We start from the raw sequence: 288358 nt of genomic DNA, 5'->3' as shown, positions 1-288358 counted from the left end.
ATTCATAAAAATTCATGGGCATTTAAACTCCTCCTAGAAGTAGGCCCATAACAATGACTGGACGCAACTAGTCTGAGTGAAAAAGTCCGTTTATAATCCATGTAGAATATTACCAGAGTGAGTCAGCATACAAATGTTCAGGATGGAGTACTGTGTTCTCAAAGTATCTGATTAAGTCAATTAAAGATTTTGTCCCCGATTTTCATAAATTCATGTATCCAAAAATAACCAGGTTACACAACCCCCACACTGTTACAAGATTCAGGGCCTTAATTTTTAAGCCTAACAAGAGCACTGGCAAGATTATAAGGAGGAAAATAATATAAACTTAAAAGTACATGCAGTGATTGATAGTGTTCTAATACTGAGCCAAAAAGGAAATGTGTGTGTATATCTATCTATCTAGATATATCTATATCTATATATACTCTAAACACAGAGAAATGTATATCTACGTTTCAGATGGATATGGTGCTGGTACATTGTTTAAATATGGAGTTTTCCTATGTAGTTTATTTTAACTAGAACTTTTTCATTTCTTTAGATGACATTCTGTCACAAAATATGACCTTCCCTATAACTTTCCAGCATTGCAAATTGACATTAAAGTTTGTCTCCAATCATGTAACAGGTATTAATACTTCTGTAGGATTGAAGTGTGCATGTGGTGTGTTGGGAGGGAAGGACCAACAACTTAAAAGCTCAGTAAATGGATTAGAAAAAGCTTTGAAATGTTTGCTTTTTAAAATACACCTGAAGGATCCCAGAGACATCATTTGTTTAGATCAGTTATTTAGAAACAATGGATCAAGGTCATTCCTTGTGTAACTTATTTGAAGAACGGCTAAAGGAGAATTGGGTGGCTCAAGGGGCTGGGAATAGGCTATTGACCTTTTCTTCTTCAAATCATAAGGCCTGTCTAGACAGGGACACTCAGGAAAATTAATTTGATTAACTACAGGTGTAAATTTAAAGTGGATTCGTTAAACTGAATTAAACCCTGTGTGTACACTCTTATTTAGAATTAAAGTGGATTAAAGTATGTTTACACTGCAAAAAAATACCCCTGCAACAGAGAGACTCAGAGCCTGGGTCTACAGGCTCGGGCTCATGCTACAATGCTAAAAATAGCCATGTAGATGTTTTGGCTTGGGCTGGAGCTTGGGCTCTGAAACCCTACCCCCCCACATACCATGCTTCAGAGCGCGTTCCAGTCCGAGCCAGAATGTCTACCGTAGAGAGAGCCTGAGTCTGTCAACTTTTTTTGCAGTGTAAATGGCCCCAGCAAGTAAGGAGAGGTGAGGATTGTACCCTCTCTCTTTTCCTGCGAAACTTCTGTTTCCTAAACACAAACACAATCTGCCTGTTAAATTTAAAATGAAACACCTGTGTTGCCAACAGATTTAGCAGTACAGTGGTAAATGTTTGCCTCCAGCAAGATTTCAGGTTTGGTTATGTTTCTTGAAGACATTGTTTCCTCCCAAATCAATGGGAGTAGTAATGATAAGTCACATTAAAATGCTATAATGATGCCTCATTACCAGCTAACATCACCATTAGTACAGTGTTATTATACAGTAGGTATACATGATTCTACTCATCTGTCTGCCAAACCTGACACATAGCAATTAAATGTGATATTGCATAGAACAATTTGAGAGAGGATTGGGTTGGGTAATAGGGGAAAAGAAAAGTCACAGAACAAATATAAGGGATAACTTTTCCTCTTACCACTTTCCTTTTATATCTTCTGTACTTGTGCATGTTTATTTTGTTTTTTTTCTGCTTTAGGCTCCAGCAGGATGCTGACTATAGATGTGTAGAGATGGCTGAATTATATTCCTCAAATTAATTTGATTAAATTTATTTTAAAATGTCATTAAAATGATTCAGTGAATACTTGTTTCCACCCAGATTCAATAGAGTTGGTCAAATAATTTACAAATATGTATGAGAAATATTTTTTCTTCAAGTTAAAAGAAAGGCCTTTTTTTTTTAATTAAATATTCAGTGAATAACTTTTTTTACTCAGCTAAAGAACAAGACAACATCTGACCCGGCACCATTCAGTCAAGATTCACGCAGTCAACAATCAACACTGTTTTGATTACCAAATATTTATGATATGCATGGATACCTAGGTGAGAAGCAGAATTATATGTCTTAAAGCAAGGAGTTTGCATCTCATAGGAAAGAGAATTATTCTCTAAAACATTTCTATCTTTTTGATTTCCCTCCTTAACTTGGGTGCCCTATTTCCACCTACTGAATCTAAATTTTTTCTGCATCATCACATGTTCCTTGGGCCATGAAAGAGGCTTCATCATCCCTGTCTATACTGGGCCACTTTTTGCATGTTCTCTGCATTGTTAAATCACATAAGTGTTTCCTCTATATGAATCATTCGATGAAGTGATTATTTTGGTCAGCCTCTCTGATGTATTCCTCCAACTGCCCAATGGCATACTTGCCATGACAGATGGTCTGGCTTCATTTTCAACACCTGTTCCAGATATTTCCATCTTTTTTTTTCTGGATAACTTTGGAAATAATTGATTTTTGAGCTCTCTGATGAATCTTGCCATTTGTTATAATTTCATTCCATTTGATTCCAAGTATTTTCCTGAGGCATTTGGTCTCATAGGCATTTAGATGACTGTACCTTTGGTGGATTTCCAGCTTTCATATCCATATGTGTGACTGGAAATAACACTTGAGTTGAAGATTTATAGTTTGGTCTTTAAGTTGTAGATTTGCAGCAATCAAATCTTGTTTAAGCTGACGAATACATCTGCCACCATAATCTTGCCCTCTTTCTTGACCCTCGACTTTTCTTCTAACTTCATGGGCCACATCCCCAGCTAGTCAGGAGATCTATGGCAGTTTATATCAGCTGAGGATCTGGGTCATATATCTTCAGTGTTTGCAGTTGTGCATTTCAGCACCTCAACAGCATTTACCATGTTCATCATGTGCCTCTATATTCTCTCACTTTGATTATTGCAACTCCATGGACTATGGACTCTCCAAGTCTCAGCTCTTTCAGAACTGGAGACAGAAGTGGGAATGGTCAGACATTGGCTTTACCCAAAGAAGACAGAAAAGGGTAAGGAGGGAACTTATTGTGTTGAGGGTATCTGGAGGTCCTATAGTGAAGAATGTATCCTGGCCTTGGCCCAGTTCAAATTTTCTTTTTTAGTCTCCTTGTTATCACTCAAATGTTAAAAAGGGGCTATATCTACCTAAAGACAGTTAAGTACTGCAGGAAATAATCTTTTTAGGTGATACAAGCCAGTGTGTCAAGTACAAAGATGATACAAGTTAAGCAATAGCATAGTTACGGCAAATAACCCACATCATTTTAATCTAAAATACAACACAATTTCTGAAAATAACTAAATTTGCAATGTCTTGGTATGAAGTTTGATTGTTAAATGTATTTAGAACGTGTTTAAAATATTTTAGTAAATATATTGAAGTATTATGCAAATGAAAACACTTTATTATAGTGGTGCTTTTTCACATGCTATTAAATTACTGTAATCAGGGTTTCCATTACAATTGTTTCCATTACTATTTTCAGTCTATAATTCATCAGTACAAATTTACTTTGGGTAAAACTTGGCATACAAATACTAATCCTCAGTGAATATTTTTTTTCCAGTGGCTGCTTCTATTGAGTTATAGAATTCTCAAAGTTAGCAATTTCAGATATTTATATACACTTTCACAAAATGTATTTTCCAAAATGAATTTCTGTTTACCACATTTAGCTCCTGCATGCACCTCATCTTTAACCTGTGATATATTTGTTGATTGTCCTTGAAGCATTTTTATTATCCACTGAATGTTGTATGTGTTAACATACCACCATGGTCAGATCCTCAGCTGGTGTAGGCTAATGTCTTCATTGGAGCTACACCAACTTATATTAGGTAAGGATCTGGTCTTATGTATTTTGCAATGGAGTCTGAGGTGCTTTGTGAAAATTCTTATATAAAAAAGGTGTTACAATCATAACTAATGTGACAATAAGGAAAGTGAGAAGTTTTGTTTTTTAACTAATTGATCTACTAATTCTTTTCACTTCTAAGATGCCCATTCAATGTCTAGGCACCATTGTGAGGGCGGAATGAGGGGGAGATCAGACCCTCTTCTGGGTACCTTTTGGGTTAGGACCCCCACGGTTACAACACTGTGAAATTTCATATGTAAACAGCTGAAAACATGAAATTGACCAATTTTAAAACCCTCCGGCCGTGAAATTGATCAAAATGGATGGTGAATTTGGTAGGGCCCTACTTATATGTTGCTGATACTGGTGTGTAGCGTAGATGTTGCCTTAGTGTTGTTTAGTGGTTAGAACAAAGACTTTATTTTAACTCTTGCCTGGGTTTGAGAACCTTAGAATTCTAACCTCTGTTCTAATACACTAATCCCATCCATAGAGTAGTCCCTGTAGTACTCCTTCTACAGTAATCCCTGGAGCTCAACATGCCAAGGTTTCCTTACAGATTGTTGAAAGGTCTATGGAGAACAATTATTCCTCCAAGCTGAGGGTCAAATTTTAAAGGCACAGATTGTTATCAGGAGTCAGCAACCCGTAAGTCATTCAATGACAGACCTGCGGGTGGCTATTTTACAACAGAAAAACTTCAAAAACAGACTCCAACGAGAGACTGCTGAGCTGGAATTGATATGCAAACTAGATACAATCAATTTAGGATTGAATAAGGACTGGGAATGGCTGAGCCATTACAAACATTGAATCTATCTCCCCTTGTAAGTATTCTCACACTTCTTATCAAACTGTCTGTACTGGGCTATCTTGATTATCACTTCAAAAGTTTTTTTTCTCTTACTTAATTGGCCTCTCAGAGTTGGTAAGACAACTCCTACCTGTTCATGCTCTCTGTATGTGTATATATATCTCCTCAATATATGTTCCATCCGAAGAAGTGGGCTGTAACCCACGAAAGCTTATGCTCTAATAAATTTGTTAGTCTCTAAGGTGCCATAAGTACTCCTGTTCTTTTTGCGGATACAGACTAACACGGCTGCTACTCTGAAAAAACTGCAACTATGTTTCCATTAAAAACTTGACATTTAACTGTCTCCCTTCCATTCTAACTTTTTTTTGAGCTCATAGTGTTATGTGAGGCTGGAGGGAGAAGGTGGGTGGGGTTGTTTTTAATCCTTTTGAGGTGAATTGTCCACCTAGATTTTTAGATCAGGTTTGTTGTCAAGAGTGCTAGTACTGTACTTTGCCACTTCCAAAGAAACACATTGTGAATTTGAAGGTTATTTTAGCAAAATCTATCAGTTGGTCATCAGTAGTGTTGTTGATTTCATATGGAAAGAATCTTCTAAAGCAAATGGAAATATATGGTATTAGTAATAGTGCTAATAGGGAAATGAGGTCTTTCCTTTATCATATAGGGTGTGTCCTCACTACAAATAAAGGTGTGTTCTTAAGACATATTGGCTAACATTAGGTAAAATCCTAGTAAAAATAAGCCAGTTTGTTGTTTTCACATCTGTTAACCGATTGAGCTGAAGACTGAGGGAGTTTGGGGCTCACCTTGACCTGCTAACTCATGGTAAAAGTACAACTGCCTTGTCTGCACTAGAATTGTACCTTATGTTAGTGAACAGGAGTTAAGAACACATCTTTTTTCTAGTGAAGACGAAGCCATAATGTATAGATGTGTTGAGTTGGGTTGGTGCTCTCAGGTATATATTGCCCAACATCTTCTAGAAATGTAATTTCTGCACAGGGAAATCCCTTGAGTTCATACAAAAAGAAGACTGGACCCTAACAGGGCATTAGCATGGTTAGATGGCTTTGCCTATATACTGCTGCAATGACCTCTCTCTCAGATGACACCAGGGACTGAACTGGGGACCTCCAGAACTGAAAGCATGAGTCCTACAGCTTGAGATAAAAAGCAGGGCTCTGTAATGAGGAGTTTTAACAGACTCATTCTCAGTGGATCAGGCACAGCAGAAGACACAGCCCACAGTAATACATGGTTTACACTGTCACTTATTGTAGCTTACCATTACTGTTGACCAATGGTTCCTAAATTTGTTTCAAAGCAGGACCCAAGTAGGAGTTACTGCAAATTGCTACTCACCACAAAACAAAATTGCCACCCACTATTTTTTTTATGAAACAGCATGAAAATATTTATAGGCCACATACAGTGATCCTAAGTGGAGCACCATAATCAGGAAGGAAATGTTTTTGAAACCATACTGTTGTCTTTATTCCTATCTTTTTTTCTGGGTCCATCACTCACCCTATTTTTATATATATGTATCATCTGCATCCCTTTTTTAGCTCTTCTGTGTGTTGTATTTCCATTCTTTTTCTTTTCCATGCTTGTTTGTTTAGATTCAGAAGAGAGTTGTAATAGCTCCTACGGTGAAGTGATTTACCTGCACCAACTGCATTAAGCAAAACTGAGAAGGGTGCACCTAGGCAATGAGCTTTTACTCTTATTTATACTATAGTTTTCCCTCTGCCAGTGCAGTGTGAAGGGGCCTTCATATAAATGAGAATCAGGTCCAAAAAATTGTTTTAAAGCTAAAATGCTTCAGGAGATTATAGTCAGTTCTCCCTTACTGATTTTCATTTTTCACACATGCTCCCACTGTTCTTGTTCGATTGTGACCCTTAGGGTTATTTTTGATTATAGGTTGTGCTTTGCAAAAGTTTCTTTTATGGTCTTAGAAACATTGCAAGACTGAGTCCAGCCATGTCCTAGTCAGGCACTTACATTTTAATGCATTTTTAATAACATCCAGGCTTAGCCAGTGCAACTTGTTATGTATTAGTCCAGAAGTATACTTGCAGCAACTTTTTATTTATCTATTTACAGATCAGCAGTTACATTGCTAATCTATTTAGGACCTAATCCTGACAAGACTTGGACACGTGAATAACTCTGGCCATGTAGGTGTTCTTGTTATTTTCAGTGGAAATACTCAGGGTGTATAAAGCTACTCCTATGCATGAGTGTTTGCAGACTGAGTTTACCTAGCTATAAAGATAGTTGAATGACTTATCACTATAGTACCTGAACACCACACAATCATTAATGGATTTTTATCCTGACAGCACTCCTATGAGATTTAATTATCCCCATTATTTAGATGGGGAACTGTCAAGGCTGTATCCCCACTTTGAACTTTAGGGTACAAATGTAGGGGCCTGCATGAAAACTTCTAAGCTTATCTACCAGCTTAGCTCTGGTCCCGCTGCCACCATTCTCGATGGATTCCCTCCCTGGGAAGCCTTGAGAAACCTTTCACCAATTCCCTGGTGAATACAGATCCAAACTGCTTGGATCTTAAACAAGGAGAGATTGACTCTTCCCCCCTCCTTCCTTTCACCAACTCCTGGTGAATACAGATGGTCCTCTGGGTCAGGTGTCAGCCAGGTTACCCGAGCTTCTTAACCCTTTACAGGTAAAAGGATTTTGGAGTCTCTGACCAGGAGGGATTTTAGTACTGTACACAGAGAGCTGTTACCCTTCCTTTTATAGTTATGACACGCCCCCCAAATCACAGATAGTGTTGGACGTTTGGTTCCACACTGGCTGTGATTTCTTTCCTGGAGCTCTAGGAGAAAACAGAGTTAATAAGACACATGTACCTTTAGACATACTACTGATTATATAAAAACTAACAATATGTTTCATTCCAAAAACAATTGTTAACCAGTTAACTCTGGGAAACTTTCCCGGGAGAGTGCATCAGCCACTTTGTTAGAAGCTCCCGAAATGTGTTGTATTTCAAAATCAAAATCTTGGAGAGCTAAACTCCACCGAAGAAGTTTTTTGTTATTTCCCTTGGCGGTATGAAGCCACTGTAGCGCAGCATGGTCTGTTTGTAGTTGGAAACGCCGTCCCCAAACATATGGGCGTAGCTTTTCTAGCGCGTACACAATGGCGTAGCATTCCTTTTCGCTGATTGACCAGTGGCTTTCCCTCTCAGACAGTTTTTTGCTGAGAAACACGACAGGATGGAATTCTTGATCTGGTCCTTCCTGCATTAAAACTGCTCCCACGCCTCGCTCGGACGCATCTGTGGTTACTAGGAACGGTTCGTCAAAGTCTGGGGCCCTTAGCACAGGGTCAGACATGAGTGTTGCCTTAAGCTGGTTAAAGGCCTTTTGACACTTATCAGTCCACTGAACTGCATTTGGCTGTTTCTTTCTGGTTAGGTCTGTCAGCGGGGCGGCGATTTGGCTGTAGTGTGGTACAAATCGCCTATAATATCCGGCCAAGCCTAAGAAGGATTGGACCTGTTTCTTTGACTTTGGAACCGGCCACTTTTGGATAGCATCCACTTTGGCCTGTAGGGGATTTATAGTTCCTTGACCCACCTGGTGCCCCAGGTATGTCACTCTGTTTTGGCCTATTTGACACTTTTTAGCCTTAACAGTTAGTCCTGCCTGCCGGATGCGCTCGAAGACTTTTTTCAGGTGCTCCAGGTGTTCTGTCCATGAATCAGAAAAAATGGCCACATCATCGAGATAGGCAACGGCAGATTCTCCCAATCCCGCTAAGAGACCATCTACAAGTCTTTGGAAGGTGGCGGGTGCATTTCGCAACCCGAAAGGGAGTACATTGAATTCATACACCCCTGCCTGGGTGACGAAGGCGGACCTTTCCTTAGCGGGTTCATCTAAGGGTACTTGCCAGTACCCCTTGGTTAAGTCTAAAGTAGAGATGAATTGGGCATGTCCCAATTTTTCCAATAGCTCATCTGTGCGTGGCATTGGATAGTTGTCAGGACGAGTTACAGCATTTAGCTTACGGTAGTCCACGCAAAAGCGTATTTCCCCATCTGGTTTGGGAACTAGAACCACTGGAGATGCCCATGCACTGGTAGAGGGGCGGATTATACCCATCTGTAGCATGTCCTGGATCTCCCTTTGTATAGCCGCTTGGGCATGAGGTGACTCCCGGTAGGGTGGGGTTCTAATTGGGTGAGCATTACCTGTGTCAATGGAGTGGTATGCCCGTTCGGTCCGTCCTGGAGTGGCTGAGAAAATCGGTGCAAAGCTTGTGCACAGCTCCTTTATCTGCTGTCGCTGCAGACGTCCCAGGGTCGTGGAGAGGTTCACCTCTTCCACGCCACCATTCCTTTTTCCTTCATAGTAGACACCTGCAGGCCACTCCGCGTCATCAGTTTCCTGGGCTGTAAACTGGCAAACGTTTAATTCTCTAGAATAAAAGGGCTTAAGAGAATTAACATGGTATACCTTAGGCTTTATGTTGGAGGTGGGGGAGGCTATGAGATAGTTAACAGCTCCTAGGCGCTCCTGGACCGTGAATGGTCCTTCCCACGACGCTTCCATTTTATGGGCCTGGAGCGCCTTTAAGACCATGACTTGGTCTCCTACTTTGAAGGACCGTTCTCTGGAATGTTTATCATACCAGGCCTTTTGCTCTTCCTGAGCATTCTTTAGGTTTTCTTTAGCAAGGGCTAAAGAGTGTCGGAGGGTGTTTTGTAGGTTGCTTACAAAGTCTAGAATGTTAGTTCCTGGAGAAGGCGTAAACCCCTCCCATTGCTGCTTCACCAACTGTAATGGCCCCTTAACCTCGCGGCCATACACAAGTTCAAATGGTGAAAACCCTAAACTGGGATGTGGTACAGCCCTGTAGGCAAAAAGCAACTGCTGCAACACTAGGTCCCAATCATTGGAGTGTTCATTTACGAATTTACGTATCATGGCCCCCAAAGTTCCATTAAACCTCTCCACCAGACCATTGGTTTGATGGTGATGAGGGGTGGCAACCAAGTGATTCACCCCATGAGCTTTCCACAGGTTTTTCATGTTCCCTGCCAGGAAATTAGTTCCTGAATCTGTAAGTATGTCGGAGGGCCACCCTACCCTGGCAAAAATGTCTGCTAATGCCTGGCACACACTTTTAGTCTTGGTGTTGCTTAAGGGTACAGCTTCCGGCCATCGGGTAGCAAAATCCATGAAAGTCAGTACGTACTGCTTTCCTCTGGGTGTCTTCTTTGGGAAAGGACCCAGAATATCCACAGCTACTCGCTGAAATGGGACCTCAATTATGGGTAGTGGCTGGAGAGGGGCTTTAACCTGGTCTTGGGGCTTTCCCACTCGTTGGCACACCTCACAAGACCGGACATAATTAGCAACATCCTTGCCCATTCCCTCCCAGTGGAAGGACTTCCCCAACCGGTCTTTGGTTCTGTTCACCCCAGAATGGCCACTGGGATGATCATGGGCTAAGCTCAAGAGTTTTACCCGATACTTAGTGGGAACTACCAGCTGTCTTTGAGGATGCCAGTCTTCTTGGTGCCCACCAGAAAGAGTCTCCTTGTATAAAAGTCCTTTTTCTACAACAAACCGGGATCGGTTAGAAGAGCTGAGAGGCGGTGGGGTGCTCCGTGCCGCTGCCCAAGCTTTTTGAAGGCTGTCATCTGATTCCTGCTCGGCCTGGAACTGTTCCCTTGATGCTGGAGACATCAGTTCCTCCTTGGACTGTGGACTGGGGCTTGGTCCCTCTGGAAGCGATGCAGGTGCTGGGGCTTTTTCCATTGACTGTGAACCGCTGTCCGCTGGTGCACTATGTGGTATTTCAGGCTCTGGCTGAGCCTCTTGGGTAGGGTTATCTGCTGCTTCCGCCAGTTTAGGCTCGCTGGTGTCCTCTGGCATTGGAGTTGTAGACGGGGTTGCAAGCGCTGGACTCAGTGCTGGCAATGGTTCTGGTGCTGGTTGCGTTGCCAGTTCCGGTTCTGGGACTGGCTTTGGCTGGGTCTCTGGGATTGGATCCACTACGGCTGTTGCAGTCGTTGGCAGGGGATCCGGTTCCACCACCTGTGTTTGGGTCTCCGGTAACACAGACGGGGTCCTGGTGGACGGCTCAGGAACAGGGATGGGGGTGAAAGCTTGCTTAGCCTGGCTGCGGGTGACTATTCCCACCCTCTTGGCTAGCTTCACATGGTTAGCCAAGTCTTCCCCCAGTAGCATGGGAATGGGATAATTGTCATAGACTGCAAAAGTCCACATTCCTGACCAGCCCTTGTACTGGACATGCAACTTGGCTGTAGGCAAGGTTACAGACTGTGACACGAAGGGTTGAATTGTCACTGTAGCCTCCGGGTTGATGAGTTTGGGGTCCACTAGGGATTGGTGGATAGTTGACACTTGTGCCCCAGTGTCCCTCCAAGCGATAACCTTCTTTCCGCCCACTCTCAAGGTTTCCCTTCGCTCTGAGGGTATGAGAGAGGCATCTGGGTCTGGGGTTCTTTGGTGTGATTGGGGTGTAATGAACTGTAATCGGTTGGGGTTCTTGGGGCAGTGAGCCTTTATATGCCCCAATTCATTACATTTAAAACATCGCCCTGCTAAGGTATCACCGGGGCGATGTTGGTTGCTGGAGACTGGTGTGGTGGGGTGAGAAGGCGTCTGGGGTTTCCCTTGGGATGTGGGTGGGGCCTTGGGTTGTCCCCGGTGATAAGGTTTTGTTTCGGCTTGCCCCTTCTGATATTCGCTCCAACTGCTACTAGCTTTTTTCTTTTCTGTCACCTCCACCCATTTGGCTCCAATCTCCCCCGCCTCGGTTACAGTTTTGGGCTTCCCATCTAGGATGTACCTTTCTATTTCCTCAGGAACACCCTCTAAAAACTGCTCCATTTTTACTAGGGAAAGCAGATCTTCCAGAGATTTAACATTTGCTCCTGATACCCAGGCATCACAATTTTTGTCAATGTGGTAGGCATGCCGGGTAAATGACACATCTGGTTTCCATCTTAGGGCTCTGAACCGCCGACGGGCATGCTCGGGTGTTAGCCCCATTCTGAGTCTGGCCTTGTTTTTAAAAAGTTCATAACTGTTCATGTGTTCCTTAGGCATTTCAGCCGCCACTTCTGCTAAGGGTCCACTGAGCTGCGGCCTCAGCTCTACCATGTACTGGGTTGGAGGGATGTCGTATCCAAGGCAGGCCCTTTCAAAATTTTCTAAGAAGGCCTCAGTATCATCGCCTGCCTTGTAGGTGGGGAATTTCCTGGGATGGGAAGTGGTACTTGGAGAGGAATTGTTAGGATGGTCTGATGCATCCTGCTTAGCACTTGCTGCTTCCAGTTCATGCTTCCTTTCTTTTTCTCTCGCCTCCTCTTTGGCTTTTTCCAGCTCCATCTCTCTCTTGTGGGCCTCCTCTTTGGCTTTCTCCTCTCTTTCATGGGCCTCCTGTTTGGCTTTTTCTTCTCTTTCATGGGCCTCCTGTTTGGCTTTTTCCAGCTCCATCTCTCTCTTGTGTGCCTCCTGTTTGGCTTTTTCTTCTCTGTCTTTCAGCTCCATCTCTTTTTCTTTCAGCTCCATAGCTCTCTTGTGGGCCTCCTCTTTAGCTTTTTCTTCTTTGGTAGTCATTTTCCTGGTTTTCTTGTGCTGGGTCTCACCCTCTGCAGTTGACTGAAACTGGGATGTATTTAGCTCAGGCTCCTGCTGAGTGCTGCTGAGTTAACAGAGACTTTCTAACAAGCTACTCCCGAGGATGTAAAAAGAAAAAAAAACACAATTCAGCTTGTAAATTATCTTTACCAGTTGTTTGCTCATTAATTGAACCCTTCTCTTAACAAAGGACCTTGTTAAAAAAAACTTAACACCTCTGCCTTCAGGCAAGGAGAGATAAGATATGCATCTACCTTCAGCTCTGCTCTCCAAGCAGCTAGAAGGAAAAAAAAATCTCTTACTGGCTTTTGGGTTTAAAACGATCCCACCGCTGCCACCATGTCAAGGCTGTATCCCCACTTTGAACTTTAGGGTACAAATGTAGGGGCCTGCATGAAAACTTCTAAGCTTATCTACCAGCTTAGCTCTGGTCCCGCTGCCACCATTCTCGATGGATTCCCTCCCTGGGAAGCCTTGAGAAACCTTTCACCAATTCCCTGGTGAATACAGATCCAAACTGCTTGGATCTTAAACAAGGAGAGATTGACTCTTCCCCCCTCCTTCCTTTCACCAACTCCTGGTGAATACAGATCCAAACCCCCTTTGGATCTTAAAACAAGGAGAAATCAATCAGGTTCTTAAAAAGAAGGCTTTTAATTAAAGCAAAAGGTAAAAATCATCTCTGCAAAATCAGTATGGAAAATAACTTTACAGGGTAATCAAACTTAAAGAGCTCAGAGGAATCCCCTCTGTCTTAGGTTCAAAGTATAGCAAACAAGATAAGCACTTTGGTAAAAGGTACATTTACAAGTTGAGAAAACAAAGTAAATCTAAGACGCCTTGCCTGGCTTTTACTTACAATTTTGAAATAAGAGAGACTTGTTTAGAAAGATGGGGAGAACCTGGATTGATGTCTGGTCCCTCTCAGTCCCAAGAGCGAACAACCCCTTAAACAAAGGACACACACAAAAGCCTTTCCCCCCCCAAGATTTGAAAGTATCTTGTCCCCTCATTGGTCCTCTGGGTCAGGTGTCAGCCAGGTTACCCGAGCTTCTTAACCCTTTACAGGTAAAAGGATTTTGGAGTCTCTGACCAGGAGGGATTTTAGTACTGTACACAGAGAGCTGTTACCCTTCCTTTTATAGTTATGACAGGAACTGAGGCAGAGTGTGGATTAAGTGACTTGACCAAGGTCACAGAAGAAGTCTGTGGCACACTCAGGAACAGCACCCAGCTCTCCTGAATTCTAGCATGATGGCAACCTCTAGACCCGGGATCGGCAACCTTTGGCACGTGGCCCGCCAGGGTAAGCACCTGGCGGGCCGGGCCGGTTTGTTTACCTGCCGCGTCTGCAGGTTCGGCCATCTCCAGGTTCACTGCTCCAGGCCAATGGGGGTGGCAGGAAGTTGTGGCCAGCACATCCCTTGGTCCATGCCACTTCCTGCAGCCCCCACTGGCCTGGAGCGGCGAACCACGGCCAGTGGGAGTCGTGATCGGCCGAACCCGCGGATGAGGCAGGTAAACAAACTGGCCCGGCCTGCCAGGGTGCTTACCCTGGAGGGCCGCATGCCAAAGGTTGCTGATCCTTGCTCTAAACTACTCTTTCACACCAGCATGTTCATTATGCTCTCATTTAGCACACAAGCTCTCATCCCAGGAGAAAATTCAGTTTCAAATATTATTTGTGACTTTAGTTTAATATTGCATGAGGTTTTTGTGCTCTAGCACAAGTGAGAGTGGACACTATGGGTGCAAATAAGGTTTAACACTCTGTATGGTCCTTCATGCTGATTATTGGCTTGTTTATAGCCCCTGGATGCACTCAGGGGTGTACAAGGTAAAAAAGGAGCAGGACATGGAGGGAGACCTGGGTTTAATCACAATTTGCATTAGTCTAATGAGGTGCTTCCCCATGTGTTTCTTATCTTAGAACGTACTTAGGAAGGCCTGGTGGCCACATGGTGAAAGCTTAATTAATACAGGAGTGGGCATTCTTCTCCTTGTCCTGCTCATTGCCTCTTACCTGTACCGGATTAGAAGCCTTTTGTCAATGGTCCAGGTGTCAGAAGAGCCATTAATGTCACTTTCTTTGCTCAAATCATCTTCTGTAGCATGAGCCTTTAATATTATTGTGTGCAGTTCATCCTGTGTGAATGAAGATTATGTTTTTCCTGTTATGCAGCTTGATTGAGGGGAAAAATGAGGATTTCGTGACAAAGATGAATAACTTAAAGTCTTTCCCACCCACTCTGCTGATTTCTGTTAGGTGTTCAAAACTAATTTCTTCCCCAGCGGGTGATTTCCAGTTGAAAACATCCCTGTTGACCTCAGTCTTCAGTTCCTTTTTAAACTGTTTGCATGCCTTTTCCCCCCCTAAATTCACAAGTCTAATTTCCTCCCCAGAGGGTGTTCACAGTTTCTTCAAAGCCTTCATTTCTTATCTGCTGTCTGAGATATTCTTTGACAACACTCACACTTTCTGTTTTGCAGGTCTCCATAGTCAGTCAAAGAAGAGGAGGTGGTTCTGGTTAGAGCTGCACTGAACTAGCTGATTCTAATTAGGGGAGCTTGGAAAAACACTCCATTTCAGGCTGCTGCTTTCATTTCAGATCGTTTATCCAATATCTAAATTGGAAGCAGCAGGTATCTGATCTGAAAATAAATTGTTTTTCCTTACATCTCAACCTTTGTGTTGTGGTATTGTTTCCTCTCTCTCAGTCTGATTTAAAGGGAATAGCAGCATCAAATTCTGTTTTGAAATTTTAAAGGGCAGTCTCTATGTTTCACAGAGGGCTTTCAAGCATTTTTTGGGTCATTGTGTCCTAAAATGTGCATATGATCAAACTGCTTATTAATTACTTTGAAACTTGTTTTCATAATAATGCCACCAGCATTACAGCTACAGCAGGAAATTCTGGCCTAATTGAAGTCAAAGCCAAACTCTTATTGACAACAGTGGGCACAAGATCTTATCTACAGTACTTTGTGCCTATATTCTACTACTGGCTATTTCCCTTAATAAAATTTTAATAACAGCCTATGGAACCAGTCTAGTGGCCTAGTGATAATGCTTTCTGTTACCAAGAGAGAGCTCTGGGATTCTGGGTTCAAGTCCTACATCAAGTCCTTAATAATGTACATTTGGGGATTTTAACATTCAGATGGCAGTGGTAGGGGGTTTAAGTTATTCAGCTGCTTTATCCTAAATAGCATTTATAACACTTAGTTGAATGTGTTTAAACATTTTGCTCAGAACAGAAGTCAATGCACACTCAAACATGTATGCAGAAAGACGCCTAAAGACTATAACCATATTGAAGTGAACACAAGGTACCACTTAAAGGCAATACAGAGGATCCCCTTTAAAAGTTCATTTGAGTTAAGGAGATATTCTAGATTTCAGAGATATTCCTATACTTAAAATGGGGAACACAGCTTGAACCAGTAGTATCTCTAGAACCTGAACAAACATTTTAAGTAGGTAGTGGCAGCAGATAAAAGGAGCTAAGGGGACATAATCATAGCATCTTTCCATCATGCAACTTTTGCTTACCTTCTAGCACAAAGTTGATACTGACTTCAGTGAAGCTAGGATGGCTTACACCAGCTGAGGGTCTATCCTTAGAACTTTGTCCTTGAATGAGGACCAAGATAAAGACTGCGTTTCCCCCAATAGAACAAGTGTGGGTGGCCTCTGTCAGCAATTATTATTATTATTACTGAAACCATATATGATGAAGGGGGCTGGAAACCAGGGCCGGTTCTGGCTTTTTTGCTGCCCCAGGCAAAAAAGCCTCCGGCCGCTCCCCCCCCCCCCCCCCCCCCCAGCGCGGCAGGGGAGGGCGCGGGGGGGAGGGCGGCCGGAGCCCTGGGAGGAGGGCGGAGTGCCCGGCCAGGGCTCCGCTCTCCCCGGCAGCGAGCCCTGGCCGGGACTCCGCTCTCCCCGGCGGCCGGAGCCGGAGCACCGCGCCGCCCCCCTCCAGGTGCCGCCCCCCTCCAGGTGCCGCCCCAAGCACAAGCTTGGTGGGCTGGTGCCTGGAGCCGGCCCTGCTGGAAATTGTGCTTCCCTGGCATTTGTTGTTCCTGCTGGAAATGCCCAGAAACTTCCATTGCTGCACTTTGCCTCCAGAGGGGTGGGAGGTTCTAGTAGTATTAGAACCAAGACCCTGCAGGAACTAATGGGTAACAGTCTGCTACGGGCAGATGATTCTAGTAGCTAAGAAGGTATGGTTGCTTGCTTAAGGGAAGCCATTTCTTGCACTCTGAAATAACTGGCATAATTAGCAGCCTTTCTTGTCTCTTTACTGAACAAATAATATCACATAAGGTGTTTTATCACCTGCATATTTTAAATCAGAAGACATATAAAGATTAGACTGGAGTTTAAAAAACTGTGGTGGGGTGGGTTACCAGAGGAATAACTATGATGTAAGCAATTTATGCTTTTTTTTTTATTATTGTGCACTAGGACATCTGCTGTATATGACAAATTTTTGCATTTGTGCTTTTGTGGCAGGCAATTGCTAAAGAGTTTCTGGTGACACTTTAAAATAAGTGCCCCATCATTATGAATTCATTTGGTATCGATTATAATAATGTTAATCATGATACCCTTATGTGGTGTTATTGTTGATGTAATTTCTGTTAAAAATCCTCCATTTCTTGTCTCAATTTAGTCAAGTATATCTGTCCTAGTGTATTTGGATTTGGCAGCATTCCAATCTCTTTGATTAATTTAATGGAAAAAGATTTTGTAAGTAGGTACTAGTGGTTAGGGATAAACAAAGCTGCCCTTCATCCAGTTTAATTTAGATTTCTCTTATTTGGTTGAGGTTTGGCAGTTTGGTTTTGTGTAATGTCCCTTCTGTCTTCTACTTATGTTTAAATTTAATTAGGTTCAGGCTTATTAGGCTCAGAAAGGAGATCGTCACATTTAACATAAACACATAACATTTCAGCTCTTTGCTGCTTTAGTGGAAAAGCCAGAAAGCTTTTCTCAATAATGGAAAAGCAAAATTTGCATTTTATATTCTACGTTTGCCAGCCCTGCCACTCCATTCCAAGCACAGAGAAAACTGAGAGGCTCAATCCCAAAGAATATTTTAAGACATGCATGTAAGAGCATTGCAACACCTGGAAGAGCATTACTTCAGCATATTCCTCTCCTCTTGTGAAACTTCCAAGAAGACTAGCCCTCTTCTATACTATTTTACACTATGAGGGCTCTGGCTCTGTGTATTGTGGTATTTTGTTTACAAAATTACACACTAATACACAGCCTGTATTGTTTGCTGATCATTAAGGCTATGATTTTGTTACAGAGGTCGTGGAAGTCACGGAATCTGTGACTTCCAAAGACCTCCGTGACTTCATCACTGGTGGCTGGGAGCTGCAGGGTCCTGCCGCATTCCACAGTGGCAGGGAGCTGTGAGGTACCCCCGGTTCCTGAGCTCCAAGCTGCCATGGATAGCGGAGGTACCCCACAGCTCCCAGCCGCCACAGGCACAGGAGGTACCCCACAGCTCCTAGCTGCTATGGGTGACAGGGGGACCCCCTCAGCTTCCCAGCCTCTGCAGGAGGGCAGGGAGACCCCGGCGGCTCTCCACCAAAGCAGGGGGGCAGAGGGACCCCGGTGGCTCCCCACCGACATGGTGGAGCAGGGGGACCCTGGTGACTCCCAGCCTCTGCAGGGGGATCCCCAAACTCCTGGCCACTGCAGGAGGCAGGGGGACCCTGGAGCTCTGAGCTCCCACAGGTGGTAGGGCTCCCAGCCACCCTGCAGCTGCCCAGCCCCTTCCCATTTTATTATGGATATTTTTAGTAAAAGTCAGGGACAGGTCATGGGCTTCTGTGAATTTTTCTTTATTGCCTGTGACCTGTCTGTGACTTACTAAAAATATCCATGACAAAATCTTAGCCTTACTGATCATATAGTGTTCATAGATTCCAAAGCCAGAAGGGTCCATTGTGATCATTTAGTCTGCCCTCCTGTACAACGCAGGTCATAGAACTTCCCCAAGATAATTCCTAGAACATATCTTTTAGAAAAAACATCCAATCTTGATTTAAAACTTGTCAGTGATGGAAAAATCCACCGTGATCGTTGGTAAATTGTTTCATTGGTTATTATTATGGCTTGATTTCCAGTCTGAATTTGTCTAGCTTCAATTTCCAGCCATCGTGTTATACCTTTCTCTGCTAGATTGAAGAGCCCATTTTCAAGTACATGTTCCCTATGTAGGTACTTATAGACTGTAATCCAGTCACGCCTTAACCTTCTTTGTTTTGGTAAATAAGACTGAGCTCCTTGAGTCTATCATTATGAGAAGGTTTTCTAATCCTTTAATCATTCTTGTGGCTCTTCTCTGAATCCCCTCCGATTTATCAACATCCTTCTTGACTTGTGGGCACTAGAACTGGACACAGTATTCCAGCAGCAGTCACAGCAGTGCCAAATAGAAAGGTAAAATAACCTCTCTATTCCTACCCAAGATTCCCCTGTTTAAATGCATCCAAGGATTGCATTAGCCCTCTTGACCACAGTGTCACACTGGGAACTTATGTTCAGCTGATTATTCACCACAACCCTAAATCATTTTCAGAGTCACTTTGTTCCTAGGTATCAACATTTACATTTAACCATACTAAAACTCATATTGTTTGTTTGCACCCAGCTAACCAACCAATCCAGATTGCTCTGTATCAGTGACCTGTCTTCTTCGTTATTTACCACTCCCGCAATTTTTGTCCCACCTGCAAATTTTATCAGTGATGAGTTTATTTTTCTTCCAGGTCATTGATAAAAATGTTAAATAATGTAGGGCCCAGAACAGATCCTTGTGGGACCCCACTAGAAACATGCTCACTTGATGATGAGGATTCCCTCTTTACAAATACATTTTGAGACCTAAACTGGTTTTTAATCCATTTAATGTGTGCCATGTTCATTTTATATCACTCTACATTTTTCAAACAAAATGCTGTGTGGTACTAAGTCAAACACCTTACAAAAGACAAAGAATATTACATCAACACTATTACCTTTATCAACCAAACTTGTAATCTCATCTAAAAAGATATCAAGTTAATTTGGCAGGATCAATTTTCCATAAATCCATGTTGATTGGCACCAATGATATTACCCTCCTTTAATTGTTTATTAATTGAGTTCATATCAGCTGCTCCATTATCTTGTCCATGATGATGTTAGACTGACAGACTTATAATTAGCTAGGTCATCCCATTTGCCTTTTTTAAAAATTGGCACAACTTTAGCTTTCTTCCAGTCTTCTGGAACTTCCCCAGTGTTCCAAGACACATTGGAAATCAACATTAACGGTCCAGCAAGCTTCTCAGCCAACTCCTTCAAAACTCTTGATTGCAAGTTATCTGGACCCGCTGATTTTAAAATGTCTAACTTTAGTGGCTGCTGTTTAAAATCCTCTTGAGATGTAATATGGAAAAAGTGTTATCATATGATATAACAATATCATATTTTTTTCCCAAATAGACAACAAAAATATTTATAGAACATGTCTGTCTTTTCTGCATTATTGTTGGTAATTCTACTATTTCCATTTAATAATAGACTGATACCATTGTAAGGATTCCTTTTATTCCTAATGTACTTAAAAATCTCCTTCTTAGTATCTTAATTCTGCTGCCCATAGATTTCTTCTTGTATTCATTTGTTTCCCTTATCAATTTTCTACTAATTCCTAACTTCTGATTTATATTCATTACTATCAACTTTCCTTTTCTTCCATTCTCTCTCTTGCTCTCTCCAGCTGTCTTCACTTTCCCTCTAATTCAGTTTTTTAACCAAGACTTCTTTGTTGATTATATTTTTTTGGGCATCTAGTGAAGTGTTCTTAAACAATTCTCAATTTCACATTTTCTGACTAAATTTTTCATCCCAGATGATTTAGCTCATAGTTGTTTTATACTGTTTTGGACCTTATTCTGTTTGCACATTATAAATGTCATCAACTCACGATCATGTACCTAAGCTACCATGCATGTTTAATTCTGTTTTACTCTTTAATGTATCAAATTGTTCCAAAACCTCTTCTAATGACACCTCAATTAGGGACAATTCCTCAGATTTGTCACTTAAAAAAGAACGGCTCAGGTGCGGGAATCTCTCTCACATCCTCTGCTGTGAAGACTGATCCAGCGAATTCATTTAGTTTCTCTGCAATGGCCTTATTTCCTTTGAGTGCTCGTTTAGCACCTCTATCGTCCAGTGGTCCTACTGGTTGTTTAGCAGGTTTCCTGCTTCTGATGAACTTAAAAAAAAAAATCTTTTTTTTTTTTTGAATCTTTGGCTAGTTGCTTTTCAGATTCTATTTTGGCCTGCCTAATTATACTTGCCAGAGTTTATGCTCCTTTCTATTTTCCTCAGTACAATTTAACTTCCACTTTTTAAAGGATGCTTTCTTTCTCTAACCACTTCTTTTATTTTGTTATTTAGCCATGGTGGCATTTTTTGGGTCCTCTTATGGTTTTTTTTTTTTTTTTTAATTTGGGGGTAAACATTTGATGTGAGCCTCTATTATGGTGTTTTAGAAAATTTTCCATGAAGCTTGTAGGTATTTCATTTTTGGGACTGTCCCTTTCAATTTCTGTTTAACTAACTTCCTCATTTTTGTGTAGTTCCCATTTCTGAAGTTAAATGCTACTGTGGTGGGTTTCTTTGGTGTCCCCCCACCACAGTAGCATTTAACTTCAGAAATGGAGGGATGTTAAAGTTAATTATATTATGGTCGCTATTATCAAGTGGTTCATCAATATTCACCTCTTGGACTAGATCCTGTGTTCCACTTAGGACTAAATCAAGAATTGTGTCATAGAATCATAGAAGATTAGAGTTGGAAGAAACCTCAGGCGGTCATCTAGTCCAACCCCCGTGTGACGGGTTGGATCACAGAAACCCCCTTGGGAGCTGCCACCTAATGTGCAAAGACTACCTCTGCTCCTGTTTTCCCTGCCAGCTCAGGACTCCAGCACCCTGTCTTGCTGAGCCAGACACTCCTGTCTGGCTCCAACACAGACCCAGGGTCTGAATCACTTGTCCCAAAGCTGCAAGTTTACCTGAAAACAGCTCAGAGTAGTGTGCTTGTCTTTAGCACTCAGAAGCCCAACTCCCAATGGGGTCTAAACCCAGATAAATCCATTTTACCCTGCATAAAGCTTATGCAGGGCAAACTCATAAAATGTTCGCCCTCTATAACACTGATAGAGAGATATACACAGTTGTTTGCTCCCTCAGGTATTAATACATACTCTGAGTAAATTACTAAATAAAAAGTGATTTTATTAAATACAGACAGTAGGATTTAAGTGGTTCCAAGTTGTAACAGACAGAACAAAGTAAGTCACCAAGCAAAATAAAATAAAATGTGCAAATCTATGTCTAATCAAACTAAATACAGATAATCTCACCCTCAGAGATGCTTCAGTAAGTTTTTCTCAGACTGGACTCCTTCCAGGCCTGGGCACAATTCTTTCCCCTGGTACAGCTCTTGTTCCAGCTCAGGTGGTAGCTAGGGGATTCTTCATGATGGCTCCTCTCTCCACTTTGTTCTGTTCCACCCCTTTATATATCTTTTGCATAAGGCGGGAACCCTTTGTCCCTCTGGGTTTCCACCCCCCCTCACTGGAAAAGCACCAGGTTAAAGATGGATTCCAGTTCAGGTGACATGATCACATGTGTGACGTTATTGATATAATCTGGGACCATATAGATCATTGTTGCAACCAAGGTCCTGTAGTGGCACCCAAATCTTGTATAAAGGAGGTCAAATGGGGTTTCTAAGACAAGGTTATGGATTACTGGTTATAATTATGCTGTCTATATGTGTGTATCAGTGTTATAGTTGAAGTTATGAATATTGGCTCTATACTGTCTGTATTGCAAACTTATGCTATGCTTCTGGGTGACATCCCAGACAAGCTGGTGTTAGCTCTGCCTAGCCTGCTTGATGGCCCATTAAGAACCATCAGCTATACAATGGACTCATTGAGAAAAGGCAAATATGCCTTGAGACTCAGCAAAGTATGCAGGGACTGGCCCATGTGACTCCAGACTCCATTTTGCTGTAATTTTCCACAGTAAGAACAAAGAGGTGTTCTTACACCTGGAAAAGACTATATAAGGCTGATGCCTCATCTCCATTTTGTCTTCAATCCTGCTTCATACCTCTGGAGGAACTTTGCTACAAGCTGAAGCTTTGAACAAAGGACTGAGGACCCATCCCAGCGGGGGATGTATTCCAGAGACTTTATTTGAACCTGCAGTTTATTCTATCGCTGCTGCAAGCCTGAACCATGAACTTTGCCATTACTGTATGTAATTGATTCCATTTAACCAATTCTAACTCTCATCTCTATCTTTTTCCTTTTATGAATAAACCTTTAGATTTTAGATTCTAAAGGATTGGCAACAGCGTGATTTGTGGGTAAGATCTGATTTGTATATTGACCTGGGTCTGGGGCTTGGTCCTTTGGGATCAGGAGAACCTTTTTCTTTTACTGGGGTCTTGGTTTTCATAACCATTTGTCCCCATAACGAGTGGCACTGGTGGTAATACTGGGAAACTGGAGTGTCTAAGGAGATTGCTTGTGAGACTTGCGGTTAGCCAGTGGGGTGAGACCGAAGTCCTCTTAGTCTGGCTGGTTTGGTTTGCCTTAGAGGTGGAAAAAAACCTAGCCTTGGGCTGTAACTGCCCTGTTTGAGCAATGTGTCCTGAGTTGGCACTCTCCGTTGGGTTCCGCCAGAACCGCATCGTCACAACATGTCACTGCAAGACTTCATTACCCACTTGCCAGCACACACCTATACAGGAAGACTAACAGGTAAACACAACCATCTGCAGACAATGGTCCTGGTTAATGGGAGTCATCAAGATTCCAAACCATCATTAATGGCTCAATAATTACAATAGGCCCTCAGAGTTACATTTTATATTTCTAGTTTTAGATACAAGAGTGGTACATTTATACAAATCAGATGATCATACTCAGTAGATTATAAGCTTTGTAATGATACCTTACAAGAGACCTTTTGCATGAAGCATATCCCAGTTACGTTATATTCACTTATTACCATATTTTCTCTAAAACTATCCCAGTTACATTATATTGACTTATTATCAAGTTTTTATAAAACCATATAGACTGCACAACGTCACACCCCGCTCAAAGCAGGACCAACCCCAACTAAATCAAGAAACTTTATCTCTGCCTCCTGTCCTGGAGGTGAAATGTACCCAGACAATATGGGGATAGTTGAAATCCCCCATTATTATTGAGTTTTCTAGAGGTGGCACTATATTAAAAATAAATATAGTGCACTCAAGCACTCTAACCTCTTATCACAGGAATATGTTTGATAATTTTTTATGATTAAATAGAGTCTGCTATTCTGTTTCTGTGCTCTCATTGAGGCATACAATGTCATTGTACACTTAAGCACCTCATGCTGAAAATGTAAATATAATTGTCCATCCACAAGTGATGAATTCCATTGATTTTTTTCATGTATCTCTTTGAGAATTTAGCCTGATATGGAGATGTGTGGGGTTTTTTTGCAGTTGCTCTGATGGAATTAGAAGAAGCTAAAATGAGGTTACACAAGAACAGCAACGGTAAAAATAACAGGTTGTCACGTCTGCAGTCACGCCTTTGAGGGCCTAATCCTGCAGACACTTAGAGCTGATAGGAAAAAAAATCAGTTTTTCTTTCATTGAAAAGCAGAATTGTAAAAAAAATATCAAATGAAACAAACCCTTTTATTTCATTTGAAATCTTCCACAGAAATTATATTGCATTTTTCTATTTCTCCATTGGAAAGGGAGGAAAATAGGAGCAAATAAGGGAAAAATCTGAAAATTGAAATTTTTTAGATAACCCAGAAAATTTCACCAAGATGAAGATCTTCCAGAAAGTTGTTCATTTAAGTTTAAAACACTTTTTTCAATATTTTTTATGATAAAAACAATTTTCCCTAGCTCGAGTTAAATGTGTGTCAGTTTACTCACATTAGTAGTCCCTCCCTTTGATTTCAGCAGGGCTATTCACACAAGAAAAGTTATACCCATGTATAAGTAGTCCTAGGGTTAAATCTTATATTGGGAAGGAGAGCTTGGCTATACTGGCAGTGTAACTGTTAGTGATACTTCTGCCTTCACACACACCTATACCTGAGATTTGCTGACACAGTTAAGTCCTGAACTAATTTTGAGAGATGGCCTCTGGAAATAGACTATCTATTAAGAGTATATTACGTTTTGATTTTCATCTTTTGTGTGTTGCTCAAAATCAGTGTTGGAAATGGCATTGCAGCCTGAGGCTGGAGAGGAGCAGCAGGAAATGGAGAGGCAGGAGTTCAGCATTATTTTTCTTCTGGATGCCTGTTGGCAGTGCCTCAGTTAGCCAATGTTCGTACTCCCTCAAACCAGTGCCTGAAGGCTTCACAGTATGAAGCTGCAGTAGAGCAGCAGGAATGCAAGAATTTAACTGTATTCGATTTGATTACTTACTTGTTGTTTATGAGGCAGCACAGTGTGTATGGGCCCTGGAAGGGACCACCCAGGCTAGTCAGTCTTGGCAGTGGGGTATACTTATTTAAAAAGTTTTATGTCCATATTTGACCAAATAAAAATAATTTACTTCCAGTACTACAAGGGGCTGGTCCTAGGCTACCAAAGTTAATAGAAATTTGCAATTGACTTCAATGGGAGCAGGATTGGGCCCTAAAATTATATAGGTCTATCATTTTCATCATTCAGGCATCAATGAATAAGATAGAATATTATTATTGTTTATTTTACATTATTCCCAAATGCTAGATAGAAAAAGAGAGACTTTGGGGTGGGAGGGGCTGGATCTCTGGGTTGAAACTAGAGAGAAACAAATTCAAAGGTCATAAAGTTGAAATGTCACAAAAGTTGTAGCATTAAGACTTCAGCTCCTGGTTCTAAACCCAAGGGGCAGACTGTGATCTCCTTACTCATGCTGAATAAAACCTTACATCACTAGTAATCTCACTGAAGTCAGAACCATGTAACTGTAACCCCAAACGAGAGGAGTGATGGTCTTGTGGTTAATGAGGTGAACTGGGACTCAGGAAATCTGGGTTTAATCCCTAGTTCTCCTACAGAATTTGTGTGTAACCTTGGACAATGTACTTAATCTATCCGTGCCTCCGTTTCCCTTCAGTAAATACTTCTTTTCTCCCGTTCTTTGTCTGCCTTGTCTATTTAGATTATAAACTCTTCGGGCAGGAATTGTCTTGTACTATGTGTATGTATAATTCCCAGCACAAGGAGGCCCCAATCTCAACAGCATCATATGCACTGCTGTAATGTTAATGATAAGAAGACTGGCACCTGCTGATGTTTAAGAGTTAAAAAGTGCAACAAGAGAGCAGATCAGTTACATATGAAGGAGCAATCAACACTATGTAATAATGATTTATAGGCCAAAGGAGCAATATAGAGTCAATACATTGCTTTACAGGGATTCAATGAACTGATTACCAACTAGCCCTGATATACGGAGCATTCTGAACAATCTGCAAATATTGGAGAGCCTTATCAAAGATGCCAGCAGAGTTCCAATAATCAAAACCAGAAACTACAAAACACCATTTACACATCAGACTGCAGTGAATGGTTTTGCAATCTACTGGTAACAATAATACTAAGGCTACGTCTTCACTACCCGCCTGAATCGGCGGGTAGAAATCGATCTGTCGGGGATCGAATTATCGCATCTCGTCGGGACGTGACAGTCGATTCCCCGAATCGACGCTTGTACTCCACCAGCGCAGGCAGGAGTAAGCGCCGTTGACGGGAGAGCCGCGGAGGTCGATTTGCTGCCATCCTCACAGCAGGGTAAGTCGGCTCGGATACGTCGAATTCAGCTACGCTACGAATTTGTGTACCTTAAATCGACCCCCCAGTGAAGATGTAGCCTTAGACAGTAGAACAGGCAGCTAGTATTTTAAAAAAATGCATCTCAGGCAGCCATATTGAATCAACAATACCAATATTAATACTTTTCACTGATATAGCATGCTACATCTGTCATACTTTGGGGCAGGGGTTCCCAACCTTGGTTCGTGGCTTGTTCAGGGTAAGCCCCTGGCGGGTCACAAGACACTTTGTTTACCTGAGCGTCTGTAGGTACGGCCGCTCACAGCTCCCAGTGGCCGCGAGTCGCTGTTCCTGGCCAATGGGAGCTGCGGGAAGCGGTGGCCCGGTCCGTGCATGAATCTGTCAGTCACTCTTTTATGTTGTTCAGGCCACTGATTTTGTCCTTGTGTAATAGATGATCAGCAGACAAAGGTTCTCTCCTCAGGGCAAAGCTTCAAAAGTCTGAGTTCTTATATCTCATTTTTTCAGCATTAATCGTCGCTTGCTTTCACACATACAATTCATCAAAGTGTGACGAGAGAAGTGAGAATACCTTGATGGGATCAGCTAAAGAAGTAAACTAAATCTCTGTTAGTATAACAATGTTGTCTGATCGGGCCACATCCTGAAATCTGCACAAAGCCCAAGCAAATGGGCTTGCACAGGAATTTCAATGGGTTCTGGGAGGAGGGACAGAATTATCCTTCCATGCCAGACCACTGAATAGCAGAAAAATTATGTCATAGCAGCCCGCAATCCCTGTGCTCCCCCTCCATAAAATGATTGTGGTCAGATTAATCTGCATACTTGCTGTGTGCCTGCCAGCAAGCCCCCGACCCATTGGGAGCCATGTAGAGAAAGCTACCATAAAACAGTGTTCCATGGAAAAGTGGGTATGATGGCTTCCTGCTTGACTCCTTCATTGCTAATACCCCTCGCGTGCCATATCTACTACCTTGGAGGCCTCCCAAAACCTTTCATCAGGATGAACAGTTTGGCTGACAATGTTTGATAAGAGATTTGCAGAAAATGATGAATATGGGACCTAAACTGGAGGGTAAAGGAGAATAAGACTTGCCTAATTAAATGGGATTGAAATTAGAGAAGCATTTGATCCAAATAGCAAACTAGCAGCATTTGAATAACAAAGATTAGAACTTGGGATGGGTGAATTGCTTCAGGAAAAAAATGTACCTCCACTACCCTGCTAAGCCTTTGCTCAGGTTTAGAACTAAATTTGAAGTGAAGCATTTCTGAGGTTGTGAAATGTTCATGTACATGCTTTTCAACTTGGATCAGAAGTGGAATTGTCAAAAACAAACAAATAAACAAACAAACACTGGAGAAGTTCTCGTCCACTACATTTTTTTAACCCAATTTTTCAGACGTAAGAAGTTTGGATAGTTCCGATAGGCATGCAGAGTTTTGGATGCTTCTGCTGTTCAAACCCAAACTCTGAAATGTTTGAGGTATACCAGTCAATAATTAAAACTACGATAAGTTAAATACAAAATGTAGGGCAATTAAAAGAAGCCAATGACCAACAGCAACAATAATGGCAACCGATCTAACATATTTAAACAGACGTGGCAGCAGAATCATCTAGACAAGGACAGTAGCTCAGGGCTAAGACAAATCAGCAGTACTCATAAATTGATGACTAACATATGGTCTTTCAGATGCTCTGACACAACCCTTTCAACCACTTTCACTGGGTAAGAAGAATTGGGAACAGTGGAGAATAATAAGGAAATTTCTCTTTAGCAAAAACGATGACAAGGTTTTGCTGTCCTCAAGAGTGCGATTTACAGTCCCAAAGAGTGACATTCAAGGGTAAAGAGTGATACTTTCCAGGTGGTGTGTTAGGTCAGTGATTAAGAGAGGGACTCTCGTCTTTGGTCCTTGACAACATACAATAGTCCAGGTTTTTAATCCAACCAGCACTTAATGGTTTGTTTTAAAATGTACAATGCTTAATATTGCATATGAAGCACTTAAATGTCCTAATTCATACTAAAGTCTAGGGCATGTGAGAATTGGATATGCAGTAGAAATCAATGGATTTTAATAAAAACAATTATTAGCAGGTTGGAACCAAAACCTGGATGGTTGGAGATCCCTGAGGACACGAATTTGTCCAGTGTGGTTTAAATTTTGAACAGTATCTCGCAGAACCTGCAAACTTTCGATCAAGGCCTGCTCTTTTTTTAGGAGAACTCCTATCTTTTGGAGTTCACACACACAACTCCCCCCACGCCCACATAGCTTCCTCTTTCCTCTTGTACCTGTATAGAATGCAGGTGTGTAGTCTCCATGGTTACCACAATGCACAAGCTTTGACAGCAGCTTTCCAAACTCTAAGCCCTATGCCTGAAGCCCCGAATGTATTGTTGTCTCTTGCAGCTCCTGAGTAAAAATATTTTAAATCTTTATATATTTACTCAAAATAAGTGAGATAATCTTAGGAATATCAAATTTATTTGGGCATAAGCTTTTGTGAGCTAAAACCTACTTCATCAGCTGCATGGAGTGGAAAAAAATAGTAGGCAGATATATATACACACAGTACATGAAAAGATGGGAGTTGCCTTACCAAGTGGGGGGCCAGTGCTAACAAGACAATTCAATTAAAGTGGAAGTGGGCTATTCTTAACAGTAGAATACCAAGGGAAGAAAAATCACTTTTGTAGTGGTAATGAGGCCAATGTAAACAGGGTGGCCCATTTCAAACAACTGACAAGAAGATGTGAGTAACAGTATGGGGAAATTTAGTTTTTGTAGTGACCCATCCACTCCCAGTCTTTATTCAGGCCTAATTTGATAGTGTTCAGTTTGCAAATTAATTCCAGTTCTGCAGTTTCTCGTTGGAGTCTATTTTTGAAGTTTTTTTGTTGAAGAATTGCCACTTTTAAGTCTGTTATTGAGTAACCAGTGAGGTTGAAGTGTTCTCCTACTGGTTTTTAAATGTTATAATTATTGACATCCGATTTGTGTTCATTTATTCTTTTGCATAGAGACTGTCCGGTTTGTAATGTACATGGCAGAGGGGCATTGCTGGCACATATCAATGTGATATATGCCAATAATTAGAACATTCAAATAATTATAACACAGGCTCCTTTAAACATGAGTTCAAAACTCTAAACCAAAACACCCCTGAATTCTGGCTGTTTGGATCCAGAAGTCTGGCTCTGAACTTGTTCTGCTGATTTTGAATCCAGGCCAAATTCCAATTGTGGGATGAATCTGTTTCAGATTGAGCATGACCTCCAAGTTGCTGAGAACAGCTTGTGAAATTGTGGATCATAAAAGAGTTTTATGCCATGAGGACAGCAGTATTTTGCAGGCAGAAGTGGCCTAGGGAATAAGCAGGATAAAATGGATCTCACAGCCTGGCTCAACCCAATCAGTTGGAGGATCTGATGGGAGGAATAGCATTCTAGGTCCTGAAAGGGAGAACATGGCTTTCTGGGCTGAGAGTGGGAAAGAAAGTACATTGGATGGAGTGAGTACTTCCATGGAGAAAGGCAGACAGAGAAGCATTTTATAACTCCATGCTCTGCACACATAAGGTGATCTTCAAATGATCTAGATTAAAAGTAAAACAGCAGGATGATCTCCATTCCGTACACCAGATTTGTATAATTTTTGGTGATGCCCAGAAAGGGTCCAAGCAAAGCCATCCTGTCCATAGGACGGAACAGGGAAACCGCCCTGTGCCCCGCACTTTGGGGGGCCCCGTGCTTCAGGGGGACGTGGGGGACAGGGTGGCCTGGGGTGTCAGTGGGGGGGGGGCTGGTGCTGGAAAGAGGTGGGGTGAGGGCTTGGGGGAAGGGGTGGGCAGGGAGACATGGGGCAGGGTTGGGGGAAGCTTGCTGCTGCTGGCGCCAGGCCCCCCCGCTAGCCCGCCAGACCACCCTGGACCCTGCGTCCCCCTGAAGCGCAGGGCCCCCCAAAGTGCGAAGCTGGGGCGGTTGCCCCGGTCTGTCCTTTGGATGGGATGGCTCTGAAAATAAAAGTCCAAATATTGGTGGAGCCGGGCCCATACGACTCGCCGCCTATGTACAGAACATAATGCCTACCCTATTCTACATTCATAAGCTTTTACTGAGTGTAAAACATTTCTTATTCTGAATCTGTTTTATCACTATTCATACAGAATTACATGCAAAACAACTACACTAAAATAACTGTGTTAAAGTTGAAAATCAAGCCCTTTGTATGGATGCAGTAGTGGTTTGATTCTTTGGGGAGTGGGAATATAGGGATTCTCCTACATCCCCATTCATTCCCTTCAGAGAACACTTTTGCAAAGGCTATGCTGGGAGAGCAGAGCAGGCCAAAAGAAGGCAATACCTCCTTTCCAGAAGCAAATTAGGTTCATCTTTAAAATATGCCTTTGGGTTTCTAAAAATGGAGCCTGGATTTCTTCAACTTCTGTAGTACATAAATTTATAATGTTTGGGGGGAGGGGGTGATTTTTTTTTGGTAATGTGTATTTATATTGAAAAGCAAAAATCAATAAAAACTTTAATTAAATGCTTTGGGTATCATAACCTGTTTCTAAGAACTATGAATTGTATGGTGTATCTATTGTCCTCTGAATACTTTTTGTTTTTGTAAAAGTATAAACATGCCACTGGTGATAAATTGCTAATAAATAATAAAGCACTGATCACCTGAATTTACGTGTAAGGAGAAACAATTACTTTGACTGCCTGGTTTTTATAGTCAGTGAGCCATATTTGATCTTAGTTACTCTGGTTTACATGAGTGTAACGCCATTGACTTCACTGGAATTACTCTGAATTCATTCCCATCTAACTAGGAGCAGACATGTACCTTCTGTCACTCAGAAGGTATTTTTGCAAAAACCTATTCATAATAAGCAAGGCAGTCCTTTTTGTACTGTGTATATGATGGTATTAAAAACAGAAGTTATGACTATCCTACAACTCAGATTGAAATACTAGCGGTAAAGCTAGTTTTATTCATTAACTTTCCTTCTGCCAAGATAGTGAGAAGCTTAAAAAACTGCTCTAACAAAATTCCTATAATTTTTACATTATTCAAGTATTATCCAACATGGAGAACTACAGTGATTAACTGTGGAAAAATTAAGAGACCTATTACTTGTCTTGGGAAGGACAGACATACTGTTAAGTTGACAAAAAACACCTAAAGATACTAAATGTGGCTCTAATTAGTTTTATTCCCGACTCTAGTCTCTGCAGTTAGATCTTTTGATGCCAACCTGCTTCCACCTAACATGAATAATGAGAATGGTTAGTGGATAATATTTCATACTGCCACGTTCCCATGGAAGCAGCTTCCACTTGTATGCATGGTTCCAGTGACTACACTTTGATGAAGTGGTAAAAAGAAAAACACATAACTATCTAATTTCTAGATACACAAAATCCTGGAGCTTGGCAATATATCAGCATGTGCAAAATTACTCTTTGCCAATACAGTGAATCAGTTTATTATATCAGACTATGCTTATTTAATGCCTGTCATCCACAGGCGCTTAGGGTGCTTTACAAATAATAGCTAATCAGCAATAAAGTGATATTGCAGGATATAACTTTGACACAGGTTCCATTAAACAGCTAGACTAAGTTTCCAACTTAGATTTAAAAAAAAACCAAAAAAACCCCACAAATAATCTAAGCTCTGTATGCTGCAAATGGAAAGAATTCTGCAAAGGACATAGAAGCTAATGGCTCTCATACCATAAAATTATTAAGAGACCTCAGGAAAACCAACAGATTTGCTTTGGCAGTTTTTAGTAGTTGGCTGGGAACATAAAATTGGTAAATATGTTAGACAGAAGCCTGTAGGGCTTTCTCGATTGCAAAAGAGGCTTTAAAATCAGAACATTAGTTAATCAGCAACCAGTTAATATATCAATATTAACTGACCCCTTTTCACAAGGAACTTGATAACTGTAGTTTGCATCACCTGGAGTTTATGCATGACCTTACTGAGTGAGCTAGGCAGCGGGTTGTTGCAATAATCAAATGTTGAGGTGTCAAAAGTGAGGAAACCCATGTCAACGTCTGAATAAGACACAATGGCTATAATGTAGGGTGAGGTCTTGAGTGAGACTAAGGTGCAGCTATACATTTCTCAAAATGAAAGGATTTCTTAGATCATCCTGCATTCTTTTTGCTGTTTTTGATATTATATACCATGCTCTACCACCAGAAGTGCAGTAGGTGCTTTTCAGAACAAATCTATGGCTCCTGCACCCAAGAATTTACAATCTAATTTTAGACATAAATTAAACTTCTACAAAAAGCAGAAGTAACAGAGTAGAGAGAGGATGATGTGAAGAAAGATAAGGGTGACAGAAATAAAATTACATCACTATTCTGATTAGACATATGCACATCCAGATGGCTTAGTTAAAAAGATGTTCATGTTTCTTAATGATGTATTGATTGACTCTTGGTGATCATCACAGAAAAACTGCACCTTAACAAGGGTTTGAACGAATAGAGTAATGAGTTGGTTGGGCTGGAAAAGTGAAGGTATTCCATACTTTGGAAATGGCATGAAAAAAAAATGGTACAGAAAGAGCAGTGGGAGAAGTGTGTTGTAGAGACAAACTAATTGCTCCCAAAGAGAACAATAGGTAAAGAAAAGTGAGCTTAAGAGAGGCTGGGGGTGAAAGAGGACAGGGACTACTGCAATAAAATCACATGGTTTTCTCCCTGCATGTGTAGATAATTGGCTCAGTTAAAAAGTTTGGGTTTTTTGTTTTTATTTATTTTTTTAAATAACGGCTTGGTATTGATTCACTTCCTGTAGAAATTCCAAGAAGTGCCTCTTTCCTAAGAAGGGATTTGAATGAAGGGGTCAGGTGAATCAGGATAGGCAAGGGGTCCAAGGCATAGGCCGTGGCTTGATAAAAGACACAGACGTGGTTGTGGGAGAAGACAAAGTAATTTATCTTGAAGAGACTATAAACTAAAGAAAAGAGTTGGTGTATAAGACCAAACAACATTTCTGTCTTCTCTCATTTGCCTATAAAGCTTGGACGGAATGTCTATAACTCTGCTAATACCAGTGAAGCCTCAGCATAAATATCAAAACATGTACAACGTAATTGGTAACCCTGACAAATATTTCTCAAGGTAAGCAAATTAAAAACAAACTAAGAAGCCTAGGACTGAAGATTGAACCATACTTTACATTAGACTGGAACAGGATCAAAAGGAATGTCTGAGATTTTCAATGGGAGTTGATTTCAACGGAAATTAGAAGCCTAAATTCTATTGACAATCTGGCCTTAGTTGCCCAACTGTTATTGTTTTCATTGGGATTTGGTCACTTTAACTCGCTAGGTGTCTCTGAAAACCCCAACCATAACTATTAACTGAGAGATGTAAAATGCAGAAAAATTAAGGGACAAATAAGTCAGCACAGAACCCAGAAAACTTATAGTTCTACATATTCATTACTTGCCAGACTCAAAATAAAAACAGATCTATCTAAAAGCTGAATCCACAAATGCAATGAGAACTAAATTATACCTGTCCCCGAGGTGGTGGAAAGGATTGAGAAAGGCCTTTCCCCCAGCACTTACACAAAGAGGTAGCCATAATTTGAGTGTACAATGGTAGGAAGAACAATGGAGGAGGCTTGCCAGCAATCCAAAGGTTTGATTTCATAACTAGAGGGACATATTCTGAATTCTGATTCACTGGTATAATAGCAGAGTACAAACTATCAGACAATTCAGATACTTTCGGTATCACCAGATCTAATTTATTTTATATTATAGATAAAAATGAATTATAAGAACATCTTGTTTAGTGCAGGTCACAGAATTAACAACAGCATACAATTATGGGCACAAGATAAAACCATAGAAAGAATATGATATAGATACAAGAGTTCCTCTGAATAGAGAAACAAGGAATGCAGATGAAAACAAATTACACACTGGTATTTTAACAGATGGCTTAACTCAAGATGGTGAAAAACCAGAACGAGTTGATGGTTCCCTGGCTATATAACTGACCTTTTCTATGAATGTGATGAATGGAAGTGCGGCGTTTATTATAAGAATCTCTCCTGAGGCTAGTCCTCTTCTCCATCATCAGTACATCCTATTCCTTAACAATCCACCTGTCCAGTGACAGGGCATTTGGACTGCACCATTTAGTGGTTATAGGCCATTCAGCTACAGCAATAAAAGTCTTATCTGTGCTTGTGATTTATTCTTAGGTGAATTATGATCTATACCTAAAATAGCTAAATGGGTTTTCGGTGAAGTTTGTTCACCAATAATTAATTCAAATTGTTGGAGAGTTCTGCTATATCTTGTTCTAAATGCATATGCTCCGCTAATCTTCCTTCCAGCACTGCTTATTTCACACTCTGCATGTTTTATTTGATCTGCTCTTCTTGAGGTCAGTCTTGTGCAAAATCTGATATTAGGTGATGAAGTGCATAGTGGAGATTGAGGTATGTACTTGTATTTTATGCACATCAGTCAGAACGGAACCAGCTCATGCATGTTATAGTTTCTAGCCCATGCCATATTGCCAAGAGTGTATTCTTACTGACCTGGTATTTGAGAAGAAGTGCATATAAATGAGTAATTGGCTCTTATATTATTCTTGATATTAAGAAAGAAAAGTCATATGAGGCCTGATTTTCAGTAATGCTGACCATATATTTGGAGTACCTAGAAGCTGGGGTTACTCAACACGTCTGCAGAATGTTTCTTTTTAGCAATCTCAAGTATCTTTCCTTGTTTTTTTGTGAATATTTGTCAATTTCTGCAACTACTGAAATACTGCTAAATGCTAAAGTTTTTACTGACTCTGCATCAGTTCCAATAACATTATTTCATGTGTACATGCTAGTTATCCAATTGAAGAACTGTTTTAGGCCATATTAATCAGGTTCTTTTTATATTTTTTATTTCTGAAATTGTGTACAACAAGAAGCACATAACAAAATACATTCACATAAACCAGTGGTTCCCAAACTTGTTCCGTCACTTGTGCAGGGAAAGCCCCTGGCGGGCTGAGCTGTTTACCTGCCGCATCCGTGGGTTCGGCCGATTGCGGCTCCCAGTGGCCGTGGTTCGCTGCTCCAGGCCAATGGGAGCTGCTGGAAGCGGCGGCCAGTAAGTCCCTCGGCCCGCACTGCTTCCAGCAGCTCCCATTGGCCTGGAGCAGCGAACCGCGGCCACTGGGAGCTGCGATTGGCCAAACCCGCGGACGTGGCAGGTAAACAACCCCGCCCGCCAGGGGCTTTCCCTGCACAAGCGGCGGAACAAGTTTGGGAACCACTGACCTAAACATTTCTGTTCACATCTTGCAATTCTTGTTAAGTTTTCTAACACTTCTATATGGTTCATATTTCAACTGATTTTAATGGGATTTGCATCAGACCTTGTATGAGTAGATGCCAAAAAGTATGTCAAGTGAGAAACACTATAATGCGAACACAAAAATAGACCTAGATCCTGGTGTAACATCCCAGGGTACAATTCAGAATAATGAGCATCTGTGTCACCCCTGCCCTGCAACCTTGTGTGCCTTACGGTGCCTAGTTGAAGTAGTTCCCACTTGAGCTGCTCAGTCTTCCAGCATGCAAGCCAGACCCTGAGTGTCTAGGTGTAACTGCAGCCTTCCAGCCACACTTGGGTTACACTCTGGCTCTCACCAGCCTTAGTTATGCTTCATTGTGACCCCAACACACCCCCTAGTCCCAGACTTCCTACCAGAAATGTATGTCCTGTATTGACCAACCCTCTCCTGAACAGAACAGAATATTTTAAATTTGTTCTTCCTTAAAGGGAATAATATGCCATCTTATCTCAAATAGTTATTGAGTCACTTCAATTTAAACACACTGGATTAGATAAAACAGTAAAACAAGTTTATTAACTACAAGAGATTGATTTTAAGTAAGTACAAGTAATGAGGCATAAAAGTCAGAAATGGTTACAAGAAAAATAAAGATAAGACACCTACTAATACCTAACTTAACAAACTATATCAGATTCAAGCAAAGTTCCTCACCACATGCTTTCACAGCAGTCTTACTGACCAAACCTTGTAGGTCCAGACCCCTCCCCCAGAGTCCAATGCTTTCTTCCTTTTTCTCTTCAGGTGCAGTGAATGAGATAGGCAGGGCAAGAAAGAGGGGCACCTTTAGATGTTTCTCTCTCCTTTGTTATGGTTTAATTCCCTCTCTTGAAAAACATTTCCATCTGTGCACTAGGCAACAAAGAGTGTATTTGGAAGGAAGTTCCCTGCTGTTTTTTTCTCACCTGCTTAAGTTTTCTGTGTTTCCCTTCCAGCTTGACGACTCTGTTCACTTGTTAAATGTAAATTAAGCAGAGCACACATTCCTTTGTTTAGGACAGACCTGTTTGCCAATCTCTATTTGGGCAGGGCTGTGAGGCTTTGGAACATGTTAACATCAGACTGGGAAATCTTATAACTTTACATACAATATTGCCACACATTTTATCAGGACAATGCTGAGTAGAAAATTATGAGTTTTCAAATGATACCTTACAAGACATGCCTTGTACAAAATTACTACAATAGTGTGTAAGGTGTGGATACAGGAGTCTATTTTGTCACACTGGCATAGGGCCTCAAGCCCCAATCCAGCTAAATCTGTAAGCATGGGCTTAACTTTAAGCATGAGAATAGACCCACTGACTTACATGCACGAGTAGTCCCAATTGAAGTTAAATTGCATTAAAATACTTGCTGAATTCATGCCAAAAGCATCAGTTCAAGTAGCTAGGTCAGTAGCTTGGCAAGGATGTTCAGGATGATTATTTTTCTGTTATGCTTATAATCACTGTGAACACAAACTGTATGCTTGCAAGCCAGCAGAATTTATAAACTAGTAAAGCCCAATTATTTCACTTGAAGGAGTTTACAAACTCTATCACAAAGTTCCTCAAGGGGGGAAAAAAAAAAAAAAAAAAAAAAAAACAGAAGTGAATCTATCTACCTGAATATCACATGAAGGTTATAAACTTAAACGTCAACATTCAGAAACTGGAAAAAAAGTTCTCATTAACATTAATTCAGACAATCTGCATATATTGTGTGTTGTCTTTTGTATTCCCATGTTGCTCCTTAGATATATATATATTAAAATAGCAGCATTCAATGCACACCAAGAAACATCCAGAATGTGCAACATTGCTGTATTTATGTTATTTTGAGATCTTTAACGTTTCATTTCTTGGCTTTCAGGTAGATCTGGGTGTGACAGGGTGTACCAGGCCCTTTAAGGGCCTCTGCTGGAGGCCTGGTGGTCCTACCACACCTCACCCCAGAAAAAGAGCAGTGAAGGTGGGTCCTCCTGGCCTGCCTAGAAAGGCTGCAGGAAAGCAGCTTAACTGAGCCCAGTAGGCTCAGTTAAAAAGAGCTGCAGGGCCTAAGCAACTCAGTTGCTGGCAGGGACCAGAGGCGCAAGGAGGGATCGGGGGGGAGGGATAGCTCAGTGGTTTGAGCATTGGTCTGCTAAAACCAGGATTGTGAGTTCAATCCTTGAGGGGGCCACTTAGGGATCTGGGGCAAAATTAGTACTTGGTCCTGCTAGTGAAGGCAGGGGGCTGGACTCAATGACCTTTCAAGGTCCTTTCCAGTTCTAGGAGATAGGATATCTCCTTTAATTTTTATTTTTAAGGAAGGTGCTGGAGCTCAAGGGAGAATTTGAAGGTGGCTTCTGGTGACACTGGTATTACATGAGGAAGAAATTCAGCCCTGGGGTAAAGGTGAAGAGGAAGGAGCTATATGGGAAGTGGCCCAGAGAACAGCAGCAACAAAGGAGTTAAAGGAATGTGGCTGCTTTAATAGTTGCTGTTGCTGCATTCCCTGGGCTGCTTCCCACTAGGTCCCATCACCTTCACCAGTTACCTCAGGGGTACAGTCCTTTGATTCTGTCTGTTCTCTCAGAGCCTCTCATTGGGCTCTTTTCCACTGAAGTCATTTCAGGCCCCCACTTGTGACTCAGCTCTTGTAACAAATTACATACACTCTAAGTTATCTTCCTCCAGAACTGAGACTGGAGGCTGGGTCTTGCCCACAGTGAAAGGGGTGTTTGAACCCGAGGACTTCCTTCCCACTTCTAACTTGAGATCCTCAGGCCTCTTTCCTTGTCTAGCCCAGGTTTGCCAGTTACTGGGAAGCTTATGTCTGTGATAGTAATAGTCCTGCTTCTGAGTGTTTTTCCCAGGGCAACATCTTTTTTAATGTATTCCACTTCTGGTAATGTACCTCCCCCTGCAGAAAGGATTGGGATTACTACTGAGGATAACGTCCCTTCCTATCCAGTCTTTTGCCATTCTTAGGCCAGGGTTCTCCACCTGGAGAGCTATCGCTGTTTGTACCTTGCTTTGGTCCTAGTCTTCTCCCCTCTCAGGCCTCTCTGTCTGGAGAGCTTGTAGCAGTCTCTGCCCTGGTTTCTCAGGGTCTCTCTCCCAGGCCTATCTGACTGGAGAGCTTTTTGCAATCCTAGCCCCTTTTAGTCAGGGTTCCTTCTCAGACCTCTCTACTTGGAGAGCTTTTACTTTCTGCCCTGGTTACTCAGGTTCTTCTCAGAGGCTTCTTTCTCTGTCCTTGAATTCTGTTGCCTACCCCAGCCCTGCTCTTGCGTCTCTCTCTGCTGGAGCAGCCCTGAGTCCCCACACTAGCTTTTCCAATGTGTAGGTCAGCCTGGGTTTCCACAGTACCCTGATGTGCCAGGGCTCTGTCTGAGTCCCCACTATACCCTTTACTTCCTTTCCCAGGGGGTCACAGACCCCCTTGGTCCTAAACCACTGTCTTAGTCCCTCCAGCATGAGGGCTGAATAACCCACTCATCTCTCCCCAGAACTGTGGGTCAAGGCAGGCCCTTGACCACCCTGACACACCATTGACATCTCTGGTCTTGCATGTCTCCACTGTCCCTCCTTTGACTGTCCCAGGCTTGCCTAATCCTGGAGTCTCCCTCTTTTCTCTTGTTGCCACTCATTTCTCTCAGAGAGCAATGTTGTTTTAAATGCCCTGTCACCCCACAAGCAAAATATACTGCCGCTGCCCTTGCATTGACAATGGGCATCACTCAGGGCCATTAACTCTGGGCAAGAGGACAGTAGGGCTACTGCATTCTTGTCGTCATGGTTCATATAGAGGTAGGTCTTTCTAATATGTCCAAATTGCCCACAGGCATAGCATATTATCAGCTGGGCCTCTTAGACCCTAGAGGAGTTTCTGTAGATTTTCCTGTAGTTCACCCCAGCAACTCTCTTTCCTCCCGGATTCACCCAAGGGCAAACTACTTAAGTGTCCCATCTATCCACAACCATATCAGATCCTGTAACCATTGCTGCTTCTTTCCTAAAGGATCCGTAACAGGCACTGCTGCTGTTCCTCTAGCCTGGCAAGCTGCTGTTGCAATTCCAGCTGCTGCAACCCCTTGGTGGGCTCATGCAACCTGTTCCCTTTTGACATCTATGATGGTCAGGCTTATTTGTGGTTGCTGGTCTCCCTGCCAGGCCTGAGATGGGTGTTCCTGGAGTAGTAGTTGCTGCTGCAGCTGGAGTACCTCCAGGTGTACTGTTGTTGCGGGACTGGCTGGTCCCCTTGTTGCACTTCGGCTCATACTATCTGGGTTTCAGCACAGCTGTGCTGCTGCTGGACTTGCAGTCTTATTAACTCCTCCATTGTCCCCTTGTTTTCAGGGGCTGGTCTGGTCTGAAAAGACCCTACTCTGGTACCAAGTTGTGATGGGGGACACTGACCTCTTGTGAGTGCCTCCTATCAGCTAGGTGTGATCCTGAACTCTCTTTCTACTCATGCTGGCTGTTAGCCTTGTCAGGCACATCTTCAATAGCTCATCCCTCTAGTTAAGTCATTCATAGTCTAACACCAACAAACAAACCCCCTTCTGGGATATAAAGTCCAACAGGGCCTGTCCCTGTACCCTTGTTATTGTCTTTAGACCTGTCTCTGGGCTCAGTTTTCATCCCCTTCTAGGCTAGATTTCCATCTGTCCCTGCTGTCTTATAGAGCAGTGCCCCCAGGTCTTTTTCCCTGGAGACCCCGAGTCCTGCCCTTCACTTGGACCCATAAACAACACTTGTCCTCTTCTCAGGGCTTTGGCTACTCTGCCAGTGGCCAGTAGGGGGACCCATACCCATCCACAACTCTGTATCTCAACCCAGAGACCCTACAAATAGCAGCCAGGTGATGCTTCCTTTAACTCCATTGCTACTGTTGTTCCCTGGGACCTCCCACATAGCCCCTTCCTCTTCACCCATACCTCAGGGCTGACGGTTTTCCTCACGGAATGCCAGTGTCAGGGCCAGCTCTAGAATTTTTGCCGCCCAAAGCAAAAACAATTTTGGCCGTCCCCCCCCCCCCCCCCCCCCACGTTTTTAATTACCCCACCCCCGGCCCCGCCTCAACTCCGCCCCTTCCCTGCCTCCTCCTCCCCCCAGGCTCTCAAGCCTGGGAGGGAGGGGGAGAAGCGGCGCCCGCGCCGCGGCCACTCGGGATCTCCCCCTCCCTCCCAGGTTTGAGAGCCTGGGAGGGAGGGGGAGACCCTGAGCGGCCACGGCGCGTGAATCAGCTGTTTTGCGCGCCATGGCAGCAGCAGCGGATGTGAGCTAGGGCGGCCGAGGCACATTTTTAGGGGCGGCATTCTGGCGCCGGCCATGCCGCCCCTAAAAATGTGCCGCCCCAAGCACCAGCTTGGTTTTGCTGGCGCCTAGAGCCGGCCCTGGCCAGTGTCACCAGAACCTGTCCTCTGGCTCTCCCTTGAGCTCCAGCAACCAGCAGGAGCACCTTCCTTGCCCCTCTAGTCCCCACCAGTAACTGTTTTGCTCAAGCCCTGCAGCTCCTTTTAACTGAGTCTGCTGGGCTGATAGCCTGCAGGGAAGCAGCCTTTCTAGGTAGACCTGGAGTACCCTCCTTCACTGCTCCTTTTTTGGGGTGGGGTGTGGAAGGACCACAAGCCCTCCAGCAGGGGGCCTCAAAGGGCCTGGTACACTCCGTCACACAGGGAAAGAACGTTCTGGTGAATAGCAAAATCTAAAAATGTATTTTTCAGGGCTCTGAAACTATTTGAAAATTTGGCAAATAGTTTTGGCCAATAAATAAATAAATAAATAAATCTGGAAACTTTCTAAATGTAATGGCGCTTTGTTTAGAAAATTAGGTATTTTTTTGAAAAAGTGTGAACATTCTATTCAAAATTATTTTTTCGGCTTTTTTGTTTTACTGTGAAGAAAAGAATAAATCTGTTTCAGTTTGAACCAAATCATTTTTTAAATTTTTGATTCAGCTCTCAAACTGAAAAATCCATTATGCACCTGTCTGTTTTAAAGCATTGAAATACAGAATATAAATTTCACATAAATGTGTATGCATTTATACATAAATATATAGAACAGTACTTAGTTGTACCTTTATACATACAAATATATATCCAATAACTGATGTCACCGCCTTTTGACATATGTGACTGTCTAACCATCTGAAGCTGCATATCTGAGAGGTGTTAAATCATAGAAAAGTAGGTCTGGAAGAGGCTTTGAGAAGTAATCTAATCCACCACACAATGTTGAAGCAAGACCAGCTATACCTGGTCAACTCTGACAGGTAATTGTCCAACCTCTTATTTAAAAACCTCCAGTAATGGGGATTCAACAGCCTCCCTTGGAAGCCTATTCCAGTGCTTACCTACCCTCACAGTTAAAAAGTTTTTCTTAATATCTAACCTAAATGTCCCTTGCTGCAGATTAAGCCCATTAGTTCTTGTTCTACCTTCAGTGAACATGGAGAACAATTGATTACTGTCCTTTGTAACAGCCCTTAACCTATTATCAAGACCCCCCTCAGTCGTCTTTTTCTCAAGGATAATCAGGCCTGTTTTTTAAAACTTTTCTTCATAGATCAGGTTTTCAAAACCTTCTCATTTTTGTTGCTGTGTTCTGGATTCTCTCGAATTTGTCCATATCTTTCCTAAAGTATGGCACCTAGAACTGGCCATCATATTCCAACTGAGGTCTCATCAGTGCTGAGTACAGCGAGACAATTACCTGTCTGGTCTTACATACAAGACTTCTGATTATGCACCCCAGAATTATATTAGGTTCTTTTGCAACTGCATCACATTGTTGACTCATATGCAATTTGTGGTCCACTACAATTCCCAGATCCATTTCAGCAGTACTATGACAGAGCCAGTTATTTCTCATTTCATAGTTGTGCCTTTGATTTTTCCTTCTTAAGGGTAGTACTTTGCCTTTAATGTATTTAAATTTGATTTCAGACCAGTTCTCCAATGTATCTAGGTCATTTTGACTTATAATCCTGTCCTCTAAAGTGTTTGCAACCCCTCCCAATGTAGTGTCATCCACCAATTTTAAGCATACTCTCCACTCCATTATCCAAGTCATTCATGAATATATTGATTAGCAGTGGACCCAGGACTGACCCCTGTGGGACCTCACTAGATACACTCTCCCAGTTTGAATGCAAACCATTGATAACTAACTACTCTTTGAGTATTATCTTTCAACCAGTTGTGCATCCACTTCATAGTAATTTCATCTAGCATCAATTCATGCTTGTAAAATGCTTTGAAATCCTCTGATGAAAATGTTCTTAAAGTACAAATTGTTATTGTTTTATTAGTGCAAAAGCTCAGGCTAGATTCCCTTTTCTATTCATTTGTGAAGCAGTCTATTCCCCCATGCCATATGTTTTTGGTGATATGATGCTCACCTGCCATAGGAAGCATTCCACATAAAGAAAAGCATTCATAGACAGATGGCTGACTCTGGACTGTTGCTGATCAATATTAGTAAAGAGATGTTGTTCCTAATCAGAACAGACACTGGTATCTTTCTCATGTAAATTATTACTTCTAACTAGCACTTCCCAAGTCATTACAATCCAATGTTGGATTCCCTGTGAGAATATGGAGTTGCTAAGCAACATGATTGGTCAGCTAGTTCTCTAAGTGAGAGCTGACTTTAAAACAAGATTTCTATAATATTTTCTGAAATGCAAAATATTTTAAAAATTGATTCCATATTTAACATGGAGTTTCCTTTGAACTGAAGAAAATAAGAGTCATTTAAAAAAAATTGGAATTCCAGACCAAAAGTTCTTATTGGGACAAAGTTTCCACTGCAGCTGTCCATGCACAATCATCAGAGGTCATTAATTAGCATGTTGTTAGGATCTAAGGGATTTTAATGGTACAACTGGAAGGTTGCCCACATGTCCCTAGAAAATTATAAGCAGAGATTCTCTTGCTAAAACTGATAACCAGATGGATAAGTATGAAGCTAATGTTATTTCTTCTGGGGCCAGAATGTCAAAGTGAATATTTAATTAGGAGGTTTTTTAGGGTTTTTTTTTTTTTTAAGCAATTTGCATGAACCACACAAAGCAAAAAGTAAGTATCAGTTTAAAAATTCAACTGAAAAATCCCAAGTATAAAAATCATTTAAATTTATATTAGAAAAACAGGGTGAAGAACTAAAGCTTCATTTTTATTGGAGAGGAGTAAATAAAGTCCTTAAGTCATTGTATACATGCTGGAATACTACGGAGTTTGACTTGCATTAGAAATCAGCCTGAGCCTTAAAACTCAGGTCAAGATCCAAACTTTCAGAATCTCTAGATCCAGGGTTCGATTCAAATGAACAAAGACAAGGATCAGTTACAGAGAGGCTGATTTCAGAGTAGCAGCCGTGTTAGTCTGTATCCGCAAAAATAACAGGAGTACTTGTGGCACCTTAGAGACTAACAAATTTATTAGAGAGGCTGAGTCTGATTTCATATCAATTTCACACTGTAGCAACTTCAGTAAATAGACTTATTTCTGATTTACCCCAATCTTAAATGGGTCAGAATCAGGCCCAGATTTTGGATCCAGATCTGGATCTGAAAGTCCCACAATTTCAAAGATATTCAGATCTATGGTTCTGGTTCAGATCAGTATCTCGTTATACAGTGTACTGCATATCAAGGTATCTGAAAGCACGTCAATAAATTGTAAATAATGGCTATGCAGTGACCATGTAGCCAACCCCAACACCCATGGTGTGTTCAACAGCAGCTCATATACACAGCACTGGACATCAGAGCTTGCTTGCTTGATAGATGGAATACTGGCAAGGACACTGGGATTAACGTTACTGCAGTACTACTGGGGTCTTTTAACTTCCATCTGTCTAGCCAGACAAGCAGATGTGTCTGAGCCAAAGAGACTTCCCTTTAAAATCTCATTTAGAGAACAGCTGCTACAACAGTGCAGTGCCCTGGCAGTGAGCACGCTTAGTCAACATTTGTATGATTTAACAACAACAAAAATGTCACACCTTCAGAAACAATGACGTTAGAAATTATGATCAGCTATGTAATATCTACAAAACAAATCAAGTTAGAGAAGTGAGGGTTATTTAAACTGGCAAATTCAGAATACACAAGAAGGTCAATATTTCCTTGGACCATGTGCAGGCTATGAACCATAGAAGGTCAGTCAGATTTTTCCTAATTGCATCTCATTGAAATGGATCTGCAGAGGTTAATTACTAGCAGTGACAATGTATCTACCCTATCTAACCCCTCAGTTGTCTATTACTCCCTATCTAGCAATGCTGTGGTTATGGAGTTGTTAATTTCTAGAAGCAGAGCCACACTGACAGGTTGCCCCCCCTCTTTTCAAGGTGTCAGATGTACTGGGGTCCCATTGCGCCCACCTGTGCCACCAGTCTGGGCTCCCTCTTCACGTCCTGCTGTGCTAGGCCCTCAAGCCTCCTTTTGTACACACACAAGTAGGGCCCACCCAGCTGCAAAAGGACATTCAGACACTGAGATCAGCTCTGTGTGGGAAGACTCAGCTCGGGAATTGCCCAGCACTTAAATGCACACACCCTCTGGAGTGTAAACCCAAAATTATATTGTCTTGCACTGTATAGAGATCTATACAGCATAAGCTCATGAAATTCGCTTCCTCCCTCAGTGTGGAAGAAGATATGCACAGCTTTCCCCCCGCACCCTCACCCCCGCATGAATTACACAAACTGGTTTTAGAATAAACAAAAAAGTTTATTCACCACAAAAGGTAGATTAAGTGATTATAATGGATAGCAAACAGATCAAAGCAGATTACAATTTGTAGCCAGTTTCTTTACTGTGTTTGATCTTAGTTTGCATGTTTGCTTTATTTACTCAGTAATTTCTCACCCTAAATGTTGTTTTAAGCAGATTGCAGAATTTCTTTGTGGACAGACAGCTCTTGCTTGCAGCTTAAAACTCCAGGTATATTCTTCATGGGCCAGACACCATTCCTATACGAGGCTCAGTACTTCACCACACCCCGCCCTTCCCCTTTATTTTTGTTTTAGATTTTTCCAGCAGTCATCGTGGGTGGGGATTCAGTGAAGAATAAACCAAGATTAACTCACTCCTCAAGCTTAAATAGGTTTTGCATATGGCAGGAATCCTTTGTATCCAAGTTTGACCCCCACCCACCCTTAGTGGAAAAACACTAGAATTCTAAGACTGTGTCCAGCACCAGGTGACTTGATCACATGACCCTGCAGTGTCAAAGCAGCATCCCAGGAAGCTTCTTAGGAAGGTTGAAGATTAGTATCTTCAACTTCCTATTGTCCTTCCTAATGGCCCATCCATGCTATCTGGTGGGCATTCCCACAGTTGTAATTGCTACATAGTCAATATTCCTAACTTCAGATATAGAAACGGTACATGCATAGAAATTGGATAATTACTTTCAATAAATCATAACCTTTCCAATGATACCTCACATAACCCATCTTGCATAAAATACTACTTAATTATGCCATATTCATATCATAAGCATATCACTAAGAAGAATATGGGGCATAGCATCACACACAACTCTTTGATTCCTGATTTTTGTTTCAATATGTAAAGATTAGAGGTTTTGGCAGACAGCAATTGCCAACAGTTGACAAATTCTTTAATGAACAATATTAGAGGTCTTAGAATAAATGGGTGGACACTCAGATCTTCTGTGGTTGTCACTATACTGCACACTGTGTCCCTTAAAAATTCATGGACACAGGAGGGGAAAAACTTCCATCTTTCTGCTGCAAAAGTATACACCCCACAATTTGAGCTCAAAGAAAAATATTCCTCTCAGCTACAGTTCAAGCCATATGAAACAATGCTAAGGAGTTCTAAGCCTAACTGCTAAAGGGCAATGGTAAACATACTGTAGCAAATTGCCTAATGAGTATGACTGAAATAATTTTTCAAACGTGCTGAGCTGCTGGTTATTCCGCCACATACCATCCCTTCCTATCTGCTTTCTCCATCCTATATCCAGTACAGGACTTTCCTCTCAAGAATTACCTCAACTGTTGATGTAATTCTTAGTCCTAAAGGAGACACCAAAGTGCAGCAGACTGAGAATTTATCTTAGAACCACCTTCTCTCTCTTGCAATTTCCTACCCCCATATTCTATTTTTCACCACTCTCCACTTTTGCGATCTACATTTTGGTTTAGTGGATTTGTCAAAACGAGACAATGAGGAGTGGTACTTCTGATAGTTTGAATCATGATGGTTAGCTTGAAGTAGCATTGCCATCTTCCTTCAAAATAATGGCCCTTACCTCAATTACAGGTAGTAAGATGAGAATTGTATGGACAGTGAGGGTCTTTGGTATTGGTGGGACCATTTTCAATGATCAAAGCTCTCTTCCAGCTATCACTAATCCTGAGAGAATGACACCTATAACAAACAAAACAAAACCGATCTCAGAAAAGATCTTTGAACCAAGTGAGAAAGAATGAAAACTTGGGGGTAAACACAGTATTCTTTTGTCACTTACAGTAATTATGGATAATAGGCAAAACTGAAATAAGAAACAATTAAAATACAAAGTTTGCCATTTAGCTGGTTTTTTGGTACTTGTACTTTACTGCTGTTAGGTCTGTGCAACTGACAGTTCATAAATGGTTCATTAATGAAGACTAGCATACCAATTATGATGACTAGAACAAATTACAGAAGATGCATTTTAACTAATTGGGAAAAAAGCTCTCTCTTTTCACTACTATGGAGAATTTCATCAAAGTTTCACCAATTAAGTGGGCTTCTGGAGTTAGGGAAAAGGTCTTCATTCAGATTTACATGATGATTCTTTACTGCCCTTACAAGTGCTGAACACACATCAGCATCAATGGAAACTTAACACAAAGAAGACAATAATACAAGAGTCAAGAATGGACACACAGAGTAGAATTTTGCCATGAGCTATATGCTGTCTTGTGATCAATGAGAGAATTTCTCATCTCCTGTAAGAAGAGTGTGCCAGAGTGCATGGAGGAAGGAGGTGGAATTATTAATTAGTTTTTACCATTTAAACAAAACAGTTCTCTCATAACCACAACAGAGAAGGGCAGGCAGCATCACTTGTTAAATATGTACTTTTGCACTTCACTGCAAATGCTTCCTTCTGAAAAATAAGTGGAATATATCAGCAGCACAGGACTCAGTTCTGCCTAACAGGGACATACTGTGGATTGAACTTCCGAGGGGTTATTTAGCATGGCCTCATCTCCCCACTCCATTGGGGAACAAACATTGTGTTCCGAGGAGAACAAAGACCATCTTTCTACGTGGAGAGTACAAAAAGATCAGATTCTTTGCATTCTGCCACCCCTTGGTTACCTGTGCTGAAGATGCCTATGATCTGGTCTGCAGTGGTTAATCTAGTTGTGATTCCCCTTTATGGGTCAAGGGGCCTGGGATCCCTGTTCAATTTATCAGGTCCACCTAGGAAGGGATCAGATGAGCACTATAAAGGGCTGAGAGGGAGGTGGTCTCCTACAGTAGAGTCCTGAAGCAGAAGGGACTGAGGAAAGGCAAAGGGGAAAACTTCTGGGAGCTGCAGCTCAGAGTGGGTCAAGAAATTGTTTTGGATATTTTGCCTAAGTTTTATGTTTGGAGAATAAAACGGTCCCTGGAAAAAGATTCTGGGTGTGGCAGTGAATCCTTCATAGTTTGGGGAGAGAGGCCAGAAGCTTACATGTGGTGGAGAATGTGGGCAGGTGATTGGCCCCTACAAATGAGACTGAGGCAGCAGCTAGCCTAAGCCAGATTGGGGAAGGAAGTGCTGTTGTAGTCCAAAAGGATAAAACCAAAAATAACCCCTGAACAAACAAAAACATCAACAACCCCTACCTTTTCTCTCAGAAGTGTTTTTGGGAACCCCCAGGATAAGTCACCTGTGGCAGGGATGATTAGACAATATCTGAACAGGTGGTGAAATCCACCAGTGATGGAGAAATCACTCTAACCCAGCCTCCCTTTTTGATGATGCAGTTTAAATGAAGGGCTCTAGGGCGTCCTTTTCAATTCATATCTGATTACATGAGAATGAGACTTGTGTACTAGAGCTTTAGTGCAATATACAGAGATTTGTGGGAGGAGGGATTTACAAAATGTGGGTCCTCAGTGCAAGGTAAAATGACCTACCCTCTCTTGCCCTTCTCCATATAACCTCCATCCACACCCCCAACCTGTTACCATGGGCAAAATCTAGATAGGAAAACAGAATAGTAATATGCAGTGGGACATTTTCCCCTGGCTTCCATCAGCCGAAGGAAGCTGCTGGGTCCTTCCCCTATTTCCTTTTCCATAAGCCAAGCTAGTCTGATAGCCACCATCAGAGCTAGAACTCCACCTATCTTAAAATAATTGGCATAAATTTTCTGTGAAAGGGATTTCTTGTATAAAATGGACCAACCATCTTTCACGGCTCCTGACATAAGGAAGAAGTGAGAAAAAGGTAAGCTCAAACAAGTCAGAAAAAAAGTATGGTAAGAGACTGATAAAATGATAAACATTAGGCCAGAGCATATCCTCCGTCGAATCTTCTCACTCCTAGACTGGTAAAGAAGGGATAGAGGAAGTAAAGAAAGGTAGAGAAACAAAACCCTTATTCAGAGTTTCTGGGACAGGGCCCCATCAGTCAGAGAAGCAATCAGCATTTCCAGAGAATGTCCTTTCTCCCCACATACATTTGCATAAGTTTTGCTATGACCATTTGGTAAATTAAAAATTGCCTTGTTTCTTCTCTTTCAGCCTGTACTTTCAAGGATATTCCCAGTAGTAATGTACTGTAAACATCTAGGGACAAATTCTCAGCTGGTGTAAATGATGGAGTTGTGACAATTTATATCAGCTGTAGATCTGCCCTCTGCTTTCTAATACACCACAGACTGATGGTCAGAGCAGGATGCAGACAGCAATACTGTATGAAAGACCATAGGCAAATATCTTCTTTAGGACCAAAGTTCCCGTCCAAAGCTACAGCATCTCATGATGAAACACTATTAGTTTATGGCAAATTGTAATGAGTTCCACTGTCTAATGTAAAAAGAACAGGAAGCTCCCAGTCTTTATATACAGGCCAGCTGCGGCCTGATTGGGGCGTAGCCCAGTTGCAGCCACTTCCCCAATCAGCCCAGCTTTTAGAGCTGCAGCCCTCTGCAGGGCTACTTTTAACCCCTGCAGCCCTCTTTCAGGGCTGGTTTCAAGCCCTCCAGGGCAGGAGCAGGTGTCCACTCCGCTACAGGCACTGAGGAATCCCCGGCACGTACTTCAGGAGGTGAGGGCCGCTTTGCCGCCCGCTGCTCGGATACAGGCTAACAGCTGCTACTCTGAAAACTGTCTAATGTGTGGCAGTTTCGTAATTCACTACTTAACTATAGATTCAGTTTGATTCAAGTGCTATCAAATGGTTAATAGGAACTAAAACCCGTCACTGGCAGTAGGACCTTGTAAGCTCTTTGAGGCAGGAAGCTGTCTACTACTTTGGGTTTTCACTGCGTCTAGCACTATGGGGCCCTGCTCTTGGTTAATCCCTAGGCATTATCGTAATGAACACGAGTAATAATTTGTTTACAACAAATCCTTCAATAAGGAAGAAAGGACAAATTGCACATTTCTTATAACCATTTCAGAAAATATCTAGCACACATTAATATAAAATAAAATGTAAGAAAATGACTGATGTTAAAGTCTGGCTTTTGGACCTTATAGTAAAGTGTTCCTGTGTTAAAACAGTCTCCTCACCTGATGAAAATTTGTCTACAAAGAGGGTGTAGGTGGTAAAGAGACTGATGGCCTTATTCACAACATTTCAATCTCCCTGTCAAATATAGTTTAAAAATAACATGACAGTGTTTTTGACACAAATTGCTGCTAGACTATACATTTGTAGTTGCTATTACTGAATAGAAACCAGGCATTATAATCTGAAATGCATTTCATTCAAGTGTGTCTGAGGCACTTAGGTTGGAAAATAAATGAAATATTTTATACAAGAGATGTGATTAATATGAGCTATGATTGGGGTTGAATTTATAAGTGTGAGAGAAATTGATCCTTGGCATTCCTAATCTTTTTTGTTGTGTAACAGTCATGGAGTACCAAGTGCCATGAACAGCACTTTAAACTTAAACATACTGGCTAACAATCAAGTTAGCTTTGAGCAACATTTGTGTTTACAGTGACACAGCCTGTGCTCTGTATCTTCTCAATTCAGTATCTATAAATAACAGATTACGGAGGAACTCAAGTGAACCCATAAACCTAGTAATAATTAATGTTTGTGCAAGTACCTTCTTCTGGTATATATGTCACATTTTTCTGATGGCAACATAAAATCCTCTTTGTAGTATGGATCTATGGATCCCTTCCATCCTGAAGACTAGAGCTGGGTGAATCTTCCAGGAAGAGGTCAGTGAGAGGACTGGAGGTCCCAGAGGACTGGAGAAGGGCAAACGTAGTATTTATTTTTAAAAAAGAAGAATTATAGACCTATCAGCCTAACTTTGATAACTGGAAAGGTACTGGAACAAATTATTAAACAGTCAGTTTGTAAGCACCTAGAGGATAGCAGGATGATAAGTAATAGCCAACATAGATTTGTCAAGAACAAATCATGCCAAACTAACTTAATTTCTTTCTTTGACAGGGTTACTGACCTGATGGACAGAAGGAAAGCAATAGATACAATATAGCTTTATTTTAGTAAGTCTTTTGACACCGTCCCACATGATATTCTCATAAGCAAACTAGGGAAATGTGATCTGGATTAAATTACAATAAAGGGGTGCAAAACTGGTAGAAAGACTGTACTCAAACAGTTATCAATGGTTCACTGTCAAACGGGGGTGGGGGAGGAGGATCTAATAGGATCCCACTGGTGTCCAGTACTATTCAATATTTTCATTAATTATTTGGATGATGGAGTAGAGAGGATATTTATCAAATTTGCAGAGGACATCGAGCTGGGAGGGGTTGTAAGAACTCAAAATTACCTTGTCAAATTGAAGAATTGGTCTGAAATCAACAAAATGAAATTCAGTAAAAACAAACACAAAATATGGCACTGTAGAGGAGTGGACTCACCCCTGCAGGGCCTCCTACTGGTGACTTCCGGGAATTAGCTCTTCCAGCATCCTGAGCGCCCTCTGCTGGCCGATGGTCCGCCTGTCCTCTGGCCCCTGTGTCCCGCCCTGGACCCCGGTGCCCTTTTACCTGGGATGCTGCCCCCTGGCAGTAACCCCTCAGTCTTAGGGTCTCCCCCTCACAGGGGAACCTCCACCCATTATTCCCACCTCACCTCAGTATAAGGCTACTGCCAGTCATTGTCTAGCCCCATGCCCTGGGGCAGACTGCAGTATCAGCCTACTCATCACTGGCAAGGTTGGGTTTAGACCTGCTGCCTTGGCCTACCCCTGGGCTGCCCTCTGCAACACCCAGTACCCCATGGCCTTCTGCTAGGCCTCAGCCTGGGGCTTTCCAGGCTGGAGCTCCCCAGCTCCTCAGCCTGTCCCCAGCCCTGCTCCACTCAGGTACTCTGTCTCTAGCTTCCTACAGTCAGGCCCTTCTCTCTCTGAATGCAGAGAAAGACTGAGTGCCTGGCTCCCAGTCTTTATATACAGGCCAGCTGTGGCCTGATTGGGGCGTGGCCCAGTTGCAGCCACTTCCCCAATCAGCCCAGTTTTTAGAGCTGCAGCCCTCTGCAGGGCTGCTTTTAACCCCTGCAGCCCTCTTTCAGGGCTGGTTTCAAGCCCTCCAGGGCAGGAGCAGGTGTCCACTCCGCTACAGGCACCGAGGAATCCCCGGCACGTACTTCAGGAGGTGAGGGCCGCTTTGCCACCCGCTGCTCGGGCCTACCTCGACCGGGTCCTGCACGAGGGCATGCCCCGCCCACCCTCCACCCCAGGCCCTCCGGACCTTTTCATCGGGCCCCAGCCCCGTGGACCCAACCGCCCCCCCTCCCGCCCCTTCTCCGTGAGCCAGCTGCATGATCTGCAGCCGGTCCGCTTCCAGACCGCGCCAAAGAAACACCTATACACGCTCATGCTCCACACCGTTCACTTTCTCACCCTCGTGTCCCGCCCTGACACAAAGTGGTGGGACCTCCTGCCACCTGTTGAGGGCGAGAAGTCCCGGTGGGCCAGCCTATATTCCACCCTGGTCCCGAGGCCCGCCGGGGATATCAGCTGGCGGCTCCTTCATGGGGCCGTGAGCACAGGCGTATATTTGGTGCGGTTTACCCCTGTCCCGGATACCTGCCCCTTCTACGGCGTGAGGGAGACCCTGGTGCATGTTTACTTGGAGTGCACAAGGTTGCAGCCCCTCTACCGGCTCCTCACAAATATTCTGTTACGTTTTTGGCTGCACTTTTCCCCTCACCTCCTTCTCTATGCACTCCCTATCCATGGCCCCACAAAGTCACGGGATCTCCTGGTCAACCTCCTCCTGGCCCTGGCTAAAACGGCCATCTATAAAACCAGGGAGAGGAGGTTGGCCAATGGAGACTCCTGTGACTGTGGGGCCTGTTTCCGATCCTCTGTCCGTTCACGTATCCGGGCAGAGTTCCTCTGGGCGGCATCCACTGGCTCCCTTGACGCCTTTGAGGAGCAGTGGGTGCTGTCCGGGGTTCTCTGCTCGGTGTCCCCATCAGGTGCCCTTCTTTTGACCCTCTGACCACACTACTGTCCCTGTTATTTCATTAGTTGTCCCCTGAAATCAGTTGGTTTTCCGGTCCTGTAGATCCTCTGCTTAGGCTGGGGGGAGGATCCTTTAGCACTTCCCGGAACCCAATATGTACAGGCACCGAGGAAGGAAAAATCAAATCCACAAATACAAATGGAGGAATAACTGGCTAGGCAGTACTAGTGGTGTAAGGTTCTGGGGGTTATAGTGGATCACAAATTGAATATTAGTCAGCACTGTGATGCAGTTACGAAAAAGGCTAATAACATTCTGGAGTATATAAACAGGAGTGTCATCTGTAAGACCCAAAGGTAATTGTCCTGCTCTACTCCTCACTGATGAGGCCTCAGTATTGTGTCCAGTTTTGGGACTCACACTTTAAGAAAAATATGGACAAATTGGAGAGCAGTACAAATGATGACAGGTTTAGAAAACCTGACCTAGGAGGAAAAGTTACAAAACAACAACAACTATGCATGTTTAGCCTTGAGAAGAGAAGACTGAAGGGGGCAACTGATAACAGTCTTCAAATATGTTAAATGATGTTACAAAGAGGATGGTGATCAATTGTTCCCCATGCTCACCAAAGGTAGGACAAGAAGTAGTGGGCTGAATCTGCAGCAAGGGAGATTTAGGTTAGATATTATTAAAAAAAAAAAAAAATAACTAAGGATAGTTAAGCACTGGAATCGCTTCCAAGGGAGGTTGTGGAATCCCCTCATTGGAGATTTTTAAGAACAGGTTAGACAAACTCCTGTTAGGGTGGTATACTTGGTCCTGCCTCAGCACAGGCAGCTGAACTAGATGACATTTCAAGGGCCCTTCCAATGCTACATTTCTATTTTTCTATGATTTTATAATATTTCCTTCAATTTTTTAAATAGTCACTTTTACTGTGTTTATTTCCATGAATGTGCCTGTAAATGAGTTTACTGGCAAAATATTAATAAAAAATCAGCAAATGTTAAGTAAATATTGCAGAATATTTATAGGAAACACATTTTGAATTGGTGCTCACAAGTATTCACACAGGAAACCTAAATCTAACCTCCTCCAGGTCCTAAGCTTTGCCAAGCGGGTGCAGATGCCCAGAGCCTAGCAGCTCAGCTTCCCAGTGCAAGAGAAATCAGTAACGTGGAGTCTGGGTCTATTCTGTTTCAAAGCAGGTAGATCAAAGCATGCTAGGGAACTGTTAATGTGCATCAGCAAAGACACTTGGTGTGTGGCAGGCTAGTGCAGGACAGATTCAGATCCCATCCCAGCTTGCTGCAAACTAAATGTTCGTCTAGACAAACTTTAAGTGTAACTTGCTTTATTTACCTATACAGACCACTCCTGGAACAGAGATTCAAGCCATCCCTTGCTTCAGGTACCTCGTCCCAATACCAATGCCCAGTTCCCAGAGACCAACTCTGCCTTGAGAATTGCCTCCAATCTGAGATCAAGATACAAAGCAAATGTTCCTCTAGTTGGCACAACTCGTTCTGCACATAGTATTGAATAACCACAACTAACAACCACACAGGGCATATCTTCCTAAGATTGAACAGTTGCTCATACATTAAGAGTATGTCTACAGAAAAAGATCCATGGCAGTGAATCTCAGAACCCAGGTCAACTGACTCAGGGTTGCTGGGCTCCCACTTCAGGGCTAAAAATAGCAGTGTAAACATTCAAACTCAGGTGGGAGCTTGGGCTGTGAAACCTGGAGAGAGAAGAGGGTCTTGCTGCTGCAGGTGTTTTTTGTTTGTTTGGGGATTTTTGCAGTGTAGACATACCATAAGTAAACAAATTTGGAAGACTATATGTATCAACATTACCTGGTGACATCTGCGATAACAACTGTAAATATTTAAATGTCTGCATAATTTTTCTCACAGGAGAAGTCCCAGTGCGGGATTCATGTGAGTAAAGTTACACACATGCTTAAGTGTTTGCAGGCCCAGGACCAAACCAAAAACAGAAACAAACTATTTGGCCAACCAAAACAGCTTGAGTTCAAATGGTAAATATCACACGTAACAAAATATTCACACAACAGCTACAGACCAAAGGTCTGATCTTTACCTGTGTAAGTAATTTTATTTGCCGAACAGTCCAAATATGACTCATGCAAATAAATTTAGTCATCCTGTTTATATTTGTGCAGAATCAGACCTCCCAAAATAGTCAGTGAATAATTATGGTAATTGATATGTTCAAGAAAATTGCAATGAGTTTGACAGTTTGTGAACAGAAAAAGCTCAAAATCCACCCAATACATTATTTTTTTATGAATTATTTGCCCACCTCTACTGGGATCCTAGAACAAAGAACCATAAATGTTGTTCAGTAGGAATTAGCATGCAGTGTTCTGCATGAAGGATTTTCTATAGTGTAAAGCTTATTCCTTTTATAACTAGCTTGTCTGCAGTTGTAAGGATTTGTTCAGTGAAATAAATTCCCATGTGAATTTTGTTACCATTTTGCTATTTTGTAAAATTTCAAAAAATGGTTTAAAGATAATTGCATTCTTCAGGGCTTGAAAAATCCAGTGATCATTGGAGAGCAGGGAACTTTTCCCAATGAAATTGAGGTATTTAAGCCATCATCATTTTCTGTGAAATGTAAGCCCTCAGAAAAGAAAATAAAGTTACACATATATAGTTGCAAAAATAACCTCCCAAATATGTCTGAAGGCAACACCGATTTTCCTAAGTCTGAGGCCATACACGGCTTCTGATGCCACAATGCAGCTGAGTGCAATTGACATGACCATTTCAGAATCCTCTGGAAAGCAATCAATTTGATAATAACTGTGTTAGTTTTACTTTGCTGCTTGCTTTGGAGAAGTTATGAGCAGTAGCAGGGATCATTCACAGGAAGAAAGACCCAAAATCAATAATACTCTGCATACTCACCAGTAGCAGCCAGGAAGCTGAGGCTCAGATAGAATAGTACAGTCTACTCCACTACTTTGGTCCCTTCTCCACCTTCCTGGTGACCCACATAGCCAGAAGGTGGAGAAAGGGCCAAAGCAATGGAGTTTCACCTCCCTTGCCAGGTGATTCTGTGGTAGGAGGGAAAGATCTTCCACCAGCCAGCAGAGACCTACAGTCATCATGCCTATAAACATCTACTGGCTGAGAAAATGGTGAAGCCCCTAGTGAGGTTTCACCCTCTCAGTCACTCAGACCAGTCAGCTTTGACACAGACCACTCAATAGATTTAGACATCCAGACCATGTCTAAATCTTGCTGCTGCTGCCATAGGGTTACACAGGTACCTATGTTTTGGAAATGTTACTCTTGCCGCCTTTTGGTGGCTGATTGTGTAACAGACTTAATACACTCTTACAAGCTATTATCTTCCTGCAAATAGAACTGTTATTTTAGGTAATATTGCAAGGAAAAGTGATCTCTCAGAAGTGCAAAAGAAATAGCTACTACTTTGTGCTGGCTTCATGGCAAAGAAAATAATTTTGCAACACTGGAAGCCAAACAAATCACCTAGTATTGAAGACTGGTACAACATGTGGTCCGGAGTGAAACAGCTACTCTGTAGAAGATAGATTTGTAGAGACTCAATAAACAGCAAGATTTGGACATTGCTCTTCAGATATATGCTCAATGTGTAGCTCTTCTCTGAACAGTAATTCAAACTGACATCCTGGGTGCTTTAAGCCAAATTTGATCAATTTATGAATAAAAAGATAGTTTTGCTAACTCTTAGCCCTGCAAACTCCACTTGGAATCTGAAAATCAAGTTTTTGTTTGTTTGTTTTTCCTCTGGCTTGTATATTATCACCACTCAAATCAGAATCTGCAGGCAAAATTGTGCCTGTGTAATAGTCTTGTTTTCCACAGGTCTGCAGGGGTATAACTGAGAGTTCAGTCCTGAAAGGTACACAGTGTCCCCAGCTCTGCATTGTGGCTGCTCAGAACTTCACAGGATTGGGCCTTTAGTTAACAATTCTGGAGTCAATTGCCCCCTCTGTTCTGGATCCTTCATGCCACCAGAGCTTTATAGGAGCTCAAGAGGTCAGCAGAGAGTTCCCTGTCACTGGAGCAGATTAGGACCATAGTGAGAAGCAGCCCTGCACTTCCCCGCACCTTGCCCTGGAGTCGGGGGTAGATCAGGGTATGACAGTGTACCCCATAAGGCTTTATGGGGGGGGTGCTTATAAATGTATGTATGACATAACTGGAATATGTTTTGTGCTGCCTGTGCCATGTAACATATCTCCGTAAATGTTATGGTCTACTATATCTATTCATCCTATTTGTACACATATATCATTTTCTACTTGAGGTTAAGAATATGGGCCGTATACTTGCTTGGTTTCTAAGTAAGCTTTGTGAGGCATTTGGTCAGTTTCTTTAGGAAGGAATTCGCAAGGTTAAGTGTTAGGATATAGATATTCAAGCGTGTCTGGCCTATAAGATATTCAAGCCTGTCTGGCCTATACTTTAAGAATTTAGGTGTATTCTTATCACTTAGCTAGTTATAGAGGTATAAAAGAGAGAATCAAAATCACTCTCTGTATATGTAAGGGACAGTCTGAGGCTCTGTTCTTAGGCTAAGTAAGGCCTTTGGCTAAGCAGCAGAGGCAGCCATAAGCTGAGAAGTGAACGGTCACAGCCTCACATTCCAGACTAATCACATAGAAATAAGGTGCTATTGGGCTGTTAGGAATACAATTCTGTCCTGATATTCCTATCACCTCCAGAGAAAGGAAAGAGCCTAGAAGATGTAAAAGGAAACTTAGTGTGATAGCATCCTGTCTGGCAAGAACTCGCTTATCAATAGCTGGGATGTGAAATCCTCGCTTCTGTATTGCTTTGTATGTTTATTTGCATGGTCTTTGGTTCCGTAATTGTTTCTGTCTGCTGTATAATTAATTTTGTTGGGTGTAAACCAATTAAGGTGGTGGAATATAATTGGTTACATAACCATGTTACAGTATGTTAGGATTGGTTAGTTAAATTTCAGTAAAATGATTGGTTAAGGTATAGCTAAGCAGAACTCAAGTTTTACTAAATAGTCTGCAGTCAATCAGGAAGTAAGGGGGGAATGGGAACAGGGGTGGGGAAATTGGAATTATGTTTTGCTAAGGGGGGAATGGGAACAGGGATGGCTCTGTGGTGTCAGAGCTGGGAAGGGGGACACTGAGGAAGGAAACTGGAATCATGCTTGCTGGAAGTTCACCCCAATAAACATCGAATTGTTTGCGCCTTTGGACTTCGGGTATTGTTGCTCTCTGTTCATGCGAGAAGGACCAGGGAAGTGAGAGGGTGAAGGAATAAGCCCCCTAACATTAAGTACCTGATCAGGAAGCACTTCGGGAACAATGCATCCAATCCACATAAGAAGTCTTCCTGGAGACATACAAGATACCATGTGGACAATGGCTTCGGCCTGTAAAGACTGAGTCATTCAGGGACATGTGACTTGCCCAGGTGACTCCAAAACTCCATCTTGGAGCTGGACTTTGCATAGGAGTGAGGAGGGGGGTCTCCACCCACAAGAGAAAGTCTATTTAAACCCATGGGAGACCCCTCCATTTGGTCTTCAGCTGGCTAAAGAAGGAGCCTCTCCACCACCGAGAATATTGGAAGGAAACTGGAACAAAGGACAGTAACTACAGGGGGTGTGAGTGATTGCTGGACCCAGGCTGAAAGGAGATTAGCCTGTAAAAGGGAGCATTCTGGAACTGGTGAAGATCTTATCTGTATTCAGTGTTTGATTAGACATAGATTTGCACATTTTATTTTATTTTGCTTGGTAACTTACTTTGTTCTGTCTGTTACTACCTGGAACCACTTAAATCCTACTTTCTGTATTTAATAAAATCACTTTTTACTTAGTAATTAATTCAGAGTATGTATTAATACCTGGGGGAGCAAACAACTGTGCATATCTTTCTATCAGTGTTATAGAGGGCGAACAATTTATGAGTTTACTCTGCATAAGCTTTATACAGGGTAAAACAGATTCATTTGGGTTTAGACCCCATTGGGAGTTGGGCATCTGAGTGCTAAAGAAAAGCACACTTCTGTGAGCTGTTTTCAGGTAAACCTGCAGCTTTGGGGCAAGTAATTCAGACCCTGGGTCTGTGTTGGAGCAGACGGGAGTGTCTGGCTCAACAAGACAGGGTGCTGGAGTCCTGAGCTGGCAGGGAATACAGGAGCAGAGGTAGTCTTGGTACATTGGGTGGCAGCTCCCAAGGAGGTTTCTGTGATCCAACCCATCACACAGGGAGTACAAAGGGGTGTCCATAATGCTAAGTGCTACATGAAATCTGGACTAATGTTCAGTCCTTAAGCAGCCCTGGGAAGGCTGTGCTAAATTTGAGCAGCCTTCAATGCTGCCTCAAATTATGTTGTTGGCTTTTTCAGCTCCTGTAGCAATCCAGAACAAGGAGGGAGCAAAGGCACATTTCTCTGCACCTCTCCTTGGGCTGGCTTTGTGTGCCTCCCAGAATATGTATTTGTGATGTGCAAGAAGGAATAGAACCCAGCTCTTTCTGCCATAGCTATATTGTCTCTGCAGAGCTAACAGAAGTCAATAACAGTCAAACTTTTGTGTTACTGGAAACATCAGATATGACTTTAAATATACAAAGGAAGTAGACTCGCTGAAAAGAACCACTTTAAGGGTTTTTAATATGTATACATAAAAATTCATAGTTACAGCTCTAGTCTCTTTCAGGTGTGCTCTTCAAGAGCCAATCTATACACTGCCCCTGTTATAAGGCTAATGCAAGTGTTGAAGTAGATCTTTTTTCATTTTTGTAATCTCTTATCTTTCTCATTTTGTAAATTATTTTCACAAGGACATTTAAGACACACATACTCCAGTGTTCTAAAAGCAAACAAACATAGTCATGATGACAAAAGCAAACCACCCTTTAGGCATATTTTTTCTGTTACAAGATTCACTAGAAATAAAGTATCCGGCCAGATCCTCAGCAGGTGCAAATCAGCATAGCTACAATGAAATCAATGGGGTTATACTGATTCACACCAGCTGAGGTCCTGGCTCATTATAGTTCATATTTGCTTTGTTGTTAGGGGTTACATATAAACTGCACTAAATTCCAAAATTAAACTATATACTCCTGATAGAGTAAGTCAAGTGCTATATTATTTTACAATGACATCTTGCAATAGCTGAGATGCGTCAAAGTTACTAAAACCTCGATCCTGTACATTATTGAATAAGGGTGCACCTTTGCTCCTGCATGGTTTCCCACTGAAGTCAATTGCAAGAAAGGGGCCTACATTAATTATATTTTTCTTTTAAGAATTTTCCCTCTTTTAATTTATTTACAGGTAGGGGGGCAGTGAGTGATGCAGATATATGAGTTTGTGTGCTGAGTTTACCTAAGCTAGCATTTTATAGATGCATATATGTAGTCTATATTTTACAGCTACATTGGGGGAAGATTTTCAAAAGTATAAATGGGAGTTCAGAACCCAAATCCCATTGTCATATAGTGGGAGTTAGGAGCCTAACACCACTTAAAATCTCTTTTTATATGTATGGGACTGTATGTATGTTAATAAATCACTTTTTCACTACTGATAGGTTTTACTAAAAAGACAGCATAAAGAAGCAGTGTTATACAATGCCATTTTACTTATGTAAGTATTTAGTTATCTATTAAATCTCAGCATTAAAAAAACACATCTGTAGAATCCAGTTTCATAGTCCTGAACATTTCAAAAGAGGGAAGGTAAACTATAAATGAGCACCAATTAGCATAATGATTGAGGTGAACGAATTTCAAGACATTTTGATTCTGATGTATTTTATCTCAACTGTTTAGAGTTTGGAAATAATCATTAAAAAAACAATGACAAGTTATAGAAATACATAGTTATTTTTTACATTGCATTCAGAGAGACACTGTCTCTGCCTACATAAGAGCTCCTAAATTTCACACACATAATGAGAAAGAACCCTTTTCATACAGAGAATCATACTTCCAGAAATGTACATTAATCAAATACAGGAAACAGGAAAAGACCCCAACCCCAAAATCAGGTAAACCAATTAGAAAATAATGGGGGTGGATGTGAAGGAAAATGTCCTGAAAGAAAGCTGAGTATTTTGCAACTGAAAAGGCAAAGGTATAGAATGGAGATAGACAAAGGAGAAAAAAAAGGGAATGGAATTGACTAGAGTATATGATTGCTTGTAAGAAAAATGGTAAATGTATATTATGGTAACCTGAAAAACAACAGAACCAAAGGAGTTTATATAAAACACACAATCATCTTTGCAATTAATTTTGCATTTCATTTGTTTCCCTCAAGTGTAGCCCTAGATCACTCTAGGGGAAAGAAAGAAGCTCATTAGAATTAGTATACTATTTATATTCTTCATGCTTTTTAGCTTAGAACTGCCCCAAGCTGAGTTCATTTTTGTTATGAATATTTAGATTATTCTACAGAATAAAAGTTACATTTTATAACAATACTTCCTTCAAACATAAGGTAGTTATAAGATTTCTTCACGCACGCACTCTTGTTTTATAGTAGCCACTTCAAAAAGCTCCTGTTATAAAGTACTTTTTTTATACTGCAGATCATCAGCAAAATAATATTCACTTTAAGTATACCTGCATTTGTACCAATGCCGTTTATATAGAATACGCAACAATATCTATATATGGACACAATCCAGCATGCAGTGCTATGAATTATTGAAATGCCCCACTTTTCTCTATTTTATCTCGCCTTATTCCATTTCTACCACAGACATTAAAATTAGCAGCTTTTTCCTATTGCTTTGATTCTGCATGGCTTTTTTTACCCAATTTTATATTCTATATGAAATACGAAATCTTGGTGCTTTTCTGACAGACTGTGTATAAAGAAGCTGTACAGCCAAGAGTAGTTGACCTGGTAGTAGAAATCGCACACTGAAATAAAAGAACTGCTGGGTGAAGTTTTTGATCCATAGCAGGATGCTGTACAATGATCAATTGCCTGTCCAGATCTGCTCCACACTTATTATTTTTATGGAAATTCCTTGTCCCGGCTACTCCTAGGCATTCTCCGCCTCATTCTGCCTCCACCCTTCAGAGCTCTAGACACTTCTCTGAGGTTTAGTAAAATAAACAGAAACACAAACAGTAGCCTGTTGCAAAATTTTATTTTAGTCAGACTGCAGTTGGAAATCAAAGCCATTTCTGCAAACCTGTATTAGAAAATGCTGATTGCAGTGATCTTAATGGAAGTGCCCTACTTTCTGGAGTCATTTGTCTTGATGAGAGCCTGAGTGTAAATTCTGTGCAGAACATAGACAGCTATTATGCAGTTAATTATGCACAAAGTAAACATGTACAATTGCAAACAGCAAAATGCCACCTAATAATGGATAACCTGAGATTTATGGTATGCATGCCCAATCTGTAAAGGCCTCCACTCATGAATCTAAAATGAATGGAACATTACCTAAATGATCCAGAATGAAGGATTTAACACATCACTCTACCCTCATTGCTACTTATTTCCTGTCAGCACATTTTTCATTTTGCTTTAATTTATTATACATAAACACTATGCAAATGATTTGGTCATATTTAAAAACATATGGCCTGTGCTTATGATTACTGGTTAGGCATTTTGCTACCAATTACTTCTTAAAGCAATCACTTTTTTAATTATAGTGGTCAGCAGATAATGACTGTGCCTTCATTTATTTGTAGCCTAACTGCAGCAAAATTAGCATTAATATGCATGCCCTAGAAAAAGATGGTGAATCCTTTTCACACATACTTGTTAGTCTACAATTTCTTACTAGACACATTTAGTTCAAATATCTATTTATAATTACGCCTGTTTCAGGTTTTTCTGCCATTGGCTTTTCAAGAGTCAGAGCCATTTAGCAGAGCTGTGACTGTGACAAAAGACATGAAAGGGTGTGTATGCTCAATATTGATTAGCTCTCATTATTTCCATTGTTCCTCACCTGCAAGGAGAGTGGTGAGTCAAAAATTCCTGACTAATTGCAAAGCAGCAAGGAACTCTTCTGCACTGCAAGACCGGTTTGTCAGTAATGGCAGCTGTTATCGTCTTTTTTTTAGATTTCCAAGTTATCACTTTCTTTTGAGGGAAAAAACAAACAAACAAGCACAGTAAACCAAATTTTGCACATGTATCATACCAGTGAGCTTACACGGATGGGAAGTTGGTGGGAAGACAGCCTAAATGTACAACGAGGTTACCGGATCTGTATTTTCCAATTGCATGTTACTGTTCTTGTTCTGATCCATTTTGTCTTTGTATTTGCTTTGTTGGCAATGGGAGACTGCTAAAATAGTCTTCTGAGTTGATTTTATTGTATTGTACATTTTATTTGGAATACCATTAAAAATGAAAGCAGAGAAGTGTGTATAAGAATGACCAAACAAAGGCCCTCATACAATGCAGAGAGAAATAGGTTGGCATAACACAGGAGGAAGGGTCTTACAGATACCTGGAGGGATGGCTAGATGGAGACAATGCTCATCATCATAATATGAGCGAATGTGACAGAATGTGAGTAGCCTATGGCTGACTCACCACTCTGGACACTTGATAAGCGTCTCCACATGGGACAAATTAGGGAGATAATTAGTTAAGAATTGAATGATTAACCAATTAACAAGGTAGCACAGGTCATCAACTAAAAGAGAGAAAAGAAGAGGGAAAGGGGTAGGTTAGAAGGAAGGGCTACAGACCATCAAGATCTCAGGGAGGTGAGATCTCTGACCCTGTCCCTAGGAAGACTGTAAGAACCTTGAACTGTAGGGAATTTGTTCTGTTATATTCATGCTATGAATGAAGCACTTGGTGATGAACTGCTACAAGTTCTGTGTGAGGACTGTTTGGAGCAAGGACTCCAGGGGTGAGGAAAACCCACCCTGTGACACAGACACACTGCCAGTAGTTCCTAACCTCATCAATACAAGCAGGGCATTGCTGTACATGGGGAAAGGGTGTATTATATGGCCTGAAAAACAGGAGGAGAAGTTAGGAAACATCTACTCTGTGCAGCATGTCCCCTTTCCAAATAAGTATAATTCCTATCGGAGAGTATCAGAGGGGTAGCCGTGTTAGTCTGGTTCTGTAAAAAGGGACAAAGAGTCCTGTGGCACCTTATAGACAAACAGAAGTATTGGAGCATAAGCTTTCGTGGGTGAATACCCACTTCATCAGACGTCTGACGAAGTGGGTATTCACCCATGAAAGCTTATGCTCCAATACTTCTGTTAGTCTATAAGGTGCCACAGGACTCTTTGTCCCTTTTCCCATCGGAGACAAGCTATGTACGTTAATAATACTGCTTTGAGCAGGATTAAATTGCCCTACGTGCTCTGTGACTCCCTTCAGATAGGTCACATCAGGGAATCCATCAGGGATGGTGCAAATGGAAACAATGCAACACACTCAAATGCACAGAGACTCAGCACATACCTGCAAAAGGGCTGAAATTAACAAGGTTTGGGCTGTCCACGGATCCTAGGCCTTAAATACGTTATGTTGGTTATGATCTCTTCCCCTTTTGGCAAGGGGAATGATACTGTGCCACTGCAATTCCCAGAAGCTATGAATCTTTTTGGGTAGGTGTTTCCTTTATGAATACTTTTACATAGGAGAACATTTGACCCTAAACTGTTACTTCTAAAATTAGTAGTTAAGGATGTATTCCAAGGTGAGACAGGGCCATTTTGATCATCTAGCCCAGTGATTCTCAACCAGAGGTGCATGTAATTTGTTCTGCACTGCATCCTTCTTTTCTACATCCTTAATTACACTGAACCCTTCTTTTCTTGCAATTGTTTTACTAAAGCTATCTTGCCATGTTTTTTAATGACTTCTTTTTCTGCTACATTTGGAGGGAGAAAAAAGTGCCACTTTCATCTATTGTAGAAAGCTTCCATTTTGTCACTTACTTCTCTGTAACTAAAACAATTCTGTTGTCCTTTAGAACATTTTCCCCTTGACAAAGCTTTTTGTTTCTCCCCTCCCCCATTAACAAGTTTATCTGTGATTATTATTCCTTTCTCTTGATCCACATGGCCCCAGGTTGTTTTTTCAGTGTGATTGTAGGAGCTGTCTGAATTTCTTTCATAATATAGGATCAATAGCACACTGTGTGAATTAGGTAAGCCTTGGAAAACACCTTCACAGTGACAATCTTGATTGTGTGTGTTCAGCTATGAAAATATGCATAGCTTTGCTTGCAAAGAATCAACCCCAACTGGATCTAAACCCTAGAGCTATGCAGAAAACTTTGCAGTGGAAACCAGGGATTTAGGCTTATTGATGATTTTATTAAAAGGAAACCAACTCACTTAGTTTGATTTCACCTTCTTAATGTACTGATTTGGCAGTGTGCGAGCCCCACTTTGCACACCTGTAAATGACAGCCAGGGCCGGCTCCAGGCACCAGCTTAACAAGCAGGTGCTTGGGGCGGCCAAGGGAGAGGGGCGGCACCTGCGGCAATAAGGGGGCGGCAGGTCCCTTACTCCCTCTAGGAGCGAAGGACCTGCTGCTGAACTGCCGATCGCGGCTTTTTTTTTTTTTTTCCAATTGCCGCCGCCGATCGCGGCTTTTTTTTTTTTTTGCTTGGGGCGGCAGAAATGCTGGAGCTGGCCCTGATGGCAGCGCACAGGCCAAGGCAGTGGAAGATCAGGCCCTGATTTTCTAACCGAAGAGCTGCAAGAAGCAGTGTAGTCAGTGGGGCTAAGTTTAAAATCACAGCGATGGAGATACAAAGACAGCAGGAGGCACAGCTGCAGCATCCCCCTCAGGCTCCATGGACCCTGTGACTCTAATGGAGTGTGTGCAGCTGCAGCAATTACTGCCATACACCCATTTGGGGGTGAAGGTGGCTGCAGATAGCCTCAAGCCTACAAACGAGTTTCCTCTGTTAATTGAGAACATAGAAATAGGAGACAAGAGAAGCTAGTAGGTGTAAATCGGTATCACTGCCACATAATAGCAGCATCTTTCTCCAGCTAGACCAATGAATATACAGCATCAGCAAAAGCTATTAGGTTCTGTGCCTGAAGGGCACATGGTGCCTCTTGAGAATGGTAAAGAAAAGAGCCTAGTTTCACCCTTAGTTCACCAGTTTGAAACCAACCTAGACTGGAAGTGACTGAAGGCCATGCCAGCTAATAGCCTATATGAAATAAATTAATAGTCTCCCAACGTTTCCTAGTTGGACAATAGCCAATATAATAAAAACTCCCCTCTTACCTTTAGAAGTGGTATTTTGCATAGAACACCATGTAAGGGGCAGGGCCAGGGCTGACTGGGTGAGAGGCAAGGCTGTAGGATGCACTGAAAAAAAGGTGTAGGGGGCAGAGACTCCTCCAGCCATGAGACTGGAGCAGCCTCTCCTAAGGGGATAAGGAGCCATGCGGCAGCCGGAGGACAAAGATTCTCCCCTCCCCTTAACCTCCCACTCATCTGTTCAGCACCAGCTGAGCATTCTGGGTGCTGGACTCTGGTTTTAAGCCTTGGCATGTGAATGAACATTTCATTTCTTTGTTTTTAACTCTTGCTTGTTTCACCAAGTATCATGGATTGTATTGCACTCAACATGTTTTGCAGCTATGGGATAAACTCACAAGGGTCTAAGTTTAAAGATAATTAGAGTTTGGAATCTTTTTCATGTGTGAATACCTTGTCTCACAAAACATTTCAAATTTAAACCCGAAACAAAAATTAGCACCTTTATTTAATGAAAATATTCAGAGTACATCGGAAAGCTGTTGCTATTATCATATTCCATGTATCCCTTAGCTCTTATTGTGTTCTGAGTATCACTTCACAGTGTAAAAATAAAAAAAACGAAGGGGGAAAACCTAGCAGTGAATTTCTTTTACAACCTTTAAATTTTAAAACCTTGTTGTAGCCATTCCTACCAAACTCATACAAGCTGAGAAGACAGATGTCAAAGACAGATAACTTTAATGTTGTGCTTTTTTGTTTCTCATGTAGCTTTAATTTTGTATCTTTTTTCATTTAAGTATCTTTATTTTTGTAAACAGTTTATCCCTTTTATTTTGTTTCTTTTCATTTATCGCTACCTTTAAAGCATTGTCTATTACATGCAGTTTCATTTTGTTCTTTCTCTTGTTTAATTTGACTTGTATCTGGTTTTTACCTTTGTTCCGTTTCCATTGCTCTTTGTTCATTTTTAGGGGAGTGTATTTTAGTTTTTCAGCTGGTTTAAGTATTCAGTTTTAACTGCCCCCATTCTTTTCTTTTACCTTTTATTTCAGAACGACATCTGTCTCTTTTTTTATTACTTTATATTCTTAAGCATACCTTGTTCGCAGTACAGATCGTAAATGTGTTCTGCCTTCTTTCTTAGTTGAGTTAGCTGCCTCTCCTGCTGATGCCATATGTGTGCAGACAGATACATTTTTTATCATCTCATTTTAAAGTTTATTTTATACAGGCTCAAATCCCTTGTATTAAATAAGATAGGGGTCCAGAGAACCATGCAAATAATGAACAAAACAAATTTCATTCACAGTTAAAAATATTAGGACAAGCTACTGTCAAAAGGCAGGGTTTTTTTAAAGTGTGATGCAAATGGAAAATTACTTTCAAGTATTTTAAAGGAGCTTCATTCTGAAAGCCATAAGTTTTCAGCTGTTGCCTCCAGTCCCATCTTTGAAGTTTTTTGGCTCTTATGTACGCATTTATTGATCGGTAATGGCTAAGCTATACTACAAAAGCTTACTGTATGAACATAGTTGTGAACTCAAATTGACTGCAATGATGTTGAGCAAGACTTAGCAGTGAGTGTAGAGTGGGACAAATCATGCTCCACATCGTGGAAGCTAACCATGATCAGATCCTGGGATCATCAATCAAGTAAAAACTCTTTTAGTGTTCACAGCCCTGAGAGAAAGAGTTAATAATTGCTCAGATGCAGTGTTCAGCTTTCTTGATAGCTGATCTTTGTTAGGTGGTGGATATTTAGGCATGGGTTTAACTGTTTGTGTTCTAGGTTATATAATCCATAAAATCAGTTTTGGATCCCGTCCTATCCTAATATCTACTTAATAAATAAAGTGGAGCAGCTTGTAGGATCTGGTCCTGTATTTGCAGTGAAGCAAAATAAATAACTACTAATTTCTCACAAGAAGGCAGATATAACCACTGACATTTTATTACCATGTCTCCATCTTATCCTGCCAACTTCTGTTATCACCGCTTAACAAAATTAATAAAATAACAAACTCTGGGCCAGTTTCTGCTTTCAGTTACTCCCATATAAACCTGGAGTAATTCCACTGAAGTCAGTGGAGTTAGTCCAGGTTTACACTGGAGTAACAGAGCAGAATTTGGCCTCCTATGAATACAAATGGAAAATTACCTATCTGCAGAGTAATCCTGTGGATAATTAAAAAAAATTCCTTATTTAGCTCATATTTATAATGTATGCAGCATAGCAAATAAAGCAGCACACTTTACAGCATAGATTGGATATCCAATTAAACAAATAAAAAAAAATACTTAGAAAATTTTTCAGGCTTCAGGCAGCCTTTTAAATTCATCAAGGTTTGGGCTTAGGATACATAAAAGATGGCCTAAAGCTCCTCGACTAGGACTGCATTCCTCTGGCACAAGCAAAAGTCCATAGCAAAGGGAAAGCTTGTCTGTGTAGGACAGAGAAATTTTTGGGAGCTGGTCTGAGACTGTGGAACCAACTCCCACCAAACCTACACACCACCAAAACCCGCACCACCTTCCATTTCAAGTGCAGGGTGTGCTCGGTTGATCTGGCTTGGGGAAAGATAGAGAGAAAGAATCACATGTGACCAATGCTGTATGGCAAGATAGTCATTTCACTTATTGTTGAAACACATTCAGATACCACAGTGATGGGCACAGGATAAAAACTTGAAGAGAAGAGAATAAGGATTAGTTGTTTACATCTTCTTCTTTGTAAAATCGGAATGACCCACTTCTTCCATGATGTTTTCGGAATGATTATGGTGAGCTTGTGGGGGTACTCCGGAGTAATCTAAGTATGTATCATATAAAATTGAGTCATGGCCAGTCACCATCTGAGCACTTTACTTGAATGTTGTATCTTTCCCTCTGTCTTTTAACATTCTGTTTTGTCTCTTAAGTGTGTAAGGTCAGGAGGACACACCCATGCAGATATACACATATTGCCAATATATGTGGTAATGATCTCTATATGATGAATTGGATAGGCATGTGATTAAAAAATGCTAGATGAGCTTCTTCATAGCTTCTACTGCAGTCCCAGTGCTGTATAAGCTAAACCCTAACAGACAGCAGTGAGGTTTGGCCAGAGGCGTAGCGAGCGCGCTCCGTACCCTCCGACCGGAGGGGGCCCCGCAAGGAAGGGGGCCCCTAAAAGTGGCAAAATAAATACCGCATTCCAGTTTCTGCATTGTAAGGGGCCCCGCCCGGACATATGTTCGGAGGGGGCCACCGTTCGGAGAGGGCCACGTTCTTTGTTGCTACGGCCCTGGGTTTGGCTGAGAGATTCACCCAGTTGTGGATCCACCTGCTATTCCTCCACTGTACCCAAACATCCTTCAGCTACCCTGGGTGAAGCCCCAGGGAACATATTTCTATAGGATGCAGAAGGTGCAGATCTGCTTGAGTGAGCTCTTTCACCCTGCCTCTGATTTGTGCAATGGAACCACATTGACTCTGGTGCCTTTTAGCCTGTACTCAGTTTGGAGTGGGTGAGCAAGATTTGCCTCCCTTTTGAAAAGGAAACAATCAATGCCCAGCAAAGTGAGAGCCCATTAGGAGATATGGATACCATTGCATCTACTATATAGCTGTAAAGGTTTTCTCATTACCTAAGGACAATAAATTCCTAGTCCAAGAGAAGGGTTCTGTGGACAAGGATATGACTTTGTTCATTATGAATCATTAGGAAATCAGTATTATGATATAACTGTGTAGAGTAGAAGAGAAAGTTTGGTGCAAAGGAGTTGATATTGTTCACTAGGTTGGTTGGGAAGAACAGAAGTGTATACTGAATGTGAGTTATATGTTAAAAATGTTTTTGAACTTTGTTCTAACACATCGTAGTTGAGACTGGTAGCTACCTGACAGGGATTATATCACTATTTGTTACTGTTTCATTTTAAGGTTCCTTTAAAAATAACAGGGTTCCTGGAATTTGAAATGACTTGAGATGGGACCACCTCTTTCAAAGCCAGACAAGTTTTCACATGGTTCTCAAAGAGTTCTTTGTGGGGGTAATGATCCCTTTCCCTGCATAACCCTGCAGTACTTAATATGGATGTCTAGTTTTATTTCAGCTTCAAAATATATAAAACAAGCATACAAAGACTAATTGACAGAGGTATAAAAATACCATAATCAGTCTGGAGGCAAAATGAGAACTAAAGGATTAGGTGTCAGTGATATTAATGCTTTTGCCAAACTTGCTTTCTAAATTTAATATTTATACCATATAACAACATATCAGGCTATATTTTCATAGCAGTGTACAAGAGTTAGCACTGATAATAAGATTTGTACACTGAACTTCGGAATACTGCTTTGGACAATTACCCTATCAACTGCATTTCATGATGACACTAAATCTGCATACAGTTAATGCTATCACCTGAACAAATCTTTGTGTTACAAATTTCGAAGCACCAGATATATGGATGTATGATTATGTAGCAACAGACAGCGCTCTGAAGCAAATCAGTATGAAAAACAGCCCTGGAAAACAATTTCCTTTCTTTGTGGCGAGATTGGCATCTTTGTGCCTTTGGAACAATACTAATAATATAATGAAAAACATGATTTTCCATGCTGATAAAAAAGCCTGTCTCTTTCTTCCTTCTCCTCTAGGTCAAGGTTATCAAATCATAAGTTGGATATTTAATGACTCTTCTTCAATAAACATAGTAAATTGATGCTAGATAGTCTTTTTTTTATTCCTGTGTTGTCTACCATATGTCAATTCACATATGTCATTATTTTATTCCATATTTGTAAATGCTTTTAATACCATTGCTAACAGATAATTAGAGTCCCTTCCTAGGAAAAGCACAGCCAATGCCAAAATCATGCAATTGACATTAATGATGTTTATGGCAACTGTGAGCTTAACAGATTCTCTTTATGGTTAGTACTGCAAATGAATGATGTCTTATGGGCTGTACTATGGCCCTGAAGCAAACCCTGATATTTATTTAAGTAGTTTAATTCTCTATTCAATCCTAGATGATACACCAGAAATCCGAGTGCTTCTTTGGTTGTTTCTTATAAAGAATTAAACAGTGACATTAAAGCCAGAGCTCTGAGTTGGGGCAGGGCCCAGGTGTAACATTTCAAAGGGAGCTCAGGGAAGTATCCTGCCTCAGAGAGACACAATGATTCTGTATTCACTCTGGTTTTGCGCCAGTGTAACCTGTTGGCCTCAACTGGGGCTGTTTCTACATTACAGATATTTTCATTGATGTATCTGCATCAATTTCTTTATACCGGTGCATTGATGTAAAGGGTGGCTTAGTTTAGAAATTTTTCTAATATCTATATACCTCGAGTTACGCCTGGTTTACAGCGATGTCAACAACTCAAGCTCATTGCCTCCAGAATGTCTTAGGAAGTGCTGCTGCACTCTTTTTAATGTCTCTGATGTGGGGAGGGGCCATGTGCCCATTCCCCTTGCTTCTTTTTCAGAGAAGCTAAGTGCACTCGCTCTACAGAATCTTTGGGTCAGACTCCCCACACCACTCCACTGCTTTTACATCGGTGTAACACTATTAATGTCAATGATGTAATGGATTGGGAAATCAGGGCCCTTGAGTTCAAGGACTCCCATGTGCCTGGCCCCAGTGTAGCATACGCAAGGCATCTTGCACCTTCTTTCTTGTTGCCCTTCCATGCAGAAGCTGGGGGCATAATCTGGCCATAAATATTATCATTTATTATTTTGCTAAAGGTCTGGTAAGTCTTGGAGCTCCTTTGTGCAAGACACTGTTCCATTGTCGGGATTGTATGTACCTGTCCCAGACAGCATAAAACCTAAGGAGTGTGGCTTAGATATAAAGGAAGGGTTTACAGGCAATGAAAAGGGAGATGGGCAATTTGCTTAGAATTATTTAGGAGAACAAATAGTCTGTCGCAACAGAGTGTGGACTGTGTCAGAATACAATGAATTACTGTAATCTTTTTTTTTAAATCAAAAACTAAAGGGGGAAAATAACTTAGCTATTGTAAAAGACACCAGTCCTCAGGAATTCTAAAATTAAAATGTGTTGGGGCTGTTTTAGCAGAAGGATATATTTAAGCTTGTGGTTCTCAATGAATTGTTTGATATATTTCCTATCATGCTTGCCTCTACAGATATTTAATCTGTGAATTATCCACAAAACTTTCAAATTCAGCTCAGTGTTACACAAATTTGATGCTATCCTGGGATAAGAGCTTTTGGCAGGATTTTGCAAGGAAAGTTATTAACACAGTGGGATTTTTGTTTAATGTTAGCAAAAGATGGGCACTAATGAAATATCACGCTAATGTGGTATAATGGGAATTTGCTAGAGCATTACACAATAGGATTTTCACATCATATCAGAAAGTATTAGAGAGAACTTCTGTAATATGATACGACATGGGGGCAAAGTCATTACAATGAGCCACTAAACTATCTGAAGGGCTCCCCCTGAGAATTTCTGGGCAGTGGTATTAGACCCACAATTAGGGTGACCAGATGTCCCGATTTTATAGGGACAGTCCTGATTTTTGGATCTTTTTCTTATATAGGCTCCTATTACCCCCCACCTCCGTCCCGATTTTTCACATTTGCTGTCTGGTCACCCTACCCACAATCCAGTTATTACTATATAATAGAGTTGTTTTGGCATCATGGATATTGTGATGGGATATACAAACCCAACTGGGCCCAAAAGGGATAAAAGGCAATATTGGGCCCAGATAGCCCGGCCCTGCTGGGCCTGCCAAACATGCTCCGACTGGAGGAGTGGGTGAAAAGTTGCTCAGAAGCCCAGCAAAGGATAGTGGACAGGCTGCAGGAGAGAGGAATCCTTCTCTGGGAAGCCCAACAGAAGGTTGAGCCTGAGACGGGACCACAGAGTGGGTAAGATTCACAGGCAGTGCCTTCTCCAACCACCCCCTTTGAGATAGAATCTGCAAGGTCCTGTTCATTTGGATTCTTTTTTTGTTAAGCAATTGCCTGTTTGGACTATAGGGGCCATGCCCCAAACTGAAGGGACCTATAGGTAGGAAGTAGCCCACGGCAGTGGATCTAAACTCTCTGCAGAGTAGACCCTGCGGGTGTTGCTTCCCATAGGGCCCTGCACTGGGATCTGGTGGAGAGGGAGGGTCTGGATGCCCCTACCATGCCCTCTTAAGGACTGAGGCCCAGATGCAGGTGGAGCCTAGAAGATTACTGTCTTACGGTCAGGAACTAGGCACCTCTACTGCCCTGTCAGAGAGGCGAGGGGCCAGGTGTGCTAAATGCTAGGCTGCCCAGCCCTCAGAGCAACCTACCACTGGCATATTTTAGCAGATATCTGGTTTAAAATATTGCTGTATGTAGATGACAGATGATAAACTACTGAGCTACTCACTGTTAGTTGCAAACTCATTATACCCTATAAAAAGTTACTGTGTTGTTCAAATGGTTAAGGTTCCATGCAACATTATTTCTCAAACTTTTTTTTTTATCCCTAATTTGTTACTGAAATTGGCATGGTAGAAAGTATATTGCACTGACTGTGAGCTCAGGGAAAAACATCTCAGAGTCCTATTGTCATCAACACAGACTAGAATTTGGGCACAGAAAATTCCAAGGATATAAATTCTTCCACTGGGGATGAGGGATATTCCCACATGAGAATCAGAGTGGTGGCTTACAGCAAAATGTTAGGTCTTGGATCCCTGGAGATTTGCAGTAACCCTATGTCTCCTCAAGTCCTCTCTTGCTCCCTAAAACCATACTTCAGGAGATGTGCAGCCAGGACTTCCCAACATTCACGTCTCTGGATCTCCAATCTTAAGGAGACAGAATAAATTAGTGCTGACTAGACTTGGCTGAAAAGTGTTAAGCATATTTCTCTCTCTCTCTCTCTCTCTCTCTCTCTCTCTCTCACACACACACACACACACACACACCTTAATTTTCTTTTCTTTTTTTGTGAAAAATTGCAAAAATTTCAGATTTATTGACAACTTCCCCCACCCACTCAAAAAAATCCCCAAAACTTTTCAGTTTTTGGTTCTCATCCTTTCTTCCTGTCCACCCACCCACCCCCTTTTTCTTTTCTTTTTGCATTTTGCAACTGGAAAAAGTGGGGAAGAGGAGGTAAAAAAGAGAGAAAATGGTGATAAAAACTAAAACAGTGAAAGGGTTGGAAGCCAACAAAAGAGTGGGGGGGGGGGGGGAGGTTGGGTCCAAAATTGGAAAATGTCAAAAGAGCAAAAATTCTCAGTGAAAAACAAATTGTTTTGAATGAAAAATGTTGTCTGTTCTAATGCTGTGAGGCTTGTGAGATGGTAAGAGCTGAGGCTGCAGAGAGTGATCTCACCACTCATCTTTGTCTGTAACTCATATGCATATCCCAGCCCCAAGGCAGCTGTGGTGAAAGAGCTTCAGTAGAGGGGAGAATGTCATGGGGATGGCACTGCCTTAGTCTCAACTTGGCTATGCCTCTTTAGATATGGTGCAAAGTCTGCTAGTTTTCTTCAACCTCTCTGGTAATGCTCTGTTCTCTTTGAAACTGAATGTGGCCACTGGATTCACCAGGAAGCACACAGCATCCACACAGATGCTTCAGATCCATGTAGAGTTATGATGGGGAATCTAACTGGAAAGAACATTGAATTCAAGTACCATACATACGTATAGGTTGAGACTATTGTATCAACATAATTTCATATTCAGCATGGTGTGAGGAGTGGGATGTGACCTGGAAGTAGGGATTGTAACTTTGTCAGACAAACACACAGAGCAGGGGGCATGAATAAAGCACTGATTCTTTCACATGATTATATTTCTGTTTTTTGTTTTGTTTTGTTTTTTGTTGCATGTGTGTGCTTTTTTTTTTTTTTTTTTTTTTTTTTAAAGCAAGCCTGGTAAAGGATATAGACTGGACGAAATATTCCAGGTACTACTTGAGCTGGCCTATGAAAGGCCGCATAAAAAATTCCAGCTTGTACTATATTGTATTAATTGAACTAATTAATCCTGATCTAAAGAGATCATATCTTAAGACACAAGCACAAGGGCATAGTTAAATTTGAAGTTCAATCTTAACTTTATTTCTCAATCTTAATGATGCATTTCCTAATTATGAATACATGACTTCTCAACCTAAGGGTTGTATGCAAGGTTTTTAAATTGAATTTCCTTTTCCTTTTTGTTTGCATTTGTGTGTTAAGAAAGAAAATACATAGACATTGCCCAGAGATCTTGTAAGGCCCATACTTTGGGAATCCCCAAATGGGCAGTAAGGACAACTTTAAGGTTGCTTTGCATCACTATATCCTGTGGCTCAGAAGCTGTAATTCTAAAATCCCTTATATATTTAGATCAGCTGAGCTGACTAGGCATTCTACTTGAAAATAGTGAATAGCTACTCAGTTTCAAGTACTCAGACCTTTCCACAATGGTGACAGCAGCTGTGATAGGCTCAGTGGCGGATTAATGATTTTGCCGCCCCTAGGCCCTGAAATAATTGCCACCCCTGGCCCCATATGAACTTGTTTTAGTTTTTTTACAAATTCGTTTGAACTAAAATGAATCTAAATATCATTAAAATAATTGACCATTTACAAGTTTTATTATATATAAAATTACAAGTACAGCGGACCCTCGCTTGAACGCACGTCTGTATAGCGCGATTTCGCTTATAGCGCGGGACCGCGCATGGATCCAAAACTGAGAACCGCTTAATTTCTTCCTTCCGGTCATATTATTAACATTTAGGATTTTTGCGAGTATGTTTACTAAATGGCATCGCGCTGTCATTGGTGGTTTCAATATGCACTATGATTTGTAGAATCGCGGCATCAGTGATGCCGCGATTACAAAAATGCTATTATAAATTTGCCGCCATTGCAAATTTGCCACCCTAGGCCTAGGCCCTGTCGGCCTAGGTGATAATACGCCACTGGTAGGCTCACTGGAAAACTGCAAGCAAGAGAAAATTGTTGGCCTACATGCTAAAGAGACGGTCTTTGCTCAGATGTCTTGAAAGTCTCTGCTGATATTTTTTAAATGTACAGTCTTTTGACTCAGTATAACTGAAGGATTATTATAGAAGATTTTCTATATATTGAGAGCACTTTCCCAAACTATCATAACTTCCGTCCCCTAAGTACAGAAAAAAGCACCTGGACCTTCCGCCTAATGTACATTTTAAATTAAAAATGTGGTGGCAGGGCAGAGAGTTGTCTGTGTGGAAATACTGAATAGATGGTGTTTTGGGGATATATATGCTATTACAATCATGTGCACAGGCAAGCATGTTAATTTCTCTTTCTTGCAGGGTCATTTAATTTCCACTATGCACTCAAATGAGTATTTAACTATTAAATATTTAGCAAATGATACTCATGTCTAGTTTATTCAAGTCTTAAGAGACTAAGAAAATACATTCTTTGTTTAATGATTTTTCTTGGTCTGGCCTGACCCTTAGCTCAAATAGGTTATCTCCCAAGGAGGTCATCTTTAGAGACTGAGAAACTGTTATTATTTCTTTAAGCACCTGTGGGTAATGAAAAGCTCCAAACTGCTGGAGACATGTCAAGAAACTAAAGCAGATATTCAAACAAACTTGAAGAAAAGAAAATTCATTAATATAATAATTAGTAATTAGCTGAATCTGGAAATGTGGTTTTGGACAGGCACTCATAATTGTGGATGCTTATGGCAAAGCTTATGTGAACTGTGATGTCCTTTCTACAGAGATCATCCCAGCATCATCATTCTCTAATATAACTCCTCCTCCTCTCCTGCCAAACTCTAAGGCCTCTGTTCATTAATTATCCTTGGGCTGGGAAGCCTGAGGTACTCCTTGCCTCTGGGTAGTTCTTCTTCAAGGAAAAGCCAGGGATCCTCCTCCTAGGAGTGGTCTTCATCTCCAACAACCTCTCTGTATGGCCTGTTGCTGATCAATTCAAGTTCTCTAGAGCAGTGGTTCTCAAAGCCGGTCCACCGCTTGTTCAGGGAAAGCCCCTGGTGGGCCAGGCCGGTTTGTTTACCTGCCGTGTCCACAGGTTTGGCTGATCGCAGCTCCCACTGACTGTGGTTCGCCACTCCAGGCAAATGGGGGCTGCGGGAAGGGTGGCCAGCACATCCCTCGGCCTACGCCGCTTCACGCAGCCCCCATTGGCCTGGAGCAGTGAACCGCAGCCAGTGGGAGCTGCGATCGGCCGAACCTGTGGACGTGGCAGGTAAACAAACCGGCCCAGCCCGCCAGGGGCTTTCCCTGCACAAGCGGCGGACCGGCTTTGAGAACCACTGCTCTAGAGTACATTTCATTCTCCAGAGCATATGAAATTTGGATTAAATGTCTGTTGGGGCCTTGGTGTAGAGCCTTCCAGACAGAGGCTCTGGATCCTGCAGAAGGGCCCAAGGGGTAGTCTACACTAGAAGCGCATCAGTGCAGCTGTGCTGCTGTAGTGAGTCTGGTGAAGATACTCTATGCTGACTGGAGAGAGCTATCCTGTCAGCATAATAAATCCACCTTCACGAGAGGCAGTAGCTACGTCGGCGGGAGAAGCCCTCCCGCTGACATAGCGCTGTACACACAGGTGCTTAGGTCAGTGTAACTTGTGTAGCTCAGGGGTGTGGATTATTTATTATTAATGTTTATTTATTTATTTATTTATTTTATTATATAAAGTGCTACTTGGCCCCATGGATTAAGTGTTTTTCTTTTTCATTGTCCTTTAAGTGGAGGGACTAATTTTGAGTTCATTTAGGGCTAAAATGACTGACGGAAATCATTATAAGAGATGCCTATAAAAAGTCATAAGTGAAATGAATTTTTGAACTTTCAGCATAGCAACCTTCTCAGGTATACATCAAAAAAATTGATCTACATTGGCATTAACCTGCCAGCTTTGACTCACCAGGACCCATGATGGGATATATCAAGGATCAGGAATTTTATGTAGGAACTTCAGGGAAGAAGCACAATGAAAATGTAGGCACACTGAGCCACAAATGATGGAGCAGCAATCTATATAGTTATGGCTGCCAAATAATTTCCATTTTAATCGCTAAGTTTTCATAAATTCATAACTCAGTGAAAATTTACTTCTCGGGCTGAAGCTTTCAATGCTTAATTTCTAGAAAGAAGTGGATTTTTTTTCCTTTTGCTTCCTTTTATGGAAAGTTTGAGGAAAATCCCTCCAGTCATTGAGAGGATAAAATAAATTCACCATTTTCTCATTGTACTGTATAAAGGTAAATGATTGCACTTTGTTTTCAGGAGAATAGCTTTAACATGACTGAAACTTTAAGTTTCACATTTTACATGTATCTGGTCTATGTTTGAAAGAGTTGCCTGAAAAACATAAAATTGATGAAGATTTCGAAATCCACTATGTCACATGATCCTGTGGAAGATAGCCTTAAGTTATAAGTGGCAATCTTAAATATATGGACACAGCTATTAAATCACTAATAAGGAAAATGCCTAAATCTGAAACATTGGATGTTTTGGCAGGACAGGGAGTACGCTGATTGATGTCTTACTAGCTCTACCTAGCATGAGCTTTCTCTGTTGGCTGCTAAAACTACAGTAGGAAAGAACAGAGCATGGAAGGATCTTACTATTGGAAATAATCCCAGGAAGTACTTCCATGAATGTGAAATCGACTTTTTCAAGAGTAATGCCCCTAATGGACAGGGGGCTGCAGACAGGGGAGTTTGAGAGGGAGAGCAAGAGATCCCGCTGCTGAACAGGCTACCAGGTCAGAGTGAGAGTACTAGCTGTTGGTGTGAGTGAGTTTGCTTGACTGTTTGAATTTTAATTTTGATTCTGATTTCAGGTGACTTCAGTTTCAGCTGCTGCGGCAGTTGGGACTGAGTGACTGACCATGTTCCCTTGATTGCCTTTGATTAGCGTTCCCCAGATTGCCTTTGATTAGCGTTCCCCAGTGTGACTCACGAAGGGGTAGGACTGACCTAGGCAAGCAGGCTTTAAAAGCCAGAGGCAGAGTGACCAGGGGGCTGCAGACAGGAGAGTTTGAGAGGGAGTTTGACAGAGGAAGGCCTATGATGGTTAGGAAGACCTGCAACACCTGTGCCAGAACTGCTTCTGTCTCCTCCACCTGCACCTGTAGCCAGACAGAGCGTCTGAGCATGGATGCTTCTACCCAGATCCTGGTGTGGTTTTGCAGGGACTGTGACTTGCAATTCCCACTTACTGATATCCAGGCTGGGGGGACCATCCAATGTGAAAGGTGCATGCTGGTGGAATCTCTCAGGTAGCAGGTGGGAGAGCTACAGGAGGAGGTGGCTAGGTTGAGGAGCATACGAATCCACGAGCAATTCCTGGACAGTGTCCATGTGGAGACAGCTGAGGTAGCTGTCCCAGTACACAGGACTGCTGACACACCACTGGCAGAGGAGGAGATGGCTCAGGATGGACACTGGCAGCTGGTTACTTCTGGCAGCAGGCAGTGCTCCATCCCTGCTCCAAACCCTCCCGCCGTGGTAATAGGAAACCGTTATGCTCTTCTTGATACAGGAGAGTAGGAATCACCCCCTATAGCAGAGGAGGAGAAGCCTCGTACCCCTAATACTGGGAGTCTGCTGCCACCACTGTGAATAGGAAACGTAGGGTAGTGGTGATTGGAGACTCTCTGCTAAGGGGGACGGAGGTGCCCATCTGTCACCCTGACATTTCATCTTGGGAGGTATGTTGCCTGCCAGGGGCCAGTATCCGAGACATTACGGAGGCATTGTCGAGGATTATCCAGCCCTCTGACTACTACCCCATGCTACTCATCCATGTGGGCACAAATGATACTGCGAGGTGTGACACTGAGCGGATCAAGAGTGACTACAGAGCTCTGGGAGTATGGGTGAAGGAGTTTGGAGCGCAGGTGATATTCTCTTCAGGAGTCATATAAAAAATGGAAACTAGGTCAAATTACAAAGGATGAATATAGGCAAACAACACAGGAATGCAGGGGCAAGATTAGAAAGGCAAAGGCACAAAATGAGCTCAAACTAGCTACAGGAATAAAGGGAAACAAGAAGACTTTTTATCAATACATTAGAAGCAAGAGGAAGACCAAGGACAGGGTAGGCCCACTGCTCAGTGAGGAGGGAGAAACAGTAACAGGAAACTTGGAAGTAGCAGGGATGCTCAATGACTTCTTTGTTTCGGTCTTCCCCGAGAAGTCTGAAGGAATGCCTAACATAGTAAATGCTAATAGGAAGGGGGTAAGTTTGGAAGATAAAATAAAAAAAGAACAAGTTAAAAATCACTTAGAAAAGTTAGATGCCTGCAAGTCACCAGGGCCTGATGAAATGCATCCTAGAATACTCAAGGAGCTAATAGAGGAGGTATCTGAGCATCTAGCTATTATCCTTGGAAAATCATGGGAGACAGGAGAGATTCCAGAAGACTGGAAAAGGGCAAATATAGTGCCCATCTATAAAAAGGGAAATAAAAACAACCCAGGAAACTACAGACCAGTTAGTTTAACTTTTGTGCCAGAGAAGATAATGGAGCAAGTAATTAAGGAAATCATCTGCAAACACTTGGAAGGTGGTAAGGTTATAGGGAATAGCCAGCATGGATTTGTAAAGAACAAATCGTGTCAAACCAATCTGATAGCTTTCTTTGATAGGATAACGAGTCTTGTGGATAAGGGAGAAGCGGTGGGTGTGGTATACCTAGACTTTAGTAAGGCATTTGATATGGTCTTGCATGATATTCTTATCAATAAACTAGGCAAATACAATTAGATGGGGCTACTATAAGGTGGGTGCATAACTGGCTGGATAACCGTACTCAGAGAGTTGTTATTAATGGTTCCCAATCCTGCTGGAAAGGTATAACAAGTGGGGTTCCGCAGGGGTCTGTTTTGGGACCGACTCTGTTCAATATCTTCATCAACGACTTAGATATTGGCATAGAAAGTAGGCTTATTAAGTTTGCAGATGATACCAAACTGGGAGGGATTGCAATTGCTCTGGATGATAAGTTCATAATTCAAAATGATCTGGACAAATTGGAGAAATGGTCTGAGGTAAACAGGACAAAGTTTAATAAAGACAAATGCAAAGTGCTCCACTTAGGAAGGAACAATCAGTTTCACACATACAGAATGGGAAGAGACTGTCTAGAAAGGAGTACAGCAGAAAGGGATCTAGGGGTTATAGTGGACCACAAGCTAAATATGAGTCAACGGTGTGATGCTGTTGCAAAAAAAGCAAACATGATTCTGGGATGCTGTAACAGGTATGTTGTGAGCAAGACACAAGAAGTCATTCTTCCGCTCTACTCTGCGCTGGTTAGGCCTCAGCTGGAGTATTGTGTCCAGTTCTGGGCACCGCATTTCAAGAAAGATGTGGAGAAATTGGACAGGGTACAGAGAAGAGCAACAAGAATGATTAAAGGTCAAGAGAACATGACCTGTGAAGGAAGGCTGAAAGAATTGGGTTTCTTTAGTTTGAAAAAGCGAAGACTGAGAGGGGACATGATAGCAGTTTTCAGGTATCTAAAAGGGTGTCATAAGGAGGAGGGAGAAAACTTGTTCATCTTAGCCTCTAAGGATAGAATAAGAAGCAATGGGCTTAAACTGCAGCAAGGGAGGTTTAGGTTGGACATTAGGAAAAAGTTCCTAACTGTCAGGGTGGTTAAACACTGGAATAAACTGCTTAGGGAGGTTGTGGAATCTCCATGTCTGGAGATATTTAAGAGTAGGTTAGATAAATGTCTATCAGGGATGGTCTAGACAGTATTTGGTCCTGCCATGAGGGCAGGGGACTGGACTCAATGACCTCTCGAGGTCCCTTCCAGCCCTAGAATCTATGAATCTATGAATAACCATGAATGTGACCCCAATGTTGAAGAATTTGGTTTAAATCCCAAAGCACACACTTGATGTTGGGGATTCCAGGCAACTCACACTAGTAGTATTTGGGTCTTAGCCGGCAGAGAGGGACATGAACCACTTGGTCTCTTTCCCTGAGGATGATACTAATGCATCTGTGCCTTGTTTCCTGAATTTCAGTTTCACAGATTATTCCATGAATGTGTTCACCATTTCATTTTGTGAGATTTCTCCCTGGTTCCCTAATTTTTCTTTCTGGGGAATGTCACTGGCTACATCTTGCTCTGGAATATGTGGAATGCCTACTTTCACAGTGAAAAAACATGAATTTGGGAATTTTGTAGTTGCAAAGCTCTCTTCCCAGAAAAGTGAAACAATTGAAAGTGTGCAGGGTAAAACCTTTTTTTTTTTTTTTTTTTTTTTTACAGAAATGCTCACTTTCAAAATTTGTTTGTGAGTAGTTTTGCATTTCAATAAGAATACATTGCATAATTCCATCGTTACCAGTGGTTAAGTCATCAGGAGAGACAAAGCTCCACTAAATTGGGTTCCCATGTGTCAAGTGGGATCCATCCATTGGGGAAGAGGAAGGATGGTTCAATGATCAGGGCATTAACCTGCTCTGCCACAGGCTGCATGTGTGACCCTGGGCAAATCCCTTAACCTCTCTCTACTTCAGTTTCCCATCTGTAAAATGGGGATGATAATCCTTTTCTTCCTCACAACAATTTTCTGAGATTGTGAAGTGTGTAGATACTATGGTAACGGGGGCCATATAAGTACCTACAGTTGGGGTTACTTTCTACTGGCACTAAGCATTAACCAAACTGTCCTCTTGAATAATCTCAACATTTTTGTTGAGATTATTATTATAATAATATAATAAATAATTCCTTTATTATGACCCTGCTGGGACAATGACATATATCTGATTGACGTCTCCAAAACAACAGGCTAGTATCCTCAAATTTGGTGCCTGGTTGAGTCATTATAAAAGCAGAAATATTGATTCACTGGCCCTGACATATCATTAGTGAGAGCAATGCATCTTGTTTTGATATGTCAGCACAGTGAATCAGTGGAAAAAGATATGTGGTAGGTTAGGAGGAAATCACCTTTGGGTAGACAGAGGTAGGAGTCTTTTTTTTTTTTTTTTTTAACTTGCTAGTCTAAATTTATTACCACTCCAAAAATCAAATCAACAAAAAACTCACAAGCAGGCAATACAGGGAGCAGAAATCCTGGAGGATCACTACAAACATTATCTTTTAATTGAAACTTTAAGACACTTTCAGAAAACTGTCTTTCTTTTAAATATATATATACACACACACACTGTTGTAGTACATAACATCCAGCTACATCAATCACATCTAATGGAAGGTAATAAGATGTGACTGGGATAATGTGATGGTTTGCAGTCTAACTCCTTGGCACCTTTAACCAAAAAGAAATGTGATTTCTAGAAAATCGAGTCTAAATAAATGTCTTTTCAATCAAAACAAAAGAACAGACTAGTGGACAAAACAATGAGCTGGCATTTTGTATTTTCCTGAAAATATATCAGGACAGATTCTCAGCTGCACCCAATAAACTCTGGCATATTTTAGATTGTGTGAGATGGGGAAAGATGACTCAAAAGAAATTTACTGTCTATGTAAGGAAAGGAGCTTAAAACATTAGAATTGTCTAAAATATTCTCACCATTGCAAAGTCAAGTATCGTGAAAAAAAAACTTGTTTTGTTCACTGAATTTCTGCAAAGACAAAAACACTTTCAAAGCAAAGTCAGTAGTTCTGCTGAAATTTTTGTTACCCTTAGCAAATCTGGAAGCATTCTTGGTACATATGCTCTTAGGTATCCTTTAGAAGCAGTATATCCATTGCATTTAGCCAGAGAGGGAGTAATCCATAGCACATGGAAGTCAGTGATATCACTGAACAGCATCAAGATCATCTAGGCCCTTCTTTTCCTCGTTTGAGACATCAAAGACCAAGTAAAGTTGATGTGGAGAAAAAAGAAACTAAATGGTGTGTGTAGTTTTATGTCCAACAGCAGCAGAGCAAATGCTTTATTTAGAAGACTGAGGATGAGCAGCAGCCTACTCGGAGGTTTTATGTCTGTGTGTGAGAACTCCAGTAATCAGGCATATAAAAATCAGTACTAATTAGGAATAATAATAAGAAAAATATTTTCATCTTCTTCTCTTTCCATTTTGAATTAGTTCCAGTAAAATTAGATTCATATTTGGGACTGAGTATATTGCATCAGACTTGATATTGGTTTCTCTGAATAGCTAGGAAAAACACCATCGTCACATCATACGGGACTCTTGTTTGGACCAAAATGAAAAGCACAATCCTAGGCACCAATCCTGCAACTGGCTCTGTCTGGGTGAAGCCAATTGCAATACAGTCTTCATAACAGCTTGGATCCAATCAATACAGTGTAATCTAGACACAGAATGCAAGACAGAGGACTCAGATTTATATGCTTGAGAAAAAAGGAAAAAACCCAAACTCTCCATTAATTGGAGTTGTGTCCAATCATTTAATTTAACTTCATTACATCTGAATCTGGAGGGACATGCCAGTGGCTGGGGAAGTCATTCAAAGTACTTTCCAAACCTTTCACCCATAAAATCTTCAAGGAACGTAATGGATTTGTTCTTTTCAATGGGAATATATAAGAGAGCGAGAAAGACTTCATGAATATATTACAGACACAAAACCATCTTTGTATTCACTTCATGTTCATACTCACAGGATGAAAACAGTACTGATTTGTACTTCAGCTTGTTGGCAATGCACTGTAGCTATCTGCAGGGTAAGACACACCCCATGTCAAATGTAGCTCTTACATGTTTTCCTTCATGTGAGACAATTTCAGTTTTAATTCTGGTATGATCTTTGCATACATACAATTACAGGACAGATAATACAGGATAGATAATACGTACCGGATATTTTATCTGTTGCAGTAAGGTGTCCGTGCACATTCATTTTACTGTTGCTGGAGGACCTCAGAAAAGAAGTTGAAGATCACTTTCATGAGAACCTATGTTACAACTGCTTAAAGCATAATGCTTCCTGTTGCAGATGATAGTTTTTGTGAGGGCCCAACAGCTTAGTGCTCTCAGAAGAAATGAATTTCAGTTCACAGGAGAAATACATTTCAGGAAGGATACAACCGTAGAAGATGTGAATTTCAATGTGTAAGAATGAATTTGTATTGAGAACCCTATTCCACTTCCCACTCAAAGCTCCATTAGGAATTGTAAAGTTTCTCTGTACATAAATGAGTCAGAATAAAATGAGAGAGAGAAAAAATATGCAGCCTAAAGACATATGTGAGAAACAAATGGTGTTTTATGGAATAAAGGATTGTATAAATAAATAAAATGAAAAATATTCTGAGTAAAACCTCAAAGGAGCTCCAAAAAGGTCCCGATTGCCCACTGCCCTGCCTCTTGTGTGGTCATTCGCACCTGTGCAAACTCAGGTTGGTTGTTTATCTGTGTGTTGTGATATTTAAATCAAAGGGAATTACAGTAAAATGTATATCTACCTCTCTTCGTGATATACAGACCTTGACAGAGCAATAGTGGAGGTGAATTACTGATTGCTTTATCACAAGATAAGGTGGTAACATTAAAGATGGGTTATTTTTACTATGCAGTGTACACTGTTTCAAAAGAGGTTGCCCTTTCTGTTTCTCTTGTGAAATACAGGATTCTTTACTACTGTGCTTAGCTGTTACACGGTTGTGCAATGGAAGGGAAGGTGCAAGGAACCTCCCCCTCCCACCCCCCCCCACCCCTAGCCCCCTTGTGGTGGCCCACACAAAGACCAGGAACAATTCTAGTCACCACGCTCTGAGGAACACAGGGACGGTTCTAGTGTTATGCCCCTAGGGGTACATGGAGCCCTGAATAGGCGAGGAAGCAACCAGAGAACATAGGCTCTGCCCGTCCTCCATATCACTGGTTGGAGTTGGACCAGCAAAGGGGGGAATAAGCCGAGAGTCTTACTTTTCCCCCCACTCCCTGTCCTGCTTTTCTTTTGAGTTTCTCAGAAATAGACGGGATATATTACAGACTGGCTTCATGCAGCTTTGCCAACAACTTTGGAGATTAGGGGGCTATCAAAAAGATACCGGGAAATGCTTTTAGTTATTCTGTATTTAAAACCAAATGGTATCTTCCCCTGTGAAAACATTTACAAGCAGATGTTGCTAGACAAGAATCAACCACAAAGGGAACTTTATCATACATTTTAACTTGATTGAGTGATGATTTCTTAGTACAGCAGTTGATTTTTTATAATGTAGCTCTCCACTATGAGAAGCAGATATCTCCCTCTGGTTTAAAGCTGATATGCAATAAATCTATCTAATATCTGGCAGTTTTATGGGATTCTAGTTGCGAATTTTGCCAATATAAATGATGCTCCAGAACACATTCAATGTTTGCTATACTCTGGCTCATTTGAACTTCAAATTTCAGTTGCAACCATCTTTTACTATACGCACCAGTGGATGAAAGCAGAAACTGAAAACATGGTTCAGTGCAAGTACAGTATATCTTTTGTACAATATTATCTACTTATTTATCAGATTATTTTTCTCTACAAGCAGTTGCAACTGTGAGCAACTGATATTATCCACTGGGATCAGATACTATTTTGATAAGTTGTTCTGGCTTGTTTAGTTTAGCTTGATGGCTGCTATAATTACAGATAGACACACAGATGCACACAAACACACCAGTATTTACAGTTTCTGCAGAAAAATACTTTCTGTGATATTGTAAATCTGTTTCTCTCTCCCCCCCCCCGCCCCCAACCAAGCCATTTACAAATATGTTGGAAATGGTAAGAGATATTGCCTAAATAAATAAAAGAGCTGCCTTTCAGAAGACACTGACTATTTGAAGGGCTGTACACCTCTACTGCAACACTGAGAAAACATTTCCCCCCGCTATTGATATATCCTAGAAGGACAAGGATAAATTAAAATTATGGTTCACAGTATTTTATTTCATTTTAGTTTTCTTTTTGTTTATAATTATTATGAGAAACTAAGCACCTGTCCTGGCCCCAGGTACCTTTCCAAATGACAGATGATAAAGCCAGTAGCCTCTCCTCTACTCTGAAATCAGAAAATAACAAATTATAGATGAAAATCAAATGCAAACTTGAGTAGAGAGGAGGGATGCTCCAGTAGTTAAAGCATTAACCTAGGATTTGGGACATGTGGGTTCAAGTTATCAATGTACTACCAGTCTCATCTGTAATCTTGGGTAAGTCATTTAGCACAATGGTTCTCAACCAGAGGTACGTGTACCCCTGGGGGTACACAAAGGTCTTCCAGGGGGTACTCAACTCATCTATATCAGTGTTTCCCAACCTGGGTGTTGCAGCTCCTGGGGTGAGGGGTCTTGGGACAGATGGGGAGGGAGGTTAAAAGAGCAGAGCCGGCGTTAGGGGGTGGCAAGCAGGTCTTCAGGCTTGGGCGGCAGGGCTTAGGCTTCAGACAAGGCTCACAAGTGAAAAACAAGCTCAAGTATCACAAAGATATGCAAGTATAATATTTACATTCCAATTGATGTATTTTATAATTATATGGTAAAAATGAGAAAGAAAGAATTTTTTCAGTAATAGTGTGCTGTGGCACTTTTATATTTTTATGTCTGATTTTGTAAGCAGGTAGTTTTAAAGTGAGGTGAAACCTGGGGGTAAACGAGACAAATCAGACTCCTGAAAGGGGTACGGTAGTCTGGGAAGGTTGAGAACCACTGATTTAGCATCTCTATGACTCAGTTCCCCATCTGTAAAATGGCAATGATAACACTTTCCTACCTCATAGGGGTGTTGTGAAGATAAATACATCAAAAAAATGAGGCATTCAGATACTATGGTGATGGTTGCCATATGTGTACCTAAGACAGATCTTCATATTCATTTCAATTTCCATATATACTTAATTAAAATATGCCAGTGGACAGATAAATTGCAGTGACATATTGTGTCCACTGTTTATTAAACAGATATGACCAAAAAACCCTGCAAAAGCCTATGACAGCCAAACTGCAGTACAATTGTTAGATGCAGTGATCACCATTAAAAGATCAGAATTAACCCACCTAATTTTCTTATAATTAGTAATAGCAGCCACTGTAATATACACAGAAAATGGATGGTCAAAATATTCAGTACAAAATTAAAACCACTTTAATATGCCCCTTTTTCAGTTTGAAGAGCTTCCATAAAAATGTTTATTGTGCAAAATATTTTGCATTATGATGATTATTAATACTTATATTAGAGTGCCACCTAGAAGACCAAGAAGGTTGGGGACCCATAATGCTAGCCCCGGAAAAGCCGCATCAGTGGAAGTCCTAAGTTTTATAGACAATATTTTTTTCTCATGATTTAAATGTCAGTGAAAATGTCACTGCAGCTTTTCATGGTACATTTTCAGGTTTCAGTGAGTCTGAGTTGATTGACTTATGATTAAAGTCACATGATATTTCCTCACAGTTCCTGATCAGCTGGCCTATGACATGTGCATAGATGAAGTTATTTGGCTTGCTTATTCAGGCATTTATTTGAAGGAGGGAGGAGATGTTTCCAAATACACCATTGAGAAAAGCAGACCTGCCACTTTTCCCTATCAGAAGGTAGGGCACTGGGGCATGAGGGAAAGACACAGGGGCCTGTTTGTGGGCATGGGGAGGGAAGAGTCTCTGAGGGACTGATAGACCACAGTACTGGTGGGTGTGGCGCTCCATACATTTGAGTGGATTGGATAAGTATCCAAACTATTCTATCCTTAACCAAACTAAGCTTAAAACCTTTCTGAGGTTTGCTCACTGCTAATTCCAGATGTGTTTGTCCAGGGATGAGTTTTCCATACTCTTGCATGTGGTCTTGATGTGATACTAATTAACTGAATGTTTGTATGTGGTATTTGGAGTGCTAGGGCTGGTTTACTAGGTGGTTTTATATATCATTTTCCTGAGAAGTTTACTGCAAATTCTTATATTTAGTTTTGTTGTGAAAATGCTGAGGTTTGCATTTTTAAACATTCCTCTTGTAATCCTAGAAAGGCACCAAAATTATTTTAAAGGGGGGGGGGGAGGAGGAGAGGAAAATTTCAATTTGGAAGGCAAAATTATGCAAGGTAACTATTTCATATAGACCATAATTCCGAAACCGCCACCACCTCCTCATCATATCTGTAGTTTTTATGTTGCTGAGCAACAAAAATATTTGACTGCTATTTATACATAAAAATAATCTTTATGTTTTCATTTGCTTATCATCCTTTTAACTTCTAAGGCAACCTTACGGGGGTGGGGATATATACCCAGGATGGGCTTCACATCCCAATACTCATCAGTGGTGCTATAAACTTTGTGGCTGCAGGCAGCACTGGTGACTACTGAGAGATGTCTACAATATAGTTCAGCGAGAGATAGTTTTCAGTATAACTTGTACACTTTGTTTACCTAATTAAGCAAATGTTTAAGATCTATGATTTGCACATCTCAAAAAGCTTGGATAAACTATGGATGCTTACCTGAGTCTAAATCATTTTGAGGTTTCCTCCCTCTGTCACCTCTCTTAAAGCCTCCTGGGAACCTGTGATGTTTTTAAAAAAGGTTCAGTATAATAGGGCTATGGGTAAGGCCAATTCTTCTAATCAAAGAGGTTCACAATCTCACATTAAGAGCAGTAGCATGGAAAAGTTTGAAAAATGTGTCATTATCTCTGCATTTGTATACTCATAGCACCTAGGAGTTCCAGTCATGATCTAGGATTGTACTGAGTGAGGCACTGCACAAACACAGAACAAAAAAAAAAGACAGCCCCTTCCCCAAAAAGTTTAAAATTTGAGTAAGAAACAAATTTTCCTATATTACATAACACATATTGTCAGCTCTTTTTTCTCTTGTTTTTCAGGCCAGAAGGGACCATTCTGATCATCTAATCTCACCTTGTGGATAGCAGAGACCAAAGACTGCTGAACACTAGACTATGTTGAAATTGTTGAGGATATTTACATGTAAACCGGCTTAGAAGTTGTTTAGAAGTTCACTTGGCTTGTGCTTTTCATTGTCTGTTCTTACAGTCATGGGTTTGTAATATCATAACTGTCTTTGCAAGAGCTGACTGCAACATCACCAAAAAAGGATTACGAGGATAAGTGAGGAATAAGTGGCAGAAGTAAATGGATGCCTAACAAAATCATCCTTTTTTTATTTGAATGACTCTAGTATTAAAACAACAGCAGCAAAGTAAAGCAGGCAAAAACTCTAGAAAATAGGAGAGAAAGACAATGGGTATCACTTAAACTGTTGTAAAGTGTGCAAAAGACGAGACAATCCAGGTTCCAAACCCAACTTGAGTTTCTGTGTAATGTATTTTCTGTATGCGGACATCCTCCATTCCTGTACTTTTGCAGGCACTACCTCCTAAAACAAGACTCTATTGGCAGACTCCTATTCCCACCCATAATCTGACAATGCCAACCTAGACATGGACTACTGGATATCCACCTGTGCAATGAGATATCAAGCAAGATAGGCAAATACAACTTGTCTAAGTGGCTTGTTTTATGGAGAATGTTTTTTTGGAATATCCAATGAAACACTAGGATGTCTGCAAAATAAATAAATAAATAAATATGCTATGTGCAGTATCTATGGCAACTCAAAGATGTACAATCCTGAAACTGCAAAATACTGTGGCAGTCTCATGGTTTCCATGAAATCTTGCACTCAAGCCTGTGAAGTGAGGGACATGTAGCACTGATTGCATTAGCCATCATATAAATTGCTTCTCTGAGGAGATATGGCCCAATTTAATGCCCCCTGAAGTCAACAGGAGTCTTTTCGTTGACTTAAATGGGTGTTGAATCAGACCCCAAAACTACCATAGCCATGCTTGAAACTTGAAAAGCTCTATTTTAGTTCTAAAAATGCATCTTTGATCCTTAGCAAGCCTCTACAGTTATTCTGTGAATTCTTTTTTAAGGTGGGTTTGTTCATTAGGAATATTCTCCCATCTCTAGAAGCAATGTTGTAATCAGAGTACATTCTAGAAGGGTATTTTATTGTGTGTGTATATTATTTTAATAGATACACACACAGCATATATCATCTATCAACAATGAACCTGATATCCATGTAATCAATTGCACATGTATGCAATAAATACCTGTGCAATTTATCAGAAACCCTCTAGATTACATCACTTGGCCTCTAATGAGATTCCCAGGGATTTAATCTAATATTCCAAACTTCATAGGATCTTCAAATACAGTCACTACCATTTTAAGTTAACCAGTGAAAGGTCTCTTCTTTATCGCCATGAATGTAGAATGTCCCCTCTAAAATTGACCCTTTTTGAGGACTGGGATTGGAGAGGAACTCATGGCCTTATCAGTTGTGAGTAATGCAACGTTCCTAAACTCATGCTGATAATACCACACTCCCCACTATAGTCATATAGGAGCAGTTCTACACAAAAGGGAGTTGGAAAATGTTGTCTCCCTGTTTTTTTTAAATGTTTCTAAATATTACATTTACAAGAAAACAATATTTTCAGTCATCCTCGCTAAGGGAACACAGTACAAAACTCTTTAAGAATGTATTTAAGATTGTCAGGTAAGGGTGAGATTTTCAGAAGTGCCCAACTGAGTTAGGTACCAACTTACATTGACTTTTAATGGGATGTAGGTGCCTAACTCACGTAGGCACTTTTGAAAATCCTAGTCAGTGGAAATAGTGATTCATTCCTCAAGTAGCTAGAAATCTGATAGAGATAGCATTTCTCAAGTCCTGTGAGTATACATAATTTCAAACATCAGTGTATAAAATGGACATGATTTGGCTGGGGATAATATGCTTTTTTATTGGCACATGAAACATATAATTTTGGCTTTGAATGTGACTTTCATATATTTGTGGCATCTCCCTCACTGCCTAATTCATGTCACTTATCACTTGCAGCAGTCTTTTCTAGGCATCAGTGCACAGTTTCACAGACACTTATAAATTATATTTCACTTTACAACACTGCAACTATTGTCTATTGTTGTTGCATGTTGAATGGAAGACAGAAAATGTCAAGTCTTTTTATTCATAAATTGGTAACCGATAAGTTGGTTGGGGAGGTGCTTATTTCAGCACCTGCTGACATACTGCTAGTGGTTTTTATTCTCTGGAAATCTCTTAATTTTTTAAAAACATCTTCTGATATTTAGAAGTTTGCCCTGTGATTTTGTTTAAAAACATTTATTTATTTATTTAGGTGTATGAGATCTGAAGTCAGCTTACATTTTGAATAATGTCAGTAGGCTGCTAATAAATAGAATCTATGGAGTACTGCATGTGGAAAGATACTGTGAAACTGTACACAGAAATTATTGCTCGTTTGTATTATTTTTTAAATTATGTCACCTCACATGTCATTCTGCAGCAGATTTTATAGAGCCTGAGGTGAATTTATATAATTAGCTTGGTTTTGTGCCATATTTCCCATAGGTCAAGCCAATTAAACGATAACTGAGGGAGACAGTACTCCAAACTGTGGCATATGGTACTATGGCATAAAAGCACAAGGGATATGGGAAAACAAATTGGCAGGGATTATAGTTTTGAAATTAAATGAAATTGGATGTAAAACATGTTGGACTCTGTTTTGGATTTCCTTGAAGTTTCTTGAGTTTTCTTGGACTGTTTCCTTTAGACAATGAGTCAGTATTGTCCAACCGTGGAGTGTGGGCACTGGATCGGGACTTGGCAGACATAGGTTCTGTTCCTAACTCTTCCATTGATGCTGAGTTACCTTGTGTAACCCATACACCTTCTGGATGTGGTGTTCTGTCCCATCTAATGGCACTGAGACCACTTAGAGAGCGAGTGAAAATGACTGCTCTACAGCCTTAGCTACCAGACAGTTGGCTTTTAGCTCATGTTGTAGAGGCTCATGCACTAAGGTCCAGAGGTCCCTGGTTCGATGCTGACGACTGAGGTCTGTCAGCGTTACACTTGCATAAGTCACTTTACCTCTCTGGGCCTCTGTTTCACCTTGCATCATTTTTCATAGATTATAAAGCCTAAAGGGGCCACTGTGATTGTTTAGTCTGACCCTCTGCATAACACGGGACATAGGACTTCCCTGAAGTAATTATTTTTTTTAATTAGAGCATATCTTTAGAAAAACAGGCAATATTGATATTATTTTTCTGTCTTGACTGGCAAAGACTATCTCTTTCTATGAATATGTACAGTGCCTAGCACAATGGGGCCCTGATCTCATTTGGGGCTTCTACGGGTATGTCTACACTAAAAAAGAACAACAACAACACTTGTGGCACTGAATTTCAGCCCAGGTCATTAGACTTAGGCTCGGGTTACAGGGCTAAAAATAGCAGTGTAGACGTTTGGGATTAGGCCAGAACCTGGGTTCTGAAAGCTGTTGATGGGGAGGGTCTCAGATCCCAGGCTCCAGTCAGACCCCAGATGTCTACACTCCTTTTTTTAGCTCCGTAGCCTGAGCCGTGCAAGCTCGAGTCATTTGACCTAGGCTCTGAGACTCAAAGCTATGGATTTTTCTTTCTATAGACATATTCTTAGTGCTACTGAATTGCACAATTATTATTATTATTTGAATTTTGAGTTTATGTACAGTACTTCCTGTTGTTTAGAAGGTTCACGGTGTTCTTTACCCTGGGTTGTATTCTTAAATCTCGTTTCAACTACATAGCTTTTGAGGCTTTTTATATTTTTGTAATGTTTCTGACATAAGTCGAACTTGCATGTGTCTCACAAATATAGTTAACTGAGCAGCTATCTTACCATCGCCAGAACGTTACCCTAGATCTAGGAATAAAGCTATTGGGTCTGATTCGCTCCATTTTACACAATATAACAAATAATTTCAATAAGTATTGATAGTTACATTGGTGTTAGAACAGATTAACACAGTGTTTAACCTTGCCTATTAAATACAATATGTTCTGAAAACTTTTCTGAAGAATTTGGAAACAAAATTAAAATAATGCATAGTAAAACTGAGTTAACAGGAGAATTTGCTTTTTAAAGAATAAATTGTCTATCTGTACTATTAACTGTGAGCCCTATATGTACATGGGAACCTCACAAATAAGTATGAGGGGAAAAAACATGACTGTTTAATTTTTAATCTCCTCTACTGGCTGGTCCATGTAAAATAATAATAGTTATCAAATCAGATTTGCTGAAAGAATGAACTTGTCAAACTTGCTTTATCTGCCATGGCAATTGAAGTCAGTATAATAATTCCATTTCACCAATGCTTAAGTTAAGAATTTGTCAGTGGCCCCATGATAAACTCTAGTTTTGGTCGTTTTTTTGAGGGGTGGGAGGGGATTCCAACCGAGTTCAGCAAATTGCACAGGTCTGACATTCAACATACTGTCTTCATAGTTTCAATTGTTCTCTCTTGATTTAGATTAACAATAGGAATACTTTAAAGAATGAGATTTTTACCAAGGGTTATCCTTCCTGTGGATCAAACTGTTTTGATGTTATAGATCATGTAAATTGTCCAGGCAGTCCCCCCTCCCCGTATTTAATCGTGGTTGGGATGAAAAGAGAAATATACTATAAACATGGAATTTGGCAACATTGGTCTCTGGTACCAGTGATATATGTATATCAATAGCCCCTTGGTGTGAATTAATCAGGAATTAGGGCAAATATAAGGCAAAATTTGGACTTGCACTGTGAATCTGTGCAGGGGAGGAAGGGTTCCTATTTCCCCTACTGCTCCCCTGGATCTCTGGGGTGTGCATGGGGGCTGGAGAGGAGGCTCCATGTGGTCACTATTCCTGCACAGCTGGGAGTGAGCAGAGAGGGGCACACAGGTGTGTATGCAGGAGAAATGAGGAACGAATCTGCTACTGGTCAAGGGTGGTAGCAGATTATTTCCCTCATCCCTGGAATAAGGGGTAAACCCTGGGAGGAACTGTGATTGTGGGCTGCTCCTGTGGTGACACAGCTATGCACTGCTCTATGCTTGGGGCTATATGTAACATCATAGCACAAATAATTATTTGTTATATATTATATAATTATAATTTGTTGTTTTCTGTCTCTTTCCTATTCTGTGTTTAATGAACTAATTATTTGCATGCAGTTCCCTCTTTCTTAAACTGTAATATTAATTCTTTGTGCACCAGATTCCATTGTTTCTCCTCCATGAATATACATTTCACTATGCTATTACATTTGTTCAAATTCCAGTTCTTTATAAATGTGCCTGTCTTGTCCTTAGTTCTTAAACAATTTCACTAATCCTGCCAGTGATGCTACCAATCTCAGACCTAGTGTATCAGATTTATCAGCTCAATCTTTTAGCTAATATACTGCTTACCAGGCTTGCTCTAAAATCTTTCTATATGTATTTTTATAGTGGGGGAAAAAATCTGTGTAATGGGATAGGAATTGTTATTTTAAAACACAAACTATCAAGCTCAATGTCAGCTGCTAGCCAGAGTAAGATTATCATCCTTCACTGGGTTGTCTTGCTTTATGATATCAATTAGCAAACAAGCTGTTTTGTTGTCACATGATGCAAAAAGGTTGCAAAACCGAGGGTCTGTGAAGCAAAACATTTTACAGGTAGAATGCCTGTTCCCTCAGGTATAAGAGGGGTATTGCTTTTCACCTTGACAAAGCTGGCATGTACAAAAACATCAAAGACTACCACTAGATATTTTTATGCAATGTCTTGGATTCTCGGGGAATTATTTTACTTTTAAATCATTTTTAAAGTGCCCCTGTGTCTACAGCAATCTTTTCATATCATTTCCCCCATTATCACTTCAAAAAGACTCCAAATAGCTACACTTGGTACACTAGAGGGCAGTAGTAGGCTATAAATATTTTCTAGTTTACCAGCAGCATTTACATTTTATGCATCTCTTCAGATGCTCTACATTACTACCCCTACCTATGAGCCCTTTCTCAGATGTGTACATGTTGGCAGTATAGTGCCCTGTGATGGGGTTTATGGACCCCACACTAAGCCAGGACAAGGTATGCCTAGGGAAGCACCACCACTCAGCAGCTGCAGGGCATGCTCCAGGTGCAAGGATAGTTTAAGAGGGCACTGACAGCCCAGTGGAAGGAGCTAAAGGCTGCATCAAGAAGTGAGAGTCTGATACCGTGAGCTGTGGATACGGTCATTCTGGAAGCAGTGATCTGGATTTGCTCCTGCTCCTCTTCCCTTTTGGAGTTGGGGAAGCCAAGAGAGGGATGCTATTCCCCCAACAGGTTAAAGTGCTACTAATATTGGGACCATGGAGGAGCTCCAGCCCATCAGGAAGTGAACCAGGGGAGAGAGTAACTTTGGGTGGGTCGATGAGTGATCCAGATACTGTAACAACCTTTTAGGGCCCTGGATTGGGACCCATTGCAGGAGGCAGGCCTGGATCCCCATATCTTGTTCCCCCTACCCTCTGTTGTGACAGAAGTCCAAGGGGACATCTGGGAAGGGCTGGGACTGCTGTGTATGACCTGGCAGGGCCATTCCAGAGCAAAGAGACTGCAAATAATTGTGAAGGCATGGCTTGACCTCTAGGCAATCTGGCCTCACTGTCACAGGACAAAAGTCACATTTGGTACTAAGGCCCTACCGGACAGGGACAGTGCTGCACAAATCTAGGACTGTCCAACTTTAAACTGGATGAATCATAGACTTTAAGGTCAGAAGGGACCATTATGATCATCTAGTCTGACCTCCTGCACAATGCAGGCCACAGAATCTCACCCACCCACTCCTGTATCAAACCCCTAACCTATGTCTGAGCTATTGAAGTCCTCAAATCATGGTTTAAAGACTTCAAGGTGCAGAGAATCCTCCAGCAAGTGACCCATGCCCCACACTGCAGAGGAAGGTGAAAAACCCCCAGGGCCTCTGCCAATCTGCCCTGAATGGCCTCCCTACTCAGAACTGACCTGCTACATGCCCTGTGTAATCTACATTATTATTCCATTGTTATAATGTTTTGGTATTTTTATAACATTTAAATGAAATCAGTGAATTTCAGTACTCATGACAGAAACTGCACAGGGTAAAGCCTGTTCAAATGTATTCAAGTTTCCCTACAGAAACAACACACCTTAATCCCATTCAGCACTCTGTATACTATGCTCCCAGTCATGCCAAACTAGAGTGAGCAAATTTGTGATGTATACAAATGTCCCCGTGGGATTTTTTTTAAAAGCTAGTTTTTAAACCTGGTCACCAGAAGTCAAAGTCTAAGGCTATGTCTGCACTACCGCAGTAAGTCGACTTACACTACGCAACTCCCGCTACGTGAATAATGTAGCTGGAGTTGACGTACCATAGGTCGAGTTACCGCAGGGTCTACACCCTGGGGGGGGGGAGGTGAAGGGAGAAACTCTCCTGTTGTCTTACCTTACTCTTCTCATCAGGGATAGAAGACAGGGGTCGACTGAAGAGCGATCTGCTGTCAATTTGGCGGGTCTTCAGTAGACCCGCTAAATCAACAGCCGGTGGATCGATCTCAGAGCATCGATCCCAGCTGTAGTGTAGACCTGCCCTAATATATGAAAGGATTGTACCACTTGGCCTATGGATAATATGGACATGACTGGTAGAGAATGTAAAGTCATATTTAAGGAAAATACAAGAGCATTTATATTCAAAGACAAAGGGTTTGTGCTTCCTGCTCAAAACTCAGACATTTACATTTAATTTAAAAAAATCCCTTACAACTGAGTACTAATTAACATTTCTCATATAATGTTTTTTAAACATAATCATAAAATAGCTTGAACTGAATGGAATTTCCAGAATTAAATAGTTCAACTAGCCTAACTTTCCAAAAGTACCATGGTACTATCCAGTGTGGCAAGGCACCTTCTCGGTCTCACCAGCCTCAGCTGTTTTTAGCCTTGGTGAGACAGGCTTGGGGTAAAACAGTCCCTCTTGGCTCTGCAAGGGCAGTCCATTCCTTCTCTAAGCCAGTCTTTTGGGCTTGTTTTTCTCCCTTATGGGAGGAAATGCAACCTCCCCTCTTGGTGAGGCTTGCTGCTGCCCTACTGACTGACTCCTACTCTCTTTCCCCCCACCCTTCTCCTAACAGGGGAGGGTTTAAAAAGATCTCAGGCAGCCCTTAGTTGGAATCAGCTGATCCTAATTGACCTCAGGTAACTCCCTCTCAGCTGATCCTAATTGATCTCTGGTAACCCTCTTCTCAGGTGAACCTGATTGACCTGTAGTCACCCCTCCTCAGTTGATAGGAAGGAGGGCCTTTTAATCTTCTGGGACTATTTTCTACCCCCCCTTGCAGCCCTCTGTCCTGAGTTTATCACACCAGGAAATACCAGTAGGAACAAACCCCTGCCTTTACCCCTTTAACCTCTGCCTCTTGCTGTCACATTGACTCTTCTCTGTAGATACTGGCTGCCAGAATTAAACTTTCTTGTGAGATTCACAAAGGAGGAGCAGACATTTACCCAGGTAGATTTGTAGAGATGACAAGGATCTTGTGGGGAGAGGGGAAGTAAATTTTGAAATGCCATTTGGAACTGGCCTGGATGTGAAGGCCCCATGATATTTAACATTTAAGAAAAACTGTTCCCTGCCTCCCCATGCCCACACAGAGTGCCAAATTCTCTCATTTCAGCTACATGGCCATAAACCACCATGGATTCAGATTCTGCTCTCTGATCACCTCTTGGGCTCTGTAATGACAATAAGTCATTTAAATCTCATCCAAAGAGCGGTAGAGAAATGTTCCCTGAGCATTACACCAGGATACTTGATTCAGTATTTCTTCATCTGGAAGACTACCATTTTATGGATCACCTATACCACTTCCTGAACCATGTGTTCCTCAGAGGTCTCCTATCTAAATACTGACCTAGTCTGCCAGGCTTTGGTCTATTCCTGTCCCCAAAGATGTCAATGGCCTTTGGTTTGTGAGAGCTGACAAGATCGGAGCATAAGGTGGCATGATTGCTGTCTTTTGTAAGTGTTTGTATTTTAGGGGGCGGTAGGGTGGAGGACATGAGCTCTAACCCTTTTGTGTAATAATTTGTCTTTAATACTAATTCTCCTCCACTATACCCAGCTATCACCCCCATGACCAACCAAAGTTTTATCAGATTTCTAAATAGCTGTTAAAGTTAACACTGTAGCCTCCTTGCTGTTCTGCAGTACATCCAATATGCACTGTGTTGACTTCCTAATGCTCTCCTGTATATTGGAATACCTTGCATTTTTCTGATTGGGAAACAAAACATGATATAGCTGTATTGTTTTGCTTTATTTCCAACTGGAAATACCATAACAGTGCATTCTTTCTGTCCCAATTTGCTTTGTGAATGTTCCAGCGAAGCTGTTCCTGTGTATGCCACCTGTCCTAGCTGCCACAGGCTAGACCCTACAATCCAGTAAGGGCACTAGGAATGGGCAGCAGTAGCATGCATATGTTGAAAGTGAATCTCTGATTGCAATGACATATTGCTTTCTTTGCCTGCCTTAATGTAAATATTTTTAAAAGATGTGGATTCCCTGTGAGCTTTAAGTATAACAGCAATTGATGCTGGTGCAGAAATTATCCAGCTATTCCTCAAATGGCTGCTTGATTCATCAGTTTATGTCATCTAATTGAGGATCCAGAAAAACAAGAAAGATGTAGCCTGGGAACGGAGGGCATGAAGACCAATTTTTAAAATTATGATTTTAATATGCTTGCTTTTGCAGCCAAGTCTATAGGATATATACCTTTCTCATGGAGTAAAATGGGCTATTCAGCTGATTGCTAATGTAAAATAAATGGAAAGAAAAGTATGAAACTAACAAACTAACTAAAGTAAGCTGCACCAAGCATTTGCAGGTCCTTATGTAGTAACTTATTCCCCTTGCTATAAATATTCAATACCTTCCCAGTCAAACATATCTATTTGTTTGCTTGTTTCTTACCATTTGCTAATTATTATTATACACTATTTACCTCAGTGCCCCAATTTCCTCAATCCCCCAAATTTCTCCACATTCATGTAGGGGAATATTTTCATCACACACATTCTCCCACCATCGCTGAGGGCTCAAGAAGCATAGAGCTGGTGTGAGTATTCTATGTGGGAAGAGCTCTGGGAAAGGGGCATGCATCCATTATCTGCTTTTTGTCCCTGGCCCGCTGAATTGGGAAGAGAAGTGTGTAGCTCCCCTAGCCAATGCCCCACATTATATGGCAGGGAAACAGGAACAGTTGAGGCTACTGCAGTCTCACTTACAGCTGCAGAAGTAACTGTATTATAACTCTGCCACTCTGTGACCTGAGGTAGGTCCAGATTGAGCTGATGGATTTGGGGCCAGTGGATTGGTACCTCAGACAGCCTTGAGGCTGGTCATTGGCTGGGAGCAAGAAGCATCTGTCTGTGAAGCACCTGGCAAAGCTACCTCAAGCTGCTGATGCTCTCAGGCTGAGAGTGCAACATACAACAGTAACATCTGCCGGCTTACACATGCTATGCTTCAACTTAGGGCATGCTGCTGAGGCCCTGCATTTGGGTTGGCTGCCTCCTTGCTCCTGCCCCAGGCGTGAGCCTTGTTCCAATCACATTGTGATTCCTGGTGACCTAGGGCCTTCTCTCATCTCAGGATAGATCTCTTTTATCTGCAACTGGTTGAGGGGCAATAAGGAGGTGGAAGTGAACTCACCCTGCCTCTGGCAGAGGGCTCAACCCAACAGTCCCCACAAACGAAGAGACTGCTGCAACTACCACGCATCTTTTTGTCCAGCCAGGATGAACAACATCCCCAAGTAGTTCAGTATGGCCTGCCCCACAACCACTAACACATACATCTTCCCCTAACTATGACTCTTTCCCCGGTGAGAGGAGTCAGCCTCCATCCAATGCCCAGGAAAACCTTGTTCCAACCCCAGCTACTTGTGGTTGTCATGGTAGACAGATTTACTGCTTTATATTTTCAAAACACTGTAAAACCATAATCATAGTTGTCTCTCTAAACCCTCTTAATGGTTCGTAAATAATATGACCTCCTTTAACTTTTAGGGGGAAAACGAGACAGAGAGTTTAAATTTAAACCACACAGCAAGTCAGTGTCAGAGCCAGAATTAGAACTCAGCAGTTCCCAGCTTTTAGCCTTGTACTCAGTCCAGCAAACTGTGCAGCCTCTCCGAGAATAAGTAAGCCATTAGTTCTGAAATATGTATAAAATGCAGCACCAAGGTCTTTAGATGAAGCAGCACAAGTCCCAGAGAAGTGACACTGTCTTATCTGTAGCGATGAAACGCAAATATCCAGTGAATAGCCATCTGTGCAGGTTTGGATTAAGACCACTGTAGAAGTACTAAGTGATGATACTGCCAGATATTATAGTTTGTAGCAAACCATTCATTACATTCTTGGCTGCATTTTCTCTACATTCCTGAGTCCATTTTCACATGTTCTTATCATAAAAGGCTGTGCTGCAGCTTTACGAAGCCACGTGCAAAAAATTATTGCATGACCCGAGGCCAGCTGACAGGTGCATGTTTATAACTGTACCATTTTGATCACTAGACAAAATATTTGTGTAGTGAGGCAATACTCCACTCTTGCAGCTCTCCCAATCCTTCCATGCTTGTTAGAAATGTGTAGCACTCCATATATGAAATGGTTACATTAAAAAAATGCTGGCAGTTTGACATGTTTATAACACAGTCTTGGGATCATGGCAGATATAATAGCGAACATCCCCCGTCCCCCCCGCGCCCCAATATCAGTTCACGTTTATGTACCAAACTTAGGGAATTCAAAGTCATGTTTCCTACAACAACTGTAAATCAGCCTTCTTGTAAAAGCAAAAAGCGAAAGGAAAGGCAGATGGAGGCAACAGATTACTTTATATATATATATATATATATATATCCTGAGCTATTTTTCATTTTAAGCAGCTTATTAACCTCACTGGTAAAGTTTTCTTCTGCTACAGAAGAATATCCCAAAATAATTTATGATTGTAAAAGAATGAAGATAAATGTTTAATACAAGCTGCTTTCCAAAGATTCAAGCATAGGCGGAATGGCATGTCCAGGCTTTCAGGCTCACCATCAGTGGTGTGTCGTCCTTGCAATGACGAATCTGATTTAAAAAAGCATGTTACTGAGGCTTGGACAAAGTTCAAATGACTCCAAGTGTGAATCCTGAAGAGCTGTTGAATACATGGGGTAATTTTCTCAATGAACATACTGCAGCATGAGCAGGCTGAGGGCATGAGTTGTATATAGGTGCAGGTGTGTGAATTGAGTGTGAGGTCAGGCTTGACTGTCAGAAAAACTGCACATGGATTAAGCTTCAGAAGCATGCAACTTAATGCTTTTATTTCTTTGAGATTGCGCACTTAATCTTTTAAAACAATAACCAGCTGCAATATAACTTTAAGGACACAGGAGAAAAATAAATCAACACAAGTTCATTTACATCTCCTCAAAAGACCATTAAGGATCCCAGTAGAGTTTAAAACCATGCTTGAAGTGCACAGATGTGCAATATGTTTGGTCCAATGTGTACATGATCTTCTAATGTATCATCAAGCATTAAAAAAAAAAGATGATTGCTCTTTCATCCACTTGTCACAACTTGAATAAAAATGGTAAATCTTTTCTAGGGAAATAAGTGCCCAGAAGGATCTCCTACCCTTAAAGGTTCAGATTTCAGAGTGATCGTTGTAAACTTATCCAGTGCATTCCTTTCAGTTAAATGTATTTTTTCTTATATGTAATTTAACTTATATGATGTATCTTCCTATAACATAGTTGAATGGAGAATCATAGAATCACAGAATATCAGGGTTGGAAGGGACCTCAGGAGGTCATCTAGTCCAACCCCCTGCTCAAAACAGGACCAATCCCCAACTAAATCATCCCAGCCAGGGCTTTGTCAAGCCTGCCTCTAAGGAAGGAGAAAACAAGTGAATAATCAGCTTTAAAAATGCCTTGTCTCTTGTTTGTGAGAGATGTCTTCAATAGATCTGCTTCTCCCAGTGCATGTTTATGAGCTGAATAATGTGCACCTGGTTATAACACAGAACAAACATATAGGCACAATCATGATTATAAAGCTGTCATCATTGAGCACTGGAGAAGAATTATTATTTTTATATATCATACACAATCTGCTGGAATTACTTCAAAATGTTATTGCCTAGTCTGCTGAGCTGAGTTTGGTGCAGTGAGTGGGAGGGGTGGGGCTGCCAGGATGCTAAGATCTGATTCTGTGCTGCCCTGAGCTTTGGCATATATTAGAGCAATCTGAAGATCATAAAGGACTACGTGCTGGTTGAGCACAATTGGAATGCAGAATGATCTGGCCAGGACCCCTGGCCCTGCTGCTGGGGGCTGAGTGGTGAAAAAGTCCAGTTCAGCCTGGGAAATTCTCAGGCGGTGCAAAGAGCCTGAAATGCAACGGGGAATTTGGTCCTGTGTGCCCATATCGTATATGCACATCTGTTGAAATAATGTAAATTCAGTCAGTCATTTTCTCTGTTGATTTGAAAGTGTTAAGAGATAGGATGTGGCTGATAGTTTATCTGTACTCAGTATTAATAGGGCAGAATCCAGTAAAAGAAGAAAAATCCCATGGTAGAATAACTAGTAATATTCTTGACCCAAATGAGTTCTCCCTTGACCTGAACTCTAGAGCTGATCAGGAATTTTTGATTATTTTTTTCATCAAAAATGCCAACTTGTGAAAGCCAAAACTGTTTGTGAAACAGAGTTGGGTTCAATGAATTTCCTGACTTGAAAAGAATGTTGAGGTAAAAAGTTTCTAAACTGTCAAATCATTTCATTTTGGTATTTTTGAAATAAATGACTTTTTGTTTCAAAATTTAAGCTAATTGCACTGAAAAAAAAGTTTTTAATAAAGGTTGAAATCTAAACTAAATGTTCTGAAATGATCAAAAGAAAACATTTTGATTGATCAGAAATGAAAACATTTTTTGAGTTTTTGGTTTGCAAATATTTTTGAGATTTTGATTTTTCTTTGCAGTTTGAGATGGGGAAAAAATTGAATTCTCGAAAATATTCATGAGACAGGAAAGCTCATAGCATCATAGATTCATAGCTTTGGTCAGAAGGGACCATCATGATAATCTAATCCAGGGATCGGCAACCTTTGGCACATGGCCCACCAGGGTGCTTACCGGGCCGGTTTGTTTACCTGCCGCGTCCCCAGGTTCGGCCGATCGCGGCTCCCACTGGCCGTGGTTCGCTGCTCCAGGCCAATGGGGGATGCGGGAAGTGGCGGCCAGCACATCTCTCGGCCCACGCCACTTCCCACAGCCCCCATTGGCCCGGAGCAGCGAACCACGGCCAGTGGGAGCCGCGATCGGCCAAACCTGGGGACGCGGCAGGTAAACAAACCGGCCCGGCCCACCAGGGTGCTTACCCTGGCGGGCCGCGGGCCAAATCACTGATCTAATCTGACCTTCTGCATATTGCAGGCCACAGAACCTCACCCACTCACTCCTGTAATAGACCACTAATCTCTGGAAGAGATACTGAAGTCCTTAAATCCAGCTCTACTAAACTCCTGCACTGCATGAACTGAACAGACTTTGATATTAGTGTTACAGCACTGCAATCTGTCTGTACCTATCTGCTTAACAACACAATCTTGGCACAATTTCCTATAAAGGACTAGATTGTGGCCTGCTCACACTGGGGCACAGGACGTGCATACGTGCATGTGCAAGGAACTTCCCATCTAATGCTCCCACATAGGGAGCAAGAACATGTTCAGTCCTTGTGTTCGCACGCACAGGCACTGCACAAGTCTAAGGGCAGCTAACCAACTCAAAGACTGCGATAATGGTGTTAAGCCCTCCACAACTGGACAGCAGAACTGGTTTGCTGTGGAGGAGAAAACACATTGTCCCCCTTTAAGGGATGCTGCAACAGCCCTTTCCTCTAGTATGTCTTCTCTTTAGCACAATTCCTCCTGGCACTCTCAATTTGTACAAGTGCCTATAAGGCACATTCCAGCTCACAGATTCCTGCCACCTTAAAGGAGAGAGAGGTTCTTCAACTGTTAAGAGATTGTAGAGGTTGTCTGTCTTTGTGCTTATAATGTTTTATAGTGACATAATTCTATTGACTTCACTGGAGTGGATGTAGATTTGCAGCGCTGTGAGATTAGAATCAGGCCTAACTGAATATACACAGTATGAGTAGATTGACTTAATTTTGAAAAAGATGTTGAACATTTGGATGCTTATGGAAATCAAACCTCTGTGCCTCTGGAGATTCTCCCTTCACTAAACAAAAGCTCCAAGCCATGAGGATATGTACTGAAAATAGTCACTTGTTATATCTTGATTCAAATTAGACTGTATGTTCATTCAGGCCAGGACCTTATCTGCACCTAGCACAATGGGTCCCAACCCTGATTGAGACGTTTTGTCACTACCACATTAATAACAATAAAGTGATGTAAATAATGAAGAAAAGAAAGATCCAGTCCCTAAAATAGTTCAGGAAAACATATTTACATAGAGGGCAACTAATATGTGGTACGGCTTATTGAAAGCAGCAAGAGATCCTCTAACTATGAACATATTCAGAAAAGAGTTAGAAAGGCACATGTTGGGTGGGGGAAACACTACAGAGTGCAAACACAAGACAGATAGGTGAACAAACCTGGAAAGGCTACTTGGTCTCTTTCCATCCTGAAATCTTAGCAGTCTCTTCTGTATTAAATATTCAGAGAGGCACCTGTATCTCGCTAGGTCCCCCTGTAGAGCACTCCATGTTACTTGGGTTATTTGTGGGAGGGGGGAGGGGGGGGAGAGAGAAAGAGGTAGGCAGTCCACAGCTCAATGTTTTTGTTTTCTTTCCTCTCTTCTATAGTTTTTGGAGGGCATGAGGATTTCACTTCTAGTGTCTCTGACTTTAACTGCTTCTCTGTTTGAATAAATGTGCCTGATATTTGTGACTCTCGCCTGAGACACCTTTGAAGCTCCAGGTACTTCCATAGTATATAGGTGTATTCCACTGCAGTGCTTAAGATATAACATAAATCACAATGAAGGGGTTAAAGCAAGCTCTTCAAGGGGGACCTGGGATGTTTACTTTCCAGGTAAGTTTTCCCAATCTTTCTTATTTCTAGTATTGATTAGGCCCTTTTTGTTGTGCACTGCTTCAATATGTTTATGAAATACGTATACTGTAATGTGTGCAATTTATTTCATATAGAGAACTTTCTGCATATTGATAAAACATAAAGGAATTTACACCTAAGGTGTTATGAATCTTTCCTTTAGGGAAATATTGCTGTCTCCAGATGCTGGCAGTTTTTTAGAGGGGCATAACATATTGTCAAAAATAATACAGCTGCACACACCATTCAGATTTGCTTCTACATTGGCTCAGCAACTGCAACTGAAATCTTGCGTTCACTTTTAACAAACCCTATTAGGCATAACTTAAAGATCTTCCCTTCCCTTTCATGTTAGGGTACTTTACTCTTCTCCCAGCATATTCATCTTTAGAACTGGCTTCTGTGTTTTTAAGAGATGACTGCAAAAATAATAATAATAAACAGCTTCTGACTCAGTTACTAATGGTTTCATCTCCAGTTCCTTTGTGACTTAAAAACAAGTGTTTATTTATAAAATGCCTTCTGCAAGGATACATTTTGGGATTTATTTTATGTCACAGATTAAATTATTTCTTGTTTATTCCCTTCACTTGAAATGCATAATTAATGTTTCACAGCATGTTTAGATTAGTAGTTACATTTGCTTCTTTACTTAATTTTAAAAGTAATTTAAAGCGATCTTAGTGAGACTTAGCCTTAGTACTCTCCCAGTACAACCCATAAATCAGGTTAAACGTTTGAGTCAGTGAGCTCTAATGTTGCTTTTAAATCCAGAGCTCTGGTAAAAAATACATTTTATCTAGTGCTACAGTAGCTTGTCACCCACCATAAATAACCGTGCAAGTTTCCCAGTTTTAAACAACGACAAATCAAGAATTTGCAAGGCATCTTTCATTGATTGCATGGTCTCCTAGAATCTGCAAACCCTTTTTGTTATTCTAGCGGAGAAAGCACTTTTGTTCTCTGATGCTGGAAGTTGCTATACATTTTTCTAATTGGAAATCTTCAAAATGACAGCATACGTGCCCACACACACATGTGGGAAAGTGTGCGCGTGCACGTGTGTGTGTATGAGAGGTAGTCAGGGGTGCTGGAACAATTTGTATGGTGGGGGTGCTGAGAACCATTGAACCAAACTGTAAACCCTGTATATGATGGAAACCACTTCAAGCCAGGTGCGGTAGCACCCCCAGTTCTAGCACCTATGGAGGATGTACGCATACACTTCAATGGTGCAGGTGAGTGTGTGGCCACAGTAACCTGGCTTAACACTTCTGATATCTTATAGAAGTATATATATATATATATATATATATATATATATATATATATATATATATATATATATATATATATATTTAAAAGATACATTTATTATGTATCACGTTACAAACTCAACCGACTTCAGTACTGGGCAAAGTTTCAATGTGGTGTACCTCTATTGTACATGTTTTTTCTCTCATTCTTCCCTGCTTCCCCATCTCCCACCAGAGCCAGCCCTAGAACAAATGGTGCCCCAGGTGAGGAGCATCTTCAGCAACTCCTCATTTGTTCAACTTTTGAATACCTTATTTTTTATTGCATTTGTAGCCCATTTCACGACCTTGATGCACAGTTTGCATGCATGATTTATCCCTGTCATATAAGACAATAAATTTGCATGCTAGGATCTGTAACTGTAATTTATTCATGCCATATATAAGAAAATTAAAAAATCATTTCCTTTAAGCTTATAGAAACTTTTTAATTTTAAGAGTAACTGAAATGTACTAACATCAAGAAATTGACTTGTGCACCAACATTGGGTGGACCAGTATTAAATAGCCTTAGAATGTCAACCCTAGTCCTTTAGTTCAAAAGGTTGCTTTTCTTGCCTTTGCCCTTGTGAACTGAAGCACAGCATCAGAGAGATCCAAAGATTGGCCAATGGCATTTTCAAGCAATAAAATAGTAAGTGATGTCAATCTCTCATCAGCTGAAGATATATTTTAATGATCCTGAGCTTCAAAAAGCAGCGCTCACCACTCGTGACGGTGACAGGCAGCATGAGCAGAATCTTCAAAGCAATCCATGCATTAGGAAAAGTGTCCTTCAGCTCTGCATCATGAATGAACTGGAGAACTTGGAGTGGAGAGTGCTTCTCGTTTTGCAAAATGTGACAGATGTTGTCCAGTTCGACATAGAGTCTTTATCATTGATGTCTGAACATTCCCCATTTGTCAAAGTCCAGTGAAGATCCATACAATTGTTCAAGAGTGTTTTGCTGTCCACTGGCAGCTTACTAAGGTCATACAACCCTCCCCCTGCACCCCAGCCCCCAAGTCTTTTCATGGTGCTTCATTTGTCCAAACCTTTCTTCAATGGACACTCAAGCAATATCAACAAGTGAGCAAAAAAACTCCCTTTTGAATTTTTCTTTCAAGCTTCCCATCAGCTTATCTCTTCCCTCACAAACAAACTAGTGCTTCTTCTGATGAATATGAGTTGCCTTGAAGACAGGCTCAACATCTAAGTTTTCCGCCATTTCTTTAGCAAGAGTGATGGCATCTTCAAATCTGTTGTCTCTGTAAGCCACAACGAAATCAAGGCAGCTTCTCATCAAAGTAGTAGCAGTCACTATGTCCATTGACTGAGTCTGTAATGCCTTGCTTACAACATTTACTTGGAACAAGATATTGTACCAAACCACAACTGAGGCCAGGAATTTGAAGTCAGTGATCTGGGTTGCCAAGCTTTGAGCCTCGTGTTGGATTCCAACCTCGGCTTTACTCGACTGTGCCAGTTCCAACAAGGCATCGTAAACCTCAGTCATTTGGTACCTTACTGGACTTACACTGTCCATACGGCTCTCCCAGCGAGTGTCACTTAGTGGCTTCATGTAACATTGTCACATTTGTAACATTGTCCATGAGGATCTTCCACCTGATAGTTGATGCTGAAAACAGGACATACATTCTTTGCAGTACTCCAAAGAGAGATACGGTATCTAAAGAAGATGACTTTGCATCTGACACAATCAGGTTGAGGGACTGGCAGCTACAAGGCACTAAGAAAGCTCTTGGATTCAGCACAAGGATCCTGGCCTGAACACCACTGTTTCTTCCCTCCATGTTTGCACTGTTATTGTAGCCCTAGCTGCAGCAGTCCTGAAGCTTTATTTTATTCTCATTTAAAACATTTATAAACAGTTCCGTTAGGTCTTTTCCAGTAGAATCATCCACAGACCAGAAACAGATAAAATGTTCCTTTGCTTGGATACAGCCATTCTTGTCAATAAATCTTACTGTAAATAACATCTTTTCACTGTGACTAATGTCAGGAGTGCAGTCAATTATTATGGCATAATATTTCACTTTGCCAAGCCACATCAATATGTTATCAATCACCTTCCTTGCCATAAGGTCAATCATTTCATTTTTAATTGTTTTGCTGCAATAATGGTCCATAGCTTCTTTACGAAGTACTCGACGTAGGTGCTCAGGCGTGACATCATCATATTTCCCAAGGAACTCTACCAAACTGAGGAAATTACCATTATGTTCAGTCAACAACTTATCTGAAAGCCAAATTCTTCTTTGCAAGGAAGAGGGTAATTGAGATCAGATGCTCAAGCACGTTTCTCCAGTGCTGAGTTTCTACATTAATAATGCACTGGTTTTCTGAGTCTATGCAGTTAGTCATTTGGAGTCTGGGCTCGACCTCCATCCATTTGGAGTAGGCTGTAAAATGCCCGGCTGACTTTTCAGGTTCCTGCTGAGCATCAGCTAAGTGATGCCAATAATTGTATGCAGAAAGCACAAGCAAAGATTTTGCATTCGTGTCAAATATTTTGCAACAAAAACAGAGCACTTTATCAGTTGATTTAGAGTAAACTAGCCAACACCAATTCAGTTTCTCACCATTCTCAAGCACTCTTTCGCAGTGTGACTTTGAGAAATGTTGCTTCTGCTCATTTACTGGAAATATCATATCCATGATTTTGCCAGCCCGTTCAAAATTTTACGATCAATATTGGCAGAATTTAGGATCGCTGGCCATCAAACAGGATCTGATGTATCAATTTATGGTGTGCAATTTTTCTCACTGCTGTTTCTGTCATCATGCGAGGCTGTTTCTCTCCTTTTCATGTAAATCAGATTTTTCTTTCTCATTACTCACCTTTTCACATGAGCCACATTCTTCATCATCAATCTCCTTTACGCCACCAAGAAAACTGGAGGATTCTCCATCACTTTCCTCTCATGTCCATTCCTTATCTTCAGGTCAATCTGCTAATTCCTTAGTAACAGGACTTCCATCATTGACACTTCACTCCTCAATTTCTTCTGCACTGGGACAATCGCTACTGCCTAGAGTCTGGTCTATGTTGTTCTGTTTCAGATATTTTCCTATGAAATTTGCCCCTTGCTGCAAACTAGATTTCAATTGAGCTTTTCACTTCCTATGCTGAGCTCCTGAAGGCTTCTTCGGGGACATCTTTTATTTTCTATGGGGGACAACAGACAGTATTAGGGAAAGCAAAAGTTTATGTTCTGTAGTCTTAGAAAGTCATCAAGCATTATATATTAAGCATGGCAAAAGAAGTAACAGTATTTCTTTTATATTGTTGCACAGATAGGGTTCAAAAGATATCTCTGGCATCTCATTAAATATGTCCTTTATTAATTGCTACTTACACTCTTCAAGTCTTACATCACAGGTACACTTTCACAATTATACAATAAAACACTGCTCACACTTTTGCAGCTGGGCTCTCAGTTCATTCTTGTATCTCACTGAATGACTGGCGACACCTGGCCCCTTATCTACCCATGAGGACATGGCTGACAACATTCTAGGAGGTTAAAGGAAAACATAGTTCCCAGAAAGTCTGGAAGGTTCCACGAGATTCTACAAAGGTCAAGAACATTCTAGAAGGTTAGTGAAAAATGAATCCACATAAAGAATACCTGACACATTTTTCTTCTAACATTCTATTTTCCCTTTTGTCACTAACAACAAAAACAGCACCCTTAGCCTGGCGCCTCCAAGCCCAGCATCCCAGGCAGTTGCCTGGGTCGCCTGCCCCTAAATCCAGCCCTGCTCCACACATTCTCATCTCCATACTCCTATTCCTCCCTCACTTCACCTTTCTTTTCTCCTACATTTCTTCTTAGTCAATCCTAAAACATCTTTTTCTCCCAACCATGATAGGGCTGCTGAGCCACCTCCCTGAGCCACCACCAGGCTAACTGAACACCTCCCATCCCCTATCATCTATGATTAGGTGGAAATTGAGATGACAAAGCCTGTACTCTTGCCGATATAGACTGGAACCCAGGCATCTGATCTGCTTCATTCCTCCGGCCTTCAGTAGGGAGCAGATATCATTTCCAAACCTGGGTAGGAACAGTTGATTGGAGGAGGCTGGAGATACTAAAAATTCTATCTCAAGTCACTGCTCAGTACCAGCGGTAGCAGATCAGGCAGAAAAATCTTTCTTATAGCTGCCCGTGTCCTTCTGGGCTACCTGACCTATGCAGCTGGGAGGAGCTTAAGTCTCCCTAATCTCTAGAGCAGCAGTATACTTGATACAAAATTTACCTGAATTCATCCATATATTCTGGCGTTTCTTCCTCCTGATAATCTCCCTAACAGCATCCTGGCTGATGCAGGGTCTCATTCTGCCAGCATTACAAAAGATGTTTTCTGCACGTTGTCACCAGAAGTAGGAGGTTCAGAGCTGCCAGGTGTAATTTACGGTGTTTGTTTTGAAGGTATGGTCACACTGCATATGTGGGAACAAGTGTTTCTCAACCTGTGGGTGCAGGGGGCCGGATGATCAGCTAGTGTAAATCAACATAACTCTATTAGCTTCCATGGAGCTGCACCAGTTTACACCAGTTGAAGATCTAGTCCTCAGTGACCTGCACTACCTGTAAACTTTTTTTAAATCATGAGATGTGATTAATATTTTTCATTTTCTGATTTTTCCCCAATTTATATCACAATTATAAGAAGTAATTATATCATTAGCTTACATTTAGCAATTTGTTGGATCTATAAATATGTGGCATGAAGCTGGTGTTTGTTTTTCACACTGATATTTCCCCATGCACAGTGACTGAAGCCTTCAAGGGCATTTATCAGAGGCCTGGTCTACACTAGGAGGTTATGTCGAATTTAGCAGCGTTAAATCGAATTAACCCTGCACCCGTCCACACAACGAAGCTATTTAGTTCGACATAGAGGTCTCTTTAATTAGATTTCTGTACTCCTCCCCGACGAGGGGGGTAGCGCTAAATTCGACATGGCCATGTCGAATTAGGGTAGGTGTGGATGGAATTCGACGCTAATAGCTCCGGGAGCTATCCCACAGTGCACCACTCTGTTGACGCTCTGGACAGCAGTCCGAGCTCGGATGCTCTGACCAGCCACACAGGAAAAGCCCCGGGAAAATTTGAATTCCTTTTCCTGTCTGGGCAGATTGAATCTCATTTCCTGTTTGGACATCGTGGCGAGCTCAGCAGCACTGGCAATGATGCAGAGCTCTCCAGCAGAGGTGACCATGCAATCTCAGAATAGAAAGAGGGCCCCAGCATGGACTGATCGGGAAGTCTTGGATCTGATCGCTGTGTGGGGCGATGAGTCCGTGCTTTCGGAGCTGCGCTCCAAGAAACAGAATGCGAAGATCTACGAGAAGATCAGCCAGGATCTCTTCATCAGCCTCACGGAGATCCCCTACCAACCCTCCCCAGGCGTTAACCCGGACCCTGAATCAGGGGAAGGATCAGTCGGTAAGTGTTTTAAACATGTAAACATTTATTTTGAACAGAACAGGAATATTAAAAATGGGTTTTTCATGATTAGTTTGCCCTAGACGCTTAACATTTTAGTCCTTGGCAGTGCAACTACTGCAAAAGAATCTAACAATGTCCGGTTTATCATGATTAATTTGCCATAGGCGCTCTACTTTTTAGTCCTTGCCGGTGCAGCTACTGGAAAATAAGGTCTATATGTCCGGGGATAGAGCTGAAATCCTCATGGGACATCTCCACGAAGCTCTCCTGGAGGTAATTGGAAAGCCTTTGCATGAGGTTCCTGGGGAGAGCGGCCTTATTGCGTCCTCCGTGGTAGGAAACTTTTCCGCACCAGGCTATCATCAAGTACTCTGGGATCATTGCCTCGCAGAGCATGGCGGCATACGGCCCTGGTTTTTGCTGGCTTTCACGCAGCATGCGGTCTTTCTCTGTGTCAGAAATCCTCATCAGAGTGATGTCGCTCATGGTGACCTGCTTTGAATTAGGGGAATGTTAGTATTGGGACTGCTTGCCTGTTCCTTTACATAACTGTAACCGGTGGTTTACAGCCATGTGGTGGAGGCGGGAGAGGGGCAGCATACAGGGATCTTTCCCGGGGACAGCCGCGAGGGGGTGGGACAGGGGCAGAGTTCATGCTTGCCGGATTGCCGGCAGCAGGAACTGGCCAACGCTAGTAGCATTGCTTTGAACGTGAAAGGAGGGCACTGCTATAAATTAAGTTTTAAGCAGCCAAAAGTCTACGGCTTACCATGTCAGCCTGCTACCCGAATTCCGCTGTCCTGCCCCACTTGTCTGATCTCCACTGCAAGACCCCAGGCACTGAATGCGAAGGCCGAAAATTCGACCTTGTCCTGAGTGCGCATGTGATAGGTGCTGTGCATGGTCTTCTTCACAGAGAAAGACTATGTTCATTGTTCACAAAAATGTATCTTTGTGAGGAATTCACTCCCTTTTTCCCATCCCACAGCTGCAACTGTCTCCCGACCTACCCCGGCATCCCCCTCCCAGAGGCTGGTGCAGATTAGGCGGAGAAAGAAAAGGACACGGGACGACATGTTCTCAGAACTTATGGGCTGCTCCCGAGCCGAGGCGGCCCAGCAGACCCAGTGGAGGGAGAACATGTCACAATACCAGAGATCACACAGCGAACGGGAGGAGAGGTGGCGGCAGGAAGACCAGCAGGCGACTCAAACGCTGCTTGGACTAATGAGGGAGCAAACGGACACGCTCCGGCGCCTTGTGGATGTTCTGCAGGACCAGAGGCAGGAGGACAGAGCCCCGCTGCAGTCTATCTCTAACCGCCCTCCCCTGCCACAAAGTCCCATACCCCCCTCACCCAAAGTCCCAAGAAGGAGGGGTGGCAGGAGCCGTGAAAACTGTCACTCCACCCCTGCAGACTGCTCAAGTACCAGAAGGCTCTCATTCCCAAAAATTTGATAAGTCCTTTCCTTCCCGCCTCACCCAAGCCCCCGTCCCAGTTTCATCCCCCAGTTTCATGTGTAGTTGCTAATAAAAAATATGTTTCTGTTAATTACTGTTTCCGTCATGTTCTTTTAGAGGAGAGTGTGTTTGAAGGGGGGGAAGGGGGTTGGTAATTGGAGAGGACAGTCACCTTTACCAGGGTACAGACACGGGGGCAGGTTCAGCAGAAGGTCACACACACATTGCAGTCACTAGGCACCCTGGTCAGTCTGGGAGGTGGTTTTCATGTTCTGTGGGCGGGGGGGGGGGGGGGGGCTATGTGACTTTGTGGTGGGGGAGGGCGGTTAGAGATCTTATGCAGCGGTCCTTAGCCTGGATCACAGAGCCACGCAGCAGGGGATCTGTAACCGTCCTCCCCCGCCACAAAGTCACATAGCCCCCACACACAGAGTCCCGAAAAGGAGGGGTGGCAGGCTCCGTTGAAACAACCAGTCCACCACTGCGGACCGCTCTAGGAGCAGGAACCTGTCATTCCTCGAGTTTAGAAGCGTTCTTTCCATCACTACGCCCGCTCCCCACCACAGTCTGCATCCCAGTTTCAACACTTTACCGCGAAATCCGTAATAAAGAAAACAGTGTTAATTAATTAACAAAGTTCCATTTATTTTATTTTTAAACGTGTGTTGTAGGGGGGGGGAACGGGGTGAATGGGGTATGTAACTGGAGAGGATAGTCAACATTAACTGGGTAAAGAAATGGGGGCAGGTTCAGCTTCTCTTTAAACAAACTTAATAGTCACAGGTTACCCGGCTCACTGAGGAACCTAGCTTTCAAAGCCTCCCGGATGCACAGCGCGTCCCGCTGTGCTCTTCTAATCGCACGGCTGTCTGGCTGGGCGTAATCAGCAGCCAGGCTATTTGCCTCAACCTCCCACCCCGCCATAAAGGTCTCCCCCTTGCTCTCACAGAGATTGTGGAGCACACAGCAAGCTGCAATAACAATGGGGATATTGGTTTCGCTGAGATCAGAGCGAGTCAGTAAGTTTCTCCATCTCCCCTTGAGACGTCCAAAAGCACACTCCACCACCATTGTGCACTTGCTCAGACGGTAGTTGAAGAGTTCTTTTTCACTGTCCAGGGCACCTGTATAGGGCTTCATGAGCCAGGGCATTAGTGGGTAGGCTGGGTCCCCAAGGATCACTATAGGCATCTCCACATCCTCAACAGTTATTTTGTGGTTCGGGAAGTAAATACCTTCCTGCAGCCATCTAAACAGACCAGAGTTCCTGAAAACACGAGTGTCATGAACCTTGCCCGGCCATCCGACGTTGATGTTTGTAAAACGTCCCCTATGGTCCACCAGTGCTTGCAGCACCATTGAAAAGTAGCCCTTTCTGTTAATGTACTGGCTGGCCTGGTGGTCTGGTCCCAGGATAGGGATATGAGTTCCATCTATAGCCCCACCGCAGTTTGGGAATCCCATCGCGGCGAAGCCATCTATGATGACCTGCACGTTTCCCAGGGTCACTACCTTTGACAGCAGTAGCTCAACGATTGCGTTGGCTACTTGCATCACAGCAACCCCCACGGTAGATTTGCCCACGCCAAAGTGGTTCGCGACTGACCGGTAGCTGTCTGGCGTTGCAAGCTTCCAGAGGGCTATGGCCACTCGCTTCTGGACAGTCAGGGCTGCTCGCATCCGGGTGTCCTTGCGCTTCAGGGCAGGGGACAGCAACTCACAAAGTTCCAGGCAAGTTCCCTTACGCATCCGAAAGTTTCGCAGCCACTGTGATTCATCCCAGACCTGCAGCACTATGCGGTCCCACCAGTCCGTGCTTGTTTCCCGGGCCCAGAATCGCCGTTCCACAGCATCAGCATGACCCATTGCCACCATGATGTTCACGGCGCGGGGTCCCGTGCTTTGTGAGAGGTCTGTGCCCCTCTCAGACTTAATGTCCTCACCGCGCTGCCGTAGCCTCCTCGCCCGATTTCTCAGCATCTGACTCTGAAAAAGGTGGATAATAAGATGCGAGGTGTTGACAACGGCCATAACTGCAGCGATGATCGCAGTGGGCTCCATGCTCGCAGTGCTGTGGCGTCCGCGCTGTGTCTCACCAGAAAAGTGCGCGAACTGATTGCCCGCCGGCACTTTCAGGGAGGGAGGGTGGGAGTGACGGTTGAATGACGACAGTTACCCAAAACCACCCTCGACACATTTTTTGCCCCAGCAGGCATTGGGGGCTCGACCCAGAATTCCAATGGGCAGTGGGGACTGCGGGAACTGTGGGATAGCTGCCCACAGTGCACCGCTTCCAATGTCGACGCTTGCCCCGTTAGTGTGGACTCACAAAGTCGAATTACTGTCCTTAGTGTGGATACACACGTTCGACTTTGTAATATCGGTTCCACAAATTCGATTTAAGTAAAATCAAACTACTCTCGTAGTGTAGATATACCCAGAGTTAGTAATTATAACATTGCTGTTATGTTCACACATAGAGAAGTTAGATAAAACCATACATACTCTTGCTGGAGGGTTGCAATATAACATGACTTTATTTCTTAGAATTCAGAACAATAACACCCAATAACCTGGAAACAGGTAGACAAAGCAGGCTGCTCACTAAAGTAGAGAGGCACAACTCACCCCACATTATTATTATTGAAGGCGGTCTGTCCGCAAACTGACTGCTGCTAGGCACAGAACACACACTTCCCTACAAAGCAGTGACAGAGCCAGGTTTTGCAGTTGGGGTGGGATGGATATTTTGAGGTGAGATGGAGAGTGAGCCTGGTCCACACTCATCTGGCAGTGACAGCTCCTGTGCTGTGGGGCTGGACCTAACTCATCACTCCCAGGAGTTCCAACCTGGCACCTGGGGTTGCAGCACCATTAGGGTTGCCAACCCTCCAGGATTGCCCTGGAGCCTCCTGGAATTAAAGATTAATCTTTAATTAAAGATCATGTCATCCAGGAATTCGTCCAACCAAAGTTGGGAACCCTAAGCACCATTCAGGTTTGGCCTAGCCACCCCTCCATCATGACAGAGGGGCAGCTGGGCAAATGTGCGTGAATGGTGTTGTGCCATGGTGCATTGGGTCACAGCGTGACCCTGTGTGCCATGTCGCAACACCCAGGGGAGCCAGGCCCAGCCCCATGGTATATAGAAGCCACCACTTGTGAGTGAGTATAGGGTAGCCTCTCTCTCCACTGCCATGTGAAAGGCTTCACACATATACCTAGGCCAGCAGGAGGCGGTTGCCAACTTACCTCTCCTACTAGCTCTGCCACTGCTACAGAGTGACCTACTCTGCAAGCAAGACCAGGAAAAAGCCCTGAAATTTAAAGGGACAGCCTACTCTTTTAAGAGTTGTCAATACACTACAATTGCTCGTATGAGTTTGCAGAAAATGAACTTTTTTCTGTTAAAGCACAAGTAATTACATAAGTGGACACAGGTAATTACCCGTTTAAAAATATTTCCTCCCAATGTTGAAAATAAGATTGTACTTTCTCCAGCATCTCCGTTATTTCATTTGTTCTTATATAGGCAATGCTGTCTATACTATGGAATCTGCAAAGTACACAGCTCTTCAGAACGTTGACCAAAATTGAGCTCTATTGATCAGCTCAGGTGGCAAGAAAAGAATGTGCTTCCAGGGGAACACTTCTTGCTTCTAATGGATTCTTTCCCACAACAAGACTTTCAAAGTAGGGAAACCTTAGTTGCCAACATTTGAAGAAGATTGGATTAGAATTCTGTTGATTTCTTACATATTAAAACTTCACCTTTTTGACACAACCTTAGCAATCTGTCCTCCCCTTGATAAATATAAGGCATCAACTTTGTGGAGCAGAAGCTAGATTGCTTAAAATAAAAGTAAACATATTGTCATTATAGTAATATCTAATACAGCTGTGACTCACTTTTGGGTTTCAATGAGAATATGCCTCCAAAATCAGGAGAAAGGAGAAGTGTTATCCAAAATCTGTCAGGAATATCTAATCCAGTTTGTATTTGGATCGCAGTGCTAGTGCACTCTGAATGTACCTATTTTGCTTTTTGTCTTGTCTAAAGTTCTCAGACATTTCCTGGGCACTAGTTCAGGAACAATTTACTATCACACATGTTTCTGGAGGGATCATCTCATGGGAGTTAGGTGCATAGGTACTTTTGAAAATACCACTAGGTGCCTGTCTGCATCTTCAAGCACCTAAATATCTTTAAAAATCTGGCCCTAAGTGACTTGGTGAAGGTCACACAGGAAGTCTGTAGCAGAGCAGACAATTGAAGCTGCGTTGTTCAAGTCTCAGGCTAGTGCCCTAACCACTAGACCATTCTTCCTCCCCTTTAATGGGCTTTGATTGGGGCTACTACTCATTATAAGTAAGGGTGGCAGAATTCAGCCATTAAGGCATTATCTTGCAATCACATGGGCACGTATGTGCCATTTAGGTACAGCCCAAAATAAAGGGATGGTTAGAGCTACACCTCCCCATAGAGTGTAACTGGAGGCGGAGTATCTGCAGGAGCTCTCCCTACAATGCAGAGGTTACATGCCCACTTCTGCACTGCCTTAGTGCTTTGTCAGCTCAACAAACTATCCCTGTCCACCTTGTGTGACTGGTCAGCTCTGCACAGAGGCGTAGAATAGCGAACTTTCCTCCTCTCTGCCTCTCTTTAAGGTGCTGAGTGCCTCCAAGGTCATGCTAACCAGAGCTCAGGAGCTGCTGTTCTTCCTTGCCTGTATAGAATCATAGAAATGTAAGTCTGGAAGGAACCTGGAGAAATCATCAAGTCCAGCCTCCTGCCCTGTGGCAGGACCGAGTAACCTAGCCTTTCCCTGACAGGTGTTTGGAGGTTTTTGTAAACAGGTGGGACAATGATGGGGATTCCACAGCCTCCCTTGGGAGCCTACTCCAGAGCTTAGTTACCCTGATAGTTGGAAAGTTTTTCTTAATATCTAACCTAAATTTCCCTTGCTGCAGATTAAGCCCATTACTTCTTGTCCTTTCTTCAGTGGGCTTGGAGAACAATTATCATAGGTGGGTCATGAAAGGATGGTGGAGATAGACGTCTTATTCCGTCCCTCTCCACTGTGCAATTGGTTATGGGCCACACAGAATCTTGCCTATGATTAGCTCTTGGGTAAGGAGCCACAGTAAAGAAGTCAATTAGTGTGAATTAGAATTTATGGGATTGAACACACACATCATGGAGTTAGGTCCCCTCCTGAGCCAGTTAATTTGTATAAAACTCTATGCAGGATATAGTGTTTTATAAAACATTTTCAAGAGTTTTGTGATTATTTTTGGAATTTATTTTCTCTCTGAGTATAAATAACATCTAATCATAAACTCCAATAACAGAGTAAAAACTAAAGCACATTGCTCAGGCCATATGGGTGACTGAAACACAGACATAGGGATGATTTAAGCAGCAAGCTGCAACTTTACTAATTTAACAATAGGGAGGAGGTGCTATCTGCCCACCTTGTCTCACATACCATGCATTTAACTGGGTCCAGTGGGCTTGAGTTGTCTCTCACCATACAACTGATAATTCATGGTTGAATCTCTTCGGTCTATCCCTGACACCAACTTACTTCTGAATTCTTTCACCACCACCCCACAAGAAGTGTAGGGGTACCAAGAAGTACTTCAGTCTGCAAAGTCTCCTTTTCTCCTTTCAGGCCAAAGATCCATCAGTCATATCTCAGCTCCTGCTTACCTCTGGGAACTGACCCTTTTAGCTTTTATCCACACTAGACACTGGCTGTAAGTTGAAATGAACTGACATTCCCATATTCCTCCTAGCACTGAAATTTCTAGTCTTACTCCTTTTAACCTAAACTGTCCCTCTAAAATGCTGCAAGAAAGGCAATTCCTCCTTGTGTTCTTGCCAGTTTTGCCAATAGGAAAAAATTCCTTCCCAATTCTCCCCAAGCAGGCAATCAGTCAGGCCCACAGAAACACAGCTCAATATACTTCATTTACTGAGGCATAAATAGTGGCCACATGGCCCTACACTCCCTGGGAAGGCGTTGAATTAAGAGAGTGAGGGTCTGTGAGAACTAATTGGCTCTCCTAATGACCTGATGGGCTTGCCAATATAAAGCAAATAAGCCCCTCCTCTAAGCACACTTCCACATGTATTGTGAGGTACAAGAGGACCCAGGCTCCAGCATGTCTGGACATGAGTCCTCCCCTTGCATCCCCCTACTGCTGACCTGACCAATCTCCCAGCCTCTTCTCCCTGCCCCCATGCTGAGACAGAGAGGGGCATTTTTAAAAGCAAGTTGATGAAATGTAACATGGCCTCCACTGTTACTGTAGCTCTCGTATACCTTAGTTGTCAGCTTTTCTATCTTTTTAATTTCAAACTGCTGCTTCTTATTAATGTTACCAGGTGGGAAATATTGTCTGGCAATAACTATGTTGCTCTAATCTCCCATTAGTTGGCAATTGCCAATAAGTGTTCTTGGTAAGACTAGCACATCCTTTCGGCAATCAGTCACCGTTTTCTTGCTAGTGGATGGCGAAATTCTGTCCAAGATAGAGGGCCTCCATGGAGCCTTATATGCTATTTAAACACAATATCAAGGACCAGATTTTCTGAAGTGCTCAGCACACTGGGTGTTGGGCTAAAGTGGTTTATAGGGCCTTGTGTGCAAATTCTATCCTGGGTGAATGTCACTCTCAGTTAGTAAGAGAACAGATTTCCTTGCTTTTAAAATTCCTGTTCAGTATTTGTCAGAAAAATGAAAATGCCTTCTTTTCATTCCATAAATGATAAAACTGAAATATGAGAAAATGAGTTATGATTTCAATATTATTTTTTACTTGGTAACTTTAGAGGATCTGCAAAACCGTGGTTTACCCTTAAACGATAAATGTAGCAAGCATAAAGGTTTGTTAATATATATGTGATTGTGTGTGGCAAGGGAAGTAAACAGAGGTGGATTAAGGTTTCCTGGGGCCCTGGGCCAGAGCAAGTGGGGGCCCCTCTCTATCGCTTCTGCTTGCAGCCCCATCCCTGTTCCACCCCTTTTGCCTGCTGCCCCACCCACAACACCATCCCTTTCTTCCCCTTCCCCAGGGCTCACCCCTGTTCTATCCAGGGTCCCCCCCACCATTCCATCCCCTACTGCAGCCCCACAACCCCTTTTGCACCTTTCTCCCCCCACCCCCTTTGTCGGCCCAAGACCGGAGAAGCTCTGTCCCTGTGCCACAGCCCCGGGGCTGCAGCAGGGTGTGAGAGCTCCTCTAGTCCCAGGGCTGTAGTGGGGGTCCAGGTGCTGGGGCTTCCCTGGTCCCATGGCTTCTGCCAGGGACAGGGGCCAGGGGGTGGGGGGGGCTTCCCATGTCCCACAGCTTCTACTGGGGATGGGGGGAGTTCTGGCAGGAGGGCTTCCCCCACCCTGCCCGCCTGCCGCTGCTGCTGGGGAGTGGGGTCAGGGCACAGGGATTTCCCTCACCCTGCCCGCCCAGCGCCGGGGCTCTGGGCTTCCTCTGCCTGGTGGTGGATTTTTTCCAGGGTTCCCCAGTTGGCAGGGGCTGGGCACAGGCCCAGTCAGCCCAGTGGCTAATCCACCGTTGCCAGCAAAACAAGGTTTTTTAGAAAAAACAAAAGCAAAATTGTCTTGAGTCAATCAATGTCCTCTGAAAATCAGCTGTGTTCAGCTTGAGAAGACCAGCACCGGGGAGCCCAGCACAAAAAAAGAGCATGTGTTTTACATTCGGCATATGTGCAGCAACTTCCACAACACCACAGATGCACAGTGGGCTGTTCTGGATGTCCCAGGCATGGTTGGTCTCAGCTGTTAATCTGGATCCAGATGTGGCATGGGAGATCAAAGCCAGATAGTTGTTCATGCAACCTGATGATGTAGGAGTTCCTGGTAGTGGCAGAGGCTCACCCTGATTCTGTCCACCACAGTGAGCTGATGATGTTATCAGCCGGATGGAAAGTGCAGCATAGGATTCCTGCTACGTAGTCGGTGGTGGAGTGCACCTCATATATCCCTGAACAGCAGCAGGTGTGGCATTTGCTGTACCTTGATGATCAGTCTGTTGACTGCATTCTGATGCTGGATGTTAGGTAGAGGAATATTGGCTAGGACTGGTAATTATACAAGATTTGCTGGCTCAATGTGCCTGTGATAATTCTCATGGAATGATTAAACTGTGTGTCTGCTAGTTTAGTGCAGGCAGAGTTAAACCAACACTATTTTTTTCTTGATGAAAAGAACAAACGTTATCCAAAAGATAGAAACTGAAGGCCACTATTGTACTAATGCTGGAATTTGATGTTTGGATTCACTACTTGAGGAAAAAAATCCTCTTTAAATTTACTTTATTTTCATATGATTTCTTCCTCATCTGACCAAGTCAAAATGCCCAGCAGCATGTAAAATCTACTGAAGCAGTAAGTTATTCAGTTGAAAACTATGCTGTCTGACAATGTTATATCCTCAATAAAGGCTTCTCGTTTCACTGGCCTGAAGGCTGAGTGTTAGCACTTCAAAAACTGTTCAGTGCGATCTCTTGAGGCAATAAGTTAATGACCAAAGATCTTAATGGTCTACAACAATCAATGAGTGCATTCCCTGTAAAATGTGAGCAATCTGGGACTAATTTGAAGAAAACCAAAGAAAAGGTACTATTGTAGTGTAGCTGCTGCAGAGATAACGTCTGAGGGGTATGGTACTGCATTTGAATTTATGCAGGAAAGCAAGGTTCTAAAATCAAGCACTGAGTCTACTGGAGATAAGCTAAGAATTAAAAATGAGAATTTATTTTTTATTTTTAGCATTTGTTTAGATAAACTGATCTTGAAGGTTTTTCAAAATGGCTGTGCGACGGGATATTTACCCCACACAGGCTCTACGTGGGCCTGAGAGGCAGTTAACACACTGAGCTGAAACTGGAGGGAGAGGCAGGCTTAACGGAGGAAGAAGGCTATCTGGGGAGGGATTGGGAGAGCACTAGAAACAGAGGAAGGTCAGACCAGAAAGAGGGCTGTAGGGGGAGAGTGTGTAGTGTCTCTCTGGGAAGACAGAGAGAGACAGAGAGAGCCTGCCCACCTGCCTGAACTGGCCCTGGCATCCTCTCCTGAGTAAGGAAGTCTGGTAAGATGCCAGAAGAAAGAGAAAAGCCACTGGGAGTGCAGCAAGGTCCAGTGATAAACACTGATAACAGGGCAGGATTTTGCCTACCAGTGAGAGAACTTTGGGAGGTGCTCGGCTGAGGAACAGAGCATCAGGGAGGAATGAGGTCAAGCCTGAGGAGGTCAGAACTTGCTTTGAATTTATACTTTTAGCTTGAGATTTTGCTGTTGGATTCCAGGGGGAAACCCCAAGAGTCCTAACTGTGAGAGAAGTGTGAGCCTAGAGTTTGTTGGGGGAGAAAGTCCAAGAAAGGCCATGGTAGGAAGAAGTCCAGGGAGAAAGCAGCAAGCAGTTGCGCAGAGCAAGTCCTTGGCTGCTGGTTATAGGGTCCCTGGGTGGGAACCCAGTGTAGTGGGAGGACCCGGGTTCCCCTACCAGCCACTGGAGAAGGTGATGTGAAGCCCCTCAGAAGGGACAAGGATGATGGACAGTCCTGACAAAAGGGACTGAGGACTACAGAGCCCAGCCTCAGGGCCGAAGACCTGATACAAGGTCTTGGACACTGGTTTATTGAACTTTCTGTTACTCCAAAAGGGGTGGACTTAAATTGGGACCTGGGTGGAGGGCTGAGTCACAGGAGGAGGTGGACCACCAGATGACCAGAGCAGCTGTCAGCGGGGAATGCCAGATGGGGAGAGAACTGCTACACCACACCTAGTCATGAGGAGGCACTTCAGCAATGAGTACCCCCTTCACAGACTGCCTAATGGAAATTCCAGAGCAAAAATGTTAACCGTTTCTTATTAGTTCCAACTGACAATGAGGTTTTGGAACACAGTAATGGATCTATTGATCTATTATTATTGGATTAGTGTAGTGCTTAGAGGCCTCAAGTAAGATTGGCATCTTATTGTATTAGGCATTGTACAAGCTTGACTCTGTGATACATGGTTGCTTTACTCCAAAAATCAGAAAATATTCAGGTTGCTTCCAGTCCCAACAGACAAGTCACTTACCCCAGGTCAATTTGTACCTCACATCAAAGGCAATGCTTGTAACAAATCCTATAGTAAACTAATTAAGGATTTATTAGCTAGGCAAAGGAAATGAAGGAGTTATTTATAGGTTAAAACAGGCAACACATATACACAAATGCGTTACAATCTATGGTTCCAAAGGATAACAGAGATGTAGTAATCTGTCAGCACTAAATGTCTTTTAGGGCTAGGCATGGTTGATCCTGGGGAGCTCTGTTCTTGTTTCCTAGCTCTAGCCCTGTGAGAGTCCAAACAGCAAAGAGATGAAGAATTTTCATGTCAGCTATCTTTATTGCCTTCTTCCAGAATTCAAGCTGATGGGATGAACTTCCTTGCACATAGCATCTTCATAAGTGTGAGAGGTCCATTAGCCCAGGCTTTGTATCATGGTGTCTCACAATGGAGCACTTAGTTTTGATAGTCTTTCTTGATGGGTGGGGGAACCATTCCTCCTGCCTGGGTTCACAAGTTCAGAGCAGGCATTTTTACAGTTATAAAGCAAAACTTACATATCACCTTATAGCATGGGATACAGACATTACAAGTAAGATTAATGCATGCAGCAATTTTCAAGCATTTTACGCAGTCTAAACACTAAACACATCCTTACAACTCTAACACCTATCTTGAACAACACTAACATACAAGTGAGCTAGTCTGGTTTTCAGCTATAAATTTGTGAGTGCTCAGCTGACATCTACAGCCTTGGCAACAGCTGGCACCTGGACTGCCAGTGTCACAATCCCTATTCAGGAAAAGCACTGAAGCATATGCATAAACTTTAACAATATGCTTAGTCCCATTGAATTCAATGGGACTTAAGCAGATACTTAAGTGCTTAACTAAATCAGGGCACTCCTAGTTCCTGCCTTGACTGTATAAATTATAATAATTGTTATTCAGAAAGGACATAGGAACTGTGCAATATATGCCCTGAAGTAAGTGAGTATCCTTGAATTTACAGGTCGAGGATTTGATTAGGGAAAAGGATTGAAGTCCTGCAAGAAAAAGCAGAGTTCTGTCATACACACCAGGAGTACAGGCTAGGGGCACCGGAAGAGGGGAAGGGCCTGCACTTTTAAAAGCGGGAGGGTTATGTCCTCCCCTTTTTACCAGCTGTAAGGGTGAGCAAGGGGAGAGGTGACGGAGAAGAGCGAATGGGGTTGAGGTCTTGGGAGTAAGAGCGGCGAGGGAGTTGGACCTCAGAGGAAATGTTTCCTAATATCCAACCTAGACCTCCCCCACTGCAACTTGAGACCATTGCTCCTTGTTCTGTCATCTGCCATCACTGAGAACAGCTGAGCCCCATTCTCTTTGGAACCCCCCTTCAGGTAGTTGAAGGCTGCTATGAAATTCCCCCTCACTCTTCTCTTCTGCAGACTAAACAAGCCCAGTTCCCTCAGCCTCTCCTCGTAAGTCATGTGTCCCAGCCCCCTGATCATTTTCATTGCCCTCCGCTGGACTCTCTCCAATTTGTCCACATCCTTTCTGTAGCGGAGGCCCAAAACTGGATGCAATGCTCCAGATGTGGCCTCATCAGTGCCGAATAGAGGGGAATAATCACTTCCCTCGATCTGCTGGCAATGCTCTTCTAATGCAGCCCAATATGCTGTTAACCTTCTTGGCAATAAGGGCACACTGTTGACTCATATCCAGCTTCTAATCCACTGTAATCCGCAGGTCCTTTTCTGCAGAACTGCTGCTTAGCCAGTCAGTCCCCAGCCTGTAGTGGTGCATGGGATTCTTCCATCCTAAGTACAGGACTCTGCACTTGCCCTTGTTGAACCTCATCAGATTTCTTTTGGCCCAATCCTCCAATTTGTCTAGGTCACTCTGGACTCTATCCCTACCCTCCAGTGTATCTACCTCTCCCCCCAGCTTAGTGTCATCCGTGAACTTGCTGAGGGTGCAATCCATCCCATCATCCAGATCATTAAAAAAGACATTGAATAAAACTGGCCCTAAGACCGACCTCTGGGGCACTCCGCTTGATACTGGCTGCCAACTAGACATGGAGCCATTGATCACTATCTGTTGAGCCCGACAATCTAGCCAGCTTTCTATCCACCTTATAGTCTATTCATCCAATCCATGCTTTTTTAACTTGCTGGCAAGAATATTGTGGGAGACCGTATCAAAAGCTTTGCTAAAGTCAAGGAATAACACGTCCACTGCTTTCCCCTCATCCACAGAGCCAGTTATCTCATTATAGAAGGCAATCAGGTTGGTCAGGCATGACTTGCCCTTGGTGAATCCATGTTGGCTGTTCCTGATCACCTTTCTGTCCTCCAAGTGTTTCAAAATGGTTTCCTGGAGGACCTGCTCCATTATTTTTTCCAGGGACTGAGGTGAGACTGATCAGTCTGTAGTTCCCCAGGTTCTCCTTCTTCCCTTTTTTAAAGATGGGCACTATATTTGCCTTTTTTAAATCATCCGGGACCTCCCCCGATCGCCATGAGTTTTCAAAGATAATGGCCAATGGCTCTGCAATCACAGAGGAGTTAAATAAAAACATAAGATATTGTTGCTGGATGGTTGCAACATAACATTACTTTATTTCTTAAAATTCAAAAAGATAACACACAAGAACTCCCAAAACAGAGAGAGAGAATGCAGACTGCTCCCTAAAATGGAGAGGCAAAACTCACTCCCCCCTTAATCTAGACTATCTGTGTGCAAACTGACTGAGGCTAGACCCAGCTCCTATACTTCCCCACAGAGTAAACCCTCTCACCCTGTACCCCCCGCCTGCAGGCAAGACCAGGAAAGATCACTGAAATCTAAAGACATAAAATTTTAACATAGTTCTCAACACATCATAATTTTAAATGTGTATATTATTCATATAAAATCTTATTGATCACATTTCTTCTTAAAATTGACAGCAGGGTCTGAACTATTTCCTCATATGAAGGGATTCTTTTACAGGATGTTTTAGATAGCTTTAATTTTGTAATCGTTTGGCTTTGCCTTTAGATTTCTTTGTCTAGTAATAACATTATATCTTATGATACTGTATCATAGTATAGTCTGATCTACTGTATCTTACCAATGTATGGGCAAAAAGCATATACAATAGAAGAAAAAGGTAAAAGAAGAAGTTACTTCACGGCTTAGCAAGTGTTTGTGGTTAAGCCTAGCAGCTAGTTCACTGTTATAGTATCAGAGGGGTCGTGTTAGTCTGGATCTGTAAAAAGCAACAGAGAGTCCTGTGGCATCTTTAAGCCTAACAGATGTATTGGAGTCATGCGTCTGACAAAGTGGGTATTCACCCATGAAAGCTTATGCTCCAATACATCTGTTAGTCTTAAAGGTGCCACAGGACTCTTTGTTGCTTTTCACTGTTATAGTTACCCAACCTACATCTCCTCTGTAGGAGACACAGAAACAGCATCTGCTGCTTGATATGATTTACAGGTTTAGGCTGAAATCATGCCAAAGATTCTGGCCTGTGCATGCAAGGATGGATAGATGGCTAAACCGAACATTATTGTTATTATAAACTCCATACTTTCTGTCATTGCTACATCACATAAAAGTGCTTCCCCCCATTTTTTGTCCCCTCCCCCTCAGTTTACTTTAATTCTATAGCAAAACCAAAACAAAACACTTAGCTACAGAAGGTGTTCTCTCATAGGTATAACTCTTCTGCCATGTACCAATGACAGCACAAGAACTGGGTTCAGTCTGTCGATGGGGTCTTTTACTAAAGGAATCTGTGGCTTGACCTCTCACCCAAAGCTGTACTATATCTGTGTCTCTGAGAAATTAAAATCTAACCTTCCTGGTCACCTATCTAAGTTGTTCTTCCTCACTTGCAAACATTCAGGAACTTTTGGGAACATGGACTCACAAATACCTTTACTTGCAGAAAAGGGAAAAAACAGAAAAAAAGAAACATGATAAATAACCTAATCTATAATTTAATGAAAAACCCAGTCAGTATATCATCCCCATGGTTGATTGTCCAGTTTGATGAGGTCCAGAATTTAGTCACTAAACAATCACCACCCACCTTAAATCCCACACATGCATCTAATTAGACTAAGTGGTGTGATGGGGTGGCTCTTCTCCACTGTCTGCTCCAATCCAGAGAAGTCACACCAGGTCTCACTCCCTACTTAGTGCAGTTCTGTGACAGCAGTTCTGCTGCCACGGCTCTGGTCAGGTCCTGTTGTAAAGTTTTGCCCCCACCTGTCAGGATACTGTGAAGTTAGTTCTGTGCTGCCACCACCTGTAAAGTCAGCATTGAGCTGCCCCGGTCTTGTGAGTCTATGCTGTTTAGTCAGCTCTGTGCCTAGTCAGACCTTGCTGCAAAGTCACCTCTAGTCTGCGTGGCCACTGCTAGTCCAGTTCAACTAACTTGAATCCGTCCACTCAGGATTCACAATCTCCAAGTGGGGACCCCAGGGCAAAACAGGACACTTGGACAGAGCCTGTACCAGAAGCAGCAGAAACTTCCTAAAAGGGGGGGGCCACCGGCACCTGAACCATTGTCCCACACCCTTCATCACCCCTTCTCCCTGAGGCCCTACCCTCGTGCCAGCATTTCCTCTGAGGCCATTGCAGCCCCTTTTATCTAACCCAAGAAGGGGACATGGCTTATTTGAGAACCCGAAAAAAGGGCTGAATTTTAAAGGCCCAGAACCAAGGCTGAAGGCTCTAGTGAGGGCAATGGGACTCTTCAGTTATTGGACTCTTTACTACCCCAAATGGGGTTCATTTTGACTTTGTGACTTGGCTGGAGGGCCAAGCCAGGAAGACCAACCAAGGTTGGCTGGCAGCCTGAAAGGGGCACTAGGGGTGAGAAAAGGACTGCAGTACCACATCCAGCTGCTAGAATGTGCTCAAGAGATGATTGTCCCCCATTATAGTAACTTATCTTTAAGTGCTGTATTGGCTAATAAAACTCATAAATTTATAATAATTATCCAGCCTGTTCTCTAGCTAATCAATGCAGATACACAACAACGAAACCTCTAGTGGAGGTAACTGGTCAATTCAATTATTTAACCAAGGTATCTTTTATAAACTAACTTACTCAGAGTAATTATACCAAGATTGGAATCTATCTGGACCATATCTCTGCACTGAGCAAGAAAAATAGTGCTATTGAGGTGAGCTATCAACTAAGTGAGCTATCAACTAAAAGGATAAAGACTCACTTAAAATATTCTCTCCTTTTTCTAACTTAGTTCAGTGATTGTATGCATCTAAACTGAGCAGACTTCTGATATTTCATCTTCTGAACAGGCATGTGGATTCATAGACACACTTGTTGCAAAGGCTGGGATGTCAGGAGAGAGAGATAGGATGAACAGAGACAAAGAGAGAAAGAGACAGAGGTGAGAGGTGCAGTAATAACTGTGGGCCTAACTGTGGAAAATAAATAAGGGACCATTGTGATCATTTAGTCTGACCTCCTGCACAACGCAGGACACAGAATCTCACCCACCCACTCCTGGATCAAACCTGTGTCTGAGCCATTGAAGTCCTCAAATCATGGTTTGAAGACTTCAAGGTGCAGAGAATCTTCCAGCAAGTGACCCTTGCCCCACGCTGCAGAGGAAGGTGAAAAACCCCCAGGGCTTCTGCCAATCTGCCCTGGAGGAAAATTCCTTCCTGACCCCAAATATGGCGATCAGCTAAACCCTGAGCATGTGGGCAAGACTCACCCAGGAAAGAATTCTCTGTAGTAACTCAGATCCCACCCCATCTAACATCCCATCACAGGCCATTGGGCATATTTACTGCTAATAGTCAAAGACGAATTAATCGCCAAAATTAGGCTATCCCATTATACCATCCCCTCCATAAACTTATCAAGCTTAGTCTTGAAGCCAGATATATCTTTTGCCCCCACTACTCCCCTTGGAAGGCTGTTCCAGAACTTCACTCCTCTGATGATTAGAAACCTTTGTCTAATTTCAAGTCTAAACTTCCTGATAGCCAGTTTATATCCATTTGTTCTTGTGTCCACATTGGTACTGAGCTTAAATAATTCCTCTCCCTCCCTGGTATTTATTCCTCTGATATATTTATAGAGAGCAATCATATCTCCCCTCAGCCTTCTTTTGGTTAGGCTAAGCAAGCCAAGCTCTTTGAGTCTCCTTTCATAAGACAGGTTTTCCATTCCTCGGACCATGGGCTATTCTACCCATGATTCTCTTTTGGGGGATCTTTAAATAAATAAATTAGGGGAAATGGACAGGGATGCTGCCTGACTACAAAATGGGACAACAGAAAAGAGCAAGTTTCACCATCATGGCTGCCATCTGCACCATGTCCTGGGACCTCGTTTGTCAATGTAACACTGCTGCATCTTTGTTGTCCTAATCCTGAGAAATGTCTTAACCAGACTGGGCCAAAGAAAGGGACCCAGATGATATCACCACCTCCACTGGCTTTGGCTAAATTCCCCAAACCATCTAGGATTTGAGACTGTCACACCCCACGTGTCCTTTTCCTTCCCCACCTTATTTCTTCTCTTTCCTATCCCTCTCCTTTTTCCTTCTGTCTAATAAGAGTCTGGCTTAGCTGAGCAAGACTGTATATTTTGCAACACTGCTGTAAGCCTATGACCAGAGAGGCAGCTAAAAGCAATTCCCTAAACAGTATGATACTGGTACAAGTTTACCAGGTTTCAGAGTCTCAGAGTCTCTGATAAAACCACGTGTTGTACATGTGTTTCCAGCAGTGAGGTTGCAAGTGAAAGTCAACACCAGAGGCAGAAGCTGGCTTTTCTAGCTTTGCTGTTCTTTCTGTCTTTCTCCTTTTGTGTGTGTTGTCCTACAGGAAATGGGATTGGAGTCTAACAACAAGTCCAGCACATCTCTTTTCTCTCAAAACGACAGTTGCCATCTTTAATACTATCTAAAAGACTGTCAAAGGAGCGGGATGAAGGTCTTCTAAAAACTCTCCAGTGAAAGAGAACAAGAGATGTTATTACAATGAATGTCTTATTTCAAATACTTTGACTGTTTTTCCTTTTCTGTATCTTTAATAAACGGTTAAAAGGCTTTTTAATGGAGGTAGCCATGGTACTCAGCAGTCTGATGTTTCTGTATACTACACCCCAAACTTCGTTTAACACTGTTTAATGTTGGACAGTGGCAGGGTCACATTAACACCTTTGACTCTTTAGGCCAACATATTCCATTGAAATTTGTACAACAAAGGTGTGAAATTGAGAGACCGAATGACAGAGCAGGAATGAGGGAGGTGAAAAGAGTGAGAACTAAGGTGAGTATGAGGAATGAAAGAATGCAAGTTCAGGAGTGGGTTGGGTGAGAAGGGGGATAGAGAATGCAAGTTCAGGAGTGTTGGGTGAGAAGAGAGAATGTGAGAGGGGAGACGGAGAATGAGAAAAAGGAGAGACATAAGAAAAATGAGGAGAGGGAATTGGGGGGAGAGAGGATAATATGAGTGAGGTTGAAAATGGGGGATACAGTGAGGGGAGGCTGAACGGGGATAAATGAGAGTGGGATGGGGATTGAGAGGTGAAAGTCAGTCAGATTGAATTTAGGATAGAATGGGGGAGAGTGTGTGAGAACAAATGAGGGAGTATGAGTAATTAGGGCTTGTGACTAGGGATGGTGTGGGCAGAATAATGGTCTGCGCTCATCAATATTCCATGTGCACTCAGCCAGCCACCCATTCCACGGGTTGAAAATATAAATTAGCAGGAACATTTGTGATGACCCCTTTTCCTGGTTATTGTATTCCAAATTTTAGCATAACCTACTGAACTATCTTCTTTCTCCTCCACATATTGGGGATGGAAGTGCCACTCCTCATACCTCTCCTCCAAGAATAGAGTGGTAGAATAAGTAACAATTTATATCCTTTATATTCCTCAGAAACAAATTACTTTTATATCAGGAGTCATGAGTTTCTTTTGTTTGGTAATTGTAAGTATTCTAAATTGTGAATGATCTTATTTTCAGTTTAAAGGGGAGGGGGGAAATGTCTACTGGATATAAGCTGGGCAATTCAGACACCTACATGATCTGAAAAAGAAAATGGAGGGTTGTTTGGCAAAGAGTGCTCAATCCCAAAGATCAGTTTAGGCTGATGCATTAATGAAATACTTTATGTGCCCAGGATCCCATAGAAGTCACATAATATATAATGTCCAGAAAATTTGGATCACGGGGCATCAGGACCTAGGGCAATTGCATGAGTTCACAACTACATCTATATTCCCCATAAAAATATGGTAGGACCCAGCCTACACATACACAAAGCATACAGCATATTTACAGTGCTCACTGAAATCCACAAATCACCACCACAAGTTACACCCTTGAGGCTAGAGCATCAGATGTGCAGTATCTCACATCAGAATAGCCTGTATGTTGCATGTCACTGTTAATGTATTAAGTTGCACATAAAGTATGAGAGAACTGGATAAACAGTATATTGGCTTCAGAATCTTCCTCAGGTTCATCATTCTCATTATGGGACTGGTAGTACACACTGTAATGCAGATTGTGACTCTGAGTTGTAATCTGCCTTTTGGAGTCTCTCTAGCTTCATATACTTGACCTACTGCTTTACCTGCTGGACTTCCCACCCTGACTCCCTCACAAAAAAGTGGGAAGCTGGTTCTGTGGACATGCCAACTCCACCACCTTTTAGACCAGAATAATTCTGAGCAGCAAAGGGAATCAACTTCAGCAATGGCTTGAATAGATTCTTTGCAAATAATCAGCTATTCTCCAGGGAGTTCGAATATCTCCATGCCTAAACTCAAATTTTTGGTTGTATAAATCTTATACAGTGTTTTGAATATGTAGCCCATTGTGTGATGTGATGAGTAAATATCATTGTGCTTTCTTGGGTCTCAATATGTTTAATCATTTAGTTAACATTTTAAATAACTAATCCCACTGACAGTAAACCAATAGACTCAGGAGATTCAGGTAATCAACATATAAAATGAATAACTTAGCTTTGTTTTCTTACCAACATAATTGCTTCCCTGTGTACTATTTTTGTATTCAAATAAGGAGGTTGTTGTCTTGGTAACTTTCTACATGATACTATTGATATTTAATTTTTTACCTCTAAGAAAAAATAGGTGCTAGTAAAAATTCACTTTAATATGCTTTCAGAGAGGTGCTCACACTACTGCACATTTTTCTAAATGAAAATAAAGCAGGATACTTATATCCAAAGTCACATTTGTTAAGAAAGCCCATTATGGTGATTCTACATCTGCAGGATTGTATTCAAAGTCATTTTAAAGTAGCACATTTGTACTTGCCTGGTTAGAAATCATATAATCTAAACAGCATAACATTAATCAAAGAAGTATTTCCCCAAATCCATAAAATCAATGAGATCCCATAATATTTATCTTGGCTGTAAAAGGATTATAAAGGTTAAAGTGTCAAAAGATAAATGTATCATTTTACAAAAAGTCGAAGATGTACACAACTGATGAATTACTAATTGCAAGACTCAAAAGTTTTGAGAAATAGCAAGTTCTGCCTTAAATTGCATGTTTTCCTTCACCAAAAGCTGTTAGACGAAATAGGCCAGATTCATCACCGGTATTATTTTGCTGAGTTCAGTAGGACTACTCCAGTGATAAATTTGGCCCTATATTAACAGATTCTTTCCCCAATTTCTTTAATGTAGCATGAAGTTATTTTCCCTTTCCTTTTACTTCATAAAAGTACAATGCATTCTTCTTAAATGTTCCAACACAAGAAGACATTGTGTATGGCTCTCAAAATCATTGTGTATTTCTTCACTGTCTTTATTCTGTAGCTCTTTTACATCACAATCATTGGTGGGGGAGACTTTTAAAGAGAACTTACATTTAACACCATCTTTTACAGTATATGATAATAAAGGATTAGTCTTCTTAAATAGCTTTGGACTGCTACATAGAAATGAGACTGTCTACTTCTTTTTAAAAATAACTAAATATCCGGTATCCTTCAATCTAGGTGAGGCCTATTAGATTATGGAATAGAATCTCAAAGGGAGTTGTGGAAGTCTGATCACCTCATATATTATAAGGCTAGAATCATCTAGTCTGATTTCCTGCCTAACACAGGTCATATGACTTCCCTGAATTAATGTCTGTTTGAACTACAGCATATTTGTTAGAGAAACATCCAATTTTTATTTTAAAATTTCTGGTGATGGAGAATCTAACACAACCCTTGGTAAATTGCTCCAATGGCTAATAACTCTCACTTTTCCAGTCTAAATTTGTCTAGCATCAACTTCCAGCCATTTGATCTTGTTATACCTTTGTCTGATAGATTGAAGAGCCCAATATGAAAGTTTCATTCCCTATGAAAGTAGACTGTAATTGTCACCCTTTACCTTTCATTTGGATAAGTTAAACAGATTGAGATACTTGAGTCTATTACTATAAGGCATGTCTTCCAATCCTTTAATAATTCTCGTGACTCTTCTCTGAACCATCTCCAATTTATCATCTTCCTGTATTGTGAGCACCAGAACTGGATGCAGTATTCCAGTAGCTGTTGCACTAGTGCCAAATATAGTGGTAATATAACCTCCCCACTTAAGATTCCCCTGTCTATCATCCAAGGATCTGCATTAGTCATTTTGACAACAGAGCTCATGTTCAGCTGATTAACCGATCTGACCAGGGGATCCAGATCACTCTGTAGCAATGACTTGTCCTTTTTTATTATTTGCCATTCCAACAATCTTTGTATCATCTGCACACTTTATCAGTGACTTTTTGTTTTCTTCAGATCATTGACATAAAAGACAAATAGCATAGGACCAAGGATCCCTGCAGAACCCCACTAGAAACACAACCACTCAGTGATGATTCCCCATTTACGGTTTCATTTTGGGACTTGTCAGTTAGTCAGCTTTTAATTAGTATGTGCCAAGTTGACTTTGTATTGTTCTAGTTTATTAATCAAAATGTTGTGCAGTACCAAGTCAAATGCTTTACTAAAGTCCAAGTATATATCGACTCTCTTACCTTTATCGACCAATTTTTCAAAAAAGAAATCAGGTTAGTTTGACAGGATCTATTTTCCATAAAGTCATGTTGTTTGGTATTAATTACATTATTCTCCTTTAATTCTTTATTACTCAAGTCCTGTATCACTGTTTGACTATTTCCCTGCCCCCTGCTTCCCCCCTCCCCCCCCCGGACTGAAGTCAAGCTGACCATCTTATAATTATCAGGGTCATCCTGTTTACCACTTTTACAGCCTTCCAATAGTAGTGGCTACCTAATTTATCTAAAACCTAACAAGATATAAGACGGAGTTGATAAATTTATCGAAGGGATTACGTGACAGGAGACTGGACTTGATGACCCAGGAGGTCCATTCTAGTCACAAATCCTAAAGGATATTTAAAGGCATCCTTTCAAATTTGGAAGTTAAATTCTACTGAGGAAAAAAGAAAGAAGCATAAACTTTGTCAAGTCAAGTTTTAAAGTATAATTAGGCAAGCCAAAAAAGAATTTGAAAAAAAAAAAAACCCTAGCAAAATACACAAATTAAGAAGAATAGCAAGGACAAAAAATTAAGTACATCAGAAGCAGGAAGTCTGCCAAACAATTGGTTGTGTCAAGGCGCTAAAGGAGCACTACGAAGAACTTAAGGCTACTGTGGAGAAGCTAAATGGATTCTTTGCATCGGTCTTCACTGCAGAGGATGTGAGGGAGATTCCCACACCTGAGTCATTCTTCTTAGGTGAAAAATCTGAGGAACTGTCACAGATTGAGGTGTCAATAGAGTAAGTTTTGGAACAAAATGATACATTAAATAGTAATAAGTCATCAGGACCAGATGGTATTCACCCATGAGTTCTGAAGGAACTCAAATGTGAAATTACAGAAGTACTAACTGTGGTATGTAACCTGTTACTTAAACCAGCTTCTGTACCGGATGACTGGAGGATAGCTAATGTGATGCCAATTTTTTTTAAAAAGGTTCCAGAGCTGATCCTGGCAATTACAGGCCAGTAAGCCTAACTTCAGTACCAGGCAAACTGGTTGAAACTATAGCAGAAACAGAATTATCAGACACATAGATGAACGTGATCTTTTGGGGATGAGTCAACATGATTTTTGTAAAGGGAAATCATGCTTCACCAACCTATTAGAATTCTTTGAGAGGTCAACAAACATGTGGACAAGGGTGATCCGGATATAGTGTACTTCGACTTTCAGAAAGGGTAGGAATAAAAGGTCCATTTTCAGAATGTAGAGAAGTAAATAGTGGTGTCCCCCAAGGGTCTGTACTGGGCCCGGTGCTGTTCAACATATTTATAAATGATCTGGAAAACAGTGAGGTGGCAAAATTTGCAGCCAATACAACCGTTACCCTGGCTAGTTAAGTCCAAAGCTGACTGCTAACAGTTACAAAGGGTTCTCACAAAAATGGGTGACTGAGCAACAAAATTCCAGATGAATTTCAATGTTGATAAATGCAAAATAATGTACATTTGAAAACATAATCCCAACTATACATATAAAATGAGGGTTCTAAACTAGCTGATCTCAAGAAAGATCTCGGAGTCGTGGATAGTTCTATGAAAACATCCTCTCAATGTGCAGTGCCATTCAAAAAAAGCTAACAGAATGTTAGGAACCATTAGGAAAGGGATAGATAATGACAGAAAATATCATAATGTGTGATTGGGTGTACAGACCGCACACTGGGCAACAAAGGGTTAAGGATTTATTTTGGTCTCAGCCAGCCGCACCCCCCCCCCCCCCCGCAGCATATGCTCCATCTACTGGAGGCATTAAAAGACAGGGAATTAGCTTATTTGGGTGGCAGAGCTGGAGGTGAGCAGATTTGCACCCCACAGCTCTAGTAGCACAGAGCAGAGGGAAGCCTAAAGGCTCTGACACAGCTGCCCAAAGGGGCCCAACCCAGAGACAATCAGAGAGGGAAGTATCCTGTGGGCCCTGGACACTGGTAACTCCTGCTTACTTATTTTGGTTTGGCCTTCCCCACCAGGGGAAAGCCTTGGACTAAGCTCACCCAGGCGGGAGGGGGGAGAGGGAAAGGAAGAGGCCCAGGGAGGACGGAAGGGTTGCCAGACCACTGGTAGCTCAAAGGCCCTGGGTGGGAGTCTGGTGGACTGGGAGGGCCCAGGGTCCCCTCCTCACAGCCCCCTTGGCAGTCAGGGGTTGCAGCTGTGACCACTAGGCCACACTTCCCAGCCAGACCCCGAGTGAGGACCATTACGTAATGTCAATACATAAATCCATGGTAATCCACACCTTGAACAGTGCTGCAGTTCTGGTCATCCCATCTCAAAAAAGATATATTGGAATTGGAAAAGGTACAGAGAAGGGCAAAAAAAAAATGATTAGGGGTATGGAATGGCTTCCATATGAGGAGAGATTAATAAGACTGTGACTTTTCAGATTGGAAAAGAGATGACTAAGGGGGGATATGAAGAAGGTCTATAAAAATCACAAATACTGTAGAAAAGTGAATAAAGAAGTGCTATTTACTCCTTCACATAACACAAGAACTAGGGGTCACCCAATGAAACTAATAGGCAGCAGGTTTAAAACAAGCAGAAGGAAGTACTTCTTCACACAGTCAACCTGTGGAACTCATTGCTAGGAGATGTTGTGAAGGCTAAAACTATAATGGGATTCTAAAAAGAATTAGATAAGTTAATGGAGGATAGGTCCATCAATGGCTATTGGCCAAGATGATTTGGGATGCAACCTCATGCTCTGTATGTCCCTAAGCCAGAAGCTAGATGGACCATTAGTCTGACCAATTATGGCCATTCTTATGTTCCCACATATTTACTTTGTTTGTAAAAAAGGTTTTTTTTTCTTGCTCAACATACCTAAGGAAAAATAAGATTTTTATTCCTTAGTTTCACTCAGAAAATCAGTATTTAAATTTCATAAAGCGCTGATTCCAGTCTTTGTTTTTGTGATGTGAAATGTATGACATAAACTTTAGTATGATTTAGTTGCCCCTGAAGTACTGAACAAAGAAAAAAATATGGGTTTTTAAACAAAAGGAGCAATCAGCTTCCAAAAGTAACTTCAGGAGAAATATATTCATAATGTTGATATGTCCTGCCTATGCATGTTTTCAAGATTGGGACTGGACTTAGAACTCCTTGGGAATGTCTACACTACAGCTGGGAGAGAGCCTCTTAATTTGGATAGAGAGACTCACAGTAGCGGGATTTTAGCTAGCACACTAAAAACTGCAGTGTACACATTGGATCTCCAGCAGAGACTTGGGCTAGACACCTGACCGCAGGCCCAGGGGAATGGGCAGTTTTGAGAGCCTGAACTACCACCTGAGCCATAAATCCATACTATTTTATAGAATGGTAGCTTGAACCCCCACCGGTGTGAGTCTGTCTACCTGCCTAGGAGGCTTGCTCAAAGCTGCAATGTAGATATATATACCTTTTGCAGTTTGCCTACTCCTAATGTAGCCAATTATTTTATTTAATCATTAAAAAAAAGGATTTATTGTTGTGATTAAGTATAATTAATGTGTGATGGATAGGTTTAAGTAGGATAGGATCATAGGAATATAAGGTTGATACACACTTATGAGTGAGTGCATGTTAGGCCTATAAGCAGAGTAAGTCTTTAACACAAGGCCTACAGGCTGAGGTCTGTAAGATTTCAGCATAGCCATATTAGGCCTCAGGCCCAAGGAGGGTTGACATAAGCAGGTGACCCAGGAGTAACCCTGTACCAGTGAAGTTAGAAGGTTACTGTAAAGAATATGCCAGTGGATGAAGTTTGGGGATAATATGCCACAATGTACACACCTAGACTGCAAGACACCCAACTGAAACATCATGGGAAATTCTCTTGTCACCACTGTTTACCATTGGACTTGTTTACATAGATGCTAATGAGAATAAGTGGAACTAAGAACAACCTATAAAAAGCGGGGCACCCCAAAAATTTATGGGGTATGGAAGTACAGATAAGGGGATTGGAACCCTCATGCAGATGCATAAGGTGGTAGGTGGTGTCATCACACAAGATAAAATGGGTTTTCTGGTGCAGATAGTGAGGGAAGATCCCATCAGGAGCTCTCCACCTGTTGAGAGAACCACCTGACTCTGATATCTTTGGGGTTATGAGTATGAGTACACTGCTCCCTCAGGTTTTGTGTATGTATTTGTGACATTGATTATCTGCTTAGTGAACCCTATGATACAGGCAAAATTACTTACTTGTAGCTGTGTTTATGGTCACTGCATTCATTCTTCTACAGGCTTCAGACCAAAGGAAATTACTCTGGATAACTATCATCCTGTTGATTCTAAAACTGTAGCAGCATGGGAAATGGACTTACTCACTAGGTATACTGTGATTTAACACAGAACTATTAATTACTATATCAATTCAACCTAAATATAGGCTACACTAATAACTGTAGTGAATAGTAAGACTCAACATTAAGAGCAGGATGAAAATCTACAGTGTTAGAATTATGCAAAACTGTCATGCCTTGCATGGTGTCAAGTATCAGGGGGTAGTCGTGTTAGTCTGTATCCACAAAAACAATGAGGAGTCCGGTGGCACCTTAAAGACTAATAGAATGCCCAAAGAAATCTATTAGTCTTTAAGGTGCCACTGGACTCCTCGTTGTCATACTAATGTTATTAGCCTGAAAGCTAATCTGAAAGCTGCTTTGCATGAGGAGAGTCACATTTAAGTGAATTGGGCTCCATGCAGGCACAAGGGTTCTGCCCACACAGGGGAGCTCAATGGATTGGGGCCATTGACACTTATGGTTTTACTGGAAGAACCTTAGTAACCAAAGTCAATATTTCTTCATTAATACCCTGGACATTTCTACATGACTTGTCAACCAGTCAGAGTATTGGTCTGTACTGCCTGTGCACTTAGTCTTCTTTGTTTTTCCAGTGATTGGGAACAGTTAAACCTCTCACTGTCTCCACTAGCTTTGTGGTAATGAAGATACAAAAAGCAGTATTTCAGCTAAACGAAAGAGAGCCAGAGTAGTGGATATAAAGAGTACTCTTAGACATATGGTACCAGATTTTTCAGTACAAAAAGGGTCCCCCCATATTATTACAAATGTTAACATGAATCTCATTCTCCCCCAGAAGAAATTGCTGAAAATATTTCAAAGTGAAGTATTACAATTTAAATATATTACATCAATTAAAACTGAGAATATTGGTTTACTCAGAGAATGGGTGTTTTATATTGACACAGTAACACTGTCATCCTTGATTTGTAGGAGTCATTTGTCACTGTGAGAATGAGGGAGTTGGGTGCATTGTTTTTATAAATACATATGCCCCGTCAATTAATCTGTGTGATTTTATCCTGCCTGAGTGCATAAAGGTAAATCAAAGGAGGCTGTAAGTGAGAAAGCAAGCAGGAACCCAAACAATGATTCATAGATTCTACGGCTAGAAGAGACTAGTCTGATCATCAGGTCTGACCTCTTGTATAGCACAGGGCATAGAACTTCTCCAGAATAATTCCCAGAGCATATCTGATAGGAAAACAAAAAACAAAAAAAACCACCTTGATTTAAAAATTGCCAGTGATGGAGGAATCCACCACGATGCTTGGTAAATTGTTCCAATGGTTAATTCCCTCACTGTTTCCAGTCTGAATTTGTCTGGCTTCAACTTTCAGCCAGTGGATCATGTTATATCATTCTCTGCCCATTTTTAAATTTGTTCCCCATATACATACTTACAGACTGTACTCAAGTCACCCCTTAATTTTCTTTTTTGTTAAACTAGATAGACTGAAGGAGCTCAATCGATCAATATATGTGTAGCCAATTTCTTTAGTTTCTTATTCATTTATTGTGTGTTTTGTGATGATAGGATTATAGAAGTATAAACTTGATCAGTAGTTAGAAGGGATAAATATGTATTAGGTATCTAAGTAGGGAGGGCTGAAATGCAAGGCCTACAGGCTGAGGCTTGTAAGATTTTAGCTTAGCCATGTTAGGCCTTAGAATCAAGAAATGCCAGACATAAATAAGTGACTGAAGCATAACCTGATACCATAAGATTACAGGAAAAGATGTGCCAAGAGGTGGTATTGCAAAAAATTAGCTGTAAAATTAATTTTAGATCACAAAATGCTCTACAGGCTCATTTTTTTTCTAACACATGCCTTAACCACAGGATACAGGTTGTGCATCAATGCTAATGAGAATAAAAGGAACTATACACAACCTATAGAAAATGGGGTACACCAATATTCTTGGGAGACACAATACAAATAAGGAAAAAGAGGGTTGACATTTTCATGCACATGCACAGGGTATGAGGTGGAGTCAGAATCACATTATAAAAAGAGTGTGCCCCGACTGGGAAAATTGAGCTTCCTAGGAGAAACTCTGGAAGGAACCATCCTTCTGCTCATGATCAATCCATGAGAGACCCATCAAACCCTAACACTAGGTAAGAAGATGTGAGTGTGACTGTAGATATAATTTGTGCATGGATATATGTAGGATTTATCTATGCTCAGATATTCATAACTTTGTTGCTAACATTAATAAAATTTATAAAATATATTAGACATTGTTCTTGTGAACGTATGTGTTACTTTTCTTGGTCTTCATGTGTTCCTAGAAGCTCTAGATCTGAAACAAGAGGCAGAGATAACTCTGAGCTTGAAAGTGTAGCCACCAGAGCCGAACCCACAGTGGTGTAATACAACATTTAAATTCACTAAATTCACTTTAAATATAATAAAAGGCTACATATGCCATGTTTTCTAATCATTTTCATGGCTCTTCTGTGAACCATCTCAAATTTATCAACATCCTTCCTGACTTTCAGTCACCAGAACTACACAGTATTCCAGAAGCCAAATACAGACACAAAATAACCTCACTACTCCTAGTCAATATCCCCCTGTTAATACATCAAGGATCACATTAGCTCTTTTGACCACAGCATCACATTGAGAGCTCATGTTTAGTTGAATATCCCCCAGGACCCTCAAATCTTTTTTTCAGAGTCACTACTTTCCAGGATAGAGTCCCCCCTCCTGTAAATATGGCCTACGTTCTTTGTTCCCAGATCTATTCTTTTCTTTGTAGCTATATTAAAATTTATATTGTTTGCGATCCAGATCTCTTTGAATCAGTGACCTGTCCTCCTCATTAGTTAACACTCCTCCAATTTTTGTGTCATCTGCAAACTTTATCAGTGATGAGTTTGTCTTCTTTGTCTTCTTTCAGGTCATTATTAAAATGTTAAATGACATAGGACTAAGAACCAATCCCTGTGGGACCCCACCAGAAACAGACACACTCAATGATGATTCTCTATTTACAGTTACATTTTGAGACTTATGTGTTAGCCAGTTTTTAATCCATTTAATGTGTGCCATGTTAATTTTATACCTTTCTATTTTTTTTATCAAAATATCACGTGGTACCAAGTCAAAGGCCTCACAGAAGTCTAAATATATTACATCAATACTATTACCTTTATGACCAAACTTGTAGTTTAATAAAAAAAGATATTAGTGTGATAAGATCTATTTTCCATAAAGCCATGTTGATTTTCATTAATTACATTACCCTCATTTTGTTCATTATTAATCAAGTTTTATATCAGCCATGCCATTATCTTACCTGGGATTGATGTCAGGTGACAGACCTATAATTACCCAGGTCATCCCGTTTACCCTTTTTAAATATTGGCACATTATCTTTCTTTGAGTCTTCTGGAATTTCCCCAGTGCTCCAAGACTTCTTGAAAATCAGAGTTATTGTCCAGTGAGCAGCTCAGCCAGCTCTTTTAAAACTCTTGGATGTAAGTTTTCGGGACCTGCTGATGTTAAAATGTCTAATTTTAGTAGCTTCTGTTTAGCATCCTTCAGAGATACTAGTGGAATGAAATAGTGTTATAATTATTATGATAAGACTATACCATCTTTTCCCCCCAAATACAGAACAGAAATATTTATTGAACACTACTGCCTCTTCTACATTATTATTGATAAATCTACTATTTCCATGTAGAAATGGACCAATAACATTGCCAGGATTCTTTTTGTTCCTAATATATTTTTTTAAAAACTGCTTATTTCCCTTAGCTCTGCTGGCCACAGATTTCTCCTTGGCTTCCCTTAGAAATTGTAGAAAATTGATATATTCATTACAATCAACTTCCCCTTTCTTCCATTTGTTCTATATATATATATAGAGAGAGAATATATATATATATATATATATATATATATATATATATATATATATATATATATTAATTTTTTTACAGCTGCCTTCTCTTCCACTCTACCAAGGAGGTTTTTTAACTAGCATAGCCTTCTTCCTCAATTGAGGGACTATGGGGTTTGGAACATTTAGTACCGTGTTCTTAAATGATTCCCAAGCATCATTCACATTTTTCCAATTAAGTTCTTCATCCCACCTGATTTGGCTCATAATTGTTTTCAGCTTTGTGAAATTGGCCCTGTGAAAGTACTGAGGATATATATTACTTGTCTAGACTCTTTTCTGCTTGCATATTATAATTGTGATCAAGTCATGATCACTTGTACTTAAGCTACCATTAACTTTTAGTTGTGTGATCATCGCCTATCTGTTAGGGGAATTCTTTATTAGACCTTTTCCTATCTTGTCTGTAACACTTTTTGAGTTAAGAAATTGTTTAGAAATTCCAAGGATGTCTTAGTACTGGCAGCATGAGACGTCCAGCATACATCACTCAAATTGTAGTCCACCAGGATCAGAGTGTTGCTTCCTACACATTATAGATAGGGTGTAAAGAGGTGGTCATCCTGTTCCCTATTGTTAGTTGGTGGTCTGTAGCAGACACCAACTAGTACCCCATCTTGTGCTTTATCTATTAAGACACTGATCCATAACTCCAAAGAAAATGATCTTAAATACTTATCAGTGACTCAAACAGGTAATGCCATTTTTGACATAGAATGCCACTCTCCTTCCCCTTTTGCCCATTAGTGGAGGAAATAATGATGGGGATAAGATGCTTTCATTGGTAATACTAAGTGTCCTTGGGAAAATATTAAGTGGGAAACACCCTCTGGCCTAGTGTCCGGCTTACTCCTCCTGGCTGAACCTAGAATCAAAAGTTAAACTAAAACTTTAAAGATGTTAGCATAGGCTACTCCAGGGGGAATTCTGCACCAAAAAATAAAAATTCTGTACACAATATTTTAAAATTTTTCAAAATTCTGCATATTTTATTTATCAAAATAAAGCAATATAATCAGGCTCGTTTAAATTATTTTGGTAATTTATTTAAACTACAGTACAATGAATGGAGAATGAGAGTGGGGCGCTTTGGAGAAAATTCCCAACCCCCGTTGACTAATAGAAATGTAGATAGGTTTGACCCTTTATTTCTAGTTATTAGTCAACAAATATATGCAGCCATATGCTCAGTGTTACATCATAGGAACTGAAGAGCAAGTGAGGGCTAGGGAATCAAACTCATAATTTATATTGGCTATTGACCATCTCCCAAAAGGTTAGTAGCAAACAGTTCATGGAGCACATTTTGATAGTAAATTTTTTCAGTCCATAAATTTAGTTCAGTCCTAATTACTAAAGCACCATAAGCATAAGCACCACACTGTCCTTTACACCATTCTGGAAATGTAAAGGAGCCTTAAAACTTTTACACCTGTTTTATACTCGGGGGGGAATTCACAAAGACCATGGGAACAATTTACTAAGCAGGCTGGCTGCTACATTCTGCTTTGCCTCAGGGGACAGGGCCTGCCTCACGCCTATCTCCTCAGAAACACCCTGATGCCCTGCCCCTCCATGCCAAGCATGTTGCAATAGCAAGTGAGAGGGACAGAGTGACTCTTTATCTCTCACACGCACAACTGCCCAGCCATCCCTCCCAGCAGTGATTTACATCTCTATTGGCTGCTCCGAACTGACCTGCCTTTGCTGCTGGGGAGGGGCATGTGGCCATTCTTGTGGCTTCCCTTTGCTTCCCCATCAGAATTCATTTTTCTGCAGGGAAACAAAGAAATCTGCAGGGGTATGAATTCTGCGCATGCACAGTGATGCACAATTCCCCCAGGAGTAATAGGCAAGAAGGACTGGGGAGTGAGTGGGTTGGTGGCATGCTGACAGACACACACTGGGAGAGAGAGAGTCACAGAGTATGCTGCAGAAGGCAGTCTGTCTCCCAGCCAGAGATGGAGTTAACTGGGCTAAAGGAAAGGTGTAGTTAAGGGGAATATGCATATAGGCCTTCTTGGTTTTGTCTTTTGCTCTGCATGCCATATACCTTTGGGTGAATAAATAATGATTTGTTTTGAAGAAGCTGTTTTTGAGTCACATTAATTGGCTTGTTGGTCACAGTGTCTCAGAGAAAAAAGGCATAGAGGTGCCAAACCCACTTGGGCCTGTCAGGTTAACATGGCTGGGAAATGGGGGCTGGAACTCATAGATCACGTCTCAGAGTGGTTGGACTGTGTGGTTCCACCCTTGAGAGAGGTAGAGGAAGCCAGACCTGTCATCTGAAGGGTACACTAGACAGACAAAATGGGTCTAAAGTGCAGCTGCCCCTGTAACCATGGCAGCCGAATTCTTCACGTTTTTAAAGTTTTTAAAGCACAGCTATATTGTCGAGTGTCAGGGGCTATACTGTGCAGTTTATAAACAGAAATATGTGAAGATAAAACTACTGGAGATGTGAATGCTTTTCTTCTGCTGGTTGCCTTTGCTGTTGCATTTTATTGTTCTTTCTGGGGTTTTATTTTGTTTGTTTACTTCTTATGTGTTCTAAGATGCTCACTCTCTCTATATGGAAGATAGGACATGGGAAGACAAGCTCAGAGTCACTTTAATGAAAAAGAATAAGAAAGCTGACCTTAATTTGCAACAATACAGAATGACAAAATCCCTTTCATTTTCAAGGCTGCATATATTGTTGGAGAATAGGGACTTCATGAAGTTGCTTACTGTATATCTCTGTGCTATAAGTACTGAAAACTCATTGGAAACATATAATCCTATTTCCTCTAAGCTTGAAAAGTTTGTGCCTTTGTTTTCTCCTATAAAGAGTTTTGACTGTATGTTTTTAGCATAGGGAAATAATCTTTTTTTTTATGTTAAAGGATTTAAAAAGTGCTTTTCAGGAGGAAAAAAGCTTACCGTAAATGTGGCTTTATATTGAAAGATTAAAAAAATCTGAAAATCATTTTAGTTTTTCCAAAAATTCATTTTCATTCTTGTTATGATTGCTTTACAGGAAGGTAAATCAAGATCTGCTGTAGACTCTTCTAGAAATTCAGAGAAGACCAGATATGTTTATGTTTATGCAAGTTCTGCAGAAAAATAAAGGGTGTCTCTCTCTGACATCTTTTGCAAAATAGGAGGTGCAGTTTAAAGAGAAACTGATTGATTAATTTTTATTATGTAAAAGGAAGAACAGAAAATCTTCATTTGAATTAAAGTTAGATTGAGCAAACAAACTATCATCATAACAAAAATCTGTTTGTGATTGACTTGGGACCGGTTGTCTCTTTCAAATTTGAATCTCTCTTTTCAAGCAGCAGTTCTCAGCACATTAAAAAAAATAAATCTTGAAGGTAAATCCCACTCACAGTGCAGCAAATAGGTATTTAGCCACATAACGCCCATCAACCTTAATAAGAGTCCTATGGCTAAATCCCCACACACTACTTGGAAAATTTAGCCCTCAATATAATTCCAGTAAAACTGAATTAATTCAGGTTGTCTAATGATGAGAAGAACTATACACCAAGGAATTCTGTAAACAAAATAATTGGAATACCAATTTGCTTCCCTCCTTGAACTGATAAATTGCTTCCTATTTACACATACTATCAGTTACTAGATACTCATTCTTTCAATACTTTTCCCTTCTGAATTACTTATTTCTGTAGCAGCATAAAAATTGCTAATATTAAAAAAATCCCTGATCCTAATGGTTAAGAACAATTTAATATCAAGGCCTTATTGTCCGGCTGTGCTGGAAGAATGACAGGAGGCTCTGGATGTAGTTTAATTAGGCCAAAAGCTTTATTCTTAACCTTCTGGGAGTACCCGGCAGATAACAGTGTACAGTATATTTAATTCCATGATCATTTTCACATATACCTGGGGAGGTGTCTATCAGCCCTCCCTCTTACCCCATTTTGGACCCCTGCCAATCCTGGGACCTCACCATCTCCTCCTCCCACAATGAGGGGGACTGTAAACCAGGGGGTTAGTTCCCTGATGTGCCAGGCATTGGAGCTCCTTGACCCCCCCCCCCCATCTGTTTCTATTCCTTTAACAAATACCTCCTTCAAATCCTTTATCAATCCATTTCATGTGACCACTATATCCATTCCCTTTGGAGTTCCTGCACTGGACATGTGCCACAAGTATATGCCAGCAATTAGCTTGGCTGGGTTCCCAGACATCTCCTAATGCCCCCTTTAATATTGGCCAAAAATGTGTCAGTCCCCAAGTCTGAAGAGCTGGGTTCTTTATTGGCCAACAGCTGGGCAGAATTTACAGTATTAGCATCATTGAATCATAGACAGGTGGCAAAAACATTACAAAATGCTTCTTCCTAATAAGCCCTAATTCCCCAAGCATAAACCCTCAGTAACTATACTGGCCCTACACGGTATCCCAATTGACAAACAAAGCAGGTATAGCTACCAGTTCTAGATGAAGGCCTCTATTTCTCTTCTTCTCAAGCACTTGGTCTGTCAAATATCCTCTGGGGCAGGGTGTTGGCTACCCTGAAACCCTCAAGCTCAATAGTCCTGCAAAAGTCCCTCATAGCCGGGTTGGCTACCCTGAGGCTTTTCATCTTACAGCATCACAGGTCTCGTTAGATGTTAATTGGGGTTGGGCGAAAGCGTATAATGTTCTCCAGTACTTATATCCTTTTCCTCAAAGGAGTCACATGTCCCTGAAATATGTCCTGTTGGCATTTCATAACTTGTTTTTCTGATTAATATTTTTGTAAGGGACAACAGGACAGACTGAAGGCCATGACCATAGTTCTTCCAGATCAGCACAAATACACACAGAGACCTCGCTTAAACATTCATAATACATAGTTGCGTCAGCATCGAAGTGCAATTTCAGCACCGTCAGCACTGTCTGATGCTAAGAGAACCCTGCTCCCAGAATCCTCAAGCAAATTAAGACTTACCAAGCTTTACTAGACTCATATTAACCACAGTAGTTCATAATAATTCAGCACCATCCTAACACCATCCTTCCTGGATAATTCTTGTGCCCCACATGCTACGTCCGGATGTGAAATTACTTGCCCCCCATTACTGCGATGAATTGGGCCACTTCCCTATTCACATACGTTCTAGCCTTGTTGACCCGAGGGGGCTTCCCAACTTCCCACCACACTCTCCATTGCAGCATGTCTGACCACACAATTGTTACTTCTGGGAAAAATCCAAGATTTGTCCCAAGTCCTTCTTAGCTCTATGCATTATGTATAACCCTTTACATATTCCCAAATCATTTCGCCCAAGATGAACCACAATTATATCTGGTGTCCACTCCTGGGCCCCTATGGAGTACAGAAGGGGCATCAGCTGGTCCCATAACATGCTTGTCTTCCTGTACCAGCTCAGGACTGCTTCACCACCGAGGCCCTGCTGTGAACATCTAGATAACTTGAAAGCCCACCTATGAACCCAGTAAGCAATACTGTGCCCGCAGTTCCATATCAACACCTGCCTGGCCTGTCTACCCACATCTGGAATCAAAACACAATGGAAAATTAAGATGGATTCCCCACCTGTGGTCTCTGTGCTTCAGAATGCCAATGCCCAATTGTCTGAATTGCCTTAGCTCCCACAGCCATTTGGGTCACTGCTGTTCTTGGCCCGATCCTGAATGAGTGGGAACCAGATTCATATCAACCTGTGGAACTCCTTTCCAGAGAATGTTGTGAAGGCGAAGACACTAATAGGGTTCAAAAAAGAACCAGATTAGTTCATGGAGGATAAGGCCATCAATGGCTATTAGCCAGGATGGGCAGGGATGGTATCCCTAGCCTCTGTTTGCCAGAAGCTGAGAATGGGCAACAGGGGATGGATCCCTTGATGATTACCTGTTCTGTTCATTCCCTTTGAAGCACCTGGCACTGGCTACTGTCAGAGACAGAATACTGGGCTAGATGGACCTTTGGTCTGACCAAGTATGGCTGTTCTTATGTTCTTATATTCTGGGAGCCCCAAACCGGTCAGTCCCCATCTCAACACTATCACAAACTGGTATGCTGTGAGGGGATTCCCGTCACCATGAACAAAGGCACATCCTACCCTGATCTGATCTTAATGTATGCCCTCACAGCCTCCACAGGGCAGATCCTGGGCTCACTATCCTCCCATAGAATAATGGATTCATCCCAGTTTCCTTGATCAGTCTTTGATTTCCACAAGGTTTATATAACCACTCACCCCACCCAGCGTATATCCCTCAGTTCGACCCTTTCAGAAGAATCCCTCCAGGACTCAGGTACTAGCTCACTGATCATAAATGCTCTGAACAAGGCCACCTCTTGTCCACGACAATATATTTGCTCCAGGATCTGCACCAGATCCGTAAGTGTATTAACAGTGATGAGATGACACATATTCTCTCTGTGGCCACTGCTTTGTGATCACCCTGCTAGAAACCTTTGAACTAAAAAAAATGCTGCAAGGATCTGGGTAACCATTCAGCCTACTGACAAATGTAAGGGCTGTCAGGTGATTGGCGATAGTTGCGGACACAAATCGTCAGCTTGCTAATGACACCATATACTGCAACACACATTCCTCTATAATTAGACATACTGGGGAAAGGCCTTTCCGGTCCTGAAAATGCAGAAAATCATTAAAACATCTCTCATAACTCCACTATGTTCATGTAGCCACCTTCCTCTGTGCTACACTGACAGCCATCATACACCAAGGCTCCTTAGTGCCAGCGGCATCCGTTTGGGTTCCCTGCAGGCTCCTGGAGCCAGCTCCTGAAAGCTGTCCATCTGGAAATGAGAGAATGCATCTGCTATGCCATTATTGACCGTGGGCACATGCTTGGCAAAGAAACAGAAGTTAAATCTTAAACACTGGAGTATAAATTCCTTTACCACCCTCATAACCCTGTGTACTCTGGAGGATTGGTGACTGATAATATGTACCACCGCCATGTCGTCACACCAGAAATACACCCTATTTTTAGCAATTTCTGTTCCCCAAATGACCACTGCAACCAAAATGGGGGGGGGGGGAATCTAGAAATGTTATATCCTGCATCTGTTTTGCATCCAGGTGGAGGGCCATTTCTGGGTGCATCATAAGCCTTGGTAAAATATTGCAAAACCTGTAGGGAGAAATGGCTACTGGAGGATTCTTAAATTGGCCTCCAGTAGCCATTTCTCCCTCCATAATGACACACTGTTAAAATGGCTCAGAAACCATTCCCACACACCCAAATCCTCCTTCATCTCTCTAGTAATTCTTATAAGATGGTGAAGTCTTGCTATGCCTGCAGTAGCTGCTGCCAGCCAGGTGCAAAATGCCTGCACCTGGGCTACCACCCGGCAGCCAAAAGATTGCAGCTCAGAGAGTGTAACTTTCTTGGCCCCTCTACCTCTTCCAATGAAGCCCAGTAGTTCTTGAAGCTTATCCTGAGGGAGACGCAATATAGCAGCCCATGTGTCTAGCTCAATACCCAGGTAGGTCAGCGTAGTGGAAGGTCCCTGTAATTTTTCCTCCACTAGGGTTACCCCCAACTTTTTAGCCAGGGCCTGAAACAGGTTAATACACAAAAAATGTGAACAAAAAATAATCTAAATAATGCATTACTTGCCATAAACCAGCTTCCCACACCACTGCCCAGAGTAGCATTGTACTAAATTTCTCAAATGCTGAACAGGATATTGAACATCTTATGGGCATAACTTTATCAAAATAAAAGTGTCCCTTGAAAGAGATAATCCAAAAGGTTGAAGTCGGATGCATTGGCAGCAATTGAAAAGCAGACTTGATATCGCACTTAGCCATCAGGTCCCCCTAGGCCACAAAACCTAACCATGCACACAGCCTCATCAATGGAGGAGTAGCACACACAACACAAAGCCCGCTCTATTCCTCATTAACTGAGCTATCCTGTGGTTAGGACAGGTGGTGAATCACACAATATTTACCTGAAGCCTTCTTAGGGACCTAGCCTAGGGGAGAAACATGCAAGTTCTGTTTCAGTAACTGACTGAATGATCCTGCTACCATATTCTCATTTAATTCCTGTGTAATCTTTTTCTTTACAATATGGCCCATTCCCATTAAGGACTTTAATTTTTTACATGTCACATGAATTCTTTTCCCCATAAAGGGGACCCTAAACTACACAGTAAATCATCCCACAAATATGCACCATTTATCTTGTTAGGATAATTCCAAAGGAGCACTCTTAACACCTCCATCTTAACTGGGAATGGTGCTTTTGTCCAACCCATCATTTTCAGCTTCAGTTCAACCCCCTACTCCTGCCTGTGTTTTGTCCCTCATTTCCTGCTCCTGCCCCACGGGCCTGTGTTCAGCATCATACCTCCCCATTCTGTCCCCCACTGCAACCTTCCCCTACTGTTCTAGCAAGTATGGGCTATATGGACCCCAAAGCACATTTCGCAAGCATGCCTAAATCTGCAGATGCTATGAAAACAACCATTTTCATTGTATGCCAGGCAAACGTTGTTACACGTCTCAGGCCTCTGTAGGACTTGCTGTGGAATGAACAGGCCACTGTCTGTGTGGACTCTGGGTCCCTTCTAGACCCGCACCCATGGATGCTGCCAGTTGGTGCAACAATTGAAGGTTAGCACCCATAGAAGGTGTGTCAACCCCAGACATCTCTGATACAGCTCCCAGGACATTTGATCCTCCCTATAGCATATTTGTTACCCCACTAGGTCCACCCTTCACTCCCCCATATAAATCCCGAGGAGAAAAGTGGGCCAGGTCCCTGAACCCCACTGGGTTTCCCCCTACAGACATCCATTGCTGTTTTGTGTGGCAGGGGCTCACGTTCACACCCTACCCCTGCAACTTCCATCTGGTGCTGATCAAACTCACACCTGCCAACAGTGTTGCCTTCCTCTCCTGCAATCTGTTCAACTGAATGCCCTGGCTGTGGATGACCCACTGCACTGCACTGCACTGCACTTTGCAAGCCCTGCAGTACTGTGGGAACAATTTCAGAAGAAACCACTTGAATCAAGTCTATGCTGGCTGTCCCATCCCCAAAAGCAGACAGTTCAGCACCAGGGGTGTTTGCTTCCACAGGATCCACATCACCCCTCAGCCTAGGGGAATCCATTTGATAAACAAACAGATCACCTGGGAACTGGCAACCCCAGTCTTGGGTCCAGCCCCTTGCCCATGTGACAAAGATCCCACCACGTGGTCTCTCATGGCCCTCCAGCCCCACTCTGTCCACCGGTGCTGGGTTTGAAAATCCCTCCCCTCTCTGCTCTAGGACGCCTGCTATGCCTGGCTGGAAGGGGGGAGACATCTCCCCCTCTTGTTCTCACCCACTTGCTACAGCTTAGAGAAGAGCCTGAAACCCGATCCCTTTCCCCTTCTCCCACAAACTGCCTCCTTTTGCAGCCAGAGGCTGGGAGGGGGAGGCTCCCCCTCCCTCTCCCCCATTGTCACTGATCTGGTACAGCTCTGAGCTACATCTGAAACTAGCTTCCCCTCTCTTTCTGTTACCAAACACCTGCTTCTCCCTCTGGACGGGAAGTGGGAGCACTGCCTTCCTTTCTTCACTCTCACCATTCTGCTAGCATGTGGTGTCATGAAGACTGCAGAGCTAGAGTTCTTGCTGCTCCACCTGGTCCAGGTAAAAGAGGGCGTTTCCTGCCCAGCATGGACCTATATAGTACCTCCTCTCTTGTGGTCACCTCGGGGAGGGGAAGCATGGGTCAGCATCCCCACGCTGACTTGCTCTGCAACTTCCATAAAATCACTCCATAGTTCTCCAACCCCTTAAAGAGGTACACACCTTGCTTAGACAACAACCCCCCTGCTTAATGTGAGGTAAGGTCAAACTAAAAAGCACCTCAAAAATGCAACAGGCAAAATTACTGACAAGGCTTTTTAATAATTTACAAGTGTGATATTAGACTTTGAGCAAAAAGTTCCATGAAAACTGGAGAAGATAAGAAATGCTGACATTAAAGGTCAAATAAAAATAAAGGTTAATGGCTAATTTAGGATGGTATATATGATGCACATATACTGAAAAATAAAGATGAAGAATTGTGGAATGGTAAAAATAAGGGTTTTATTAGTCTAATTTAATAGTTTACAATTATGGATTATGAATGAGTTTGGATAGGTAATATTTATGCCAAGCTTTGGTCTAACTCTTGCTTGGCATGACTGTTTTCTTGATAATCTTTCTTTTCTTAGACTTGTTTAGATAATGCTTAGAGCTGACAGGACAAAGGTGATGTTTTGTTACTGTGTTGAAAGACACAGATAAGAGGATAAAACACACACAAAAATTATGTTAAAAGCCCCTCTGTTAGGAAAAACAGAAGTAGGGTAACTTGAGGACATAATGACATGGAAACAGTGTTGACAGCGAAAATTATGTAAATTGAAGCTTGTGTTTGAATATTGTATGGGTTATGTCAGACATGCTTAATGTTGATTGGAGGAAAGCTAGTTAACCTGCAATGTGAAAAGAAACCAAATGAACAAGGGCCCAAGTTAGAGAAAGACTGGACTGGAAACTGAAGGACCAGATCAGAGACTGATATGTCCCACATAAAGTGCAAGAGAGCTTCCTGGTACTAAGGAACTCAGTAACTTGGGTCCCCTACCTGTTCCAACGTATCTATTTATTTTCTGGAATAAATATATGTTCAGAAACTATAAATGACAATAGTCCTGTCTGAAAACTTATACATTAAGGTGAAAATTAGTTAAGCCTAAATTGGTTTCACACCTCACACTATAACTACATTGATTTATGTAAGTTTTCTAAAGTTATGCTTATTTCTTTTTATATCTCCATGGGGAAAACCAAACCAAACCAAACCAAACATTTTCACTCTGATTCCAGTTGGGAGAAACAGGGTGAAATTAAACAACCCCAAAGGCTGATCCTGTGGCATGCTAAGTACCTGAATCTCCTATTGATTTCCTTCAGTGAAGTCAATAGGATTTTCCCCCCAAAATGTGCTAGGTGCTTCCCAAACACAAGTGAAAACATAGCCCCTCTCCTGAATAGGTGAGGGCACTCAGCAACAGCAATAGGCACTCAGCACCTAACAACATTATTAGGTCTTGCCCTTGGCTACGTGGGCATAATTCCCATTGAGTTGGTCAGCACTGAGGACAGAATTTGTCCTATAATTGAGAGTTAAAGAATTATTATATTTTTACTCATAAAAATACCAGCAAGTTTTAACTGGGCTTCTAGATTTCCTTCCAAAACCATATATAGCATGGGGGTGGGGAGAAGCAATCAGCCCTAAAACACAAAAACATGTTCCTCTTCGAGTTTGACCATACTCTAAATCAGGGATTGGCAACCTTTGGCACGCGGCCCACCAGGGTAAGCACCCTGGCGGGCCGGGCCGGTTTGTTTACCTGCTGCATCCGCAGGTTCGGCCGATCGCGGCTCCCACTGGCCGCGGTTTGCCACTGCAGGCCAATGGGGGTGGCGGGAAGCGGCGGCCAGCATATCCCTTGGCCCACACCGCTTCCCACAGCCCCCATTGGCCTGGAGCAGCAAACCGTGGCCAGTGGGAGCCACGATCGGCCGATCCTGTGGACGCGGCAGGTAAACAAAGGTTGCCGATCCCTGCTAATGTAGGATTACATTCATCTCACTACAACTCATCTGCTATTCTCTGCCAACTATAGATTTTAAATGACATTGACTTCTTTTTCCATTTTCTCTCTTTTTGCAGAAATACAAGGGAGGCAAGTATAGTCCAATTGATTTCACAGCATATGTTAGCTAATGTCGCCTAAGATTTATATGTATAGCAGGCTAGTGGCAGACTGTAGGCACCTGCAAAGTTAGCAGGTGCTTGAAACCAATAGAATTTCTGCAGAGTCATACTATCAGGTGAATTCAATTAGTTTCAGAAAGGGGTTGGCATGTCTCCCAGTTGCAGATAGAAATCGTGTTTAGGATAGAACAGTTCTGCAGGGAAAACTCTAGAAAGAGCCAAGTATGAGGTGAAAGTTTAGGCTGACACTTATGTTTATTTGGCATTTGTTGCCAGTAAAGCCAAAACCTAGGAAGTGAGTGTGTTCAGACTTGATATAGTGTTTATATAGGTTGTTGGGAGCAGGATAGGAACTTAGTTTGTTTACAGCACCATTAAGAAAGAATGGGAGTTTACCCCACCAGGCTATTTATAATACCTTTCATGAAATGTGTACTTGATCGTGCAAGGTGCTAAGCATCCCCAATTCCTACTAGGCAGAGGGATCTGAGCATGCTCAGTATTTCCTGGAATTGCTCAGCACTTTGCTGGGTGAAGACCTATTTGGATTAGGAAATAGCTGTGTTATAATGGTACCCACTTTATATATGTATGTGGAAATGTCATTCAATATATTAATTATAGAATATCACAGAGTAAAAGAATAGTTTTGTTCTTTCATCATTGGCTATTTTCTAGTTACTTTTTGACCTTGGTTATCTTCTAGGGATAGGCAATAAAAATGCTATTCCTACCTATTTATTCAGGATTAAAATGCTTGGTTATCTCCATGTAGAAAGTTTAAATAAAACTTCCACATATCTCTCCATTTGCTGGTTTCAATGGATAACAGAAATCTTGCAGACATTTTAGCTTGATATGTAGAACCAAGTACAAGAACAGGGGTTGGAAATCCGATTACTACTTACAGAGCACTGCAGCTACCTCAGACACCCTATATTTAGTTCAGAAGTCTGGTCAAATTTCCTACAGATGCTGCCACAATATGAACAAATCATTCCCAGCTGCTACTCGTAAAAAGCTATTGGTGAAAAGTTTGGAAAACTGAAATTCATGCACACCATTCTTTCAGCTTTGATTTGCCCAAGTTTATATCTTCTGAATTTCAGTTTGAAAGCTGGGTTTGAAAGAACTCCAAAACTCAAACCATCTCCTCATATGAGCAGCCAAGCTACACCTGGTTTCATGTCAAAACAGTGAATGAAGAGGAGATTCACATGGTTTAAAAACAACAACAACCAAAAAACCCAAACCTATAAATCAATACTAGTTCCCTTGAAAAATCCTAGGTTTATTCAAATTGGGCCCAGTATGAATTCCACAAGCCTGTTGCTAGGGTTCTTTGAAAAGTTTGCTTTGCTTTGCGTTTCTAACAAAATCCAAAGCCCAAATATTCATTGGGGTTGAGTTTTGTAATAAAAGTTTTGCATAACTCTGCTACTGATCGCTCCTTTCTAGACAGCACATATGCCCCTTCAGGGAAGCAGCTAGCAGCTGCTAGTTCGAGAAGGTCTGGAACTTACTTTATCTTTATTTGGATCTACCAGTGGAAAAAACCTCTTGTGTTACAGCTGTGCCTGCTGGCCTACTTTCATTATAAAGAGTAAATTAATGGGTTTAACAGACTTTAATTGAAAATGCATTCTTAGCAAAAATGAAAGAATTTGGAGACCAACAGTGCAATGTTGTTTGGAAATGTCATGAAAGGATTTTATTTAAACAGAACTGGAATAATTAAGTTTTTTATTAGTTTTTTTATCAGGTCAACATGGTGTTTCAACTGCTAATGAATGACACTTCAATTTAAATATGGATAATAGAGTGAAGTCTGCTAATCCATAATTATGAGGAGGTTATTGTAAATGACAAACTGAGCCTATTTCTTAGATAACACCGGATTCCACATTAGCAAATGTTCTTGATATTTCTTATATGTAAACTTATTTTAAAAATACTTTATAGAGTTGACTGTCTTAACTTCTGCATAGCTGTTCTAAAAAGCAATTTCAATATACAAAATCAACTTACATTTCTAATTTTGAAATGAAAGAGAATTTTGCTGTAGAAATAGGAATGTAATCCCTAAAATTTTGCTTTTGGTTGGCAAATCTCAACACAGTGACTTGATGTGGGGACATTTAAACCAAAAAGGTGGAATTTAATTTACATCATCTTAAACCAGATTTGTATATGCTTTAAACATATAACTCTTGTCTTTGTCATTGTTCTTTATTGATAACTAAAAGACGGTCATTATTTCTAACACTATAAAAATTGTGTTCCTTCTTTTACTTAAGAAAATGACTTGCTTTGTAAATGAAAGAAAATATATATACAGTCAATTGGGCATTCAAATGTTGGAGTTAATTTGTAAAGACAAAGGGGGGTGGAGTGGAATTGATTTGACTATAATTTGAACATCTGAAGTAAAAGCTCAGTATGACATTCTCTCTGTACAGCTGTTTTGAGTTTAAATAAAAAAAATATGGTTCAGAGGTTTGTATTTCTTTAAACTTTGTCTGACTCATGGAGAGATCAGGACTGAATTATTTGGAGAGATAAAGCTGTAAGAGTAAAATTCACCTGCATGTGGCAGTCTATGTACAGTTCTCTGTATCGCTTGAACTTTGTGGGCTTCTGCAAAATATTAACCTTTTTCTCACTGATGCGAAGAGGCAAATTATCTGACATGCTGCTGACCATGACTTTGTGGTCAGTGTAGAGCAGGATCAAGAGTGGTCAGGATTGTGTCAGCACTTCAGTCATGTTCAAGCATGGTATCATTTTGTAGTGTAGACCATATGCTGTACAGCAATCATAGGATTTGAATTTAAGCAATTCCAGTTTCTCCACAGCACTGTAGAGGGCAGCAGCTGCTGTTCAGCTGATAGTTTGGATTAACACCTATTGAATCCTGGGAAGGTGGACGGGCACAAGCTGAAGGCCTAGGGAGAGGAGCCACTGAATCTGGGGTTCAGCTGAATCCGGGGGACAAAAATGAATAAACAGGGATGGGTGTGGGGGTCACAGGGTCATATTAAGGGATCCAGAGGGGACATCAAGCCAAGAACCCCAGACAGCGCCCAATAGTTTGGATTAACAGCTGTGAAGTGACTATGCTGCAGCCCCACAGTTTATCTGTTGTTTGGTGGGATGAATACCATCCCCACCCGTGTCGAGCTCCCATCAGCAAGCCCAGTTATTTGGACTATGGAGGAAGGAGTCGATTCCACTCTGAATAATTATGATGTGATTGTTACAATCGCAGCCACTGCTAGTCTACCACCACCATCTTTACTGGCAGCTGAAAATCAATTGCAATCTGAAATGCACAAAATCATCCAATGTTGAGCAGTATTATCCTCTAATCAGAGTTATTACAGCACATTTTTCAAAGAGTGAAAGAATTTACTGAGGGCTTTTTCCAGTTTCCCTGATTATTCACTGTGAAAAAAGTATGTGTATTGCTGATGAAGCTGTGAGGATGGCCTGGAGGTGTGAAATGCATTTAAAACATGCAATAGAGGCACTCTAATAGAAGTTTGTGGCCCAGATCCTTAATTGTGCCAAATCTCTGCTTGCAGTAGCTGAGCAGGGCTGGTGGTGGAAGCAAAGGTGGCTTTAAACTACCTTTGCATTTCCCCAGTCCCTGGAGCTGAGAGATAGTCTATCCCTCAGCATAATTTAGAGCATCCTCAGTATTAAATAACACTCAGCTGCAAGATCCCCTAAGGAACCATTCCAGACCGCACTACAGCCATAGTCCTTCCTGCCTCTGATATAGCAGTTACATCACCTGGGGTTTCCCCATGCCAGGGTACTCCTCCAGTTGACTACTTCTGCCAGCTTTCTGGCCCTTTTGCACTGCTGGAGCGCCTCGGGGCTGTGGCCCTGTGTGCTTAGAATGCAAGTGGTTTCCAAATTTCAGAATTCTCTAGACAAACTTCAAGGTTTTTTCCCTAAGAGATATATAGTGACCTAAAATCTCAGCATGTGAAACAATGTGTGTTTTAAATACATTTTGAATGGATGGCGATTACTGAGAGACTGACACATGAGCAAAATAGGAAAATACTTACATCATTGTACAGCACAACTGCAATTCCTTCTTTTCCCTGTACTGTAAATTTATGTCTAAGTTGTGGCTTTAAGGAATATCTATGTAGCAGAGGCCCTGCACTGACCCCCTGGCACCATTGTGCAGCAGGTGGGCACGATTCTGATAGGCTGCAGACACTATGTGCCGCTGCTTTTGCAAGGCAGTGGTAGAGTCCTTGGAGCAGGGGTGTGCACAGACAACAACTGTGCCTGGCCTCAACACACAGCCATGAGAGTGGAAAGGTTGCTTGCCCCCTCTCTTCCATCTTGCTCAGCCCTGTGGGTCTGGGCACCATCTAGCCCTCAGATTCTTCAGTTGTCAACTAGAAGAGCCATGCTATTGTTCTCTTGTAGTGAGAGATTGTGTTAAGCTGAAAGTGATGCATAGCTAGAGAGTAGCCGTCTTCGATAGCTCAACATTGCCAGCAGCAATTCACCCATGTTTCATCCATTCAATTAAATAGCAAAAGCTGCTTGGTGCCCCGCTTGCATTTCAGAATGCCAAAGCCGTTTACAGCACATGGCACCCGTACAGCAAGGGTGACCCTGTGAGTTGGTTATTGTTGAAGGCTTTACAAGGTAGGGTTAAAAGTGGTTGTGATTGCTCTTTCACTCCTGGAGAGTTTATAAATGGGTCTTCACAATGTGGAATGTCACATCTTGAGCACTGTGCTTGTAGTTCTTATTGTGGTGGTAGTTTTCAGATTGATTTAAGAATGACAAATGACAAATGCACTTGCAAACTGCTGCTTCTGAGTTCTACTTCAGTGGAGAAGATAAATACTTAGAGCATTGTCACAACCTTAATAATATGTACTAACCTGACTGTTTCTAAATGTTTGGATTGCTCCTGTTCCTTGTTTTACCACAGGAATATTTATTATAATTAACATATATTGGCAAAGTGAAGTGTCTAGAGGTAAATGTTTAATGTGAGTATAGAATAAGCTCTTATAATTGAAGGCTCTTATGATTATCTATCTATTCCTACCATACCTATTACCATGGTATCTAGGTGCTTAATACAAGCAGCATTGCTACTAGGACTCCATTATTTGCTCTTGTTTACATTACTGCATATCATGTATCATTAGGTATGGACATTACATTCCAAGGAAGAATGCTACAGATCGTTTTGCAGCATTCCTCACTACTGTGACAAGTTTTGCATTGTGTCCTGAATGAGATGAGAAATGAGCCCAACATGACTTCCAGTGGAAAAATCCTCTATAGGTGAGCAAACTTTTTGGTCTGAGGGCCACATCTGGGTATGGAAATTGTATGGTGGGCCATGAATGCTCACGAAGTTGGGGGTTGGGGTTTGGGAGGGGGTGAGGGCTCCGGTTGGGGGTGCGGGTTCTGGGGTGGGGCCAGAAATGAGTTCAGGGTGCGGGAGGGGGCTCCGGGCTGGGGCAGGGGGTTGGGGTGCGGGTGGGGGGGTGAGGGCTGCAGCTGGCAGGGCGGGCTCTGGGGTGCAGGAGGGTGGGACTGAGGAGTTTGGAGGGAGGGGGATCAGGGCTGGGGCAGGGGGTTGGGGCGCTGGACGGGGTCAGGGGCGCAGGCTCCGGATGGCGCTTACCTCAAGCAGCTCCTGGAAGCAGTGGCATGTCCCCCCCTCTGGCTCCTACGCGGAGGTGTGGCTAGGCGGCTCTGTGCGCTGCCCCATCCGCAGGTGCCACCCCTGCAGTTCCCATCGGCCTTGGTTCCCAGCCTATGGGAGCTGCGGAGGTGGCGCTTGGGGCGGGGGCAGCGTGCAGAGACCCCTGGCTGCCCCTACGTGTAGGAGCCAGAGGGGGGACATGCTGCTGCTTCCGGGAGCTCTGCGGAGCGGGGCAAGCCATAGACACCTCTCCCCGGCAGGAGCTCGAGGGTCGGATTAAAACATTTGAAGGGCCGATGTGGCTCCCGGGCCGTAGTTTGCCCACCCCTGCTCTATAGTCTAGGGCTCTCCACCAAGAAAGCTGTGTCTCTGACACCCATCCCATCTGAGCTTCCTCCAGACTCAGTCAGCCAGAGTGCACATATAGATCATAGCACTCTCACTGGATTGCAGAGGGAGAGGTAGTTCTTGAGGTATTCACAGTGAGGGTTAAATCCAGCTCTGTGGTGCATCGGATGGGGTTTGGACCTGGTGATGTGTTGTTTTGTTATCACGTTATGAATAGGCATATGAAACGGTGTGCACGTGAACATTTCAGCAATATTTATGAATGGTTCTGTTTAGCGGAGTGTGTTCAGGGGTCAGACTGGGGAGATAAAAAGGTGGTGGAGCTCTTCCAAGCATTGCCCACAAACTAAACTCTGCCCATGTAAGTTGACAAAATGAAACACCACTCACAACAGATTGTGCAGATGTTAAAAATATGATCATGCAGCGATCTGCCTTCTTTAATCTTGCCTTCCCCTCAGTGACACTTCAATATGCTCATGGGCTCTGATAGGTTCTTTGGACTTTGCTTCTTCTTGATGGAGATGGAGGCTGGGCTGGGGCTGGGGAGAGAAGGAGGAAGCATCACCCTCTTGTTTCACCAGATGAGATATTGCTCACAGTAAATCTATGAGTTGCCCTCTCCTCTCCTTTCTTATATGAGGGATGAAATAATTAACAATGTTGACATTTAATTGATCACTGAGCATCTCAGTTAATGAAGTGAATGGGGCAGTACATACCTCTCAGAGCTATTTTTCCAGGACTCTGAAATCTCACAGAAGATGTCTACACTGCAGCTCTCAGTCCAGGTAGACAGACTTGAGCTAGCGGTGTTCGAGCTAGGATGCTAAAAATAGCAATGTGGGTGTTCCAACTTGTGCAGAAGTTTTGGCTCTCAAAACCACCTGACCTCTTGCCTTCAGAACCCAAGTAACAACTTTGCTGCTAGGGAACCTGCCCCCAGCCTAAGCCAGAACATCCATATCACCATTGTTAGCACTCTAGCTCAATCCCAGTGAACACTTGTTCAAATCCCACCAGCACAAATCTATGTACCTGGGATGGGAGGCTCACTCCCAGCTGCAGTGTAGACATACCTATTAAGGCCTCTCTGCATCGGCAACACTTGATTCTTATTTGTGAATTTTTCTTTGCAACCATAACAGGTACAGATTTTGCACTGTCGTGTGATTTTCATTTCCTTGATGTGTGCACTGATGGTTATAGTAGTGTAGAATTGAAAGTGAATGTGTTAAAGATGGTATTATTAGTGGTGTTAATGTACTGATGTGGATGTGTGTCATGATGATTAGAGGGGGAGACTTGTATTGTACTGGGTGTGTATGTTGTCTCAAATTATGATTAAGTCAAAGGTACTGTCTATGTTCCCTGATTCACTGACTTACAAAAACCCTTAGAAAATGAATTGCATGAAGTAAAATCATTGGGATATTAAGTTTCTCAGGGAGAATGGGGACTATTTTAAGGACACAGACATAGCAGGAGAGAAGCAGGACAAGGGAGAATTTCCTCTAGCTGCTGGCAATATAGGACATCCGACACGCAATGGATCAGTTCTGATTCCATCCAGTTATGGGTACACATGAACATTAAGTATATCCTTACAATGCATCTTTTCTAAAATAAATAGTCTTAAAGGTGCCACAGGACCCTCTGTTGCTTTTTACAGATCCAGACTAACACAGCTACCTCTCTGATACTCACACTGTTTTACATTTTAAAAGAGAAAATGGCTGACGTCCTTCTCCCTGGCACAGGGAGGTGCATATTACCTATCCCTGCATCAGCTGGCCCTCTGCAATCTGAGGGAGATTCTCCCTGAGGGAACAACAGGAATTATTTCCATTGCTCCTTCTCGAGTTCTGTTGACAGCTCCAAGGATGTCCAGCATCAAAGGCTGCCAAGGTGGTTTGCTGATCCAGTATTTTCCCTGGTCACTCAAGCCATGCTACAGCTATGGTCAGCACTGACTCTCTGCTATGGATGGGAGGTGCCACTGCAACTTTTCCCTGATGGACTTTGCTGATAGGGAACCTGCACCCTGTTTTATGCTGGTAGAAAGTGGGATAAACTGGGTGAATTAAGACATTGATGTTAACACCCCCCCCCCTTAAATTTAGAATTTATTTTGCAATTAGTATCACCTTTTAAAGGTATTTTGAAAAGTGAAGGGGGATATTCCAGCAATCAGTGAGGCAAATTTTGCCTTTAGCACTGTTGCACAGGTGTAATTTAGAGCAGAAGTTGTCTTAGTGTACATACAGAAAACTGTAGTGGTAATGAGAGGGGACTAGAAGGTGGGGATTATTTATGCAGTATCCACCCCTTAACCTTAGTACACTTTTCAGCTCGCTTGCTAAAGTTGATTGTCAAAAAATGTCACCAAGATCCAATACTGCATATGTTGTTGAATTCAGCTCCTATAAATTTCCCTTTCAATTGTTTGGGAATTTTGTTAAATTGTTATTTTAATTGTTATGTTACATCTATGGCCCCAGACAAAATCTAACCCTATTTGTGTTAACAGTGTACCAATATTTTCAAATAAATGGCCCTTGCCCCAAAGATCTCTCTGTACTGTGTTTAGCTCCTGTCAGGTCAAGACGCAAAAGGACCATTAATAATTACATTTACATAATTAATATGGTTTATTTTTAATAAACCTAACACTGTACACTGAATGGCAAAGTCTACTTCAACATGTAAGATAATTAATATATTTTTCAGTGGTTTTTATAAGGGAAAAAGACTGTGTGCTGCACTGTTGGCATGTCCTCCCATGATATTAGTAAAAAAATATGTGAGTTGACAAACGCAGTTGCTGGCTGAAGTGTGCCTCATAAGGAAGTGCTTGACATTTCCAGTTTGGAAACCTATTATTTGAATGTGAATAGGCTTTGTTTGCTTTTGCTTCTTAATTTGTCAGCATGAGTTGTGCAATTATGGTTTAGAAACAAAATTTGAAAAGTTGCTTTCTTGCTTCATGTTGTTTAACAAGAATAATAGTTGGTATTTATGCCAAATGTTTGCCACATTGTTTTATTTTAACTATACCAAATCTAGGCAGAACGGAGCAGTTAGCGAATGGCTTTAACTTCTCTGTCACATGTAGGAGCTGATAGATAACCGGACAATTTACAACCACAGCTCTTGGATTGGTGAGCTCCATTATACAAGTACTGTAATCATTTTGTATCTAAAGTACTTTTTTTTTATTTTTCATGTTGATTTGCTTACTGTATTATTATTCATTATGTTGCTTTTAATAGCGTATTGAATCTAGTCAATTTGACATTCTAATTCAGTCTTGAAATTATGAGCTATACAACACAGCACTTTTTAAAACTCAGACTAGATTCAGGATTCTTAGCCGTTTTAAGAAGAATATTATACATTGTACGTACACACTGAGAGGACAGTCAAAAAAGTCAGGTGCATAAAATGTAGGGTGGGATTTTCAAAGTGCCCAAGGGACTGATATCAATGAGAGTTAGGCAGCTAAATACTTTTGAGGGTCTGGGCTTTGGTGCCTAACTTCCTTAGGTGTTTGAAAATTCTACCAAAAATTCTAAGGGCTGGCCATTTGCACATGAAGGTATCTGATTTGTGTGTGCAATTGCATGCCTGTGTTTGTGAAAATCAAGCATATAGGGGAACATTTTTCAAAAGCAGTTAAGTGATTTAGGAGCCCAAGTCCCATAGATTTTCATTGGGATTCAGATGGCTAAGTCACTTTAGGTACTTTTGTAAATGTTATCCATAGTATGTTATCCAGACCCCAGTCCCTGGCTCAAACTGCTGGACTGGGCTCTGACCAGATGTTTACGGGACAGATGGGAACAATCCCAGGCCACAGAGTAGGTGTGGAGCTGCTCTGAAAAGTCAGCTCAAGTCAGTTGCCGGTGTAGACTCTGAATGTTCTTTTGAAGCATCTCCATGGTGGGGAGGATGGGAAAATCTATGTACTAGTAATTAGTGAATCCCCTAGCCCAGTTATGACCACTCCCAAAAAAGCTGTGGGCTGCATCCCACGTGCATCATCTAACCCCCACTTTTGACTGCAAAAGTGCAGCGGTTTTGCTACTTTTGGAATCTCTACTACATGGAAATGGGAGCTGGATTGACCTCATAAGAATAATTGCCTTTCCAGTATAAAATCCTGATGTTTATTTGTCTCTAAACGAACACACAATGAAAGAGAACATGGCACTTAACAGTAGCCTCCAAAACTGTGTACAATTTACTAAAGATCCTTTTAGTTATTCATGCTGATCAAAGTCAAAAGAAAAGAAAAAGTGTGACTCTTATATTCTACTGATTATTCAGTGCTTATTTCAATTCCTTAGCAGGTGCTTTGCCTGAAGAAAGCTGGCTGGCATAAACATAAGCAAAAGCTTGCAAATGTGACTGCTAAAGGCTTAAAAAAAAAAGAAGAAGAAGAAGAAGAAGAAAACAAATTCAAAGACCTAAATATAAAGATGTAACATTTATTATTTTAAAAACATCTTGTGATTTTTGGGGTCACATTTTTGAATGCTTGGGATTGGCAGTACTAAAGGCATGGAACCTCTGGAGTAAATCTGGCCTCTTATGTTTTCATCAATGGCCTAACAGGAGTTTTGCCACCAACTTCAAAGGGATCAGTGTCAGGCTCCATATGTAATGGAAAAAATTGAAATGTTTACCTAGCTCAGCTGATAAGGTTCAGAAATTAATTCCATAACCAGGCATGATAAAACATAATTAATGTATGTCAGGAGTAAAAGAGAGATGGATGAAAACAAGCTTTAGAGCTTATTTAAATGCTAGTTTGGTCACAATGGGCCAGATTTACAAAGGTACTTGGGAGCCTAAACACATAGATAGGTGCTTTTGTAAATTCCTTTAGGTATCTAAATAGAAAAGGGGGCTGACTCCCTTTGTCACCTATCCTGCTTAGGCATTTTCAAAAATCCCGTTAGACACCTATTTGTATCTTTAGGGACCTAGCTATTCTTGTAAATCTGGCGCAGCAGCCTTAAAAATAAGCTTTCACCTGCTTGTAATTTTTCTTCTTAGGGCTTGTCTACATGGCGAGATAGTGCACAGCAAGCCAGGATGTAAATCTACAGTGCAGCAGCTTGCCATACACTAACTTGCCATGTGATCCCATGTGGACAGAGTACATCAAAGTGCACTACAGAACTTTTAGTTTGTGGTAGCAGGGATCACACTGCAAGTTAGTGCACAGCAAGTTAGTGTGCTGTAGGTTCACACCCTGGCTTGGTATGCACTAACTCACCAAGTAGACAACCCCTTGGTTTCAAAGGCTGCCATTTGTTTAAACAAAGAGGGAAAAGGAACTTTAAAAAGCTGCCCCAATATATTTATCATTCTTCAGAAAAGTCTAATAGTAACAGGTCAGAATTGCAATATGTGCTTTCAGTATCACTAGGTATTCCCAAAGGACCTAGTTCTGTTAAATATATTGTCTCTGTGATGTCATTTCCTTGATTCAGCCCCACCAGAAGAAAGTAGTTGTGAAACATTCTTCTGGTCGGTCGGCACTGCTGACCCCGCAATGTTATTTCTTGAAGTGCTGCTTCAAAAAAAAAAAAAAGTGATGTCCACTGCTATTCACAGCATATCTGTATTTTTGGAACACTTTTGGGTGTGTCTCTGGGCGGAGCGGGGGGCAGGAGAGAAAATGTTGTGGATTTTTTTCTGCATCCCTTTAATCCTGATTCATTTAATTTAAGCACTCCTATATTTCAAGCTAGCTTCTTAACTGTGTTTTATGCCTTTAACTAAATTACATTTCAAATAAAAGTGAAGAATGAACATAACTATTATAAGTGAGCAATCGGGATATGCAAATAATGTTTGGGATGAAATAACAGATTATAATAGCACATTATATTTAATAGTGACATAATTTATAACAGTGGGTAACATACATGAAAAGGATAAAGGATGGATTTACTTTTCTTCAAATGTTACCATTTGAATTACATTTCCAATCCTTATTTGTTTGCTTCTTTTGATAAAATATTGTTACAATAGTATTTAAGAAGTCTCTCTCTATATATAAACCCCTTTGGGGTTTAAAGAGCATGGCCCCTTTAAATCTTTTTCCTGAGTGGGGAGAGTGCTGATTGTTCCAGAAGGAGGGTGTATGGAGCTCCAGACAGAAGGGCTGCAGCAAGCAGGCCCTCACAGAGTGAAGCAGGACTGTGCCAGGGAGGAATTGCCCGAGAAGGACAAATCACAGCTGGACCCAGTATCACTGCTGCCCAGTGATACTGCGTGCTGGGGCTTGTGACTTTGCATTGGGAATAAGGAGGGAGGCTGTTAGCTAGTTAAGTGGGGAGGTTGTCGCTCTCTGTGGCTTTGCAGAGAGCGGCAGAAGAGGGCACCAGAGGGGTTTGTTGGAGAAAGTTCACTGGCGCTGAAGACGACCAGGAGCACCCAAGAACTCACCACTGGACTGGAACTTTGCTCAGGACTCCTGAACTCTGTGTGCAGACACATTGCTCAGTGTCTGCCCTTCCAGACTGTGCTACCACTGGGCTCATGGGGCCTTGAGTTGAATGCAACCCCGTTTTACCACTCCCTCTATATTTCCCCCTATTGCTTTTCTCCTTTCATCCCTCTGTTAATAAATGTTTTCCTTTCCTATATTCATTGTACTTTTCCGGTGTGTCTGTGTTCACTTGGGGGGGTGGTGGTGTTGGAACAGGTGCCCCGGGGATGGAAAGGACTTTTCCTGCTGCATTCCTGCGTGTGCCTTCTCTTGGCCAGAGCTGCCTTCAGAGCAGACTCCCTCTTGGCCACGAGTGCGTTTTATATATATATATATATATATCTGTGTGTGTGTGTGTGTGTGTGTCATAGAAATTTCTGTCCGTTCCAGCTGAGGAATAAGGAGAGACGGACACAGCTAGCCAAGCAAGGAGCCCCGGGAGGGGCGATCCGTTTATTTCAATTGCAATTGGGTTCGAGCTCATAAGTCAGCAAGAACAAAGAAAACACTTACACCAAAGCATTATATGCAGTTGCTTATAATAATCTATCGCTCTATGATTGGCCAAAATTTGCCATCATTACCATACATATTTAGCAAGCTACATGTATCTGCCCCTCTTATGACCCCTTATTGTTCATCTATTTGCCCCCTCCTTGCTTATTTTGCAAACTAAGTGGTTAGCTATCTACAGGACGCAGGCACAGAAAGGTCCATTGTCTCCAGGTTTGGAGTTTGGCTACATTTCTTCTTGAAGGAACTTCCTGACTACCCATAACTGACCCTGCATTTTGTCCTTCTTCTTTCTCCCATGTGTACGTGACAAATTTGCCCCCTGGCAGTTAAGTAGAATAATTTTATATCATATATATATCCACCCGCCTGCCCCCAGTGTGACGTTGCACCCCATAATGCTTTATAGAAATATGCTTATGAGTGTAAATATGACATAACTGGAATATGTTTTATGCTAAACATGCCATGTAACATATCTTTGCAAAGATTATATTCTACTGAAGGTATTAATCCTATTCGTATGCATGCATCATTTTTATATCTGAAGTTATGAGCGTTGGCTATATGATTGTACTTAAAGTGTTTGCTGTAGGAAGCACATAAGGCAGATTTGGTCAACATAGTGTGAAGGGGTTATTCAAGTAATTGGGAGTACTTAGCTAACAATGGACCTTGGGAGATGCCAATCCACATCTAAGCTTTCCTGGGAACGTTCAAACTAACATGTAAACAATGGCATCGGCCTGCAAAAAGCTGAATCATTCATAGACGTGACTTGCCCAGGTGACTGCAAAACTCCATCTTGTGGAGGGGATTTTACACAGGAGAAGAGAGGGGTTTCCACCCACAAGAGAAAGACTATATAAGCCCCTGGAAACCCCTCCATTTTCTCTTCAGATGGCTCAAAAGATAACCTCTCCACCCCAAAGAGATGCCTGAAAGAAACTGGAACAAAGGACAGTAACTATGGGGGGGGGGGGGGGCTGAGTGATTGCTGGACCCAGACTAGGAGGAAGTCTAGTCTGTAAAAGAAGCTTATTGGAACATCTCTGAGGGTGAGATTTACCTGCAGTTTCCTACTGTATTGGGCTTAGACTTGCATGTTTTATTTTATTTTGCTTGGCAACTTACTTAGTTCTGTCTGTTATTACTTGGAAACACTTAAATCCTACTTTTTATATTTAATAAAATCACTTTTTACTTATTAATTAACTCACAGCAAGTACTTAATTCCTGGGGGAGCGAACAGCTGTGCATATCTCTCTATCAATGTTAAAGAGGGTGAACAATTTATGAGTTTACTCTGTATAAGCTTTATACAGAGTAAAACAGATTTATTTGGCGTTTGGATCCCACTGGGAGCTGGGTACCTGAATGTTGGAGACAGGAGCACTTCTTAAGCTATTTTCAGTTAAGCCTGCAGCTTTTGGGAGATGTGGTTTGGACCTGGGACTGTGTTTGTAGCAGGCTAGTGTGTCTGGCTCAACAAGGCAAGGTACTGAAGTCCCAAGCTCCCAGGGGAAATGGGCTTAAAGATAGTCTCAGCACATCAGGTGGCAGTCCCAAGGGGGTTTCTGTGACCCAACCCATCACACCCAGTATTTCACAAACATCATCTACCCATATGATTTTATACTATCTGCTTTAACTACTAAATTTCTGAGATAGTTAGACAGATAAGGAACTCTCCTGTGGCCCTTGATTTCAGTCCTACTTTGGGGGACGGTGAGAGGTTGAAACACCCCAACAGCCTCCCACAGGTGCTGGGGAGTGCAATTAGCACACCACCTCTTAAGAAGGTGCAGCTTCTGCCCCTCTCCATCACTGGCCAGTTCCACTGGCTCATATGTATGGGAGTTACCACTAGACACCCCCAAGGGGGGGGGGGTGTCAGCCTTGTGTAGTCCTTGCATTCAGTTGAGAGATATTGCACAGCTCTTGTATGGTTGCGGAACAGCAGAGGGACTCTCCTTGTGCCCTTCTTCCACTTGTACACCCATGAAGGTGCCCAGAAAAAAACTGCCCCATGTGAACTTTCAAAGCAAATAGTTATAAAGAATTAAATCTCAGACTGTTACTCTAGTCTGTCTGCTTATTTTGACATATAATTGTGACTGTGGAGCAAAGGGGAACCAGTATTTCATGGAGCCACTATGATGTTTCAAACATGGAGCCTTATCAATGAGAAGTGGTGTGGGTGATTGTGGGCCTCAAAGGATGGGGTAGAAATTGTCTTGTGGGGGGGCCATTTGAAAATGTGATTGAATTGTTTCACTGTAACAAATCTATTTTCTGTGGACAGCAGACACAATTACTCTATAAATCATACACACAACTGGGAATCCAGGACTAGAACTCTCATTGTTCAGCTCTGAAATTGCAGGCCTTATTTGAGCTAAAGGACTGTTGCTGTAGCAGGTCCCTTATCCTCTACGGATCAGACAATAGAGGGTGACATCACACATTCATGCATTCATACTCACAAATGTGGTACACTACAGTGTCCCTGTATAAGATGCACAGTTGTAAACTTTGAAAAGTTTTCACTCTTTAAATGTGATTTCTAAGTGGGATCTTTAAGGATGCTCATTAAGCCATTGATTTGGGAGTGGCAGTAGAATTCTGCACAAGGAGTAGCCATTTTATTTGTATTCCATAGATGGAAAATGTGAGCAGAAGAGAAAATAACTTCCCATTGAATTTGGCTGAGATAGAGAGAAAAACAAGAACTTTGGACCCAAAGAAATCTAAACCCCATAAAACTGGATTGATTCTGAGCAATGAATATTATGTTGTATCTTGTGTTTGAACTATGAAATTAAGTATTAATTGCTGAAAGAGAAAATAAAATATTGAGAAGCTTATGAGTATGACAGACACTTATTGTATGCAGTGTAGTTGTAGCCATGTTGATCCCAGGATATTAGAGAGACAAGGTGTGTGAGGTTAAGTCTTTTATTGGACCAACTTCTGCTGGTGAGAGAGACAAGCTTTCAAGCTACTCAGAGCTCTTCTTCAGGTCTGGAAAAGGTACTTAGTGTCATAGCTAAATACAAAATCGAATTACATATGCTAAACAATCTGTTTGATCTTGTATTTAGCTGTGACATTTTCAGTACCTTTCCCAGACCTGAAGAAGAGCTCTGTGTAGCTTGAAAGCTTGTCTCTCTCACCAACAGAAGTTGGTCCAATAAAAGGTATTACCTCACACATCTTATCTCACATTATTTATTGTTCATTTTATGTGATAATATTAATGGACACTGAAGTTATAAGAATATTGTATACTGGCAACCTTCCTCAACAGCCTGGGGAATTATCAGCCACCCAAGTCCTTCTCTTCAGGGTCAATTTATTGTCCAAACAAGCACAAACTCACAAAAGAAAAACAAACTTCCAGCTGGGGCTTTCTACACAATCACAACTTAAAGGGCTTACTGCCTGGTGTTTCCCCACCTCCAGGGACTGCTCCAGGAGACTGCTTCTTCCTGATGCTTCACTCTGCAATTCCTCCCCCAGCCTCTTTACTTCAGCCCCTTATAGCTACCTCTTCTCAGCTGCGTCTGATTAGTGAACAGAGCTGATTAGCCTCAGGTCTGTGGTCCTAAGAGGGGCATACAAATATGATCAAGGGAGAGTGTTTAGTGGAGTCATTTTGTAGGAACTGGATTATTTTATTGATATGGATCTGGGAAATATATGTTCAGAACATGTGTACAGTGCATTATCCCAGTAGTACAAGTCGATTTGAAGGTCAGCAATAAAAGAAAAAGGATGTTCTGTTGCAATGAATTGATTAGTATAAATACAATATTGTATTAAATTATAAATATTTAGTTTTTTGAGAGCACTCAGCATTCACTTAACTACTTGAAGTTAATGGGAAATTTACCATTTCCTCCAATGAGAGCCAATTAGGCCAATGGTGAGCACTTTTGAAGACTTGGTCGTGTGTTGTTTTGTCAGTCAGTTCTGCTGAAATGGAATCCCATTTCATATTTTTGAAACTGAAAGTGTGAATGTGTTTGCATCTTGATAAAATTAAGGACACATTTAACTCATTTAGAAACACAGCGTATCAACATATAAACAATTGCAGGCAATATACCACAGTGCTAGGTTATATAACATGAAAGATTTTTATGAGATAGCCCATTTATAACCATTAAACTCCTCGTCCAGACTGCTGACACAATGTGATTTTTACATACTTCTACCTCTTCCAGTTTAATGAAGAGGAATGGCAAGACGGCTATATCCCTAAAGTAATTCTTTAGCAAGAGTAAGGATAAAATAGCCAACAATCCTAATGAGGAAAAATGAGAGGGCATTAGAATTAAATTCATCTCATTATCAGCTCTTACAATGGAAATAAATGATATATATGAGAGCGAGAAAGACAGACATGCATTTCATTTTTTTCATTGTTATCCTGAATAGGAATAAAACGAGAGTTTGATTCAGATTTTGATTCTGACTGTCAGAAGCCCTATTCCCAATTAGCAGAGATACAGACAACTCAGAGTGAAGTCGAGCACTACCATACATATGGGCTCAGCCAACAATGCATTTTCTTTAATTCTGCCATGACTTGATTGCTTAAAATAATTTCAGACACTTTACCTAAAATTAAAGTTCATTATTGGCAGTTCCTAGGTTTGCACAAAGGCCTTTCCTTAAATAGTATAGTGGGAACTAGTGGGAAATATCCCACATGTCAGGGATCACTCCTGAACTCCAATGACTGCACAGCTAAAAGCTGAATGGTAATTGCAAATATGCAGGGCCACCTCCCGACATGGTCTACCGCAATGTGTTTTACTAAAAGAGAGCCTTCCAAACGGCTGTTTTGTCAAAAGATGTAGGTATAAATGGAAAGAAAATAACAATCACCAAGCATAAATTGATCACAACAAATTTATTAAAACACAACGACTGGAGTAAAATGTTGCATTCACTGAGCCAAATCTCATCTTATTGGCACATACACATATGCCAAATAATTATCTCACAGCACGAAATGGTTTCATTGCATGAGACAAGTATATTCCAGACTGCTCATTATCAAAAGACAAGTGCATATCAAAGTTGCTTCTCCTATATATGCATGCACACATTTGGAATGTATTTGGGGAAAATTAAGCCTTTTAAAAACTTTTATTATTTTTGCCATTTTAGGGCCTGATTCATTACTGTGTTACTCCAGTTATATGCTGATGTCACTCCAGTGATATCAGCAAGCCCCAATGTTGCAATGAGTTGCTCATGGACTGCTTTCATGGGCAATCCCATTGAAATCATGTGGGTGCAGGTCGACAGAGATCAATGTAAAATCAAAATTCAGTCTAAAACTGAAACAACAAAATAGTGGGCCAGGCCCTTAGTCACTATTTATTTACTTTATTTTATCTGTAATCCTGTGCCTCACTGGCCCTCGGGTATTTGGCACAATGACTAATACTAGACATTGCAGAATTCAAAAGTTATTTTCTGCTCCCATCTCTCTTCCTCTTCCTAGAGAAATCAGCTAAAGCTCCAGCCTCTTCCCTTTCCCAAGGTTGGCATTAAATGAATATGGATACATACCAATGAACTGATGCATCTCAAGCCTTTTCTTCCACCATGGTGCATATCATGGCAGCAGCGAAGTGGCTACGTGCCTGCGTGACAAGTTCTCAGAAACTGAAAGCATCTTTGTCTCAGCTCCTATGCCCTCTGGTGACTCTCTCTTGATGTTATCTACAATCTTTGGACACCTTTCTGCTGTCTGTTTGATCAGCAGCCACCAGCAAAATTGCCCAGTGGGTAAGCAATGCCTTCTGTCAGTTAAGTTTCTTCAAACTGTCTGCCCACTGCTTTTTATTCCTCTAGGACCTATTGTGTGTCATCAGTTGTCAGTGGCTGAAATGGAAATGGATCCACTGGAAATAATGACTTTCAGAATCACATCCTGTCACAATGTCTTCCAGGAAATCACTCCAGATTTCATGGCAGGCGCAAAATTAATCTGCCATTCTTTAAGGGTAGGTTTTGGTGCTATAAACGCACTAGGTCAAATTCAGCTCTGGTGAAAGTGAGTGCATTCCATTCTCGCCAATGGGGTCATGCCCACTTACACCCAGCTGATTGTTGGCCTATTATACACAACTCCTACCCTCAAATATTTCCCATAGATTCATTAATTGTGCTATCAGCACTTTTAAAAAAAGTGAAGGTGGGCGGAGGGAACCCCTGAGATTTGCATTTGCAGAGCAGCATATTTTTCTTTACTCTTTACTCAAGAAATACTACTGGAAGCTTAATATCCTTGAGAGGTTGCCATTTAGTAAGAGCAGTGTCAGAATTTCACCATTTGGATGCTTTAAGTGCCTGACATTTGTTTTATTCTGTAGTATAACATTGTACAAAGTACCCCATATCTTAAGGAAGTAAAAAAATATGCCTTGCTCCTCATGTTAAGTAACTTTTACATGTATAGCAGAGTCTATATTTTAAATAGTTGTAACAATCAGTTAATTAGCCATTACATAATTATGAAATCTTATTAAGGCAAGCATCATTGAATTCTATTGGCAAGTATTTTATCTTTAGGTAACTGACACAAATTAGCATTCTTATGGTTAATCAAATTGCAATTTCTAAAATATCTGCACTCTAATGTGCAATTCTCATAATCTCGCCATGATTTGCTAACAGCTGTGAGGAGCAGATTACACAATTCAATAGACTAATGTTCTCATTTAGTTCTTTAAGTATGAAGAAATATATATATAGGCTTATTTTTCAGAAGGGCTAAGCATGCGCAAATCCCATTGAAGTAAATAGGATTAGCAGGTATTTCAGCACTTTTAGAAATCAGGTGTATACATATCTATGTATGTATATCTGCAAAATATGTATGAGAAACACACATGTATATAACATACACACATATATATAAAGGACCAGGTCATGACTTTAAAGCACAGCTCATCATAAGATATATGCAGAATTATGCCACCAAAGGGGCAGCACAGTGAGGCATCCCTGGTGTCCAGAGTTCACCTACTACTATAGTCCTCTATGGAAGTACATCCCGGTTCCCTTCTGTACATTAATTCCTCTTCATAAGCTAATACGGTGGGAAGAGGAGATGGCCCTGCCAACTTCCTACTCCTTTTGGAGTGCCACAGACCCCCAAAGGAGTAGGGATGGAGCAGTCTATCCCTTGGAGTGCAGGCTGTGATAGACCATCCTCTGTGGTGGCCAAGTTCCTTGAGCCATCTCTCTACTCTAAAGGACACTTACATCAAGGCTAGATAGAATCTATCTGGCCCATACATAGCACATGTCCACTGAAGGTCAAAAACCATGTTGATTGGCTACCACTTGACCACAACAAATAAAACCACAGTCTTTCCCCCAAAGAGAAAAACAAATAAACCCAGTCTTTACCCCAAAGAGCTTTCAGTCTAAATTCACCACAACACATCAAATAAAAGTCACTAATAGAGATGGGTAGAAGATGAGAATTCTGTGTTGTGAAGGCTTTCAAGATTTCAAAATCTGACTTTGTTTCAAGTTGGAAAGAAAACCGAAAAGTCCAAAATTCTCCATAAAGGAACATTTCAGGAAAAAAATTGCTTTGGATCAATCAAAAGTTTTTTGTTTTAATTGACTTTCTGCATGTTTTATAAAAATTAAAAATAAATAAAAATGATGTCATTTCAAAACAAAAATGAAGTATTTCATACTGAAATGGGATGACATTTTTTTCCAGTTTGTCTCTGAAATGAAATTTCAGTGAACTTGTCATGATTTCATAAAGTGTTTCAATTTTGACAGACCTGCATTTTCCAATAGAAAATGGTGGTCAACATTTTTTCTGACCAGCTCTAATCACTAACAAAAATGAGAACGGCAAAACATTACACAGTTACTCAGTAAGGCATCTTCATATTCAGTTAAATGGTTAATCTATTACACTGGTCTACAATTTTTGAGACGTCATCTGCTTCAGAGATAAAATGTGCTATTTATTATGTATTTTGATGTGCTGAATTCAAATATGACAATTAAAACAACTGATTGGTTACTGTTTCTAAGATATTTAAGTTTTTACATTTTATGTCTATGTATATTGTGCAGATAGTAGAGTTTTAATCATAAATTGTAAACCTAGGTCTTTTCATGTGTTTATGGTTGCTTTACATGATAATATTTCACCTGTCCTGTTTATGTAACACTTTAAAAATCAGCAAAAGGGTTATATAAATAAAATTTATTATGAAACAAAAGGCAAAAAACTATTATGTACATAGTTTAGTCCTATTCAGTGTCTACTTGGCGCTTCTTGGCTTGTCTCTTGTATTCATTAAATGGAGCATCTCTTGTCACTGTCCAGCAATAGTCTGCAAGCATTGATGGGCTCCATTTGCCCTGATAGCGTTTCTCCATTGTTGCAATGTCCTGTTGAAATCGCTCACCGTGCTCGTCGCTCACTGCTCCGCAGTTCGGCGGAAAAAAATCTAGATGAGAGTGCAAAAAATGTATCTTTAGTGACATGTTGCAACCAAGGCTTTTGTATGCCTTGAGGAGGTTTTCCACCAACAACCTGTAGTTGTCTGCCTTGTTGTTTCCGAGAAAATTTATTACCACTAACTGGAAGGCTTTCCATGCCGTCTTTTCCTTGCCACACAGTGCATAGTCAAATGCATCATCTCGAAGAAGTTCACGAATCTGAGGACCAACAAAGACACCTTCCTTTATCTTAGCTTCATTTAACCTTGGAAATTTTCCATGGAGGTACTTGAAAGCTGCTTGTGTTTTGTCAATGGCCTTGACAAAGTTCTTCATCAGACCCAGCTTGATGTGTAAGGGTGGTAACAAAATCTTCCTTGATTCAACAAGTGGTGGATGCTGAACACTTTTCCTCCCAGGCTCCAATGACTGTCGAAGTGGCCAATCTTTCTTGATGTAGTGGGAATCTCTTGCACAACTATCCCATTGGCAGAGAAAACAGCAGTACTTTGTGTATCCAGTCTGCAGACCAAGCAAGAGAGCAACAACCTTCAAATCGCCACAAAGCTGCCACTGATGTTGGTCATAGTTTATGCACCTCAAAAGTTGTTTCATGTTGTCATAGGTTTCCTTCATATGGACTGCATGACCAACTGGAATTGATGGCAAAACATTGCCATTATGCAGTAAAACAGCTTTAAGACTTGTCTTCGATGAATCAATGGACAGTCTCCACTCATCTGGATTGTGAACGATGTTGAGGGCTGCCATCACACCATCAATGTTGTTGCAGGCTACAAGATCACCTTCCATGAAGAAGAATGGGACAAGATCCTTTTGACGGTCACGGAACATGGAAACCCTAACATCTCCTGCCAGGAGATTCCACAGCTGTAGTCTGGAGCCCAACAGCTCTGCCTTACTCTTGGGTAGTTCCAAATCCCTGACAAGGTCATTCAGTTCACCTTGTGTTATGAGGTGTGGTTCAGAGGAGGAGGATGGGAGAATATGTGGGTCCTGTGACATTGATGGTTCAGGACCAGAAGTTTCATCCTCTTCCTCTTTCTCGTCTGACTCAAGTGAGAATGATTCTGGTGCATCAGGAACCGGCAGTCCTTCTCCGTGGGGTACTGGGCGTATAGCTGATGGAATGTTTGGATAATGCACAGTCCACTTTTTCTTCTTTGACACACCTTTCCCAACTGGAGGCACCATGCAGAAGTAACAATTGCTGGTATGATCTGTTGGCTCTCTCCAAATCATTGGCACTGCAAAAAGCATAGATTTCCTTTTCCTGTTCAACCACTGGCGAAGATTTGTTGCACAAGTGTTGCAGCATATGTGTGGGGCCCACCTCTTGTCCTGATCTCCAATTTTGCAGCCAAAATAAAGGTGATAGGCTTTCTTAACCATAGTGGTTATACTGCGCTTTTGTGATGCAAAAGTCACTTCACCACAAACAAAGCAGAAGTTATCTGCACTGTTCACACAAGTACGAGGCATCTCTGCTCACTTTAGCTAAATAGAAATGTGTCCCTTTGCAAAATCAAACACTGAGAAATAAGAGAGCACGACACTGTATGATTTCTAGAGCTGATATAGGGCAATTTGTTCAGCAGAGTGATGTAAGCTTCGTTATGATTGGATCATCCATGACTTCTAGGAATAACATGATGCAATTCATATCATGTATGACGCAATACCAGCTTCAGATTGTATCATTCATTGTTTTGCCTAAAAAGCAAGTACTGTCCAAACCCAGTCATAGATTTATTCATAGATCCAGTCAAAGATGTATTTTAGTCATTTCTGGTTTAAATTGAGATCCCTTCCCTTTATAATTCACTTATCCTCCGCCATTCCCAAGTCAAGGGTCGTATATACTGACCCAATAGCATATCTTGAAAACTAGAGCCAATCAACAATTTTAAGCATCATTTTCATTCTCAGTGACCCAGAATTAGTAAAGTTTGACTACATTTATTTCAGAAGCATTTTGGCTGTAGAGCAGTGCAATGGTAATTCACATTAAGTTGCATTGGTGGAGGAGCAGCACTGTATATGAAAGAAAGCATAGAGTCAAATATAGTGAAAATCTTAAATGAATTAAACAGTATCATAGAATCTCTATGGATAGAAATTCCATGATGAAATAAGAGTATAGCAGTAGGAATATATTATTGACCAGGATGGTGATGGTGATTGTGAAATGCTCAGGGAGCTTAGAGAGGCTACAACAACGGAAAACCCAATAATAATGAGGGATTTCAACTATCCCCATGTTGACTGGTTACATGTCACCTCAGAATGGTATGCAGAAATAAAATTTCCAGATACCATTAATGACTGCTTGTGGGAGCAGCTAGTCCTGGAACCCACAAGGGGAGAAGCAATTCTGTATTTAGTCCTAAGTGGCACACAGGATCTGATCCAAGAGGTGAATATAGCTGAACTGCTTGGTAACAGTGACCATAATGTAATTAAATTTAACATCCTTGTAGGTGGGAAAATACCAAAGAAACTCACTGCAGTAGCATTTAACTTCAAAAAGGGGAACTACACAAAAATGAAGGGGTCAATAACATGGAAGTTAAAAGGAAAAGTCGTAAGAGTGAAATGCCTGCTAACTGAATGGAAACTTTTAAAAAACACTGTAATAGAGACTAAAACTAAATATGTATCCCCAAGTTAAAAACAACAACAGTCAGAAGACCAAAAATAAATAAATAAATAAATAAATAAAAAAGCCACAGTGGCTAAATAACAGAGTGAAAGAGGCAGTTAGCGAAAAAAAGATAAAATTGGAAGTCAAATCCTACCGAGGAAAACAGAAAAGAACAAACTGGCAAATTAAGTATGTAAGTTTAATTAGGCAGGCCAAACAAGAATTTGAAGAGCAACTAGCAAAAGACACAAAAATTAACAGCATTTTTTTTTTTAAAGTTCAGTACATCAGAAGCAGGAAACCTGCCAGATCTATACTTCAAACTTATATCAGTATAACTACGTTAATAGGGGTGTGAAAAATCCAGGAGGACTGGCTTGAATTTTTCTTATATACAGTTTGTTAATCACTATCAATAAAAAAACATCCAGACATGTTGAGTGTGTCCGCTAGACAGAAACCTATCCATTTTAATAATTCCCACTTATAATATGATCTCTGATAATGTGAAGAGTGGTAATATTCCCTAGAGATCTCAAAATCCTTATGGTGCAACAGCACTTTATATCTGAATTAGTGATTGAATCTATCAGTGATTGCAATGCCAGTGCATCCATTCCATAATTTAAATAGTCTAATCTTTTCTTTGTGCTGCTGTATCAATGCTTGATTTGAATTCTACATGCATTTTGGTCTTTTTTCCCCCTGGCATAACAGTGGCATATTCCAGTGCTGTTTTTTTTTCTCTACCTCCCTGGAAGACATCCTACTCTCATCAACTACAAGAACAGAGACTTAGAGTAAAGTGACAGTTGGGGATTGGATACAGAAGGGAGGAGGGATATGGCAAGCAAGGGAAAGAGAATGAGAATGGGGGTAGGGAGGAAGTCATGAACAGAGACATTGAGTGGGTGAGATCTTGGAGAAACGAAAGAAGGAAAATCACAGAAAAAGAGAGAAAATGGTATAAGAAGGGAAAACAAAATACGGGAGTAAATTGCATGGAGAGGGAAGGAGAGAAAATAGAAGGAAATAAAATAATAGAGAAACAGAAGGGACACGCAACTTTAATGGTAGAAAATGTATATTGTCATGTGCATTTATTTTCTTATTTCCCAGGCAGAAAAGAGACAATTAAGCAGTAGAGCTGTTTGGAAAAGGTAATTTCCATCCTGTAGGTAATTCCTTTTTTTTTTTTTGGATACTTCTACGTCTCTCAAGTCCCCATTCACCTCTGAGCACAGTTGCCTTTGTGAGATTGTATTTCCAATGATGCACAACAGATTGAAGGCATAGTGGATGAGGCTCCTTGCCACTTTATAGCAAAGGGAGAGACCATTCTGAATCATGAAAGATGCAGTCCAGCTGGGGAACCCAGCCCATAGAAAAGAAAGGAGGCACGACAGACCTAAAAATACAACTCCCATGAGGCACTGTGGTGACTCAGTCAGATGCAGAAATGAAACATTTTGATTTGGGTGATAAACTGAAATGTTTCAAGTTTCCCAATGTAAAATTTCTCCAAAATTGATCTTTTCCTATGGAAAATTTCTACTGAAATGAAAACTTATTTTCAAATGGAAAATGCTTCATCTGAAATTATTCATTCATATTATATTCAATTATAACATGAAAGCTAACTGCAGCAGAGAGTGTGAAGGGTACAAGGGGAAAAGATTGTTCAAACCAATCAGATCCCTGAAATGACTAATGACGGAAGAAAAATTAGATGTATGTGAGCTTTGGAAAATTTGCCTATATAGCAAATTTTATTTACCATGAAAAATATTTTCAGCATTTTCAAGGCCTACCTACTCCTTAGTCCCAAGTGGTTATGTGCTTGCTGTAGACCTTACTCAGGGGCGGCTCCAGGCACCAGCACACCAAGCGCGTGCCTGGGGCGGGAAGCCGCGGGGGGGCGGCCTGCCAGTTGCTGTGGGGGCGGCAGTCAGGGAGCCTTCAGCGGCATGCCTGCGGGAGGTCCGCCGGTCCTGTGGCTTTGACGGCAATTCGGCAGCGGGTACGCTGAAGCCGCAGGACCGGTGGACCTTCCGCAGGCGCACCGCCGAAAGCCGCCTGACTGCTGTGCTTGGGGCAGCAAAATACATCAAAGTTTGGAGGAGCTATTTTCATGGTGTTATGGTGACCTCACGAACCATGCTCTTTTCATCACCTGTCAGGCTGACTCATCTTAAATCTGCCACACACAGTTACATTCAATAACTCATTGCTGCTTTCCTCAGCTTTCATAGAGCTTTCTCCTTATCAGATCCCTATCCTCCTGACTTCGTAGTGCTTTTAAGCAATGTTTTCATAATGCACCTCACAAAGCACACTTCTTCCTTTATCACTGAAAGTCCCATTTAGAAGAAAATGCAAACCAAACAAAATTTGGTCCATAAGGTCCCAAACATAATCCTAGCCCACAAAATGGATTTTGAAACTATATTCTATCACAATTCAAATGCCTTGTTTATAGCCTAATTGTAGATATCGTTTTAAGTGTCTAGTTTCTAATGTTTTAAATATAAAAATAAGAAGATAACTACCAAATATATTAAACGTAGAATAGTCATAAAGCTTATTTGAGACTTGTGATTTTATGCCGTAAAACAGCAAATATGTAGCTTGAAGAAAGTGGAGTAAAATAAGCGTTAAGGATTCTCAATGTAGAATACACAATATTATTGGCCAAGGGCACATCATAATTATCATAATAAGATTTTTTGAAGCAGAAAAAGCTATATTGGCTATATTTTTTAAACTGTATTAAAATTTTAATATTAGGCAAAGCCAGAAAACAAGCCTAAAAATAACAACACTGATTATGAAAATCTGAGCCTGTTTTTGATCCTGACATGTCTTTATATTATTTAAAACTTTATTTACAGTACACCCTAACTGTTATGATTTTTATTGTTCATTTTTAAGACATGATGTTTAAAATATCAACTGTTCAAATACAAAAGCAAAAACATGCATTCTGTTGTACGACTACACTAAATTTCATACACAATTACTGCAGCTGCACATACAAAATGTATGTTTTCACAAAGGTATGTGTCTAACCTTCCATCAACATGTGCAAATACCTGATTTTCATGTGCAGTCATGACAACTCCAAAAATACACACTTTTGTTTGCAAAATCTCGTTTCTCAAATAGTTACTGTTACCAAAAGAGGAAAAAATTCCAGTAATGTTATATCCTTTACTATACATTTCTGTATCCAATCTGAGGGCCATTTCTGAGCATTTCATCTGTCTTTGCAAAATACTTTAAAACCTATTTCCTCCTGATGACTCTGAATGAATCTTTAAATCTGCCTCTATCATCCATTCCTTTCTCCAAAAAGACACTCCATTAGATTGATTCATAAACTATTCCCAACCCCCCAAATCATCCTCCGCCTCTTTAATAACCTTTATAAAATGGCTGGGCTTTGCTACTCCTACAGTGACAGCTGACAACTGGTGCAAAATGGAACCCCCCCCCACTCGGGAACACCTCTCAACATACAAAGTTAAGATGCTCAATTTTATTTATTTAGCATATGCATATTCGCTGAGGCCACAATAGTGTTCTTAGTGGCCAAGTGGAGCTCTTGGAGCCTGCCACTGGATTTGGTTAGTGGGCACTGATGATGTGGCAGGTTCGAAGCTGGGCAGGAGAGCAGTAGGGTCTGTGACAAGGATCTGATTGGTGGTTGATGTTAAGTACCAGTCTTCCAGCCACAGGGACTCTACTGTCATGTCCTGGCATGGCATCCTTGACCACAATTGGTGTCATGATGAAAGACATGTAGCTGGTGGGCTAAAAAGGTTGTTGAACAAGAACAAGCTTGGGTTGTCACGTACCTTCTCAAGCAGCTTGCCAGCTGCAATCTCCCTCCTGATGTAAGGGGGAGCGATGTGGCTCTGAGCTGGAAGTCATGGAAGATGAGTCAGTGGAGAGTTCCTGTGATGATGCGCATTGTTGAGTTGAGTTACACATCAACAAGTACTGAATTTTTCAAACACCGAGCAGGAGATGGACAATCCCGTTTGAATTGACTTATCAAAATAAAACTGACCATCAAAGCAGAAACTCAAAAGGTTAAAATCAGAAGGATGCACTGGCAATAATCGAAAAGCTGACTTGAAGTCATATTTTGCCAAAAGCACTCCCGGGCCACGGGTTCTTATCATGCACCTGGGCCACGGGTCCTAATCACGCACACAGCCTTATCAAAGGCAGAATTGTGCACTGTACATACTTCAGGGTCTATCGCATTATTAACTGAACTACCCCATGGATATACAGGTGGTAGACCAAGCAATACTTACCAGGTGCTTTCTTAGAAACCAAGCTCAGGGGAGAAACCCAGAGGTTCTTCTTAGGTAAATGACTGAATGGCCCTGCAACTCTATTAGCATTTATTTCTTGTGCAATCCTTTTTTTCCCTTATACAATGTGCACAATCTCTTACCCCCATATAGAGAATCCTATGCCCCGAAGTAAACCATTCCCATAAATATGCTCCACCTGTCTTGTTCGGGTAATCCCAAACCCACTATGAGTTAACTGGAGACAACGTTTTTCCCATTACTCCTGCTGCCAGCTCCTCTGCCCCCCTTTCCTGTGCCCTGACCTCCATCCTGTCTATGTACCTTGGGGCAAAGGGGGGCTAGATTTACCCCACAAATTTTCCATCATGTTGGGGCCTTCCTTGAAAGCTATAGTAATTGTGGGGTGTGTGGACCCCGAAGCACATCTCACAGGCATTATTAAATTTGCAGATGCTCTGAAAACACCCATCCTCATTAAAAGCCCAGCAAATTTTATTCAGAGCACAGGGTCTCTGTAGGGCTTGATGAGTAATAAATAGGCTGCTGTCAGGGTGAACACCTGCCTCCTGTGGTGTCATACACTCTAATCAAAGCAAGTGATGCAGGATGTCCCACTGACTCCCTGCCTGTGTTGCAGCCCTCAGTCTACACTGCTGATCAGAGTTAAACCAAGCCTTGCCCCCAAATGTATTACATGCCTATCTAATTATATCTATATATTTGAATAATGCTGGCCTTCTTTCTGGGAATTGACATCCATGTCAAGCTGCTTCCCAATTTTCCCAGGTTCTAACCACTCTTGGAGATTTGGCTGTCATTGCTTTGCTCGTCCTGTCCCGTCTTACTGTTTGCCATAGCGTCCCTGTGTAGCAGTGATAAATGTCTATGTATTCACCTCTCAATATCTTATCTTTAGTATTAGAGAGATGGTGAACACTGAATGAATACCACACCCCTACATAACCATATTCCCCACTAACCTTCATGTAACCTTCATTGTCCTGAGGCCTTCTGGATGCTCCCCGAATGGCAAATGTATCCTATGAACTAACATTCTCTGAGGGGGATCTGACTTTTTCTTCTCCCTCCATATTAATGATTCCTATCCCAACGAGTGGGGATAATACCATCTGGTACTGCTGGCAGGCTGCTTTCACATGGAGATGCTGCAAATCCTTGCTACTGCGGATACTCTTGCTGCTAGTCTGATCCTGTTAAAGTGGACTTCTATAGGGCTGCATGGGGTATAAATATCCTCCCACTCTTCTGGTCATCAAGAGGGGTAAAGCAGTGATCATGTCCTAACCTGGCCCCAACTGTTTCCTTATCCTGCCCATCCCTGTAAACTTTCTCCCTTCTCCCCACCTACTGTGAGGGAGCCCTGAAAGAAGTAACACTCCTTTTCTTCCAGATAGCCAGCCAAAGACCCACTCGCCAAAGTCAAAGCATAAGGTTGGAGTGGGCACATTGGCCTGATTTTCAGCAATACTAAGCAACCCCAGCTCCCCCTGAAAACCAGGCCTCTTATATAGGTGCTTAATTATGGATCTAGTTATAATTCCCAAATTGGAAAATTTGGGTGCAATGTATCACTTTACATTGTCCCTCCCCCCACACCCCGCATTTACCTGAGCGCAGGGACTGATCCCTCCAAGTGCCTTCTGAGGTGTGAGCCATTTAAAAAGGAGGTAGGGCATATACACTCCCCGGCATGTGTTCTAGGAAGGATTGTGTGCCAATGCCGGCCAGTGCCTAGCAGTCACTCACTGACCCTTATTGTATAAATAGTGTTTCTAGTGATTAAAATCTGAAAACAGGTACATGGTTATATTAATAATTGTTTTTTTTTAATATAGCCGAATATAGCTTATTAATAAACACCCAGCACTTACTTAATAAGTATCAAATTGTGCTGTTATCTAGAAATGTGTTCGTTTCCATTGAAAGCCAGAAATTGGATGTCAGTTGTCCATTATTTCTCACTACAGCTACTGGTTTGTTATCAGTGTTTGAATATTAATGAATGGGAATTCCATGTATTCATTAATATTCCAGAAGTCAAACTCTCCTCATTATCTCTTTGATGAATCCAGCCTATTGTGCCTTATAGCATCAATCACAAAAAATTCTGCAAGGTAATGAATTATTGGGTGACTGCAGGAAACCATAAGGGATATTAAACCAAACTTAATCTTTTTAACTAATGATATCCTAAAATGAATGTAGAGATTAGAATTTCTCAGTAAATGGGAAGGGTGGAAATCTTTAGTTATAGGCTGAACCTGATACTTCTGTTGTCCCTTTTCTACATTAAAGGCCAATTTACTAAAGGAAAAGAAAACAGTAAGTGAATTATCTTTTTCTTCAGACAAGTACCGGTGGCTAGTGAGATAGTTTAAAAGTGCTAATGGTAAGAAGTTTTACTGAAATGGTGTTTTAAAAATACAGTTTTCGCAATCTTGTAAATGAATGATATACCTGTTGCAATTTCACACGTAAACCTATTTATAGGGACAGAACAGGCAAAGGCAGAGTACAGGGCACTGATTCACAACACGCAACATGTAGAAAATGGACCAGTGGTGGTGGCCCTCTGTACCCTCCTGTGACACTGACAGACCTGGTGCCACCTCATGCCAAGGCCCCTAGGCCTCACTGAATACTGACAAATGCATAGCTGGAAACCAGTCTGGCTCACTTGTGTGTTAGCATTGTTAAAATAGATGTTAAGTGTGTAAGAATGTGTTTGGACTTGATTAAATGCTTGTGAGTTGCTACATGTATTAATCGCACTTATAACTGTATCCCATGTTATAAGGTAATATTTAAGTGTTTTCTTTGTAACTATAGAAGTGTTTTCTATGAAACTGGAAATCCCCTCAGTCAGGAAAGAAGCATTGCCAAGTGTGAAATGCTAATTCACCACAGTATTATCTCCTGCCCAAAAAAGAAGGCCTATAAACACCACACGAACCATTATGGAACATCACTGGACAAAAGACTTTGTTGATTTCTCTCTTCACATCCATGAAGAGGGGATGTGCACAAACCTTTGTCCCATCACAGTTTGAACTTTGGGGGAAGAGAATAAAAATCCATGACCAGAAGGGACTGTATCACTATGCTGCTTTGAATTTGGAGAGCGCAATATTTCTAAGCATAAGCAAGGAATCCCCAAGCTGCGTTAGCTCTAGAGGACATATAGAGCTTGCACATTACAGCAGCTTCTATTGCTTTTTGGAACTTGAGTGGAACTCATTTGCATGTGTATGTTTATCTGCTTTAACCTTGTAAATTGCTCTCTTGTTTCTTTTTCTTAGTTATTAATCTTTAATTAGTTTATTACAGGACTGGCTATAAACATTGTCTTTGGTGTGTGATCTGAGGTGCAATTGACCTGGAGTAAGTAACTGGTCCTTTGGGACAAGGAGTAACCTAAATATTATTGTGACTTTTTGGTGTAAGTGGATATCTATCACAAAGGCAGGCTTGCCTGGGTGGCAAGATAGACTGTAAGTACTCAAAGGGACTGTCTGTGACTCCATGTTAAGGCTGTTACAGTGCTTCAGGAGTTCACACTTGATACTTGATTGGTGAAATCTAATTACAGAACACATAACCAGTTTGGAGTTTGTGCCCTGGTTTGTAACAGTCTGCCCTGAGGTTGGCACTCATGTTGATATGCTTCTCCAGACATCTTGACACTCCCACTAGTGCCAACAGTGTCTGCACCCCCGAACAGAAGCAAATTGCACCCCCATCTGGTGTCTTCTGGTGCAGGGTGTCAAGCCAGGGAGTTTTGTCCATGGCTCTAGTAGGTGATGCTCCTCCTTCTCCTGGAAATTGTCTGCTGACTAAGGAATACATAACTGCATCAATAACACTTGACTCACATCTTCAAAGAGCCAGAAACAATTTCTTTACAATGACAGCTTTAGATCCTGATGCTGTCATATGACTCTGGAAGTCTGGGCCTTTGACCTAGCCATAATCCAGCTCAGGTCTCAGCCAAAGATTAAAAGAGAGAGGGTTAGTAATTATGTTCCACTGGTGTTTGGAAGAAGGTATGGGCAGGAGCAGGCAAAAGGAAATCTCTTTAAATGAATTGCCTTAGTCCAGTGAATAGTAAAATAGATATGTTTCATATGGATAGGCAGCTATTCTACCATCCATTAGTTAAATTATGCCTGGTAGTTCCATACACAGTTCAATGTAGCAGAAAGTGAAATGCAGAAAGTTTGTTCCATGAACACATTTATTCTTCTATAAGGCCTTTGTTTAAGAGAGTTCTTTGTACAAAAATGTAGGAGTTTCAATAAAAGTATTGCAAATAGTGTAATAAAAAAGCAACAGCTTTCCACAGACATGCCAAAAGAAAGATAATGATTAGATTTCCAGAATTCATTTTGGTTTTAAATTATACTTGTCTCTCAAGAGTAAGTACTGAATAATGTGCCCCAAACCACCAGTCCAAATCTAGTTCTACAATGAGTTTTGAAAAGCTTATTTTTGAATGTGTAGAGTTTTAACAGAAATTCTGGACTGCTGTGACTTTTACTTGAATAGAGGCTAACCTGCAGAGTTTATTGAAGGAGGATTAGAGGAAAGTGGCATTAAAAAATCATGAAGCAGTTAAAATAAACCTCTAGGCTAGCAAAACAACAGCTTGGATACAAAACCAGCAGGACAAAATCCACAAGTTTTACCTCCACAGAGTATGGGATTGAATTAGTGCCTTCCATGCGCAGTGTTGAGATGAACACCTACTGAACTGAAAACAGCTGAAGACCTGAGATTATCTTCAATATGTTTTACAAAACCTCAGGCAGAAGCAGAAAAAGCCCAGTCCTGTAATGTGCTGAGCACCTTCAATTCCATTAAAATCAACGTGCATTGAGGTCACGCAGAGCATCATAGGAAGTGCTCGGTATCTCATGGAACCATCCCAGAGTAAGCAAAGTCCAATGGTGATGGCCACAATGTCCATTTCCTCCTTGTGTCCAAACTAGCAGGTGGAGGTTAGTTTGCCTGCTATGCTATTTTGAAGTGCAGAATTTAAAGGTAAGTTGAATCAATAAGATGGAAATATTTCTAAGTTTGTGATTTATTTCTGGAAGGGAAAGGAAAGAAAGAAACTAGCCCTTGGTATAGCTGTAGCACTGAAACCTCTAATTTATGGCTATCACCAACATACCCACATTGAATCATGTAATTCCCGTATTTTGGTACTAGAAAAAGTGAGGGTAAGACGTTCAGGACCAAATTACCTGAAATGGAGTGCCTAGGGTTGCATTTCTGTCTCAGACGCCTTTGGTACCACAGCCACACATGAAGAGGCCTCCTGACCCCAAGCATGTGAGTGTGCCAGGCACACACACACACACACATACATACACAATGGGAGATAAAGTATCATAAGACGGAAAACATTATGCTGTATAATAAATTTTGTGGATCAGATCCTCTGAGGTGGTACACCAGCTTTCCATCACTGTGGGGCAGATCTTGGCTGTACAGTGTAGAGGGGTAAAGCTATAGGCTCATATGCTACCCTTATCCCTGCTGCTAGCACAGAAGGCAGGGGTAGAGAAAAGGAGGTGTGGCCATGACACCCTTCTGATGCACTGATCCCTATTTATAGTGTTGTCCTCTTGGGGCCGTTAGCTACTGTGTAACTTACAGTAGTCCACATGCAAGTGGACATTCCTGCAGGCAGTGTCTCCAGGATTGTGAAAGTTGCAACAATGAGCTTGACACTGCAGATGACAAAAATATTCTACATGGAGAAAGACTTCCTTATGAAGAAGGATTGAATTTTAGATCAGACTTGAATAAGAGGGGGTATTACTGAAGTATGCAAAATAATGAATGGTATGGAGAAGGTCAGATGGACACTCCTATTTACCCTTTCTGCTACTACAAAGGAGAAGGGAATATCCTTGTATGTACTTTAGATTATAGGCTCTTTTTAGCAGGGATTCTTTTTTTGTTATATATGTTTGTAAAGTGCCTAGCACTATGGGATCCTGGCCTCTTGGTGCTACTGCAATACAAATATCAATAACTACACCCAATGCAGTGGAAAGGCATTTAAAAAAATACAATGCATTGCCACAAGATATCTTTGAAAAAGAGAAGAGATCACCTTGATGAGCCAGAACTGAGGAGGCAGGGAAGTAGGTTATACATTAAGACTAAGAAAATGGCATTGCAGAACACAAGTACATAGCAGATAACATTGCTGTCAGCTCTTCTTGGTGTAAGTGAAAACTGTGATGACAAAGCATAGTCATTTTTTTCTGTTTAATTTTTAAAAGTAGTCTTTGTCTGAGAAAGTCATGCTAATAAATACATGAGATGTTTGTTGTGACTATGGATGTTTACCATCAAAGAGCTACATAAAAGGGAGACTACAATGGTATAGTCAAAGTGGTACAGCCCCGCTAGTTATACTGGTACATCGCTATTCCTATACAGGAAGGGAAATAAGCTATACTTGTATACAGCACCTTTAAACTAATATAACTGTGTCCACATTAGGGGTTGTACCAATATAACAATTTTGGTAACAAATCACATCCACATCACATTCCACAGTATAATATGAAAAAGTCAAAATGGAAATTAAACATTTTGATCTGAAAGGATTTTTTTTTAATCCATTTAATGGAGAATTTAAAAATGTTTGAATTTCATGCCAAATCAAAAGAAAAACAAATTTTGAAGTCTCAGAATCCTCTCTGAAACATGTTTCCTTTCTCAGCCCAACTCTAATTCTTACCATGGTTGCAACCGTACTGGGAGATTTCAGCAAACCAGTAAAGTGCCTGAAACCACTATTGCTTATTGTTAAAAGCAGCCAAGTCAGCAGGCTGTAAATGGGCCATGCAGCAGCCTTATCTTAACCAAGGCAGGAGGAGAGGGGGCTTTGGGTGCCACAGAAAGGGCAGCTTGACCCCACATCCTTCCTGATAAGAATTGTGTTGAAGTTGCTGATACCTGCATTTTAGAAGAGCAGGATATGCTCTCAGGAATGTCTATTAGGACCTCAAGGCTGCAAACTCTGGGAAAAACCCAAACCTGGTTAATCAATAACACTGCTCTACAGCCAAAATGCTTCTGAAATAAATGTAGTCAAACTTTACTAATTCTGGGTCACTGAGAACGAAAATGATGCTTAAAATTGTTGATTGGCTCTAGTTTTCAAGATATGCTATTGGGTCAGTATATACGACCCTTGACTTGGGAATGGCGGAGGATAAGTGAGTTATAAAGGAAAGGGATCTCAATTTAAACCAGAAATGACTAAAATACATCGTTGACTGGATCTATGAATAAATCTATGACTGGGTTTGGACAGTACTTGCTTTTTAGGCAAAACAATGAATGATGCAATCTGAAGCTGGTATTGCGTCATACATTATATGAATTGCATCATGTTATTCCTAGAAGTCATGGATGATGCAATCATAACGAAGCTTACATCACTCTGCTGAACAAATTGCCCTATATCAGCTCTAGAAATCATACAGTGTCATGCTCTCTTATTTGTCAGTGTTTGATTTTGCAAAGGGACACATTTCTGTTTAGCCAAAGTGAGCAGAGATGCCTCGTACTTGTGTGAACAGTGCAGATAACTTCTGCTATGTTTGTGGTGAAGTGACTTTTGCATCACAAAAGCACAGTATAACCACTATGGTTAAGAAAGCCTATCACCTTTATTTTGGCTGCAAAATTGGAGTTCAGGACAAGAGGTGGGCCCCACACATATGCTGCAACACTTGTGCAACAAATCTTCGCCAGTGGTTGAACAGGAAAAGGAAATCTTTGCCTTTTGCAGTGCCAATGATTTGGAGAGAGCCAACAGATCATACCAGCAATTGTTACTTCTGCATGGTGCCTCCAGTTGGGAAAGGTGTGTCAAAGAAGAAAAAGTGGACTGTGCATTATCCAAACATTCCATCAGCTATACGCCCAGTACCCCACGGAGAAGGACTGCCGGTTCCTGATGCACCAGAATCATTCTCACTTGAGTCAGACGAGGAAGAGGATGAGGATGAAACTTCTGGTCCTGAACCATCAATGTCACAGGACCCACATTTTCTCCCATCCTCCTCCTCTGAACCACACCTCATAACACAAGGTGAACTGAATGACCTTGTCAGGGATTTGAATCTACCCAAGAGTAAGGCAGAGCTGTTGGGCTCCAGACTACAGCAGTGGAATCTCCTGGCAGGTGATGTTAGGGTTTCCATGTTCCGTGACCGTCAAAAGGATCTTGTCCCATTCTTCTTCATGGAAGGTGATCTTGTAGCCTGCAACAACATCGATGGTGTGATGGCAGCCCTCAACATCGTTCACGATCCAGATGAGTGGAGACTGTTCATTGATTCATCGAAGACGAGTCTGAAAGCTGTTTTACTGCAGAATGGCAATGTTTTGCCATCAATTCCAGTTGGTCATGCAGTCCATATGAAGGAAACCTATGACAACATGAAACAACTTTTGAGGTGCATAAACTATGACCAACATTAGTGGCAGCTTTGTGGCCATTTGAAGGTTGTTGCTCTCTTGCTTGGTCTGCAGACTGGATACACAAAGTACTGCTGTTTTCTCTGCGAATGGGATAGTCGTGCAAGAGATTCCCACTACATCAAGAAAGATTGGCCACTCCGACAGTCATTGGAGCCTGGGAGGAAAAGTGTTCAGCATCCACCACTTGTTGAATCAAGGAAGATTTTGTTACCACCCTTACACATCAAGCTGGGTCTGATGAAGAACTTTGTCAAGGCCATTGACAAAACACAAGCAGCTTTCAAGTACCTCCGTGGAAAATTTCCAAGGTTAAGTGAAGCTAAGATAAAGGAAGGTGTCTTTGTTGGTCCTCAGATTCGTGAACTTCTTCGAGATGATGCATTTGACCATGCACTGCTTGGCAAGGAAAAGACGGCATGGAAAGCCTTCTAGTTAGTGGCAATAAATTTTCTCGGAAACAACAAGGCAGACAACTACAGGTTGTTGGTGGAAAACCTCCTCAAGGCATACAAAAGCCTTGGTTGCAATATGTCACTAAAGATACATTTTTTGCACTCTCATCTAGATTTTTTTCCACCGAACTGCAGAGCAGTGAGCGACGAGCACGGCGAGCGCTTTCACCAGGACATTGCAACAATGGAGAAACGCTACCAGGGCAAATGGAGCCCATCAATGCTTGCAGACTATTGCTGGACAGTGACAAGAGATGCTCCATTTAATGAATACAAGAGACAAGCCAAGAAGCACCGAGTAGACACTGAATAGGACTAAACTATGTACAGAATAGTTTTTTGCCTTTTGTTTCATAATAAATTTTATTTATATAACCCTTTTGCTGATTTTTAAAGTGTTACATAAACAGGACAGGTGAAATATTATCATGTAAAGCAACCATAACCACATGAAAAGACCTAGGTTTACAATTTATGATTAAAACTCTACTATCTACACAATATACATAGACATAAAATGTAAAAACTTAAATATCTTAGAAACCATAGCCAATCAGTTGTTTTAATTGTCATATTTGAATTCAGCACATCAAAATACATAATAAATAGCACATTTTATCTCTGAAGCAGACGACTTCTCAAAAATTGTAGACCAGTGTAATCAGAAGGAAACCTCTTGCTTGAGCATTGAAACTGCTTGCTTAACAAGTTTTCTTTAAGGGACATGTCATTGTGTTACTAATGTATAAATAAGGAGGAAAAGTTTGAGGTAGTTGGACTCTTCAGGACTGGACTCTCCCTCTGGATACATCTTGCGGTCCCCACCGGCAGACGGAAGATTTGGCCACTGCAAGGCTGCCGCTGTGCCACTCGAGCCACACTCAGCTTCAGTAATTATCGAGGGTTGGGGGTGTTTTACTAATCTGTTGCAGACGTGTGTAAGTGTTTGAGACTAAGTAAAGTTTAGCTTTAAGTGAAAGAACTCTTATGTTGTCCTGTTTGTGCCAGCCATCTATCGGTCAGACGGCCGTGTCTCCCTGATTTATTTCCTGACACCACCTCTCACAGAGTAAAAATTACCAAGAGCTTTGGGTTGAAAGAACCCCGGGTAACACAACCGTGATCTTTGAAGAACCAGAGTTGACTTTTTCATGGTAACAACTGTATTTGTAGAAGTATTTCTTTTAAGATTAGACATGTAGTTAAAAAGAAAAAAGTTGTTGTACCGCAATCCTGAAAGTGGCTGACATTACAATATGACATTACTACCAAAATGTCAGTGGTAAGTGGATGTGTATTGGTGGTTGAGGGTGCTCAGCACGTAGGTTGCTATTGGGCCTCTAGTGTTGCTTCAGCTTGTCAAATGAGCTTATAACCTGACATTAACTATTTCCCTTTTATGTCCTTTAATTATGCATTCTAACATGATCAATATCTTCAATGCTATTGTTAAAAAAAAAAGTAAGCCCTTATATAATAGATGCATCTTACAGCTTAGAATTAGTGTACTTATGTATAGTTTTGTAATTAAAAAAGGAACAAAGATTGGTAGGTTCTGAACATATGTTGCATTCTTTTTTTTATAATGGAGTGAAATAAACCATAATGTATTCCATTAAAGCTAATTCTATACGCACGCCAACATGGGAAGTGAAGAGATAGCTTTCCTTTTCTTGTCATTGTTGCTATGGTGATAGCTATAAGTACCACTTTAAATTACTGCTTTGCTTCTTTAAAATGTTCACATTTCATTAGATTTTATTAATATATCAGATCAGGATCTGATATTTTAATTGGTGTTTAAAGGCAAAGTGAAAGCTTGTTTTGTATTTTAAACATTAAATCCATGTAAAATTAAATATATATTTAAAAACAGTATCAAGAAGTCAAGGTCTATGATCTGTCTTAAAACTGGCATAGTTTCATGGGGCATGAATTCAAGATTCTAAATATATATTTAAATCTACCACTTAGAAATTCTAAAAGAAAAGTCTTCTTGAACTCATTCCAATTTCATCACAATTCTGTTCCTTTTTTTCTTAAAACACCCTGAGCAAAATATTAAAAACAAAATTTCAAAAGCTTCTAAAATACACAAGGATTAGAATGGTTAAAGCAACATTAGTTGCCAGGAAGCCCTCATAGCAGTTTGAAGAACTGTGTGATCCTTGCTTTTTCTTTGAAATGCCTCTAAAGCTTTGGCAGTCCTCTGCTAGCCATCATTTCCAATTCGCTCCCATTGAAGGAATCCCCCTCCAATTTCTGAGGCTCTAAAATTTGGGGGATTTGTGTTTAAAATACCTTTGTGTATTGCGAATGAGGGGTTGCAATGAAATCGTGCGAGTTGGTGAGTCCCACAATATTTGCTGTTTTAATTAAAGTTCCAGCTTATGGAGTCAGGTGATTGCTTGGCATTCTAAGCTTTGATTTAGAGAAGTAAGTTTCTAGCCCTCATGGCTGTGAAAAGGTAGGGAACATGAACCAGGTATACTTTAAAGGCTCAAAAACCAGAAGGTAAGTAAAACAAACCCCAAGTGTATTTATTTTTAAAACTCATGATTTTGGAGATTGGCAATATTGCCAGTGCCAAGTAAGAGTATTCAAATGCTAATAATGGGCTCAGCTGTGCCTGATGTGACCAGCTTTGCTGTGTGTGGCACAGAGCTGCATTGCCCCATGGGAGCACCAGGAAGCAATGTGCTTCAGTGAGAAACAATATCTCCTCATGTGCTTCTGTACACAGGGAGAGTGTGCAGGTTGCTCCAGGCCTCTAAGGCGTTCAGCAGTCTCTCCCCTGCATGGCACACCAGTGTAAAGAGTGGGTATGTCCCAGTCTGCTGCCAATCCCTCCTCACCCTTTTGGATATGGTTAGCATTCAGGAGGGTGTTCAAAGGGACTGCAATTGTTCTGCAAAAGGGCACAACAGAAGAAGGCTTTTTGTGCCCTGTTGCCCTACCAACTGACACTCTACTTACAACATGGGCCCCTATTGTCATACTGCTTAAAGAGAGCAAGGACCTTTGAAATACATAACCAGAGAGATTGTTTCATGACCAGTCATGTTGCCTTACCATTATGCTTTTTAGAGAGGAATGCGTGTAGGTAGCTCACCCATGAGTTTGCCAGTCACTTTTATATTCTGTTATCCTCATTTTTGGTTTAGAGGGGATTATTGGCTGACATAGTGTTCAGTATTTCTTATATCCAGTGGAAAGGAGTCTTCCTCCTCTATGGTCTTTATATACCACTATCCTGCACACGCTCCCTCACAAGTTGCAGGGACAGGGCTGGGGCCCAGGCCATAGCAAAGAATGACAGAGATTTTGGAGCAATTCTGGCTTATCGAGATGCCCATAGACAACGATTATGAGGCTGCTGAAGTTTACAGCAGTCCTTCCAACTGCATAAATTATTTAGAGGGCCATTGTGACCCCCAACTGGCTCAGAATCTGAAGGGGAAAAAAGTTGGTTTAAAGCCACCTTTGCCACCTCCCGCAGGCTTGCGCCCACCCAGTGGCCACCTGTCTGTGTCTGTCTGCATTTGAAAAGTGGCTCACAATAGCAAAATAGTGATTAATCTGCTATAACTCCCTCAGTTATATTTGTTATGAAGTTCTGTTCATCGTGAGGAGTTTGCTTATTACTGCCTGGCTTCTGACTTGCACTGTTATGTTTACTTGTAGCCTTTTACTTTTATATAGAAAAATGAACACAGCCCAACTAAAGGAGCTGAGATTGAATGACTTTTCTAGCAAATGCAGAGCCAGCAGAGTCCTCTCCTGCAGAGGGCTGATAAGTGTTTAAAATTTTTCCACTATGGTAGAAGTTGTGGCCTTTCTCCTTTAGCTTCGATAAGGGCTTGGATTTTACAGATGCTGCACCGTATTTTTTGTGATTAGATTGTCCTTGTGCAAACACAGCTAGCCATTTGCTAGGCAGGTCATTGATCAGTCTTATAGAAGAAATGAACAAAAACAGCAAACATTCAGGAGTCTGGTGGCACCTTAAAGACTAACAGATTTATTTGGGCATAAGCTTTCGTGGGTAAAAACCTCACTTCTTCAGATGCATAGGCTACCCTCTGATACATAGCAAACATTCGTAATTCATACTGATCAGACATTTAAAAATGCTCTAGAGGTCTCTTAGTGGTGTGAGGTTATTCTACAGCATTTTTTTTCACGTTTGCTTGTCATGTCAGTCATTATCACATGCTTTTGTTTTAATGTAGTAATGTTTTCTGTCTTTGTTTACAGAATCTAGTGTTTCAGTTTGACCATATTTGTTGTGGAAAATATTTTCTTGTTTCAGGCAATGTTCTAAGGGTTAAAGCAATATTCTATGTAAAAATATAAAATGAAGTTGAGGCATGGATGTTGAACTGAATATAAACTGCTAAATATTAACAGCACAAATCATTTCCTTTCAAAATTGTAACCTTATTATCTGCATTGCAGAGCAACAACTGTATGTATTGGTTTATGGCTTTATAAATGATTGCAATAGCTAAGCCTCTAGTAGAAAAATGGTGGCTTATATTTCCTTTGCTACCTCCCACCATGTTTCTTAAAGACATAAAAGATATGTCCTTATCCTGCTAGCTCATATGCATGTGCAAACCCCCTGGGTGAAATTTACCTCTGTGCAGAGATCCGACATGAGGCCTATGATACACATAGGTTCTACTTAAACCTTTCTTTAGAGTAGGGGTTCTCAAACTGGGGGTCAGGACCCTCAGGGGGTCGTGAGGTTATTACATGGGGGGTCGCGAGCTGTCAGCCTCCACCCCAAACCCTGCTTTGTCCAGCATTTATAATGGTGTTAAATATATAAACAAGTGTTTTTAATGTATAAGGGAGGTCGCACTCAGAGGCTTGGTATGTGAAAGGATCACCAGTACAAAAGTCTGAGAACCCCTGTTTTAGAGAGTGTAAAAGTTTCACAGGCTTTATGTTGGTTCTCTATGCAGGGATGAATTTCACCCTTGAGTGAGAAGAATTTCATAGTCTAGGGCGCCTCCTGGATCCTTGGTTGCTTTTCAAGTATTGCTCTCAGCATTAATGCAACAAGTCCTTGTATTTAACAATTAAAGTATTCTTTTATTCAAACATGATATAGAGCTTGTCAGGAATGTATATTATTTTCCACAAATGATTTTGAAGAAAATGATGATTTTTTTTCACACAACCCAAAAATTGTTGACAAAAATGGAAATTTTCTCATCAAAAAGCAGTTTTGATGAAAAATGTTCAACCTGCTCTAGCAGTATATGACCCAAAGCCTGCTGCAGTGCACGGTCCCCTGGTTTATCCCTGCAGTTCTGAGCTCGTTCTTCCAAAATGGAGGATGACCTTTCTTCAGTGCAGCCACATCCTTTATTACTGCATGACAACAGCTACTTCACAGAGTTTCCAACAACAGTCCAGAATGTATGTGTGACGTTGCACTCCATATGTTTTATGGAAATATGCTTATGAGTGTGAATATGATGTAACTGGAATATGCTTTATGCAAAAGGTCTCTTGTAAGGTATCATAACAAAGTTTGTAACCTACTGAATATATTCCTCCTATTTGTATGCATGTATCATTCTTGTATCTGAAGCTAGAAATATGAAGTATAACTCTGAGGTCCTATTGTAATTATGCAAAGTGTAGGCCATTAATGGTGGTTTAGCTCCCATTGACTAGGTCAATTGGTTGTAAATGGTTTATTTACCTGCAAACCTTCCTGTGTACATGTGGGCCAACCCAGAAAGAATGGAGACTAGGGGTCTTACAGTGACATGTGACCATGTCACATGATACTGGAATCCATCTTAATCCTTGTACTTTTCCATTGATGAGGTGGGGGTGGGGACAAGCACAAACAAAAGATTCCCACCTTGTGCCAAAGCTATAAAAGGGGGTGGAGCAGGACAAAAGGGGCTGCCAGTCATGAGAAAACCCCTGCTTACCACCTGAGATGTCTCCTGGATCTAACAAAGACTGTACCAGGGGAAAGGATTGGGCCCAGACTAAGAAGGAATCTAGTCTCTGAAAGAAGCTTATTGGAACATCTCTGAGGGTGAGATATTACCTGTAATCAGTTTCTTAATATATTAGGCTTAGACTTGTGTGTTTTTGTTTTATTTTGCTTGGTGACTTACTTTGTTTTGTCTGTTATTACTTTAAATCACTTAAATCCTACTTTTTATACTTAATAAAATCACTTTTGTTTATTAATAAACCCAGAGCAAGTGATTACTCCCTGGGGGACCAAACAGCCATGCATATCTCTCTATCAGTTTTATAGAGGGTGGACAATTTATGAATTTACCCTGTATAAGCTTTATACAGAGTAAAACGGAATTCTTTGGGGTTTGGATCCCATTGGGAACTGGGTGTCTGGGTGCTGGAGGCAGGTAACCTGCTGAGCTGTTTTCAGTTTAGTCTGCAGCTTTGGGGGCATGGACCAGACCCTGGGTCTGTGTTGCAGCAGGCTAGCATGTCTGGCTCAACAAGACAGGGTTCTGGAAGTCCCAAGCTGGCAGGGAAAATGGGCTCAGAGGTAATTTCAGCACATCAGGTGACAGTCCCAAGGGGGTCTCTGTGACCGAACCTGTCACAGTATGTTTGTTTGTTTTTCCATCTGGGCTTGTCAAAGAGAGTGTGATTTTCTCCGAGGTCCAGAATACTTTATACTCATCTATGCCTTCATCACCTTCGTCTTGGATTACTGAAATGTGTTCTATTCAGAGTTATACCTGATGTCTACTTGGAATCTTCAGCTAATGCAGAATGTCGCATTCATTCTTGTAGCAAAGCTTCCTGCATGGGACATATTACATTTGTGCTCTGTAGTCTGCACTGAATTCCAATGTTAAGGTCATCACAAGCTAAAACAGACAAATTGCTTCTTTCCAGATGTTCTTTCCCAACAGCCGAGATGAGCTAAGGTGAGTAATGCAGCCGTCCAAACTCATGCTGATAAAACCTTTATACTGGTACCACAGCAAACCATCATGCATTTTTTTATATTGCCTGAGGAGGAAGATTAATTTTATAATTAGGGTGTGAATGTGTATTTTTATATAGTGCATGTAAATTTAATATATTTACTCCAGCTTTATTAACAAGTTTGCCCCTTTTTGACCCAAGCAGCGTGTCAAAGTTCAGGGCCTTGGGAATGTTCCAGTTTGGAGTAGAAATTGATGATGGAGTCTGGTATTTTCTATGATGCAATTTTGTTTATTTCGAAGGAATGTACAAAGACCTGTTTCATCATACACAGCAGGAACTAAAATCAGGAGATAGCTTCTTTGCTTACAGCCCCAAATCTCTTTAGTTAGCACCAAACCCAAAAGTTCTCTTTTTAGCTTCTCCCAGGGTCATGCTTACAAGTTGTGGCTTAGCTTTTTCCCTCTACCGCTGCGTCTCTGCCAGTTTCTTGTCTGTTCTCCCAGATAGACTTTTTTTCACACTCACAGACACATCCCACCTGATCAGAATAGTATGTGGGGAAACCTCCATTCACATGGTACTAGTTTCTGGGTAGTTTATTTTTAATTATTCCCCCTCCCTATTTTTATTGAATTAAATTTTCACACTTGCAGGAAATTATGGAGGGGTCAGACAATTGGAAGGGGTCAGAAAATAATTATTTAATGACAGTTGCCATTGAGATTCAAAAAGTAAAAACTTTATAACTATTAAACTATAAATTGTCAAGATTACATCAAAATACACAAAGTAAATATCTTTAAATCAAATTAATAAGTTCTCAAACAGCATTTTTCTGTGCCTATCTGTAATTTTTTATTATTATAGATTAAAATATTTTTTCATTGATTTGTGTGTATTGTGAAATCAATATTTACCAAAATTTACAAAAGTCGAATCCTTCCAAGCCTAGCTATATTATTCAACTCAATATACTCCATACTATAGTAATCATCAAGGTGTTAATGGGGTTACTTAGAGTATTATGCGTTGGAGCCAGGCTCCACTCCCCACCCCTTATTTCCTGTTTGTTTAGTGGAAGTTCTCTCCCTGCCTCAAATGTGTTGTGATGCAATTAAATAAAGCAGCAATTTCTCAGTCTGCAGTCTCGTGCCCAGACTTATTTTTGTTGCCCTGAGCACTACCTTTACAAAAGTGATGAGGAGGAAAACATAAGAATGACAACTTATGGGAAAACGGAGGCGTTTAATACAGAAAATGAGGATCGGCAGCAATAAAAACTGGACCACTATTTTTTTTTCAAATGAGATCATAGATAAAGACAAACAAAAAGGGGTTTTCCTCATCTTTACAAAACTTACTGCTTCCATTTGTATGTGTCATGGGAAGCAAAATGTCTTATGTGAGCTTGTCAGCTTTGAGCATTTTTTTCTATTTTAATCATATAAGAGTAATTAAAGTTTACTTTATATAAGTTTCTAGGCTGGAAATAGACCACACAATGCTTATAACTCTAGAATTCATTACTCTAACCTGCTGTGTAAGGGAATCATTTTGGTATAATGCAGACAATAGAATAGACTTTCTCTTGCAATTACCATCATTTCCCCCAGTTTCTGATTATTTGCAAAACAATAAACATTTGGGCAGAAGTTAATTGTTCTTGTTCAAACATTTGACACATTCTTCATTACTTGTAGTGCATGTGAGTCTTTCACCAAGCCACAGGAATAATTAAGACTGATGAAATCATTAGGCTTGCTGTAAACATTCAACTTATCCAAATAGAGTTTGGCAACATTTTAAAGCTTTTCTGTCAGGTTCATTCAGTGTTTGATTATTTGTTGTTGATACTGAATTCCAGCATGATTGTTGTCATTTGTCATTACACTCTATTGCAGGTACATCAACTGATTTTATTTATATGGTTTGTGGTTCCAAGAAAGGCTCCATCTATTCCAAATGAACAATAGAGATACTAATATACCCTAAAAGTTTAAAATTGCCTGGTGGAAGCAAACAGGCGCTGTTTTTTCATGAGTCATGAAGCATGCCAATGAATCATGTCAGTGCTGCACACATAATGCACATGACTGAAAAAAATATTGGCTTGTCTTGATAGTTATGACTGCAGAAAGAACAAACCAAGTTAAGCTTTTCAGGACTAGAATTCCAACACTTTAGGTATTGATGGCTTTTAAATATTGAACAACTTGGAAGACACAAGACCAGCTGTCATGGTTAAAAGATGCATAAAAATAGATTATAGCCAGGTGTCTTCACTTGGTTTGCTTTAGTTCTACGAATAAACTGGAGAGATTTCATCCTGCAGAATCTTATTATATTTTAACACCCTGTCTGAGCTGGTGCCTAATGTGTGTTATCTTCTTTGATTAGTTCATTAGAACTGAAGTCCTGACAAAGTAATACTATAAGAATATAATTGTATGGACAATTTATAAAGCCACCTATTTCCTCCCTTTTCCTTGATCTTTGAAGTATTCCGTATGACTAGGGCCCCTACCAATTTCATGACCATGAAAAACATGTCACAGACCATGAAATAAGCCTTCCCCGTGAAATCCGATCTCCCCCTGCTGCTAGGAGCACTGCAGCCAAGGGGCTCCTAGCTCTGCTGAGCTGGGTAGGGAAGGACTTGTCCATCCTCTGCACAGCCGCTCTCAGGCGGCGGGAGAGGGGGGAGGGCTCAGACCCACCTCCTGGTCTCCAGGTGCCTTCCCCTGCTGCAGGATGCTCTGGGACTGGGCAGCAACCCCAGAGGTTTCTGCAGCTGGAAGAGGCTCGTGGAGGTGGGTCCGATCTCCCTCTGCTACTAGGAGTGCCCCAGCAAGGGGGCTTCTAGCTCTGGCTGGGCTGGGGAGGGACAGGACTTGTTCATTCCCTGCACAGCCATTCTTGGTGGGAGCTCAGACCTACCCCTTCGGAGTTGAGCTCTGAAGGCAGCACAGAAGTGAGGGTGGCAATCCCGTGACCCCCCCTAGAGCAGGTTTGAGACCCCCCACCCACAATCCCCTTTTGGGTTGGGACCCCCCCCCCCGATTACAACACCATGAAATTTCAGATTTAAACATCTGAAAACATGAAATTTACCAATTTTCAAATCCTATGGCCGTGAAATTGACCATAATGGACCTTGAATTTGGTAGGGCCCTACATATGACTCTTTTGCTGGAGTGGAGCACTACAAGTGTCCCCCTAAACCCGTTACCACCACTGTCTGATCATGATCATTGTATACTGAGTGATCCTGCCTGGACTATATGAATGACGGTGGACCTCAGCAATACTTGTGATTTCCAAAACAAAATTTTCAAACAAGATTTGGGGGAAAACTTTTGATTTTTTTAGGTTTTATTCATTTCCTTTCCAGTAAGAATAGGTACAGTAGGTATTCTCAATATACAGTGCATGATCTAAATAAAGCCTGGCACATCTAAAATTTGCCACAAGCCATACTTTGTTACTTCAACAACCATGGTCCAGATTCGCCTCTCAGATATACCATTATCACTTCATTAATGTAGTTTGTGAGTTACTGATCACCTAGGCACAGAAAGTTATCATTCAAGACATGGTTAAAAAGCTTATCATTATCAGACCCTGTGTCTTTGACTCACTTAATTTCCAGCCACGTGGATGGTGAGATAAAGATTTCCTTTCTGCAACTTCTTCCGTGTTCCATTACTGTTCTTCTCATCTTTAAATTGAAAATGGCTCATGATGGAATGCTCTTTCTGACAGATACAGCTTGTTCGTTTACAGAGAAGAAACTCATATTAAGTCTCTCAGGTTGGATATTAGAAAACAATTAAGCTGGCTTCTGGATCAATTTCTATACTTTTGGTGATACATGGCTGTCCTTGTAATCCCTTCCCGCTAATGCTTTTGTACTTAAATGTCCCGACTCCTGAGTATATTTTCATCAGATTTCTAAAATTATATGAGGGTGGCAAAACTTACATATCTCATACTCGTTTACTTACTCACAGAGGTATTGTGAAGCTTAATACTTGTAAAACAGTTTATACTCTTGTATAAAGATTACCGCAATCACTTAAAATCTTGCCACTTGCCTCAGATAAATATATAATATTATATCAATATTTAAGGTACTTCCTGCAGGAAAACATTGAGAATACTGCAGGCAATGCAGTAACCGCTGTTTATGATAAACTTGGCAAACTGTTAAGGGCAGAGTATTGTTAACAATAGATCTAGCTGTGGGCCAGCTGTGAGAGAAGTTTGCAGATGTGCACTTCAGAAACACATAGTCAGTAGACTCTTATAGGCAGCCTGGGGTCTGGAGAAATGTTGAATCCCTAGGTGCCCCACCACTTAGTGTAATGTTCAGCTCTGAGTTAGGTAGTTCTGTGCCTCCTAGGCTCCCTGTAATGTGCACAGGGACAATTAAATGCCTAAGAAAGGGTTTTTCAGAAACCAGGCCAGCTGAGAGGGGAGCCACCTAAGCTAACTAGGAATGAAATGCTGAGGTGGGGGTGCAGGGAGAGGAGAGGGGCTTAGGTGCCTAAGTGGCTGACTTGATTCACCAGGCTGATGGGCCAGAGAAAGGCACCTCCCTCCTTTCATGATCCTCAGCTGCAAACCATCTCATGGAATTAGCCACATAAACCAGGTGTGAGAGTCCATGCCCATGGAACCAAAACCATCTGTGACATCGTGCTCAGGACACCCAGAACTGTGAGCCACTGTGTTACCCCTCTACCTCAGCAAGAGGGCGCTTTGCTGTGTGTCAGTTCCCTCTCATACCAGCCTAGGGATCGGCAACGTTTGACACGCGGCCCGCCAGGGTAAGCACCCTGGCAGGCCAGGCCAGTTTGTTTACCTGCTGTGTCTGCAGGTTTGGCCGATCGCAGCTCCCACTGGCCACGGTTCACTGTCCCAGGCCAATGGGAACTGCGGGAAGCGGCAGCCAGCACATCCCTTGGCCTGCACCGCTTCCCGCAGCCCCCATTGGCCTGGAGTGGCGAACCGCGGCCAGTGGGAGCCGCGATCGGCCGAACCTGCGGCTGCGGCAGGTAAACAAACCGGCCCGGCCCGCCAGGGTGCTTACCCTGGCAAGACGCATGCCAAAGGTTGCCTATCCCTGTACCAGCCTGTCTGCCTGGCCAGCAAACTCCTCAAGACTCTGCCAGTCTAAACTTTGCCTTGCAAATAATAATCAGTGAACCCCAGTTCCTGAGTGCCCCGGTGACATTTCCCTGCAGTATCCAGTCCCTCTTACTGGACGCTCACAGAAATTATTAAGTTCTCTGCCCACAGAGGCGGAGCACACACCAGCCTGTTAGCTTAGCTGAAGACTCACACTTCACTTTAATGCACAGCACTGAGATAGTTTTGTAATAAAACAAGAACAAGTTTATTAACAAAGAACAGAGACTTAAGTGTTGCTAAGCAAGAGAAAAAGAGGTTACAAACAAAACAAAACAAGACACACTTTCTAATGACTAACAATTAATCTTAGCAAGTTACAATCTTTGCCTAAGCAGTTTTCTTACTTACATCAAGTTATCAGTATCCCTAGTCGTCCAGATTAGGGGATCTAACTTTCACAGGCTCAGAGGGTGCTATACCCAATGTCCCCTCAGTGATAGATAACTAAAATATCTTTTTTTGCTCCCCTTATTATACTATCCAAAATCCATTGTCTCTGCCTCAAGAGCCAGGAAGGCTTCCTTGGGTGCGGATTCCGTTCCCCGGTGTGAATGTTAAATGGTCTTCTCCCCTCTTATTTTGGCTTTGTTCACTTATATGCATGTGTACTTTCATTGTTCTTCATCTGTAACCAAGCTAGTCCAACAGGTAAACATTCATTCCTTTGGGCTTGGCTACACTGGCACTTTATACCGCAATAAAGCCTCCCAGAGTGCTCTACCTTACTCCCCGTCCACACTGGCAAGGCACGTAGAGCACTCTGACTCCCTGGCTGGAGCGCTCTTAGTACTTCACCTCCCCGAGAGGATTAACAGCTGTTGCATATTGGGTGAGACACTTCAGTGTCAGTGTAAACAGGGAGTTAAGTTACTGTGCTCTGATTGACCTCCAGAAACGCCCCATAATCCCCTTAAGACAAGTGGCCTCTCTTCTCTTTGTTGTGAAATCGGCTGAGAAATGCAGAAGTGCCTTTTCAGAACTCCGTTTCAGACAGCCGCTGCTTATCTGCAACAGGGCAAAGCAAACATTTACTGAGTGAGTGAGTGAGTGAGTGAGTGAGTGAGTGAGAGAGAGAGAGAGAGAGGCAGGAGGGCTAGGGGGATCTGAACTTACAAGATAGTGTGCTGACACACTCTCAACACTCCAAAAACCCACTCTCTCTTTCCCCCCACATACACACAACACACTCCATGCCACCCCCTCTCATTTGAAAAGCACGTTGCAGCTACTTGAATGCTGGGATAGCTGCCCATAATCCACCACTCCCAATGCCACTGCAAATGCCGCAAATGTGGCCACGCCAGTGCGCTTCCAGCTGTCAGTGTGGACAGACTGGAGCGCTTTCCCTAGTGCACTCTCTGAAGGCTGGTTTAACCCAAAGTGCTCTACATCTGCAAGTGTAGCCAAGCCCTATGTGTGGGACAGGGTGGTTCTATGCTCTGCCTCCCAAACCCATGTGAAGAACACTTTTCCAGCATACATCTATGACTCTTTTTCACAACCCGTACATACCTCTTGTAATGATTTTCAGTACCACCATGTCACCAGTTTACAAGTGATACCTTACATGACACTTTTGAGATATATGTGTTATGACAACCGTGCATTGGGGGCAATGAGTTTGTCAGGCCTGATGTGAGTTACAGTATGGGAGGGTGAGTTATCTGCCAGTTGGCATTGAGGGGCTCCCCAAAGTCACACCATCTCTCTCTAACTCCTGCTCCCACTTGATACCTCTCCAACACTTGCATTATGTTTTCCTGTGTCCATAGCTGTCTTTTGTGAGGGTGCTGTGCTGCCCCTTCGGCTATCAGTAGCTTGCCTCCTGCCCTCCGGCTGTAGGGTGTCACAGAGATCAGATCTGTAGACATGCTCAGAGCATGCCTATAGGCTCTCGGCCACCTGGGTGAGATAGGCATATCCTAACCTAGTTTAAAAATCCTGGTTCAGAGCCTCTGGGACTTCAGCTTGAGCTAGGACTCTGAGCAGCTTGTTATGAGTTGCAGCAGTGCACAAGTTCCTTTGCAAATGCTGGCTGGTGGAAACTTAGCCACCTAGGGGGGCTTAGGTAGCACCTGAGCTGCGGCTTTGAAAATATTAGTGGCACTTAGGCTTATGTCCATATGCCTATTTAAGTGCCTAAATCCCTAAATCTGGTCCTTAGTGTTTTCTGATTAATTGGAAATAGCAATATCTGAAGCATATGTATGTTTGTGCTGGAAGAACAATGTCCTCAGGGGTAATCTGGGTCCCCTTTTCCAAGTTATCCTTACTTTTAAAATTGTGGCTTACTTGAAAAGATTTGATTTCAAGATTCCTCTGCCACTTCCCAAGTTTGTAATGCTTCTTTATCTGTCTTTCGCTTCCATTGTTTCTCTTGGCAGCATTTGATGCTATCAGCCATGGAATTTTCCACATTTCGACGCACCGTGGGGCTTGCTGGTGCAGCTGTTGTCTGGTTTGATTCTAATTTACCTCTATTTAGAGTAAGTTTACGTCTGACCAATACCACTTGTGCCTTGACATGACACACAAGGCGGCTATAGATCCCATGCTTTTCAATGCTGATAGACTGCCATTTTGATGGAGTTTTCATTAATGTACTCTGGTTTTCATGGCTAGGTCTATGACAGCCTAGTCTGCTTTGCACTCTTTTTCAACCCCTACACTGCAGTATCTATCCTACATAATGGCCTCCATAATGTATAATTCTGGAAGTCACATAACTTTATGTAACTATGTCATCTTTAGGTTTGACTACCGGATTTTAGCATTGCATGTATCCCAGAGGATGTCATCCATAGGCTCCAGCAAATGAACATGACAACTTACATTTTTCTTGATTCTGCACCAATGTAATTCTTGGCCTTGCATTTCTCCATAGGTGCATAGTGAAATCCCTTGTTGATGTTAAGGTGCTTTTACTTAATTACAAAACCTCCACTGATAATGTGTTCTTATTTTCCTCTCTGACCTTCCCTTGCCCCATCCATTCACACAGATCTGCTACTGCTGATTATCTGTCATGTTCTCATTACTGATTTAAGACCATCTTCAATAGCATACTAATTATACTTAAAGAATTATTAATACACTATAATAAAATAATATGAAATGATTTCACACCTGTGATAATAATTATGCTTGCTGATTATGGATTCCATTCCTAGATGAAACTGAATAAGCCAGAGCCCTTCAAAGTTGAATAAATACAGCAATGGTGTTGTTTTCTTTATTCAAAACACCCTCAGAACATTTATAAAGGGCTCTCTATAATTTTATTTCCTACTGCATTATATTGAAAAGCCAAATAGAAGACCAGCTATTTTCAGAGGACAGGATAGAATAACAATCCCCTATAACACCTAGCAACAGATACCTGACACTTTAAAGTTTAAATAGGAAGGAAGTTCCCAGTGAAATTCTTGCATTTAGAACTGATTTTTTTCCCTTCCACCCAGTACAATTTTAGTTTGAATTTAGGAGCCTTTGGAAGCAAAAATCCTTCTTTTCTAAATTAGACATTGTTGAAATATAATATAATTAATTGCTCTTTGACTTTTGACTTAATTTGCTTTCATGGGATAAGAGGGAAGGTCCTCTCATGGATCAGTAACTGGTAAAAGATAGGAAACAAAGGGTAGGACTAAATGGTCAATTTTCAGAATGGAGAGAGATAAATAGTGGTGTCCCCCAGGGGTCTGTACTGGGCCCACTCCTATTCAACATATTCATAAATGATCTGGAAAAAGGGGTAAACAGCAAGGTAGCAAAATTTGCAGATGATACAAAACTACTCAAGATAGTCAAATCCCAGGCAGACTGCGAAGAGATACAAAAGGTTCTTTCAAAACTGGGTGACTGGGTAACTAAATGGCAGATTAAATTCATTGTTGATAAATGCAAAGCAATGCACATTGGAAAACATAATCCCAACTATACATATAAAATGATGGGGTCTACATTAGCTGTTACCACTCAAGAAAGAGGTTGTGGAGTCATTGTGGATAGTTCTCTGAAAACATCCACTCAATATGCAGCGGCAGTCAAAGAAGGGAACAATGTTGAGAATCATTAAGAAAGGGATAGATAATAAGACAGAAAATATCATATTGCCTCTATATAAATCTATGATATGCCCACATCTTGAATACTGCGTGCAGATGTGGTTGCCCCATCTCAAAAAATATATATTGAAATTTTAAAAGGTTCAGAAAAGGTTTCTATTTGTTCTGTTGGGTATAGAGCAGACAAAACAAAACAAAAAATGGGGGGAAAATGTATTGTTTTGAACCGAAACTGAATTTTTTTTCATTTCATTTTCATTTTCATTTCATTGGACAAAATGCAAAACTGAAATCTTAATTCAAGTTGAAATTAAATATTTTGAATGTTGAGTCAAATGACTTTTTCAACAACCCTTTTGAAACAGTTTGTTTTTATTTTTTTCAAAACAAACTTTTGACATTTTCAAAATTTTTGTTTTCAGTATTTTTTGGCTGAAACTATTTCTGAATTGAACCCAAATTCTTCAATAATTCTGTGCCCCGAAAAATGCATGCTTTAGTGAACTTAGAATTCAGTGAAAATATTTTGCCCAGTAAAAGGTGTTCCATCTACCTGTCTATCCAGGTACTTTGTTGGCTCATCACCACTACTAACACTATTATTTCGCACCTTTTTTCGGCAGACGACATACTACGTCAAGCATGGAGACCGCTCAGATCACCACGGCAGTTATGAGCACTGTAAACACCACATGCATTATCCTCCTGCATATGCAGCACCAGAAACTTCAAAAGCAGGCGAGGAGGCAATGGCAGCGCGGTGACGAGAGTGATGAGGACATGGACACAGAGTTCTCTCAAAGCACAGGCCCTGGCAATTTGGACATCATGGTGCTAAGGGGGCAGGTTCATGCTGTGGAATGCTGATTCTGGGCCCGGGAAACAAGCACAGACTGGTGGGACTGCATAGTGTTGCAGGTCTGGGATGATTCCCAGTGGCTGCGAAACTTTCGCATGCGTAAGGGCACTTTCATGGAACTTTGTGACTTGCTTTCCCCCACCCTGAAGCACAATAATACCAAGATGAGAGCAGCCCTCACAGTTCACAAGCGAGTGGCAATAGCCCTCTGGAAACTTGCAATGCCAGACAGCTACTGGTCAGTCGGAAATCAATTTGGCATGGGCAAATCTACTGTGGGGGCTGCTGTGATCCAAGTAGCCAACACAATCACTGAGCTGCTGCTATCAAGGGTAGTGACTCTGGGAAATGTGCAGGTCATAGTGGATGGCTTTGCTGCAATGGGATTCCCTAACTGTGGTGGGGCGATAAACGGAACGCATATCCCTATCTTGGGACCGGACCACCAAGGCAGCCAGTACATAAACCGAATGGGGTACTTTTCAGTGGTGCTCAAGCACTGGTGGATCACAAGGGACCTTTCACCAACATCAACGTGGGATGGCTGGGAAAGGTACATGATGCTTGCATCTTTAGGAACTCTGGTCTGTGTGACCAGCTGCAGCAAGGGACTTACTTTCCAGATCAGAAAATAACTGTTGGGGATGTTGAAATGCCTATAGTTATCCTTGGGGACCCAGCCTACCCCTTAATGCCATGGCTCATGACACCGTACACAGGCATTCTGGACAGTAGTCAGAAGCTGTTCAACTATAGGCTAGGCAAGTGCAGAATGGTGGTGGAATGTGCATTTGGACATTTAAAAGTGCGCTGGCGCAGTTTATTGACTCGGTTAGACCTCAGCGAAACCAATATTCTCATTGTTATTACTGCTTGCTGTGTGCTCCACAATATCTGAGAGTAAGGGGGAGACGTTTATGGCAGGGTGGGAGGTTGAGGCAAATCGCCTGGCCACAGCCAGACACCAGGGTGGTTAGAAGAGCACAGCAGGGTGCACTGCAAATCACAGAAGCTTTTAAAACCAGTTTCATCACTGGCCAGGCTACGGTGTGAAAGTTCTGTTTGTTTCTCCTTGATGAAAACCCACCCCCTTGGTTCACTCTACTTCCCTGTAAGCCAACCACCCTCCCATCCCCCCTTTGATCTCCACTTGCAGAGGCAATAAAATCATTGTTGTTTCAAATTCATGGATTCTTTATTAATTTGTCACACAAATGGGGGGATAACTGCCAAGGTAGCCCAGGAGGGGTGGGGGAGGAGGGAAGCACCAGGTGGGGTGGTGGAGGAGGGAAGGACAAGGCCACACTGCACTTCAAAACTTATTAAATGCCAGCTTTCTGTTGCTTGGGCAGTCCTCTGGGGTGGAGTGGTTGGGTGGCCAGAGGCCCTCCAACTGCGTTCTTTGCCATCTGGGTGAGGAGGCTATGGAACTTGGGGAGGAGGGCGGTTGGTTACACAGGGGCTGCAGTGGCGGTCTGTGCTCCTGCTGCCTTTCCTGCACCTCAACAATACGCCGGAGAATATCAGTTTGATCCTCCAGTAGCCTAAGCATTGCTTCCTGCCTCCTCTCATCACACTGATGCCACCAATCATCTTGATCCCACCATCTCTCCTCTTGCTCCCGCCACCTGTCCTCATGTTCATTTTGTGCTTTCCTGCACTCTGACAGTGTCTGCCTCCTCTGCTGGGCTCTTTCAGTGTGGGAGGACTGCATGAGCTCAGAGAACATTTCTTTGTGAGTGCATTTTTTTTGCCTTCTAATCTTCGCTAGCCTCTGGGACGGAGATGATACGGGGAGTGTTGAAACATTTGCAGCTGTGGAAGGAAAAAAAGGGAGAGTAGTATTTAGAAAGACACATTTTAGAGAACAATGGGTAGACTCTTTCATGGTGAATCAAGCTATTAACATTACATAGCACGTGTGCTTTCTTTACAAGGTCGCATTATTGAGGGCCTGCCGGTTTGGTGTGAGAGATCACACACGCAGGGCCGGCGGGCAACAGAATTCAGCTTGCAGGCAGACATGGTAAGCCACAGTCTTTTGGCTTCTTTAACCTTCATAACATGTGGGCGTGGTTTCAAACAGCAGCGCCCTCATTTCCCATACCAAGCACCCGTTGGGTTGGCCATTTAAAATGGGTTGGCCATTTAAAAGGAGGGGCTGCAGTTTACGGGTTAATGTGCAGCACAAACCCAACTAACCCCCCCCCCACACACACACACTGAATTATCTGGGATGATCGCTTCACCCCTCCCCCGACCACGTGGCTAACAGCGGGGATGATTTCTGTTAAGCCACAGGCAAAAAGCCCAACAGGAATGGCCACCTCTGAATGTCCCCTTAATAAAATTCCCCTATTTCAACCAGGTGACCCTGCGAGTACATCCACTGAGATGTCCCTGGAGGATTTCCGCTCCATCCCCATTCACGTTAACAGACTTTTCCAGTAGTTGTACTGGCCGCCAATGCATCCCAAGTCTTACGGGCAAATTAATAATTAAACATGCTTGCTTTTAAACCATGTATTCTATTTACAAAGGTACACTCACCAGAGGTCCCTTCTCTGCCTTCAAGGTCCGGGTGCCCACCTTGGGTGGGTTGGGAGGGTACTAGATCCAGGGTGAAAAACAGTTCCTGGCTGTCGGGGAAAACAGTTTCTCTGCTTGCTTGCTGTGTGCTATCTTCAACCTCCTCCTCATCATCTTCCTCGTCCCCAAAATCCGCATCCCTGTTGCGTGAGAATCCATTGACAGAGTCCATGCACAGGGGTGGGGTAGTTGTAGGGGCACCCCCTAGAATGGCATGCCGCTCATCATAGAAGCGGCATGTCTGGGGCTCTGACCCGGAGCGGCCGTTTGCCTCTCTGGTTCTTTGGTAGGCTTGCCTGAGCTCCTTAAGTTTCACGCGGCACTGCTGCGGGTCCCTGTTATAGCATCTGTCCTTCATGACCTTGGAGATTTTTTCAAATATTCTGGCATTTTGTCTTTTGGAATGGAGTTCTGATAGCACGTATTCGTCTCCCCATACAGCAATCAGATCCAGTACCTCCCATTCAGTCCATGCTGGAGCTCTTTTGCAATTCTGGGACTCCATGGTCACCTGTGCTGATGAGCTCTGCATGGTCACCTGTGCTGATCAGCTTGCCACGCTGGCCACACAGGAAATGAAATTCAAAAGTTCGTGGGGCTTTTTCTGTCTACCTGGCCAGTGCATCTGAGTTGAGAGTGCTGTCCAGAGCGGTCACAATGGAGCACTCTGGGATAGCTCCCGGAGGCCATTACCGTTGAATTGCATCCACACTACCCCAAATTCGACCCAGCAGGGTTGATTTCAGTGCTAATCCCCGCGTTGGGGAGGAGTACAGAAATCGATTTTAAGAGCCCTTTAAGTCGACAAAAATGGCTTTGTCGTGTGGACGGGTGCAGGGTTAAAACGATCTAATGATGCTAAATTCAACCTAAACTCGTAGTGTAGACCAGGGCTAAGTAGCCATTATTTTTGTCCTCTTTGTCCTTCTGTTTTTTTCTGTAAAATCCAATCCTCACTGGTTTGGTCAACAGACAGAAACTGCTGATTATCTTTACCACATTAATCTCACTCATATTACTGATTACATTGTTCCTTTTCCAAGTGCTTTTGTCCTGCATTTCTCTCTGAAAACATACAAATGATCCTACAGCATCTACCTCTAGTCAAAAGCTTAAGTGGCAATGAAGGATCTCTGTATTTTAAGTTCATTATTTTTCCTGGAAAGAGTATCAGCACCTTTATCTGAGTGGCATTTGGGCAAAGTTCTTTATACTCAGGGTTAATTGCTGCTGAAAAAAGCAATCTCAGGAAAACCTTTACAGCCATTGATAATAATCTTCACCCATTAGCTCACACAATCTCTTCCCTCTGTCCCAGAGAAGTGTAGTGACTAATCAACATTTGTATTATTCAAACTGATTTCACTAAAGCAGTGGTTCCCAAACTTTAACAGCCCACGAACCCCTTTCTCTAAATTGTGAAATCTCGTGAACCCCCTTCTAAAAATGAATATTTCCAGGATTTTAAATTTCAATTTCCTCAGTGTGATGGATGCGCTTGCTTTGCTCTGCATAGTTCTTTGAAGTCCGGAACCTTTGGAGAAAGATAAAGTCTCAGGTCTGGTTCGGCATCAAGTCTGTTTCTGTATTTCGTTTTCAGATGTGCATACGAGGAAAACGCTTTCTCGCATAAGTATGTTGTTGAAAATGGTAACAAAACTGCAGCAGCTTTTTCTGCCAGAAGGGGGTACTCGTTTCTTAAACTCAGCCAAAAGTTGATCAATGACAGATTTCTGAAACTCCTTCTCAGTTCGTAATCACAGGAGATCTCAATCAATTTCTCTTTTTCCTCAGTGTTCAATATCTGTGTTGAGAAAGTGGTATCATCAAAAGGGTTGTGAATCCAGTCATTATCGCCTGATATAGCTGGAAAGTAATCCCTGAATGTTGTGCAAAGTCCTTTTAGGTGTGCAGTTATATTGGTTTTAGTGCACTGATCCAACTGAAGTTTATGTTCTGCCAGGAAGTCATAAAGATTACGGAAACACTCAGTTTGATTGTTTTCCAAACAGCTTTCCCAGAACTGCAACTTCTTTATCATGGATTCAACTCGGTCTTGCACATTGAAAACTGTTATATTGAGACCTTGAAGAGATAAATTTAGGTCATTAATTCTTGAGAAAATATCTGCTAAATAAGCTAGGCTCTGGAGCCAGACATTATTTTCCATACAGCTGGCAAGGTGGAAAGGGTGGCTGTTGAAAAAAACTAGGATTTCCGTTCTAAGCTCAAACAAGCGCACCAGGATTTTGCCCCGTGAGAGCCATCTAACTTCAGTATGGGTCAACAGACAATCGTGTATACTACCCATTTCTTCACAAAGTACGTGAAATATTCTGGAATTTGTTGGCCGTGATTTTATGAAATTCACCATTTTCACTGCATTGTCCAGCACTTCCTTCAGTCCCTCAGGCATGTGTTTTGTTGCGAGGGCTTGTCTATGGATGATGCAATGAGTCCAAGAGACTTTTGATGCAACCTTTTTTGTTCGAGCTACAAATCCAGTATACTTCCCCGTAATTGATGTGGCCCCATCAGTGCAAATGCCTAGGCAACGGGACCAATCTATTTCCTTTTCTTGAAAATATGCATTAGTCAGATTGAAGATATCTTCTCCAGTTGTACGTTCTTCCAGTGGTCGGCAAAACAACAAGTCTTCTTCAACCAGACCTTCATTCACATAACGTACAAACAGTAGCAAAATAGCTAGATTAGCTACATCAGTTGATTCATCCAACAGTATAGCATAATATGGACTATTTTTCACTCTCTGTACAATTGTGGTCTCTACGTTATTTGACATGTCATTAATTCTTTGTGACAACGTATTATTGGACAAAGGTACCATGTCAATCCTTTTTGCAGCCTTTTCTCCGAGCATGCAATGAACTACGTCTTTTATACATGGACCAATCAAGCTCTCTGCTATGGCATGGGCTTCTGATGCTTTAGCTACTCGGTAGCTCACGCGGTATGATGCTTCAAGTGCATTTTCATTAGCAGTTCTTGCTTTGGATATAAAACTGGTAATGTCACTTTTCCTCTCAGCTAATTTTCGCTTGAAAAAATCAACAGGCTTGTCGAGTTGTGCAGGATGCCTAGTTTCTAAATGGCGCCGAAGTAGAGAAGGTTTGAGGCTGCTGTTTGCTAGAACATCACCACAAATCACACACAGTGGTTTTGGACATTCTTGATCACCAATGCATGTAAAGCCATATTTTATATAATCATCATCATATTTTTTTTCTTTGTAAGTGACTTTCCAGGACCATCATGATCATTAGACGTAGATTTTCCGCAGTGTGGACTTGAGGAAACACTAGCTGATTCTTGCGTCTTTACACTTTCCTTTTTCAGCCACTTATCCATTGAACTTGTGTACAAAAGTTCTAATAAAAACAACACAGAGAGACTGCTAACAACCAACAAACTAGAAAATGAGAAGATTCACTCAAGTCTCACTGAAGCAAAACAGCACTCCAGAGAGAATGACAATTACAGAGGCACCTTAACACTGCTACACTGGCTACAACGTGCTTCCGGCTGGTTTGGCTCCCAAACAGCTTTTCTTCCGCCACGAGGTTTCTCCCTAGGAGGGTGTCCTGCGAGGGACAAATTAACTTGGACCACCCCCCACGTACAGCATTGCTCCTGCTAACTCTGCCCTCCATGCCAACTTCCCCTGTCTGACAAAGACAGGAGTCCGAGCTGCCACCTGCAGGTCTGGGGGTCTCAGCTGCCAACCTGCCCACCACAGGGCTCAGGCTACTGGCCCCGCACCAGGGCCTGGGCTACTGGATCCACACTCCCTGGGGCTCCTGCTGCTGGACCCCATTGACCGCCCCGGTCAACTGAGCTCCACTGAGCTTGTGCTGCAGGTTCCGCTGACCGCTGGGGCTCGGGCTGCTGGCCCCAACTGCCCGGCCCCGCTCTCCCTGAGGCTCGGGGCTCCCAGCTCCGCCGGAGCGCTGGGGCTCAGGGCTGCCGGCTCCCCCGCTGACGGGGGCAGGGCTCGGGCTGCCGGCCCCAATTTCCTGGCCCCATTCTCAAGGGGCTCGGGGCTGCCAGCCCCACTGGAGCGCTGGGGCTCAGGGCTGCCGGCTCCCCCGCTGACGGGGGCAGGGCTCGGGCTGCCGGCCCCAAGTGCCCGGCCCCGCTCTGAAGGGGCTCGGGGCTGCCAGCCCCACCGGAGCGCTGGGGCTCAGGGCTGCCGGCACCCCCGCTGACAGGGGCAGGGCTTGGGCTGCCGGCCCCAACTGCCCGGCCCCGCTCTGAAGGGGCTCGGGGCTGTCGGCTCCCCCGCTGATGGGGGCAGGGCTCGGGCTGCCGGCCCCAACTTCCCGGCCCCGCTCTCCCTGGGGCTCGGGGCTGCCAGCCCTGCCGGAGCGCTGGGGCTCAGGGCTGCCGGCTCCCCCGCTGACGGGGGCAGGACTTGGGCTGCCGGCCCCAATTGCCTGGCCCCGTTCTCAAGGGGCTCCGGGCTGCCAGCCCCACTGGAGCGCTGGGGCTTGGGCTGCCGGCTCCCCCGCTGACGGGGGCAGGGCTTGGGCTGCCGGCCCCAATTGCCCGGCCCCGTTCTCAAGGGGCTCGGGGCTACCAGCCCCACCGGAGCGCTGGGGCTTGGGCTGCCGGCTGCCCCGCTGACAGGGGCAGGGCTCGGGCTGCCGGCCCCAAGTGCCCGGCCCCGCTCTCCCTTGGGCTCAGGGTTGCCATCCCCGCCGGAGCGCTGGGGCTCGGGCTGCCGGCTCCCCCGCTGACGGGGGCAGGGCTTGGGCTTCCGGCCCCAACTTCCCGGCACCGCTCTCCCTGGGGCTCTGGTTGTCTGCCCTGCAACCAGGTCCCACCTGCTGCCTCCAATGCCGGGGTCCTCTGGCCGCCATTAATGAATTTTTTCTTGCGAACCCCCTGTAACGTTCTGCGAACCCCCAGGGGTTCGCGAACCCCACTTTGGGAACCACTGCACTAAAGGAATGATTTATTTTTTTACTAACACCCTTTAAACCTAAAACCTCTTCTGCCTGCTCCTGGTCCATCTGTCTCTTTATTATGCAAATATCTGACTGTAAATCTATCTTCAATAGCTACACTTGCCAGTCATACCAAGCCCTATCATGTCCTCGATATTCCTGAACTATGACTACAATGCCTCAGTGAATCCTTACATAGCAAATCCATATAGTTAATTGGCTTGCTAACTGAACCTATGACTATTATGCCCTTGTTAAGCTGCAACTAGATTTGACAGTGAACACTTATACATCAGTATGCAAATTGACCTGTTTATTCCAGTGTCACTATTCCACCATGATCTTTTGAAACTAAATACTCAGAGTGGACTGATATTTGACTTTAGGTATAATTTGGAGTATGGGGTTTTGTATAAGCTACACCACTCTCCACAGTAGCCCTAAGAGAGAATTTGGCTCAGAGCCCAGCTCACACTCATTCCTTCATGCCTGAACCTTATCTCCAGGTAACTCATGCAGATTTTCTTACTCCCTCTTAAACTTGTGTGGGCATGTAGTCTGAGAAGAGGTTGGTCCTTAGTTAGGTAGAACATCAGAACTGAAACGTGACATTAGCCTCACAGACATTACAAACATTTTGTAAATTGTCATGAGATATCTTTCCTTTCCATTTCAAAATGCACAGAAGGGAACACCTGACCTTAGGAGCTCAAAAGATTCCTTTTTCCACACCATCCCCACAGTGAGGCAGGGCTGAGGCGATGTGCGTTAGGCAGGGGTAAAAAGTGGAGGAAGATCTTGGTATATTGGATTATCTACACAAATTCCCTGCCTCTGAACCCCTCTTAATCCCATCATTAGCAATAACATCATGGCTAGCAAAACCAAACTCATACCATTAGCTGCCCCACCACCTGCTACCATGTGAGCCCACCAGTGGCACATAGGGTGAATTAATGCTACTCAGGGCAGCAGTAATTTAAACAGTTTGCCAGCAGATCCTACAGTGATTCTATTAATGATTTCCAATGGGACTATAACTTGTAGAACAGAAAGGTTCCATGGATCCTTTCCCTTTCTCTTCATCTTTTTCCCTACTGTGTCCAGTTTATTGCAGAAATGGAGCAGTGACCCTGCATGTGGTTACTTGGTGAGGGAGGATAAATAATAACCAGTTTCCTCTGCCTTGCCTACCACTCATATTTTGCATAATGTTTCCATGCTTTTGTTCACCGTGCACATAATGCAGCAGAGGGGAACATAGAGACTCATATTGACATTAAATAATAAACAGTCTTCCTCCAGTGATTCAATGTCAGCTTCCTATCAATACAATTTTGGAATTCTTTGCTCACTGTATCACTTGATTTCCACTATAGACTATGTCCTAATTGCTATTAGTTACCATAGCACAGCCATCAATATGAAATTCTTCAACATTCTAAAGATTTCACGAAAATATTTAGATGAACATTTCTCAGTGGGTGCGAAGACCAGCCCATTTTGCTATGAAAATCTTTTAAGAGGCATTGTGAGTGGGATTAAAATGCATTTGAATAAAACCAAATAGAAAGATCCCATTAAAACATCATCCCCATTATTACTGTTTGCATTTCTTTCTCAAACAGAAATAAGAAGAAACGGAAGCTTTTCTAAGACAGAGAGAAAATATTTGCCTTGAAGGAGAATTTACCAGAAGGACAACAGTAAAGTTTCTGTCTTCTTCAAGAGATTCATTTCATAAGACACTTTCTATGATGAATGAAGCTGAAGGAAATATAACTGTCTAGTACAGCTTTTACACTTGTTTCTATAATAGCATTTAGCTTCTGATTGGAGTTGATGTAAAATGGAATGTAATAAAGAAATAATCATTTCTCAACATTTAAGATGCTGTCAAGTAATTCCTGCTCAAAAACTATAATATGTAGACAACTGTAATTTTTAATTGAAATTGTTGATATGGCTCTTCACCAGAATATTGAAATTGTGCAATTTACATAATAATAATAATCTAATTTGCATATTTATTAGTTTCATTTAATGTGTTGCAAACAAAGTGTCTAATCTGGTTTTAATATGATCGCTAACCTTCCACCTCTATTGTTCTTTATGTGAATATAATACACATACTGGCCTTTGTATGAATTTTTTATAATATGAATTATTTGCACATGAATTCCAGTAAAAAGCATTTAAAATGTTTTATTTTTTAAGCTAGCTACTATTGAATGTTTGTTTGTGAAGAAAGAAAATCTCTTAAACCATCATGTTAAGTTAGCTCTCTCAGCAAAGTTATTTGTTAGCATTAGAACAGGCAAAAGTATGTGTGGTGAACAATTTATTTGCAGAATTTAGCTTTTATGTTTACAAATTTCCATGTACAGATTTAGATTTTTACAAAACTGTTCATACTTCAGAATTATCTCATTATTGTTTTATGCAAACCTCCTTTCAGCATATGAATTGTTCACAAAATTTTTGCCATAATAATACTGATTCATATCTCATATGACGGGCCAGGAAATGAGCCCTAATCTGCAGGAAGCGGTCACTTTTTGTGAAAAAAGTTGTTTAGTCAGAAGCTAAATTTTCTGTCAAAAACAGTTTTGAAGTAGAATTTTTGACCAGCAGTACTCACAAATACATAGTTTTAGAGAGTATAATCTTTGGCTCCTTTCATGGGAAGGATAGTCCTGTGGTTAACGTTTGGGACTTAGAAGACCTCCGTTCCTTTCCCCTCCTGTACCACAGACTTCCTGTGTGACCTTGGTCAAGTCACTTAGGATATGTCTACACTGGAGCTGAAAGTATAATTGCGCAAGCTTGATCAAATAGCAGTGTAGACACGCAGCAAAGACAGCAGGATGGGCTAGCCAACCAAGTATATACCTAGGGTCTCAGACAGAACTGTACTGGGGAAGCTAGTACACTAAAAATAGCAGGGTAGCTGTGGCAGCATGGGAGCTAGCTGCCCCCAACTACAATTCTGTCTGAGACCCTAGGTACATACTGGGCTTAATCAAAGCTAGTGCACATATGTCCACTCGAACTGGAAATTACACCTCCAGCGTAGATGTACCTTTCGTCTCTCTGTGCTTCACTTCCCCATTTGTAAAATGGTCCTTACCTGACAGGGCTGTTGAGAGGATAAATATGTTAATGATGTGATGTGATCAAATACAACAGTAACCTTATTAGGGGGCAAAACCCAGTGTTCTCATCCCATCTCCCAGAGGAAGAATTCTAAGGAAAGAGTGAGTTGAAACATGCAGATTGTTTGCTCCTGTATGCAGAAATAAACCTCATGGGGGGGGGGGGGGGGATGGGGGAAGAGTGAGGTAGCCTTGGAAATATTATGAAAGGGAGATCTTCATAATTTGGACCAGGTTATCATTTTGTGAAAACCAGCTACTAGTGAAGGGGAGCCTAAATATGAAAAAACAAAAACAAAACTATTTCTAAACCCTTAACAAGGTGTAAAGTAATCTATTTGGGTAGAATATGTAAATGTATTCTGAGCATTTCTCTGGAAAAAAGTTTTTTAAAAGAAAAATCTCCCTACATAAATTCATCATGAGTTCAATAACTAAATTAATGTCATGACAAGGACTTCATATGTCAGGATTTTGTGCAAAGGAAATTATTTTAGCTTCTTCCCAGAAATCAAAGGTTATGATGGAAGACAGTGCAACCTTGATGATTAAAAGAGGATTAAAGTAAGAATTCTTTCTGAACCCAAGTGCAAATTTTCTAATGAAATGACAAGGCTATTTTTTCTTTAGGAAAGCATTTTTGACAAAGTTACACATCTGAGGTTAATGACGTCTAAATTGTGGGAGTTTTGGAATAAATGAAAAGTTGGCTCAAGAAATTATGTATAAGGAAAGGAAACAAGGAATAAAATAATTACAACACGTGCTACAATGTTGGTAGGAGTAATAAATAGTACTAAACACTACAGAAAAATGAAGCCCTTTTAAAATTGTTCACCACGTAGTGCCTGACACAAAGCCCATTGAAGCAAATGGAAAGAATCCTATTGATTTCAAAGGGCTTTATATCAGATCCTACAAGTCAAGGTATAAAAATTTTGTTTGCAGAGAAAATATAGGATGATGATGATGATGATGATGAGTAATTCATGGGCTAGACTTACTGGAGATACTTTACGGAACGGCTGAGATCTTAAAGGGTACCAGGTGTAACCTGTGTAAGTGCTGATTGAGTGGGACAATTGTATGAGAGATTATGTGGGTGTTAGTCAGGGATTGGCAACCTTTGGCACATGCTGCGTCTGCAGGTTCGGCTGATCGCGGCTCCCACTGGCCGCGGTTCGCCGCTCCAGGCCAATGGGGGCTGCGGGAAGCGGCGGCCAGCACACCCCTCGGCCCACGCCGCTTCCTGCAACCCCCATTGGCCTGGAATGGTGAACCGCGGCCAGTGGGAGTTGCGATCGGCCAAACCTGCGGATGCTGCAGGTAAACAAACTGGCCTGGCCTGCCAGCAGATTTCCCTGATGGGCCGCGTTCAAAAGGTTGCCGATCCCTGGTGTGAATGCTGTTGTAATGCTTGCACTTATGTTTGTGTTTTAACACGGCAGGCAAAAGGACTAATGTTGAAGTAGCTGTTTGAAGTCAGATGCTAAAGTCAGATACCACTGACAGTTTTTCCTTCTATCCCCTGGTGGACCTACATCTACTCAGGAAAGGTTTCCATTGACTCCAATGATGAATTAGTTGGAGAGTGTCTGCAACATCTGGATTATGAACATTCTTCTTCACTTTTTGACCTGGCCCTTTCCTGCTGATGGGCATCTGCTGTTGGAATTTTTTTTCTGATATCTTTGTATATTAATGTAACATGGTCTTCCCAAACCTGGCATCAAAGCCCAACTTGCTCAGCTTCCCCACTTGTGCAAGTCAGTGGGACAACTCACTGGTCAGCTGTGTAAATGTAACTCCCACCAGTGTCATTATTTCCTGTCCTTTCCCCCTGGATGCATTTAACATTCAAATATAATCAAAGTTTAACATCAGTCAATCAGACCAGGTTCTGCCACCTGGATCTCTTAACGGCTCTGACTCAGAGGGCTTCTTCTGCTGCCTACACAGCAGATATCCCCACTCAAGTACTTATCTGGTGTGGCATTTCCCCCTTCCCTTGACCCAAGAGCCTCCCTAGCTTCTCAATAACTGAGCTATTTGCTAATTTTGTATCTCTCCATCTAAGAGGCAGTTAGCTAGGCAGAAGTGTGGCGATGTCCAACTCCTTTAAAGGGGCCCTCCCATCCTGTGACAGTTACAATATATTTGGTATAAATCAATTAAACATATTGTAACTGTCACAGGTTGGGAGGGCCCCTTTAAGAGACTTGGACAAAGCCTCACCTTTGACTAGCTAGGTGTCTCCTACATGGGGAGATAAGACTAACAAGTAGTTCAGTTGGTAGGGAGGGAAGAGAGCTGCAGGGAAGCTCCTGGATTAGGGAAAGGATCTAGAAGGAGTGAAAAGAAATCCCAGCAAAGACTGTCCTCACTTCATCATGCTATTAGGCTGTTCCCAAAAGAAATTGCTGGCTAACAGAGCTCTGGCAACCATATCTCCTCCAAAACCCTATGGTGAGAATTTCAGAAACATGTTGCTACTGTGTACAGGGAAACTGATGTATCACTTCCTGTGGTTTCTGGAGAAGGTATCAAGAAATATGCTAAAGACCCCTTTAACACCATGAATATAATTGGCATGTGGAAATATTAGGGAAGTTGAAAATGTTTGTTGTGAGGAAAATATCCATGTTGCAACCACACAAGAAACAAAGTTTTCTGATAGACAAAGTATATCCATTGTAGGTTTTGACTGTTGTTTATTATTAGGGAGACACTCAAATATGAAAGATAATGGAAGTGTATGAGATGCACTCAGATACCGAGTTGGATTGCATCACTATCAAGTTCGGGGTGGGGAGGGGGAAGAGGTGAGGAGCTAAGAGTTTTAATGTCTACCATTTTGATGATAGCTCAATTGATAAAGAGAATTTTGAAACAGCATTTGGAAAATGCAGCCAAACAGTTATCTGTGGAGATTTCAATGCCAAAAGTGAAGTCTGGGGGGACAGAACCATTGATTGGAATGGAACTTTGCCGCAGGACTTTACGGCTGACAATGATTTAGTTGTCTTGATTAATGAGACCATGATTATACATCAAGATAGTACGGCACACAGTTGGCATTAGATGCAACTCTGGTGAGCAGCAGCATGTCTATGAGCTGCATATGGACTGTGTTGGAGTATGTTGGACGTGATCATCAACCTGTTCTCATGTGTTGGAATAGGAAGATAGTGAGCTTTCACTTGAAAAATATGTGGTGTAATTTTCATAAGGCTGATGTGTCTCTGAAATAGGACCAACCTGAGAATATTATTTCTCAAACACCTATATAGGTAGCCTTGAGGAAGACCTTAAGGTATCTGAATCTGCTGTGCGGAACTGAGCAAAAGAGAACATCCTAAGAGGTAAGAGGAAGAAATGGGTTCCACTTTGGAATGATATTGGTACAAAAAGTGTTATTAAGTATTATTAAAAATAAAGTTAGATTGGAGTTTAGATGCAACCCCAGGGACAAAGAGGCCAGAAGAAAATAGAGCGAAGTCTTGAAAGAGGTTGCTGTGAAAATAGCTGAATAACAAAGGCATTGGAAGAGACTTGTGAAAGTCTGGATCCTAACAGACGAAAAGATTAATGCAAGATACTGAAACAAATTGAAACCAAACAGACAAAGGCTTGCAGTCAAAAGAACACTAATATTCTGAAAAATGGAGATGTAGAAGCATTAGATGACAAAGAGTCTGCAAAGATACTGGTTAAATATTGTGTTAAGACAAACATTCTCATGTATAAAGAAGAGGATAGAGTCATTGCAAAATACACAAGATGAAGTAATCAAGATGAAAGACAAAGAAAATTGAAAAACTTGCACACCGATCCAACTGAGTGCCCTGACTTCAGAAAGCTCTTTCTCATACATGAGCTAGAAGATGCAATAGACAAGCTTGAACAAAGCAAGTTTCCAGCGCTGGACTTCATCTGTGGCTATGTGATAAAAGCACTTTGGGAATAAAGCTAAATCCACTACGTTGTGATGTTGTTGGACATCATAAATGAATACTGGATAAAAGGGAAGGTACCTAATTGCTGGATGTCATTAGTTATTGTTCCTTTTCTTAAGACTGGCAAGGATCCCTCTTTTCTAGGCAGCTGTTTTCCTGTATCTTTAACCAGTCACTTTTGCAAGATAATAAAAAGAATGATACAATCAAGATTTGTATGGTGACTTCTAAAAGAAGGGAAGATATAATCTACCCAAATGGCATACAGGCACTTGCACTCAATTTCAGACTTATTGGTGTGCTGCCATCAGCCTATTGTTGATGGATTCCAACAAAAGCCACCATAGTCATCAACAGGAGTCTCTTTGGATCTCAGTGCATCATTTGATAGAGTCTGGCATGATAAGCTCTTAGAAACACAGTGGGAATCTGGGGCAAAATATGCCTCTGGATAAAAATTTCCTACGGTAAAGAAAAATAACAGCAAGACTAAATGATACTTTTTCAAAGAAAAGGCCACTCAGGGCAGTAGTTCCTTGGTGCTCAGTTTTAAGTCCGCTTCTTTTCCTGCTGTATTCCTTGGGATTGTCAGGCAGCTTGGAATCATCTGTATGCACATATGCATATCATATCACAAGTCATGAAATAGATGTATTGGAGAATGAATTGAATGAAGATTTAGAATTGTAACTAGATGGACATAAGTAACAAATTCCAGTTGAATTCAGCAAAAAGTCCACCTACTTCATCACAAACCGTAAGAGGTTCAACTACTGTTTGAAATTGATATTGCATGGAAAAGGTATTGCTTTTAAAAGCCCATCATATCTCGGGGTGACCATGGACCACAAGGTTTGGACCACAAATTAGAAAGATGGCAGCCAAAGCAGAGACCGAAACTTAAACAATGTATTGCTGACCCCAATTGGGTTTCGTGTACTAAGACACTAAAAACAACATACTGCTCGATAGTTCACCAAATACTTGAATATGCATCATGTCTGGTCACATACTGCTTCCAGTAACCTTGCCAGGACTGACATTGTACAGTTGTCTGCAGTTCACACAATAACAGGAGCTGCAAGAGCCACTCTAATAGCAATTTTTGAACAAGAGTCTGATGTTCAACCTCTTGAGAATGATAGAAAAGAACAGCTAATTGGTATGGAAATCATCTTTGTTCCCTACCTGAATGTCATCATTGTCTAAGTCTGTTCAGAAATTGGAACACCAAATCAAGGCTGAAACAATCATCTTGTTTTGAAAGATGTGAACCTATTTACTTTAGTAACTGTCTCTTCCCTTTTGGAACCTTGCTCAAAGGAACACACAGACCTGGCCATACTAACAAAAATTGCAGAAAATACAAACCAACAGTATCAGTTACAAGACATGTGTACACTGATGTTTCATCAGATAAATCCTTCAAGAATGGTGGTATCTTCATCTGGTGACCTAATGGAGAGAGTACAAGAAAGAGCATTAGTCTGGGATATATCAGCTTGAATTATACAGCTGAAATGAAAGCTATTATCATTGCATTGCAAGAAATAAACAGATCAGAAATAGAGGCAGATGTTGTGATGTCTGTTTGACTCAAAGGCAGCTATCCTTGGTTCTTTGAAACAGATACATGTCTATTCCATAAGGGCATTCAGTACCTAAGACACCTGAAATTAAGTCCCCAAATCAAATAATTTGTTAAAAGACCTTTTAAATCTATGAACACATTAACTGCATCCAAAACAAGTGTTGAGTAACTATGGCTCTCTAGATGGGAACACCAGCTACAGATTCCAGTGGTCACATCTGCACAAATACGATGCACATTTGTAGATGCAACTGAACTCAAAATGGCCATGTGTGCCAAAGGCAGAAATTGGTCCTAAATTGCTGAATGGGCATCTGGAGGAAGTGTGTAAAAAATGAGACTAAAAGAGTAGAGGGTCTTGTGCCTATTTTAAATGGAATTCATTGTGGAAATCTCAGACATAAAAAGGTCACATTGAGAGTACACTACAGAGTCAGAAGGGTCAATGAACACAGAATACTAAAAATTACAGGTGACAAATGGCATTGAGGACAGGGAGCCACAAGAACACAGACCATAGTGCCTAGCACAATGAATCCAAAGCTGAAGTGTTTCAGCTCGATTGCAGTCTCTGGTATGTCTATGCTATGGCTGCTACAGCGGCACAGCTATGGCACTGCAGTTGTGCCCCTGTAGTGCCATAGTGCAGACGCTTTTTACATCAGCAGAAGGGGTTTTCCATCAATGTAATTAATCCATATCTACAAGAGGCAGTAGATAAGTCGATAGAAGAATTTGTCCATTGACTACACTGCCTCTACAGTGGTGCTGAAGTCGACCTAACTGTGCCGCATGGGGCATTAAATTTTTCGCAGCCCTCAGTGACATAGCTTACATCAATCTCATTTTTAAGTGTAGACCGAGGCCTAAGATACAAAGACAGCTTCATTGTCACTGATACTTTAGGTGTGAGAGCAATACATCTGAGGACAGATGTCTCTGAATATCCAGGGTGTTCTGATTAGTGATGATATATGAACCTCTGAAGTTTTGGTTTAGGTAAGCAGCAAAAGTTTGAATTTTTGACAAACCTTAGTCTAACTATCTCAGTCTTTTTAATCAGAAATATTGGTGTGGAGGTGCCACAAGAGAATGTTTTTTTTGTGACAAGAGATGGTAGAATTTTTTTGAACAAAAAAATTCGGTGGAAAATTATGATTTTTTAAATCAGTAATTTTCTTTGTTCACTAGATTTTTTTTGTTTCCCCCAACAAAAATCAGAAAAAGATGTTTAATTTTTTAGTTATTCCTCCTACACTTCTCCCCCTTTGTCCCCTTTTTTCAAATGGAAAAATGAAAAAAAAAAAAAAATGGGGGAAAAAAAGGAAAAATAGGAAGGAAAAATGGGAAAGAGAAAAAACTCTAAATCTTGAATAAATGGAAAATTATTCATTTTCTAAACCTGCAGAACAAAAATTATTTTGAATTTTTTCATAAAAATCGTCATTTTTTCTGTTGTCTCTAATTGTTGGATACACTGCGTCCATTTAAGCCAGAAATACCAATATTATTGTATTCAGCACATAAATTAATTAAAACAGATACAAATCCCAAACAAAAAATGTCATCACTTTCAATCATCATTCTTTTTTGATGGAGTCCAGGTAACATCTATCAAATCATACGCTCTGTTTACAAAAATTGAATGCTTGAAAAAATAATTCAATCATTGACAAGTCTGGAAATGAACACTTAAGAGATCCAGCAAAACTTTCATCACTCATTGTAAGCCCTCTTGACTTATAGCATTGTGAGGAGGTATGTACTTGTTTATACTTGATAAGAATAATGTGTTTCTTTCCAGAAAATATAAGATGCACGATATCCTTAACTATTTATTATTTCAACTGCTTTGGTTTCATAAATGTTGTTAGAGATAGCTTCAGCGTTCACACTTAGCAACTTTAAAGGGTTTGGGAAACAGTTTTTGTGCTGGAATTTCCAAGGGGTCCTTTGTTGCAATTTAATAAGGGGTCCTGAAAACCCTCTGTGTAGACTGAGGAACTGTTGAAAGTATCGTGTGTGTTCACCATGTTATGTCAATACAGCAGTTTCTGGCTTAAGGTTCTTGTTCTCCATTGAATTGGATTTGTATACCCTAATCGTGCAAGAAGTTCCACATGAGTATAGCCCTACATCCATGAGATCTGGCAGTGAAAACAGGAAAATTCATAGAGTTTAAAGCCAGGAGGGATCCTTAGATAATCTGACTTCCTGTAGATCACAGGCCATTAAGTTGCACCCAGTTCCCTCCTGAATCGAGCCCAATAACTTGTGTTGAACTTGTGTTGACTAAAGCGTATCCCCCCCAGAAAGGCACCCAGGCCCTGTTTAGGTTCCTCACATTTGGGGTTTACCTTTACTATGCACAGTCCTTGAAGGAAAAGAGCTTTCCTCCCAAGTGTTTGATATATGGACTTGATTTGCATACAGTCAGCAGAGACTGGACTTTCCTTTCCATATGAGTGCCACATCCTGCTAACTTCCATGATGTTTACACAAAGCTTCTACTAAAGCAGAAGTAAATTGCAGTCTTCTGAATAAGGCCATATGACAAGAGTGAAATAAACCAGATTTTTTTCTCTTTTTGCCAATTTTCCAAAAATATTTAAAATGGAAAAAAAAATGTCTCCTGGCAAATTCCCCATCAATCTTATCCTTAAGCACATGTACTGTACAGTAAAAAATAAAATAAAAATGAAACCTAGATCATTAATTGAAACTAAAGTTACACCTTATTCTCAGATGCTATATGAATTCATATTTACTGAAAATAAGCACTAAAATGATGCATAACGATAATGCATATGAATATCAAGTGAGTCCATGGCAAAATCATTTCTGTTCCTCCATTTTCTCAATAAATTTGCAAACACAGGAGAGATTCCTACATTATATGAACATTATAGGCATTTTTCACGTAATGACTCCTGGTTTCCTGGCATTCCACAGGTTTGAGTCATGACAGTGAAAGTTTTTAGATACTTGTAGATAATTATAGGTTTGATTTCTGACTGCCTGGATTGTCTTCCCCTTTTTTTTTCAACTTATCTTTTTACGAGAAATAGTTGCTATTTTATCTGAGTATAGACAATCTTGAAAGCACCTGAAAAAGTTTATATGTTGGATCTGATATTATAAAAGGGAACATTTCTCTATACCCATCTGCAGTATGTCTTAATACAATTTCAATACTGCTCTTCAGGTTAGCTGCATCCTCTTTCTCACAAGTACTCTGAGCAACATGCTAAGATGGTTATTATGTTTCTTACCAAGCAGAAATAGTTGTATATCCTTCTTTGATCTGAAAGAAATAAACATTTACACCAACACATTCCACATTCTCTGATGATACTCACATCAGAGAAATTCAGATGATATGTTTTTATGAACTCATAAAATCCCTGAGTTAAAATATCAGTGAGAAAAGCAAGAGGAAGTAAACTGATGTAGAGAATGTACAGCCAACTATATAAAACAAGTAAGACAATTTAAAACATTTGTTTCAACAACATTTCTATAATACATAATAAAATTTACAAGTCTATGTTAATCAATGCCTATTCCAGTTGTATGTAATGCCTAGTCTGCTGTGATGGAGTTGCCTTCCATCCAGTGAGTAATCAGTGAACCACCCTCTTTTAAACGATGCACATACTGAATAGTGATACTACATTACTACTTATGCAAAACAAGAAGAAAAGCAAGGCAAAACAGCCAGGGCCGACGAGAGGAGGGGGAAGTCGGTACAAATTACCGGGGCCCAGCGGTCTGAAAGGGGGCCCGGGGCCTGGCTTCCCCGGCTTCCCCCCCCCCCTCGTCTGCCCTGTTTAGCCGGTCTGCCCTTGCTGGGGGGCCCGAAAAAATTACCACGCAGTGGTAAGGCACTTTAAATTCCTATTTTGCACTACTCCCCTTGGTTGGGATCAAAAGCAAGCCACCTAGTAGCAGAATGATCAGTATTTCATATTTAATTATGTACCAAAAACAAAAACAAAAAAACCCCACCTCTTGAATCTGTTATTAGTGAGAACATATAAAAATGTAAATGATTACATATTGCTTTGGGAAATCCTGACACCTTACATCAGGGCTTCTAAAACGCTAACTACATATAATTTATTTTGAGTCTAAATGCTTGTTGTATATATGGGGGTTGATTTGCTCCTGCCTTAGAACACCACTCAGTGCACGAGACAGGAAGGACCCCATGAAGATTCTGATAGCTCCCTGATCTGCAGGACCAGCCCCCTGCAGACAATGCTTGGAGCTGCTGCCAAAAATCACAAGGCAAGTCCAAAATGTCATGAGTCAGGTCTAAAATATCATGAAATTAGTTTAAAAATCATGAGATTTTAAAAATAATTAATTTGGGGTTCTTTTTGTATGTCTTCTGGTTTTTGAGTCTTTAACGGTTCACATATTCCAACTTAACTCTGTCATCATTAGGGCTAGAAACATACTTTTTTATAAATGAAAACAGAGATTCTCATCTAATAACATGCCTCTATGTTGGGTTTAAGAAAAATACCAGTTATCACAAGACTAGTGATAAAATTACCAGATGTTGGCAACACTTCATAATTTTTATATTACAGGGGGGGTCTATATTGCGGATCAGGCCCACAGTATGCTATAGACACTGTATACCCAAATCTGAAGTTTGTGATTGAGAAACTTTAAAAATATGGTTTTACTATGGAGAAGTTTGAGTCGTGGTGTGTTATTTGGTCTGTTTGCAGCATATGTGAATTATTATTATCTAATTGGTAAAGAAAAATTGCAATTCTTTTGGGTATAAGACTATGGGCAATCTCATCCTAAAAGAGGGATGAGTGTCACAGCTAGACAATTAATAATAGTTTATTTTTGTATTTTGCTATCACTTTCTCAGCTTAGCTTTTAAAATGGAGATTTTTTTCTTGTTTAACCTAATTTTTCTAGTGTTCTGCGGTGAGATATTCCAATCAATCGTAGTCCTTGGTAATGTTAAGTCTATGTTAATCCCAACTGGAGGAATGATGAGTCTGCAACCTCACTCTGGAGACTCAAGCCACCTACTGTTCCCATGTTCACTCCTTTCATTAAAGAGCTGGCTTTTGGGCAGCTCCAATATAAAAAACACTTTAAGAAATAGAAAATGGGTTATGGATACATCCTTTCTCCTAATTGTTTAAAATTTAATTGTCAGTTTATTTTACCTAATTTAACTATTTAACAAAGAGAAGGTTAAGGGGTGACTTGAGTACAGTCTGTAAGTACCTTCATGAGAAGTAAATATTTAATAATGGGTTCTTCTATCTAGTAACAAAAGGTATAACACAGTCCAATGACTGGAAGTTGAAGCTAGATAAATTCAGATGGAAAATGAGGCATACATTTTTAACAGTGAGACTAATCAATCGTTGGAACAATTTACCAAGGGTAGTGGTGGATTCTCCATCACTGACAATTTTTAAATCAAAATTGGATGGTTTCCTAAAAGATTTTCTCTGGGAATTATTTTGGGGAAGTCCTATGGCCTGTGCCACACAGAAGGCCAGACTAGATGATCACAGAAGTCCCTTCTGGTGTTACAATCTATTCATCTATTTCAAAATATATTAAATAATTTTTGTCTATATTTTAACTCTAGCTTTGTCTGTTGACACCAGCACAGATTTATAACATGCAGGTTAAGTGAGTGACAAATTCTCAGGCTGTGGGATGGGAAGGAGAGAATTACATATATCCTCAAGTAACTTTCTAGAGTCCTGGGGATAGCTAGTAAACAACATTGAAAAACTATGGGATTCTAAAATACCAGACAGGGTGAATTGATAATTCTATTTGAGAAGTTTTATGCAACAAACACACTACAACATTTCAAAAGGTGTTTGTTACTTTTCTTTGCACTGTTTTTGTCTTGACCCATGATAATCATATCAGGCCATGAAGTTCGAAAATGAATTTTACAGGGCCCTTTGTAAGGTCCAATCTGAACAGCATCACTTTCTTTTCAATATTACATTCAAAAAAATGTGGGCAGGTGTTAAAGCCCACTCCCAACACATCTTGCTGAGTGGCTCTATCTTGATTCTTTCTCTATTGATTTTCATTCCTGCAGTGTGTCCTGTCCTCACTCTCATAATACTGGATGTTATTTTCCTAGATGCATTGCTATCAGTGGATCTTTTATCTTTCAACCATGTATTTCAGCTAATATTTTCCTTGATAGGGTGTCAATTAACCATTCTCATTCCAACTTGTGTTTCTGATCTTCCAGCTTTGTCCAGATCATCAGCTACTTCACTCCTGTGTATACAAGGATATGATGGAACCCATTGAAAAGTCAGTTTATTGCCTCACTCTCTGATCCGCCTTATGAATTGCATTGTTGATAGAATTCTGGTTTCTTTGAAACGAAGAGATGTTGTTTCTCATTGTGATTCCAGTGTAACTTTTCATCAATGGAACATCAAGGCTTCTCAGCCTTTTTGAATGTAGTGTAAGAGCTGCAGCAGAGAGAGCTCAAAAACACTGGCTCCTGTTTGCTTGACACAATATTGATTACAAGTCAATGAGAAGAGGCTTCTTTTTCTCTGCATAATCTGCCCACAGTTCTTCATTTTCATTATATTCAGCTACATGCTGATTATCACCATGGTATTGCTTTCCCCAACGAATGAACTGTAGGGAAGCAAGTAAAAAACCTCACTATCTGCCTGCTTCCATGCCTCTGTCTTATTACCCGGAGTGTTGTAAATCACCTAGTGCCTGATGACATTAAGTCAGGGACGGCAATCAATGAAGAGCATGTCAGAGCTCTTAGAACACATATAATGGGCTCTGTCTACTTATTTCTGGCCCCATAATTCCCTGTGCACAGTGTTCAGAGATATCTAGTTTGGATAGTAGTCCAAAATAGTTTTACTTTCTAAAGTATGGCTTCGGCAATTCCTGTATATTTAACACTACTACTATTACTAATGTATCTTGCATTTATCTAGCACCTTTCATCGTGAAGGACCCAGAAGTGTTGTACAAATGTAATTACAAATGCTATAGAAAGGTTCCTTTATCCAACACTGAACAGTATCACCTCTTGCAGGGGAGAAAAAGCAATCTCAACTGTTTTAACGGTGTGCGGCAACAGTATACCACACTATTAACAATTATAATAATTGCTGCTGGCTCTTGCTGTGCATTTCACCTTTCATCTGAGACTCTCTAGAAGCATTTTACAAAACATTATTTTGAGCCTTATATACAATGATGGTATGAAATAGGTAAGTTTATACCCATTTGAAAGGTAAACGGAGGCACAAGGGTTAAGTCATTTGCCAAAGGCCACATGACAAGTGGCATAAATAGGAAGGGATCTCAGAAGTTCTGACTTCAGGACCCTGCTTCAGCTACTCCATCATACTTCCTCCATTAAGTGACATCACAAGAATGCAAAATAATTGAGAAACAGAAAAAGGTCACAATCCAATTCCAGCAGAGCCAGAGAGTTCATATCTACATGAAGTATTTTCTCTTTGGCTCTTGGACAGGAATTCTAGAAGAAGTGACAGCTGAATTAGAGATACCCCAAAATGGGGATCAAGTAGGGCTCTATATAGGGAACGTTCAAAGAAGAATACTTGACTTCCAAGCATTCATAATAAAGAACTGTAAATTCTCAATAGAGCTGCACAAATAAGATTTAATAATTAGGACAAATATAATACATGCAACATGTGTTACTGCTTGGATTCTCCACAGGGGAAAAATAATAAATCAGGGAGAATTAGAAGTTTACTTGACAGTAACTGTACCCAACTGCGAAATATAGAGTAATAAACATTGAAGACTAAGTGTTTAATAATAGGTATATGATATAAACTCAAGGTATGGGAATTAAGTATTTTTGTGATAGACTGACAAGACAAGGAAATCAAGATAGTGATTATGGGTGAGCTACTAAACACTTCATTGAAAAAACATCTGGGAATGTACTGTATGGGGCACAGGAGGCAGAAGTAATGGATCTGGTATGTAATTGCTTTTTAATCCAATGTAGCTTTACCAGGAATAAACGTTACCAGGAATAAAACATCTCTAAATCTTATCTTAACCAATATAAGAGAAGATATATAGTAAACAAAATTAGAAAAAATTAGGACCCTAGGATCATATGGTCAGCTTTCATAGTGTTTGTACATCAAAATCTGTAACTGTCAATAAGAATACTTGTGATTTCAAGGGAATTTTTTTATATACTGTCAGGCTGCCAAATCCACACAATATACACTTGCTGAATATTGAAAATGTATATTTTCTCCATTTTTTGTAACCTATGCCAATCATACAGTTTCAAATCCAACAGACATCTTCTGTGAGGGCTAGATTTAACAGTCAGAAACAGATGCATCCAGAAACCAACTTTCTTCTTGCTTTTACTGCCATCCATCATACTCATTTCAAAGAAGATATGCATCCCACAAGGTTTAGTTATGAAATTGCTTCTGTAGATTGCAATTTTTTTTTAACATGACTGTTGAATCTTTGAACAGCCCTATTCATTTACCTGTCAGCATTGAAGACAAAAGCTTCTGAAGCAGCATTCATGTAATTAGCATAGCTGTATAATTAAAGAATTAGTCTTTTCACCCCTCTGCTCTCAAGCTTTTGTGCTTTTCAAGCAAACATTATGATTTTTTTAAAATGTAGCATATTTTAAATATTTATCCAAATCACTCTTTAAAATCCAGTGATCCTTTCATTCAGATTAGGTGCCACATTCCATTACAAGTATTAGCCACATAGGTTCAGACAATGGAATTTGAGCTCCTAACTGCCCAAAATCACTTTTGAAAATAAGACCAAGACTCCTAAGTCAGTTAGGCATTGCAATGCTGAGCACAGCAATAGCTAAATACCTAGAGTATAAAGCATAGTCCTTTCACAACAGCAACAATATTACTGACTTCAATGGGAGTTTTGTCTGTAGACAGATTAGAATCAGACCTGGGAAAAAGTGAATCTTTGTGAAAACCGAATGGAAAGGTAAACTGCTTATACCTTTGGTCATCAGTATTTAACATATACGTGCTACTGTATAGTTTGCCATACTTCATGATTTTATTGTTTTAATATACAGAACAGAGTATTCCAAAGTGAAATGATTTGTCTATCTTTTTGCACTGTGGGATAGCTCCTAACAGTGAACTACTTTAAAATCATAGTGGAAGAAAACCTACAGACAACCATATATATCTACTTTAAACTAGTCGAAATAATATTTGAGTGTAAATAAACAAGAGGTTTTCTTCCCCCTATTCTATTCCTCTTAAACAAACAAACAAACAAACAAAAACCTACAAACTTTGTCTTGAAGTTGAAAGGTCGAGAGACATCTGTGTGAATGAAGTCTGAACATAATGTCTTCATTGTATTGAATAGCAAACCCTGAAGGGGATATTAATTTTTTTTAGTTTCTGTGCTGTGTTTTGGGGAGTTTACCATGGGGAGATAACTTGGCAACCTGCCTTTGTGTCAGACAATAACGATTACAAAAGAACTCCAAAATATCAAACATCTTTCACAATTAATGTCTGATTCCAGGATACATAACTGAGATCAGAGTTTGGAAAAGAAATTTAGGTTTGGGCAATAAAACTTTAGAGCCCTGTACCTGTTAAACTAGGTTCTATCAAGCACAAATAGGAAACTATATTTTACACAATGTTAAAGGGACTCTAAGCATCATGTGGGAATAGAGTAACCTTTTTTTGTTTAAATGGAATAATAATTCACACATTATCTTTCATGAATATGTTAACAAATTTTTAACAACTGCCAAATCCTTTTTATAATGGCATGTTTAAATCAGCAGGGTATAAAAACCTATTACCATAGATGTCATCCTCTTAGTGAAAGGTCACAGTTCATCCCCAGTGTACTACTTGCCCTTATAAATGCATTAAAGGCTTTAAGTTATACTGCTACCCTGATACCCTGCAATGAATTTGCTTATGAATGTTTAATAGAGAGAGTGAGTGGGGAAATGAAGAGAGGGACAACATGAGACAGTATCTACTCCATGATGTAAGTCAGATGTCTCATAACATCTAAATACAACTTTCTTCTGAATTACATGAAGTTCATGTTCCTCAATGGAGACATTCCTTTAGTTGCATAATGGCACATTCTCCCAGCAACTCCTTCCTCTGGAGCATGGGGCACGGGTCACTTGCAGGTTTCAACTAGTGTAAGTGGTGAATGGTGGATTCTTTGTAACTTGAGGTCTTAAATCATGATCTGAGGACTTCAGTAACTCAGTTTAGGGGTGTATTACAAGGAGTGGGTGGTTGAGGTTCTGTGGCCTGAAATGTGTAGAACAGGGATTGGCACCCTTTGGCCCACGGCCCACCAGGGTAAGCACCCTGGCGGGCCGGGCTGGTTTGTTTACCTACCGCATCAGCAGGTTCAGCCGATCGCAGGCCGAGGGATGTGCTGGCCGAGGGATGTGCTGGCCGCCACTTCCTGCAGCCCCCATTGGCCTGGAGCGGCGAACCGCGGACAGTGGGAGCCACGATCGGCCGAACCTGTGGACGCGGCAGGTAAACAAACCGACCCGGCCCACCAGGGTGCTTACCCTGACAGGCCGCGTGCCAAAGGGTGCTGATCCCTGGTGTAGAAGGTCAGATTACATGATCACAATGGTCCCTTCTGACCTTAAAGTCTGAGAGACTCAAATCAGAATGTGGCTAAAGGTAAAAAATTGGTTGCATTCAGTGCTTGCAAATAAACTCTACTTTGATAAATATAAAACTTAAAAGGCATGATTCTCATTTAGATTAAGATCAATTTACAATTATGATCAATTATGCTGTGAGCATAATTACACTCCTTTATTGATCTCTTTACACTGTCTGAGTGGTGTAAAGGATTGGGGGAAAGCCAACAGGTGCGGAGGAGTGCATGATTTGACAGAGACATCCCTTAGGGGAGGAATTACTAAAGGATTTCCTAATAAAAAGGAGAGAATAGAAGTTAATAAAATACAGATAGGAATTGAAGAGAAACAGACAAACAAAAAAGAGTCCCATCCAATTACTTCACATGTAGGCAGACAACTAAATCTTGACAAATTTTATGAATGCTTGCATACAAATGCTAGAAGTGGCAGATGAAATTGCAAGCCCATTAGCAAGAATTTTTAATGAAACTGTAAACTCAGGGTTTGTACCATATGACTGGAGAATTGCTAACATAGTTCCTATTTTTAAGAAAGGAACAAAAAGTGATCCGGGTAACTACAGGCCTGTTAGTTTGACATCTGTAGTATGGAAGGTCTTGGAAAAATGTTTGAAGGAGAAAGTAGTTAAGGACATTGAGATCAATGGTAATTGGGACAAAATACAACATAGTTTTACAAAAGGTAGATCGTGCCAAACCAACCTGATCTCCTTCTTTGAGAAGGTAACAGATTTTTTAGACAAATGAAATGCAGTGAATCTAATTTACCTCAATTTCAGTAAGGCATTTGATACGGTTCCACATGGGGAATTATTAGCTAAATTGGAAAAGATGGGGATCAATATGAAAATTGAAAGGTGGATAAGGAACTGGTTAAAGGTGAGATGACAATGGGTCGTACTGAAAGGTTAACTGTCAGGCTGTAGGAGGTTACTAGTGGAGTTCCTCAGGGATCGGTTTTGGGACCAATCTTATTTAATCTTTTTATTACTGACCTTGGCACAAAAAGTGGGAATGTGCTAATAAAGTTTGCGGGTGACACAAAGCTGGGAGGTATTACCAATACAGAGAAGGATGGGAATATCATACAGGAAGATCTGGATGACCTTGTAAACTAGAGTAATAGTAATAGGATGAAATTTAATAGTGAAAAGTGCAAGGTCATGCATTTAGGGATTAATAACAAGATTTTTTGTTATAAAATGGGGACGCGTCAGTTGGAAGTAACAGAGGAGGAGAAGGACCTCGGAGTATTGGTTGATCACAGGATGACTATGAGCCGTCAGTGTGATATTGCCATGAAGAAAGCTAATGCGGGCTTGGGATGCATCAGGCGAGGTATTTCCAGTAGAGATAAGGAGATGTTAGTACCATTATACAAGGCACTGGTGAGACCTCATCTGGAATACTATGTGCAGTTCTGGTCTCCCATGTTTAAGAAGGATGAATTCAAACTGGAACAGGTACAGAGAAGGGCTACTAGGATGATCCGAAGAATGGAAAACCTGTCTTATGAAAGGAGACTCAAAGAGCTTGACTTGTTTAGCCGAACCAAAAGAAGGCTGAGGGGAGATATGATTGCTCTCTATAAATATATCAGCGGAATAAATACCAGAGAGGGAGAGGGATTATTTAAGCTCAGTACCAATGTGAACACAAGAACAAATGGATATAAAATGGCCATCGGGAAGTTTAGACTTGAAATTAGATGAAGGTTTCTAACCATCAGAGGAGTGAATTTCTGGAACAGCCTTCCAAGGGGAGCAGTGGAGGCAAAAGATGTATCTGGCTTCAAAACTAAGCTTGATAAGTTTATGGAGGGGATGGTATGATGGGATAGCCTAATTTTGGCAATTAATTGATCTTTGACTATTAGCAGTAAATATGCCCAATGGCCTTTGATGGAATGTTAGATGGGATGGGATCTGAGTTACTACAGAGAATTCTTTCCTGGGTGAGTCTTGCCCACATGCTCAGGGTTTAGCTGATCACCAAATTTGGGGTTGGAAAGGAATTTTCCTCCAGGGCAGATTGGCAGAGGCCCTGGGGTTTTTTTTGCCTTCCTCTGCAGCGTGGGGCACGGGTCACTTGTTGGAGGATTCTCTGCACCTTGAAGTCTTTCAACCATGATTTGAGGACTTCAATAACTCAGACATAGGTTAGAGGTTTGATACAGGAGTGAATGGGTGAGATTCTGTGGCCTGCATTGTGCAGGAGGTCAGACTAGACGATCATAATGGTCCCTTCTGACTAAAGTCTATGATTCTAAGAAGTATAAATACGAAGAACTTGAGCATCTGGTATTAAATAAGGATATTGATATAATAGGCATCACAGAAACTTGGTGGCATGATGATAATCAATGATAATATCAGGGTACAAAATATATAGGAAGAGAGAGTAGGTTGTGTTGGAGGGGAGTGGCACTATATGTGAAAGAAAGCATAGAGTCAAATATAGCAAAAATCTTATATCAATCAAACTGTACCATCAAATCTCTATGTATAGAAATTTCATGCTTGAATAATAAGAATATTGCAGTAGGAATATTCTACCGACCACCTGACCAGGATGGTGATGGTGATTGTGAAATATTCAGGAAGATTAGAGAAGCTGCAAAATCTGAAAATTCAGTAATAATTTCAACTATACCCATATTGACTGGTTACATCACTTCAGGAGAGGATGCAGAGATAAAATTTCTAGAAAACCATGAATGACTGCTTCTTGGAGCAGCTAGTCTTGGATCCCATAAGGAGAGAGGCAATTCTTTATTTAGTCCTAAGTGATGTACAAGATCTGGTCCAAGAAGTGAATATAGATGAACCATTTGGTAATAGTGAGCATAGCATAATTAAATTTAACATCCTTGAGGGGTTTGGGGGGGAAATACAAAAAAAACCCCACCACAGTAGCATGCAACTTAAAATGGGGGAATTACACAAACATGAGGAAGCTAAATAAATAGAAATTAAAAGGTACAGTGCCAGAAGTGAAACCCCTGCACGCTACATGGAAACCTTTAAAACGCATAATGGAGGTTCATATTAACGTAAGCCCCCAAATAAAAATAAAATAAAATAAAAAAAACAAGCGAACCAAAAAAAATGCCACCATGACTAAGCAACAGAGTAAAAGGGTGGTTAGAGACAAAAAGACATCCTTTAAAAACTGGAAGTCAAATCCTACTGAGGAAAATAGAAAGGAGCATAAACTGGCAAGTCAAGTGTAAACGCACAGGCCAAAAAAGAATTTGAAGAGTAACTAGCAAATGACATAACAACAAATATATTTAAGTACATCAGAAGCATAAAGCCTGCCAAATAATCAGTGGGGCCACAAAGTGCTAAAGAAGCAATCAAGGAAGATGATGCAGTTGTGAAGCTAAATGAGTTCTTTGTATTAGTCTTCACTGCAGAGGATGTGAGGGGAATTCCCACAGCCAAGCTATTCTTTTGAGGTGACAAATCTGAGCAAATGTTCCAGATTAAGGAGTCAGTAGAGGAGGTTTTGGAACAAATTGATACATTGAAGAGTAATAAGTCACCAGGACCAGATGATATTCACCCAAGAGTTCTGAAGGAACTCAGATATGAAATTGCAGAACTACTAAACTATGGTATGTACACATCACTTAAATCAGCTTCTACACCAGGACTGGACGATAGCTAATGTAATGGATGGGGGATTTAATTAATGGGGGAGGCAACCTAGTGACAGATGATGTGGAAAAAGCTGAAGTACTCAATGCTTTTTTTGCCTTGGTCTTCACAGACAAGGTCAGCTCCCACACTGCTGTCCTGGGCAACACAGTATTGGGAGGGGTGGTGAGCAGCCCTCAGTGGTGAAAGAACAGGTTAAGGACTATTTAGAAAAGCTGGACATGCACAAGTCTATGGGTCCAGATCTAATGAATCAGAGGGTGCTGAGCGATTTGGCTGATGTGATTGCAGAGCCATTGGCCATTATCTTTGAAAACTCGTGGTGATCAGGGGAGGTCCCAGATGATTGGAAAAAGGCAAGTATATTGCCCATCATTTAAAAAGGGAAGAAGGAGAACCCGGGGAACTAGAGACTGGTCAGCCTCACCTCAGTTCCTGGAAAAATCATAGAGCAGGTCCTCAAGGAAACCATTTTGAAGTTATTGGAGGAGAGGAAGGTGATCAGGAACAGTCAACATGGATTCACCAAGGGCAAGTCATGTCTGACCAACCTGATTGCCTTCTATGATGAGATAACTGGCTCTGTGGATATGGGGCAAGTGGTGGACATGATATATCTTGACTTTAGCAAAGCTTTTGATACGGTCTCCAATAGTATTCTTGCCAGCAAGTATAAAAGTATGGATTGGATGAATGGACTATAAGGTGAATAGAAAGCTGGCTAGATTGTCAGGCTTAATGGGTAGTAATCAACGGCTCGATGTCTAGTTGGCAGCCGGTATCAAACGGAGTGCCCCAGGGGTTAGTATTGGGATTGGTTTTGTTCAACATCTTTATTAATGATCTGGATGATCACACATCAGTGTGCACCCTCAGCATGTTCATAGATGACACTAAGCTGGGGGAAGAGGTAGATATGCTGGAGGGTAGGGATAGGGTCCAGAGTTACCTAGACAAATTGGAGGATTGGGCCAAAATAAATTTGATGAGGTTCAACAAGGACAAGTGCAGAGTCCTGCACTTAGGATGGAAGAACCCCATGCACCGCTACAGGCTGGAGACCAACTGGCTAAGCAGCAGTTCTGCAGAAAAGGACCTGGGGATTACAGTGGATGAGAAGCTGGATATGAGTCAGCAGTGTGCCCTTGTTGCCAAGATGGCTAATGACATATTGGGCTGCATTAGTAGGAGCATCGCCAGCAGATCAAAGGAAGTGATTATTACCCTCTATTCAGAACTGATGAGGCCATATCTGGAGTCCAGTTTTGGGCCCCCCACTAGAGAAAGGATGTGGACAAATTGGAGAGAGTCCAATGGAGGGCAACGAAAATGATCAGGGGGCTGGGGCACATGACTTACGAGGAGAGGCTGAGGGAACTGAACTTGTTTAGTCTGCAGAAGATAAGAGTGAGGGGGGATTTGATAGCAGCCTTCAACTACCTGAAGGGGGGTTCCAAAGAGGATGGAGCTCATAAGAACATATGCTGTTCTGAGTGATGGCAGATGACACAACAAGGAGCAATGGTCTCAAGTTGCAGTGGGGGAGGTCTAGGTTGGATATTGGAAACACTGGCAAACTGAGGCTAGGATATCACCCCTGTCCATCCTGGCTAATAGCTATTGATGGACCTATCCTCCATAAACTTATCTAGTTCTTTTTTGAATCCTGTTATAGTCTTGGCCTTCACAACATCCTCTGGCAAGGAGTTCCATACGTTGACTGTGCGTTGTGTGAAAAATACTTCCTTTTGTTTATTTTAAATCTGCTGCCTATTAATTTCATTTGGTGAACCCTAGTTCTTGTGTTATGAGAAGGCATAAATAACACTTCCTTATTTACTTTCTCCACACAAGTCATGATTTTATAGACCTCTATTATATCCCCCTTTAGTTGTCTCTTTTCCAAGCTGAAAAGTCCTGGTCTTATTAATCTCTCCTCATATGGCAGCCGCTCCATGCCCATAATCATTTTTGTTGCCCTTTTCTGAACCTTTTCCAATTCCAATATATCTTTTTTGAGATGGGGTTACCACATCTGCACACAGTATTCAATATGTGGGTGTACCATGGATTTATATGGAGGCAATATGATATTTTATGTCTTATTATCTATCCCTTTCTTAATGATTCCCAACATTCTGTTTGCTTTTTTGACTGTCGCTGCACATTGAGTGGATGTTTTCAGAGAACTATCCACAATGACTCCAAAATCTCTTTCTTGAGTGGTAACAGTTAATTTAGACCCTATCATTTTATATGTATAGTTGGGATTATATTTTCCAATGTGCATTACTTTGCATTTATCAACACTGAATTTCATCTGCCATTTAGTTGCCAAGTCACCCAGTTTTGAGAGATACTTTTGTATCTCTTCACAGTCTGCCTGGGACTTAACTACCTTGAGTAATTTTGTATCATCTGCAAATTTTGCTACCTCATTGTTTACACCTTTTTCCAGATCATTTATGAATATGTTGAATAGGAGTGGGCCCAGTTCAGACCCCTGGGGGACACCACTATTTACCTCTCTCCATTTTGAAAACCGGCCATTTATTCCTAACCTTTGTTTCCTATCTTTTAACCAGTTACCAATCCATGAGAGGACCTTCCCTCTTATCCCATGACAGCTTACTTTGCTTAAGAGCCATTAGTGAGGGACCTTGAAAATGCTTTCTGAAAATCTAAGTACACTATATCCACTGGATCCCCCTGTCTACATGCCTGTTGACCCCCTCAAAAAATTCTAGTAGATTGGTGAGGCATGATTTCCCTTTACAATAACCATGTTGACTATTCCCCATCAAATTATGTTCATCTATGTGTCTGACAATTTTGTTCTTTACTATAGTTTCAACCAGTTTGCCCGGTACTGAAATCAGGCTTACCAGCCTGTAATTGCTGGGATCACCTCTGGAGCCCTTTTTAAAAATTGGTGTCACATTAGCTATCCCTCAGTCATTTGGTACAGAATTTCCGTTTGTACTTTAACATGCATGTTCTGTATTGTTTTTGGAAAATATTTTTAAATTAGTACTTGTGCGATCAAAAACACAAGTAGACAGTAACCTTATCAATAGGGGAACATTAGAAAATGTTGCAGTTCTATACAAGGATGTATTCTTCTTGAATAAATAACTTTTAAACTACAGTATTGGTAACAAATAAGCATTGTGTATGTATGTAATTGTTTCCCTTTAATAAATGTCCCTTTAATAGCAGTGATCTTGATGGGACATCTGAGCAGAGAGCAGAGCACTTGGTGGTATTACTGAAAGGTTGTAGATGTAAACTCTGGGCATGGCTCATGGTTCAAACAATTGGCTGCAACTTTTGATATGCAACTAAATACACAAAATCCCAACAACCATTACCTGGATTGCTCTCAGTGAGGCCACAACAGATCACAACAACCAAAAAGGGCCCCAGATAGAACACCTCTAATGGGATGCCATTCAAAATTGACCTTCCCCCACCCCTCCCAACGCTCTTCTTTCTGTGAAGATCTGGTAGAATTCATGAGTGCCTCCAATCTTGTGTTCAGTGTGAAAGGCCCTCCTGCAGCCTGTTTCATTCACACAGTGTGAAGTGAAATTTTATTAAACCCTGTGAACTGCTCTGTCCATACAGCTAAGTTTCTTCCAGCCTAACTCTCAGCAGTCCTGGTATCATTGTTATCCACTCAATAACAGTTTCTCCACTGATCATGATACATCTTCCCTATTTTACAAACATTTCAATATAAACATTAAAAACAAATAATTGATGCAGAGACCTGCAGCCTGTTTCCCTTCAGCCAGAGGTTGCTAGCATGTAACCCAAGTTGGAGTTTTGTCTTTACCACATTCAGCTAGTTATGTAATCTTTGAGATAGTTTCTTCTCCTGAATGGGTGACCACACCAAAAGTGACCTGTCTCTCCATCACCAGTCTCTGAGCCTAGCAACCATCTCTCTGTGGAGTCTCCTCCTTGTGGGGCTGGCCTCCAGATAGTTCTCTATTTCTCCATCTATGTTGATCTCTGTATCTCTATAGGCTCCCTTGGGGTGTTGTGTCTGTAGGCTCAAAAAAGCCTCCTGTTCTTTCAGATCACTTGGTCCCCTTGAGTAATCACTTCATATGACCTGGGTGCCACTGAACCCCTCACAAGACCTTTAGTCCACTCCTGGTTTCTCTATAATGGCTGGATCCGGACAAGAGTGTCTGCCTCCAATACCAGTGGGTCCTTGGCTGACCTGTCGTACTATTGTACCTGATTTCTCTGATTGCTGGCCATGTCCAGGATCTCCATCCTTCTGGCAGCAACATGTATCCCATCACTAGTAACAGGGTTTTGGTTCTTCATCCCACCAGTGTCTTCACTTGACTGTTTTGTCAGCTCTGTGATGGGGTATTCCTGTGTGCCAAACATGACATCAAGGGGTCTGAATCAGAAGAAACAGCTTTGTGTAACAATCTCTCAGCTATTTTCACAGCTGATTCCACCTTACCTTACCCTGTAGAGGTATGCTGTGGAGGTGTGTGGTGGTCAAACTCCCATTTGCGTGCAAATTCCTTTAATTCTTCGAGGAAATTGGGATCCACTGTTGGTGAATACAGTATCCAGAATGCCATATCTCATAAAATGGTTTGCCAATCACTGACTTTCTTCTTGTATCAGACAGGGCTTCGACCTCCCAAAAGTTTAAATAGTAGTCCATTGTAATCAAGTACTACTTTTCACTCAAGATAAATAAGTCCACTCCCACCTTTTCCCATGGCTGGATGGGCAGTTCATGTGGTAACAGATTATTTCTGCTGGCGGTTATCACAAGACCAGCAGGTATCACACCCTCTATCAAGGAGTAGAGTTGTGTATTAATTACTGGTCAGTAAACACACTCTTGAGTCTGTCTAAGACACCTGTCAATGCCTAGGTGGGAGGTATGTATTTTTTGAATGATGTCCTTATGTAATGAGGTGGAGACAACAGCTCTCAGTCCTTGAAATATGATTCCATCCTGCACACTTAACTCATCTTTCATTTGAAAATATGGTTCTGTTCCTACCAATACTTGACTTCTGTCTTCCGGCCACTGGGCTAGTATTGCTCTGTTAACTGCCTGTATTTGGATGTCCTGTTCCATAGCCTCTTTGATTTCCATCAGCTTTGCTTTTGAAACTGGGAAATAGTGCAGCATGTTAATGGATTTAATATCCTGAATCTCTTCCCTCAGTATATATGCTGAGTATATATGCCCTGCTCAGAGATGTCAGCTAATACCAGTAATTGTTCTGGACAATATCTGATCTCTACCCGGTAAGACAGGAGGTGCATCAACATATGCTGCAGTTTCTTTGGAGGGCTAAAAGGGAGCTTTACCATGATTGTCTCTAGCAGTTTGTGGGCTGATTGCACTATTATTGGGTGGCCATAGGTATATTGATGGAATCGCTCCACACCAAATACGACAGCCAGAAACTTTTTTTCTATTTGGAAATTACCTCTGTTCAATTTCTGAGAAGTCTCTGTTGGCGTAAGTAGCTGGCTGCTCCTAATACTTTCTCTGGTGTATCACACTGGCATTTCAGTGGCTCTTCTGGCTGGTAATACTTCAGGACAGGAACATCCCCTATAATTTGTTTCAGCATGTCAAATGCTTGCTGTTGGGGAGTTGCCCAGTCCCACTCAGGATTCTGCTTTGGAAGCTGGCATATGGCTGCTTCTGCTGCTGCAATAAAGTGTGGGCAGAAACTTTATCATTCTTCACATCACAGACTGTAAAAGGTCTGGCTTTGGAAAGTTCTGGCAAGATGTCATCAATTGTGGACAGTCGATATTGGCATCTATTCAATGCTCAGTTCAGGGGCATTGGGTCTATGCAGATATGCAAGTTGTCTGATGGCTTCTTTATCACCATCATGCTGCTTACCCAGACTATACTACCCTCTGCATGCGCTATGATATCCCTGCTTTGTGGATTTACAAGTTTCTTATGTACTGGATTATGTAGGGCCACTGGCATTTTCTTTCATGGTAAGCACACAGGTTCCACTGTGGGCTGTACTTCCAGTCTCAGCTGTCTTCTGAGGCACCCATCATCTTTGGAAACATCCCCAGGCACTTTTAAAATTACCTCCATTCTCAATGGGACTTCCCCTTTTGCTTTTTGCACTGCAGCTATAAAATTCTGAAACTGCACCTTGATCAGAACTATGGCTTGTATGGAGGGTCTGTGGCACTTACCATTCATCACACAAACTTTAATTGGTACCATCTGTTATCTTTCAGGTTAGTTACTATAAGGTCAGAGTTTCATCTGGGCTGCATGATGCTCTCATTGTACATTATTAGATTGTGGCTGCTTTTTGAAATTGGAGTGTTTGACTCCAGTTCACTGCAAGGAATCATATTACAGGAAGCCCCACTTCCAAGCTGAAATCGCACAGGACATTTCCCTATGAACACTACCACATGCATGGAGGATGATATTGTCCCTTGTTGCTTTCCTGACCCTACAGCCTGAACCTGACATTCTCTCAAACTCCAGGAGAGAGTCAAGATGTCATAATCACTGTCTGGTGTGCCATCCTTCTCTTTGACAAGTCATAGAAGCATAGAATATTAGGGTTGGAAGAGACCTCAGGAGGTCATCTAGTCTAATCCCCTGCTCAAAGCAGGACCAACAACAACTAAAGCAGAAAGTCTCACTGAATCTTCCTCTGCCCTTGCACACCCCGCTAAAATGCTTCAACTTGCCACATTCCTTGCAATGGTGTGCTAGTGCGGGGTACTTCTCCTTTACCCAATCATGCTGTCTTCCACAGTAAATGCATCTCACTATGGGTAAAGAATCCTGGCCACCTGCTGTCCTTTCCTGTTGTCTCACTGCATGTCCTTTTGGGCGGTGTTATACCTCCCGGGGTTTTCATCCTTTCTCTTGAGGCTTCTGCTGCATGCCCCATGTCTAAGCATCTGTCCAATGTGATATCGCTTTCCTAGAACTGCCACTCCCACCGGTGGAGATCCCAAATGCCGCAGACTATCCTTTCCTGAATCAAGGAGTCTGACAAGTCCCCCAAATTGCATGTCACAGCCAGTGTGTGTAGGGTGGTAACATCCTTCCCCTTCCGAGTGATCTCTAGTGAAAATCCCGTGTTGCTTCACAGTTTTGTTCTGCTTTGTGGAGCAATAGAGTCCCAGGGCTTCTAGGGCTGTTGAGAAGCTTGAGGTAGTGGTGAGCTTCAGAGTGCTGCAGACCTCTCTGCCTTGTTCCCTAGTAAGGTAAAGTAACAGTTTTACATTACAGCTGTTGTCATCCTCCTCTCTGAACAACTCAAGCCCCTGCTTCCACCACATCCATCTCTGGGCTAGGTTTGTGTTTACAAAAGCCGGACTTCTGGAGGGGCTTTAGACTGAGTTCCAAGCTAGCTGCTGTACAGCGGAGAACTCACAGTTTAGACGCTTCCACCATGTTTCATTCACAAAGTGGGAAGCTGAATGCAGTTAAGTTGAATAAGTGAAACTTTATTAAAACCTGTGGACTCCTCTGTCCATGTGCCTTCCATGGAGGCTATGCAGCCTAATACTGCACATTCCCTGTTTCATTGGTGATCCCTCAATAACAGTCCCTCCAGGGAAAATTGGTCCTCTGACTCCAGTTCCACTGTAAATGATACACCTGCCACCCTCTGCATCCTGGTGCAACTCTTTCCAAGCCATCTACTTGGGCTCAGGGTATGGGATGTCCCTAATGTGCCCCATTATCACAGAGAAGAGCTCCTGCTGAAGTTGCATCAAATGCCTAGAAACCTAAACAATGCAATGCAAGCAGAAACACCATTTTGTCTTCCTTGGATGTGTCTGTTAGCAGCACCTACTGGAAGTTCAAGAAAAGGCAGAACCCTAATCCCTCTCCTCCCCTTCCTTGCCATGCCATTAAAGCCAATCAACAGAGATGGACATTTTCAGTCTTTCCCAATTCCAAGAGGCAGTCAGCCACATATAATTCAGAGTATGCCAGAAAGCACAATGAAGATCTGATACCAACCAGCTACTTACAATAACCCAAATGAACTACAGTACCCACAAACTAAAATTATCCTCAGTAGGGTGGTTGGGTGGGAAGCTTGATTTGATCTACTAGAGACATAGTAGAGACAGCAATGCCAAGTTCTACACTTGGTGGCCTCTCTATATGGCCAATAAATGATGGGGAGGGGAAGAGCTAAACAGCAGGCTGGCAGGGTACAGGGTCTCCAGTCAAAGTAGAAACCCTCACTGACATCTCCAGCCAATCAGCTGCACGATGGGTTGATAAATCTCCCCATTCCCCTTCTTTCTGGGAACTACCAAAGCACACACCTAGTAAGTCATATGCCTACATTATATTCTTCCTCTCTTGCAGTGAACTAAAGGCACAAGCTGCAAGGAACATTTGTCAATTTGTCATTATTATGAATAAGTATTCAGGACTTGTGTTAGCAGGAAAAAGTAGATCAGCTTAACATCTTTTATTTACATTTCAGAAGTTAGTCCGTTAGTCCTTTATAAAAACCATGTAGGATTACATGAAATATAAACATCAGCCACCATGGCAATGGGCCAGCTGTACAAGGCTGAATAAGATGGAATCAAAATATTCACTTTTAGAAGCTGCCACAGAGTGTGTTGTCCCTTTAAGAGCAGTCTCAGCTCCATTGCATCCTTGCTTCATGATCTAGTTCTTTAAGGAGTGGCATTCTGGGAACTGTTGTCTCCAGAGAGATCATTCAGTGGCAGGCTGAAAGCAAGGTAGGGACAGGACTGTTTAGGAAACAGTCTTTCTATTGTTAGAGCTGAGAGTAGGAATGAGGTAAGACCTGCACAGGCACTTAGGAAGTGGGCCAGGAGGAGCTCTGGAGAAGGGCCTGTAAGAAGCAGCACACCCAGGGAAAGATAATTTGTTCAAGGCCTGACCCAGGAGATGGGAGGAAGCCTGTGAAGAGGCCTAAAGATCAGTAGACAGAAGGGTAAGGGTCTAGTAGAATGAAGGAAAAGGCTGTTGGCAAATGGTGTGTAGAGGTGTCAGGGTGGGAACTGAGTGCTACCTTCCTGTTTCAAGGCCCATGGCTGGGTTAAAGGAGCCTCCCTTCACCCTACTGCAACAAGGGGAAAAACCAGGGTGGTTCTTGGAGAAACAACTATTCAGCTTTTTACCCAGGGGAAGGAAAAGAAATGTAAAATCCTGCATTGGGGCAGAGGGTCAAAAAATGTCATTTGGGCATTTCTTACACCAGAAGTAGCAGCTTCTGCTTTGACCAGAGAGCCAAATTATTCTGCCATCTGAGAGAAACTGTAGACCAATGATGGAAATACGAGACATGGATAACTTGATGCTGGACTTTTGTAAGCAGACTGTAACAGGCGCTGGTTGGCTAAGGATATTTGTAATTGATGAACCTTCCATTTGAAAAAAAAATCACTGTTTCTAATCTGGACCAAGTTGGGAGGGGCAAAGACAGGGGGCTCAGAGAGGGCTCGGGGCCAGGGAGGGACACAGGCCTGGGCTTCAGTGGTTTTTTGTTGTTGTTGGGTTCCACCCACCGATATAAGATTCAAATATGCTGCACCCTTCCCAAACACTATTTAAAACAAAACAAACAAAAAAAACCCTCTACTTTCCTCCAGGTTTTAATTGGGCAGAAAATTCAAATCATCAATACTTAAATGGGTTTCAAATATTCTGAAACATGTTATTCCCATCTCTGGTAATTTTTTAAAAGCCGGCTTTAACTGTCTGATTAGAGAAGCACTGATAAATCCTCAGCCTCGTGGAGGAAAAGGTACCCTTTTAATACTAGTTTTATTTATGAAGAATTCAAGTAACATTGTAGCCCAATAGTGCACAGAAAGTTTGTTCGTTTCACAGGATCAGCTGAATTTTCATATTAATTTAACTATTATATAATGAAGAGTTTTTTACTTTAATGTTTACAGTTGGTGCATAGATAAATCATGAATAGGGATTCTAATTTTTTGCTAGTTATTCATGTGAGTTCCATTACAGCTACACTGCAGGCACTGATGCACTTCAAGGACTGTGCTGATGCTAATGTTATAAACCAAAAGAACAAAGTTTAAATGGTCTGAAAATGTCAGCAGAATCCTAATAGTAAATTATGACCTTGCTATTGACTCCTGAGAACCTTTAGTTACATTTGATGTGTTTCACATAATGCAAGTGTAATGTTATTCAGGTGACATAAACAAAAGCTACCGCAGCTGACCAAATTCATGAACCGAAAGTGAATAATACTGGCTATTTATTTATCTGTAGTTATGTGAAGTTATTTACAGAAGTTAAAGTCATCTTCAGGAAAGCAACAATATGCAGAAAACTGATATGAGAAATATTAGTATCTCTGTGCTTAGCAGAATTAGACTTTTTCTATTAAAATGTATTATACATAGCTCTAAGATGCAGGACAATAAACAGCAGGTTATTTCTTCTTACTGTAAAATTGGGACTCTTGGCCTACTGGTAATGTATATCAAGGCTCAACACCTCTTTGATATATTAGTGCTCATATAATGTCTGTTCCTGGCACACTCCTCCATTGAATTAAGGGCCTAAGCAAACTGATGAATTTGAGAATTCTGAGTTGTTTATAGGTAACAGAATCGCAAGATACATGCATGACAAAAACTTGCGTGACCCTGTAACCTTGTCCATCACTCCTCCTCTTCGTTACTGTTTTATTGTGTCTGAAAGGTAGATTATAAAGTCTTTTAGACAAGGACCATGTTGCCCCTTATCTGTCTTTCTGTGATGATGTATACTAACCCTGCACTGGGCCAGAAAGGGTTCATGAGAGCCTGTGGGCTCAGACAGCCTTACCCCGATACCCGCACCCCCAGTTAGAGCCCTTACCCCCTCCTGCATCCCAACCCTCTGCCCCAGCCCAGTGAAAATGAGTGAGGGTGGGGGAAAGGAGCCACCAAGAGAGGGGGAATGTAGTGAGTGGGGGGCAGGGCCTTGGGGAAGGGACGAGGCAGGGGGCATGGACTTGGGGAAGGGGCAGGGCTAGGGTGTTTGGTTTTGTGGGATTACAAAGTTGGCAACCCTATCCAGGGATGCAGCAAGAGATCTGTATAGTCTGGCCTTGACTGCGTATTAAAGGGTCCCTGGACCTAAACCCAAGTGAAGAGGGAGGGTCTGGGTTTCTCTACCAGCCCACTGATGAAGATGAAGTAGAACATGCCTGAGAAAGAGGAAGGAACTTTTGAAACTCCCTGATACCAGGGTAAGGTCTAATGAGTTCAGAATTGGACCAAAAGCCCAACATGAGGTCAAAAACTATTATTTGTTGGACTGCTGATTTACCCAGTACTATATATGCCCTGGCCAGAGGGTGAAGTCTCAAGAAGAGGCAGACCACTGTAGGGCTAGAACCATTGCCAGGATGGGGTGTTAAAGGATGAGATCCTGCTATGCTGTGCATAGCCACCATGGTGTGCGCAGGTTAGTGAGCCACATGTTTATATCATAAAGGACCTATCCTATTTTTAAGTGCTATTTTAATAATTTTCCCATCATTCAGACCATGATGGTTTAATTTCACTTCATTTCAGACCCCTGTCCCCAACACCTAGATAAGGAGGAAAAGTACATTGCAAGTGGGAGGGAAGAATTCCTAATGTAACTGTTGCTCCCTTCATTCCAGTGACCCTAAAATCATTTCCACCAGGTCTCTTCCTCTTCTCAGAATATTAGATTGCCATTCAGTATGCCTCCCTTCCTACAGCTCCTCCAACCTTTGAGATATGATTGCAGGCCTAGAAGTTAACAGTGTTTTTGTAACTTGGGACCCAACCAATGGGGCAATAATAGGAGGTTGCTTAATAGGAGGTTGCTGGAACAAACCATGTAGGTCACCTGTCTGCTGCTGCTCATCTTCCCTCCAGAAGGTGACAACAGCTGTGGCAGTTAATCTTAAAGATTCATTCAGTTACAGAAGATTGAAACTGTTCTCCAAGATGGGGAGAGGGACAATGGATAGAAGTCAGCTGCAGGAAGGGAGGGAGCCTCTAGGAAAATGGAACATTGTTAGAGAAATAATGAGACCGTCAGATGCCTTGGTTGCATCTTGTCAAACCAAATTTCAAAGACCTAGAGCAGGGTCAGCATTTAAAAACAGAAGTCATCAACCTCCTTTAGCGTCCTTATCAGAAATAGCCACTTCTTCCACTGCTAAAAATGGCTTATGATGAGCACACCATTATACTGCAGATTTATTGAGTGATAGATATTGCCTGTGATTTTTAGAGGACATATTAATTCTCTAAGGATGAAATCAATAGCTCCCTCTCATGCTAGGAACATTCTACCAAGGCCATGAAGTTTTTGTTAAGTTTACTGCTACTGAAGCCAGATAAGAACAATGGATAACACAGAAAATAGACACCCTTTGGTGGATGCACTTTGAAATAGAGACCATACTCTGCCTAGCATTTGATAAGTGTTGACAGCACACACACACACAAATAAAAATTAAAAGGGAAGAAAAATATAGCACAGCTGTTCTCATTTATCCAGGCAAATGACACATGGGACTGGAAATATTTAATGCAAATTTTTGGAGATTTTTTTTAAAATCACTGAAATGATTACAGTAATGACACCCTTAATTAGTTGTCAATCAGAATATTGTCATGCTTTGGTCATGGAGCACCTGTACTCTGCCTACGAGACACAAGACAAGTCAGCCACCTTATCCTTCACTTCCCATTCTGATCACAGTTCTGCTCCTCTGGTACAATTTCCTTCCAGAGCTAATTCAAAAGGCCCATACTCTCTATGTATTTAAGTCCCGCTTGAAGACCCACTTTTACATTGCCACTTCTGAGAAATCTAGCAACTTCATACACCTTCCTTGTAACTTTATATATTGTAACTTTTAATCTGTTTGTTTGTAGATTATATGCTCCTTGAAACAAGGATTGTGCCTTATTCCCATTTGGAAAATAATTGATATATCTTGGACTCTGCCAGAAGCATATAACAAATGCTTAGCATCAGATAACACATTTGGAAAGCTCATTTATTCCCAGTACTGCAGCACAGCATGGATATCAAGTGTTCATGTTGCCTAGCAATGAGCACCCCAGCATGTGCTCAGCCTGTCACTCATGATGCGTGTTCCTAGTAAATGTGAGCACTCCTAGCAATAGGCTACTAGAGTCCTAGGTGCAAGCACAGTTATGTGAGCCACCACTCAGGAACACTCCTGATGCTCCCCAGAAGTAGCTAACATGAGTGTGCTCATAATGTCCCTCATATTGTGTGCTACTAACAGAGAAAATGATCTCCTAGTGAATTGTTATGGGTGGGAGGGAGAGACCATAAAATATGAGACACAGATATACAACATTGTCAGTGAACCACTGTGTATATCAACACGTACACAACTTTGTTCCGTTGATTTAGATCAGGGGTTGGCAACCTCTGGTACGCAGCTCGCCAGGGTAAGCACCTTGGCGGGCCGGGACAGTTTGTTTACCTGCCGCGTCGGGAAGCCGTGGCCAGCACATCCCTCGGCCCACGCCGCTTCCCGCAGCCCCCATTGGCCAGTGGGAGCCGCGATTGTCCGAACCTGCGGACGCAGCACGTAAACAAACTGGCCCGGCCCGCCAGGGTGCTTACCCTGGCGAGCCGCGTGCCAGAGGTTGCTGACCCCTGATTTAGATACTATTACACCAGTATTTATGGTACACTCTGTGCTAAGTATAGCATAGGCCATAGATAATATTATTTAGGGCAAACGTGTAAAGCTTTTAGTTTGACCCCAGTTTTCTGTATTTCTGTATACATTGTAATATATATCTAGCCTCACCTTTCCAATTTTCATCCCTAAGACCTAAATTTACATTTAAACTACTGGTTAATTTAGGGGTATTGTCATTTTTCTAACAAACAAGAGTTTCCTGATGTAAACACTGAAAATTATTTAAATTTTGCAACAACTTTTGCAAATCCACAATATCAAAACAAAATAGAAAATTTAGACAAAACTAACATCTCTGTTCTTAAGGAAATCTAGGACACATTCTGAGTATTTCTACAGAAGCAGCATTCACACAATCTACCACTGCTAACTCAACACACATGCTCAGGTTGGTCAAGAGCAGGGGTTCTCAAACTGGGGTCGGGACCCTTCAGGGGGGTCATGAGGTTATTACATAGGGGGTCGCGAGCTGTAAGCCTCCACCCCAAACCCCGCTTTGCCTCCAGCATTTATAATGGTGTTAAATATATTAAAAAGTGTTTTTAATTTATAAGGGGAGGTCACACTCAGAGGCTTGCTATGTGAAAGGGGTCACCCAGTACAAACATTTGAGACCCACTGGTCAAGAGGCATGCTGTGCACGAGCCAAGTGGAAGAAAATGCATTTTTTAATTTTATTTTTAAAAAATTACATCAAGTATGAAACTGAAAGTAACTACAACATTTTTGTACGCTCTTGAGCAGAAAAGGGAAGCCTGAGAAGAGATAATGTCTTTGGAATAGGTTATTGAATGTTAGAAACTCTCGGATACACTGAGACCGAAGAATATTTCTGCACTTGTAAGAAGGAAGATTAAAACCTTTTGTATGCTACACAGACAACTGGAGGCACATTGTCCTGCCGTGAAGACACACATGTAGAGGAGAGAATGGCAGCAGGATGCCTTGTCAGTCATTGCAGTTGAGAGCAGAGAAGTGAATGCTGTGAGATTTGAACTGCTGGAATGAAACACTAGGAAATGGCAAAACACTATTGCATGATATTGAAGGGCAAATGGAATTTTTTTTAAAGGTTACATAATCACAGCTTCGGGTTTGAATATCACCAATGTTGAAAGCTATTAAATGCAATAGAAATAAAGAGAGGCTGCATTGCCTGTCTACTGACATAGGGTCCACACAAGCAAAACTATCATTTACTTTAATGTGGGTATTTGTACAATTATTCCAGCGTCAGGCCCCTGGGTGTGACAAAGGAAGTTCTACTCAGCATCTGTATGGATGCATGGGGAATGCTATGAACTTTCATATCTATAACATTGGTTAAATATGAACAATAGTTACTCTCTATACTTTTTTTTTTTTTTTTTGCGAACAGGGGCTGCTAACAGGGAGTTTCGCAAGGGAGTTCTCCAGGTGAAGGAGGAGCAATACAGCACCCTTTTGGGGTAAGTGACTGTCTGTAGTGTGTGTTTGTTTGTGTTTGGGGGTTACTTGCTGTGTGCTGAGCTTGTGTTTGTCAGTCTGTTTGTTTGTTTGGTTGTTTGAAGGACCGTGTGCTGTGGCTGGCAGTTGGAAGCTGTGAGCTTCAAAGGAAGGTTTGAAACCTAGAAGCCTCTGGTAATTGGCTGAGCCTTAATCAGTGGGCGGGGCATTCATACAGGCCAGGGCTTTATAAAGCAGCGCACAAGCGACCAGGGAGCTTTTGCGACCAGGGGCTGCTAACAGGGAGTTTCGCAAGGGAGTTTGGAAGGAGAGTGGGAAGGGGCGAGGGTCCCTTGCTGGTTCTATCTGTTTTCCCTTTATTCCCCTTAAAACCTAAAACTTCTTGCTTAAACAACCCTTTCAGCGGACAGGGGGGCTGCAGACGGGAGTTTGACAGAGGGAGGCTTACGATGGTTAGGAAGACCCGCAACACCTGTGCCAGCACTGCTTCTGTCTCCTCCACCTGCGCCTGTAGCCAGACAGAGCGCCTGAGCATGGATGCTTCTACCCAGATCCTGGTGTGGTTTTGCAGAGACTGTAACTTGCAATTTCCACTTACTGATATCCAGGCTGGGGGGACCATCCAATGTGAAAGGTGCCTGCTGGTGGAAACTCTCAGGCAGCAGGTGGGAGAGCTACAGGAGGAGGTGGCTAGGTTGAGAAGCATCCGAATCCACGAGCAATTCCTGGACAGTGTCCATGTGGAGACAGCTGAGGTAGCTGTCCCAGTACACAGGACTGCTGATACACCACTGGTGGAGGAGGAGATTGCTCAGGGTGGACACTGGCAGCTGGTTACTTCTGGCAGCAGGCAGTGCTCCACCCCTGCTCCGAACCCTCCCGCTGTGGTAATAGGTAACCGTTATGCTCTTCTTGATACAGGAAAGAAGGCATCACCTCCTACAGTAAAGGAGGAGAAGCCTCGTACCCCTAAGGCTGGGAAGTCTGCTGCCACCACTGCGAATAGGAAATGTAGGGTAGTGGTGGTCGGAGACTCTCTGCTGAGGGGGACGGAGGCGCCCATCTGTCACCCTGACATTTCATCTTGGGAGGTATGCTGCCTGCCGGGAGCCCGTATCCGAGACGTTACGGAGGCATTGTCGAGGATTATCCAGCCCTCTGACTACTACCCCATGCTACTCATCCATGTGGGCACAAATGATACTGCGCGGTGTGACACTGGGCGGATCAAGAGTGACTACAGGGCTCTGGGAGTACGGGTGAAGGAGTTTGGAGCGCAGGTGGTATTCTCTTCGATTCTTCCTGTCAAAGGTAGGGCCCCGGGCAGAGACAGATGCATCATGGAGGTGAATGCCTGGCTGCGAAGATGGTGTCACCAGGAGGGCTTTGGCTTCCTAGACCACGGGATGCTATTTGAGGAAGGACTGCTAGGCAGAGATGGCGTTCACCTTTCGAGGAGGGGAAAGACCCTATTTGGACACAGACTGGCTAACCTAGTGAGGAGGGCTTTAAACTAGGTTCGACGGGGACAGGTGAGCAAAGCCCGCAGGTAAGTGGGGAACATGGAGACCTGGGAGATGGGTTGGAAACGAGAGGGAATGTGGGCTATATTGGCAGACAGAAAGGAGGGTCAGGACAAAACTGGGAGGAAAGATCAAACCAGTATCTTAGATGCCTATATACAAATGCGAGAAGTATGGGTAATAAGCAGGAAGAACTGGAAGTGCTAATAAATAAATACAACTATGACATTGTTGGCATCACTGAAACTTGGTGGGATAATACACATGATTGGAATGTTGGTGTGGATGGATACAGCTTGCTCAGGAAGGATAGACAGGGGGAAAAGGGAGGAGGTGTTGCCTTATATATTAAAAATGTACACACTTGGACTGAGGTAGAGATGGACATAGGAGATGGAAGTGTTAAGAGTCTCTGGGTTAGGCTAAAAGGGGTAAAAAAACAAGGGTGATGTCATGCTAGGAGTCTACTACAGGCCACCTAACCAGGTGGAAGAGGTGGATGAGGCTTTTTTTAAACAACTAACAAAATCATCCAAAGCCCAAGATTTGGTGGTGATGGGGGACTTCAACTATCCGGATATATGTTGGGAAAATAACACAGCGGGGCACAGACTATCCAACAAATTCTTGGACTGCATTGCAGACAACTTTTTATTTCAGAAGGTTGAAAAAGCTACTAGGGGAGAAGCTGTTCTAGACTTGATTTTAACAAATAGGGAGGAACTCGTTGAGAATTTGAAAGTAGAAGGCAGCTTGGGTGAAAGTGATCATGAAATCAAAGAGTTTGCAATTCTAAGGAAGGGTAGAAGGGAGAACAGCAAAATAGAGACAATGGATTTCAGGAAGGTGGATTTTGGTAAGCTCAGAGAGCTGATAGGTAAGGTCCCATGGGAATCAAGACTGAGGGGAAAAACAACTGAGGAGAGTTGGCAGTTTTTCAAAGGGACACTATTAAGGGCCCCAAAGCAAGCTATTCCGCTGGTTAGGAAAGATAGAAAATGTGGCAAAAGAGCACCTTGGCTTAAACACGAGATCTTGCATGATCTAAAAAATAAAAAGGAGTCATATAAAAAATGGAAACTAGGACAGATTACAAAGGATGAATATAGGCAAACAACACAGGAATGCAGGGGCAAGATTAGAAAGGCAAAGGCACAAAATGAGCTCAAACTAGCTACGGGAATAAAGGGGAACAAGAAGACTTTTTATCAATACATTGGAAGCAAGAGGAAGACCAAAGACAGGGTAGGCCTACTGCTTAGTGAAGAGGGAGAAACAGTAACAGGAAACTTGGAAATGGCAGAGATGCTTAATGACTTCTTTGTTTCGGTCTTCACCGAGAAGTCTGAAGGAATGCCTAACATAGTGAATGCTAATGGGAAGGGGGTAGGTTTAACAGATAAAATAAAAAAAGAACAAGTTAAAAAGCACTTAGAAAAGTTAGATGCCTGCAAGTCACCAGGGCCTGATGAAATGCATCCTAGAATACTCAAGGAGCTAATAGAGGAGGTATCTGAGCCTCTAGCTATTATCTTTGGAAAATCATGGGAGACGGGAGAGATTCCAGAAGACTGGAAAAGGGCAAATATAGTGCCCATCTATAAAAAGGGAAATAAAAACAACCCAGGAAACTACAGACCAGTTAGTTTAACTTCTGTGCCAGGGAAGATAATGGAGCAAGTAATTAAGGAAATCATCTGCAAACACTTGGAAGGTGGTAAGGTGATAGGGAACAGCCAGCATGGATTTGTTAAGAACAAATCATGTCAAACCAATCTGATAGCTTTCTTCGATAGGATAACGAGTCTTGTGGATAAGGGAGAAGCTGTGGATGTGGTATACCTAGACTTTAGTAAGGCATTTGATACGGTCTCGCATGATATTCTTATCGACAAACTAGGCAAATACAATTTAGATGGGGCTACTATAAGGTGGGTGCATAACTGGCTGGATAACCGTACTCAGAGAGTTGTTATTAATGGTTCCCAATCCTGCTGGAAAGGCATAACGAGTGGGGTTCCACAGGGGTCTGTTTTGGGACCGGCTCTGTTCAATATCTTCAAAAGAGAAGACTGAGAGGGGACATGATAGCAGTTTTCAGGTATCTAAAAGGGTGTCATAAGGAGGAGGGAGAAAACTTGTTCACCTTAGCCTCTAAGGATAGAACAAGAAGCAATGGGCTTAAACTGCAGCAAGGGAGGTCTAGGTTGGACATTAGGAAAAAGTTCCTAACTGTCAGGGTGGTTAAACACTGGAATAAATTGCCTAGGGAGGTTGTGGAGATATTTATCTCTGGAGATATTTAAGAGTAGGTTAGATAAATGTCTATCAGGGATGGTCTAGACAGTATTTGGTCCTGCCATGCGGGCAGGGGACTGGACTCGATGACCCCTCGAGGTCCCTTCCAGTCCTAGAATCTATGAATCTATGAATCTATGTAAGCCTTGTGGCCTGAAAGCTTAGAGAGAAGGGAGCTCTCTATTGTCACCTGTCGGTGAAATGGGAGAAAAGTGGTCCAGAGCTGATGAAGAACAGAATATGAGCAGGGGCTCCCCTGGCATCTGCTAAAAAGCAAGGAGAATTGAGTGGGTCAGGCCTCATTTGCATTTTATTTATGTGACAGTTTGGGGCGTTTTGGTTAAAATAGTTAAATTTTGAGTTTGGAGGCAATAAGAGACAAGACAAGGACATTGAATGAGCATGGGTTGATCCTGACCAAGACTATTGTCAGGCACAATTGAGTAAGGGAGCCTGGACAGATCTAAAAGGAGTGGGGGAAGGTTCTTATCTTCTGGAGGTGAGAACTCTGTAAAGGTAGACACTTACCGGGGATCGACACTGCAGCGATCGATTCACCGGGGGTCAACTTAGCTCTCCGATCGACTCCGGTACTCCACCGGACCGAGAAGCATAAGGTAAGTCGACGGGAGAGTTTCTCTTCTTGACCCAGCATGGTGTAGACACCGCAATAAGTTGACCTAAGCTATGTTGACTCCAGCTACGTTATTCATGTATTTGGAGTTGTGTAACTTAGGTCGACTTAGCCCCCTAGTGTAGATCAGGCCTTAAGTCATCTCTAAAAAGCTGATCTGAGACTGCTGCAAAAGAGTGGATGGCACAGAGCTAAAGGTGACTTTGGAGCAATGGACAGCACAGAGCACGGTTGAGGCAGCTTTGGCTGAAGCCACAGAGAGAGAAAGAGAGTGCAACATCTTATATAAAGGACCCTATCCAGCAATTAAAGCTGAAATCACGTGGGGCAGGTGGTAGAGCCCCTAGAGCAGCCCAGGTATTACTGGCCTGCCAGCATCCTTGGACTTCTCCATCCCAGGACAGTTAACTGTGAGTGGGGAGCTGGGAAGTGGTTAGAATGCAGTCTCAGAATGGCCAGGGGGTTTGAGGTTGGGACAATTGTTAAGACCCCTCGGGAGGTGGGAGTCTTACCTCATAGAATTTGTTGATTTATTAATTGCTTTCCCCAAGTTTATTTCTGTTGCCAACCTGCTCTTTCCATCCCTTATAAAGTTGGCTTTGTTTCAAAGCCCCAGTCTTAATGCTTCTGAGTGGGGAAGTGTTACCCAACAGGACACCCAGGGTGGTAGATATGATTTCCCAGACTTCTGGGTGGAGGCTTGAGCTGGTGTTAGTTAAATCTTTAAGGAAACTGCTGGAATATTGAACCCTGGGCCTTCTTGCCACCATCGGCATCTGACCAAAGGGTTCCAGACATACGATCATTAGTATATATATATATATATATATATATATACAGAGAGAGAGAGAGAGAGAGAGAGAGAGAGAAAAGTAGAATTTACCCTAAAACTATGAATGTCCCCAGCCTCTCCCATGTATCAATCTGCTGACTAACAATTTTTGGGTCACAAATGATGGCTTTGTCCCTGCTGTCATGGAAGTCAATAGCAAAACTTAAATTGACATCAGTAGGAGCAGACCCTATGTCAGTTGAATGGATTTCCTGCTGTGAAGTAGCAGTAAAATACCAAATTTCATCAAGGGCCCAATTGTGACTCATAAGGGGAAGAGAGTTGCATAAGGGGTGTATGTAAAGGAGAAGTAGAAATGAGTGTTGTCTGTGTACTGCTGGCACTTTAGCTCAGATCATCTCACTGGCTTTCCCAAGGGCTTCATGTAAATGTGAGACCTTGTTCTAGCAAAGGAGAAGGGGCATTACTCCTACTTCATTTTCCACTTCAGAATCTCATGTGGTGAATACCCATCCTTGCCTTTCTGTGACCCTCATTGTTCTGTCCTGGTTTCCTCTTTGCATCCTTTATTTCTACGTGACCTCCTCCATTATCATAGTTTCATCTGTTTAGTCCTGTATCTCTGTATCTGACATAATCTAGAAGTCCTACCACCATCTCATACACAATGTGTCCAAATTTGAATTTCTCATATTTCTCTTCCATTTCCCTCCATTCTCAGTTACTGGTTTGTGGTACTTAGAAATTGTATAGAACACCACTCATCATAGTATGTAGGCCCTTTTGACAACTTTACTAGCCTCCCTGTTGGCCAGACTTGCATCTCAGGTGTCATCCTTTTTCTTCTACCCCACTAATTTTTACTTATTCTATAACTTTGGCTTTGTTCCTACACCTTTAGAAGTAGGAGGCAAAAATTCAGTTGACATGAGTAGGAGCAAACTCTACTTATTCTATAACATCACCGAAAACTGTTCTTCACACCTACATTTAAAATTCTTGACCACATAATGGCAATGTGTCCTCGGCTACTGTAATGCCCTTTTCTGTAGCATTCCTGCATCTTCATTCTCTACCTTTAAACCCCTTCATTTTCAGTTTAAACTGATTTTTACCAAAAAAAATCCTGGATTTTACAAACAACTTTTTTTTCTGATTTTCACCCTACTTTTCTATCATTCAAATATATAAAAATACCTTGTCTTATTAGTAAAATACAATACATTGCATGAGATATATGTATTACACTAATACATTAGTCCAGGGATCAGCAGGTAAGCCCCCTGGCGGGCCGGGCCGGCTTGTTTACCTGCCGCGTCCACAGGTTCGGCCGATTATGGCTCCCACTGGCCGCAGTTCGCCACTCCAGGCCAATGGGGGCAGCGGGAAGCAGCGTCCAGCACATCCCTTGGCCCGCGCCGCTTCCCGCAGCTCCCATTGGCCAGTGGGAGCCGCGATTGTCCAATCCTGCAGACGCAGCAGGTAAACAAACCGGCCCAGCCCGCCAGAGTGCTTACCCTGGCAGGCCGCATATGTTTTGGTCTAGAAGATACACACAAACAGGGATGCACACAAACTCTGAAGAGTGTGCACATCTGAAAGTACTGATGAATCTCACACCCACCATGTAAACATTTCATGCTGTTAGCAGATAACGGTTTAAAAATCAGACACATTAAAATGGGAAATAAACAGAAATCCTCCACTGGCTGCCTGTATTGAGAGCAAGGGCAAAGAGCCTGAACTACAAGGTACCACATAATCTTGCCATGGCCTATGTATCTGCTCATTTTTCCTCCTTCTCTTGCCATTCCCACTCAGCGCCTATTACTGCCCTTTTTCTTTCTTTTCCCTTCTTCCAGGTTTGCTGCGTCTTCCACGCTCCTGTCAGGCTTTGGACAGTCTCCCATCTTTTATCAGGCTTCCTGAGGTAAAGCGTTTCTTGAAGAGTAACCTGAAGTACACACTAATCACAAAGATTCACTGCCTCCAAGAATCTATTTTAAAATATTCCCCATTAAAACTGATAAAACCAGTATGTGCGACTGATTCTATTCTAGGTTTGCTCCCTGTGTGATCACCAAAGCTTATTTTAAAACAAGGCTCCCCACCTTCTAGGAATAAAGTCTCTCTCTCTCACACATACATCACACATAAAAAGCAGTAAAAGATTACACAAACTCATGGTCACTGGAATCTCACCCATTCTTGCTCACTAATTGTTATATTCACCACATAAATGAAGAAATTAGAGTATTTTAGGTTTTTAAATATTTCTGGAAGGTTGCAACATAACATTTGATAAGATTCTAAGATTTCTTAGAATACAGAACCCTGGCACACAAGAACTAAAAACAGTGAGAGACAAGAAATCTGTTCTCTACGATAGAGAGGCACAACTCAATACACCTGGCTCTAGGCTGGCTTTTTGTAGACTGGCTGCTAAGAGACCCAGATAATATGCTTCCCTACCATGCCTGCTAGCCTGCAAGCAATATCAGGAAACACCTTACCAACTTAAGTGATAGTTTGTAATTTTAATAATTTTCAATACACCATATTAATGAGTGGAAGAGTCTTTGGAGTAAGCAAGCAAAATAGTAAATCTCAAAAGCTACAGTGGTTAGCTCTCTCTAGAAAGGGTTAAACAATCCACTTGAACTTTACATATGAGAAATTTGCTGAAGATGTGATTGTTAAGGAATCAAAATCATGATTATACAGAACCTAATATTTCCTTTAGGATAAGAGATATTATGTTTTGGCATAAATCCATCTAGATTGGTAAATGTTTAGTGTGAGTCATAGGTAAACAATAATCCAGTCAGCCACTGAAGATTTGAGTGCTAGGACTAAATTCACCAGTGGCATAAGCTGGTACAACTCCAGTGAAGTTGATAGTTGTACCTTCTTATGCTACTGGTAAACTGGGCCTTCTATCTACGCATTGCTCTCCCAGCAAGAGAATGTTAATTCTATCATTTTCTTTTTCTCTTTCAAATGTAGAGCTCATCCGGTAAACAAAATTGTGAAGAGCTATGTATTGTCTTCTTCAAAAGATGTAGTTGGTAGTTAAATCTCAGTGGAATAAAAACTTCTGTTCATTTTAGAAAAGAATTGGATCTCAGACTTTTAACAAATTGTTGAAAGCCTTTCTTTTCAAACACTCACACATCTAGCCTTCTGCTTTCACAGGGAAGCAACCAGCTGCCTTGAGCAGAGGCTTATGTGATTGATTAATTGATTAGCTTACTTGCTACTAGCTTCTAAGGAAGGCAGTTTAATAACTGATATTGTAAAATAAACATCCTGCTCTGTGATAAGAGAAACTGTTTTTTAAAATTGCAGACAAACTGATGTTATTTCAATCAGGGTCCAAAGTCCTGCATTTGGCACTGTTATTGAAATGTAGGGTTGGAAGGAAACTCAAAAGGTCAGCTAGTCCATCTCCGATGCTAAATCAGGATTAGGTATACCTAGACCAGTACTGACAGGTGCTTGTCTAACTTGTTTTTAAAAATCTTTAAAATGACAGGGTGTAACAGGGTGCACAAACCTCTTGTGAGCGCCCCATTGGCCGAGTGCATGCTCTCTCTCTCTCTCTCTCTGTGGTGTGTCTTTGGTGACTCAGCCCTCCGGCCGAGTCACACACAGTCTTTCTGTGTGATGAAAGCAAAGCAAAACTCCTTCCGGGGTACATGTCCAACAGGGGTCTCTCTGTGTTGTCCCACGAGTTGTCCCTGCTCCGGGACAGAGCAGTGTCCCAGGGCTCCCTCCCTGGTGATAGTTTTTGCCCTCTTAGGGCCTTTCTGGCCACAACTCTCCAGCTGGGCTGCTGCAGTTCATGGGGGTGCCTCAATGTCCAGGCCACTTCCCCCAGTGGCTAATGGGGGAAGGGGAACCAGGGCCCACCCACTACTCCAGGTCCCAAACCTATAGATAGCAGCTGTCTGTTGTGTCCCTTTATCTAAGTCGTGCTGCTGCTCTAATTCCTTGGGCCACTTTCCTATGGTCCTGTGCCATCTTTACCCTTACCTCAGGGCCTTGTCCTGATGGAGTCCCCACAACCAGCTCAGGGCTCTTTCTCACTCTCCCTGGCTTCTGGCAGCACTACCTTGTCCAAGGTCCTGCAGCTCCCTCAGGCAGCCTCCTCCAGCTCTAGCAAGGAACTGAACTGACTCTGGCCCTGCAGTCCTTCTTATACTAACCTTCTGGGCCCTGATTGGCTGCTCAGCTGCTCTAGGCAGCTCGGAGGACTTCTCTACTGTCCTTTTTTGGGGTGGCGTGTGGCAGGACCACAAGCCCTCCAGCAGCGAGCCTTAGGTCCTAGTCGACCCCATCACACGGGGATTTTACAGCCTAGGTAAGATATTCCAGTGCTTAACTATCCCTATAGTTAATTTTTTACCTAATATCCAGCCTAAACCTCCCTTGTGGCAAACTAAGCCAATTACTTCTTATCCTACTTTAGATGGACATGGAGAACAATTGGTCACGGTTCTGTTTATAACAGCCTTTAACATCTTCAAAGACTGTTATTGTGTCCCCCCCTCCGCTTTCTCTTATCTAGATTGAACACCCCAAATTCAACCTTTCCTTATAGGTTACATTTCTAAGCATCATTTTTGTTCCTCTCCTTTGGACTTGTTCCAATTTGTTCACATTGTTCTTAAAGTGTGGCCCCCAAAACTGGACACAGTACTCCAGCTAAGGCTTCACCAGTGACAAGTAGAGAAGAACAGTTACCTCCCATGTCTTACATATGACACTTCTGTTATTACATCCCAGAATGGCATTTGCCTTTTTCTCAACAGCATCACAATGTTGACTCATATTCAATTTGTGATCTACTATAATCTCCAGATCCTATCCACTCTTGCTGTAGTTGTACATTTGATTTTTCCTTCCAAAATGTAGTATTTTGCACTTATGTTATTGAATTTCATCTTACTGATTTCAGATCAATTATCCAACTTATCAAGATCAGTTTGAATTCTAATCCTGCCCTCCAAAATTTTTGTGACCTCTCCCAGGTTGGTGTTATCTACAGACTTTATATGCATTCCCTCCATTCCATCATCCAAGCTGTTAATGAAAATATTGAAGAGTACTGGAACCAGGACAGACTCCTATGGAACCCCTCTTGGTATGTCCTCCCAGGTGACAGTGAACCAATGCTGATTACTCTTTGAGAATAGTCTTTCAACCAGTAATGCATCCACCCATGCCTAGTGGAATTTCATCTAGACCATACTTCCCTAGTTTGCTTATATCATGTGGAACTGTGAAAAACCTTACTAAAGTCCACATAAATCAAGTCTACCATTTCCTTCTACCCATTAGGTCGGTTACTCTGTCAAAGAAGGAAATTAGGTTGGCTTGGCACGATTTGTTCTTGACAAATCTATCTTGGTTGGTATTTGTCACCTTATTATCCTTTAAGTTGAAATACATCGATAGTTTGTTTAATTATTTGTTCCAGGATCTTTTCAGGTATCGAAGTTAGGCTGAATGGTATATAATTTCTCAGGCCTTCGATTTCCTGTTTTTGAATATTGCTACTATGTATGCCATTCTCCAGTCTTCTGGGACCTCACCCATCCCCAGTGAGATCTCTAAGATAATCATTAATGGTTCAGAGATTGCTTCAGTACTTGGTGGTGAATTTCAACACTTTTGATTCTACCTTTATTTTTTACATCTGGGCAAACTGGCATGGGGAAAATCTGTTATTCACAGGGACTACATAAAAAGATGGGCTTGGACCAATTCGAGCAGACTGGGACATTGTGTAGTGTTTTCAGTAAGGAATGGAGAGTGTGATTTAACAATTAAAATATTAAACGCCCCCATTAGCTGGACTGGAGGTGCATGTGATTTGAGAGAGGGGCTGGGGGAATGGGAATTGAAACAGTGTTCTTTGTCTTTGGAGCAACTATCACTGTGGAAGGGCTCTAGTTGCCATAAAGTGAGTTGGATTTTTAGACCACATGGTTCCACCTCATACCTTCTGATACTTCCAATGTTACACTAGTTTTATTTAAAGTGAATGTCAGTGGGAGTTGGGCCTTCACTTAGGTGCTCTTGAATGTCCCACACTCTAGATTTTTAACACTTTCAAATTGGAGTGTGTGTTTAGACATATGTGTAGCTTGTCTCTTTGGTTTATTCATTTATGTTTCCTTTATTCACCCCTCCTCTTTTGGATCAAAGCAGTTCTCCCTCCTGTGTGCCAGAAGTGTATCTTAATGTGCCGAGAAAAGTCCTGGTGGGTGTATCAGTTTGGCATATGTTGTCTGGCATATAAGTGTTCGCTTTGCAGAGTGTTTTTTCTATTAGTGCTCAAACAGCAAGTCTTTGCTTAAACCTGACACAAAATATATTCCATTCAGTTATTCTTCCAAACTGCGTTCCTTTATTATCTAATTACTTCACATACAGAGGCCTTTTCTGCTTACAGTAACTCCCTACTCTATCATAAATACTGTAACTCCCAACTCTATCCTTCGTTAATCTCCCTGTCTCGCTCTTTATTCCCATTTGACTCTCATATACAGCATCTTAGTTCAGTGCTGAAATTCTGTGGGACTCCCTAGATCAGGTTGCTCCTGGCTGTTATGCATACACTTACTTATTGGTGCTCAGATTGGAAAAGACTTGTGTATTTCTCTAATGGAAGGAAGTGGTAATTGGGGCTTTTTATATTGAACTGAATAGCACCTGCTACATTCTCAAATATTGCAAATCCAAAAAATGTGGAAATCAAATGTTCAAACAGATAAGGAAAAATTTTTTAAAAAGTGTCTTGCAAGTTACCCAGAAGATATATCAAAAGAACAAAGGACTATTTCCACCAATGAGTTGGGCCAAAATTATAACGATTCAGATGAACTATGGAAAATTTGCAGTGTTGTTGTAGCTGTGTTGGTCCAAGGATAAGTTTGCATGTTTTCACTCTCTCCTGCTTCATCTGCCCTTCTGCTTTCTTTGTCCCCCTTGGGAACTGTCAGAATTCTTTTTAAAAAAATTCAGAGTGCTGCAGTGCTAAATTAAGACCATGTCAAATAACTAATCTTAAGGCACCAGATCCTCAGCTGCACCAGTGTCCATCGTTCTGGTCCTGGCTGGTATTTCTCCCCTGGCAATTAAGCAAAGCCCTGGACACATTACTGTGCACAGACAACTGTCAAAATAGCTTATTCACAATTCCATCTCAAAGCCACATTAAAAATGCCAGCTAAAGTCAAGATACCCCTTTTCTGAAGGTGGTTGAGCCTTTCAGTATATCAGCTACAATCTTTTAAGAAACAAGGCAACCAGTGGTGAGGGCCTGTATTTTGGATCAATGGCACATTTCTTGGCAGATAAACAACTCAGATCTGTGTTCCCTAATTTTAACCGATCTGCTCTTGCATGCCCCTCAGAATAACCATATGAACTGAAAGATCCTTCTTCATTACAACAGGATACGTTGTGGTCATGAACCATTTAACTCACATCTTTACTGTTAGGGCTTCTTAAGCTTCCCGTTCTGCCTCTGTGGAGGTCAAGAACAAATAGCATGCCATCTGGATACGGATTGCCCTTTTGTATCATCTTCATGGTGGATGGATGTGCTTCATGTCTCCAGATTATGCTGCCATGATAGAGTGGCTATACCACTTTCCCAACATCTAAATCATTGTACCATCAGAAGCTATATGCCAGAAGAAGGAGGAGTTTAACAACTAAATGCAAAAGCTAGTAAAATAACAGGAAAAATAGGCAAAAGGAAGAAAAATAGACTTAAAAAAACCCTTTAATTAAGATGGAGAGTTGAGGCCCTATGTTTTGTAAACTACTTCAGACAGAGAAGTGTTTTGTGGTGGCACTTTTTTGAAGCACCTAGCTTGCTTTTGCACGTTGTAATGGATATTACCAAATTGCCACTGAGCAGCTGTGAAAGCAATGATCCACCCCACCTCGCTATCCTTTTGGCTTCTTCTGGTAATAAATGCATCTCCTGAATTAGTGCATTATTGGCTTTCGGCTGTTCAAACCCCATTATAGGAAATAATTTTCTCCCTTACATGTTATACTGACCCTCACCTGACTGTAGAAGATTAAATTAATCTGTCACGTCAGCATATCTGATAACATATCATTTAGAACCAGACTTTATTTAGGTTTTTTGGTAAAAAACTGAGCAGGAAAAACTTCTTCCACTATCATGCAAATATCATTCACTGAGATGGAAGGGCCTGTCCTAACCTGTCCTTTTGTATTTATTATAGAGGAGAATTAATGTGGAGAAAATTAAAGAAGTTTGAGGCCATTCTTTTTAAACTGAGGTGCATGGCAGATGGCCCATTGAATTCAGGTTAACACCTCCAGCAAGGACAAGTAATATATAAATATAGTTGTTAGCTAGGACAAAAGAGAAGATAATCTGTGCAGTGTGGGATGCAAATTTAGAAATGATATGAGGGTGGTCTGGGAAACAATTATGTGTATAGTGCCTTCAAAATTACCTGGCTAGTTGTAAAAATAGTACAGGAAAATCAGGAACAAAAACTCTTACTTGCCACAAGGAAACTGTATTCTGAATAAGAATATTACAGACTGATGGGGGCCATATAATTACTTTAAACAGAATGAATCTGGGACACAATCAGTGGACATTTCAGAAGGGAACTCTGTATCTGGGTAGATATTTTTATGGATGACATTACAGGCAGCAAGGTCAAACTCACCTAAAAGGTATAACTGATGGACCCAGGGAGGAAAAAGATAACACAAGGCAATGGATAACAAAGATTGTCTCTGACATGCTACCTGCCAAAAGGGCAGAGGAGAAGAATACAGAACACTTTAGGAATGAAATCCATTGTTTATTTTGTGGTAACACTGTGCATGGGAGTTGCTCCCTGTAAACAGCTCTCGCTTTAGCAGTATATTTAAAAAAAAACAAAAGTAAAAAAACAAAAGCACACTGCTCATCATGCCATCTAGTGTTGTCTCATAGTTACATTGAGCTCACCATGTCCGTTGTATCCACCTCTTCTCTCTTGTCTTATACTTAGATTGTAAGCTCCATTGAACAGGAGCTAACAATGGTGCTTGTACATTTCTCAGAATAATGGAGTCCTGATCCATAAATGGTGTTGCTAAGTTTTACTGCAGTGTAAATAAACAATAATCTAGACTATTTTTAATAGTATAAGGCTAGATATGTGATGCATAGTGTTTCTTTGGGGTTTTAAATAAGTTTTTTTCTATATTTTTAATCTTGTTTTATTCATCTCCTTATGGTTCATTTATTTATTTAACCTGTTCTTTGAAAACATTGTGTAGACTGTCCTGAAGAAGTGAAACAGTCTTCAACCTCTTAGCCAGAGTGAAGAAATGAGCCTTTTTGGTACTCTTCTAGAAGGTACACAACTGCAAGGGCTGCAGTCCAACTGATACATGAGAAATTTCTAATGACCAAAAATGAGAACCAAGTTTAAGGCTGTAAGGTGATCCTTGTATCTTAAGTATAAATTTTAACGAGTCATGAACTTTTTTTTACATGAATTGTCTAACAATGAAATTATCTCAAGTTAGATGTAATGGAATTTGTTGAAGATTTAAAATTTCCTCTGTTAAGAAAATTTCTTGTATTATTATCGCTGCCAACTGCTTCCTTGAAATTTCATGGGGTGTTGGGAAGAAGGGGAATATTGGGCCCTTAAAAATGCTGAAGCAAAGGGTTATGGCCCTCTATGTACCTTGTAAGGTGGCAGAATGTAACAAACCAAACTGGAGCATGAATGTAGCAAACCAAGGTGGTAACACACAGGAGCAAACTTCTTAGGTATCCTTACAAATTCTAATGAAAACACTGGAAAGATCAGCCCCTGAAGTCCTTAATAAATAAACAACAATTAAATTATTTTAGGAGTTGATGGATCCTATAGTGTATCATTTCCCTTTCAGACCATCCTATCAGCCACATAACTCTAACACAGAGTAGGGAGGAAACTCATTTAGACTGGGTACTTGTTCTGAATGTCCTATGTTTGTAATACTGAGTTCAAAACTCATTAGAAGAACCAATTTCTTCTTAAAACTCATGGACCCCCACAGTTTCACTACTCCTGTGGGTTCTAATCTCCATTTCATCTAAAGTACCTGATTTTGAAATATATGCCCCGAATTTTCATTTAACAGTTGGGTAACTTCCTGTGTAAATGAATCAGTCTGAAATCTACTTCACTTCAGAGGACATCCTACAGCCACAGCAGCCATTTTTGCTTTAAGGGAGCTTTACCTCAGTGTTGAATCACCTAGTTAAACACTATCCACACAATAATATACATTTTGATAAAAGGAATGATCACAAGTGTGCTAGGTGCTTACAAAACATATACATAGGTCCCTGTCTATGTAGAATTTATAATCTAAAGCCCATTTCTGCAATCTGATCTCTACAGGTGGACACCCATAAGAATATAAGAGTGGCCATACTGGGTCAGACCAAAGGTCTATCTAGCCCAGTATCCTGTCTTCCAAAAGTGGCCAATGCCAGGTGCCCCAGAGGGAATGAACAGAACAGGCAATCATCAAGTGAATCATCAGGTTTAATCCCATCAAAGTCACAGGGTATATCTACACTGCAATGTAAACCCAGGGTTAGTGGGACTTGATTCAGCTGACCCATGCTAGAGAATCCTGGGCTTGAGTGTCTACACTGATTCTTAACCCAACATTAAGACTTTTCTAACCTAGGCTGGAATCTGGGGCTCTGGCATCCACACTGCAGCACATAGACCCGAGTAAAACTAACCATATACCAGAATCCCTAGCGTCTTTCTGAGATGTGGCTGCTCTAGCCCTTTGACTTGTGCTGCACTGTGAGAAAACTTTACTGCCCAACCTGCATGTTACAGGAAGTTTGAACAGCCCACCAACACAGCCTGCTGAGCAGTAATTTTAGTCTATGTACTCCAAGCTACTGGAGCCATCACCGTGGAGGATGAGTCTTTTGAAGAACTTCTCTTGCTTGTACTTTCACTCCTGTGTCAGGAAATGGGTAGAGAATCCGTGAGGTGCTGGTGGACATTTCAGTGGCATTTCTGACCCACCAAATGTATCTAACGGATTTCATGATGAAGCAGCAGGAGGCAGAGGAGGAAGAGTACCCTGGCATGGCAGATTTGCACTGGCAGATGCTGCTCAGTACAACTGACATAGCCACTGAAGACCAGGCATATTACCACTATATATGGCATTGGTGAGATTATTATTTGAATACTGTGTCCATTTCTGATGTCAACAGTTTACATATGACATTGAAAAATTGGAAAGGGTCCAGAAAAGAACTACTAGAGGTCTGGACAACTTTCTTTCAGTGAGAGACTAAAGAAGCTCAATCTATTTAATTTCTCCGAGAAAAGTTTAAGAGGTGACTTTATAGTGGAGTTTAAGTACCTATGTCAGGAGAAAAATTGTGATAGTAGAAGTCTCTTTAATCTTGTAGACAAAGGTATAACAAGAGCTAATTCCTGGAAGCTGAAACTAGAAAAATTGAGGCTAGAAATTTAGTGTAAATGTTTAACAGTGAGTTTTAACAACCCACCTAGGGATTTGTTAGATTTTCATTCCCTTAAAGTCCTTAAATCAAGACTGGTGTCTTTCTTAATTATTCCTTATGTGTTAGAATTGCTCTTAATTTTAAAAATAGACTGTTTCATTCTACTTGTTTTATACATGTTCCATTTATTATATTTTCTGGAATTTTCATCAAAATGTTATAAACTTTTGTTTAAAAGTTCCTTTCCCCATGACCAACCTTTCCCCATGACCAGTTATACTTTTAATGAGGGAGTTCCATTTTTGGAGGACTCTTACTAGCTTTAATCCATCAAACCCATCCCTCCCCACCAAAAAGTCATAACACTAGCTTTGCTATACTTTTGTCATGGTACCTTGAATTTTCTTTCTCTCCATAAAGTACATGGCATTGACTTGTGTCCACAAGTGACTTTTCAGATTATGAAATGTCTCTGCCTTCATTTGGATTACAATCACCCTTAAAACCCATTTGACTGAGTTATGAATCCTTAAAAGTTGCTTATAAGGCAAATGAATTGTTATTCGAGATGAACATATGTTTATTTTTACCAACTACGTAAGTAGAATTGTGCTCCTGCAGGTTTTCCATGCAACATAAGGATTCTTGTTCATTATACATACAATATGCAGAGAAAATTCCCCCTGGGCATGTATTACTTCTGTTCTACTTTTGTTGATTTCTGTACTTATGTAAAAGGCTTAAAACTACTGCAATTTCTCTTCATGGTTTTATTTTGATAAATGTCGGGAGGCAGGCATTTAAGTAAAACCATATATAAAAAAGGAGCTAGATCCACAGCGGTGCCAAGTTTGGACTCAGTACTGTACACCTGAAACCTGATCAACCCTCCTCCCCCCCACATTAAACCAGACTCTGAGGAGAGTGGTAACTTTAACCATCTTTCCACTCCCCAACCCAACAATCCTCTCCAGCCAAACTGGCCCAGGCATAATTTACAGTTGCCTAATAATGCAAACTGCCGTGGTCACCTGCAGAAAGCCATCCACTGTGCTCTGCCACCGACATGCTCTGTATGCAGGAGGGAGGGAAGTGAATATAGATGGCATAGAGCCAGCTCAGTGCCACCCAAGGGTTTCCCCCTGTTGGGGGAGTGTTCAGAGTCCCAGTGCAGCAACTTTATGGCTGCTTCTCTCTGCTGAGGTAGTGCAAAGCAGCCCAGAATCTGGCTGAAAGGTTTTTCTCTTCATATGATTCATAGCTGTTGAAACTCATCCCTGTGGAGAGGGCTTGTGCAAGCACTTTGCATCACATAACTTCCACTTAAGCCCTATTTTGAAGACTCAAATGTTGGGTAGGCCTTGGGCTGGCTCTCCACACAGCAGAGAATTTCATCCAATATGAATATTCTGGGAGAATAAATGAAACAATATATAAAGATTATCCAATATCAGGTTTAGTTTCTGATAGGTAACAATAATAATAAAGTGATCATAGTTTATTAAAGCATCTATAGCCTTTTAAAATGTCACTTCTTGTACATTCTTCCTATAATGATAACACGTTATAGCCAATGACACTAGTGTCAGTGGCTATCTGAATCAGTGGCATTGTATATACAATACAATGTGTTTGGTAGTGCATATAGAGAGAGTCTATGTTTTAGGAACTCTTTATACTCTTCAATCTGATCTTTCATACTCCAGTTTTGCACGAGTCAATGTATTTTTGTAAATGATAAATGAGTTCCTCAGAATTTAAAAATTCTGCAGTCACCCTCTATGGCATGATTTCTGTTTAATTTATTGTGACTTGCCATTCCTTATCTGCCATTCCTTATCTTTGCATTCAGCGTATTATTTAATGGACTCATTTAGCTCAGAATTCTTCCTTCACATTGTTTGTTTTTTGTTACAATTATCAAGCAAGTCTTCACAAAAAAGAAAACAAAGAATGAATGTCAGTCACTTGATGATTAGTTTGATCAGTACCTAATAAAACCAATATGGCTAGTGTTGTTCTAAATTTGGAGGTGACCTTTCCAATGTTTTAAATAATGAAAAAAATGATTTATGGTGATGCATCCCATGCTATTACATTTCGACATGTATAACTGATGTGCTGAAATTCTATAATGCATCAATTTTCCCAATACCTTTACTTGATAGAAGATTACATTTACATACTTCCTTAATATACAAATTATTAGAAGCCAAGCTAATTGAAAAACAACATTTATAATACCAAAGCTCAGCTTTGATTTCAAGGATATTATGAGTTATGTGCTTCATAGGTTTTTGTTTATAATCATTTAATTAAAAAGGTATAAGCTTAAATTGTTCCACACAACTATTTAGGTAATATTCCTGCTTGAGTGAAATTACCCTGAACAAACTGGACAAATATAACTTGATGTACTGTACTGTACCTGTTCAATGTTTGTGTTTTATCCTCCTTCCTGACAATAGGTCACATTCTCATAAAGGCAGTTTGAAATTTGTCAGCTGTCTTTTTCATTCTCTCTTACACCAAATCAGTTAAATTTAAAATCTCTACTGCAGATCATAGAAACTGTGACTTAGCTGTGACTTAGGTGGGGATTCAAAAGTATATATGGGAGAAAAGTAGAGCTAGCCAAAACGTGGATGTTCAGTTTGTGGGGGAAAAAATGATATTTCAGTGTCTGCTTTCATTCCAGTTCAGAACAGGCAGCACCAGGAGGCAGCTGATCCAGGAGTCTCAAGGCCCTGGGGTGCCTGTCCCTGGGGCAATACACATGATAGGGCTGCCCAGAACGGTGGACCCTGGAAGCCCATCCCAGGACATCCAAGCTCCCAAGTTCATAGCGGGGAGCCTGGAAAGCCCTTTCAGGACCAAGGATCTCATAAGCTCCCTGCTGCGGAACCAGGAACTGAGCCCAGGCTGAAGCCAGGGTACTCAGGGCTTCCAGACTCCTAGCTTTGTGGCAGGGAGACTGGAAGCCTTCAGAGCCCCCAGGCTTCCCTGGCTCCATGGCAGGGGCTTGGAAGCTCTGGCATGACTGGGCTGCCCCAGCACCACTGATCCTGGAAACTCATGTCCATGGTCCTGGGGCAGCCTGCTTGGAGGGGTTCAACAAATTGGCATTTTCTGATAAAACTCTGTTTTAGCAGAAAATTCTTGACCATCTCAAGAGATAAGTCTCCAGCTGCCAGTCAGCTGTGTATCTAACTCCTCTAGGAGCTTTCAGGGTGTTAAAAATAGATGATTTAAAAAAAAATCAAATTTTTTAATTTAAATTGGATTTTTAATTTATTTTTACTTAGATTACAATAAGTTTTTTTCTTTTTTTAAATAAATCTGTTTAAAATGAAATCTGAATTTAATACAAAATATGTTAAGGCCTTGTTATAAACATACAGCTAAGGGTAGCATAAAATCGCTCCTTACCTGTAAAGGATTAAGAAGCTCAGATAACCTGGTTGGCACCTGACCAGAAGGACCAATGGGGAAAGAAGATACTTTCAAATCTGGCGGGGGGGAGGCTTTGTTTTGTGCTGTGTGGGTGTTCTCTCCGGAGACAAAGGGAGAGACCAAGCAAGTAATCCAGCTCCCATTGAAATGATACATCTAATATTACAGAAATAGTAAGTAATAGCAAGGAAATGTGTTAGAGTATCTTTTGTTTTAGCTTGTGAATTTTCCCTATGCTAAGAGGAAGGTTTATTCCTGGTTGTTTTTTTTTTGTAACTTTAAAGTTTTGCCTAGAGGGGAAATCCTCTGTGTTTTGAATCTTTTGTTACCCTGAAAAGTTATCTTCCATCCTGATTTTACAGAGGTGATTCTTTTATCTTTAAAAAAATTCTCTTTTAAGAACCTGATTGATTTTTCATTGTTCTTAAGATCCAAGGGTTTCGGTCTGTGTTCACCTGTACCAATTGGTAAGGATATTATTCTCAAACCTTCCCCAGGAAAGGAGGTGTAGGGTTTGGGGAAATATTTTGGGGGAAATAGGACTCCAAGTGGTCCTTTCCCTGATTCTTTGTCTAAATCACTTGGTGGTGGCAGCATACTGTTCAAGGACAAGGTGGAGTTTGTGCCTTCGAAAAGTTTTTAACTTAAGCTGGTAAAAATAAGCGTAGGGGGTCTTTCATGCGGGTCCCCACATCTGTACCCCAGAGTTCAGAGTGGGGAAGGAACCCTGACAGGCCTAAACTTATAATCTTTTAAAATATATAAAAGAATAAACATGCTGAATCCAGGAGCCTCTATCAACAATTTTAAGTTAAAGCTGCTTTTCTATGTAAAGAAAGAAACAAAGGAAAATCATAACTGTTGAGGTCAAACTTTATAGCCACAATAGGTCAACCTAAGTATTTTAGGAGACTGCCTCATTCACAAGAGACTAGAAATTTAAGGTCTAGTCATTTTGAATTAGCCTTATTTGAAAATTTCCCCAGGTTGAACTGAAATAATCAGGTTTATTAAACCCTCTGTTTAATAAATCATTTAGTTATAACTGTGAAATATGTTTTGATAAGAGAAGGTTATGAATGCAAAATATTTAAGATTGTTTTGTTTAATAAAATAAATTGTATATGCTGTTTTATGTGTTTAATTAAATTGCAGTTACCTTCCTAATGCAGCTTGACACAAATCATCAGCAAAAAGTTAATTATCTTGTAAATAAGCAATATATCATTCACTATTTTCTAACATACTAAAAAGTACAATTAATAAGAATTTGAAAATATTAAGCAATGTAATTACTTAAATAAAAGTATATATACTTCTAGGTAGCAAAAAGATGTACCGAATATAGTGTCAATGCTCTATTTAGTTGGAAATCAATGTTTTAATGGTTATATCAACCAATGAGACTGCATCTTTCTTTAGAAAATAAGTGAAGTATAAATGGAGAAGCTGATTATAATTGATGATTTACATTAAGGCTTTCCACTTGGTGATTTAAATCAAGGTGATTTAAATCAATCCACCCTGGGAGTTTTCGTAAACCTCACCTTTAGTGATAATCGGCGAACTTCAAAATAGTTCAGAAGTTTCGTTTGAATATTTATCTGATCAGAAAAGGACTGAACCAAATCCTCAAATCTTTATATTTCACCCAAACTATGAAGGAATTTAGGTGAAGATATCCAGCTCAGGAACTTCACTCAACTAAACCATTTTGCAATAAATCCTATAAATTTCTCTAGCACTTATTCATATTCTAACAGGGTCTATCAGACCTTCTCTGCCCATTCTTGGAAGTGTCATTGCCCTGACAAAACCAGGGTACAAACAAGATTTAGCCTGCCATGGGCCTACAAGAGCCAGAAAGAGATGCTAACCAATCATCTCCAAACCAGCAGAAATGTAATGAAGGTTTGCTAGCCTCATCCCAGGGGGAGTACTGGGTGGAGCTGGGATAGGAGTGGAGTGCCTGAGGCCTAATCCAGAACCCTGGCCAACTTGTTACCTTTTGTGTTGTGTTTGTGTTTGTTTACAAGTTTAAAGGCATGGACAGCAAATGTTCAGTGTAACTTCAATAGACTGTTAAAGGACTCAAACCTAGTTCGCTCCCCAAGTCATCTTGCTCTGATACCTAGGTCTGAATGGTGGTTGGTGAGACCTATAGATACTAGTTAGCATCAGTTCTTTAAGCTCTGGGTCACTGGAAGTGGGACTGAACTCCCCCTTTTCCAAGACTTATGAGGTGGTAGCCCAGTGGCCGTTCCTTGGGTCAGGGGGGGAAACAGGCGGCCCAGTAGGCCACCCAAGAGCTATTACTTGGGTTTTTCAGAACCCAAAACAATGGGAACTTAACCATTTCACTCCAGGTAGCGTCAGGAATAAATCAATGGGAACACACCATTTCTGTCTGATAAATGATTGATACAAGCAAGCATGCTCTTATCTAAAACAACTATTTATTAGATAGTAAGCACTACACATACACATATGCAATCAGTTTAGGACATCCCAGATATAACTACCCACAGTCTGAGATGGTTTTGGGTGATTACCAGCCAGGTCAAGGGCCCTCTTTCTGTCCAGCTGATGGGGAATTTAGATATCAGCTCCTTGCCTGAAGGAAAGCTCTCAAAGACTGATCTGAGATATTTACTTTTAATAATATTTGATAGCTAACTCTAATAAAGCACATAACTATAGTGACTCCTAGTGGCTCAGCATAATAATCTCTACTGGTCACCAATTCTCCTAATTTCTACAAACTGTTCATTATCTCAAAACATTACTAGTACTTCTAGCCATAACAATACTATATCAGGGGCACTTAAAACCAAGGTTGCTATCCACTCACTCTCTTCAATAACTTTCTGTCCCAGCTTCCCATTCTGATTAACAAACAGCAAATATGCAACTGTCTGACCTTGTCTCCCAAAGGCCTAAGATTACTTCTAGCTATATGATGTTTGGTTTTCAGCTAGCAGTAGCTGAACATAAAAAATGGCTGACTGCAGTACTGTCAAATTCTGGGGTACACGCAGGAAGGTCAAATTCCAGGGTAATAGAGCAATCATCTGTATTCTTCAAAGTAGTTCAGCAGTGGCAGTTATTCTAGGAGGTGGTGCTCCAGTGAATCACTAGCCATTGGTTCTGGACAGAGGTTTCTCTGTAGCACACTCTGGGCCATGATCCAAAACTTAAAGGATTGGTGTAAGAAGAGTATCTAGAGGTCTTGCCAGATGCCATTCAGCCCTGAGTTCACTCATACAACCCCAGTTCACTGGCATCCACCATCCAACTACAGAGGATTTCTATTATGGCAGGTTGGCCTAGTAAGAGTGATTGACCTAGGCCTAGTGGGCCCCAGGCCCTGCTAACAGAGAATTCACTCTGGGTTACCAGAAAAAGGTCACGGGGCTCCCAGAGAAGTCTCGGCGCAAGGGACAACCTTCCACTAGACCCCAGAAGTCATCCTGAGAAACTACCATGAGAGTCATATACTAAAGTCCATCCACACAGACCAGCGTGCAGGTCTGGTCATTTAGTTCTCAGGTAAAAGTGACTCTCGTAACTTTCGTGTGTATAGTGGATATATGTCAATGTCATAAAATCAGCACACAGTGCTTGCTTCCATACTTTTGCTCCCTCTCACCCAATGATGATAATCTGCATTATGAATAAACCCAACATTATTTTATGTCTTAGTTTCTAAATACTTTTTTTGTGTAAAATGTATAAACAATTAGATTTGCTGATGAAATGGCATTAGTTAGAATGTCATGTTTTTTGTTTGGAATAATTGCTATGATGGGCTGCAGTTTCCTTGAAATTTAAAAATGATAGGCCAATTTCAGCCTTGTGCAGAGGGCCCACATTAGCCCAATTTGGTATTTAACTTGCAGTGGTAACAAATTGTGGTAAATTTATATCATACACATTTCATCACCTCACCTGTAGTTCTGCTCTCTCCCTCTGTCATATAATATACATCTGTAGTACAGAGTGTGGTTGTTGCAACAGCTTCCCATGATGGAGGTACTTTTTGACTGGCCTTGGAAGTTATTTTGCGTTGTCAAGTGGTAGGATCTAGCATACTTGCTGGCATTAAAACCATCTTTGATGAAGATCAGCATGTGCTGGGTGTGATCAACAACATACCAACTCTTGGTACAAGACCTTTGTACATGTCTGTCTTATTAAAAAATGGTTGTCTTGCAGACACCTACAATGTTTCAGGGAACAAAGATGTAGCCCATATATTAGGACAGTGTTCAGACTATGTTCATTTATTTTTAGGTTTAAACCTAATTAATGAATTGTTAATAAATTTTTTTTATCACATTCCCAGTGTTATGGTTCCGTAAGCAGGGCACTGTTAAGCAACAGAACTTCTTTTCCAGCAGCATGCCTTAATTAATAATTATTTATTAATGGGCATCCACTAATACCTAACTAATTTTAAAGAAGCTCCCACATTAATAACTGCATAGTCAATAAAGCATATAATTATTATGGGCAATTTAGAATATCAGGGGTTGAAAATGGGTAGGTCTCTCACTCTAACTGTATTTTAGGAGTTTATAAGAGGCAGTAGTGTAAGTTGAATGGCTTGCATACAGTATTGCCAGACAAAGAAAATGTGATACAAAAGTACTCAATAGACTGAGTAATGATTACCAAGTTTAATATTTTTTTCTAGTCATTAAATCAAGTAAAAATATGAAATACAGCTCATAGGGGGAGTTTAAAAATATGAAAAATAAAAACACTTATTTTTATGTGCAACTTCCCCTCCATCAAAAGCAAGGTTTGAACCTGAACCTACAGCATTACAGCACAAACTATCACAACTTGAGCTGTAGGCTAGCAGCAGATCCCTATAGTTATGTACCATTAGAATGAATTTGTACATCTTTTTCTTTAAGAAGCTTTCACACCTCCGTTGATTACAGCAGGCCTTCAGTATTTGACAAGGGTGAAATACTTATGCCTTTTCTTGGTCTCATTAAATTCTGCTAAGCTTTAGCTGAGATATAAACTGTTAAACACTACCACTTTCCCTTCTCTTGCTTTTCATTCCTCAGGAAAATGTGTCAACATGTCAAAATAATAACGGAGCACATGAAAATTCTAAGGCCTGGCTCAGACTGCAGCCAAAGCAGTAGCAGCACACTCTACAGGGAACACCTGGGTACTAGCAGAGCTGCTGCAGCAATGGGAAAAGACCCAGCACATGGCCCTCTATGGTCTATTTCTCTTCATCAGTGGCCCTACGTGGGGCTGGAGTGCCAGCAACTCAAAAAACAGCTGATCCCACTGCCAAATACTTCTAAACCCATCCAGACATCCTCTGGAATAACTACACCTCTACCCCGATATAACGCAGTCCTCGGGAGCCAAAAAATCTCACCGCATTATATTGGGTTCGGTCCGGACTGGACCGGCTTCCCTGGCGGTGATTTAAAGGGCTCGGTGCTCCAGCCGCTGCAGGGAGCCCCAGGCCCTTTAAATCACCTCCGGAGCTCGGGCAGCGGGGCTTGGGTGGGGATTTAAAGGGCCCGGGGCTCCACACGAATTCGGATATAACGCGGTAAAGCAGCGGGGCTCGGGTGGCGCTTTAAAGGGCCCAGGTCTCCCCACTGCTTTACCGCGTTATATCTGAATTTGTGTTATATCGGGTCGCATTCTATCGGGGTAGAGGTGTATCTTCAGCTGCTGCTAGCCTACAGCTCAAGTGGTGATTGTTTGTGCTGTAAAGCTGAAAGTTCAGGTTCAAACCTTGCTTGCTTAGTATGTATGGGTTCATGTAATTAAAGATAGTATAATGCATATGCACAGAATTAACATTGCACAGAGAACCATAAATCTGGCATTTCCTAATTTTCGTGTTTGACTTTGAAACCTAAATAACATAGCTTTTGTATCTATTTCATAGTATAGATTAATTTTCATGGTCAGTATCTTCTAGCTGAATAACTCTTCCCATAATAATATATATGTGGAAAGTACCCTTGATTATGGCTATTTTTACTTTTCCTTGATTAATGGTATCCATTATCCTTATCCATAAGCCATAGTACAAAATTACTAATTAAAGTGATATTCAACAGCTATTATTTTAACTCTACTTTCTCATAATAAATAATAATAATAAAGGTGTCTCTGCCTCTGTATCTTATGGTTATGAGTTCCATAGATCAAATGCATTGCGTGTGGGTTTTTTTAAAATCTTACCACTTGTCATTAATTGTTTTTTAATTTCCTCCTATGCCCTCTTGTTTCTGTATTAGGAGAGGGTAAATAGTAGTGGTATGTCTACCTGCTCTGTCATTTATTATGCTCACTGCTAAGGCTATGTAAATGGCCCTTAAAGTGTAAATGCAATTTATGACCACTTTACGGTCCATTTACACTTTGCAAACAAATGGAGTTCCCCACCTGCAGGCATTTGCAACACAAGGGGCCTGATCATATAAATGACACTCTCTGGAGTATAAAAGTGTTGCCATATGACCCTGTTTTTTATGCTAGTACTGTTTTGGGGTGTAATATTGATAGCTTTATAAGGCTTATTAGATTGAAATCTATTAGGGGGCAAGCAGGAGAATACAATTAATTGGGTTATTAGGCTTTGTTATAGTTAGATTCCTGTTTTATTAGTGTGAGGCCGTCTGCAAGCAGTTATACAAGGCTCAGCTTATGGCTAAAAAAGTGCAGGTCCAATATGTTAACCCCAGGTCATGAATTCTGCATTCTCAGTTTGAGAGACAAATTAGTGACCACAAGAATATGGGTACACTGCAGAATTACTTCTGCATTAAGGGGACATTGGGGGGCCTTTGGCAACATGGTAATTAGGCAGTAAATAGGGAGTTAGGATGCATTGATAGGCATTGTTAAGAAATGATTGACACAAATGATTAATATTAATGACCGGAAGTATAATTATTGGCACCTGGAATGACACATATGGTTAATGGGCAGGTATTGTTATGGTCACATAAAATGATCAAATATGGTTATGTATACAACTGGTTACATAAAGAAGGGGTATAAAATATTCAGTCAAGTTTCTTAATTGTCGGGTTCCTGGGCTCCTGAATCGGTGTCAGCTGATCTGTGGCCTTCTGCAGTGCTCCACTAACAATGTATTCATCTCTTTATTTCTTGTAATTGTTGTTAGTATGCTATGATACCTTATGGCTTAAAAGTAGTTGTTATATCTGATACTTTCTGCTGTTTGGTCATATTGATGAGTAGAATTATATAGTTTTTATGTAAGGGTATAATTGAATACATATATCTCACTCACACATCACATCAATCCCACAATTAAAAAGAAACATTTGTAAGCGAAACTTCTGGAAAGAACATGTGATAATTAATAAATAGTATGAATGAGTTATTATTAATAAAACATTAGTGTGGAAAGTTTATAGTTTCATTATTTGGCTGGGCTACAAATGCAAACTAGGGCTCCAATAAGCATTGACAATGTGCTACTTCACAGGCCAAGAATATTGATTCTAAAAGAGCTGTTTAAAATAAAAAAATATTAAAATATTGTGACACTGTAAAACTGTGCTGTTTTAGCTTGAATGGTAGAAATGCATTTATGATAAAATGTACTCTCTTTTGACAATGTAGTACAAAACTGTAATTCATCAACATTGTGGGCTGCAAAATGAAGGCTGCATGACCCCAGATAGTAAAAATATAATGCAATTATCTTTCTTTTTGTTTTCTTTTTTAACATTTAGATTACAGTTAGGGTAAGTTGGTAATTTTTTGATTAAAGCAAAATCTTTATTGAAAATGTACTGGTTTCAATGAATATTTCACCTGGACAGGCTTCTTATACAAGGTGGATCAGCTCCAACAGGAGAGATTGAAAGAGACTGACTCTATGTTCCAGTGCTCCACATCAGGCAGAGCATGGACTTTAACCTAGATGTCCCACATCCCAATTGAATGCCCCAATCACTGGCCAAAAGACTATTGTGGGTTGGGTCCCTTTCTCTCTTCTATTTCAATTCAAAAAGGTGTGTTTCATCCTGATGTGGAATGAAAATAAATTCTGAGACCACAGAATTCTGTGCAAAATTGAGTTCTTGTTTTTCAGCCAGCCTGACTTACAATACACATGAATGTAGTAAAATTAAATTCTACTGCCAAATCCCTCCAGTGTGGCCTAGTGGATGGGATAGTGGATTAGGACTCATGATACTTCAGGTCTACCACTCATGATACTCCTTGTTTACCACTGACTATGTGGGTAACATTGGGCAGGTCACTTTCCCTCCCTGTGCCTCAGTTTCCCCATCTTTAAAATTGGGAAAATGATATTGATCTCTTTTATAAAGCACTTGGAGGTCTATGGATGAAAAATTCTAAATAAGATGTATTATTTTATTAAAGCCAACTTTCAAGTGTACACAGATGAAACAAATATAATTATCAAGTGAACTAGATCTACATATCTTATTCCTGGGTCTTAAACAGTGGAGCAGAGAAGAGGGAGGCAAATAGTAGTCTTCACCTAAACAAACAGGAGGCTAAACCATAGTAAAAAAAAACCCACCTCATGATCTTTATACATCTTTTTCCATAATAGCTAAACCAGTTAAAGGTAAAACAAAAGAAAACAAACAAACAAATGAATTCATGTCAGGGGTATACTCTCAAAGATAGGAAATATGGAGTAAATAGATAATTCTGGGAGAAATATTTACTAAGTTGATAGGGAATATGATTGAAACAGTAAATTGTTTCTGAAAAAGCAGGAAAGTGGGACTAAGACCAATCAAACAGATCTGCCATGTAAGCCCAGATGGCTTTTTGCTGTACTTAAATATTATGTTTTCAATTTCAAAGTGAAAGGGAATCTTGAAACACCCCCAAAAACCTACGTACAACATGTCATTTTTTCACAGAATTGTTTGCAGTTTTTCTTTCTAAGGCTTTCTCCATGCCCGTACAAGCCCCTTTCAGTCTCCAGCTTCTCCCCATTATGGGTGCGAGAGCTGCTGATCATGTGGGTATTGATTCAACTCTCAGAAACATGTAACAGCAAATAGCATGTGCCCTTTTATATCCCATGTCCCTCTCAAGATGATGACTCCTAAGGGTCCATTTGTTACCAAAGCAGAAAGCATGTATCATAGGCAAAAAACAAAACCTGCCAACATTTTCAAAACTGTTTAGAGCAAAAAACGAAACTAAACTTTTGCCTTTTAATTAAATGAACAAAAAGGCAAAGTTTTCAGAAATTGCTTTAGATGCATAACTTTTCACACAACATTAGAGGAACTGACCTTTCTATGTAGAACACATTCTTCCCTGTAAATATAAAAGAATTTATTCTTTGGATGGGTCATTGCTGCATGCATCTATCCAGATACTCCAAATCTGTTTTAAAGGTGCAAGGTGCTGACTTTTAGCATCTGCTCTGTGAACATTGCTGATGAGTTCATATCTTGTCAAAAAGTGTATCTTCGTAATGCCAGCATTGATAGTTTCTAATCAAATAAATGCTTATTAATGTCATCTGTGACATGGCTCTAAAAGCCTAGATAGAAAGGAAATGGTTTCTTTGACTCTCTGCAATATCACACCCATGTCAATGCCCAGTAAATATATTTGAGATAATTTTTCAAGGGTATGAGTGCATTTCTGAGTAGTCACTTGCCCTTCAGCTTCATGACTTATACTGTTATCCTAGGCATGAAGTAACATTCATGAAAATCACTGCCTGTTATGTCTCACTGCTTGATTATAAACCAACACAGCATATTCTTGTTGCTTAGAAGTAAGAGGAGTGTAAAAACAAGCAAACAAAATAAACTAGTGCTCCCAATTCTGCCCTCACTTTGACTCTTGGATACCCATTAACTTCTGTGAGGGAGGTGTAAATGAGGGTGGAATTTTTCTCATTAATGTCCTGTGTGAATGAAATATGTAACAGAAGAACAGGTTAAATGAGAAGTTTAAGGACAAAGGAATCTTTGAGATGAATCTGGCTTTTTCATTCCCCAAATTATTATTTTTAAGCTCCTGGATATTTGTTTTTGTGCACCAGAATTTACAGCAGTACACAAGACTGAAGAATGTTTTTTAAAATATGATATTAGTACCATTTAAGAAGAGACATAGCTTGGAATAAGTATCATTTTATATGATTAATCAAGTAGCACTATTAGCGGAGAGGAAACATGGCCTTATGGTTAAAGCATTGACCTATGACTGAGACGATCTGGATTCAATTCCTGGACCTTTTCCCAACTTTTTTATGACTTGGGCAAGCCATTCAATCACTCTTTCGCATTTCCTCGACTGTAAATTGGGACTTTATTTTGATTGTAAGCTCTTCAGGGGAACAATTTTTTCTTACTATGGATATGTATGGAATCTATCACAGTGGAGCCGTACTCTTGTTTGGGGCCTCTAATGGAAATACTTAAAAATTAATTCTCATGTGAGGTAAAAATCCATGGGCTGGGTACAACACAGTTAGGTCTAGGAAAATCTGATTAATACTACATTCAAGCATCCAGCAAATAACTATTATCCATATCCTTACTCTATACACATAGCCAGAGACATCCAAACAGATGTGCTATGATTACAGATGGGTTGCTAACAGAGTTTTTAGTTCATTGGTGTCAGGAATCAGGGCCTGCAGGGGAACCAGTCTTGCAGCAACTTAATGAGCACAGCTGGCCTGTAATAGGCTGTCTGATTGGCTGCACTGCCTCATTGGTGGGAAGAAACAGCAGATCGTCGGGGCATTGCCAGCAGATCGAGGGAGGTGATCATTCCCCTCTATTCGACATTGGTGAGGCCTCATCTAGAGTACTGTGTCCAGTTTTGGGCCCCACACTACAAGAAGGATGTGGAAAAATTGGAAAGAGTCTAGCGGAGGGCAACAAAAATGATTAGGGGGCTGGAACACATGACTTATGAGGAGAGGCTGAGGGAACTGGGATTGTGTAGTCTGCAGAAGAGAAGAATGAAGGGGGATTTGATAGCTGCTTTCAACTACCTGAAAGGGGGTTCCAAAGAGGATGGATCTAGACTGTTCTCAGTGGTACCAGATGACAGAAAAAGGAGTAATGGTCTCAAGTTGCAGTGGGGGAGGTTTAGGTCGGATATTAGGAAAAACTTTTTCACTAGGAGGGTGGTGAAGCACTGGAATGGGTTACCTAGGGAGGTGGTGGAATCTCCATCCTAAGAGGTTTTTAAGGCTGGTCTTGACAAAGCCCTGGCTGGGTTGATTTAGTTGGGGTTGGACCTGCTTTGAGCAGGGGGTTGGACTAGATGACCTCCTGAGGTCCCTTCCAACCCTGATATTCTATGATTCTATGACTGGCTCTTAAGCCCAGCAGCAGCACCACGTAAGTGGTTGCTGAAGATATTTATCTATGGCTGAAGTAGCTCTTGCCTTGCTTTATTCCAGGTTACTTTGTTCTGACCCTTGGCTCTGATTTCTGACTCTGGCTCTCACCGTGAGCTTGATTCTTGGCTACTGATTCTGTCTCTGACCATTGGGAATGACTGCCCACATCCCAGTCACATGACAAGTAGCAGTTCCAAAAAAATCAAACACAAATTTTACTTTGACTCAAACT

The 288358-nt window shown here is 41.5% G+C and overlaps 1 protein-coding gene across 1 annotated transcript; it reads right to left on the bottom strand.

Annotated features, from left to right (window-relative positions):
- Window positions 1-109802: 109802 nt before the first annotated feature.
- Window positions 109803-247544, bottom strand: LOC135876210 (zinc finger BED domain-containing protein 5-like). The gene is made up of 8 exons (XM_065401409.1): window positions 247514-247544; window positions 246829-246998; window positions 245540-245683; window positions 233458-233573; window positions 230177-230208; window positions 226685-226768; window positions 214927-216493; window positions 109803-110190 (listed from the first exon to the last, which is right to left on the bottom strand). Exons 1-8 carry the CDS (start codon window positions 247542-247544, stop codon window positions 109803-109805), a joined length of 2532 nt encoding a protein of 843 aa, XP_065257481.1.
- Window positions 247545-288358: the final 40814 nt, after the last annotated feature.

This window comes from Emys orbicularis, chromosome 3 (genome assembly GCF_028017835.1).
Source record: "Emys orbicularis isolate rEmyOrb1 chromosome 3, rEmyOrb1.hap1, whole genome shotgun sequence".
In the NCBI taxonomy this organism is placed as follows: domain Eukaryota; kingdom Metazoa; phylum Chordata; order Testudines; family Emydidae; genus Emys; species Emys orbicularis.
Note: the sequence above shows the minus strand (reverse complement) of the source record. Positions and strands in the feature narration are given on the sequence as shown.

Coding starts and splice junctions, on each gene's coding strand:
- LOC135876210 (XM_065401409.1), bottom strand. CDS start 247,544: ATGGTACCAATTAAAGTTTGTGTGATGAATG. Junction 245,684..246,828: donor AGTGTGATACACCAGAGAAA/GTATTAGGAGCA, acceptor TTTGGCACACAG/GAATACCCCATCACAGAGCT. Junction 110,191..214,926: donor TGGCTGAGTTTAAGAAACGA/GTACCCCCTTCT, acceptor TAATTTCCTCAG/TTTGGTAGAGTTCCTTGGGA.